Raw genomic sequence first — 219,372 nt, forward strand, 5'->3', positions numbered from 1 at the left:
ACCTGGAAAGATATATAAAGGGTATATAAGGCTATATATAGGGTTATATAGACCCAGATATACCCTTCACAAAGCTTCCCCTAATGTTAGCAGTTTATATGACATTCTGCAGTTATCCAAGCCAGGAAGTGATCATTGGTACCAATCCTTATTTGGATTTTAGCCAGTGTGCCCCTAACATCCCCTTTCAGTTCTAGAATTCTGTCTAGAATCCTGCATTGCATTTAGTTTTGGCATCTCCTCCAATCTGTGACAGTTCCTCAGTCTTGTCTTATATTTTATGACCTTGACTTTTTGGTGAGTTACTAAGTGACGTATTTTATAGAATTTCTCTCTGTCTGGTTTTGAATGCTTTCTCATGATTAGATTGTGTGGTTAGGAATTTTGGGCAAGAATCCCACAGAAGTGATGCTATGTCCCTCTCAGGACATAATACCATCATGTATCAGGAAATACATGATGCTGATGTGTCCCATTATTGGTGATATTAAGTTTGGTCATGAAGTTAAGGCAGTGTTGAATTTCTTCACCGTGAAGTTACTGTTTTCTCTTTGTGGTTGATCAGTTTTTTAGGGGGTCTACTCTGAGACTATGAAATCTCCTGTTTTCTTTCAGATTTTCACTCACAGATTTTAGCGTCCATTGGTGGATCTTGCCTGCAAGAATTATTACTGTGGTGTTGGTCTAATGGTCATTTTGTATTTCTCGCATCCCTCCTGCATTTATTAGTTGGAATTGTTTTGTAAAGAAGACCTGTCCCTTCTCCATTTATTTTTTGTTTATCATTTATGACATTAGTGTAGACTCATGGGTATTTATTTTATCCTACGAATTATAATCCAACATTTGCATTGTTTAGTTTTTCAAATTGTCCCGGCTTTGGCCATTGGAAGCTCCTTTAAGCTGGTTCTTATGCCTTTTGACATTCCCCATCCTTTTCCAGGTATTGACTTATTCTCTGGCTCTAGAAGATGTTCAAGGTCTCCAGGTTTATCTTCTAGATTTCCTGCCCCAGTCCTAGAATCAGCCATTTCTCTAAGGAGTCCTGGTTCCTTTGATTGGAGAGTGGTATTTAGAAACCAAGGTCTGGGCACTAGGTGTGCTCATTGTTACTCACTGGGATGTCCTTGTTTCTAGGCTTTCTCAGCAGAGAGAGCTAGAAAATATGTGTATGTATATTAGTCCAAGCACGCACACACATCTTTTTTTTCACTTCTATCTGTATCTCTCTGAATATACATTACAGACCATGAGTTGATACTGATTTCTCCAATTCCCGTCTAACACGTAATGTGGTTCATTCTAGACCTCTCCCTTTCCTTATCTGTAACTTCTTTCTCCAACAAGTGAGAAACTGGCTCTCGTTATCTGTGATCTGTTTCCTTATTTGTTGAGTCCTAGCATTCACATGAAGAAGTTTCAGGATTTTTATACATCCGTATAAGAAACAGATTTAGTAACTAGAACACAGTATCTGTATACAGTTCTGTGTGTCTCTAGCTTTACAGTATCCAGTGAAAAGACTATTTTCCCAAGTTACTCAAGTTAGTTGCTGTATTCCCCCTTCCTTTCAATGTGGTTCTGCTAATCATTTGTAGTACAGGTAGGGTAGTTTGTTGTTTGTTTCCCATTTGTGTCCCCTGCACCTCCCCTTATCCTGATCAATTTATTTATTCCATTTGGGGGTATGTAAAATATTGCTATGGTTCTAAGAGTCCAAGCCATATTTGAAGGTATCCCCAGAGAAGTCCTGCTCCTCCTCATCCCCGCATCTCATTCCCTTATCCTCCCCACCCCCACCCCACCCCCAATCTCATCCCAATCTCTTTGGTTTCTGGTGTATCCTTCCTGTATTAGAAATGAAATTTTTAAAAATCAGTCTGCAGAAGAAATTCTGCCTTATGAGGAGTCACGAGGAGGAGAGTGGTGACCAAGAAGGGAGGTCAAGCCGTGGAGGACCGTAGGAAGGGGAACAGGGAGGAGTGACCCAGGACTGGAGCAGGTGGGGTCAGCACAGGACCACATGCCTTGGTGCTTCTCTTATGTCCACCCGTGGGACTAAGTCTTCCAAGTGTGGGCCTGGAATATTCCAGAATACCAGGGAAGCAGTGTGGAGAGAGAGCCTGGAGACCCATACTTCCCTCTCTGGGAGATGTGGACCCTCCAATTCTGCTGTTCTGCACCGAGAAGTCCCCCAAGAAGAGAAGCTCTCTTACTGGCTGCAGGGGCGGCTGCATTAGGAAGCCGGACCCAGGCAGACCCTGCCTCTCTGATTAGTCCTGCCCAGGAAGGGAGATGACCCCTGTCTTGCATCACGGAATCATGTCAACATGTGAAGAGGCAGTCTCGTCCACCAGCCCCAGGCCTCACTGTCCTATTCAGGGTCCCCAGTAGGGCCTCATCCTTACTGGCTCAGAAGAGGAACTTGGAGGTGGAGGCAAGCCCTGTTGTTGAACATTTCAACACTGCCCCACTGTGTGTGGGGGATGGGGCATTCCCATTCCTGGCAGCAGCTGGAATTTCACAACTCGAGCCCCTCTTAGTAAGGTGGCAAGGGGGATCGGGAGAGGGATTCCAGGGGAAGCCAGGCCTCGCCCTCAAGCCTTTGAGAAAAGGCATCATCCTTGGGGAGGGAGAGTTGCCACCTCTTCCCCCTTCATCTCCGCCCCAAAGCCACTGGGGTTCTGCTGACAAGTCACCAGAAGCGGCTGATGACTGACTCATCAAACGGAAATGAGCATGCCAGAGGGCCAGGTGGCGAGCTGTGGGGTGCTGGGTTAGCCCCGGGGGCAGCTCAGTGGAGGATCCCTGGCCGGGCTCCCATCCCTCGGCTCCCAGGGACCAGTGCCTTGGGCAAGTCTAGCCTCTCTGCAGAGCCGGGGCCAGCTCTCGATGGCCTCAGGACGCCAGGGGGGCTGGCATACTGGGAACTCTACCCAGTGCCCTAGGACAAGGTCTCAGTCGTCTCCAATGAACAGCCGAAGACACTGAGGCCAGGAGATGTAAAGTCGCTTGGGGCCCAGAGAAGCAGAGAAGCGTGGGCCCACGGGCATTGGAGGGTGTGCTGGGGAGCAGCCTTTAGCCCGTGCAGGCCGCTCGCAGCAGCCCCAGGACACTGCTCCAAGGATAGGGCTGCAGCAGAAGTGATGGTGTTCATTTGCATCTCACGTTTGTATCAGTTACGCTGGGACCCAATAGGGCAGGGTGACTCATTCCTGCCTTGTGACACAGCCAGCTTGTCTATCGCAGCAGGGACTCGGCGGAGGGACCTTTAAACCTAGTTCACTGGGTTCAGCCCTCGCTGGGAGCTAGAGAATGCCTGGGCCCCTCGAGCCACCATGGTCATCGCCTGGTCCAGCCTAGAATGTTGCTTCTGGGGGCCCTGGTCCTCTTTCTAGAGGAGGCGGGGCTACAGTGGACAGCTGGTATAGACAGACATGGCGGGCTCAACATTCCCAGCAACTGGGAGTGTAGGTCTCCTAAAGCAAGGTCATGTTAGTTAATTGAGTCTGCACTCGCTGGGGTAGAAACATGAATTCGTTTTATTTTTCTCCCAGTAACTGTATCTGACTGCCGAGCAGTAGTCAGAGCCAGACTCCCTGGGTTGGCACCTCCTAGCTGTGCGACCTTAGGCAAGTTGTTTAACCTCTCTGTGCCACAGAGTGCCCACGCTCCCTCCAGCTTCCCCCAAAGGTGGTCCAACCTTCAGTCTCTTCCTGCCTAGTTTCCCTCACCCAACTGGGGGCCCTCTAGGTGAAGAATCAACAAAACAGCTCAAGTCCAGCTTTTCATCCTAGTATCCACCCCCACCCCCCACCCGCTTCTTCAAGGAGCTCACATCTTTGCCTTACCCAGCAGGGGGCCTGCCAGCTGCCCCTTCTGCCCCTCCTCTCAGCCCTCCTGTGGCTCCCAAGTCGCCCAGAAGCACGTTTACTGGCTGGACAGAGAGTGAGCTGAGAACAAAATAGCAGCATCCCCTCTGGGCAGGCGTCCATCTGAGTAAGGGATTCTCTTTAAGGCCCTCTGCCCTTGGCTTTGGGGAGAGAAAGGGGGACCCTCCACAATGGTTGACAACCCCTCCTCTCTTCCCAGTCCTCTTGTATTGATGGGGGTGGGGGGAGTGGAAGCTGTGCCCGTTCTGGACCCATCCTCCCCACCCACCCCTCCCCCACATGGTTGCCGGTCCCGCTCCCTGACAGCTCGCGGTGACTCTCAGCACTTTAGCAGGTGGGTCATTGAGCACCTTTTGTGTTTAGAGTCGGGCCTCAGCTGCCATTGGGATTTCGGAAGTCCTGCTTTCCATCCTGGTCGATTTTTTTCTGGCATTGATTCTCCCAGCTTGGCCCCCACCCTGGGCTGCCCCTTTCCTCTCTGGGTCTCAGCTTCTTCTCCGAGCATCTGCCCGGGGGCTGATTGGGGAGGAATCAACCTGTGGGGACAGAGCCCTGCTGATGACATCTGGGCCAGCCATTCACACCCCACACTCATCCTTTTGAAGCTGCCTGGTCCTCTAGTCCTGCAGCGGGCCCCATCAGCCCTGAGTCTGCACAGGACCAAGCTCGAGAGGGGCTTGTGCTTGGGTGGCCGCTGCAGACAGAAGGGCGAGCCTGCATCCCAAGTGTTCATTCCTGTGGACATGCATCCGTGCCGGGTGCCGGCACATCCCGGGAGGAGGGGCCTGACGTCTGCCTGGTGTGGCTCAGAGTCCTCAGACCCCTCTGCCTGGACTGCACGCGAAGAGCTGGCACACAGAAGGCCTAAGGTGACCATGAAAATTGCCCTAGAAGGTCCCAAGGACGTCTTTGGGCATCCAGTGCCACTAATGGAAACACACAAGGTCGATGACCCTGACTCACCGGTGAGAGTGTTTCTGACCTCAGTCCACCACCTCAGCCGCAGGAAGGTGTGCGACCTGGGGAGCTGGTCCATCCTGGGCCCTGTGCTCCAGGTCTCAGCCCTTGGCAGGTCCATTCCTGGGTCCAGACCTTGGCACATGTTGCCTCCTCTTTCTGCAATATTCTTCCCCCTCACTTCTCTCCTGGCCTCTTCATCCAGCTAAAATGTCCCTTCTGAGAGGCTCCCCTGACCTCCCAACAACCTGGAGGGGGCCCCCCATTTGGCCTCCTCCCAGCACCATCACTTTCTCCTTCGCATGTATCCCTGCTGCCGTGACCTCTTTGTCTGTTAGCTTGTTCCCTGTCTCCGTCTCCCGACACAGGGCATGCCTGCTGCATTCACTGCTGTGTCCTCAGTGCCTGGCACGTAGTAGGGGCTTAGTAAATCCAGGGAAGAGTGAACGCACGCGTGCTGCTTCCTGTGTGCCCACCCCCGCGCCAAGGACATCACCGAAGTGAAGTGATGCTCACAGCTCTCAAAGGGCTTCTGTTTCCCTCAGTGCCTGGTTCCCCCCGGGCTGGGGAAGTAGGAGGATTTGCCTACTGGGTCCAGGATAGGATTTCCTAGCTCTTTGCATGTCATTTGCATGGCTCAGCTCTGAGCTTCTGCTTGTGGTCTTCTGGTCCATTCCCTGTTCCACAGAGCTGGACCGCTGCCTCCTTGGCTTTCTTCTATGACCTGGCCTGACTGGCCCGCCGTGGGGATCTGCCTGGATGGGGTGAATGCAGTGAAATTCCTGAGGGAAAGCGGGATTGTGGCAAAGACTAGCAGGAGAGCTTTGCATCTTGAAAGCTTGCTCAGCATATCTGCTGTGGCATTTAATCTTCCCAACAGCCCTGGGGGGTTAGTACCATCATCATGCCCATTTTACAGATGAGTTAACTGAGGTTCAGAAAAGTTTAAAGAAATTGCCCAGTTGCATGGCTAGCAAATACCAGAGTTGAGATTTGAGTCCGAGTCTGTTGATGCCAAAGGCCAGGCTTATATGCTGCACTAGACTACCTGTCACAACTTCCCGAGCGACCCAGGAGCCTACACACATCACCGTGAAGCTGGGCTGGCCCTGCTGGAGGTTCTCAGAATGCAGCCCTAGGCATGGGTCCCCAGCTGGTGCTAAACCTCCTTAGATCTCCTCCTCGGCGGCCCTCCAGCCTGAGCTAAGCACCCCTGGTCTCTCCTCAGTAGGATGGGGGAAGGGGGAAGGGGGTTCTTTTTTTTTTTTTTGGCTGCCACATGGTTTGTGGGATTTTAATTCCCTGATCAGGGATTGAACCCAGGCCCTCTGCAGTGAGACCGTGAAGTCCTAACTACTGGACCGCCAGGGAATTCCTGGAGGAATTCCCAGAAGGGGGTTCTTTGAAAGACTAAGCCAAGTGAGGTCTTTGAATAATTGGCAACCTTGCTAAGCCTCAGAGAAAGCAAAGAAAAATGGCCAAAGTGGTGATGAGGGCAGAAAAGGCCCAGGTGCCTGTGGCCTGGGCACCCAAACAGAGGGTGTGGCGGGGTGGGGGTGGGGTGTGTGTGAAGAGCCTCAGCCTTGGAGCCTCGGCACCCTGGGGGGGATCTCTGTGACCTTGTCATCAGGAACAGGCTCCCTGCCCATCCCTGAGGGGTGGGGGACACAGGCCTGGAAATTCAGAAAAAAGTCCCCCAGGTGATCCTGATTTTTCGTTTGAGGTCCTCCTGCCCAGCACAGGGACCTGGCCACGCCCCAGGCACTCGCCTCAGGCGCTCCCTGGGCTCTTGGAGACACTCGTCCCTGCCCCAGGGGTGGGGGGCAGCCCGCACCTGTCCACTCCTCCCCCACCCATCACTTCCCGTAGCCTGTGCCCCGTCCTGCCACTCCGAGCAGCACTGCTGGGAGCCCAGGAGCCGGTCCAGCCCTGGAGGCAGCTGGCCAATGGCACCGGGCTGTGAGTGCCCGTTGTCTCTGCCAGCTGCCCTGCTGGGCCATGTGCATCTTGAGCCTGGGGGTCCCCAGGCTGACCAGTGTCTGTCCCCCATGCAGGCGATGACTCAGGATGCAGCCAGGGGCCACGACGTGCACGGAGGACCGCATCCAGCACGCCCTGGAGCGCTGCTTGCACGGGCTCAGCCTCAGCCGCCGCTCCACCTCCTGGTCAGGTAGGTCCCAGGGAGCCAGGGAGGTGCACTTAGGGCCCAAGGGAGCCTCAGGGGCTGTGGTGAGCACTGGACCAGGCTCGGAACTGGCCGATTCTGGTTCCAACCCTGTCTGACTGGAGCAAGCCCCCAGACCTCACCTGGGCAGGTGTCCGGCACAGCACCTGCTGGAGAGCTGCCCTCGGTGGGCGGCAGTTTCTCCTTTCCCCATGCTGTCTTCCTCATCCTTCTCACGTGCTAGAAGCATAGCTTCCTGAAGAAGGTATTGGGCCAGGTGAAGTGCCACACTGCTGATTTCAAAAGAGCAGCTGGGAATTTATCGACAGCTTTCCCCAGAATTCACCTGTTTATCTGGTTTCTGGTTCTCTCCATAGCCTCATCCTCCTCTTCCCCATAGAACAATGGAGAATCTCAGTGGAACTTCAGGGAGTAGGAGGCCTCCGGGTCCCATGATCCCCAGGACTGAGAAACAGGGGTATCTGCAGGCCGGGGGAGTTGTCTCCAAGGCTAGAGCCTAATTGTAATAATTCCTTATGCTCGTAAAGTACTTCCACATCTCACTTGCCTCCCTAACTACCCCATGAGGTAGACCCATGCTCCTCGCACACACCTGGTTCCTTCCTACCTCAGGACCTTTGCACTTGCTGCCTGGAATTCTTCCCTCAGAACTACACAGAGCTGCCTCCTTCTCATTCAGGTCTCAGCTCAAATGTCACCTCCTCTGAGAGGCTTTCCTTGGCCTTTGGAATTAAGCTGATCTGACTTTAAATTGTCTCTTACTGGCTGTAGGAACTTGTGCAAGTCCCTTAGCCTCTCAGGACTCACCTGCCTTGTCTGTAAAATGAGAGTAATAACAGCAGGAACCACCTTCCCGAGGGGACGATGGGAGACTCAATGAAGCTGATGTGTGAAAGGCCTGGCACCTTATAGGTACACAGTAGGCGGTCAATAAATGGCAGTTTTCTTCCTTCTGGCCTCCTATCCAGCTTTTAATGAGACTAAGCTTATAGAATTGAGGGGCTATCGTTAAGTCAAAGAATACAAACATAAATGACTTTAGCAAATTTTACTGAAACCTGTGACCATGTGAACACACTGTTTGGGGCCTTCAGGTCTTTGGAAGGAGCTCGTGCACATGAGAGGGCCACTGCCACCGCCACTGCTCTGACTCCCTGTCACACACACACACACACACACACAGGCCTCTGTGACTGCCCCTTTCATTTTGGGGGGTTTACCATGCTGACTGCAGGGAAGTAGTCATTGACAAAACTCTGGGGAAGTTACAGAGTGATGAAGTGCCCTTCGTAGCTTTCAAAATAGAAATGAATGGCGCTTCCCCTGCCCGGGCTCCACTGCCCAGCAGTTCGGGGAGGTCCCATGGCTGTCGCAGACTCAGCCTTGTGTCCTGGGGTGGCGATCTCTGCTTCTGTTCCCCTTCCCTGCATCTCGGAGGATGTGGGGAAGCTGGTGCTCTCCAGATGCACGGGGAGGAGAGTTGTGGCTGGTTCCTCAGCCTCTAAGGGAGATCCCAGCCCCTCTCTGTGTCTCTTGAGCCTCCTGCCTGTGCGGGAAGAAGAAACTTATTATCTTGATGGGGCATGATAGGGTTGAATGTGTTGATCCAGAACTTTCTGAGACTCTTACTTCAGAAGGGAAGGCCCCGGTGCAGCCCCAGGAATTCCCACTTCCCTCCAACCCCAAACTGATCCCTGGCCTCTCCCTCCCTTTGCAGCTGGGCTGTGTCTGAACTGCTGGAGCCTGCAGGAGCTGGTAAGCAGGGACCCCGGCCACTTCCTCATCCTCCTGGAGCAGATCCTGCAGAAAACCCGTGAGGTGAGGGCTCGGCCTGGGTTCGGAGGGCGGCGCTGGGCTCGGCCTCGTAGAGTGGAGAAATAGGTCCCTGCAGGACGTCAGTGCTGGGGTGGCTGGACCACCAGGGGGCTTGGCGGAGGCACTGGAAGCCTGTGAGTTCCCTGCTTCGGTGGTGCTTGTGGATCGAAGGCCTCAGGAACGGGACATGGTCCTTTCACTAAGAACACGAGCTGTGTGAGCCAGGGTCCTGAGTTTAAGCTGCTTGTTAAGACAGACATTGTGGTTCTTCCCTGGTGGTCCAGTGGGTGAGACCCAGCACTCTCAATGCAGGGGGCCCGGGTTCGATCCCTGGTGGGGGAACTAGATCTCACATGCATGCCGCAACTAAGACCCAGCGCGGCCCAAAATAAATAAATAAATTTAAAAAAAAAAAAGACGAACGTCGCTTGTAGGTCAAGGTATTGACTGCAAAGGAGGGAGGACCCATAAGAACAAAGACACAAAAGAGAAAACCTGTTGGAGAGGTAAACCGAGACCTCTTCTAACAGTTCAGTAAATAGACTTTTATGACTCAGGAGAAGAGTGTGTTTAATGCTGAGTTGGGCTGGGGTTCCAGAACAGCTGTGAGTCCCTGAAGAGATTGGCTTTTTTATGAAGAATTTTCTTTTAAGTTTTGTTTCTTTTGATACATGACTGAGTTGGAAAACACATCTTTCTCAGCCATCCCTTTGCCTCTAAGAGAAAGTCTTGGTTTATCAAGACACCCAAGGTTCCTTATTTGCAAAGCAGAAATAGAGACACAGAGGTAGAGAACAAATGTATGGATACCAAGGGGGAAGGGTGTGGGGTGGGAGGGACTGGGAGACTGGGGTGGACGCATATACATTGCTGCTACTATGTATAGAATAGACAACTGATGGGATCGTACTGTACAGCGCAGGGAACTCTACCTAATGCGCTGTGGTGACCCAAATGGGAGGGAAGTCCAAAAGGGGGGGGGGGTGTCTGTACGTGTATGGCTGATTCATTTTGTTGTGCAGTGGAAGCTAACACAATATTGTAAATCAACCATACTCCAATAAAAATTAATTTTTAAAAATTTGAAAAAAGAAAAGACGCCCATGGTTCAAATGCGGGCACCACTATTTACTTGGTGCTTTTATACCCTGATCACAAGCAGACCAACTCAGAAGAGCTAAACCACCTTATAAACCCAAACATAAAGGAACAACCACTGTGTAGCAACAGGGGAGGGTTTTATAGAAGGGGCTGAGCAGCTGGGTGTACTGGACACATGGTCTATTCAGGACCGTGAAGGAGAATTCTCAGTTTGACCCTGCTGACATCATCAGGCACAGCAGAGATGGGGGGCGGTGGGGGGAGGCTTTCTCTGCTTCTTCAACCCCCATGAATTCTAGAATGGATTGGGAGACCACTAGAATTTTGACCAAAGGATTCTAGCTTGTGTATATCCATGCGTATTTGTGGTGTGGTGGGCTCTATCAAAGAGACAATACACAAAAGAATAAATAGAACTTTTAAACACTATGGAAAGTGTTGCTTCAGTTATAATAAAATAAATGCAAATGAAAACCATAATGGCACAGCTTTTGCCTAGCAGATTTGCAAAAACTTTATAATAACGGATGCAGGGAAGGGTGTAGTGAAACTGGTACTTTCATATATACGCGATATTATAAATGGCAAAGTTCTTTTGGAAAGCAATCTGGCAATACGTCTCGGAGATCATAAATATGTGTATAGTCGTGGATCCATTGATGCCGCTTCTTGAACTCTATACTAGACAGATAATCCAAATTTTAGAAAAAAGTGTGCACAAAGGTTTTCATTGCACAAGTACTTAAAATAGCAAGAAAATAATTTTAAGTGCCTAAAATAAAGCTAATAAATTATGGAGATCTACCAGAAGGAGTCTTATACAGCTAGTAAAACTGATGGATAGTATCCAAGGGTAGAAACAAAATTTAATATATTAAAAAATTTCAGGGAATTCCCTGGCAGTCCAGTGGTTAGAACTCAGTGCTTTCACTATTGGGGCCCAGGTTCAATCCCTGAGTTGGGAACTAAGATCCCGCAAGCCCTGCAGCTTGGCCAAAAAAAAAAAATTGCATCAGTAAAATTTATTAAGTGGTTTAGAGGAAATTGATTTAACGTCTCCAAAAATACGGAGTGAGATTCCAAATTCATATTATACAGCAGATAGAACTCTAGGTGGATTAAAGGTTTAAATTTTTAAAAATGAAGCTTCCAAGAAAAGAAGAAAATATATATGAATATTTACATGATCCTTGCATGCAAAAGCAAAAATCCATAAAGGAAAAAGTTAACACTTGTTATTTAGGTACATCAAAAAAATTCTGTAAAATTAAAAGGTCAACAACAAACTGGAAAACATATTTACAACACAAATAACAGATAAATGTATAACAAGGAGGGGGGAAAAGGTGGTCTTAGAGATGGTGTAGCAAAACAGAAATCCATTTATAATGTTGTATGTAAAAGACATGAAGCGTAAAAATATGTACCCAATGACTATAGCTTTGCAAAGGAAAATACTTAGAGAAAAATGGTGTAAGGAGAAGTATGTTGAAACGTTAACTGTGGCTGAGTTTGGAAGGGGGTTATTGTGGGGTGTGTTTTTTTTTACTTCTATTTTCTAAATGTTTGTCTTGTGATTACATTACTTTTCACTTTAAAAAAAAAAGAAAGGAATAGAGAAGAGAGCAGTGCTCGGTTGTGCACGCCGTGAGTGAGACCCCTCCTCTCCTGTCCTCTGCACAGGTCCAAGAGAAGGGCACCTATGACCTCCTCGCCCCCCTGGCCCTGCTCTTCTACTCCACTGTCCTCTGTGTAAGTTCCCAGATGGGCCAGGCTGGGGGAGGCGGGGAAGGAGAGGGAAGAACAGCCTCCATGGAGGGGACAGAACCCTCGCAGCTCGGAGGGAAAAACTGCCCACCAGTGACACTTTAGATGGGTGTCACCCCTCTAATGGCTTCAGATTAGTCCCATGAGAGGCCTCCAGCAACTCCACGTGGCCGCCATCATGCCTGGACTATCTGGGCACCCATGGAGGGGATGCGGTCACAGCCCGTCCACAAACCACCAGAGAGATTCTGTTAAGAGATGTGATGTCCACCTCCTTTTGTACCCCAGTGGTCAGTTTCCCCCAATGTGGTCACCCCCTGTTCACCAGACCGGTGGCACCAAATGACTCCACGTACATTGAATCAATCCACTTCCGAGAATAGACACTGGCTTCTCATGAGGATATTTAAATAAAGGCTGTTTAGGCCTTGAAGACCATTCCTCGAAAGGAGTGGCAGCAACGGCACCATTTAGGATGACCTCCAAGGAGACAGCTCTTCAGAGAGGTGCCCTCGTGTATTTGGCAAACTGTCATGTGGGGTGAAAACGAGGCCCCTGTAGTAGAGACATCCTTGGGTACCATCTTGCCTATCTGTAACTCACTTCCGGTGGGTAACTTTCAATCCTGCCTGCCCTTGTCCTGGGATACACTGCTGCCAGGACGTGTGTGGCCTTTGTGGAACATTCCAGAAGGGAGCAGGGTCTGCTCTGGAGCATCAGTGAGCTTTCTCTCACCCGGACCCCTCTGCTTGCCGCTCCCTCCCCATCCCAGACTCCACACTTCCCACCAGACTCCGATCTCCTTCTGAAAGCAGCCAGAACCTACCACCGATTCCTGACCTGGCCCGTCCCTTACTGCAGCATCTGCCAGGAACTGCTCACCTTCATCGACGCTGAACTGAAGGCCCCAGGTAAGTGTTGAGGCGACCCGCACGTGGGGCAGGGACCACGCGGTCAGGAGTTTTCCAGCTCTTCTGAAACTGCGCTTTGGCTATGACCCTGCTCACTGAGCATCCTTCAGCTCATCTCTGCCTGGGGCCTGCTTTACAGCCCTGGAGTCCCCTCTTCATGGTTCTCGTGCCCACGTCTGCATCAGCATCAGATGGCTGAAGGCAGCCAACACTGGCAGTAACTCAAAGAGGAGTTCCTAGGGGAAGCTGAGCAGGGGTTCAGGGCAAGGAGACCCCACCTCACAGCCTGTGCCTCTGCTCTGGTCAGCCAAGGGGTCTCTGAGCCTGCCCAAGTCAGACAGAGAAGCCCCCACAATGTCGACGAGAGGCCCTTGTTTGTTCTTTTTACCCTGGAACAGGTAGGGGAATGTGTGTCTGGATGGACTTGGTTCTGGCGGGGAAGGTGGCTGGTGCCAGGAATGAACAGGTAGATGGGCACCACGGCGGGTGTGGGCAGGGCCTGGCTGTCCAAGGTTACCTACGTGCATTCTGAAAAGTAGTTCTTGAGAAATTGCAGGTGCTACAACAGACACGAAAATGAGGTCTAACAGAGCTATTGTACAGCGAGAAAAACACGATCAAGTATGATTTACTGAGAGGTGGCCCCATATTAGAGGAATTCATCACATCAGTAGCTCAAAGGAATAAAATCACACAAACATCCCAGCAGATGCCTCTGAAATGTTTGATAGAATTCAACCTCCATTCCGAATAAAAATATTTAAGGTTGGGAAAAAAAAAAGGGACTTCCCTGGTGGTCCAATGGTAAAGAATCTCTCCTGCAGTGCACGTGACAAGGGTTCAATCCCTGGTCGGGGAACTAAGGTCCCACATGCCTTGCACCACAACTATTGAGCCTGCACGCCACAACTATTGAGCCCGCATGCCTCAACTAGAGAGCCTGTGTGCCAAAAACTACAGAGCCTGTGTGCCACGGAGCCCGTGGGCCACAACTAGAGAGAAGCCCACGCGCTGCAACGAAAGACCCAGTGTGCCACAACGAAGACCCGACGCAGCCAAAAATTTAAAACATAAATAAAATAAAATAAATATTTTTTAAAAAATGAAAAAAAAAATCAACATCCATTCCTGATATTCAGAGCCTCTCTAATATGTGGAGGCTATTAATACATGGAAGGGCCCTTAATAAGGTAACAACCCCTAGTGAACTACTAGGAGCATTTCCATTATTAAATCAATACTCTTCCTCTTCATGCTTATAGGCATTTATTTTGTCTATGCAAAGAAAGAAAAAGAAAGAAAGAAAGAAAGAAAGAAAGAAAGAAAGAAAGAAAGAAAGAGAGAGAGATTTCCTCTTCCAGAGAAGATAAAATTGTAATTACATAGAGATCAATCAGTTGCTTATCTGTCAAGACTGAGAATCACCCAAAGAACTGTCAGAGCGGTAATCAGGTAGCTAAGAGCTTTCTCATATAATAGCATCAACCAGTAAGAACACATAATGGGGAGAAAGAAATTTATAATAGCAACTAAAAATATAAAGTAAAGAAATATGAATAACCTACATAGAGAAAGCAAACTTTATTGAAGGATGCAGAATGTAAGCAACATGTTACTGGACTGAATCAATATTGTAACAACATTAGGTGTTATGGAAATAAATGTAACTGTGATAAAAAATACCAGTATCTTTTAAAATTTAACAAAATTAAGTATTGGACAGAATAAATGCTCTACAGTAGGATTTATTATGTGTTTACGTATTCTTAAGGAAGAGTAAGAATGGGATATTTCCCTAATAGGTCTTTAAAAGTGCTATAAGGGTATAGTTATTAAAATAGTACACTATTGATATAAGAATAGATAATGAAAAATAGAATAGCTAGAAACAGATTAAATGTATAAAAATGTATTATATGACAAAGTGGCATCCTCAAATCAGTGATGAAAAAAATTTGTCATTTAATAAATGGTATCAGGATAATTGACAGACCAAAAGAGGATTAAAATTATGTCTTAAAAAAAGTTGAGGGAGGGAGGGGATATGGGGATATATGTATAAATACAGCTGATTCACTTTGGTGTACCTCAAAAACTGGCACAACCATGTAAAGCTATCATATTCCAATAAAGAGCTTTAAAAAAAAAAAGTTGAGTTCTACTGCAAACATAAAAGTAACTTTCAGATGAGTGAAATATTTGTGTGAAAAGTAAGACCATAAAAGTAATGGAAGAAAAATAGGTTACATGACCCTAGAGTAGAGCAGATGCCAAACGTGTGCCCCCGCAAGGCAAAAATAATGAGAGGCTGACAGATGTGAGAGCATGAAATTAAAGCTTCTCTATGGCAAAACCCACCATAAGTGAAAAGTAAATGAAAACTAAGAAAAATATTTGCAACAAAAATTCATGTATCAAACCCACGGAGAGTTCTTTTGTCAACTGAAAACATAAGCAAACACACCAATGGAAGTATGAATAAAGGATACGATTCAAGCACATCAAAAAAGAACCACGAACAGCTGAGCAACACCCCTCCCTCCAAATATTCACCCTCACGAGTAATAAAGAAAATGTCGAACTAAACACTGAGACACCTTTTTCTCCGTATTAAATTGGTAAAGCTAAAAAAAAAAAAAAGAACAAAATACCAGTGTCAGTCAGGAGGAGGACCATTTTAAAGCATTAAAAAGAATATCCTTTCACCTAGAAATTCCATTCCTGGAAGTTTATCCTGATAAATAATTATGGATGTGCAAAGATTTAGCTACAAGTATGTTCTTTTTTTTTTTTTTTTAATAATCAACCAAAAAACTCAAATACTGTACATAGTTGAATATATTGTAGTGAAGTCATTTGGTGGCGTCCTACTCCGTCGTTAAAAATGTTATGATAGAAATGAGGTTCCTGAGATAAAAACGTGTGGAGTAACTTGTTGAGTGAAAAAGCAGGCCCCCAAATACTATGTATGCTGTAATCCCCCTTTTTTTCCCCTTTAAATCTGTATATGCAGCAGACCCTGTTTAGTATTTGAGCGTGTCTAAGTCTCATTATGTGCATTAAATGCACAGAGGACAGAAATACCAAATCTTATCCCGTAATAATTCACAGACCCTAGAAAGCTCAGGACTGAAGCTTTATGTGAAAATTCCTTTGGAGCGGTTTATGACTTCTTTCCTCACCTGATCATCTGATTTGTCTGCCCCCAACCAATCAGCTGATCTGTCTGCCCAACCAATCAGCTGATCTGTCTTCTCCCAGCCAATCAGCTGGCTGTTTTTACAGGCGCTAAGGAGCTGAACAGGCAGAGGCTAGGGTAGCCAAAGTCTGCCAATTACCTGGACCTCACCTCCTGGTAGAGACTCGGGTGGAAGAATTAAGAAATCAGGAAGGCCCGCAGGAGAAGGGGTTAGACTAGGAAAGGTGCTAAGGCACGTGATGAAAAGACAAGTCAGCCAACCTAGCTTTACAAGGCAACCTAAAAAAAAAGGCCGATTTAATCTCTTTTATTCCCTTCCTTCCCACTACCCGCCCCCAGAACGAACAGATCTGGATCGCTTTTGGGCTTCTTGCTGGTGACCAGAATTCCTTTAACAAGAAAGCAAAGCTTTTCTTCCTTTCTATAATGAGACAGAAAGGATTTAAGATGCACATACCTTGGCAGGACCTTCAGTCTCTCCCAAAGATCTAAATGGCCTTCCTTTGAAATGGGTAAGGGAGAGGTTGGGCAGGGGGAGGGCTGTCACCTGCGTGCATGGGTACCGCTTCCCAATTTCAGGTGGAACCAGCTGGCTCCCCTCAGCTGAATGCACGCTATGCCTCGAGATGTTTTTGTGGGCAGCTGAGCAGGAACTCAGCTCCCAGCAGCCCCCAGCGAGCAGATGTAGAGCCGAGGGGGGCGGGGGCCTGTGGCGAGGCCCAGATTGGGGGACGTGGGGTTCTAAGTTTGGGGGACCAAAGCCAGGCACAGCAGCAGCTGGAGATGGAAATGGAGTGAGGGTCCTTGGACTCGGAGCAGAGGGGACTCCTGGAACCCTAGTCACTCACTGCTGAGGGTCTTCCCCTGGACCTTGCCCCTGGGACCATGGGAGGTATGCTGGGGACCGAAGCAAATGACTGGAGGGGGACACTCAGGCCAGGCTGCCCGTTCCAGGGACTCCTCCTCTTCCAGGGAAAGCAGAACCGAAATAGGAAACCATGAGCTCTTTCTCATGTCAGAGAGTCACTTTCAAGCAGTTAAAAACCCTAGCAGTTGTTCAGTGAGCCTGTGTTGAAGACGCCTTCAGCATGTTACTGAGGGAACCAGCAAAGTGGGAGAGCTGGTTTAAAGAAGGGTATGAGAAACTGAAATAAGTTTCTCATCTAAGCCACAAAAAGATGGCAGAATTAGATACAAAATTAGTTAACATGGTATGGGAGAATAAAACGTCATAGAGGGGAAAAAAACCTTTGAAGTTATCTTTTATAGTGAACAAAATTTACTCATCCCACATCCACAAGTGAACCTCTGATTTCACAGACCCTGAGCCCTCATTAATAGCAAGTAGTAAATTAAACCAAATTAGCTTCTTCTACATAACCTTTAAGTGGGCTCATTAGGAGGTGCTTTGGTGTGCTTTTGTAAAGGCACGAGGTAATAGTTTTGCCTTACTGCTGAGCAACTCCACCCCCAGTAACCCCAGCTGAGGAAGGCCAGGCAATGAGCTCTCCAGGAGAGGCTGAGGCTGAATCACTTGGTGGTTACCAGTACTCAGTACTAGACCATCGTAGTTTCAAACCCTGAGGCTGTGGGGCCTTTGGCAAGACAGTTAACGTCATAGGAGCCTCAGTTTCCTCATCTGTAAAATGGGACTATAATAATGTCTCCCTCTCAGTGTGTGAGGGTGGATGCTGGCCTACATTGATTTCCCATTGCCAGGGGCAGTAGGTTTTGGGGTGGTCTTAGCTTAATAGATGGATTCTGGCAAGGTCCCAGGGAGAAGATGACAAGGGACCTGGGGAGCTGGGCCCTCCACCCATGGAGCCTTGGGGAGTCGAGTCGCCATGGAGATGAGTGAAACAGTTTATCCCACTTTGATGTGGCTGGGTGTCAGAGGAAGTGGGCAGGTTATCGAGTCTGCGGGCCTCCCCCTTCTTCCTGACTCCACCCCCAATAGGGTCGCCTACTGCCTCCACCTGGGAGTGGCAGGAAATCTCACGTCAGTGCTTCCGGGTCCTGCCCACCACACCCCTCTTGGGTTCAGCCCACATGTTTGTGGAGTATTTACCCTGTGCCCCCACCGCTGTGCAGACCTTAACACTTGCCTGCAGAGAATTGGTCTGTCATCCTGAGGGGAGACAGCGGGCATCGTACGTGTGAGTCAGTCTGCAGTTTTCAGAGCACCCAGAGTGCCATGACTGCGTCTCACCCAGACCGCAGCCCTGTGGAGTGAGAGGGAAAAGCAGCATCCCTCCCATTTTGGGCGTGAGACAGCCGAGACCCAGAGAAGTTTGATGATTCTTGCTTTAGCTGTAAAGTCACGTGTGAGAGAAGGAACATGGGCTTTGGGATAACAAAGACCTATGCTCTGTCACTTATTAGCTGATGACCTTGGACAGGTCACATAAGCTCTCTGAGCCTCCTTGTCAAAAGTAGGACTGCGTTCGTAGCAGCTCTGTGTGCAGTAGCCAAGACACAGAAGCAACCCAAGTGTCCATCAACAGATGGATGGATGGAGATGTGATACACACACGCACACGTGCACACACACTGGAATATTACTCGGCCATGAAAAAGAATGGAAATCATGCCATTTGTAGCAACACGAGTAGACCTGGAGATTATCATACTGAGTGAAGTAAGTCAGACAAAGACAAATGTCCTGTGATGTCACTTATATGCATAATCTAAAAAAATGATACAAATGGACTTATTTACAAAACAGAAACAGACTCACAGACATAGAAAACAAACTTATGGTTACCAAGGGGGAAGGGTGTGGGGAGGGATAAATTAGGAGTTTGGAGTTAGCAGATACAAACTACTGTATATAAAATAAACAACAAGGACCTACTGTATAGCATAGGGAACTATTTCGTATCTTGTAATACTGGGCGGTCCCAGCTGGTGAGCCCGGTCCACGCCGTGGATAGTGGAGCAGCAACTTCTCCTACTGCTTTTCCTTTCCCCGAGCACCTGCCCACCCTCTGACCTCCTTTCAAAGCAGGAACAAACCTGGATCAGTCAGTTTGGTCTCTCTACTGGTGGCGGGTGAATTCTGAGTATCCTTCAGTGGTCGTGTGTTTCTCTGGGACATGACTAATGAAAGAGTTTGCATTTTATACTTTTCATCTGTGAGTATGGAATGAAGGGTTTACACACCTTGAAAGAACGTCCGACGTCACTGGCTGTAGGTGGGGGTCTGTGCCGTTGTTACCGAATGAACACTCTTTGACACCAGATGCGTGGGGTTCCCCCACCCACACACCAAACAGTTCTCCACCGCTCCCGGCCCCAGCTGGGTGTCCAGCGATTCAGCTCAATTCTGACCCGAACTACCTGGGGTCTGGCAGACCGGACAGGCCAAGGGCTGAGTCCCACAGACCACCCCCACTTCAGATGCCCCGTCCCTTACTTCTGACTGTCCAGCTATAAAGCGGAGGTTCCCAGGACCTCCTCCTCCAGTTCTTTAATTCGCTAGAATGGCTCATAGGACTCAGGAAAACACGTTATGTGCATCTACTGATTTATTGTAAAGGATGTGGTAAAGGATACAGATGAACAGGCAGATGAAGCCGCACACAGGGCGAGGTCCGGCGGGGGCCTGGTGTGGGACTTCTGTCCCTGTGCTGTTGGGGTGCGTGACCCTCTCCCAGCCCTGCAGCTGAGGCGCTTATGAGATGCTTATGGAGGTTCTGTCAAGTGGGGTGATCGATTAACTCCTGGCCATCGGTGATTGACGCAGTGTCCAGCCCCTCCTGGAGGGAGGGGGAGGTAGTCACACGGCTGCTTCCTTCAGGCAAGTAGCCCCCTCCAGAAGCTGCCTCGGGGCCCACCAAGAGCCACCTCGTTGGCATAAACTCAGGTCTGGTTGAAGGGAGCTTGTTATGAATAACAAAGACACTCCTCTCACACCTAATCCCTCACTTTCCTCAGGAAAACAAGTTTTAGGCTTTCTGTCTGAGGAACTGGGATGGAGACCACATGTATATTATGTCACAATATCACAGGGGGAGATTTGGAGGGCAGCTCTTCCAGAAATCACAGGGTATGACCGTTTAGGGCTTAGCCAGATGGCTTCTAGCAGAAAACCCTGAATAACAGTGGCTTAAACTCATAAGGGTTTGTTTTTCTCTTACATTAAAAAAAATCTGGAAGAAGGCAGTCCAGGGTTGACACAGGGGTCCCACAAACATTCTGGATCAGCCTTCTCCCATCTTTCTGCTCCACCATCCTTAGCAGGAAACATTGTCCTCAAGTCACTTCATGGTCTAAGATGGCTGCTGGAGCTCTGGCCATCATGTCCCCATTCCAGTTAACAGAAAGGAGGAAATGAGGGGAGTTGCAGAAAGGGGTCTTCCAGAGGCCCCACCCAACTCCTTCTGCAAAGGAGGTTGAGAAATGTGATTTATCAACTGGGCATATCACTCCATGTCCCACTGGTGAAGAAGAAGGCGGTGGGTGTTGGCTAGATGCCTAGAAGTCTCCACCGTGTTTGACCTACTAGTAAGAGGGGACTGGAAGACCCAGACTGGTCCTGTCGGGGTGACTGTCAGCAGGGTGGGGAGAGGGCTGGGGTGGCAGGCCTCACCTCACCCACCCCCAGGCCTGAAGGCTCTGCCAAGCTGAGGCTTCGTACGCCCCCTGGGCATTTCTGGGGGGTCACTGCAGCATGTCTTTTTTTTTTTACATTAGCCTGTTTATTCCAAGAACCAAATCCCCTCTGCCCACATGGCCTTCTGCCCAGTGGCATCCTCCCCGTGTTTTCCTCTCGCCTTCCTGACCTGGCTCAGACCACATCCCTTCCCACCCTCCACGTCCTCCCCGCCCTGGATTTATTCACACCTGAGGCCGTGCCTCACCTCGTCCAGGGCCTGCTGGGGCCTCATGGTCCGCGTCCCCAGTTCCCGCAGACTCTCTAGAGCCCAGGCCCACTGCAGAGACGGGGGGCAGGAAGCTGCCTGGGGGGTTCGTGTCGGGGTCCCATGGGGGTCAGGAAGAGGAGCACGGCATCGTCTTATGCTGGGACTGCCATGCAGCGGAGGCGGGGCCTCCCCTACCTGGTGCCAGCCCTGGGCGCTCCGCGGAATCGTGGCGCTCGCCTTCTCAGGGGAAATAGCAGACAAATCCGGACAGTGTCCTTGCTGCCCGCCACACGGACGCCCAGGCACCGTGTCACGTCCTCAGTGTGGACGTCCTGCAAGAGTGTCACTAACGTGGTACCAGTTCCTGCTCAGTGACACCGGTGGTGATTGTCACGCATGCTCTGTCTTCCTCGTCAGCTGTCCTGTGCAGAATGCCCACTTCTAGTCACTACTTTAAAGAAGAAGGAAGGGCGGGGAGGGATAAAGTAGGAGTTTGGGATTAACAGATACACACTACTGTATATAAAATAACCAAGAAGGACCTACTGTGTAGCACAGGAAACCATATTCAATATCTTGTAATAACCTATGATGGAAAAGAATCTGAAAAGCAATAGGTAGATATATATATGTGTGTATAACTGAATCACTTTGCTGTATACCTGAAATGAACACAGCATTGTAAATCAACTATACTTCAATCAAAAATAAAATAAAATACATTAAAAAAAATTAAAAACAGGGGAAGCTCAGGTGGTTAAACCAGGCTCAGTTACAAGGGGGCTCACACACCTGGACAAGGCACTTGAACTTCACCTTGGCCGCCCACCGTCAGCTCCCACTCACCGGGACCCATCTCTCGCCCGTATGAGATTTCCTATCTGTTAGGACCTGACATCGAACAACCTAAGCGTGTTTTTTGTTCAGCCTTTGGGCCAGGCTTGGTCCAAGAAAGCGAGTCCCAGGAAGTTGTTCCTGTCTGCTGAGATGCCCAGGGTAGAGGGGGTGAAGGTCAAAGGGGGAGATGAGCCCATCGCCCTGAGGTTCCCAAATAGGAGGAGGTCTGTTACCAAGAGAAGCCAAGGAGGGGGGGTTTGATGGGTGTCTTTGGGGAAGGGGTAGAGTTTCAGCTGATGCTGCTGGCATCCGTTCAGCACTGGCCAACCAGCTCTGGAAACAATGCCCTCTGGGCCCCCCACGAAGGCAGCAAAGTCAGGCAAACAGCAGCGCCCAGCCCTGATGCCGCCACGATCCCCAAATGAGACCATCAAAGCTTTATCTTAAGATAGGCAGGTGGAGACATAGAGGGTGTTAGAGAATGTTCCTTGTCATGAGACTAAAGGGAAGAGTGGGCTTCAAGGAGGAAGTGGTCGACCGTACCACCAGGAGTGTGGCCCCGGCCTGGCCTGCGTCTACAGGGGCAGAACTTGGGCGGGGTGGGGGGGGGGGCGGTGACAGGTCAGCGGGGTGTGGGTCGCCTGTTAAAAACACTACATGGTAAAAGAAAAGTGTGGATAGGTCAAGAGAAGACTGCTGTCTGTGTGTTTTGGGGTCGGGGAGATTAGGGGGCAGGGAGACCCGGGTGGGGGGTAAGGGGGACACTCCTACAGCGCTTTGTTGGGGGTTAAAGGGGCAACGAGGGGACTTTTCTCGGTCATGCCTGTGAGCGGCCACCAGATGGCACCCTGAGTCCTGAGCGTAATCCCCGCTGTTTCAGGGACTTTCCTGTCAAAATAGACATAACATTGACATCTAAACACATGACAATTACATAAAAGGCACACCAAACGAAAGGCCCGCAAATCAAAGCAATTCGGTCCCAAGTTGGAATAGCATAAATTGGGAGGAAATGTTCGGTCATTTACTAAGCGAAAGTCGTGGCCCTTGTGTTTACCTCCGGCTCTAACCCCAGTCGTGGCTTTGACTCCTCCGAGGGGCTGCCTTCCTGCTCCCAGCTCGTACCCAGTCACACCCGGCAGGGCCCCCGTGATGATGCCCAAGCTCTAACAAGGAGGCTGCCTGCCCCCCTGAATGCCAGCCCCATCGGTGAGGAGAGCGAGCTATTGTGTAACCTCCTCACCATGGCTGACATAGAACTGAGTACATACTTTCCAGCTGCAGAATTGAGTCACGTTGCAGGGAAAAAGGGAAAACTTTGGCTTGTTTATTCTCAGCACCTCTGAATCAGAGAAGACGGAGAGGTGGATTAAGCCAGAGAGGAAGGCGCAGAGGGGGTCCGTGGTGCAGAGGCTCAGCCCTAGAGAGGGACAGCGCCAGGCAGGACCACGGGCCCCTGAGGGTCCCCTGAAAGCGTGTGGGAAGTGGGGCCTGGATGCTGAGGGGGAGGTGGGGAAGGGGAGGCTGGCCGGGGCGGAGGCTAAGCTGAAGGGTGTCCACTGCAGAAGGACACCCGGGACCAGGCGAGGGCCGCAGTGACAGAACCAGGACCAGATGGACAGCAGGAGACCCGGCCTCTTCAGGGGCCCCGTTCTCCTCCCAGGGTGCCCTGCCCCACAGTCTCTGAAGAGTGAAGCTTTGCAGGGTGGGTGGGGCCTGGGATTCAGACTGTTTAAGACCCTGGTAGCCACAGGTCTAATCTACCCCTTGTCCTGACCCTCAGGCAGGACCTCCCAGCCGGATTCTCCAGTGCTGGGGCTCCTGCCCAGGCGCAGGGCCATGACTGCTGAAGGAACAGGGAAGTCCATGAACTGTTTTTTTTTTTCGCTTTTGTTTTTGGCCACAGGAATCTCCTACCAGCGACTGGTGAGGGCCGAGCAGGGCCTGTCCACTAGGAGTCACCGCAGCTCCACTGTGTGAGTGCTCTTGGGGAGGGAGGAATTGGGGGGGATGTTTTGTGCACATGCTCTTTTTTCTAGGCTAAGGGTGTTTCATCAGATTTCTAAATGGGTCTGAAACTTTAAAAAAAAGGGGGGGGGGATTAAAACCACCTGCCTTGATTGTGCCAGGTGCTGAGCAAGCACACATTACCTTACTTTACCCCCATTTTTCAGATGAGGAAACGGAAGGTCAGAGAGGCCAAGTAACTTTCCCAAGGACACACAGCTAGTAAGTGTCTGAGCCAGGATTTGAGCCTAAGACTTACTCAGGAGCCCAGGCTCTTTCCATAATGTCTTTTTACCTGTTAGTAAAACAGCGTTTTCCAAACTTTTTGACCAGAACCTACAATTAAAAAAATGCATCTTATATGAAAGTCTGGTGTATACACACACACACACACACACACACACACACACACACGAGTTGAGACAAGTTTCAGGAAATGAAACTCACCCTCTCCCAAGGATGAGTTTTGATCTATTCTAGTCCATCTCACTTTTACTTCTGGTTGTGATTCCCCGAAGTGATTTCATTACCCAATCGTGGTTCCCTGCCTGCAGTTGGAAAAGCGTTAGAGAGGAAGCTTCCATTCCGAGGACCCTCCCATGGGCCTCCAACCACATGGGTGCCGGAGACCGCGGCCTCTACCAGATCAGATGTTCTGGTCGCCCCAGCCCCTCTCCATCCTCAGCCCGAAGAGGTTCACAGCACATTCACTGAGCAAACATGGTTTGAGTTCCTCCCTGGTAAAAACAAACAGAAAAGCCAGTGGTAGATTTCGAGAGAGACAGAAAGGGCATTAAAAATGTCTTATAAATGTTGACTTAGTGAGTAAGCAGGACCCCGCAGGGGGCTGAGGCAGGTGGATGGTGGATGATTGCCCATGAACTCTAGGCACTTCTGAGCCCTGAACACTGTTGCAAGCATGTCTCCATCATCCAGGCCTTTTGTTGACCCTGTGAGAAGGGTATCTTTTAGATCCGGAAACTGAGGCACAGAGAGGTTCGGAGAAAGAGCTTCGAGCCCAGAGTCAGTCTCACTTTGGTTATCTGTGTGCTGGGAACAGGCATGCAGAGGAGGTGCTGGTGGTGAGGGCCCAGCTGTGGCTGGCCTGGTCCTGTATACAGTGGAGTTCAATGCATGTCCATGAGGGGGTGTGATCCAGCGGTCGGTAAAGGAGGAGGACTCCGTAAGGGACTGTTTACTGGGGCCCGATCCCTTTTTCTTACAAATAGAGAAATCAAAACCCCAGGGTTTAGGTTTCTCCCTAAACCCTGGGGACTCTGACAGAGCCTGGTCCCGTTCCTGAGCCCTGACCCCAGGGCCGGCTCTGGGACATCCATCCACAGACACTGGCAGGAAGGCCGCCTGCCTGGTGCTTCTTTGCTCTGGGTTTAAACGCAGTGCAGACTTGTGAGAGAATGAGAGCAGGCGTGAGCAGATCATACTGAAGGCTTTACAGATATAATACCGCCATGGCTGGAATACCTCCGAGAAAACGCAGTGATGGGGGTTGGCGGGGGTGAAGTGCGAACAGGCACGTGTTAACTGTTCACTGAGTGATTGATCCTCAGGGTTCACGATTCTCTTAACATTTGGGTATGTTTGGAAATTTCCATAATGAAGACATTTAAACACTGGCATCAAGAGGGAGCCCAGGGCCCCATCTTGCCATCTGAGACGAACCACATTCTGCCTACGGAACGTGTATCTCTCTCAATAAATCTGCTTTCACTCAAAAAAAAAAAAAATCGGGAGCCCAGGGTCCAGGGGGAGGGGAGGCGGGACCCGCACTCCCTCCCTGACCTGATGCGGGTCCGCGTGACAGCTTCGGCAAGTTAAGAAAGGCATCCCCTGTGAGCAGAGGAATCAGGTGCAGCCCTGACTTGGCTCCCCTTCCTCCTGGCCAATGCCACCCCACACCCCAACCCTTGGCCTGAGGAGCAGGGCACAGGCTGAAATTTCAGGCCACACGGCACAACACCATGTGGCTGTCCTACTGTCCCCTCCCCAAAAATGGCCTCCTGGCTTCCAGTCACCTCACCTGAACTACAGTCTTTTTTTGCGCCGTCTTGCATCTGTTCAGATGCCCTATAGGAAAAAATGTTTTGTATAAAAATAAAGGTAGAATTTAATTGTGAAAATTGAGTTCAATTTGAAAACCCCAGCTGAAAAGTACTCGAAAGTAGATCATAAGCTTTCCCCTTGGCACTGGGACCCTTGAGCCCCCAGCCTCTCTCCTGGCCTCAGGCCCCACCTGGGCTCTGAGGAGGCGGGGGGCCTCAGTGGGGCAGAGCCCCGGCCAGCACGTGGGCTCTGTGGCTGCCCCCCGCCAGTGCCCATGGCCGGTCCTCTGTGTCTCCAGCACCGTGCTGCTGCTGAACCCGGTGGAGGTGCAGGCCGAGTTCCTCGCCGTGGCCGACAAGCTGAGCACGCCCGGGCACTCGCCACACAGCGCCTACACCACCCTGCTCCTACACGCCTTCCAGGCCACCTTTGGGGCCCACTGTGACCTCCCGGGTCTGCACTGCCGGCTGAAGGTACGTGCCTGGGGCCCTGGGCTCAGCACCGCGCCCTCCCAGCAGAGCACCTCTCTGCAAGGACAGGGTCCCCTCTCTGCTCTCTCTCCGAGGCCCGGGTACGCTGGCCTCCCTCACCCCGAGTAACACGGCAGGGCAGTCGCTGGCGGGCTGGCCTCGTTGAGAGGTTTCTGTTGTGTTGGGTCCTAGCCCAGGTGGGTGGCACCCTAGACAGTAGGGCTGGACACAGAGCCTCCGAGGATGGCGTGGGCTGGGTGGAACAGGAATGAGCTTTAGACTGAAGCTGGAAGCTCTGGGGTCTAGTCTGAGCTCTGTGACAGGTCAGCTGTGTGGCCCTGTGCAGTGCCTTCCCCTCTCTGGGCCACAGCAGTGCTCTCTGAAGTCCCTCCCAACTCCGCAGGGCTCTGGCTCTGGGCCTTTCTCTCTGACCATTTCCAGAGAACAGGGGCCGAGCGGGAAGCCTGGCTCCCTGATTAGCCACGGGTATAGGCGGGTGATGAGGCCTGGGAGGGACCGGTCACAGGGAGCTCAAGTCGAGCGGCCAAGCCGTGGTTTGAAAGCAAGCCCGCCTCCCCCCGGGTTTCAGTCCAAGACCCTGGCGGAGCTTGAGGACATCTTTACCGAGACGGCGGAGGCCCAGGAGCTGGCATCTGGCATCGGGGATGCCGCTGAGGCCCGGCAGTGGCTCAGGAGCAAGCTGCAGGCGGTGGGAGAGAAAGCCGGCTTCCTTGGTGTCTTAGGTGAGGCTCCGGGGGTGGGCATTCTCCCCGTGGCCCCACCAGCTCCCCAGGTGAGCGGCCCGGGTCGGTCTGGTGGTTCCGCTCCACACAAGCACTCAGGGACCCAGGTTCTCCGACACCTCCTTGCTCTACCGCCCCAAGGGCCGGTTCTCATCTGCAGGGTTAGGGTTGGGCTGCCAAGGTCACCAGCAGGGCGGCCTGTGGGAGGAGGAAAAGAGAGTGGTTTCGTTCCCACAATGAAGATAATGCAGAAGTCGCAGGGACCCCTTTGAGCCACCTTTGTCACATGGCCTGCCGTGCCTCAGTGGGTCCGGGAAACGTCTGTCACAGAAGAAGGGACGCCTGATGAGATGATGCCATCATTCCCTTGTTTGAACTAGAGGTGCAGAGGCTAAGACGTGGCCACATTCACGTGGCCACATTCACGCAGCACACGAACGGGCTTGACATCTACCCTCTGGCTGCGGGCCAGCCACCCCAGCTTCCAACTCAGCCCCTGCCCACCCGGCTGCATGTCCTGTGTCGGTCGTCTCCCAACTCTGGCCTCTCCTCCAAAGTGAGGGGACTGAGCTGGACACTCTCAAGGCCCCTACCCAGCTCTCACCTCCTGCCCCTCCCTCCCCCATTCCTGCAGACACTGTAAAACCTGGCAAGCTTCGCACCATCCCCATCCCTGTGGCCAGGTGCTACACCTACAGCTGGAACCAGGACAGCTTCGGTAAGCAGCCCGCTGGGGCCCTCACGGTGCCCACCCCCTCAAACAGCCCAGGCTCTCTTCTTGTGCAGCTGCCTCCCGCCCCACCCCATCCCCGGCCAGACCTCCCACCTGAGCAGGCTCTGAGCAGAGCAGGGGGTAGGGCTCTGAGTCCTGGGCTGGCCCTCTGCCCTCCTTCTGCCCTCTTCTCCCCAAGTTCATTTTGTCTGAGTCTGTCGCCCCTCCCAAGGGTGTGCAAGAGGGGTCCCAAGGGCCCAGACACCCAGACGGTGCCTCCCCTTGCTTCCCTGCAGACATCCTGCAGGAAATCCTGCTCAAGGAACAGGAGCTGCTCCAGCCAGGAATCCTGGGGGACGACGAGGAGGAGGAAGGGGAGGACGAGGAGGAGGAGGAGGAGGAGGACTTGGAGACCGACGGGCACTGTGCCGAGAGGGACTCGCTGCTCTCCACCAGCTCGGCAGCCTCCCACGACTCCACGGGGTCCCTCACCTCGTCCCGGGCCTCAGGACCCACTCTCCCCCGCCACGTGCTGACTTCCTTCGTCTCGGGCCTCTCGGACGGCGTGGACAGCGGTTACGTGGAGGACAGCGAGGAGGGCTCCTTCGAGTGGCCCAAGAGGCCCGGCAGCCAGGAACGCCGGGGCCACCGCAGGTCCGGGCAGAAGCTCAACAGGATCTATAAACTCTTCAAGAGCACGAGCCAGCTGATGCTGCGGAGGGACTCCCGGAGCCTGGAGGGCAGCCCGGACAGCGCCCCGCCCCTGCGGCGGGCCGGCAGCCTCTGCAGCCCCTGCAGCTCCCTGGATGGCCCGGCGCTGCCCCCCTCCCGGGCCCAGCGCTCCCGCTCGCTGCCCCAGCCCAGGCTCAGCCCCCAGCTGAGCGGCTGGCTCCTGGCCCCCCCCTCCCGCCACCAGCGCCGCCGCCCCTTCCTGAGCGGGGATGAGGACCCCAAGGCCTCCACGCTGCGAGTCGTGGTCTTCGGCTCCGATCGGATCTCGGGGAAGGTGGCCCGGGCGTACAGCAAGCTGCGGTGAGAGCCGACACCGGGCCTCCGTGTGCCCTGGGCAGCGGGGGGCTGGTGCTGGCGGCATATGGGCTCGGGGACTGGGGGACCGAGGGGCTCCCCTCTCACCAGCCTCCTCTCGGCAGGCGGCTGGAGAACAACCGTCCGCTCCTCACGCGGTTCTTCAAGCTTCAGTTCTTCTATGTGCCGGTGAAGCGGAGCCCCGGGACCGGCACCAGCCCCAGCCCAGCCCCTCGGAGCCAGATGCCCCCGCTCCCCACAGACTCCCCGAGGCACCTCGGTGCTGCGGTAGGTCCCCAGCCCTGGGCCCAGCAGGGTGTTTAGGGGGTGCCTCCTCCTGCCTGTGCCTCTCCCTCCCGCGCGTGGTCCCTGCCCTGCATTTGGTGGTGGGGGGAGGGGGGCACGTTTTGCTCTGTGACGTGGACTGAGCGTTGTCCGGCTTCTCCGAGGGCGGGGGGAGGCTCAGGGTGGGGCTGCAGGTACCATCCAGGGCCCCGCAGCGAGGGTGACTGGGGACGACTCTCGCCCCCGCCCCAGGAGCTGGGCGCGGCCCCCTGGGAGGAGAGCACCAATGACATCTCCCACTACCTCGGCATGCTCGACCCCTGGTATGAGCGCAACGTGCTGGGCCTTATGCATCTGCCCCCTGAGGTCCTGTGCCAGGTGAGCGGCCCCTTTCCTGGGTGCAGGGGCAGGGCCCTGGCTGTAGTCACCCAGCGTCGCTTTGAAGGCCCTAGTTTGGGGAATCTAGCTTGAGGCCCCCCTGGAGGACCAGGGCTCACTTGGGATGGAGCACGGAGGGTGGGTGGAAGCAGGGCTGAGCTGCACCCAGGGCTCCAGGGCCCAGAGAGGGGTCACGTCGCTGAGAGGGAGGGGTCCCAGGAGGGTCCAGGTGCCTTAGGCTTCGGCCCCCTTCCTCAAATCCCAGCTTTGTCCAGCTCGGCCAGGGCCTCCCTGGAGACCCACGTGGGAGGGGACGGCGGCCGGGCGGTGGGTCGTCCCCTCTCACCGTCCCCTCCCTGGCCCTGTCTGTCCCGGGATCCCTCTCCTCCGTGTGTCTGCACCCCTGTCTCTCTCCCTGTCCTCCTCCCTTTCTCCCTCCCTCTCTGTCCACCTGTGCCTTGGGTCGGGCTCCACCCCCACCTCCAGCAGTCTCTGAAGGCTGAGTCCCGGCCCCTGGAGGGCTCCCCTGCCCAGCTGCCCATCCTGGCGGACATGCTGCTCTACTACTGCCGCTTCGCTGCCCGGCCGGTGCTGCTGCAGGTCTATCAGACTGAGGTAAGGCCCGCCCCCCTGCCCCCTCCCCCCAGACTCGCTGCAGGGCCGCCCTCACCCCCCGCAGCTTAGGCAGCCGCCTGGCACCAGAGGAGCCTGTGCTGGGGGCCCCTCCGGGAGGTCCACGCTCATGCCTGCGCTCCTGCCCTCTCCAGCTGACCTTAATCACCGGGGAGAAGATGACGGAGATCTTTATCCACTCCCTGGAGCTGGGTCACTCAGCTGCCACACGCGCCATCAAGGCTTCGGGTGGGTGCCACCTGGGTCCCCGTGGGGGCCGGGACCCTGGGGTGGCGGGGCTCGCGGGGCCGGGAGGTGGGGCCCTGGAAGTGGAGCTGGAGGAGGTGGGCCAGGATCGGGGGCCCTGGGGAGGGGGGCTCCCAGGGTGGTGGGGCAGGAGGGACCAGAAGGGGGCAGGGAGGCAGGGCCCGGGGTCCGTGAAGGACACTGGAAGAAGGAGCAGGAGGGCTGTCTCTGTGCGACACAGGTCCTGGCAGCAAGCGGCTGGGCATCGATGGTGACCGGGAGGCCGTCCCTCTAACACTACAGATTATCTACAGCAAGGTGAGGCTGATGCCGGGCCCTCCCCTCCGTGAGCTGCTCCCCACGCCGCCTCCCCAGGGCCAGCCTCCCGCGTGCCCGGGCCCCAGTCTTTAAACTGGAAGGTCACAGCAGGCGTCCCAGGCTCTCCTAGAAGCTGAGGGAAGGGGGAAGGAGAGGCAGTGGACCTTTCTCTCCCCCTCTGCCTCCAAAGCTCCCCTCCCCCGGGTTCTCCCCACTGCTGGACATGCTCAGCCCTTCCATGAGGTGCTGGGGCCTGGCCGCAGGGCCGGGGGTGAGGATGGGGCAGGGTGAGGACCAGGCCAGGGTCCTGGTGGGTGTGTGGGAGTGGGTCTGGTGCGAGGGGAGTTGGGGGGGAGGGGTGCCCATGAACACAGCCCGGCTCTGGGCCATGACAGGCCCACCTCCCAGACGGGGAGCCTCCTGCCGTCTTCCCTGCCTCCCTCCCTCCCTCCGGCAATTTGAAAGATATTTATTGAGCACCTACTCATGTCAGGGCCAGGCTCTCCCTCTAACCTTTCTAGAGCAGGGAGACAGACAATAAACGAGGAAACAAAAAATGTCCAAGTGGGGCTTCCCTGGCGTTCCAGTGGTTAGGACTCTGCACTTCCAATGCAGGGGGCAGGGCCCAGTGTCAATCCCTGGTCGGGAAACTATGATCCCGCAAGCTGCGTGGCACGGCCAAAAAAAAAAAAAAAAAAAAAAAGCCCAAGGTAACACCAATGAGTGGCACGTGATGACAAGGCAGTGGAAGGGCTGGTGAGGTAACGACAATGGGATTCTCCCCATTTGGTGGCCGAGGAGGCGGTTAGGAGGCACTGGTCCTCGCTGGGTGCTGTGTGCCAGGTGTTCGTTAAACACCTACTGTGTCCCAGATGTTGTTCACGGCGCAGGAGATTCACAAGAGTGAGCAAAGCGCTTACAGTCTAGAGGGGTTAGACGATCCCACAACATGTGTGATTACAACTGTGACAAACAGGAAAGGTGAGTGGTTCTGTGAGAACCCTTAAGGGAATTGTTCAACCCAGTTAGGAAAGTTACATAAGGCTTCCTTGAGAAGGGCCATTGAGTCAATATTGGAAAGAAAACCAGGAGGTAGTTAAGTAAGAAGAGAGATGTGCCCTCCAGGGAGAGGTAATAGCACGTGCAAAGGCCCTGTGGTGACAGAGAACACGAACATCAAAGGGTGCTGCAGGGCAGCTGGAAGGGCTGGAGCAGAGACAGTGAGTGGGGACAGGATGATGAGTTGCGGCTTAAGAAATTGGCAAGGCTGGAATGCCAAGGGCCTCGGTTCAGGGAGAGGGGTTTTGCCCTTGTCCTAAGAGCGGTGGGTATCCTGTGAAGGGGCTTCAGTTTGGGGTGGGGCAGGATCAGATCTGAGGTTTGGAAGCTCCCTGCGGCAGCTCTGTAGGGAACATCAGAGGGGTGCCCAGCGGGCGTGGGAAGGCCAAGTTGGAGGCTCCCGTGGTTGTCCAGGAGAGAGATGTGGGCAGCCTGCTCTAGGGTGCAAAGAAATGCAGGTTATATGTGAATCACATGAGCAGCAGGACTTAGGTATGGATTAGAAAAGGAGAGGCCCCAACTCCTGGGTTTCAGCCTTCTGTGCCTGGCAGGACCATTTTCTCAGAAGCAGCCCAGGTGCGGGGGTGGGTGGGTGTGGGCCGTGGTGGGCTTGAGGTGGCCTTGAAAGGGGAGGAGTGCCCAGAACAGGCGGTGGGAGGGCGGGCCTGAGCTGTGGAGGTGGGGGTATAGATCATGGGGAAAGGGCAGGGAGAGAGGCTCCCTAATGAGAAAGTAGGAATAACAGAGCAGAGGCCCCAGGGGAAGCTCCTGAGACCTGCGTCCTGCGATGGGGGCAGAGGAGGGTGGCGGTGCAAAACAGAGGCCCCAGCCGGGCTGGCGGTGGGGAAACCAGGAGCACGGCCACGGACCCCGGGAGGGGAGAGGAGTGAACAGGATGCAATTCTCCTGTGAGGTCAAGCATGCCGAGGACGGAGAGTGCTGGTGGGTTTGGTAACACGGAGGTCCCTGATGAAAGAGACATTCCGACAAGGACCCAGAGAGGGGCTCTGGCCTGGCCCTGCCTGGGACCCCTCCCCGTGGGCCTGTCTCTTCCTCACTTGGGGCTCAGAAGATCCTCAGATGGCCCCTTGAGATGCTCTCCGCGCGCGCACCCCACGACCCGGTCACCAGGCTGACCCAAGGACCAAGCCAGTGACCTGATGCTCCTTCCTGGAGCCAGTGAGGTCTATACAGGGGTCACGGGGCTCTTGGTGAAGAAGCTGGCAAGCTCGGGTGAACGAGAGCGAGCTCCCTGGGTGCGCTGGCTGCAGGCAGCGCCCCGTCGCTGGTGGGCCTGGAGCCGCTTCTTCAAAGAAGAGGCGGCGGGCACGGGGGCCGCGGCTGAGAGGGTCTGGCTTTGCTGCCTTCCCAGGGGGCCATCAGTGGACGCAGTCGCTGGAGTAACATGGAGAAGGTCTGCACCTCCGTCAACCTCAGCAAGGCCTGCAGGCAGCAGGAGGAGCTAGGTGAGGGGGCGGGGTGAGGGTGGCGGTGCGGGCGGGGTGAGGGGCGGGTGGGGGCGGGGTGAGGGTGGGGGTGCGGGCGGGGTGAGGGGGCGGGGTGAGGGTGGGGGTGCGGGCGGGGAGAGGGGCTGGGGTGCGGGCGGGGTGAGGGGACGGGGTGAGGGCGGGGGTGCGGGCGGGGTGAGGGCGGGGCTGCGGGCGGGGTGGGGACGGGGTGGGGGGACAGGGAGGTGGGGTGGGGGCAGGGGGTGAGAGTGGGCTTGGGGCGGGAGGGGTCCCGAGCCTGGCCTGAGCCGCCCCTGCCCTTCAGACTCCAGCACGGAGGCCCTGACGCTAAACCTGACAGAAGTGGTGAAAAGGCAGAACCCTAAATCCAAGAAGGGCTTCAACCAGGTAGGGGCTTCCCCTTGCTCCCCACCATCCCCTTGGGAGACGTACTGGGCATGTGTGTGCCTGCGTGTGTGTGTGTGTGTGTGTGTGTGTGTGTGTGTGTATGTGTATGTGGGGGGGGGGACGTCCGAGGGATGCGCTGGGGCGTGTGGGTGGGAGGAGAGGCAGGTGAGGGTGCGCACACGTGCGGGGTGTCAGGGGAGAGGGCACCCTTGTACCTGCAGAAGGGCTGCGTGGTGGCCGCCGGGGGAGCCCTGAGTCCGAGGCAGGGGGGGCTCCGTGTCTGGGAACCTGGGCTCTCGTGGCGAGGGCAGCGGACAGTGCGCTTTCTCCTCCCAGGACACCAGACTCAAGAAAGGGCAGAGACGGGGGAGGGGGCAGGGCGTGAGGGAGGGACCCGGCCCCCGCGCTGCCCCCTCCCCGGACGCAGTTGGGCGGTTCCGAGGGAAGACGCTGGCCGCGCCGGGCCAGGGCTCCGGGGTGACCTGGGCCTTCCTTCCAGATTAGCACTTCGCAGATCAAGGTGGACAAGGTGCAGATCATCGGCTCTAACAGCTGCCCCTTTGCCGTGTGCCTGGACCAGGACGAGAGGAAGATCCTGCAGAGTGTGGTCAGGTGGGAAAGCGTCACCTCCCCCCACCCCCGCCCGGGCCCGGAAGCAGCTGGAGGGACGGGAGGCCTGCCCTGACACCCGCCCTGCCCCACAGGTGTGAGGTCTCACCCTGCTACAAGCCGGAGAAGAGCAGCCTCTCCCCCCCACCCCAGAGGCCCTCCTACCCGCCCGCGCAGGCGGCGCCCGACCTCTGCTCTCTGCTCTGTCTGCCCATCATGACGTTCAGCGGAGCCCTGCCCTAGCGGCCTGCGCAGCAAGCCAGGGGTCAGCCTCCTCGGAGCCCCCTCCCCCGGGAGGGCCTCGCTCCCGGTGGAGAACCCGACGGCCCTGGGCTGGGCCCTGCAGCGGGCGGGCGGCAGGGGGCTGATGGCGTCTCAGGGCTCTGTTTGGGAAAGAAACAGGCATTAGGGAGACAGGCCTGGCCCCACAGCCCCTCAGATTCCTCAGGTAGAAAGGAGAGAGCTGGGTGAGCTGGCCTGCGAGGGCCCTGGCCTCTAGTGTGCTCTAGGCTCCTTTCTAGAAGAAAGATCTGAGGCTCTGGTGCTCTGGAGTGGGGTTTAGGCCTCCCCTCCCAACCCTTGGCCAGGCCCGCCCCTTACTTCGTCAGAGACTTGGGGAGACCTTTGAGTCTGGAGTTCAGTCCCCCTACTTGGGGGTGGTAGAAACATGGATTCCACTTTTCTGACCTCAGTGCCTCCCCCTCTCTCCCCCCCGTCCCCACCCCCCATCACACACACACAGACACACACACACACCCCCTTTCTCTCTCTTAAGTTCCCGGGATCTTCAGAAAAACAGCACTAACACTTGACTTACCTACTGTCAGGACTCAGAACAAACTCTCTCTGGAGGCTCTCTCTGGATTGAGAACCTTGGGAGACAGGAGGACCTTAAATTCAGTGGCGGCTCAGTTACCTTCTAGCTAAATGACCGGAAGGAAGCTTCTTTGAGCCTCCGTCTCCTGAGCACTAAGATGGGGGTGAATAAGACCTCCTTAAAGGGTTGAGACGAAATTGTCTGCAAAGTGCCCGGCCCAGCGGCCAGCTCTTCTCAGGTGCTCAGTAAAGATCAGCAGCCTTGCCCTGTAAGCGCTGACTCGCCTGTTGGACGGCAGGCGGGGAGGGGATGCTCTCGCTGCTCCTGTGATGCTCTTCATTCGCTCCTTTCCAGTTCACTGATGAGGCAGGACCTACACTGAGGGATAAGGAGCACTCAGTTCTACCCTTTAAAGGTCAGGGTGAGAGGAGGGTTGCAAATCTGCCCCCAGCCTTCACCTCCTCCTCTCCCAGGCTGGCCCCTGTGTCCAACCTTCCCATCTTACTCCATCATGTGTGAAATCTTCCAGCCCCGAAGGTCACTGGCACCATGGCACCTGGGCGAGTTCCTAGAAGAGTAGGGGATGGAGAGCTGACCTCAAGGAGCTTGGGGCCTGATTGGGGGAAAATGGCTGATGCAACATGAGAGCCAAAAATTTTTAACTGCCCAGTTGTAGCGGTTTGAGAAGCTGGAAGCCAGTGTGGGTTAGGGTGGGAGGGTGGAGGGCGGGGCTCGGGCCCGGGATTCGGACTAGTAGAGGTGGGAAAAGTAACCACGGAAGCAAGACAATTGTATTCTACAGAGAACCCCTCCTTCATCTGCTCCAAAGGTTCTGGGCTTGTAGGAGCCCATGAAACCCCAGCCCAGAGCACTCAGGACTTGAGAGGAGTGGACAGAGTGGCTCTGACCCTATCTTGTCATCTTTCCCCTGTCAAGGCCATCTGTCCTTGCTCCAGCCCCAGACAGTGGTTGGCAATATACCTGCAATATTTTTTGTTGTGTGGGTTGCTTGTCTTACTGTAGAGAGATGTTCGTGATTGACACATGTTCAGGAATAAATGAGTGGAATTTAATATTATTGTCAATAAAACTTGATTCCTCTTGGATTTAACGACCTACAGTTATTTTCCTGCTAGTTGGCTAGTTCATGTAAATCAATTCCGATCTATCAAAAATACACTTGTGCCGAAACTTTCTGTATGATCTTCATGTTGCTACTGAAAGGAAGGGAAGTGAGCTCCGTGCTGGCCCTCTGGACCTGGGGCTGTTTTTAGACTTGGCTCATAGGGAAGGAGGGAAAAGGAGGTGAAGGGATGGTGGGGGACACCTGTGACCTGGGAGAAGCAGGTAAAGCACCAGGCTCCCAGCACAACCACTTGAGATGGAGGAAGAAGGAATCGTGAGAGGCTTTAGCTCTGTATCAGCTATAGCTGCTGCAAACAGTAAAGCACACCGAACACTGGACTAAAACTTGTGATCACTTACTCTTGCTCGCACATCTGCAGGACGTCTAGAGGTCACTTGATCTAGGTGGCGCCCAGAGTGTCTTGGCTCCAAGCTGCAGGTTGGGTTCAGGTCTGCTCTGTGGGTCCCTCGGGTACCTTGGGTCAGCATGTTAGCATAGGAGGGGTGAGCAGAGACACGCGATGCCTCCTAGGGCCTGGAAATGGTGCAGTGTCTCTTCTGCCCACATTAAATTGGCCAAAATCGATGAAGGACATCAACCCGTAGAGTCAATTAACTCAGCAAACCTCACACAAGAGAAAGACAAAATTACAGAAGAGCCCTTCACCTCTGAAGTTCTTTCCAAAACCTTGTAACCCAAGACTACTCATGAGGAAAATACCAGACAAACCCAGACTGCGAGATATTCTACAGGATGATCTGACCAGTACTCCTCTTAGACATCCATGAAAAACAAGGAAGGACTGAAAAATTCAGACAAAGGAGACCAAGGAAACCTGAGAACTAAGTGTGATGTGGGACCCTGAAACATAAAGAGAATCTTAACGGAAAACCTGGTGAAATCCCAATAAAGTCTGGAGTTTAGTTTAAACACACACACACACACACACACACACACACACACACACACACACCTCACTGTCAAACTTCTGAGGGAAAAAAGGTAATGAGAAAATCTTAAAGACAACCATAGGAAAAACATACACTTTATCTTCAAAGGATCAACTAAACTGAGAGCTCCCTTCTCTACAGAAACAATGGAAGCCAGAATACAATGAAATGACCTATTTAAAGTGCTGGAAAAAAAAAACCTGTCAACCTAGAATTTTGTACCTACAACTGTCCAATGATTTTTTTAAAAAGTTATACACTGCTTACAAGAGAAACACTTTAAGAACACAGAATGGCTGAAAGCAAAAGGATGGAAAGGATAACACCATACAAACATGTCCCCAAAAGATGGTGGTGTTACATTCATATCAGACAAATATTTTAATATAAGAAGCATTACAGGAGACAAGGAGGGACAGTTTATAAAAATCAGGGAGTCAATCCAGCAAAAAGATATCATAATCACAAATCTGTATGAACCCAGTAACATAAATTTAAACTACAAAGCAAAATGACAGAATTGTCATTTTGACAGAATTGTCAGATTGACAGGATTAACATCTCCGTACCATAGTGAAGAACTTTAACACACCTCTCTCAGTAGCTGATAGAACAAATAGACAAGAAAAAAAAATCAGTAGAGGTGTATAGGATCTGGACCACACAATAATTTTCATCTCGTTGAAATAGAACACTGGTCAACAACAATAGGATTCACATTGTTTTCAAGTACGAGTAGAATATCGTTTCAAATGACTGAAATCAAACTGAGTATATTCCCTGACTACAATGAAATTAAACTATCAATAAGGTAAATATTACTAGAAAATCCCAAATGCTAGGAAATTAGGCATGACATCTTTAAATAATCCAGGAGTCAAAAAAGAAATAGGAAACTAGAGAATATATTGGACTGGTTAATAATGAATATATGTTATTGAAACTCTCAGGATGCTTCAGCAATGCTTAGGAGAAAATTTATTGCCATGAGAAAGCATATCTTATAATAGAGCAAAAACTAAAAATCAGTTATTTACATTTACATCTCAAAGAGCTGGAAAGAGAATAGTAGATCAATCCTAAAGAAAGTAGAAGGAAATAAGTGTAATAGCAGAAATCTATGAATTAGAAAACCAACATACTAATTGATATCCCCCTAGCAAGACTGATGAGAGAACAAATTATCAATATCATGAATGAAAAAGAGGACATCTCTACAGATCCTACACTCACTAAAAAGATAATGTAGGGATATTATAGATTCATCAATACATCTGGCAATTTGGATAAAATGGAGACATTTCTCAAAAATACAATTTGTCAGAAAGAGAAAAACAAATACCGTATGCTAACTCATATATATGGAATCTAAAAAAAAAAAATTAAAAAAAAATAGTACTGATGAACCCAGTGACAGGGCTCGAATAAAGATGCAGATGTAGAGAACGGACTTGAGGACACAGGGTGGGGGGGTAGAAAAGGGGAAGCTGGGATGAAGTGAGAGAGTAGCTTTGACATAAATACACCACCAAATGTAAAATAGATAGCTCGTGGGAAATTCCTGCATGACATAAGGAGATAAACTGGATGATGGGTGATGACTTAGAGGGCCAGGGTAGGGAGGGTGGGAGGGAGTCACGGGAGGGTGGGGATATGTGTATAAATACAGCTGATTCACTTTGGTGTACCTCAAAAATTGGCACAGCATTGTAAAGCAATTATATTCCAATAAAGAGCTAAAAAACAAAAAAAGTAGTGCCCTTGAGATCAATGTCCTTGGAAAGGAGACAGTGGAGGCAGCACTGGGCAAAAAGAGAAGTCAAGCTGCAATGCAGCTCATGCAATGAAAACGCAGCTGGTCGCAGGGGTACTGCAGAACTAGAATGGCCCTTCAGACTTGTCCCAACTTGGACCAAGATGACCAGACCTTTATATTCCCCCATTGATCAGTCACTGGATATGGGAAGGTGCATGTCCTAGTGCAAGGTGTCTGTCTACAGCTAAAGCAATCCCTAGAGGGGCTGAGAGCTGAAGGTTGTATGATGACAACACTCTTAACAGATGGAGCAATATGACCTTCATTGAAGGAGGACCTGACATTTCTCATCTCTGCAACCCTGGACGTGGCAGGTTGAGAGGTTCTGTCCCCAAAGAGGGTGCATTCCTTCCAGAAGACACATCAAGGGTCCAGTTGAACATGCTGTGTCCAGGATCTAGCAGGAAAGAGAAGTCACCAGGTAGGTAAGGGTAATTGGCCCTGGTCGGCCGTGCTTGGTAAGGCTGCTGTTGTACAGTGGAGCAGGGAGGGCTATGGGCAGAACTCAGGGGTCCACTTGGCTCTCTCAGGAGTCCCTTGTTCAGCTGTGACTGCAAGTCCAGCAGGCCTGGTCAGAGAAAAGAATGGTTTCACAGGTTTAGGCCTCTTAGCAACTAGGGTCTGGGCCATATTCCCAGATGAGCCACTGTGATGGTTAATTTTATGTGACAACTCGGTGAGGCTTTTGTACTCAGTTATTTAATCAAAGACCAATCTGAGTGTTGTATTGAAGGTACTTTGTAAATGTGGTTAAAATCTGTAATCACTTGACTTTAAGTAGACTACCATTGATCATGTGGGTAGGCCTCGTCCAATCAGTTGGAGGGCTTAAGAGCAAAAGCTGAGGTTTCTCTGAGAAAGATGAATTTCTACCTTAAGGCTGATACACCAACTCCTGCTTAAGTTTCCTAGCTGCTGCCTGCCCTTCAGATTCCAAACTAACCCAGCCAGGCCCCGCAATTGTACGTCAATTATAATCATGTAAGACAATTCCTCCAAGTAAATTTCTTTCTCTTATATGCATATAGGTAGATGGAAGATGATGATAGATGATAGATAGATATAGATAGATAGATAGATGTAGATAGATAGATAGATAGATAGATAGATAGATAGATAGATAGATGATATAGCACTTTTAAATCCATCTCAGCATCTGCCCTCAGATATGTATCCTTCTGTCCCTGTAAGACATTTCTCATTTCTGTGTAAGTTAGCTCAAGTTTCTCTCTGTTATTTGCAAGGCAAAGTGGCTTACCTTGCATGTATAGCACATCATCTGGCCTTCATTACATTTCTGGGATCCTCTGACATTCACTTTTCTTTGTTTATCTTAAGTCTGACCTGACCTGCACCCAATCTTGCAGTTGGTACCTATTGTCTTATATGTGTTGTTAATCATTTATGTTTGCTCCTCTTACTTCTCTGACAAGGCTCTACGATCTGAAATAAATCTAGATATAGCTGCTACTTTTTCTAAACAAAGAAACAAAAAACCAATTTGTCAACCTGACAAAAGAAATGGATATCCCAAATAGGCTAATATAATTAAAGAAATTGAAACCATTATTTTCTTCATTAGACTGGCAACCAAACATCCTTCTACTGTCTCCATATTTACAAATTTTCCAGAATATCATATAGTTGGAACCATACATATGTAGCTTTTTCAGATTAGCATCTTTCACTTAGTAAAATTCATTGAAGATTCCTCTGTGTCTTCATGATATCATAGCTCATTTCTTTCTGTTGCTGAAGGATATTTCATCTTATTGATGTACCAGTTTGTTTACTTACTCACCTACTGAAGGTATCTTGGTTGATGCCATTTTTTGGCAATTTTGAATAAAACTGCCATAAACTTTCATGTTCTGGTTTTTGTTTGGACATACATACGTTTTCAACTCATTTGGGTAAATACCAAAGAGCACAATTGATCGTTCACACGTTACAAGTATATTTAGGTTTTTCTGCTTTGTTTTGTTTTGTTTTTTAATGCCAAATTGTCTTCCAAAGTGGCTGTGCCCTTTTTCACTCCCAGCAGCAATGAATGAGAGTTCCATATCCTTAGTAACATTAGGTGTTGTCAGTGCTCTGGGTTTTATCCATTCTGATGAGTGCGTAGTGATATCTCATTGTTTTAGTTTGCAGTCCCCTGAAGGCTATGACGTTGAGTGCCTTTTCGTATGTTTATTTTCCATATGTATATTTTCTTTGGTGAGGTGTCTATTCAGATTTTTTGCCCATGTTTTACTTGGGTTGTTTGTTTTCTTCTTCTTGAATTTTAAGAGTTTTTTGGTATATTTTAGATACTAGTCCTTTATCAGATATGTGTTTTGCAAATATTTTCTCCCAGTCTGTGGCTTGTGTTTTCATTCCCTTAACAGTTCCTTTTGCAGAGCAGATGGTCTTAATTTTAATGAAGTCCAATTTATCAATTTGTTCTACTCTGACAGCTTCCTCTGGGGCCCGGAACATAGTGGGCTGGTGCCATCCTCAGACCTCTTCCTGTGGTCCCTGACATCCAAGTCACGCCTTCTCCAGAGGGATGGCTCTCCCTCAACCCCTGGGGCAAGGAGCGCTTAGAGGCCCCTCCGTCTGCTCAAGGCAGAGGCATCAGAGAGTTTTCTAGCCCGTGTAGCTTCACCCACATGGGAGACGGGAGCCGTGTGGGGACCTGTACTGCTTGGCACCTGCCCTGGGGCTTCAGACTCGCCCCCCACCCCCACCCCCCGCCACTGTCACGCCCACCCCACCCTGCAGCGCTGGGATGTTAGCCGCTGCTCTGGGAAGAGGGCTTCTGGGTTTTCTTGGGGAAGAAGCTCCTCTCTCCGTTACACAAGTCTTTAAATCCCTCTATTTACTCCCCCAACCCTACCAGCGCAATCAGGGTAAAGGAAGCTTGCTCTCCTGGGAAAGAGTGCCTTCCCCATCCCTCTGGGGCAAAGACAGGCAGGCGGTAGGCTGTCCTCATCTGTGCACTTTATTTCTCTCTGTCCCAAGTAGCAGGCACACTTGTGTCCTGGGCCAGACCACAGCCCCCAGGATCTCAGTTTGCTTGGGCTGCTATAACAAAATGCCATAGAGTGGGGAGTTTGAACAAGAGACATTTACTTCTCATAATTCTGGAGGCTGGGAAGTCCAGGGTCAAGGTGCTGACAGATTTAGTGTCTGGTTTTCGATCTCTTCCTGGGTTGCAGACAGCCGTCTCTCACTGTGTCTTCACAAGGGGGAGAGAGGAAGCTCTGGTGTCCTTTCCTCTTATAAGGATGCTAATCCCATCATGGGGGCTCCACCCTCACGACCTCATCTAAACCTGATTACCTCCCAGAGGTCCCACCTCCCAGCACCATCACATTGGGGGTCCAGCATATGAATCTGGGGAGGACACAGACATTCAGTCCATAGTACCCAGCAATTCTGAGCGTGTGGTCCTTGGAGAGGCAGCTGTGGTCACAGCAGCCACATGCATGTTCCCCTGTCTACACAGGGCGAGTGGGAAGAAACCTGGCCCATTAGGGGAATCTCAGAAATTTAGAGCTGGAAGGCGGAGCCTCGGAGTCACTGCAAACCTGACCAGGGGAGACCCTGAACATCAAGATAGCACAAAGCGCGGTACTCGCAAACACTTACCATGCACGGGCCCCGCACTGTCCACGGGCTTTACAAGCTTACGTCATCTCGCTTGTGCCTCCCAATGGCACCACTGCTACCGACCAGGGTTCCTGGACTCTTTAATCAATAGAAATTGATGAGAGGCCAGACAAGGAATTCAGGCGAGGTTTTATTAGGACTCGTACTGCAGCACAAGGTACCGACAACAAGCAACAGGTGCCCTTGCTCGCTCCCCGAGGAAGGGGCAGGGCGAGCTGGTCCCTTAAACCCAGCGAGGGTGAGGGTGGGCCAGAGGGCAGCTTAAGTGGTCCACCCCCCCCCCCCGTGGTGCTGTGCGCAGGGGTCACACACAGGACCCTGCTTTTGCTGCCTGCCCCTCAGAAGTGGCAGTTGGGTGTTGACCTCTTTGTATCTTCTTGTTCATAAATTTGCCCCAACTGCGCGTGCGTGCAGTTATTTTTAGTCCCTTATTTCTTTGTCTCCTGTCTGTCCAGGTGCCAGCACTGCAGTAGAGGGTCCCAGGTCCCAGCCTGTCTCACCATGAGGTAGGTACTATTGTGCCCCGTTTTACAGGTGGGGAAACTGAGACAGGGAAGCTGAGGAACTTGCCCAGGGTCACAGAGACAGTGAAAAGGGGAAGCCAGGACTCAGCCGGGCCCCAGAGTCCCTGCTCTTAACCACTGAGCTCTGCTGCTCCCTCAACCCCCTCATGCGAGCTGTGGCAAAACTGAGGCCCAGAAAAGTTCACACAGATCTGAGACAGATGCCTTGATCGTGATGGAATTCCGGAGAAGCGCGGCTGGTTTCACAGCCACCCTCTTCGCCCTCCCTGGGGACGGTGGGGGGCAGAGTGTGGAGAAGTGGAAGTGGGGGTGGAGGAGGAGAAGGGGCTGGCAGGACTCCAGGCAAGTCTAGCTGCCACTGCTGGGGGGCGGGGCGGGGCGCGGGAGTCAGGAAGGAAGCCCTGGGCGGATGAATGTCGCTTCAGCCCCCAAAGCTGGCCCTGGCCCACGGGGGTCCCCTGAGACCTCTGGAGAGAGGAAAGGGGGGGGAGCGGAGGAGCCCCACCCCACCCCCAAGGAAAAGGGCCTCTCATCACAGGGCCCAGAGGCCCTCTCCGAGCAAAACTGTAGCCGCAGGTCTACAGAACCAGGACTGTCCAGGCAAGGAGCCGGGGAAAGCTGGCGAGGGCTTTGCGAACACACTCTCCCATCCCTCAGGTTACAGATGGGCAGACTGAGACCCAGGGAGGAGGGGCCCAAGCAGAGGCAGCTAGGACCAGAGCCCGGCCAGGACGCTCTGTCTCCTGCGTGTGTGCCTGCGCGTGCTAGCACGTGCACGGGCCAGGCAGTTTGCACAGGTAACAAAGGGTTGGGCTCTTTGTGTTTTCCCGCTGAAGTCCTACTCGATCCTCAGCCTTCTAGGTGCGCATTTGATACAGACAGGCGCCTGCAGCGTCGTGTCTGCACTCTGGGAAGCTTGCAGGCCTGCCTTGGAGGAACTTGCCGTATTAGGAAGGTAAAGGGGGTGGTGGTGGGGGGGGTACTCGGGCAGGAAAGGAGGGTCTCCAGGCTGATCTGAGAACAGGGGGAGTAAGAGGATCCCAGGCCCTCCCTCCAGGGCAACCCCAAGTTCTCTCTGCCCTTGACCCCACTTCAGAGGGGCCTGAGGGTCCCGAGGCGTTTGGAGGGGGGACAGGTGCAAAGCGAGGCGGGGCAGAGAAGTTTTCCTCACCAACTTGAAGGACCTCTCGTGCAAGAGGGAATGGGCTGGATTTCTCTGTATCTTTCCCATCTTGATCCATGTAAATGTTACTAGTCTGGAAAATACAGACGTTTAAATTTGAGAAAAGAATGTGGTTGGTCCTTAGGTATTGATCATGATTTCCAAGAAACAAATCAAACCGAAAACCGATTTGTATACATCACCCCAAGCTATGGACAGCGGTGGTCACTGGAGGGGAAGGAAAAGAAACCGAGAAGGGGGAAGAGGAGGCTTGCTTTTTTATTCTATATACTGCTGTATGATGTTTGTTTCTATCATGAACATGTATTTGTGAATTGCTTGAGCACATTTTTAAGCACTAAAATTTTGGTTAAAAATTGATGGTGTTTACAATCAAAATTCCTTCTCCCCCCAAAGTAAGACTGGCTGGAAAAGGGTGAGGGAACAGATGAAAGCATAAATCAGCTTCCTACGGCTGTCACCCCATTCGCCCCAATTCTGCCTACTCACACAACCCACCAAACAACACTGCTGGAAGTAAAGCGTGGAAAATTCCCGGTACATGTACTGTTCCCCACCAGACAGTACGAGTTGCTAACAAGGTCCCAGGTGGTGCTGATGTTGCTGGTCCAGGAACTGCACTTTGTGAAACGCTGGTTTAGAACATATGATGTCGTTCTGCTGCCCCTGCTTCCCGGGGCAACAGGTGTGAGGGGTGGAGGGAATTCACTAGAAGCAGAGGTGCCTACGAGGTGAGTGCCAGCCTTGCCACCACTGCCTTGGTCTTCCTGCCGTAGAGTCGAGAGCCAGGGAGCACAGAGCCAAGGCTCAGCCTGCAGGTCCTCCCTGTGGTCCTGCAGTGAACTCCCTGGAGTAGGTGTTTCCTGGTTCAAGTCCCACCACCTGCCAGTTACACGAGCCTTTAAACTCAAGCTTACCCATCTCTGTAATTGTCCTAACTCTTGAAGTGATTGTATAGGTAAAGGAAAATGTGTTTCTATAACAGCTATTTTCTGGCTTTTTGCCTCTCACTGTTTTCTGAGAATGGGTCCTACCAACCAGAGAACCATTTCTTTTTTGGGTGTCGTTAATGAGTTTGGGGTATAAAAATTGGGAGGTAAGGATTAGAGTGGAGTTGAGGTGCTCGAAATGCACTTCAAGAGGACGTTGATATGTTTGTTAGTTAGTGAGTAGGGGGTCACTTGTGGAGAAAAGAGAAAGGAAAAAAAAACTCTACCAGTGCAATAGCATGACCTGGAGGAGGGCGTCCGGACAACAGAAATAGTCACAGAAGGTTTTTACATAGCTTGTTAAGAAATGAGTAATACCCACTTCTTTTCCATCCTCCCAACTTAATCATTAGTAAAATCTACATTGCTTATTAGGATTTTCTGAGAGTGAATTCCTTAGAACACTCAAAGAGAATGACCCCAGAGGCAATTCCCGAAGAAGGTGGGGCTGGAGCAGAGCACAGGTAGTCCTGGGTTTCCTGTACCCAAAGCAAATAATTCTTGCCCTGGTCCTCTAGAGCGCCCAGCACTCCTCTCCCTACAGCCACAGTTACAAGAGGGTTTCATTTGTTTGAATTTGTTTAAAAATTAAAAGTTTCATTTGTTTAAAGCTCTCAGCTGCTTTGTGATAGACAGAAAAATAGATAAGAAGTATTTTTCCGAATGCAGGGGATTGGAAAGAGGAATGAGGATGGAACGGAAGTGGTGGATTGTCTGCAGGAAAGATGAATAACTTGGCAGCCACATAGTGAGTTACTGAACAGAATTCCAAACGCTCAGGCTGGGAAAGAGGAAGCCATTACGGCTGTGCCCAGAGGAGCCATAGATGATGACCCTCTGCGCCCGTATCTTGGGCGTTTATGACGCCAGAGCGGCTTTGCTGCCATTAGCTGACCAGGTCATCTGGGAACCAGAGCAGTAATTGCAGGGAACCCAACTCCCTCGATTCTGATGCTGATGGGTCATGTGGTCTTGTTGAGGGAAAGGACTGTTTCTGGGAGAATGAATGCAGATGGGAAACTTGGCAACAGACAGCCTGGAAAGCCCAGTTTAAACAAACCCTAAGAAGAGCATCTGGAGGGACAAGGCATCCCTGGGATCAGTCAGAGGGGCAGTGCCTCCCCCTTGGTGATGGTAGGCGTGGTGCGCTGGGGGCAGGTGTGGGGTCTTGGCCCTTCCTCTCTCTGCCTCCTCTTCACTCTCTCTTTGTCGCCTGGCTGGCTCTCCGCTGTGTGCCCTCAAAATGAGCGTGCCTCAGCTCCTCCTTGCAGGGGGCAGCTCCCAGGCTGTCCATGGTCACCAAGCAGCCCCTTCTGTGGCTACCACACCCGAGATAGTTGCAGGACAGCCGCCTATGATAAGAGGAGCAGAGCAGCCACAAGAGGCTGACATCAACTTGTGATTTCCGATTCAGTTAGGCCAAAGCTGCGAAGGAGAAGGGGCTGCCCGTGATGGCCGCGCTGCCGGCTGCTGCTGAGTCCTGAACCTGCAAGGGCTGAGTTCCTGGTCCTTTATCCTGTCCTGGACTTATTCACGTCACTCATTAATGCCCCCATTCATTCATCCATTTGTTTTATTTACTGCGCCAAGCTGTCTCTTAACATTCTCTCATCCTGCAATGGATAGAATAATGAGTAAGGCCTTGCCTCTGCTTTCCCAGAACTTATTGGGGGAGGGATGCAGCAGACACGTGACCTAAGAATACAAAGACGCCAGATAAAATGTGAGTCCAGTCACATGAGTGGGACAGAAAAGAAGTAGCTATGAGACAGAGGCTGAGCTATAGAGCAAATGATTTAAATTTCTGGACTTTTTTTTTTTTTTCAAATGGCCTCTTCTGCAAAAGGAAGGGATGGAACAAAGCCCGCTCAGCCCTTGCAGAGAAAGGTCAGTGACTTCTCCTTTGGTTGCAAAGAAAAAACCCAAGTTACAGAAACCCAATGCAAATAGTCTTACTCAAAAAGGAGGGGGGGCATTTATTGGATCACGTAGTTGAACAATTAAGAGATGATCTAGGCATGAGGGTTTCAGGCACAGCTGAATCCAGGTGTTCATGCTGTCAGCAATCTGCCTCTCTCCACAGCCATTTAAGGCATTAGGCCAAATCGAATGACAGCATAGAGTCTGTGAGTTTTTCAAAGGTCTAGAAATGTGTTGGAGATTCCCCCAAATATTGCTTGGCTTCAAAATGTGAGAAAAAAGAAAGAATATGGCAAATTAGCACGTCACTTTGGAGGTGATCTGCTCCCCAGCACTGCTCTCTCCTAATCACCAAGGTCAGCAGGTGCTTTTTCGTTCTTTTCATCGGTGTCCTCTCTGCAGTCTTGAAGACCATCAACCATCAAGTCCTTGACACTGACCCCATCCCCAGCTTCCACGGTACTCTGCTTTTCCTCCTGACCTGTTTTTCCCTCTTCTGTACTGAAGGAAGGATGACTAGGAGTGAGCCGGGAGAAGGGTTGGGAAGAGAATTCCACGGCACCCATGAAGGCCTGGAGGTGGGAGATGGCCTGGATCATTAAGGAACTGCAGTCATTCAGGACTTCTGGGAGGCATCAGAGTGAGGGGATAAAGCCTGAGATTGGGGATCAAGGAAGGACCAGATCAAGAAGGGCCTTGCAAGTCATGCTAAGGAAATTGGCCGTTCTCTTGAAAGTAATAGGGAGCTATTGAAGATTGTAACAAGGTGTAATGCAATCAGATTTGTGTTTCACTATCAGAAAGAGAACTTTGGCTGCAAGGCAGAGGCAGGGAGACATCAGATGGTTGTAATAATTTAGGAGAAAGACAATGGTGACCTCATGACAGCCGTGGGGATGGAAAAAGAAGGGGACAGTTCTTGAGACAGTGACAAGACTTGGTGCTGTTTAGGTGTAACAGGTGAGGGGGGTGGGGGTGTAAAGGATGACACCCAGGTTTCTGATTCTGCGATGCGCAGCAGGGAAGTGGGTTTAGAGGGTGAAATGATGAACTGGGTTTGTACCTGTTGTATTGGAGGAGCTTGGGGCCATCTGGCTGACAGTGTCCGGGGTGGGGGTGCTTGGTGTGTCTGGAGCTCAGGAAAGAGGTCCGGGTTCCCCGCATCCCTGCCCAGTCAGCACCAGCGGGGGGGGCCCATGGAGGTGCCAGCCTCCCACCCAATCAGAATAAAGAACCTCCAGTGACCGCGGCTGACCACAGAGCTTCTCTAGTAAGCAACCTCACAGCAGGATGTGATCTGGGAGGAGCTTTGAGGGCCATGGGGAAGGGGAAGGAAGAGGAGGGGACAGAGCCAGGCCTGTGCGACACTGGGCTTTTCTCTGCAGGTCTGGAGGCTGCAGACACTGGTCAGGGCTCATCTCAGACAACAGGTTGTCCGGGGCTGGAGGCCTCCCTGGGCACGACCGGGGGTAGCTTAGCTGCAGCTGAGCCAAGGTAGGTGCTGGTTGGGGCTGGGGTCTCCAGGGAGGGAGCCGGGAGAGGCAGATGTGAGCGGAGCAGATGGCGGGTCCGGGAGAAAGGATGCTGGAAGGGGAGCCCGTGAGGAGCCAAGACACCCCTGGTGCTTATGAACACACGCCCAGCCTTTCTGAGACGGGTCACCCAGATGTGGTGGCTGCTAGGACCACTCTGCCAAGTTAAGGTTATTCAACCCAGACTTCCCTGGTGGTCCAGTGGTTAAGACTGTGCTCTTCCACTACTAGGGGCGTGGGTTCAATCCCTGATTGCGGAACTAAGATTCCGCATACCTCGAGGTGCGACCAAAAAAAAAAAAGGTTATTCAACCCATTTTCACAAGAAGAAAGGACGCAGGACCCTGTGAGAAGACCTGTCCTTTCTTCTCCGAATCCCATAAATGCCAATAATAACAGGACTAATTATTCATCCCTGGTGCTATAGAATACATTCATTAGCCCACTGGTTTCTCATGGGCAATTGGAGGGAGGCTGGGTATGTGTTTTAATGCCCATTTATAGGTCAGGAGACTGAGACTTAGAAGAAGCAACTTGCCAAAGATCGCAGAGGGGGTTAGAAAGGCGCAGGGCTCAGAGAGAATCTTCTGGGTCCCCACCTGCGCCCCTCCTGGGACATCATCTGTCCATCTCTGTCCCGGGTCTTGGCCATTCTCTACACCTACACACACACACACACACACACACACTCACACATACACATCGAGCACCGTCTGTGTGTGCAGCAGGCACCAGAGTCCGACCAAAGCCGTGTCTCTGTCCTCAAGAAGCTGCCCGGCTGGTGTGGGGCTGAGCCACGGCCGTGAGTGACTAACAGAATCAGTAACAGGCGCTGGGGCCGCTGGCGAGGTGAGGTGTGCGCGCAGGTGGAGGGAGCCCCCCAGGCGTGGGATCAGGGAGGGCTCCACGCAGAGCGCCACCTGGGCCTTGAGGCAGACAGAGGGCGTGTGTGCAGAGGTAGGGCGGCGGGCATCCCAGTGAGGGGACAAAGTGTGCAGACCCAGAGCAGGAGAGTGGGCGTGAACCGCGGAAAAGAACAGCTAGAGATTCCGTTTGGCCGCTGATGCCTGGGGTTTGTGGAGGACTTACTGGCGTGGGCCTGTCCTGTTTCTTTATTTAGCTCTAAGTAAGTGGCTTTCGAATATCATCTCGTTGAGGTCATCCTGTGAGGTAGGTGCTAATGTTAGGTCTTCTTTAAAGATAAGGAAACTGAGGCACAAAGTCTCGAAGCAACGTGTTGCCCTAGCAACAGAGAGGCTTGGACCCCTCAGGGCAGTCCAGCACCGAGTGCTACCTGCCCGGCCACTCTGCCGCTGTCCTCTGTTACCTCCTCGGTTCACGTGGGGGACGCGAATGCTCATGGCCACCTGGTCCCCAGGGCTTCCTGGTCTGCATCCAGGCCCTGTCAGATTCCTCCCAGGCTCCCTGCCCCCGGGAACAATGCTGTCCTCCCCTCTTGACCGGCTCGCTCGCATCCAGGTGTTTCCTTCCCAGCCAGTGGCAGACACAGCGGAGGAAGCGGGCCTGCCTGGTCCTCAGGGGACAGCTAGGGAGCAGGGCCCTCAGGAATCTGCAAAGCCCAGTGGGCCTCATGGGATGAGGATTGACCAGCAGCGGGGGAGGGGAACCCCAAGCGCTGTATTTCTACCCCCACTAACCACATGTTCTAAACCAAAGAACCGGGTGTGTCGTCTGGCAAGTCTGTCTCTAGGGAGAGAAAAAAAAAATCAGAGTCCTGGAAATGCCACCTGACCCTGATAGCCTGGGGATAGGCAGCAGCGTGGATGGAAGGAGAGAGCAGTGGTTCAGCGGTGGGAGGTCCCTTCTCTCTGTGCCATGCAGGACAGCAGGGAGGCAGAGGTGCGGTGCTGGGGAACTCCATGTCTTTCTTCCCAGGGGGTGGCCGTGGGTGGTCTGGTTGGCGGCTTCTTCTGTCTGAATAGTCTGGCCCAGGAGCCGGCAATGGCTGGGGTGGCGGTGGGCAAGCAGGGGATCGTCCGGAGCTGGGATCTTCACGGTGAAACACTGACCCGGAGCCAGGCCTCCTCAGTCCTGCTCTCTGCAGCCCTTCCTCTAGCTGGGAAGTCTTCCCCACGATCTCTCGCACAGAGAGAATAGGCGGCAGCAGCGGCTCGTAGGGTCCCATCTGCTTCTTCCTGCTGCGTGTCTTAGAGCCACCTCTGTGGTTCTGCGGCCGGTCCTGTGGCCTGTTTTGCCCCAAGGCAGTGAACAGCCGCCGGTTTGCACCCGCCCTGAGGACTGTTCATTGCTAATGTTCTGTGTTTAAGGAGGAATGTCCTCTGAATCCCAGTTCATTCATTCACTCGTTCATTCTTTGTCTCTGGTCTCGTCCCTCCGGCAAGTGCTGTGAAGGCTCTAAGATTTTACCCTAATTGTAACTAAGAAGTTAGCCTGCCACAGTCTTAGGGGTGCTGGCAGCAAACACGAGACTCTAGCATCAGAGACCCAGGTCTTTATCATTCACGGTGCAGCAAACAGCATGAGCATCCTGCCCCCAAGTCCCCTGGGAGAGCACGGAGGTGGCCCCAAGTGGATGCTGTGCATCACAGCTGAGGAGCCCTGAGCTTAGGAAACCCCCCGTGTTCACGGTGGGCTGCAAGCCACCCTGCCACCTTTGTCCTGGCAGGAGACATTGTCTCCATGATGCTGGTCGGCAAAGGAATCCGCTCGTGGTCCTGGAGGAGACTGCCGCTCTCTGTTCCAAAGCTGTTCGCGATACAAACCTTGAAGAACGGATCTGGGACAAAAGCTCGCAAGGCAGGCATGAACCTGTGGAGGACATTCTGCCAGCATCCTCCTACCATCCCCTCGCTGACTGTGCCCCAGCTGCACTGTTCCTTGAAAACCTCGGGTACCTCCCTCCTTGGCGCTTGGCTGGCTGTGCCCTTCGTTTGGAACATGTTTCCTGCAGACATTGCCTGGCTTGCTCCTTTCCTCCCGCAGGCTTCTACTCAGATGTCCCCTCCTTAGGGAGACCTTTTAAAGTTGCACCCCCAAAGCTGGAACCTCACAGTCCCATTCTCAGCCGTATTCCTGTAGCACTGCTGGGCATCTCGTATGCAACTTAATGGTGACGTTTATTGTCTGCCCCCATCCCCGCCTCACTACCTACCCTCAGGAGTGCAGGCTTTATGAGAGCAGGCGTCTTTGTCTACCTTAACTTATTGTCACATCCCCCGGACCTGGAACATGTCGAACCCTTAGAAGGGGCTCAGTAAAGATTAATTGCGTGAATGAATGAGTCCATCCACTTATCTGATCTTCAGCTGAAGACCTGGTTCTCCTACCTTGAGTCCATAGGACAGATAAGGCTCCATCACTACTGAGCAAATGAGACGAGGATCGAATAACACCAGCCGGCTGGGGGTGGGGAGTGTGAGGGGCCGCAGTGCCCTGACCGTGACCTTGGGGCCCGCTCCCAGGTTGTTGGGGTTTGCCCCTCGGCCGCTTTCCGTGATGCTTGTAGCTGCTGCTGGGAATCTTCCTGACCGGTCGCAGAGGCTGGTGTGTTTCTATCTTGTGATGTCACCTTCTTGCTGTGACTGGGGGAACTGGGAGAGGGCAGGGGCTTGTGAGCTGAGCTCCAACGTGCTGTTTGCTTGGTCAGCGGCACAAAAGCCACAGTCGGTCATCCGAGGTGGAGCCGGAGACCAGTGCCCCGCACACGTGGCAGAGCCGTGTCCTTACCACTGTGTCCGGGACCCCCTTCCCATGGGACCACTGCCTCTTCACCAGTAGTCTGAGCATCAGCACCATCTGTGTCTCCTGTGCTGTTTGCCATGGCAACCGTGCCAAACAGACTTGCTTCCGCTCCCTAGCCTGAGAGCGGCTTGGGGACAGGGACCCTGTCTTGTCTTCATACGAGTGCCTGACAGTCACGATGCAGTGTGTCAGGGGCTATGGAGAAGTAGAGAGGTGTAATGTAAATGTTTGTCGAATGACTCACGTGGCACCTCGGGGCAACCGCAACACCCAGCTCACGTCAAGCACGTCTAGAGTTAACTCTTCTCTCTGAGAACTGGGACCTGGGCCACAGTGGACAGTCCCCAGCTTACGATGGTTGGACTTAAGATTTTTCAACTTTACGATGGTGGGAAAGCAAAGCGCATTCAGTAGAAACCGTACTTCAAATTTTGATCTTTTCCCGGGCTAGTAAAATGGGGTACCATCCTCTCTTGTGTTGCTGGGCAGGGCAGCTCCTAGCCAGCCACACGATCACAAGGGTCAACAACTAATACACTTTCAACCATTCTGCACCCAGACGAGCAGTACGTCTTTCACTTTCATTACAGTATCCAATCCAGTACGTGAGATAGTCAACACTTTGCTATCAAATAGGTTTTGTGTTAGATGATTTTGCCCAACTGTAGGCTAACGGAAGTGTTCTGAGCACGTTTAAGGTAGGCGGGGCCAAGCAGTGATGTTCTGTAAGAGTAGGTATGTTCAATGCATTTTCGACTTAGGATATTTTCAGTGTGCCATGGGTTTATCAGGATGTAACCCCATCGTACGTCTAGAAAGATCTATACAGCTTGTGGATTGCCGGCTTGTCTGCCTCCAAGAGCCCGGCAGGAATCATGAATGATGCCCCAGAGCAGCTGACAGTGGTGGATGCAGTAGGAGGGGTGGGTTCATGGCCCTTCCAGGGGGCAGCTGCGGCCCAAGCGCACTGATTGTTGCCATGCGGAATTGTGGGCCCAGTGTTTCCAGATCTTCCAGTTATTCCTTTCATTTTTTAAAATTTTTTGGCTGCACCACACGGCCTGTGGGCTTAGTTCGCCAACCAGGGATCGAACCCGTGCACCCTGCATTGGAAGCGCGGAGTCTTAACCACTGGACCGCCAGGGAAGTCCTCCAGTTATTCCTTTTAAGTAAGAGCTGAGAAGGTTGATTTTTATGTGAAATCTGACTTTTAAATGTGAACTACAGAGACAAATTTTCTAAAACCGAGGCTTCTAGGGAAGAAGGATGCTTGCTTTTCGTTGCATAGCATGTGTACCTTTCAGAGTTTGCCAAGTTTGCAGAGTTTTCAACATAGGCAGTGAATTCTAACAATATACCAAGCAGAGCACATCTCTGGGTCCCCATGCAAATGTTACCAAACAAGTTCAGATCACAGCAAGTGCTTCTTTGGATGCATTACAAAACCTCGCCCTGCCTGGCTGGGAGGGCCAGTGAGGCGGTGGGCTGGAGGGCAGCCCCGTCCACCCACTTTGTGCGAGGTGCAGCCCTCACTGCTGAAACGGGGTTCATACCTGAGAAAGTAGGGGCCTTCCGTGTAGGAGAGAGGCTTCCTTCACCTACCAGCAGCCCCTGAAATCGTCACTGTGCTACCGCGAGGTATGTGCAGTCAACTCCCATGAGATTTATCGAGAAAACCTCAGAGGCAAGTTTGGGTGCTTAAACAGGCAAGCTTTATTTCCTGAGAAATTCACATCATCCTGAAGTGAAACAAATGAGCTGTTGATGCGTTTTGAGAATGACCTGGGTTCTGCTTGTTTCAATTTCCTGTCTGGTGCAAGCCTGACCCCTGAGGGCTCTGCCCCCCTGGTGTGGTCAGCAGCCCCGAAGGACAGGAAATAGATTACAGAGGTCCCCTGCAGGGGAGCAAGGGGGTGGCATACAGCATCGTCCGGACCTGCACAAGTGTATATGGGCACCGAACACATGTTTGATGAGTGACTGAGTGAGCGAAGAAAAGAATGAATAAGGAGGCTTTCTGACAGAGATTATTTAAGCGTCTTAGAATTTTACTTTCATTTAAACATCAGCCCAGACCACCCCCAGCTTTACGTAGTAAGTCCTGAGACATACACTCCTCTTTTATTTTTAATTGAAGTATAGTTGATTTATAGTATCGTGTAAGTTTCCAGGTGTTCACAACAGCAACTCAGCTATATATATTCTTTTTCAGATTCTTTTCCCTTATAGGTTATTATATAATATTGAGTATAGTTCCTTGTGCTGTACAGTAGGTTATTTATCTTATACAGGGTAGTGTGTATATGTTAATCCCAGCCTCCTAATTTATCCCTCCCCTGACCTGACATACACTCCTCTTTTATTTTTTTAGAGACCTCAACTCTTTTTTTTAAATTAATTAATTAATTTATTTATTTATTTTTGGGTGCATTGGATCTTCGCTGCTGCATGCAGCTTTCTCTAGTTGTGGTGAGTGGGGGCTCGTCTTCATTGCGGTGCCTGCGCTTCTCATTGCAGTGGCTTCTCTTGTTGCAGAGCACGGGCTCTAGGTGCATGGGCTTCAGTAGTTGTGGCGCACGGGCTTAGTTGCTCCGCAGCATGTGGAATCTTCCTGGACCAGGGCTCGAACCCATGTACCCTGCATTGGCAGGTGGATTCTTAACCACTGTGCCACCAGGGAAGTTCACGTACACGCCTCTTTTAATCTATACCTTTGTGGTTCCTTTTCCTTCGAGGCTGCTCTATGTTCATTATTAGCTGATTCCAACCAGACAGAAGTTTGACTGTGTGTGTATTTTATTCTCCTAGGGCAGCGGGTACTCTGGGAGGTTTGGAGCAGGGGAAGAATGGGTACAGAGGGCAAGGGACACCCCAGGTTGAGATCTGAGCTCTAGCCCTGGTTCATCATTCACTGGACATGTGACTTCAAATATTTCTCCAAAATATTTATTCATAGCCTCCCAGGTGCCAATACCACCCCAGGCACAGGGCATGCTTCAGTGAATACGACACACTGGAACCCAGTGTTTGTGGAGCTCACGTTCTAATGAGGAGCCCAGAAAACTAATCATTACACGGGAAAACTTCTGATTCTGAGGAAAGCTATAACTAAAATAAAAGAGTGAGCTAGAGCATGACTTGGGAGGGCTATTTTAGAAAGACTGGTCAGGAAGGTCCTCTCTATGGAGGTGACATATCAAATGAGACCTGAGTGGTGAAAAGGAGCCGGCTGTGAGGAAAACTTAGGAGAAAGGTGTTTCAGGCAGAGCTGTGCAAAGGCCCTGAGGCAGAACTGAGCTTGGCAAGTTGAAGGAACACAAAGAGCCATGATGCAAGAGCCTGGTGAGCCAGAGGGAGAGTGGGACGAGATGGAGCCAGAAGGTGCGCCCGGGGCCAGATTGGGCAAGGTTTAGGCAGGATGAGGAGTGTGGAGTTTATGATAAGGTCTAGGGGAAGTCGTTGAAGGGCTTCAGTTAGGGGCTGGGTTGTAGGGGGAAGGGTGGAAGCTGGGAGACCCACTGGGAGCACTGCTGTAATCTGAACAAGAGAAGATGGTGGCTTGGACCCGGTGGGGCCGTGGGTTGGAGCAGAGCTTATTACAACCCTTCTTCACAACGACACAGCCAATACAGTGGGATTTGGGAACACGACTTCCGGGGTCCCACCTGGGAAGCTTCTCTTGGTCTCCCTCTACCACCAGATTTGGGGATCTGCCCTGTCCTCACTGCCTGTCCACCCTGGGCGGTGGTTCTGACCGTGTTTCCATTTTTCAGCTCCTCCCGATAGACTGGGAACACCCCGAGGTCTTCCACTCGCAGTCAAATTTTCATGTTTGAAGTTTCATAGTTCTTTTGGGTTTCAGTGTCTACTCTTACCCACCAAAACATGCCACTGCACATTTTTAGAGAGAACAAACAGCATAAATGCTTGACACTTTGCTCTCTTGAGTGGAGTTTCAGGTCCCCAACCTCCATGCCCAGCCCTTGATCAAAATGTCATCCTGAAATAGTCTGACGTTCTACCTGGTTCTTCTGGATGTCTATCCAGCAAACAGTTGAGGACCCTGCAGCTCAGGGAGAACCCCAGTGGACCACACGGGAGTGAGGGGGCTGGGACTTGAACCTGATTCCTCAGACTCCAGAAGTCACCCCCACAGCCCGGCATGGTCAGCCTCATAACGCAGCAGTTCCAGAGACCTGGGAAGGAAGAGAAGAGCAATTATTTTAATAGTTTTATTGTTTTTTCCCCACAGTTATAAGTTGCACACACAGTGTGATGCAATGGTCGTGTCCTTGAGTGGTGAGCTCACAGGTGCCTATGTTAGTATTATGCCTCCCAACTTACATATACGTCAGCTCTCTCTTTTGTGTGTCACCTGCCACTTAATAAAGTCAAACCTATTAAGGTTTGACATCAGATGTAGAAATGTTTTAAAATGAAAATGACCTGTAACCCCAGTGCCTATGAGTAAGTGATACCACTTTTTTTTTAATAGTTTAGTGTGTGTCATTAAAAGATAAAGGACTCACACATACACACCAGTAAGTACAAGTAAATTGGGGAAATCTGAGTGAAAAGGTATCAATATCAATATCCTGGTGATGATATTTGCACTGCAGTTTCACAAGACGTTACCATGGTGTGGAACTGGGTTAAAGCACACATGAGATCTCTCTGTGTTATTTCTTAAAACTGCATGTGAATCTACAATTATCTCAACATTGAACGTTTAATTTAAAAAAAGACAACAGCTGTTATTTTTTTTTCCAACAGAACTGCAAAACTGTTATTTCCCTTCGCCCAAATTTCTGTGATGTTCAAATTCCCAGTTGCCTTGAATGAGATAGTTTTGGGTAATAGTTTGAATTGAGATCGAAACAAGATTCACTTGGTTAATAATGTCTCTTAAATCCTGTTAATCTGTAGCCCCCCTTCTTTTAGCTTCACATCTCCCCTCCTCACCTTCACCCCATCTTCCCTGAGATTTATTTGTTAAAGAAAACAGAATGTTTGTCCTGTAGAGTTTCTCAAATCCTGGATTTTGCATCCTGGTAATATCTGTATTTCCTATAAATTGGTAATTAGATATAGAGGCTTATTTGCATTTAGAATATATAAAACATGCACAAGCTTGAAAAAAATTAAAATGGTTTATAAAAAGGGTATATATATTAAAATATCACTTTTCCACCCTAGTTCCTTAGATGTTTTCCAAGAGGTAGCTGTGCCTTGTGTGTAAATGATCTGGTGTTATAAAGATGTGAGAGCACCATTGAACAAGCATGACTTTTTCTTGGTAAATTCTAGAATTCAGTAAAAGCCAACTAAGCACACAAGCACGTGATGCCAGTTACAAATTAAGATATGGGTTTCTCTCTTTCTTTAATACTTTAAAAAAATTTTTTATTTTATTTATTTATAATACTTTTTAATTTTTTAAATTTACATACAGTAAATTGACTATTACTGCTATGCGGGTCTATGAGTTTGAACACATATATCAGTTTTACCACAATTAGGATACAGAGCAGTTCTGTCACCCCTAAAAGTTCCCTCTTGCCCGTCTGTACTCACCCCCTCTCCCTGTCCCAGGCCCTTACAACCGCTGATCTATTTTCTGATCCTATTTTCGTCTTCTAGAATTGTCATAAAAATGGAAGCATACAGCGTGTAACCTTTGAGCCCGGCTTCTTTTACTCAGCATAACGTCTCTGAGATTCACACAATGGTCCATCTCTTTTTATAGCTGACTGTTCCTCTGTGTGAGTGTTATCACAGTGTGCTTTACCGTTCACTCATTGAACGTATTGCATTGTTTCCAGTTTGAGGTCATTAGGAAGAGAGATGCAATACACATCTGTGAGCAGGTTTGTGGATGAACATAAGTTTTCATTTCTCTCTACAGGAAATAGTTAAGAGTGGGATTTGCAGGGTCATGTAGAAAGTGATGTCAAACTTTATGCCAAACTGCCCAGCTGTTTTCCAGAATGGCTGTACCGTTTTGCCTTCCCATCGGTAATGGACGCGAGTTCCAGTTCCTCCACCCCCTCTCCAGCACTTTCTATTGTCCGCTTTTAAATTTCAGTCATTCTAATAAAGTGGTATCTCATGGTTTTAATCTGCATTTCTATAATGGCTAATAACATAAGTTTTTTCTTATGCTTCTTTGCTATTCATTCTAATGAACTATCTGTTTAAATATTTTGCCCATTTGGGAGTATTATTTGTTCACTTACTGTTGAGTTTTGAGAGTTCTTTACATATCCCGGATACAACTTCTTTGTCACATATGCGATTTGAAAATATTTTCTCCAAGTCTGTAGTTTGTCTCTTCATTCTCTTAAAAGCCAAAGTTTTTCATTTTGGTGAAGTCCAATTTATCAATTTTTTTCTCTTATGGATCATGCTTTTGATATTATATTTATGAACTCTCCCTAACCCAAGGTCACAAAGACTTTTTCCTATGTTTTCTCCTAGAAGTTTACAGTATTACATTTTACACTCAGATCTGTGATACATTTTGAGTTCATTTTGGTTTGCAATGTGGATTTAAGTCCCTATACTTTTTTTTTCATACTGATGATCAAACGGTTCCAAAACCATTTGTTGAAAAGACTCTTCTTTCTCCATTGACTTGCCTTTACAACTTTGTCAAAAATCAATTAGCAACCTCTATGTGGGTCTGTTTCTGGACACTCTTTTCTGTTCCATTGATCCACGTCTAGTCTTCACTAATAATTTTATAGTAATTCTTTCAAAAGGGAGATGAGTCCTCAAGTTTTTTTTTCAAAATTGTTTGGCTATTCCACTTCCTTACAAATTTTAGAATCTGCTTATCTGTATCAACAAAAAATACTACTGGTATTTTTGTTGGAATTACATTAAATCTAGAAATCAGTCATAAACATAGTGTGTCTCCATTTAGTTAGGTCTTTGATTCCTTTCATCAGCATTTTATAGTTTCATCCTACAGATCCTGCACATGACTTGATAGATGTATACCAAAGTATTTCTTTTCTTTCTTTTTTTAAAAATAAATTTACTCATTTATTTTTGGCTGTGTTGGGTCTTCGTTGCTGCACACAGGCTTTCTCTAGTTGCGATGAGCTGTATCTACTCTTCATTGTGGTGCATGGTGCGTGGGCTTCTCATTGTGGTGGCTTCTCTTGTTGCGAAGCACGGGCTCTAGGCTCTCAGCTTCAGTAGTTGTGACTCTTGGGCTCTAGAGTACAGGCTCAGTAGATGTGGCACACTGGCTTAGTTGCTCCGCGGCATGTGGGATCTTCCCGGACCAGGGATCAAACCTGTGTCCCCTGCATTGTCAGGTGGATTCTTAACCACTGCACTACCTGGGAAGTCCTTCTTTTCTTTCTTTCAGAGCTTTTAAAAATGTCATTGTGTTTTAAATTTTGGTTTCCAATTGTTAATTTTTAGCTTTTTTATATATAAATACAACTGATGTTTTTATGTTAACACTATATCCTGTGACTCTGCCAAAGTCGCTTATTAGTTCTAGGTTTTTTTGTAATGTAGGTTTTTTAATGTAGACTTTTCACCTGTGAATATGGTCATTTTATTTGGAAATACTTTTATTTCTTTACAATCTGTATACCTCTTTTACTTTCTTTTTTTCCCTTATTACACTGGCTTCCAATATTATGTTGAATGGGAGTGGTGAGAATGAATGTTCTTGCCTTTTCCTAATCTTTGAGGGGAAACATTTAGTCTTTCACTATTATGTATGTTAGCTGTGGGGATATTTTTTGTAGATACCCTTTATCAGATTAATGAAGATCCCTTACATTCCTAATTTGCTGGATGTTTTTATCATGAATGAGTGTTAACATTTGTCAAATGCTTTTACTGCATCAATTGATAGTGTCACATGGTTTTTTTTTTCAGTCTTTAGTAGATTGGTAGATTACATTGATTGACGTTCAAATATTGAACCAGTTTTGCATCCCTGGGATAAACCCCATTAGGTTGTTATGCATTATTCTTTTTATATGTTGCTGGACTTGGGCTGCTAATATTTTGTTGAGAATTTTTTCATATATGTTTACAAGGAATATTGGTCTGTTTTCTTGGACTGTCTTTGTCTGGTTTTGGTATCAGGTTAGTGCTGGAGTCATAAAATGAGTTGGGAAGTGTTCATTCCTCTTTTATTTTCTGGGCCCAATGGATTATTTAGAAACGTGTTGTTTAGAATTCCCTAGCAGTCCAGCCGTTAGGACTTCACACTTCCACTGCACGGGCACAGGTTCGATCCCTGGTCGGGGAACTAAGATCCACTAAGCTGCTTGGTGCAGCGAAAGAAAGGAAGGAAGGAAGGAAGGAAGAAGGGAAAAGAAAAAGTCACATTATAAATGTGTCGCTTAATATACACGTATTTGGAGATTTTCTAGCTATCCTTATGTTACGTTAAGTTTAATTTCATTACGAAGAGCAAGCCTACTTTGTACAATTTAAATTATTTTAAATTTGTTAGGGTCTGTTTTATGACCCAGGGAATGGTCTGTCTTGGTGATTGTTTCATGTGCACTTGGATTTATATTCTGCTCTTGTTGTGTGTAGTGTTCTATAAATGCCAGTTAAACTCCATTGCCTGATAAAGGGGCGGAGAGGGGAGTAGAATAAGGATTCTTCCCATGCCTGTGGAACCACAGTCTCTCTAGTCAGAGAGAAGAATTCTCCTTCCTCAGGATTTTAGGCACCTGTGTGGTCACCACAGCTACTGCTGTCCCAGAATTGCCTGGAGGCTACAGCAGGAGAAAACAGAAAAGAAGGGAATTCTCCCATGTCTCCAGTCCTTAAGGGGCCCTCTGCTTCTCAGATCAGAAAGAAAAGGCTTTTCTTCCAACGGTTTCTGTCTGCCCTCAGTGTACGCTTCTGAGTTTCAGGCTGCCTCTGTGTCCAAGCCAGGATATACAGAGGGGGGAGGAGCAGAAAACTCCCCTGCCAGATTGTTCTTATGTCAAATACTAGTTTAACTTCCCGTTCTGCCTGCTGCCATATACTTTCCAGAATCCTTCGACAGCCGTTCCGTGCGTACTATCCAGAGTTTTTAGTTGTGTTCAGTGGGAGAGTTGCAGTGGTGTATACTTACTCCATCTTTCCTAGAACCAGAACCTCAATATCACATTTTGATGTTTTATTTTTGCTGACTTTTTTCAATGCATGTATGCAAATTTAGCAATATACTTTTAAAAATCAATCTGTTAGAGATGTGGTAACTGTTTTGTTACTTACTGTTTAAAATGAATACTTCTGAAAATCTTAATTCAGTAAATATAGATATACACCATCATTTTTGTAACTGCATAGTATTCCATTGCACAGCTTACTCTAATTCACTTAATTGATACTCTGTAGTTGGACCTTTAAGTTTCTTCTGGTTTTTCTCCACAATAAACAGCACTTTTTAAAAAAATACGTATTTATCTATTTGGTTGCGCCAGGTCTTAGTTGCACCAGGTGAGCTCCTTAGTTGCGGCATGTGAACTCTTAGTTGTGGCATGCATGTGGGATCTAGGTCCCTGACCAGGGATCAAACCCGGGCCCCCTGCATTGGGAGCGCAGAGTCTCATCCACTGCACCACCAGGGAAGTCCCAACAAACAGCGTTTTAATGAACATTGTTGTACACATTCCTTATTCACTTGTCCAATTCCTTCCTTAGGAGAAATTTCTAAAAGTGAAATCGGCTGGACAAAAAGTATGCACTGTTTGAATTTTGCTACACATTGCCCAGCTGCTCTCTAGAAAAACTATACCGGTTTGCATTCTCGCCAGCTGAATAAGACAGAGCAGATTTTCTCATATCCTCACCACCAGTTGATGTTATTTTTTCTAATCTTTGCCAACGGTATATCACATTTTAACATTCATTTCTGTGATTATCAATGGACGGAGGTTATTCAGAGTACGTGATAATTTTAATACATTGAATGCAATTACTTGATATTTATTTTATAATTTTACGTCTGTACTTGTAGGTTAGCCTGATCTACTTTTTATTGTGGTGAAATATGCATATCATAAAATTTACCCATTTTCACCACTTTCAAGTGTACAATGCAGTGGCATTAAGGACATTCACAATGTTGTGCAACCATTGCTACTATCCACTTCCAGAAATGTTTCATCATCCCAAATAGAAACTCTGTACCCATTAAACAGGACCCGCCCATCCCTCCCCCCAGCCCCTAGTAACCTCTATTATATTTTCTGTCTTTGTGAATTTGCCTGTTAGATGCCTCCTGGAAGTGGGATCATATATTTATCCTTTTGTGTTTGACTCATTTCACTTAGCATGATGTTTTCAAGGTTCATCTACATTGTAGCAGGTATCAGAATTTCATTCCTTTTTAAAGCTGCATAGTTTTCCATTATATGTAGAGCCCACGTTTTGTTTATCCATTCATCTGTTGTGGACACGTGGAGGGTTTCCACCTTTTGGGTATTTTGAATAATGGTGCTATAAACGTTGTGTGCAAGTATCTGTTAGAGTCCCTATTTTCAGTTCTTTTGGGTATTTACCTAGACGGGGGATTTCTGGTACACTCTGTATATGTTTAACTTTCTGAGGAATCACTGTACTATTTTCCACAGCAGCTGCAGCATTTTACATTCCAGCCAACAAATCACCCGGGCTTCTCATTTCTCCACACACTTGCCAACCCTTGTTATTTTCTGTTGTATTTCTTTTTTTAATAGCTATCCCAGTGGATGTGAGGGGCTTCCTCTGTTTTTTTAAACTGTCCTCATTAGATTTTTGCATCAAGGATAAGCTGGCTTTTTCAGAGAATCTTTTCTTCTTTATGATTTGGAACAGTTTAAGTAACATACAAATTTGCTTTACTCTGCAGATTTGAGAGACCTTATCAAAGGAACCACCTGAGCCAGATACCACTTTTTAAGAGCTAGTCCTTTGACGGCTTTTTCTGTTTCCTCACTGGTTACTGATGTAAGCAGTGTTCCTAACTCATCTGGAGCCTTTGGAGTCATTTTTATTTTCCTAGAAAACCGTGTTTTCTAGGGTCCAGACTTTCTTTGTGTAGACACGACATTCCTCACTCCTCATATGGTCTCTTTGTTCTCTCTCTTGATTAGCTTTCCTGTGTGTGTGTGTGTGTGTGTGTGTGTGTGTGTGTGTGTGTGTGTGTATATTTTTTTTCCTTTTTTCCAAGAACAAGCTCTTGGATTCTTTCATAGTTCCTCTGCTTTTCACTTGTGTAGTGGGTTGCTCTGGGAAGCAGTCTTTGGGAGTCCCTCCCTCTGGGGTCACAGTGGGGCAGCCTGTGGTCACAATGGAGGGCATGAGCTCTAGACCCAGATGGTCCGAGTTCAGGTGCTCATTCCTTTACTTACAAGCTGTTTGACCTTGCATCGTTAAAGTCTTTGTGTTTCAATTTCCCCATCTGTGGAATGGGGAGAAAACAGTCCCTGCCTCATGAGGTTAATATTAAAGAGCTGATAGTTTTTAAGTGTTCAGAAGAGTGTCTGGCACATAGCGTGCACCCTAGAAGAACTTCTGAAATAAACCTAGACTCCCTTTCAGTGTGGAAGCCTGGGTCCCCTGGGACGCTCTCCACTCCGCAGATATACTTTCTGCACTTTCCCACCTCTTACACTGTCTGTCTCTTATTTTGCAGAACCACCTCTTTGCAGAAAAACAACCACTTTGCTTTCCATTCTGCTGCCTGAGACAACCACATCCTCCTCACACACACCCCAGGCCCCCATGGAGAGCCCAGGTCAGTATGGTCGGGGGCAGAGGGGTCTGGTGTACCTGGCTACAGAGTGGGGAAGGCCCCTCGGGCAGGTGAGAATGCCCCCAGGGCTGGCAGGACCACCTCCACCCAGCCAGGCTGGGAGACCCCCGGTCAGCTGCCCAAATGCGGGAACATGTTACACGAGATGGACATCCACACACTGTACAAGCCCCAGCTGCTGGCAGATCACTGAGCTGAACGCAGGGAGAATGACAATAGCCAGTATCTAGCGCCAAACACTTGCATTTATTTAACGAAAACCTCTATGGCACTTATAATATATCAAGCAGTGCGAAAAGCACCTGACAAATATTAAGTCATTTAGTCTTCATAAAGACCCCATAAGATAGACATTATTATTACTTTCATTTTACAGAAAAGCAAAGTGAGAGAGGACAGGTATCGTCCCCAAGGGCACATAGATATTATATGGTCAAATCAGGATTTGAACCCAGCAGTCTAGCTCCAGCATTGCTGCTGTGAATGACCTCACTACAGGTGTCTCATGCAGACATCAGAAGAATTCTGCGAGGTAGCAATATCGGCACAATGGTCCTCATTTTACTGAAAGGGAAACAGGCTCAGAGAGGTTAGGTAACTGGCTCGAAGCTACACAGCGAGCAAGTGGCAGAGCCAGGACTGGAACCCAGGTCTGGCTGATTCCAAAACCCAGACTCTTCTCCCTACACTGTTCTGGGACAACAAGCAGGGATGACCCTTCCCCCAAGATGTGTATCAACTAATGTTCACCCAGACAGTCGGAAACCACTCCCCCGGCCACCAGGCATGGACTCCAATGCTCTTGAAGATCTCTGTCCGGGGGAAGGGCAGGTGACACCCCAAGGCAGGCACAGCCACCAGCTCGTTATCATTCCTAAGACAGCATCCTTTCCACACCCTGCTCACCCTCAGAGAGCCTCGCCCAAACGGAATAAGCTTCACCAGCACATCTTGGTGTCACAAGGTTCCTGGTTGTCTTTAAGCAGCTGGAGTTTGGGCTGGGAGAATAGGGGAGGGGGCAGCACTGTGAAAATCTCCTAAATATTTCAAAACCAACTTACTTTGCGCTCACTTGAATTAGAGCATTTAAGAACACACCATACTGTGTTTTAGGAAGGGAGGTATATTGATAAAGGTTCTTTGGATACAAGCAACAGAAACCCATATGGTTCATTTAATTTTCAAAAATAAAAAGTAGCCAAGCACTGAATGCACAGCTGAAGGACCAGGCAGCAGAGAGGACAGGGAACAGGGTGGATCTGTCACCAGGGCAGGAAGAGGGAGGCTTTCTCCACTCTGGGCCATTGAACGCATAAGGGTCACCCAGGGAGAGAGAGAGTCCATTGGTCAGCTTGGTCCCGTGCCACCCCAAGGCCAGGGCAAAGCAGGACACCTGGGTTGCAGTGTCAGCAGGGTTGCAGTGAGCAGGGAAGGCTACAGGGCAGCCTAGGCCACCAGCATCCGCCCCCAGAGATGTGGCAGATGACTCCACCCCCATCAAAATCCCATGGGTGAGAGAAACATCCCCAAGTTAGGACGTTTGCCCTGGGAGCTCGGAAGGGGAGCTTTCCCACCATGACCAGGACTGCAGCTGTCCTTGCTGACTTCCCAAATTACAGCTGTTTTTAACTTCTGCCACCTTCCTACAGCCCTTAGAGTCCTCTCACCCTAGAGTCACGAGGGGTACCTGCATGTAAGATGCTTATATTGAGGGCTGCAAAAGAGCAACGTTTCCAGGGCACCAAAGGTATGATTATTTTGCCGTTCCTGCAAACAGGGGCAAGGTGGCAAACCTTTTTAGAACCATCTGAGCCTTTATTCCACACGGGGGTCGGGGGGGAGGGCGGGGCAGGGATCAGGCACGGGTGGAAGAAAGAGTGTGGGCTGCGTTACTCCAGCCGATGGTGCATCTGGGTGCCGAGCGCGTGTCAATGGGCAGCTGAGATGCTGCGACGGAGCTGTCCAAGCACCAGGGCATTCTCAGACACGTTCTCACCCCTGGTTAGAAGGGCAGTTGGTAAGATCCAGGTGGTTGGAGTGCGGGGCCCCATGGGCTCCAGGAAGATGGAGCCCAGCTCAGGGCTCAAGGTCAGGAAAAGGTCATCCTCCAAAACGGAAACTGGTAAACACAACAGGTACCAAATGACATTCACCTGTGCAGAGCTCAGCTGCCTGGGGTGTTCCAGGTCTGACTTGGAACACACACACAAACCCTATTCCTCTCCATTGTATTATGGCTCGCGTGGCAGGCGGTGGTGGGACCCCTGGGTGAGTGATTTTATGGTGATTTTAAAGGAGGCAGACCAGAAGGAGCCTGCTGGTGTGTTTCCGTTTCCATTCCAGGGAGGGGGTGCCGATTCTGACGGCTGATACCCAGAGAGTGGAAAAGGACAATTCTCCACGACATCCTCGTTTGAGGGAGACATCCCTTGGGAATTGTGAATCTGATCTCTTTGGTAGTGATTTTGTGTTCCCTGTAACCCTCTCACCTGGGTGGTTACATCCACCAGCTGGAGAAAAGCTGAGGGAATTTGAAGTTGGCTGTTCCACCAGCTTTCCCACACTGATGCCATGGTCCTCCCTGGGCATGTGAGGGTTCCTTCTCCAGAGGAACAGAACCAGTAGGATGTATACACATATATAGAATGAGATTTGCTATACAAAACTGGCTCACGTGATTGTGGAGGCTGACAAGTACCAGGACGTGCAGTCAGGACACCCGGGACAGCCAGTGGTGTAAGTTCCATTCCAGAAGCCTGTAGATGTGTCAGTTCAAGTCCAAAGGCAGGGAGACACCCATATTCCAGCTGGAAGGCAGCCACGCAGGAGGCATTGCCTCCTCCTTGGGGGAGGGTCAGCCTTTTGTTCTCTTCAGGCCACAACTGATTGGATGAGGCCCAGCCTCACATTAGGAAGGGCCGTCTGCTTTGCTCCGTCTATTGATTTATTTATTTTTTAATATTTATTTATCTATTTATTTATTTTGCTGCGCGGGTCTTCGTTGTGGCACACAGGATCCGCATGGCGGCACGTGGAATCTTTAGTTGCGGCATGCGGGCTCTTAGTTGCAGCGTATGGGATCTCGTTCCCTGACCAGGGATCCAACCTGGGCCCCCTGCCTTAGGGGGTGCAGAGCCTTAGCCGCTGGACCACCAGGGACATCCCCCATCTATTGATTTAAATGTTAAACTCATCTAAAACACCATTGCAGACACAGCCAGAATAACACCTGACCAAGTAGCTGGGTGTCCTGTTGCCCAGTTAGGTTGACACAAAATTAACCCTCACAGGTGGATAGGGGACAGCTTCAAGAAGACAAAGACTGGTCTGCTTGAAAAAAGTCTTAGGAGATTTTATTCCTGTCATGGCTGGACCCACAGAGGGTCAAAGCACTGGTGTCTACAAGGCTTACATTTCTGAACAAAGATTATATCTTTTGCAAAACAAGCTAACAAACAACAACAAATAATAGTAGTAATAATACTCTCTCCAATTGTGTTCTTTTAAGTCTCCTCCCACCACCATGAGATCCAGGAGCATTGCCAGAGAGGGGCCATGTGACCTTCATTCTTAATTCAGGGATGATTATCCTCTGTGAAATCTGAGTATCTTGTCATGTAACTGCTTCCCTAACAGATCAGTTATTCAGATCTCCAAACCTATTGCTGCCTAAGACAGTAATTCTCATTAGAATTAGGTTAGTTCTGTAATCCTCTACATTAGATTCTCCTGGGGAGCTTGCTTGCTTGCTTATTGATTGATTGATTGATTGATTTTTGGCTGCGTTGGGTCCTCGTTGCTGCGCACAGGCTTTCTCTAGTTGTGGCGAGTGGGGGCTACTCTTCATTGTGGTTTGAGGGCCTCTTATTGTGGTGGCTTCTCTTGTTGCGGAGCACAGGCTCTAGGCGTGTGGGATTCAGTAGTTGTGGCACATGGGCTCAATAGTTGTGGCGCATAGACTTAGTTGCTCTGCGGCATGTGGGATCTTCCCGGACCAGGGATCAAACCCCTGTTCCCTGCTTTGGCAGATGGGTTCCTAACCATTGCGCCACCGGGGAAGCCCTGAGGAGCTATTTTAAAAATTGATTATGAGGCTCCACCCTCAGATATCTGATTTATTGGGTTTGGGGTGGGCTGTGCATTGGTATTTTTTTAAAGCTTTCCAGGTGATTGTAATGTGAAGCCAAGGTTCGGAACTGTGGTAAAAGGTAACATCTAAGAGGGGGTTGGGGGATTTCCCCGGCTGTCAGTGGTTAAGACACCATGCTTCCACTGCAGGGGGTGTGAGTTCAGTCCCTGGTCGGGGAAGATCTCACATGCTCATGCTGTGCTGCGTGGCCAAAAAAAAGTAAATAAATAAAATTTAAAAATAAGAGGGAGCTGGGAAGAGATTTGACTGTCTAGGATCACCGGGCAACAGAGAGTCAGCATTGCCAAGTCCTAGGTCAGCTCTGAATGGCCGAAAGTTGAGGAGCAGACCCTGAACTATGGGGGTCCTGCCACGGTCAGGACCCTGTCAGCCTTTCTTCTCCCTTCCTTCCTCCCTCTTGTCTCTTTAGCTGTACTAACATCTACGCTGGTTGGAGAGCTGGGAACCTTTTTTCAGGCAACTTTATCAGGGGCGTTTATTTCTGCATTCAAGCCCCAGGCACATATAGGTAAACACATGCTCACAGTCTCACCCTGGATACCCTCTTCCCTTTCCCCAGTAAAGAGGTGCATGGTCACACGTAGGATGACAGCCTTAGAGGAAGAGCACTTGCCAAACAGAAAGCTCTCCTCCAACAAACAGCTCCATGACCTTGCAAAAATCTCCTCTCCCCTCTGAGCCTCATTTCCCCATCTGTGAAATGGGAAGAGAACCAGCCTCCGAGGTCCCTCTGGGTCTGACTTTCTGTGATTGGAGAGGCAATATGGGTCAAGGGTAAGGGCTTGCTTTCTTTCTTTTTTTAAATATTTATTTATTTATTTATTTATTGGCTACGTTGAGTCTTCGCTGCTGCAAACAGGCTTTCTCTAGTTGAGGTGAGTGGGGACTACTTTTAGCCATGGTGTGAGGGCTTCTCATTGTGGTGTCTTCTCTTGTTGTGGAGCACGGGCTCTAGGCACTCGGGCTTCAGTAGTTGTGGCTCATGGGCTCAGTAGTTGTGGCTCTCGGGTTTAGTTGCTCTGCGGCATGTGGGATCTCCCCGGCCCAGGGATCAAACCCATGTCCCCTGCACTGGCAGGCGGATTGGATTCTTAACCACTGCATCACCAGAGAAGTCCCTAAGGGCTTTCCATCCAGATTCCACAAAACAGGGAAAACAGTATTTGTTCTGCTAAACTCACCAGGCTCTGCTAAGAATCCAATGAGACAACACACCGGAGACACACTTAGTGTGTCCCTGAGTCACAGAGCAGTAGCTGCTGTAACAAATGACCCCAGTGTCAGTAGATCAACACAACAAATGCTTCTCACTCACATCACCACCCAGTCTGGGCTATGGCCTTTCAGGAACTGAGGCTTCTTTCCTCTCCGGGCACCATCATCTTCCACGTCTTCCAAGCTCGTGGAAGATGGGACAGAGGGTTTTATGGCCACGCCTGAAGGTGGCACATACCACCTCTACCATTGGCCAGAACTCAGTCACATGGCTCCTGTCAACCTGCAAGGGAGTCTGGGAAATGTAGTCCTCTCATCTACCCGTGACAACAATGGAATTGGTTTGATGAACACGTACCATTGTCTTGCTACACCTACGTAAGACTCTCTACATGTATACCTTTCAAGTGCTACTTAAATGTTAGGTGTTAATAGCAATCTGGATACCTGATAGTTAGACTCTCTTCCTGGATGGAGAGGAGGAGGAGGAATGCCGTTTATTTAGTAGTCATTCTGGATCAAGAATGCTGTTAGACGCGCATATCATATATAAACGACCCTGAGGTACTTGAGGCACGAGAAATATTCTTTCTTTGGCTTAATGGAACCAAATCCAGCTTCAAGCTCTTGTTTTTCAAGGTCAGTACAGATTCCAGTGTCTTTCACCTGGGGTACCCCTCCCCTACTCCTTGGGATCCTGTGAGAAGCCCAGGGGTTACAAAAGCTAGATAAGGGGAAATGTCTGTGGTCTTCAGTCCACAGTGGCTGCAGCCCCCAGAACGGCTTGGTTAGGCTTGCATGGCCCATAAAGAGATAGATGGCTCCTTTGGGGATGTTCTTGTGCTCCGGCAAAGGCGGCTCAGGAGACCACAGCCGTGGCACTCACGCACACAGAGCTTGGTGCTTAGCTGCCCTCGTCTGAGATCTCTGCCACCACCAGCCAGCTGAGTCCCAGCCAGCCCTGGTCTTCCTCCTTCCCGGGGTGCCCATAACCCTTGTGCCTTCACAGTCTTGGGGAATCCAACCTCCCACCCTTGAATTACCACTCTCTTCTTTAATTAAAAGCAGCAGCCATCATCCCATCCCTTTGAGATAATCCAACTTGATTGTCTCAGTCAGACAGTCAGGGGTCTCAAAGTCAAGGGGCCGGGGAGAGGATGGAAGTGAGGGAAACAAGGAGAGTGACCACTCTGAAGCCCTAGAGGAGCTGTGCCCTGTCTCAAGGGGCAGAGGCTCCCCAGCCCATCACTGTCCCATGTGAGAGCAACGCACGCCCAGTGTCCACAGACTTTCAAGAGATGCCAGGAATCCGAACTTTTTTGCAAAATCTCCTGATTTGTGAATGTTGGCAGCTAGTTCAATTTTTTTCCCCCCATGACACTCTATAAGCCCACACAAGACATGTCTGCAAGCCAGACGTGGACCAAAGCCTGAGAGTCTGTTCCGGCTGCCCAGGCTTTCGAAAACAAGGTTTATTTGGGGTTGTCTCCCGGGGCTACTGGCAGAGTTTTTTTTTTAACTTCTCTATTTTTCTCTGAAACATAAAAACGTAACTCCCTCTGCAAAGTAGGGGAGCCTAGGGCTCAGAAGACAAAGGTTTAGCCACTCTTCTAATGAGGGGGCAGGGAGGAAATCACAGTCTTCACAGTTTTCAGTCTTTTGTGTAGTCCACGATGGGGAGGTGGGCAGAGGCAGAGAGGGGAGAAGGAAGAAGGAAAGAAGAAATAGGACATGGCATAATTTTTGAATAACTTACCCTGCATGAACTCATTTACTTTCATGCCAGGTGGAGCTGGGTAGGTGGAAGGACGGTTTGTGACAAGCCTTTTTGCCAGGCTAAATAATTGCCTTGCCAGTTTGGGGATGTGCTGCACTGCCTAGCAGAGTGGCCAGGTCGACAAACGTGTAACATCTGCCCACGTCCTGCCCTCTCTGAGCCTGAAGGAGACTCAGGATCAGGACTGGACTGGGTCTGGGCAGGAGGAAAGTGAGGGTTTCAGAGATGCCGGGTGGCTCCAGCAGACTTGCTAGGGCCCACGCCAGAGCCGTGGGAGGCCCAGTCCACGAGCACCAGGGCATGGGGTGCCTGGACCTAAACAAATTCTGACTCCTGGACTGCAACCTGCGGCTTTTTTTAGATTTGTCCTCTCTACCCTACCTGTTTCCAAAGGAATCCGAGACAGTTAAGATATATGTTTGGTAGCACATAAAGCAGGTGCACCCCAAAAGGAGCAAAGGAGAGAGGTCACTGTCTCTTGAGAGGAGCCGATTTTGGAGGCTGGGCCCCTCTTTGACTGTAAGTTTCCTGACAGTCAAGGCAAAAGGGGAACCTCTGAGGCGTGTGGTTTGTACTATCTGACAACCAGAGACTGCGCGCTCGCCTGTCAAAACAACCTCTTGGTTGGAGCTGATTATAAAGGGGAATTGATGGTACAGGGAGTGTCTCCTGCACTTCCTGTGTTGGTCCAGATCCTCTAAGAAGCAGACAGCGAGACGCGATGAGACATGCACGTCTTCATGTGGGGAAACACCTGTGGGACAGAAAATGGAAAGGGAGCTGGTGAGGGCCAGGAGAGCAAGCGCCCAGACCGTGATGCAAATCCGACTCCGACTCGGAAAGGAGGAGAAAGGCAGGACCCACTGGGTGGAAATGTGCTAGGCTGAGGAGCCATGGGTTGGGGGATCCCTGGGCCAGAGTCAGCATCCATAAAGTTTCCCGAGGACGAGCCGGCTTTAGAATCCCTGCTGCTGTCCGTATTGGCTGGGAAGTGTGGCCTCCGCACACAAGAGGTGGTGGGTTCCACAGTCCGGCAGCACAAAGCTCCTTGGTCCCTTAAACTCCTTGTAGCGGGAGATCCGTGAGCTGCATTCTCACAGCTACCATGCTTTCCAAATGTCAGTTACTGATTCGTGTACTATCTTCACAGCTTTGCCATGTCAACGCACTGCTGTTAAAGAAAAACACTGGTTGAAACCCTAAGAAAGACTTTATTCAAGATTATTGCAGTGGAGGAGAGACATTGGGGCTCAGCTCTGAATAAGGCAAAGACAGCTGGGCATTTACAGCCAACAAACACAGAGGGAGGGGTCTGTGGATGGAAAATTACTAAGAGGGGACCTCAGGGATGGGGGATTCTTGCTAAACTGACCTAACAGGATTCTTGCTGGAGGCAGGTCGAGGACTTACACATCAAAGGTGGGGAATAGAGAACTTGATCACATAATCAGGGCGGGGGATCCTCTGTCGACTGACAGCAGGATTCTTGCTAAAACTGGGCTTGGAGGCCAAAGACAGGACAGGGGCTCCGCTGAGGGCCTGGTGGAGAACAGGGCTTCGAGGATCCTGAGGGAGGTTTGGTCAGGGAGAGAGTCTCTGTCACTTCCTGGTGTTTATCTGATATGTTTCTTTACATTGACTTTAAATTTTAGCTTCATACTAGTTGAGGAACTAGTTATATATTTTTCTATACATTAAAATAAGTGCATAATTACTCAGGTTTTAGAATCCTTTGTGTACCATCTTAAATTGTCTCACATATCACTGGCAATATGCATACCGCACTCTGAGAAATGTGGAGTTTACAAAGAACACAGAAATGCTGATTGAAAGGCTATATTCCAGCCTTGGCCGGGATGCAAGTTGGTTACTTCCGGACACCTCTTGAGTTTCATGGAAGGGGCTAAAGACGTTCTCAGGGAGGGTGGAAGTGGGGGCAAGGGTGAGGCCAGGGGCTGCTGAGCCCCAGAGCTCCTGGCCTCCAAGCTCGCCCACCCTGCTACCCAGATGTGGAGCTGGACCTCCAGCGGAGCGTGCAGGCTGTGCTCCGAGAGCTCAGCACCCAGGCCCCCTCCCTGCAGAGCAACCAAGGTAAGAGCCGGCAGGCGTCATCCCATCTGCTCTCTCTGCTTCCCCCACTCCAGCCCAGCCAGCTCTGCCCATATGTTCTTGGGAAAGTGCCCCAGCCTGGAGCTCACAGAATGAGGGGCTTCCAGCCAAGCCCCCATCCTGCTGGAAATCCTTGGAGTCTGAAGGACCCAGAAGCCATCTCTGCCCCCTGGCTCGCCATCCCAGTGACTGTGGCAGAGCCCATCAGGGGTCTGCCACCCTTCCTAACCACCTTCTCTGACTCCCCTTGCAAATGAAATCCCCCTGGCACTCCAGCCCGCATGACTCCCAGGAACGTGGCTCGAGGTGCTGAGTGGTAAATATTGCTTCTCCAGAAGCCACGTGCATATACCTGTCCCTACGAGCATCCCACCTCCCTCCTTTCTGCCCTGGGAATTCACCGCCCACAGGTGCTGCAGATCAGAGAAGCACACCCGTGGGCATGGAGCCCCGTGCCCAGTGGTGGGGGCAGGGGTCAGACCTGGGGCTCCAGAGCTCAGGGTCCCGTGCAGAGGGGTCTCCTCTCAGAGACCCCATGCCCGGCTGGGCTGGGCTCCCCTTCCTCCTGACCCAGGCATGTGGAGATGGTCCCTGCACAAGAAGGTTGAGCGGGATCCTGGGAAGTGTCCGACACTGGTCCGCATTCTGCTCAGAGAACTGGAGAAGGTGGGTCCTCGGGCATCGGGGAGGCAGGCGGGGACGAGAGGAAGAGGGGCCAGTCCCGCTGGGAACTCAGGCCCATCAGCCCTGCATCCCCCACACTTCGGTCCTTTGATTTCTACTGTATTTCTCCCTGTCCTGCACACTGCCATAAGCAATGTTATCTTTACATTGATTCCCACTGTTTGACCTGAGTTAATGTCTTTTAAAGAGAATCTCTACAACACGACCATAAATGGAAAACCCATATCACCCGACAGAAATGGAAAGTACCTACAAATATAAATGCGTAACTACTAAAAATTTTCAAAAGCTTCCTTATAATTATCCTCCTCATCACCCAGTGCTGTACCTTTGGGAAATTCTGCACTCAAGGGAGCCTCCAAGCTGGGGACTCAGCTGTCCCTTTGCTGCAGCTCCTGCCCTGACTCAGGGCTGCCCCTCCCCCCACAGAGTTCCCTGCATCCCTCCCCCCATGCCCTCACACCTGGGCTCCCGCACCTGTGCGCCCTCCTCACCCCACTGCTCTTCTTCTACCAGGGCAGACCGTGGCCCTTTTCCGCTCCCCTTGGCCTGGTGGGACCCTGCCTTCCACCCCATCACCTGCTAGGATGTGGCAAGCCCTCCCCCAACCCCCAGCCCCATCCCTGTCCTGTGACCTCCTGTTTTCCAGGCAGAAAGTGAGGACACCCGGCACGTCATCATTCCCTTGCTGCACACTCTAATGTACGTGCTCACTAAGGTGAGCAGGGACTGAGGGTCAGGGTGGTCATGGTGACCCACGAGTGACTGGGCTGGACACTCAGGAGACACCCTGTCTTTGCCTGGCGAACCTAGAAGAACTCTGGGACCGCCTGTCCCTAACTGGCTTCTCCACACAGCCCTGCCCTCGCCTTGATGCATGAAGAGATGAAACTGGGGAGGTCGTGGGGGGTGAGGCGTGGTAAATGTGCAGTCCCGACAGAGCAGAAGGCCTGGGAGGGGAGAGGGGAGTTGATTTGCTGGTGAAACAAGATGGGGATGAATTTCCATCTTGACGAGCGTGAATGGGGTGTTGGAGGGGAGGTGTCCTAGAGATGCTGGAGGAAGAGGCTGAAGGTGTAGATTTGGGAGGGAAGTGTGAGCCCAGGTCTGGCTGCTCTCCTACCCCATCGCTCCACACCACCCAGGGCCCTTCGTGACCGAGGGCTCTGGGCACCCCGACTCCTCCCTCTCGCCCAGGCCACGGGCATCACAGAGGAGCTCCACCGCAGAACCTACGCCTTCTGCACGAGGTTGCTGACCCTGCCTGCCCCCTACTGCACAATTGCCCTGGACTGCGCCATCAGGCTGAAAACGGAGACGGCCGTCCCAGGTGAGAGCCACTCCAGCTCCGCCCAAGGTCTTGCCTCCCTCTCCAGGATTCCTGGGAGCTCGAGAGCCCCAGCCCCTTCTGGGAAAGTGGGGAACGGGGGTCGGAGACTCCGGGACTGGTTGGCTGAAGTGGTCTGCTCTGCAGGGACACTGTACCAGAGGCTGGTCATTGCCGAGCAGAACCTGATGAATGAGCTGTACCCCTACCAGGAGAGGTGAGTGGTCCAGCAGGGATGCTGCCAGGAGCACCGGCGAGGAGGCTGGGTGGAGAGCAGCCCCAGCCGAGCTTCCCATTCACGGCGTTTGTCCAGCCGAGGGGGCCATCCTCCAGGGTGGATGGGGCGTTTCCTTCTCTGGAGTGCCCTGAAAGCAGTTAGGTCTTTCTTCTTGGGCTGGATTCAGCACTCTCCCGCTCGCATGCAGAACGTGGACACGAGCACTGGGCCACTCTGCGGTTCTGTGGTTCCACATCCATCCTGCCCTTGGCCATGATATAGCATCAAGCAGCCAGAGGCACCTCCAGAATATCAATAATTCAGGCCACAGTCACACCATGAGATCTGGGGTCTTTCCTCTGTGTGCGTGTAGCCCTTTAGATAAGATTGAGGACACGTCCACGGCTCCTGCTGGGGAGAGGGGCTGATGGAGTCGGGGGTGGGGCAGGGGGCACATAGCCTCCTCCCTTGCAGGTAACTTTGCTCACCTGGTACTGAAAGGTTCAGCTTGGGGCACTGTGTTTATGGAGGGTGTGGGGAGGGGAAGGGATCCAGAGGACTTGGCGCTGGAGAGATTGGGAGGACAGTTGAGTACGAGGAGAGAGTGGGTGAGGTTAGTTTTCTGGTGTGATGAGGGTGATGAGAGAAGATGGGACTCACTTAAGGTTCAGAGCTCCAGTTTCAGCAAGAAGAATTTAGGGTCCCTCCTAGAGGGCTGTGGGGTCAGTGGGCCACAACGCTGAGGGGGTAGCAGCATTTCAGTTGGAACTTCCCTAGACATGAAAGGGACCCAGAGGGACCAGCTGCCACCCTAGAAGGGCCGTGCCTGCTCTTCTTTGCCGCAATCCCCACCACTCCCTAGTGTTGTCCCCCATAGGCTTTTGGATTTGAGGCTCCTGTTTGTGGAGGAAGTAAATACCCTGGGTGGGGGCGGGGGAGAGCTGCAAGGCTCTGCGGGTGCCCCTCCAGCGGCCCTTCTCCCTGTGGTCATCCTCATCAGCCCCCGGTCCCCCACCTCTGCCCTCAGAGTGTTCCTCTTCGTGGATCCTGAGCTGGTGTCTCCCTCCGTGTGCAGTGCCCTGCTGCTGGAGATCGAGGCGGCCAAGGGGCAGCAGACGCCAGAGGCCTGCATGCGCCACGTGGTCTGCCACGCCCTGCAGGCGGCGCTGGGGGAGGCCTGCCAAGCAGGCATGCTGCAAAGGAAGCTGCAGGTAAGGTCATTGCCTTGCCCGCCCACCCCAGTGCTCTCTCTCTTCGTCTTCCCCCTTCTCCTGTTTCCATATCACCGTTCTCCCCTAAACCAAAAATAAAGACACGTTCACTAAGGAAAATTTGAAAAGAAAAAAAAAATGCAGATGACCCAGGAAAGAAAATAAAAATCACTCACTCCCCTCTACCCACACATATCAGCAATTAACATTTGGTATATTTCCTGAATAATAGCAACAGTGATCATCATAAGAGCCACTGTTTATTGAACGTCTGCTGTGCTCCGGCACCGGCACCGTGGTAAACACTGTACATGTATCACCGTAAAAAATTCTCACTGCGACATTGTGAAATGAATGTACTTATCAAAACAAAGGCACAGAGAAGCTGATAACCAACCTGCAGTGACACAGCAAGTGGCCATGCCTGGATTTGAATCCAGGTCTATCTGACTTCAAGCCCAAGTTCAATCGCCTTCCAGCCTCATCCCCAACCCCACTCCTTTTTAACAATTGAGATATCAGACTCTGTATACAGTTTACACACTGCCTCTATCTGTGTATATATATAATATTTATTTTTCCTTGCCACTGGAAATATGCTATATGGAAATGTTTTCCTTGGAAAGCACGTGCTTCTCATGGTGCAGGGAATTCTCTCTTGTGAACGTGCTGTTATTTCCTTAACTAGACCCCTGCTCCTCTTGTGGGCATTTAGTTTGTTTCCAACACTTGCCTGCTTCTTTCCTAGCTTTTCTCTCTGACTCAGCCTCACCCCTGTCCACAGCCAAGACTGCAGCAGATGGGAGATTCGGCATAGTTGGATGCCAGGGCTGCCAGTCGGCATCTGCACGGTGGGAGGAAAGGCGCCTGCCCTGCGGGCGGCGGGGCGGGAAGATGGCTCAGGGCTGTGCTGCTGCTGCTGCAGGAAGGGCCGGCTCCAGAGGAGGGGGTGGGGGTGCCCTCAAGGGGTCCGTGATCCCTGCTCATCCTGCCCCAGGAAGTGGGGGTCTGTTCTTTCTCCAGCCCAAGTCTCAGACCCTGCTTTGCCCATCAAACAGCACTGGAGGCATTGCTCTTCCTCCTCTTGTTTCCACCTGGAATTCCTCGCATCCCGAGCCCTGGTCTAGGAGCCTTCCTTTGATGGGCCTCTTTTATGTGCAGCTGGGTCCCTCCTTAAACTGTGTTGATTGTTTTCTGTCATTCCTTTTCTCTGAAAGCACCATCCACACCATTCCTTAGTGTAGTGGTTGCCCACCTGTGTGGACTGTTGAAGTTTTATGTATTTATTTATGTATTTATTTATTATTTATTTATTGGCTGCATTGAGTCCTCGTTGCTGCACACGGGCTTTCTCTAGTTGCGGTGGGCGGGGGCCACTCTTTGTTGCGGTGCGCAGGCTTCTCATCGCAGTGGCTTCTCTTGTTGTGGAGCACGGGCTCTAGGTACACGTGGGCCTCAGTCGTTGTGGCACATGGGCTCAGTAGTTGTGGCGCACGGGCTTAGTTGCTTCGTGGCATGTGGGATCTTCCCGGCCCAGAGGTCGAACCCGCGTCCCCTGCATTGGCGGGCAGATTCCTAACCATTGCACCACCAGGGAAGTCTCCCGTTGAGGGTTCTTGACTCATTCCCCACCCCCCCACCATCCTGGACATCCCTTCTCCCTAACAGCCCCCTTGGGGGTTCACAGCACACAGCTGCATGATGGAGGAATGCCCCCTGAACTCCTACCTAAGCCCCAGGCTGGTTTTCACACAGACACCTAATGTGGGCTACTGTCCCCTCTCCCCGCACTTGGCCGTGGCTCTCAGCAAGGGGGGAGGGTAGTTGCCTTGCTGACCAGAGTTTGCCAGCTGACCTGGCAGCCCCTGTGTGGCCACTTGAGGCTCTGGAGATTGTTTCTGGCTCAACAGACAGGCCATGGTCAAGGCGCCATTTTGATACAATGTCAAACATGTAAGTGTTGCAGGAAGGGGGACCCCTTCCAGGGCCCAAGAGGGGACTCTTGTCCAACACTCGGAAATGCATTTTCTAAGGAGACACGCATGCTTACAAAGCAAGAGACTTTATTGGAAAGGGGCGCCTGGGCGGAGAGCAGCGGGGTCAGGGAACCCAGGAGAACTGCTCTGCCGTGTGGCTCGCAGTCTCAGGGTTTGTGGTGATGGGGTTAGTTTCCAGGTTGTCTCTGGCCAAGCATCTTCCTAGGCCCATAGTCTGACTCAGGGTCCTTCCTGGGAGCGCGTGCCTCTCTCAGCCAAGATGGATTCCAGCGCGGAGGATTCTGGGAGGCTGGTCATCTCCTCCCACTTTTGGCCCCTCCTGAATTCTCCCAGTTAGTTTTCAGGGCAGCGCCTTGTTCCTTATCGGGACCTCCTGTTGTGAGACAGTTCAGGCAAGCGGTTACTGTGGTGCCTGGCCAAGGTGGGTGGTTTGGGTCAACGGTTTCCTAACATTTTAAGAACATTGACCTGTTTCTCAGGGATGGCAGGCAGTAGAGAATCCCAAGCCTCACGCCATCCCTGAGTTGGATGTGGCTGGGGTGCAGGGGGAGGCTTAGGAGTGAGGCTGGGCTGGGCTTGAGGACATCAGGAACAGGGTGGGATTGGGAGGCACCGGGTCAAGAATGGGATGGGGTCTGGCGCTGGAATCAACAGGTCTGTGGTGCGTGCACTATTTTGCTACAGAAAAAAGAAATGCTGAAAGCGAAAGCTGTATTTTTTTAAGCATAGTCAAAACGTAATGCCTTCTCCCCCACCTCATTTTGGTGGGTGCTCATGGCTCTGAGACTCCATTTCTGTGACTAGAGAATTGGGGGGAGGGGCCGAAGAAGAGCCACAAGAGATACAGGCAACGCATCACTGAAGTTAGAGACCCTCGGAAGCTTAGAGTTAAGGGGTCCTCAGTGGTCCCCTGGGACCCCTCCCCCCTTTTTGGGTGCTGGGGCTCCTAGACCTCAACCCAGCTTAGGGCTCCCTGCCCCGTGAGACCCCAGCCTCCTTGTGTGGAATTCTGCCTCCTTATTTGGAATTCTGCTTTAGGGATACCATTCCTAGTCATACCTGCTGGCTCAAGGACAAGTAGGACCTGGGAGAGGTGGCCCAGCCAACCACAGTCTGGTGGGTAGGCCGTATGTGGCCACCAGCCCACATCCTGTCTGCTGAGGGTCTGGTGTGAGGCCCAGGTAGTGTGGGTGGGGGTAGCAGATTGGTCTCCCCATGTGTCCTCAGCATCAGCTGACAAGATCTCAAGACTGGGAGGTCAGGTTGGGACAACCCGTCTGACACGCTGCACTGTGTTCTGGATGCTGGAGATGGGTGTCCTGGGGGGGCTGCCCCGTGGCAGGTGTCCACATGGCTCGATCTTCACTTCTCTTAGGCCTTTACTCAAAATCACCTTTCAGTGAGGCTCCTCTGATCACACTATCTAAAATCAGCCCCTCCCCCAAATTTCACATTCTCCTTCCCTGCTTTATTTTTTTAATTAATTAATTTATTTATTTATTTTTGGCTGCGTTGGGCCTTCGTTGCCGTGCGCGGGCTTTCTTTCGCTGCTGCGAGCTGGGGCTACTCTTCACTGCAGTGGCTTCTCTTGTTGAGGAGCACGGGCTTTAGGCACTCAGGCTTCAGTCGTTGTGGCTCGTGGGCTCTAGAGTGCAGGCTCAGTAGTTGTGGCACACGGGCTTCATTGCTCCGTGGCATGTGGGGTCTTCCCAGACCAAGGATCAGACCCGTGTCCCCTGCCTTGGCAGGTGGATTCTTAACCACTGCACCGCCAGGGAAGCCCCCCTGCTTTAATTTCTTTTCATCCCTCGACTGTTACTTATGATACTATAAATTTTGCTTATCTTGTTTATTGTCCTGCACTCCCCCCCCGACACACACACAAAGAGATGCACTGTAATATAAGCTCCATGAAGACAGGAATCTTTGTCTGTTCTGTTTACTGCTGTGCCCCATACCCCAGCACTTAGTACCTGGCACCTAGTGGGTACTTGATAAATATGTAATTAATTCACTTATAATCGATTTATCCAACGAAGCAGCAAGATGAGACGGTCCCTGTGGCCCCTTCCAGCTCTGATTCCTTGTCCCTCTGATTGCTTGTGTTCATTCAGGTGATTACTCAGCCAATATCTACTGGAGCCCCAGAGAGTCAGAACGACCCACGCTCCTCTAGCCCAGGAAGTTAAGACCCTGCTCAGCAGACCCCTAGCACAGAAGAGACATCAGAGCAAGCCCTGCTGTGCCCGCCCGTGTCACCTGTTTGGGCCCCGCATCCTGAGTTATGAGCTGGGATTAGCTGGTGGGGGGTGGGGGTGAGGGGACACAGCCAGAGAACAGTGATCCTGGACATTTCTCAGGGTGTCACCGCCGTGCCAGTGGAGACGGGAGCCTTTGGTGCTGGAGAGCATGGTGAAACTCTTTCAGAGAGTGAGAAGCTCTTTCAGAACATGTTTGCCTTAAGGAGAAAGGCTCAGCTTGGTGCTTTTCCCTCAACCTCTTTAACACTTGCTCATTTCCCTTTTTTAAAAGAGCAAGTAAGCTTCCAGCTCTGAAGCCTTGGCAGGCCGTAGGACCTGCCTAGAATTTAATGCTAGAGCTTTGTCAGTATTATACTCACCTTAGTTATTTTCTGTTTATGACAAGTGACAACTAGCCTTTTTACTTAGAGCAGCAATATAAATTTTCCTTTTGAAATAATTTTGAACCAAAAAAGTGCAATGATATAAAGAAAAGTAATGGTTATAGGTTGTCTGTCAAGGCAGTGCAGGAGTGAGGGAGGTTTAGAAGATATTCAACAGATATTTATTGAGCACCTAAGGTGCGACAGCGGATGTTTTAGAGGTTGGGGATGTGGCTGTAAGGGAAGCAGACAAAACTGCTGCCTTCCTGGAGTTTACAGCCTAGTGATGGCAGAACGGTGATCCAGATGCTTGGTGACATTCCAAGGAGGGTGGGTGCCAGCGGTCATCCCCGACCCCCTGGGTTCCCGACGTTGCCAGGCGCCAGCTGTCCCCCCACACCAAGGCGTGAGGGGCCAAGGGGACCGCAGCGGCGGGTGGCATCGGGCAACAGCTGTGGCCGGGCTGGAGCCGGGTCCCGGGTATGGGGCAGAAGCCTTCGTGGGGCGCGGGAAGCTCGGGCCCGCGTCCCCGGTGGAGGGGAGGGGCCACGGGGCTGTCCGTGCACCTGCGGACCGGGCGTCGGAGCAGGGGTGGGTGGGTGCCGGGCCGGAACTCAAGCTCTGACGCTCCTCCCCGGCAGGCCAGCCCCCGCGGCGCCCTGGAGCGCTGTTTCCACGCCGTGGTGGCAGCCGTGGAGCAGATGGCCAGCGAGCCCAGCCCGAGCCGGGAGGGCCACCTGGAGCGGCTGGAGGAGATTTACTGCTCGCTGCTGGGGCCGGCGGCGGCCGCCAGGGGGCGCTGCGGCGGTAAGCAGCCGGCGCGGTGGGCGGCGGGCCGGGGACCCTGCAGGGGGCGCCAGAGAGCAGCGCTGTCCCGGCGCCGTGGCCGAAGCGGGGCGGGAGGCACAGCGGCTCCCAGGACCCTGCCTGGGGCCTGAGGATGCCCAGGGACTTGAAGGTCCTGGGCTAATTAATAAGAAGGTGGGCAATTTGGTCATGATAACAGCTGCCACCTACTGGACGCCTACGATACCCCAGTTGCTTTTCTCAGCACTTTACATATATTTAAATATATGACATATATGAAATCAGTTAATCCTCAGAGATAGAAAGCATCATCCCCATTTTCTGAGTTAGAAGGAAGCTATAAATCTTGCCCCAAATCACCCAGCTAGTAAGCAGCAGAGCTGAGATTCTGACTCAGGCTGTCTGGTTCTTAACTGCTATACTATAGTAACCAAAGGATCCCGTGGTCCACATATCCTCTAAAGAGCCTCCAAAATAGCACCTGAGTCCACACCACTTATGTCTGGTCTCATAGATTTTTATTCCACACGCTTCCTTTCTACTTGCATTTTTATGAGACAGTGCCATTTGCTGATGGGAAGCAAGCCCATGTGTGTTGGGGAAATGCCAACGTGCCCAGAGAAGGGTCTGGAACATATATTTTCTGACTATTGGAGGACGATTCTGATTTGTTTCACGGCCGCCCAGAGCACCCACGGAGTTTGTCAGCCTGCATGTCCCAGAACGCACGAGGCACCCACAGGTGTACAGCACCAGCCTGAGGACTGGAAGCCACGGGCAGAGGTCACTGTGCCAGCCCCGGGCTTGACCTCGGCACCCCGGGGAGGGTGGAGGCTGCAGAAGTCGGGGTGAAGCAGGCAGGTTGGCTGCTGACTAAAGGCTTCCTCCATCTTCTCAGCCTCCTCTTCTTTGGCTTTAATATTCTACACTGCCTCTGACTGCCACATGGAAATGTCTATTCGTGAAGCCTCTCCCCTCCCAGAGCTCGGCCAAACCCTGGGGCAAATCTGGCTTTGCTCTCTTTGGGTACCACTTGCTAACTCAGCAGTAACTCTGCGTGGGCAGGACAAGACCGGTCTGGGCTGCCCCCACCATCCCAGCCACATCCAGGCACCTGCCTCCCACCCAGACTTGCCCCGCACATCTGAATGATCAGACAGCACCCCCACTGAGCCCCTGCTGCTGAGGGACAGCATGGGACAGTGGCTATGGGCACCATGTCATGGGTAGAAGCATGGACTCTGTAGCTCAAATTCTAGCTCTGCCACTTACTGTGTGATCTCAGACCAGTTACTAAGCCTCTCTGTGCCCCTGACTCCTCTCTAGTGAAGATAATGATATTATCTGTGGCCCAGGGTCACTGGTAGGACCCGGTGAGATGATAGCTCTGCAGGCAAGGTGAGAACAGTAGTAAGTATTCGTGACTGTGGGTTGCTCTCCCCTAAGGGAGCGTGCAGCCTTGTTCAGGAGGGAGCCGTGCTGTGTGGAAGTTAATTCCTAAGGCTACATGTTAGGTGTGCCCAGTGTGCAGCCAGTAAGGTCTGGGGAGCGGATAACTCCCGGGGCTGGAGTGTCAGGAAGGCTTCTGGAAGGAAGAGAGGTGGTTGGCTGGCCTGGTGGTCTCTCCCCCGGAAGCAGGCTTCCTGCCACCGTTCGTACTTGGCCATAGCTTTCTTCAGCATCAGGAGCAAGTGTTAATTGAGCATATTCTGTGTGCAGGCTCCCGGAGGAGGCCCTGAGAAGCGCAGAGGCCTTTCCGCCAGTCTCCCGTGGACAGGGTGTCTCTGAACAGTGCAGAAGGCAGCATGGCTGCAGCGGGGCTGCGGGAGGGAGAGGAGGTGGGAAAGACACAGCAAGCTAGCTTGTAGAGGGTCCTAAAGGCCAAGCTAGGAAGTTTGCAGGAAACTGGGAACCGCTAGGCATTCTTGGGAAGGGAAGGGACCAGCGGTGTTAGACCCCGGATGAGCTGATGGTGGCAGAGAGGCAGAGGAACTCCATAAGGCCAGATACGGGAGGGACAGGGTCTCTGCCAGCCCCTCCCCGCAGGCCCCACACAGGAGCTGGGGGTGGGGGGAGGGCAGAGAAGAATCCCACAGTCCTCTCCTCCGTGGTCTCCACAGCCTGCTCCTTCCTTCAGGTGACCCCCTCCAGGACCGGCCGCCGAGCATCCCTCTGCCCAGCCCCCACATCACCTTCCACCTGTGGACTGATGAGGAGCAGCTCTGTAAGTGCCACACCTTTGACCCCTCCGTGGGGAGCGGGCTGGAAATAGTGGCTGTGTGTGTGTGTGCGCGCATGTGTGTGTCTGTGCGTCTTTGTGTACATGTGTCTTTGTGCATCTGTGTTTGTGTGTATGTCTCCTGGTGTGTCTGTGTATGTCTATATGTTTGTGTCTGTGTGTGCGCTGTGTGTGTCTGTCTCTGTGTATATCTATTTTGGGTCTGTGTGTATGTCTATGTCTGTGTCTGTCTCTGTGTGTGCCTGTGTGTCTGTGTGTGTCTGTGTGTCTGCCTGTGTATCTGCTGTGTGTGTGTCTGTGTGTGCTCCTTGTTCCTTGAGTTATTTGCAGCATCTGAAAACAGGACACATTTTCTCTATGTCGAAACAGCTCCATGCATTAGCCACTGGCCACCTGTGTCTAGAAAGTGCCCCATGCTGTGATGATGCCAACAGACAGTGCCTGTCCCCAAGGAGGAGGCAGGCACAAAAAAGTTATGGTTCCCAGAGCAGGAGGGGGCCTTCTAGAGAGACCCACTTGCCCAGCCTCCATGCTAGTGTCCATCCCCACCCCCTGGCTCTTCTCAAGGGAGGGGGGAAGATAGAGGGGCAGGTTGTGGTGGGAAGTGCCGGACTGGTAAACCGGGTTCAAGGCTCACATTTCCTTTCATGGACTCCGTTCTCTCAGTTTCCCGGTGGGCAATAAAAAGAAGGTCAATTAGAAAAGCCTGGAGTTCTTTCCAGGAGCTGATGCTCTGTTATCTGTGTCCTGGGGAAAGCTATGGGAGGATGCTAATGAATGAATATGAAGAAGAGGGCTCTGAGTCAAGAGGCACTGCATTAAGCTGATTTCTTTGCTGCAGGACTTCTCAGAGCCTTTAAGATGCTTACTTGTGGCAGGAGTGTGTCCAGTTCTCAGTCTGTTGGCCACAGAACTTCTGCCCCTTCATGGAGCATCTTGTGGGGCTTCTGTTCAGCTAACGGTGTATGGGAAACAAAACGGAACCACCAGCCTTGCCAGGGTGGGGCCCTGCCAGCCTCATGTCCCCTCTCAGCCCTGATAGTCCCCTTGGTCTCCGCATCCCAGGGAAGGAACTGATGCTCTTCCTGCAGCCGCGATCCCAGCTGCGCCTCAGTGCAGACTTGGAAGCCTTGGATCTGCAGGGCCTCCTGCCAGACCGGGAGTGGGCCCGGGCGTCCGTGCTGTCTACCGACAGCGGCATCGAGCGGGACCTTCCTTTGGGGGCTGACGAGCCACCCGTGCCCGGCAGCCCCGAGGTGGAGCGCGCCGGGCTGCAGCGCAAAGGGGGCATCAAGAAACGGGTGTGGCCCGTGGACATCCTGATGCCCAGCAGCTGGGATGGGCCCCCGGGGCTGCACCAGAGGACTGGCAGGCCCTGTGGGGATGGGGAGCTGCTGCCCGGGGTCTCCCGGCTGCACACGGCCCGGGTGCTGGTGATGGGGGACGACCGCATGCTGGGGCGCCTAGCCCGGGCCTACCACTGCCTCAGGTAGGACCCCGAGGGAGCGGCTGGCGATGGTCGGGGCACAGGTGGGCCTGGCCTGGGCTGGTGAAGGATGGAGGGGTGGCTGTTGGGGGGGGGGGGTGGTCAGGAGGCCGAGGCCAGGGTGCGATGGAGGAGGATGGTGCACAGTGCTCCCCCTGCCCCCACACCTGGCCACCACAGAGCACTGTGCTCCCTGCTTTACACACCCATTCTACAGATGAGAAAACAGAGGTTCAGAGAGAGTAGGTCAATTGCCCAGAGTCAAGAGACAATAAATAGCAGAGCCAGGATGTGGAACCAAGTCTGTCTGAAGCCAAAGCCCCTGCCTTCACGCCTGTGCTCTGCTCCCCTTTGCCAGGAAACGAGAGACCCAGAAGTTCTGCCTCACCCCCAGACTCAGCCTGCAGCTCTACTACGTCCCTGTGCTGGCGCCTGAGGTGGCTGGATGGGCGTGGGGGACATGGGGGAAGGGAAGGAGGGTGTCAGGGACAGGAACTGGGATCACTCTTCCTTAGCATGTGGAGCTGGGAGATACCTGGAGGGCTTCTGTCCCAGAAGCCACAGATGTGGGCCCTGGGGGCTGCATGTGGCCGGCAAGAGATGCTCTCTCACTGTGACAGCCTGCCCGTGGCTGGGTTCGTTTTGCTTTTCTGATGGAATTAATGGCAAGTTTCTCCTTAAATGGGGCTCACACACACACACCCTTCCTGGGGGTGGAGGGGCGGGGAGTGAAGCTTCACTGGCAGTGCTTCGTTTCTGCTGCTCACTCTGCTTCTGATTGGGGAGCATTAAATTCAAGGCGATACTTGTCTCTCCCCTTTTAAGGCTGATGATCATTTTTCAGCGTCCCTGGCAAGCATCCTCAGGGAGGAGGGTTCCAGCTTCATCTCAGGTGTAAAACAAGTCTCCACGTGATGCAGAAATCGAGGCCCCAAGAGCTTGAGTGATTTGACCACATTCCCAAAGCTAGTTTGCCTAGGACTGGTACCTGGGGACTCTCCGAGAAGGAAGAGGGTGCCAGAGAGGGCTGACAGGTCTGCCCCGTCCCCTTGTCGCTCTGTCCCCAGAAGCCCGCAGCATCCAGGCCTTCGGAGCTCGGAGAGGTGGCTGCATTCCTGGGCCGTGCAGACCCGTGGTACGAGAGCATCGTCAACACCCTGTGCCCCGCCATCCACAAGCTGGCAGAGATGGTAGGTGGCGAGGGTCGGAGGGTGGGAGGGACGCGGGTGGGGGACGTTCTCTTGAACCTTGACCTCAAGAGTCAACCCCAAGCGGCCCCACGAAGGATGAGGCAGGAAGGGATACAGAAGAGGAGCCCTAACCAGCTGGTGGCTGGAATTCACGCGGAGCACATACCAGGCACCTGCGGGACAGCCGTGCAGAAGATAAAGTAGAACATTCCTAAGTATGTGTAGGCCAGTTGTATGCCTCCTTTTAGAAAATGTGCTAATTTCTCTCCAATTGCAGCAGTTAATGCTTCCCGAGCACTGCCACCTGCCAGGCACTGTTCTAAGCACTTACAAGCAGCAGCCCAACCAACCAGGTACTCTTGTCACCACATTCCCATTTTACAGATCAAGCAGCTGAGGTACAAAGGGATTAGGTCACTTGCCCAAAGTAACAGAATGAGTCCCATTTGGAATCAGGCAGCTTGATTACAGAGCATGTTTCTTTCAATTTTTTTGTTTTTTTTTGACTGCGTTGGGTCTTTGTGGCTGCCTGCAGGCTTTCTCTAGTTGCGGTGAGCAGGGGCTACTCTTCATTGCAGTGCGCAAGCTTCTCATTGTGGTGGCTTCTCTTGCTGTGGAGCACGGGCTCTAGGTGCCTGGGCTTCAGTAGTTGTGGCACGCAGGTACTAGAGTGCAGGCTCAGTAGTTGTGGCGCACGGGCTTAGTTGCTCCGCGGCATGTGGGGTCTTCTTGGATCAGATATCGAACCCGTGTCCCCTGCATTGGCAGGCGGATTCTCAACCACCGTGCTACCAGGGAAGTTCCCAGAGCACGTTCTCTTTACCACGAACCATAGTGCCATCCCCCACCCTGGGCGGCAGCGGGGGCAGGGAGAGCTCATCTTTTACTGATTTTAAAGGAAGACCTTCCCTTTCTGCTGTCATATGTGCTGCAGACATTTCCCCCCACTTTTTTATTTCCCTATCGGTTTTCTCAGGAGTGGGTTTTTTTTGACTTACAGAATTTCAATATTTTTATCCTTTATGGTGTCTACCTTTGGAGCCATGCTTTGAAAGGCCTTCTCCACTCCAGGATTAAGTAAATATTCACGGATAATTTACTTTACCACTTTTATTGTCTCAATTTTTACATTTAAATAACCTATCTGCAATTAACTTCGGTATGTAATTTTATTTTTTCCCTAGTGTTTAGCCAGGTGTCCTAAAGCTATTTATTGTGTAAACCATCTTGCCCCATCACTTTGAAATGCCACTTTTATCATTTACTAAATTCTTACATATGCTTGAGTTTATTTCTGGATACCTATTCTTTCTTATTCATGTATTCATTTTTGTATAAATTAGTACTTTTTTATTTTAATATCTGGCATGGTACATCTATCCCATTACTCTTTCAAAATTTACCAGACTATGCTTGTTGATTTATCTTTCCAGATAAATTTTAGAATTCTACTGTCAAGTTTTATTTTTAATCCCCTCGGGATCTCAATTGACATTTGGAAAAGTAACATCTTCAGCACATAAAGTTACACTCTCTGGGAGCGAGATATGACTCTTCACCTATTCAAGTCTTCTTGTATCTCCCTCAGGATAGCTGTACAGTTTTCATCATATAGATTTTACCCGTTTCTTGCTAAATTTATTCCTTACATTTGATAGTTTTGTCTTGTAGTTGTGGATGTTGTCTTTCTCCTTGTTTTTGGGTAGTAGTTACTCCTAGTATGAAAGGAAATTATTGATTTTTACATATTTACTTTTTACCTGGCCACAGTTTGCTTTATTGCCTGATTGATTGGGGCACCTGCTTATATCTTATATTCTAATAAAGATATCGGAGGGAGACGTTTTCTGAATTACCGTTTATCTGAAAACGCCTTTGCCTATATGTGAAAGACTGTTTAGCTGGATATTAAAATACCTTTTCCTTGAAACCTGGAGGATATTACAGGAAAAACATCTGATGCAGGTCTCATTTATACTCCTTTGCTGGTAGCTTTTTTTTCCTTGCCAAGACACGTGTAGAACTTTTCTTTTTCCCTGCTCTCTTTCCCCTAATAATTAACAATTTGTGTGACCCTTACACTTGCTCCAAAAGCAGTTTCCACATGAAGAAGCTGGAAATAGCGTGAACAATGGCAACACTGTTAGAATAAGTTCGTAGTTCCTCGGTGTGACCTTTTTGAAAGGAGCAAGATTTCAATAGACCAGATGTGAAAATTAGAAGAGATAAGATTGGATATGGGTGAGATACTCTGAGCTTCTTTCCAACACTGATACCGTCAGACTCTATACAGACATTCTGTTTACCTAAAACACCCAGTCATTATGCTTATTAATCACACGGTGTTGGGGAAGGCCTATAGGACATGGCACTAGTCATTTCCCAATAACACGTAAACATTCGTTCGTTTATTAAAGTATTCAGATGCCACAAGAACTCAAAGAGACATCAGATCATCTGGTTCAAGCTCTCATGCCCAAGGTTACCTGGCTAGTGAGTAGCTGATGCAAACTAGAATCCAGTCCAGACTCTCTCATCGTTACTTATATTCTCAAGCATCTTGTCTACCCCAAGCACCTCGCACAGTGCCTTATACACAGAGCTGCCCAGTATGTTTGTGTGCAGTTGAAATGAATCAGAGTCCCTGAGATGGGGATTTGGACAGGCATCTTGTTTTTCAAATTTATTTTATTGAAGTATAGTTGACTCACAATGTTGTGTTAATTTCTGCTGTACAGCAAAGTGACTCAGCTATACATATTTATACATTGGTTTTCATATTCTTTTCCATTATGGTTTATCTCAGGGTATTGAATATAGTTCCCTGTGCTCTACAGTAGGACCTTGTTGTTTGTCCATCCTGTATATAATAGTTTGCATCTGCTAATCCCAACCTCCCATTCCATCCCTCCCCCACCCTCCTCCCCCTTGGCAGCCACAATCTGTTTTTTATATATCTGTGAGTCTGTTTCTGTTTCTTAAATAAGTTCATTTGTGTCATATTTCAGATTCCACATATACATGATATCATATGGTATTTGTCTTTCTCTTTCTGACTTCACTTGGTATGATAATTTTGAGGTCCATCCATGTTGCTGCAAATGGCATCATTTCATTCTTTTTTATGGCTGAGGAATATTCCATTGCATATATGAACCACATCTTCTTTATCCTTTCATCTGTTGATGGACATTTAGGTGGCTTCCATGTCTTGACTACTGTGAATAGTGCTGCTAGGAACACTGGTGTGCTGGACAGGCATCTTTTGATTAGGAGTAGAAATTGGGTGGTAGGAAAGGCTTGGACTGTGCTGAGGGACCAGCTGGGTTCATGTATCGCAGAGGGCACATGGGGGGTTTAGAGTTTCTCTATTAAGACAACGGCAGCTCCCACAGGAGCATGGAGGGAGCTGACTGAAGACAGTCTCCCTCCCTCACTCACAGCCTCTCACCCTGGACACATCCCAGACCGTAGACCCCTTCATCCTGGATGCCATCACCTACTATATTCGCATGGGGACCCAACCCATCTATTTCCAGATCTACGCAGTCAAGGTAAGCTTCCCACCTGGGGCTCCAAGGAGACCTTGGCAGCCTTCTGGACCCCAGGACACCACAACCTAAATACCCTGGCTCTGGGGAAACAGGGGGCCGGCATGCAAGTCATAAGCTCATCCAGACATTCTTGGTTAACTTTCTCTTCTTCCTCTCTGGATGAGTCAGACAGTTATTAACTTCTAAGGCCTCAGGTTCAAGCAGAAGCAGGCTTCTTCATGTGGAAGTATTCTCTCCCTCACCTCACATCCTCCCCTTCCTCCTTGCCAACCCTCACGTACTACAGCAAAACTGCCCTCACCTCTGTTCCTCTCACCACCACCCCCAACAAGACTGGGTGCTTCTCCTGGGTGCCACTGTGATGCTCTGGGCATCCCTCTGAAACCGCACTGCCACTTTGTCACATTCCTGCAGATGCCTGCCCCTCCCCATCAAGACTCTCAATCCCCTGAGATAAGAGACTGTACTTTGTTCATCTTTGAATCTCCTGCTATTAATACAGTAAAGTGTGTGTGTGTGTGTGTGTGTGTGTGTGTGTAAATCAAAGAGTGGGTCAGCGTGGGACTGGCTGGGTGCAGCAGGTGTAGAGTTAGAGGCAGTGTGGGGCAGTAAGAAGTTCATGGCTTTGCCTCCTGGTCCCTCCGCGTGCTCACTGTGTGATCACGGGTACCTCTACCTCTCTAACATTCACTTTCCCCATCTTTAAAATGGGAATAATAATCTTCACCACAGCGTTTCTGTGAGAATTCAGACAAGTAGAAAAATATTTTACAAGATGGGGGAAGATGAGGACAAGGGAGTCAGCACATGAAAGATTCCAGGGCAGTGGTGGGAACTTGGATTAAGAGCCCACATCCCGGACTGTGGGGGTTACTGGGAGAGCTGCCTCTGGCAGACAGCCTCCTCCAAACTCCTTCCTCCCCACCTCCCTCCAGATCTTCTTCAGTGACCTGAGCCAAGATCCTGCGGAGGACATCTTCCTCACTGAGCTCAAGGTCAAGATCCAAGATGCCAAGTTCCCCAAAGGTGAGCATCAGTCTCCCCTTTCCCAAAGCTCACCCTGACTCAGCTTCCTCAAGCCCCGCTTCCAGAAAGTCCTCCCACCTAGTGGCCCCCCACCCCCCACCCACCTCTGCTGAATACCAGGGTGCCCTGCCTCCTCCAAGTTTGCCCAGACTGAGGGGCAGCCTGGTGCCCCTGAGGTACCGCCTTTCCTCTTGGGACAGATGCAGCTTCAGTGAGGTGGGGCCAGGGCGGGAGGGACAGGGACCTCCCACCTTCATTCAACCTCTTCTCGCTTCTGCAGATGGTTTTTCACCCAGGAGGAGGGGCATGGCTGAGGGCCCAGGGGCTGAGCTCTCCATGTGCTACCAGAAGGTCAGTGCGCATGGTGTGGTCAGGAGGTGGCCTGGAGGTACAGCTGGAGGGAAGCAGATGTCAGGGAAACCTGGGGGGAGCAGATAAAGCCAGGGGAACCTTCTGCCCTTTTCTCGATGCTGCCCGCAGAGTTTTCCAGCCTCTGGGGAGTTTTGCAGGGATGGACAGATTACGATAGGCCTTAACACATCGTCGAGGAGGAGATCTGATTTAAGGAACAAGGTGCTGTCCCTTTGCTCAAAAATACCCTCCTCACCAGCTGACCAGATGCATGGGGGCGTAGTCCTTGGCCTGGAAGGCTGACCGTGCTCCCTGGCTGAGTGCGCTGAGCCTGCAGCCTCTGGGCCCTCACTAGACATTAGTGACACAGCTGAGACTCAAGGCAGGGGCAGGAAGCAGGGGATGCGGGGGAAGGGGACAGAAGCAGGACTGTTGATGTGGGGATGTGTGCCTTGCCCTGTGGAACTTCATTTGTCCCTGCGTCCCCCTCCCCAGGCCCTGCTCAGCCACCGGACCCGAGTGGTCACTGTTTCCCTGAGGGCCACTGGGCTGGTCCTGAAGGCCCTTCCAGCCAGTGACACTGAAGGTGAGGAGCTGGGCAAGCATGGCGGGGGGGGGGGACACGCAGGGGAAAGTTGGGGCGCGGAGGAGAGAGGATGGAGCGACAGGAGACAGAGTGAGCCTCCCTCCCCGTCCCTGGGGCTCATGGAACATGGTCGAGCTCCTACTTGTGCTGGGCCTGGAGCTGGGCACCAGGCCGCCCAGATGAGGCCCTGCCCGGCCCTCAGGTTGGTCACCATCCAGCCCTGGGTGACGCTTCTGCCGCCAGATGAGCCGAGCTAGAATGTGAAGGGACCGCGCGGAGCGGGGGCACCTGGCCTCGTGCGGATCTTTGACACCATGAAGGAGATGCGTGACTTTGGCAGTAGCTCTTAAACATGAGGTGGTCACAGAGCAGTGGGCCAAGAGCAGCACAGATTCTAGAACCAGATGGGCAGACGTCAAAGCCCAGCTTTGCCATGTTACCATCTGTGTGACCTCGGGCACGTTACTTGTGACCTCGCTACCTGCTCGTTCATTTCTAAAGTAGAGATGAGATACTAATGTGTGTGTGTAGTAAACTATAATGTTAGCCCTTATTGTGAAACTTTTATTTCTTCTATTTCCTTTACAAAACTCCCACCCCACCCACCCCCACTCTCACTAACGCCTGAGTCTCCTCCAGCTTTTCCATCACACGGTCCTATCAGAACTGACCGTTCTTAGACCTCTAAGAACCCTCCTTGGTCAGCAGGGAGGGGTAAAGCCAGGCAGCAGTCACACGATAATGATTTTTGACACGTTAGACACTGTGAGGAAAGTCAGTGAAATGCTCTCAACACGTTGGGACAAATGCCCTCCTGTGCCCCTCGGAGCCTCTGTCTTACACGGCATCCTGGGCTAGGTGTGCCTGCCATTCTGAGCATGCTCAGTAGCTGCAGAAGACTCTCTTCCCATTGGAAACAGGTGCAGGAGAGGGTGAAGGAAAGGATTTGGGTTGGTGACGGCTGCTATGCCTCAGGAGACAGAAACTGGGTCCGCTAGGGGAGAGAGATGGGTGATCTGGGGGGAATGAGACTCGGCCAGGACCAAGGTGGAGGCAGGACGTGGGGGCTGAGCAGGGTGTGGGAAGGGGTTAGAATGGGGAGGGGCGGTGACAGGGTGGGTTCATGTCCTTCTTAGGAGGTAGATTCTCAAGCTCCCCTACTTCCCTGGAGGCCCATTCACAGCTCCTCCATCTCATTCTTCCCAGTTTCAGGGCCCACCCGCTGCCCCCGAACTGCTGCTCCCAGTACAGACCACACGTGCCTGAATGTTAGCGTGACAGAGGTCATCAAGACCTCCAACTTGGCAGGAAGGTCCTTCTCTGTAAGTACTGGGTAGAGTGGGAACTGGGGAGATGCCAACGGGGTAGGTGGCAGAGAGCCCGGGGGAGGGAGTTCAGAGAAGGGGGAATGAACTCTGAGCCTTTGCTGCTGAAGTGGGTCCTCCTATTAGAAAGAATCTGCTTTTCAGTCAGTCTGTTTGAAATATTGAGCACCAACTGGCATAAGTAAGGCACTGGAAGAGTTAAAGCCCTGCCCTCCACCTCCACCTGGACCATCTGAGGACCGAAGATGTTCCCAGATACTACAAAATGCACCCGAGTTCTGGCATCCCCTGCACACAAAAGCCAGACGCCCAAACAGCGATGGCCCAGCCTTTGACCAAATCCAACCAGCTCTTTCAGCCTCATCGCCCTTCCACTGCCCTTTGCCTGAGCCCTTATTGATACTCCTAGATAGAGAGTCCCTTATTGATACAGACATAGGACCCGCCCATTTTCTCCCCATCTGATGGCCTCTCTGGACATCACTGCCTTACTCAGCTGGGCCTTGGAGCCCGTGATCACAGCTGAACCGTGTTCTCAGATAGCCTCGACTCCCCCCCATCACCTGCCAGGCAGACGCTCCCTTTAGGTCAAGCCGCCAACTCGGCCTGATGCTTGGGTTGCTGAGAGCTTCCACGATATCCTGCATCCGTGCAGGTCAGGGCCGCCGCACACTCCTGACCTCCCACCTCACCCCCATCCTTGGCATCACTCGACCCTTTTCTCTGGACTCTTTTTCCTAAACCAGTTCCTTAAACAGCTACTGTTCTCCACTTCGGTCTATGGCCTGCTTATTCCCTGGGCTATCAAAGCCACGTCCATGGCTTTAGTCCAAGTTGTTAAGGGCACCCAAACCTTTATCTCCTGCTCTGACATTCACCCCTGAGTGTCTGACTCCTAAGTTAGCATGAACTGGGTGTCCCACAACACCCCCAACTCAAGGTATTCAAAACCAAAGCCAGTACTTTCTAGTAGATAAGAGCTCTCTGGAGCCAGACTGCCTGGGCTCAGATCTTGGCTCTGCCATGTGTCACTCCAGCTCTCTGTGTCTGTCTCATTATCTGGAAAACGGGGACAGTAATCGTACCTACCTTATCCGGTTGTTGTGAGGATTAAGTGATGGTGACGTGTAAAGCTTCTAGAAGAGTGCTGGGCCAAGTCAGAGGTGTATACGTATTAGTGACTGTTTTTATTCCATCCTCTCCTCCCCTGTGTCCTGTTTCTCGTTCAGTAGGACCATCATTAACCAATCACCTCTCCCAGAAACCTGGGAGTCAGCTCAGATGCCTCCTCTTCCTCACCTCCCTGTGTCCACTGGTTTTCTCTCTCAAACCTCTCCCTTCCTCTCCATCCTCCTTCTTCTGGTCCAGCAAGATTGACCAGATGTCCCAATTTGCCAGGGACTGAGGGGTTTCCTGGGACCTGGCACTCTCAGTGCTAAAACTAGGAAAGTCCCAAGCAAACCAGGATGAATTGGTCACCCTTGGGCCAGACCTTCATCCACCCCCTTCTCCTGGACAAACTCTATAGCCCCCCAGCTGGTCTCCCCGATGTCACTCCAGTGCTCCTTCAATCCGCCCTCCACACCTCTGCCCTCGTGATCTTTCTAAAACAAAACTCAGACACGTGACTTTGTGCTTAAAACCCCTCGACCATTTCCCACTCTCCAGGGTAGAAGGGTGGAAAAACTTCAGTGTTGCATAGCTTGGCTCCTCTTCCTCTACATCTGCGACTCTGGCCGCCCCTGCACGCCCTTTACAAGGGGGTATTTGTGTTACCGAACCAAACCTGAGTCCTCTTGCCTGCGCACAGTAAAACCAATACACTGACACCGGGTTGTGGTGAAGGCAAGTGCAGCATTTATCGCAGGGAACCAAGCAAGGAGTCCAGGGCCACCGGTGCTCAAAACCACCGGACCTCCCTGATGGGTTTCAGCAAAACACTTTTAAAGGCCAGTTAAGGGAAGGGCGTACCAGGGTATGTGATCAGCTGGTGCACAGTTCTCTGACTGGCTGATGGCGAGGTAACAGGACGGTGTCACAGGGGCTAACATTATCAATCCTTAGACACCAGTAGGTCAGGGCTACCTGCTCATAATCATCAAGTAGTTAATTTCTTACACCTGGTGGTGGTTTTAGCCTCTGTAAAACAACTCCGGAAATGTGCATCAGATACGGTTATCTAGGTACTTCAGAGAGGAGCTACAGCAGAAGATATGGGGGAGGGGTCTGTCCCGGGAAGGCCCCATAGGGGCCTGCTCGGTTACATTTGGCAGTGTGCTGGCAGTCCTTCCTCTGTGCCTTTGCTCACGCACTTTTCTTGGCCTGGAACCGCATTCCTCCCTTTCTCTTCCCCATCTTCCTCTCATAACCCCCCGTTTCTCTTTCAAGATGAAACTCAGGTGTCATCTCCTCCAGAAGGCCCTTCCCTCCCCTCCCTGTTCCCCACTCCCCGGAGAGCTAGGGACCCCACCTCTGTGCTCCCCCAGAGCCCCGGGGACACAGCCACGGGAGCATTTGCAAAACTATCAATGACGTGATCTCGTGGCTCAGGTCCTATCTCCATCCTTCCAGCCCTCCACACGGGAATGGCCCTGGCAGGAGCTCACCAGACGGTCCCTAATCATCCGCTCCAGCCTCCACCGCTGCAGGATCTCACCCCTAACCAGAGCTCATTTTTTTCTGGGGCGGCCTGTGCTCTGGAGGGGCACTCTGACGGGCTGAGAGCTCTGTATTGAGCTCAGATCTTCCAACAGGACAGCTCTGTAGTTAAGCTTCACGGTCCCCAGTGGACCTATTTACCTTTCTGTATTTCCTCTTTCAAAGTCAGTTCCTTATAATGGTTTCTATTTTTAATAACCTCTTTAAATAACCTGGTTGTGGGCTTTGTGAAAATCTAAACTTACCACCCCAGCGAGTTGCCTTTTACTTCTGTACTGTCTTGCTACCTACAGGGTAGTTGCTAGCATTAACTTATGTTTTTTTCTCAATAGGTGAAAAACAAAAGCACAGAGAGATTAAGAGTCATGTCCAAGGTCACACAGCTAATAAGTGGCAGAGCCAGGACGAGAGCCCAGGGGGTCTGGGTGTAGAGTCTCCCGGGAGGTTTCTGCACACTCTGTCCATAGTTTTCTGGCTGCCGACCCCCTCACCCCACAAAATTCCAGCAGAAATGCCCAGACATGCTTGACCCCCTGGGTTTAGGCTCTGTTTGTCCCTTTGCTGTTTGACAGCAAGGAGGTCGGCCAGCCCTGCCTACAATAGGGAGCTTGTGAAAAATGCCCAGGCCAGGGCTGGACTCCAGACCACCCAGATCAGAATCGCTAATTCGATGCTTTGGAAAGACGATTCCAGGGCTGAGGATGTTTGAAGGAGATGGAGTCTAAGGCTCTAGACACTTGCGTGCTCTGTGCTGATGAATCACACAAAGCTGCTGTCCACGTGCGGGATGGGCCAGTGACCAGAAAGACCCTCAAAGGCCCACCTGGGAGCCAGGATGCTCCACACTCTGTGTCCCGGGGAGGGGCCTCTCGGGAGCAGCCCCCTGAGGTCACGGGTTTGAGGGCTGCCTCGGGGCTGCTTTCCTTTGGTCCTGGGTACTTTCTGGAGGAGCTGTGCAGGGCTGTGGGTGTGGAAGGTGGGAACCCGTGCAGAGGATAGTTTCCTTCTGCCTGTAACTGGCCCCATGGTACAAACTGATACAGGCTTGGTCTCAGTCACCGGGGTAGGTGGCTGCTTTCCAGACCTTCTGTCTCTGCCCCAGGGAAATAATTTTGCATGCAATCCAACACTGAGAATTAGGGTCAGGACTTATAAAAACCCTGCAGTATCCCCACATTCCACACATAACATGCCTGTCATATAGGAGGTGCTCAGGTCACTTGAGCACCTCACAAGCTCTAGCCGTAGCATCCTAGGTTGTGTTCAAAATTAAAGACAACAGGTTGGGAAAAGAACTGCGGAAACGATGCGAGAGCCGAGGAAGGACCAGGGCAGCCTAGAAGCACTTTCTGTGGGATTGTCCCCGCCGTCACTTGCAGGAAGAGGCGGGGCCCCATCTACTGGACTGAAACACACAGGATTCCAGGGTAGCAGGTGTTGGCTGGGCCATCTGTTACCGAGGTGCCACTCCCCGAGCTGTCTCTGTTGCAGACGGTGACGAACACCTTCCGGACGGCCAACATCCTTATCCAGAGCCAGGACCAGAGGCTGCTGACGCTGTTGCTGGACAAGGACAGCTCCCGCACGTACAGGGATGTGGTCAGGTGAGGCGGGGCCCTGGGGCAAAGCTCCACGGTGGCCAGCCCCTCCTCACTCCTGCCGCGAGCCCTGACCGCCTTTTCGGGGCGGGGCATATCGAGGGCCAGGCAGGTATCCCTGATGGGTGTGGACTCAGGTGATGACTTAAATCCAGGAAGAAGAGCAAACGAATCGCTGTCCCTGGGCAACAGCTGAGATTAAAGTTTCTCGAGATTTCTCTACATCCGCAGCCCGCCTGGTCCAACCCGCTGTGCTGGCACTGGGCCCCCCCCCCCACACACAGGCTGCCCTTCTGTGGCAGCTACGCCCCAGTTAACACGACACCTACTTGTGTCCCCTGGGGAGGTGTATCTGGGTCAGGCAGGCGCACAGGGTGACCCATTCAGGCGTGTCCTCCTCTCCCTGCTTTCGCCCCAGGCTCAGGGCGCCCTTTCTCATTCTGATTCTCCCTCTTCCCTCTGTGGGGCCCCCTCATCTAGACCCGACAGTAAAGGGCTACCTTTAAAATGCCCAGGCAGATGTGACCCCTGAGATGGGTCTCCTGAGCTGGCCTCTCTCCGCCCACAGGTTCGAAGTTACTCTCTGCCCAGAGCCATGTTCCGGGACCCAGAAATCCAAGGTGCTGGGGCTCAGCTCACACCAGCAGGAGATGGAAAGGACCAAAGCCAAGGCCAAACCCCTCCTAATGCCCATCAACACGTTCTCTGGCATCGTCCAGTGAGCCCACAGGGGCCGTGGAATCGCCGAGTCTAAGGGCAGTGGGCCCAAGGGAAGGATACACTACCCCACCGTTCCAAACACTCACACCAACAGCCAGAGCAAGGCTCCAGGGGGCGGCTTCCAGCTGCGTCTAGAAGCCAGCAAGTGCCTGGAGCACAAGGAGCTGGCTGTGGGGGGTGAGAGGGAGCCAGGCCCATGTGAAAGTCCGAGGAGGCCCTGGCTGAGCTGCGGGCACACAAAGCCCAGCTCCTTGCACCGTGTTGTCCACTCCTCCGTTGACGTCCAGTTCCCGCCTCTCTCACCGTCTTCTCCCACTCAAGCTCCCCACCTGGCCCTAAAACCAAGGCGAGAGCTGCTGCCCCGCCAGGGCCCCGCGGCCTGGGGAAAACAGGACGCAGGCAGCGGCACCCCCTCCAGCCCAGTCTGTTCCCTTCCCTCCCGCAGGCCACTGCCCGCCCCCCCCACTCCCAGACGGACGTCTCTCCTGGTTGAGAGAAAATGTCAGATTCAATAAATACACACTAAAGTCTTTCTGCTTGCATCTAATATCCAGCGATACTTGTATTTTAACAGAGAGCAGAGGCACTGCTTAGTCTAACCTAATGACTCCGCTCAGGCCCAGGTAAGAGCTTGGTGAAACATTCACGGGTGTGGTGTGCTCTGTCCACCTGCCCAGCCCCCTCCTCATTCACGTTCACTGAGGGCCTCCCGACCAGCGATGTCCCCAAAACAGAGGGGAATGCAGGCTCATTTCAGAGGAGCCAGAGATTAAAGACATCAAAATTCTTGGCTTTTGAGTTCAGCAACGTATATCCAGATGTTAAGTCCATACCCATCACCTGGGCAGTCCCAGGGAGTGTTGGCAGTGGAATGGAAGAGTCCCTTCCAAGTTTGGGACCCAAGAGTGGAGAGGAAGGCACTTCACTTGGGGCCTCATTGCCCCAGGAGTGGGGGCAAGTCTCAGAGCACATTCTCAGAGCCTAGGGGGATGGTGTAAGAGAGGCTGCCTGGGGGGCTTAGGCAGATGGGCCCAAGGGCAGCCTTAAAGAGAGTCCCTGTGCCTCTGTGGACACGGGAAGCAGGTAAGGTTTTCCTCAGGTAGTTGAAAGCAAACAAGCTCAAGGGGAGAGGTGCAGCCATGAGTGGCAGCGGGCCTGAAGCCTGGATGTGGACTGCGGGCACCTTGATGGACACCACGTGGCGAAGTCCCTGCCCTTCAGTCGTGATGCAGCCTGGACAGGTGAAGACCAAGAAGCTGATGGATGTGCGACTCTCCACTGAAGCTGCCCCCTGCGGAGCCCAGGGAGGAGTGGGGCCAAGGACAGCCCTCCATGTGATGGAGGTGGGTTTAAACCAGAAGTGACTGGTATTACCGAATTTGAGTGAGTTTACCTGAACATGGCTAGATTTTCTTTTTCTGTCATTGGGGTGATATAAATTGATTCATAACAATCTGGCCAACAAGTACCAGGTTCGTGGAGTTTGCGGGGTTTACCAGCTGTAGAGTTAGGTGAGGGCTCTGGGCCTTCTCCCCGGTCTCCCCACCAGCTTACAGAGAAAGCACGTTGTAGCCCAAATTCTGCTGCGCAATTCAGATATGCATTGGCAAGTAGCCCCCCTCATCCCCACCCCCCGTCAGATTAGGTCCTCCGAACACACCTTGCTTGAAACATTCACGCAAGGACACTGGGTGGCTGGACACTGGGCCATCTCAGAGTAAAGGCCACCCTGCCAAAGGGTCTGGACTGCTGGAATCTCTGATTCTTATACCCTTATACCAAGGGAGGAAATGCCTCCCCCCAAATTATAAACAAACCATGTGACTTGGACACCACGAATTTCACCAGTGAAATTTTGCCAATATCGATCAGGATAATGAATGAATCCACATAGGTTGACCTAAGATCATCAATATGCTTCTGTTCACTGCCTCTGGAGTGTGACTTTTGGATGAAATGTTAGCTCACCGCCTCTGGCATGTGTATACCCAAAGTAGACAACTAAGCACTCTTTGGTGTAGATTAAAACCATCTGGTACATGCACAATGTTAGGGGGGCAGGGGAGGTGCTGGAGGGCTGCCTGGAGGAGCTGCCAGCTCAAGACCACCCTCAGCTGTCAGTCCCTCTCTGTGCCATCTAAGGTCACGCCACTTCCAGACGCAGCTCACATCCAATCAAACAGTTCTAGGCCCTGGAGACAAAAATAGCCCTTTGATTCTGATGGAGACAGACAATCAACAAGAGAGACCGTGGGGCGGGTGCGGGGATAGACCCGTGAAACAGGAACCGGTGGTGTGTCCGACAGCGATGCGTGCTATGCAGGAAAATAAGCGGGAAGGGGAGAGTGTGGGTCTGCGGAGGGGGCGGGTGGATAGGGACGCTGCATGAGGAAAACAGGGTGGTCCCTGATCCGGGGGCCTTTTTATAAAGATCTGAAGAACACTGGAGGGCTGGGGGTCGGGGGGAGCTGGAATATCATGAATTCCATTCTCGCTACCCCGCCCCCCCGCCCCAAGTTTTACTTGCCTGAAGCAAGTTCAGGGATCTCACCCAGCATCGCGGGCTACACGGGGCCCTGGTGCGGCGGCGGCGGCCGCGCGGGGACGTGGCAGGTGCGGCCCGCAGGTGCGCCGGCCCCGCCCCTGAGGTGCGGCGTCCCGGGGGCGGGGCCGCTTCCGGGCCGGTGGCCGGACGTGGGGGCGGGGGCGGCCGTTGACCCTGCGACCGCGGCGCGGCCGGAGGATGGAGGCGCCGTGCGGCTGGCTCCGCGCCCGCCCCCAGGGGCCGTGACGCCGCGCCCGCCCCGCGCCCCGCCGCGCCCTCCGCCCGCCCGGGTCTGACGGAGCCGGGCAGCCATGAGCGCCAACCCCCAGTGGGACATCAGCAGGGCGCTGGGGGTGGCCAGGCTCTTCCACCTGGTGTGCGGCGTCCGGGATGCCTGCGTGACCCCGTTCCTGACCCTCTACCTGCGGCAGCTGGGCTTGGCCGCGCCCTGGGTGGGCATCCTGATGGGAACCAAGCACCTGGTCGCGGTCTTCTGGGCTCCCTTCTGTGCCTTCCTGGCCAAGAGCTACCAGAAGCGGCGGGCGCTTCTCACAGGCTCGCTGCTCGGCTCGGTGGGGGCCAGCCTGTTGATGGTCCTGGTGCCGCCCTTGGACAGAGACCCGGGGTACCGCTTGTGTGATGGAAGCCACAGCGTGACCGCCACGGTCCCGCCACCAGAGGTCGCGCTAACGGGGAACGTCACCTCCGCCCCAGAGGCAGCCTGGGACCGCGCAGCGGGGGCGCCCAGCCTCCCAGCCGAGAGGCGCACTGGGGTCGCGGGAGCCGATGGCTTCAGAGAAGGACCTCGGGAAAGTGGCCGAGAACATTTCCATCACCTGCCCGGCTCCTTTGTGGGCTCCATCCGAGGAGCCAGGACCGCATCCCGAGTTCTCCTCCATCCTGTTACTTCAGGGGTGAAAGACACTCCCCCAGAAGGTGCTCTTACTGTGGTCAGTGCTGCCCTTCCTTTGCTTGCTGGGGCTACGGTGCTGGCCAGTCCAGCCAACCAGTCGGCAGCCGACGGGATGGCAGGGGCCCTTGACCTCTCCTTGGAAGGGTTGCGGTGGACTTTCATCCTCTCCCTGGGCTCCATGGTGTTCTGGGAGCTGCTGACGTCCCCTCTGGAACAGGTGGCAGACGACAGCCTTTATGAATACCTGGATTTTGTGGACGCCACTGACCGCTACAGAAGCCTGTGGCTCTGGAGGCTGCTGGGCTTGTCGGCAGGTGTGTGTGGCATCGCAGCCTTGGTGGGGCAGCTGGACTGCTTCCTGATGACAAATGGCCCCCGGGGTGTGGTGCACTTCTACGGCTACTCACTGGTCAGCGCCCTGGCTTTGCTGGTGAGCGTCGCCTTTCCCGTCCCCATCTGCAGGCGACGGGAGCCCAGCTACAAAACGGTCAAAGCCTTGTCTCTCGTAGGCGGCGACCCCCGCCTCATCACCCTGGCCCTCACGGTCTTCTTGGTAGGAGCCACCACCAGCGCCGTGCAGAACTTCTTGTTCTGGTACATGAAAGACCACGGGAGCAGCGAGCTGGTCATGGGCTTCTCGGTGGCCCTGGGCTTGCTGGGGGAGATTCTACTTCATCCTTTCAAAACTCCGTTGCTTAGGAAGCTGTCCAGGGTGGGCACGGTGGGGCTGGGGCTGGGCTGCCTGGCGGGGCAGCTGCTGTATTACTCTTTCCTCTGGAGCTGGTGGTCCGTCCTCCCCGCTCAGATCTTGAGCGCCTTCAGCCACGGGGCTCTGTGGTGGGCAGTCGAGGCCTGCATAGAGCACCTGGCCACCCCCGGAACGGAGAGACCTCTGCGTGCCATGTTCCGAGGCCACTTTTACGGGGGCGGGGCCAGCCTGGGCAGCTTTGTGGGGGGCTTCGTGGCGATGCGCTTCAGCCTGGCTGTGCTCTACCAGGCCTGCTGCACGGTCCTTTTGCTCTGGCTGGCCTTGTTCCTGTCCATCCAGCCCAGACTGCCCCAAGAGCGGAAAATCAACTACTCCAAGCTGCTGGCTGTGGAGGCCAGTGACACGAGCGACTCTGAGCAGGGGACCGAACGGGACTGGCTTGTGAAGGCCTTGAGGGACGAACACTCAGACTGGAGGGGCTGAGGGACGGTCAGGGTGCGCTGATCTGGGAAGGAGCCAGAGGGATGGACAACACTCAGCCTGCTGAGGGCAGACCCCACGAGTCCTGCCAGGGCTGCAGGGAGCCTTGGGAGAGAGAAGCATGTCTGTGCCGAAGCCCCACGGGATCATCTCATTGCATGATTTTCTTTACTTTTGTAGTAACAGGAGATTTAACTTTTGGCTGTTGTCTTTTTTTAAAATAACGGAGCAAGAATACATTTGCTAAAAACCAAAAAAGTTCCCTTTGTGGTCACTCTGTTTCGGCGTATGCGGTTTGCAAGAGCTTTGCATGGTGCTGTTGATTTCAGCCACAGCTGAACTGCTCAAGTGAAACTGACAGATCCAAGAAGGCAATGAGGCCTGTAGGACTCAGTTGCCAGAGTGGGCAGCAGGCTTCGATGAGTCATGTACATTCTCGTGGATCCTAAGGCATGAGCCTGAGCCTATAAAAATCATGCTGTGGGCAGGTAAGGTTGGTGATGAGAACCGAAACTCTTCTCTCTCTCTCCACTGATATACAGGTGCCCATGCTCATCCAGGTACTTAAGTCTCCAATAAGACAAAATGATGGGAAGCAGAATGTGTGTTGAGGGATGGGGGTGGAGGTGAATATGTGTTCATTCTTACTCTCAAATCTGTGTGTCACCAGGAGCAGGACCTTTAGAATCATCTTCCATACTTAGGTCAGAGCAAGAGCCATTTCATGTCCTTTGGACTCCCATTTTGCAGGCTCCACCTCCCAAGAGCACGTGGAGATCTTCTGCGTCTGCCCTGATGGTGCGGCAGCCTCCTTGGGGCTAGGACGCTACTACCTGTGCCATTGGACCTCCCACAGCAACTCTATGATCAAATCAAAGCCGTTCACTGCATTTTACAAATAAGAAAACAGAGTCTCAGAAAAGTCACACATTGGGTCATTGGCAGAAAACCCCTTCAGAGCCCTGACCTCCTTCCCGCAAATCTGGTGCATTTTCCGCGATGCCGGTAGTTACCAAGCCTGGCTGGCTATCCAAGTCAGCTGAGGAGCACATCCTGGCTTCGAGAATCTCTCAGGTGGGGTCCAGAAATCTGTATTTTTAATGCAACTTCCAAGCTATTCTATTACCACTATCACCACCTCCAGTTTTACAGATGACAAAACTGACAGCAAAGTAATGTGCTTGAGGTCACACAGCTGGTTGGCAGCAGAGCTGGGATCCAGATTCCTGGTGGCGCTGGAGCCTGAGACTTTAATCACGATGCTCTACGGCTAAGAAATGGGAGAAAAGAGGGATAAAATGAAATATTAAGATTTTTTTTTTTTTGGCTGCATTGAGTCTTCATTGCTGCGCATGGGCTTTCTCTAGTTGTGGCAAGTGGGTGCTACTCTTTGTTGTGGTGCATGGGCTTCTGAGTGCAGTGGCTTCTCTTGTTGCAGAGCACGGGCTCTAGGTGCTTGGGCTTCAGTAGTTGTGGTGCACGGGTTTAGTTGCTCCACAGCATGTGGGATCATCCCGGACCACGGCTTGAACCTGTGTCCCCTGCATTGGCATGTGGATTCTTAACTACTGTGCCACCAGGGAAGTCATGAAATATTAAGATTTAGGGCAGCTATCACTTGAGGTTTATTGGATAGTAGCTCTTATTTACAATACAGACAGAATATAAAATAATCCCAAAATACGAACACACGTGTGTCCCCCTCACACAGACGAAGGGTGAGGAACAGGACTTGGCTTAAGAAGAGAGTTAAATTGGGAGATTGGGATTGCCATATATACATTACTAATAAGAAAAAAAAACCAAATTGTACACTCCAAATATATGCAGTTTCTTGTCTGTTAACTGTATCTCAATAAAAGTTCTTTAAAAAAAAAAGAAGAAGAAGAGAGTTAAGCTAGTAAGTGTGGTTTAGCCTGAAGAAGAGGAAGAAGGCTGGGAAAGAGGAGCCTGAGGTGGAAGAGGAGGAGGAGGTGGACAAGGGGGAGACTGAGTGATGTGATGGTTTAAGGATCTAAAAGATTTTACGGGAAGGATGCCAAGAAATTTGTGTTTGGGCTATCCTGTTACTATTTGACTCTCCTTTGTAAAGAGTTGTGGTACTCACCGTGGGGAATACAAGAATTTATAAAATGCACAGCCCCTACCCTCACGTGGTCTAACTGGAGACTTCCTTCCGTATGCATATATACGGAAGAAGCACAGGACACTGAAAAACATTGCACGGAAAGCATTACAAGAGTTTAGGAAAGGGACAGAGCATCTCTGACTCAAGAACTCAAGGAAGGTTTTGTGGAGATGACATGTGAGCTAAGCCCTGAAGGGAAACCCGATTGGTGGAGAGAGGGTGGTAGCTCACGGAAGGGCATTCTAGGCAGAGGGAACAGCAGGAGCAAATCTGCAGAGGTGGGGAAAGCAGGGCGTCTACCTGCAGGAAAGCGAGAGCTACAGTTTGGCTGAAACAAAGGATTTGTGCGGGACAGAGCTGAAATGCAAGGCTGCAAAGATAGCTCAGGGCCAGACGGTGGAAGGCCGTGCCTCTGTGGACTTTAGGGAAACCATGGAAGGTTCTGGACAGGGTCATGACAGGTGAGGACTCCACTGAGCTTTAAAAAACAAAAATTACCTTGTATGTCAATTATATCTCAATTTTATTTTTTTCCTCTTCTTTATACACTCACTCTATTCTTTATTTACTTACTTATTTTTGGCTGCGTTGGGTCTTAGTTGCTGCATCCAGGCTTTCTCTAGTTGCAGCGAGCAGGGGCTACGCTTCGTTGTGGTGCGTGGGCTTCTCAGTGCAGTGGCTTCTCTTGCTGCAGAGCACGGGCTCTAGGCGTGTGGGCTTCAGTAGCTACAGCATGCAGGCTTAGTAGCTGTGGCACATGGGCTTAGTTGCTCCGCGGCATGTGGGATCTTCCTGGACCAGGGATCAAACCCGTGTCCCCTGCATTGGCAGGTGGATTCTTAACCACTGCACCACTAGGGAAATCCCTATATCTCATTTTAAAACTTACCTTTATTAAAGTTTTGTTGACATAAATTGCACATATTTTAATTATACAATTTGATGTTTTGACATACACACACACACACACCTGTGAAATCATCACCACAATCAAGACAGTAACCATATTCATCACCCACACAACTTGCCCCGTTCTTTTGTAACCCCTCCTCTCCCCCTGCCCCCACCTCTACCCTGGTCCTAGACACCCACTGTTCTGCTTTCTGTCACTAAATATTAGCCTGTGTTTTTTAAAGACGGTAGAATGTACCCTTTTATGTCTGACTCCTTTCGCTCAGTATAATTGCAATGGCTTCTGACACCAGCCACAAGTTTGGAGGTCCGCAGGGCCACCCTCACTTCTGACCAACTGGCTGCAAATCTGAGGTTCCTACTCTCCCCCTCAGGTTCAGTAATTCACTACAGTGACTCATAGAACCTAGGAAAGCACTACATGAGTGATTCGTTTTATTATGGCCAAAAGATACAAATCAGAATCAGCCAAATGAAGAGACACATAGCGCGAGGTCTGCAGGGTCCCACACCTTTGAAGCGTCCATGCTTTTCCCCACGGAGTCAGAAGCCATCACCTCTGAACCACCGACGTGTGCAAATACATGGAGCACCACCCTCCTGGGAGACTCTGGCATCCGTGGTTTCTACTCCATTACATCAGCATGGTTCAGTGAGCCACTGGCCCCTGGCCCCTTCCCAGAAGTCAGACCCATGTCACATGGCTCAAAGCCCCAAACTTCTATTCACTAGTGGTTGGTCTTTCTGGCAAGGCAGCCCCTTCCTGAGTCATCTCATTAGCCACGGAGCCCTCATCAGTCACACCATTAACATAAAGCAGGGGCCCATCCTGAGTCAGCTTATTAACATAAACTAGGGCCTATCTTTAGTTAATTCATTAACATAAACCAGGGGCCCTCCCAGAGTCAGGGCATAAACACAAGTGTGCTCCAAAAGACCCACCAAGAATAACAGACACCCTTATAACTCTAATTCCAAGGATTTAGAGGCTGCCTCCCGGTAACCAGGGACCAAGGCCAGCCAGCAGGCCCAGCAGAAAACACATACACACAGAACAAGACAAGCTGCATGTCAAGTGAGACGTTCAGTGTTGCAGGAAGTGTGGGGCAGGCGTGTTGGTTGAGTGCTGCGAGAAAACCTCACGGAGATGATGAAATAGGCCTGCATATTGAAGGAAGGATCAGGTCGCAAAGACTTAGACCTCAGAGCCGTGACTTTTACTCTGGTAACCAGCCACGAGATCTGTTCAGCATCATAAAATTAAAAGCAAATGAAATCCTTAGCTTGCAGCCTCATGGCTATCAGAGATACTGAGTTCTAACACATCTTGGTTCCGGCTAAGAGGAAAGTAAATATTGGATGAGGCATTAACCTTTCTGCTCAGGCTTACTTAAACCTTCACTTCCCAGTGTCTTTGCAGAACACTTGATTCTAGCGGGGTGGGTGGGTGGAGCATTAAAAAAGAATTCTGTGGCTAAACAGTTTATGAAATGATGTAAATAATTGTCACCTCTTAGAAACTTACAATATACATGAGCAATGAGAGACTCTGGAAAGCCCCGTAGCCAACAAATTTGTTTAGCTTTGTTAGCCCTGTAATTCCCCCAACATAACACGTATCACAACATTCTTCCAGGTACATGAACCACTATCTTTCAGAACTAGTGTTTCCTAGAAGAGACTTTGGAAAACACCAATGTTGGTAGTTTTCTGGGTGACATTTTTGACTCAGGGACAAACCTGGGCTCCCACACCCAGGCTGGCAAGATTCTGGGGTATCTGTGCTAAGATAAAGCTGTCTCATTAAATCAGAGCATCCACTCACTTTACGGGTAAAGCAACTAAGGCTCAGAAAGTTCAAATGTAAAACCGGATCCGTTTGAGCCCATCCTCTCAAACCTCTATGTTAAAACTGGCTCAAGTAAGTGGAGACGCTATTCCTATAAGGGTAGCAGGTGATACCAGGCAGGGGCATGGTGGGGACAAGACAATAAATTTGCTTATGGATTTTGTATGAGGAGTTGTGGAAAATAGGTTGGAGACATGGGTTGGAGTCAGACTGTGGACACCCTCCATGTCACCCTAAGGGAAAGGAAACTCACACAGGTTGAACTATGCCCACCCCCTCTGTGCCTGACACCTGCATACATAACACTTGTAATTCTCACCACATGAATGCTCATTTTACAGCAGGGGAAACTGAGGCTCAGAGAGGTTAACCGACTTAGTTGCTCAGGGTCATGACTATTGGGTGCTGGAGCATAGCCTGAGCCCAGACCTGACCACTGCCAATCTCATGGTCCTCCCTCCGAATGTCCCGCTGCTTCCAGGAAGTGAAGATTTCACCAGCCAGTGGAGAGGCCCTGAAGTTTAGACTCTCTCTTGCAGGTTGCGCTGTGAACAATGGGCCTGAGTTGGGGAGCTCTCTCAGGGCTGGGATGTCTGTTCTGGACAGACCATTGTGATTGTCCGGGCAGGAAGGGGCTGCATCTCAAAAGCATGTGATTATACGGGGATATGTGTATAAAAACAGATGATTGAACTTGGTGTACCCCCCCAAAAAATTAATTAATTTAAAAAAAAAAAAAAGCATGTGATTATCTAAGATGTGACAATGTATGTGCCAAGGACTGAGCTGTGTCCCCTCCAAACTCATACGGTGAAGCCCTAACTGCCAGTGTGATAGTATTTGGAGATGGGGGCCTTCGGGTGGTCATTAGGGTTAAATGAGGTCATAAAGTGAGGCCCTAATCCGATGGGATTGGTGTCTTTATAAGAGGAGGAGGAGGCACCTGGCAGTTCTCGCTCGCTCTCCCTCTCCCTCCCTCTTTCTGTCTCGCTCCCTCTCTCCCTCCCTCTCTCTCCCTCCGCCCCAACCAGTGCAAGAAGAAAGGCCATATGAGGACACACTGAGAAGGCCACTGTCTACAAGCCAGGAAGAGAGTCCTCACCATAAGCTGAATTCTCCAGCAACTTGACCATGGACTTCTAGCTTCCAGAACCGTGAGAAAATAAACGTCTGTGGTTTAAACCACCCAGCCCGTGGTATTTTTCTGTGGCAGCCGGAGAAGACAAATACAGTATGCAAAGGCATTTCAGAGGTGGAATCAACAATCCAGACCTGGGTTATGGACTGACTAATGAGGTGGAGATTAGGGAAGAAGGAGGTATCAAGGATCACAGATGATTTTGCAATTTTGAACCCATGTGATGAGGGCAAAGGTCTATAGAAATGGCAGAGTCCAGAACGACAGAAAACCAGTGCCTATCTCATAAAAATGAAAGCCAATACAGCAAAAACATTACTCCCAAGCCTGCCAGCTCCCCTCTACAATGGGTGACTGTCCCCGAGGCCAGGGATGTGGCTGTTTGGTGATGGTTGTGATGTGGGGCCGAGCAGAAGACATTCCCAGTCTCCAGGGGCTTTTCCAGAGCTGTGTTCGTGAAACCTGATTCTCTTTTAAAGCCTGGTTGGGAAACAGCTTGGAGACATGACTTTGGACTGGACTGAAGTTCCTCTGGACCCTGGGCGCCTGTGGTCTGTGATGGGAAGGTGATGTGGTGAGGTGTCTTCTGTTACAGAAGTGAAGCTTAAGATACGACCCCTCGGGCAAATCGCTTACCCACTGGGTCTCACCTTCCAAGTCTGAAAAACAAGGGCCTTGGTCTCCATGATCTTCCCATTGTGCCGTTCACTTGACTGGACATGATGCCTTCCTGTGAGCCATGGTCTCTCCGCCTCGGCCCTTCTCACCCAGCAGAGCAGTACGGCCTCCTGGAACCCGAAGAATGCTGGCATTGAATGAATCTTTATTTTCTTCCCTGAGCCTGACACTCAGCCCCTGGTCTGCTGTGCAGCGTGGCCATGTGGAGCCCCAAGTCCCAGCCCCAGACTGACCTTCCACCCTCAAAGCCAGGGCCCCGGGGTGGTGGGGAAGGAGGGGAAGGGGAGGCAGATGAACCCGAGGGGCAGTCCCTGGGGGCTGGAATTGCATGCCTGTGGGCGGGGGCTCCAGGGTGGGGGGTCTGCCGTGGAAGGGGGAGGCCTAGACGGGCACCTTCCTAGCAGGGAACTCAGTCCTAGTGGCAACCGAATTCCAGCTCTGCACATGTCAACCCCCATAGGCTGCAGCCTTGGACTCCTGCATCCCCTCTGCCCTGTGCAAGGGGCGAGGGCATCTTCTCGGGCCAGAGAAGCCATTTTCCACCTCCACATGGAGTGCGAGGGCCATAAGCTGAGGGCCGTAAGCTGAGTCAGCTGAGCACAAACAGGGACCAGAAGGGAGGAAGAGAGTCGGCACGCAGTTCAGAAGCGTTCCACCAAGGGGCAGCAAACACACGGGGAAAGCGCCCTCCTGGCTTCCTCGGGCCACGCGGGTCCCGGGCCCTTCGCAAAGCCCCAGTTCAGGGCGAGGCTGGCTCCCTGAGGATCCTTTAGCTCTTGGAGCTGGGAGCTACAGAAAAAAATGAGGATCAGGTGCCACTGCTGAGCTGGCCTTGAGTGAGAGGTAAGACACCTCCAGGAGAGGGACCTGGGAGAGGGAAGGGCTGCAGGGTTCGCACTGGACTTAGCCGGGAAGAGACACGGCTACCAGCGGCCCTGCCAGTGCAGAGCAGCTTCTGGAATTTCTTCCTGAGGAGACAGGCTACCCTTATGTGGCTTTGGTCTTGATCAGGGTGGGTGGGAGTCAGTGTCCGTGTGAAAGAAACAGGGCAAGTGGCTGCATATACCACTTGATCCCGGGGCTGATGGGGGCCACATGGGGTCAGAGCCTTGATGGGAATAACATCAGCTTCACAGGTCCTCACCTCCTGCTCCTCAGCCCCCATCCCGCCAACCCTGGCTACCCACCGAGTCTCACCAGTTTATGTCTGGATGCCAGCAGAGAGGGCCTCACCAGCGTTTACAAAATAGTCTGATCTCACCAGCCTTCACCCACTACCGATGGAAAAAGATGGGAGGATTTGTCACCTTCAGGAAAATCCTGAGCCCCTCTGATACCACCATGATACGGCCTCTTCCTTTCTCTCCGGAAGCAGATGGCATCGACAAACAGTGCCTCTTCCTATTGTTCTTGGCAAGATACGTCAAAATCTGTGTGCCCCTTTCCGAGGAAAGAGACTAGACTTCCAGGAAGAAGAGAAGCCTTTGCTTGGAGGTTGCACAGGCTGGCTTTCGAGGTTTCCATCAGAGAATAGTGAGATGCTTGCCCTAAGGGGGGTGAATTCGGAGAGAGAGCTACGGTCGGGTGTCGCCACTGAACCTGCCTGAAATGACAGCCACCAGGGCCACCATTTCTAAGGAAACTTGTGAAAGGGATCTGAATGCCTTCCCCCCTCACAACAGCGGCCACCATGCCAGCTGTGGGCAGCAAACACACCTGGCTGTGTCCGTCCCAGCAGCTAGTGAGTGAGACCAACTCGGGGGCTCAGGATATTTAAGGAAATACCGCCTTCCACAGAGGGCCAGGGGCGGTGTGGGTAGTATCTGAATCTGCTTGGCCTTTTCTTGGATAGAAACTAAAGAAGCATTTAGAAAACAAAACAAATTTTCAAAATTAACTCTTCTGTGTTACTTGGGGCCCAGAAATCTTTGCCTTACTACAACTAAAGGAATCTAAGCAAGGGTGACCTGGGAGAGGAGAGAAGAGCCACCAGGTACCGTTACTACATCCAAACTGGGGCCCACCACCACCATCATGACCTCCACCCGTGGAAACAGGTGATGGGGTTTACAGGTGGAGGACAAAGTTTGCAAAGAGGCACATCTAGCATCAAAGGACAAAATCAACAGAGCAAAAGACACCCTATGGGATGGGAGAGAATACTTGCAGATCCTACATCTGACAAGGGGTTAATATCCAGAGAATAGAAAGAGCCCCTACAACTTGACAACAAAAAACAAACAACCTGACTAGAAACATAGGCAAAGGACTTGAATAGACATTTCCCCTAAGAGTATATACAAATGGCCAACAAACACGTCAAATGGCCGAGATGCTCCACATCAATAATCCTTTAGGGAAATACAAACTGAAACACCGATGAGATACGCATTATGGATGGCTGCTATCAGAAAAACAAAGACAAAAAACCCGAAACAAAGAAAAGCAGAACATAACAGGCGTTGACAAAGATGTGGAGAAACTGGAACCCTTATGCCCTGCTGGAGGAAACGAAAAACACTGCCTTTTTCTAAACATACGTCTCATGACGAAGCCTGTAACTTAGCGGCGTCTGCACCTGTGCAGAACGCTGACTGCCTCACCTTTTTCTTACTTCCAATCACCTTTCCCCGTGCTCCCCACACCTCACTCAGACCACCCTGCTTCTTCATCCCGTAAATACCCCAAGGCCCTTGCCTTCAAGGAGGTGGATCTGAGAGCAGTTCGCCTGTCTTCTGGCCTCATGAATAAACCCTTTCTCTGCTGCAAACCTCAGCGTCTCGGCATTTGGCTCGCAGCACGTCAGGCAAACGAACCTGGCCCTGTGACAGCATGAGGTACCTACAGTGGTCAGACTCACACAGACAGAAAGTAGAAGGGTTGTTACCGGGGCTGGGGCCAGAGGGATACAGGAGGTGTTGTCTAATGGGTATAGGGTTTTCATTTTTCAAGATGAAAGAGTCCAGAGGTTGGTTGCACAGCTATGTGAATGGATTTAACACTACTAAACTGTACACTTGCAAATGTTTAAGATTTTATGTTTTACCACAATTTAAAGAAAGCTTTTTTAAGTAAAAGAGGCAGGTCTAATGGAGGAAGGATTTGTCTCTTCCTGAGTTTGGCTCTTGGAGCTGAGGGTTCTGGGATGGCCGGTAGGATCCCAATTCTGCTCCTTTGGCACTTAGAGAGCTTGAGGTTCCACTGGAGGAGGAGGGGGCCCTGTCTCCTTCCTTCAGCGAAGCAGCTGCTACTTTGCTCTCCAGGCCCAAGCAATTGTAGGGCCAGGAGGTCCGTTCTTCACCCTGCAATGAATTTGAACTGTTTGGGTAATGAAAGGATTTCAGGGGACTTATAACCGGGCTACACTATCTCCAGGGTTGTGAGCCAGGATCTTGCCTTGCATTTTCAAAAGTATTTTCCTCCCAAGATTTTCAGGTTGTGGTCTGTGACCTTTGGTTCCAACCATAATTTTAGCCAAGGTTAAATCAAAGCGTTTGAAGCTCACAGGGCATATTTCCACAGTAATCTTTGTCCAGTGTTCCATCTGGTGTCCTTTTTTCTTTTTTTCTTCTTTTTAATTTTTATTTTATATTGGACTGTGGTTGATTTACAATGTTGTTAGTTTCAGGCATACAGCAAAGTGATTCAGTTATACGTGTGTGTATATATATATATATTCTTTTTCAGATTATTTTCCCGTATAGGCTATTACAGAGTATTAAGTAGAGTTCCCTGTGCTGTACAGTAAGTCCTTGTTGATTATCTGTTTCATAGATAGTAGTGTGTATATGTTAATCCCAAACTCCTAATTTATCCACCCTCTGCCACCTTTCCCCGTTGGTAACCATAAGTTTGTTTTCTAAGTCTGTGAGTTTTTTTCTGATTTGTAAATAAGTTCATTTGTATCACTTTTTTTTTTTTTTAGATTCCACATGTAAGTGATATCATATACTTGTCTTTTTCTTACTTCACTTAGCATGATAATCTCTAGGCCCATCCATGTTGCTGCAAATGGCATTATTTCATTCTCTTTTATGGCTGAGTAATATTCCATTGTGTATATGTACCACATCTTCTTTATCCATTCCTCTGTTGATGGGCATTTAGGTTGCTTCCATGTCTTGGCTACTGTAAATAGTGCTGCAATGAACATTGGGCGCATTGTCTTTTTTCTTTTTTTTAACATTTATTTAATTTATTTTCTTTAATTTTTTCTTTATTTTCTTTATTTAATTTATATTCTTTATTCAAAAAAATAATGCTGACACTCAGCATCTTCGTTGAGGCATGTAGAATCTTTTGTTGCAGTGTGCGGGCTTCTCTCTAGATGTGACGTATGGGTTTTCTCTCTCTAGTTGTGGCACCTGGGCTCCAGGGTGCATGAGCTCAGTAGTTGTGGCACGAGGGCTTAGTTGTCCTGCAGCATGTGGGATCTTAGTTCCCCAACCGGGAATCAAGCATGCGTCCCCTACATTGGAAGGTGGATTCTTTACCGCTGGACCACCAGGGAAGGACCACGTGTGTCTTTTTGAATTGTGGCTTTCTCAGGGTATATGCATAGTAGTGGGATTGCTGGGTCATATGGTAATTGTATTTTTAGTTTTTTAAGGAACCTCCATACGGTTCTCCATAGTGGCTGTACCAACTTTCATTCCCACCAACAGTGTAGGAGGGTTCCCTTTTCTCCACACCCTCTCCAGCATTTATTGTTTGTAGACTTTTTGATGATGGCCATTCTGACCTGTGTGAGGTGATACTTCATTGTAGTTTTAATTTTCATTTCTCTAATAATCCTGTCTTTTTCCTCCTTGTGCTGTAGGAGTGTCTCTACATTCTAGATATTCATCCTTTGTTGATTTTCATGCAGGAAATATCTCTGTTCAGTCTGTCACCATCTGCTAACTTTGTCGCCGGTATCCTTTTTGAACAGGAAACCTTGATTTTGATGTAATCAAACTTTAAAATTGTTCCCCTTGCAATTTGTTTTGAGGATCATATTTAAGAATATACTACACCTGACTTCCAGGTACAAAGATATGTCTTACATTTTTCAACATTAGATCCACAGTTTTAGTCTCTCACCTTTAGGTCTTTAATCCATTTGGGGTTTCTTTCACTTACGCTTAAGACAGGGACTCTAGTTTTCATAACATTTCATCATAAACTGTATCAACAATTTCCTGCATGTATTGAGAAGATGATGTGATTTTTCTTCTCTACTCCATTTGTGTGATGAATTTTACATCAATATATCAATACTTCAGATTTTTAACTAACTATGAATCCTTAGATGATCCTTACTTGATCCTGATAAATTATGTTTTTAAAAACACACTGTTGCCAGCTTACCTGGTGGCGCAGTGGTTAGGAATCGGCCTGCCAATGCAGGGGACATGGGTTTGAGCCCTGGTCTGGGAAGATCCCACATGCCTCAGAGCAGCTGGGCCTGTGCACCATAACTACTGAGCCTGCACTCTAGAGCCCGCAAGCCACAGCTATTAAGCCCACATGCCACAACTACTGAAGCCTGCATGCCTAGACCCGTGCTCCGCAACAAGAGAAGCCACCGCAATAAGAAGCCTGGGACCGCAATGAAGAGGAGCCCCCGCTCGCCGCAACTAGAGAAAGCCTGTGTGCAGCAATGAAGACCCCGTGCAGCCAATAAATAAATAAATTAATTAGTTAACTAATTAACTTTAAAAAACACACTTGGATTTGACTGGCCGACATTCAATTAATTAATTAATTTTGCATTCATGTTCACTTTGTTTTCTTTCCTTTCACTGTCCTTAACCAGTTTTGCCATTACGGTTACACTAGCCTCTAAAATAAGTAAAGCATCTTTCCCTCCCTCCTGTGTTTTCTATTCTGTGGAACAATGTGTATAAGATAAACCTCAACAAATGGTAAAAGCCAGTCATGCTCGAAGGTCAGTAGAGCAAGTCTTCTTGTATGTACAAGTGTTTATACACTCAGTTTTCTATGTGGTCATATGGAATTTTACATTTTTCTAGATATTTGTCCTATTTACCCAAGTTTTCAAACATATCGATCTATAGTTTTTGAGGCAGAAACTGCTGCTTGCCTACCCAATATCCATTCTTCTCTCTTCTTCACCCAAATTGTGTTCCTGGCAGCAATTGTGTTCAACCGAAATGCTTACCTTCTCAGCATCCCTTGCAGGTGGGGAAAGCAAAACCTTTCCTAGATGCAGGCTCCGCCTCCTTTGTAAGCTGCATCCCCTCCTCTTCCCCTTTCTTGGAGGAGAAACAGCGATCTTGCAGCCACAAGGCAGCAAGCATGAACAAGAAAATCCCACACTCAGCTGCACACCATCCTTTCTGCTTACTCTCTTCTGAAGTTTGTATTTAGTGTGTGTAAAGGACCTGTGTTCGGTTTTGTTGGTTTTATCCACTTTTTTTTTGCTCTCTTTTCATTTCTGCCGTTATTTTTATTTCCTTCCTTCTTGTTTCTGTGGGTTCACTAGGTTGCTCTCTTTTTTCGAACATCTTTTGTTCTCAGTATTTCTTGTTTTCCAATAAATGCAGTCAAGGTTTTAATTTCCCTTATGTGCTGCTTTAGTACAAATTTGGACATTGTAATTCAGCACAAACCTTGGCATTGTAATTCAGTTCTAAGCATTTCATAATTTCCCTTGTCATTTCCTCTTTAGCCCAAAGATAATTTTAATTTTTTTCCTAGGAATATGGGATTTTGAAGAGTTCTCCTTTTATTAAATTCTAACTTTATTTCAGTTTGGTTGGAAAATGCAACCAATGTCACTCTTTGTGATTTCTGGAGATTTTCTTTGTTGGCTAGGTATAAAGAGTTACTTGTGTACATATATTTTAGTTCAAGATTATTCATTGCCTTAGTCAAATATTCTATCCTGCTTATTTTTGATCTGCTTGATGTATCATATTCTGAAAGAGTTGTGATATAATCTCCAAACATAATTGTTCATATACTCATTTCCCTCATTTTTTTCATGTTTTGTTTTATTTTTTTATTGAAATATAGTTGATGCACAATATTATATGATACAGGTATACAATATAGTGATTCACAATTTTTAAAGGTTATACTCCATTTATAGTTATTGTAAAACATTGGCTCTATACCCATGTTGTACAATATATCCTTGTAGCTTATTCTATGCATAGTAGTTGGTGCCTCTTAATCCCCTACTCCTATATCACCCCTCCCCCTTCCCTCATTCTAGCTGTTTGTTGCTTTATATATTTTGAGGGTACACTGCTGGGCATGTATATGTTTATGATTGTTATTTCTTCTTCTTCTTCTTCTTCTTCTTCTTCTTCTTCTTCTTCTTCTTCTTCTTCTTCTTCTTCTTCTTCCTTCTTCTTCTTCTCCTCCCCCTCCCCCTCCCCCTCCCCTCCCCCTCCCCCTCCCCTCCCCCTCCCCCTACCCTCCTCCTCCTCCTCCTCTCCTCCTTCTTCCTCTTCCTCTTCCTCTTCCTCTTCCTCTTCTTCTTCTTCTTCTTCTTCCATGCCACACAGCTTGCGGGATCTCAGTTGCCCGACCAGGGATTGAACCTGGGTCACAGCAGTGAAAGCTCAGAATCCTAACCACTAGGCCACCGGGGAACTCCCTGTTATTTCTTCTTGATTTGTTATTTCTTATTAGCATATAATATCTCTATTTTTCCTTTGTTATTTTTCACCCTGAATTCATTTTCTGTTTCTTCTGATATTAAAATTGCTACCGTGGGGTTCTTTCTTTTTTTAATGTGCCAGGATTTTTTAACCATTTATTTTTCCAATTTTGTTTAGGTGATCTGTTACTAAAAAATGTATTATTGCATCTTGTTTTTAGGGCCAATCAGAGAGTCTCTGTATTTTGATTTGTGAATTTAATTCACCCTCATTTAAATTTGTTACTGTTATGTTAGGACTTCATTCTGCTTTCTCATTTTGTGTTTTCTCTTTACTATACTTTCTTTCTACTCCTTCCCATCTTTGGAATGGTTCAAAATGGCCTTCCTTGAGTTGAAAAGTTTGAATTTTCTGCTTTCCATTGGCAAGATGAAATTATTCTGTAGAAAAGAATACATTGCATTTATACTCTTCTCATGGTTAACCTTCTCCCTAGGTTATTATGACACTTACTTATGTCTATTCTTCCCTCTGTCAGCTTTTTAAGCTTAACAAATCTGTATGTTTCCTTAAATAGGACAAGTTCTCCAGCATAATTTCATCCCCCTCCAGTTTTCCCTCCCTCCATCAGTTACCCAAGCCCCTTCCCCAGCCACATGTCTAGTGCACAGCTTTATTTCTGAATGATCTATTTTTTATATTTATTTATTGAATATATATAATAATTTATTTATATAATATATATATTCCCACCAGGGGTGAAGCATTGTTAATTTAGGTAACATTACCCTTTTTGAAGGTATGTTCTCCTCTTTACTTTGCAGATCTCACTGCTTTATCCTGGATTCATTTCGCATCTTCCTGAGGTACTTTTTAAAAACATGCTTTCAAGGGAGATCAACTTCTAGAATAGTGCCATGAGGATCTTGGTGAACCACTCTCCCATAAAAGTAACAAAAATACTAGCAATACAACTAAAATCAGACATTTTAGAACTCTAGAAATGTACCAGAGCCACTGACTGAACTGAAAATTATCTATCCAAGAGAAACTACTAAACTTCAACAAGACCGTGGTGTCCATGGCATTTTAACTTGGGGCTATTCCCATCCTCTCTCCCTCCCCAGCTTGATGGGCCAGTAGCCATGAAAGGTTAGCAGTCTCAAAGCTGATGGAGAAAAGCAATTTCTTTTGCAGCTCCATTAAAAGCACATTCCTAGAGCACAGTCAATATTTTTTCCAAGTTAGAAGCTACCTGAAAAATCTCCATTCCCAAAGTGTTATGGCTATTTGATTTGACTCATAGCTGGGGGTGGTGGGGGTGGGTCTCCCTAGGGCATTACCAAAAACAATAGTGATCTACTAACAATATCTCAGCTGCCTAAGGTTGTGATTTTGGTTGGAGCAAATGAAAGCCTGGCCAACAACAATAAAAGTTTTAAAGTAAGCCCTGGAGAACTAGAAAACCACACGGAACTTTGAAATCTCCACCATATTCCTAGGGATCTAGAAGGCTGTGCACATGTACATGCTTAGGAAAGACCTTTGGAAAAAAGGCTGCAGGCACACACCTCGGACTGAACTTCAGGCCCTGTGTACTCAGGAAGTGAAAGCTAAGTCTGTTGTGTAAACTGCCTGATGTTTAGAATGTGTGTCTTCAGACACAGATCTCCTTGTCAAAAGGGTAGAAGACACATAAGCAAGACATTTAGGGAAATCTTTAGACCGATCATTGGCTTACCACTAAATTATACTGAACCAGGAGTGAACCCTAGGAAACCAGACTTTAAAATAAGAAGTTAAGACAAAGGGGGGGGGGGGGTTAACAGAGAACTTAAGTGCTATACACTTCAGGGAATATAGAATCTATGGAACTAATTCAGGAAAGTCACTAACAAATAGCAGCAACAAGAAAAACAACAACAAAAAAACAGCAACAACAACAAACCTGGGGAGAAAGAATCTGATTTCAAGTTGTTACAATATAGTATTTTAAATGTCTAGTTTTTGACAAAAATTTACAAGACATGCAAAGAAACAGAAAAATATGCCACACAACAGTAAAATAAATAGCCAGCATTAAGTACCCCAGGGGGCACAAATGTTTAATTTAGTAGACAAAGACTTTAAATCAGCTACTACAAATATGTATAAAGACCTAAAGAATACCATCCCTAGAGAATTAAAGGAAAGCAGGACAACAGTGTCTCACCAAACAGATAATATCAACAACAACAACAAAAATAGAAATTCTGGAGTTGAAAAGCACAATTACTGAAATGCAAAACTTGCTAAAGGGTCTCAATAGCAAATCTAGGCTGTAAGAAGAAAGAATCAGCAACTTGAAGGTAGGTTAATAGAAATTATCCAATCTAAGGAAAGGATTGAATAAAAATGAACAGAGCCTCAGAGACCTATTGGGTACCATTAAGCATACCAACACACATATAATAGGAGTCCCAGAAGCGGAAGAGAAAAATAAAGAAAATAAAGAATATTTTTAAAAATAACGATTAAGATCTTCCCAGACTTGATGAAAATAATTAGTTAAAAAAAAAAAGAAAATAATTAGTTTCACTGTACTATGTATAGGTGTGTTTGGTTTTTTGTTTGTTTGTTTGTTTTTCCTTCTTAGATTTGAGCTTTTTTTCAATTTGAGGTCTCTTCTGGAAATTCTTGGTCATTTTTTCTCTTCAAATATTTCATCCCTCCCCATTTTTTTCTGCTTATGACATTTCCATTATTCCTTTAGATTTTCTATTTTTTACTTCAGCCCTCTGTATCTTAGCTTTTATTCTCCATGTCTTTCTGATGCCTCTGGGAGAGTTGCTAAAAATGGTCTCCCACCTACTAACTCTTCTTTGTCTATATCCATCTGCTATTCAGTGTATCCATTAAGTATTTCACTCAGTTTCCACATCCAGTACGTTCTCTGAATTTGTTCATCTTTTATGCTTGCTTCTAGCTTCATGTTTCCAATATCTTCCCTCCTCTCTCTGAGGATGTTACATTTATTTTAAATGCTCATTTCTTTCCTCTATTAGTTCTGTTTCCTTTGGTACAAGTTCTTCTGTCTGTTCCCTTTCTTTTAGAACAGTTACCCTCCTCAGACATCTCATTATTTTCCCCTCTGAACTCATGTGTCCTTGGGACCACCAGTGACCTTGGCTGGCAGTGTGTACTTAGGCAGTCAGAGAGTCTCTGTGTTGCTGTCTGAAAGCAACCACTCTCCTTTCCCTCTCCCAACCAGGCAATATTCTTTCTCAGTAAATCTTCCAGAACATCCTCCCCAGACATTGTTCTTTTCCAGGGGCTGCCTCCCTCTTGTAACTCTGTCCCTTGGAAGAGGGAACATTCGGGTGTGTCCAGTCTGGGTACCCTTGTAACTGCTCCCACACTGCCTCCACCTCACCTCACTGCTCTGGGCTGGCATCACATTGGCGCTGGGCTAATGCTATTTTCTTGCCAGAGGAAATAGGGTGTGCTGTGATTTTGCCAGAGCAATGTGAAGGAGAGAAATGGCACGGCTTGAGCCCTCATTTTTGGGGGTTTTTTTGTTTTGTTGTTTTTTTTTGGGGGGGGTGTTTTGTGTTTTGTTTTGTGTGTGTGTGTGTGTGTGTGTGTTTGGTGTCTGGCCCTATTCTGCTCTAGACTACCATTAGAGAGAAAAAGAGAGATCCAACAACTTTCTGTTTCCTTAGGGTTTTCTTCTCAGTTTTTGTGTTCGGTTCTGGTGTCCATCAACCTCCCTCCTACCTCTGCAGCATCTCAGGACAGGAGCAAAGAACCTCTCCTGGTTTGCAATCTTGTGGAAAATCTGAAGTCAACCTCATTTGGTGTTGCTGAAGATGATTTAATCTCCAAGTCTCCATTTTTTTCTTCTCTGTAATGAGAAGTTTGGAATAGATGATCTCAAGTTGTCCTAGCTCTAAAATTCTGTGATTCCATGCGGTACATGAGGAGGCGGCAGGGAAGAGACATTGAGATATTTTAAGACCACACAGTTTCCAAGGAGATAAAGAGACCTAGTTGGGGGTGGTGGGGGGACACCCAACGAGAGAGAGTTATTGACGGAAATGAATGTCAGATTAGAGGGCGGAGTGTCAATCAAGTTGCAAGGAATGAGAAGAGTAGGATGTTGGCAGAGACAGATGTCACAAGAGAAAGGGAAAACCACTGTTTGGAAAGAGGTTTGGAGGAGAATCAGCGAGTGTTGAGAATGACAAATATGATTTACCCACCTTGGAAGCAGAAGGAATCTTTTCTTTCTAATTTATTATTAAATATTTCTGACATCAGTAGCACACAGAATAACATAGTGAACACTTGTGTGCCCAGTGCCCAGTCTAAAATGTTACTCATAACCAGTATATAGTAACCTTCTCTAGACCATCACTAAGAGGTAGAAGCCATTATCCTAATTCAGTGTTTACCACTCTCAGTAGCTCTTTATATTTTACTACATATATATGTAGTCAAGGGCAATATTTCATCTTCAAAGAAATCAGGTTTCACGTTTGAAGACAGAAGTATGATGACTATGTATTGAAATACTTGTTTGAGGTTAAAAAAAAAAAAGTGTCAGTGCTGAAGGAGTCCCAGGCAAGGAGAATAATAAAATAGATTAAATAACTTGGATCAGAGCATGAGACGCTTCTTCTGGCTCATTAGGTTTCTTAGAGGTGATGATACAGTGATTGGCAGAAGCTCCCTTGATGGACCTAGAGTTTTGGCCAGCTTCCTGATGAAGAGAGCCACACTCCTAGAACATCAAGGTCAGAAGGAAAGGGATGGTTTCAGCTGCTGCCTAGCAGAGCTGTTCATTTGGACCAGTGGGAATTCACTTCTCAGAAACACCAGCGTTGGGAAATGAGGCATCAGAACGCAGCAGGGAGCCTTTTACCGTTTCAGGGACAAGCCCCGGAGCAGGCTGAGGTTTGGGGCCAGGCGCCAAGGTCAGAGTTGGCCCGTGACGAGTCATTGAGAGGAATACAGCCAAGGTTCTGCCTCATCCTTTCCCTGTAAGAGGCCCTTGAAACGGCCTCTGAAGGGGCCTGCCATCCTTAGCTTCGGCAGACTGCCAAAATGGAATAACAGAACCATTCCATGAAAAGATGGCTGGGGTCAGGGAGGCCACTGGCCTTGCACGATCCTGCTGGTGACCGTCCACATGGACCATCTGTATGCAACCCAGCCCTGCCGGGCACATCACTCACCCCTAAACCCTGCTGCAGCAAACAGGTTAAAGATGCACTCCCATCAACACTAAGTATGATTTGCATCGACGCTAAATATAATTTGGGGGGGGGGGAGTGAGAGGATTTTTGTAAATACACTTTTGAAATTTTTGTCTATGAATAACTCATTTAATTTGCAATTTACTTTGATTTTTTTTCCAAAAATCTGTGCATCATTGGGAATTCTTGAGAAATGAGGAAATCAAATCCACAGATTACTTTCAAATGTGTGAAGTGCTGTATGAACGCTAAAATTAACAATTCATGAAGCCGGAATACTATGTTTGTATGCATTTAATTAAACATTTATTCTTTATTCTGTGCTTTCCTTTCTGTATTCTAGAGCCAATAATCATTTCCAGGCTTCAAACATTGCTGTAAGCTCTTGGAAAGCTCATAGACCCTGGGCCCTGGGCCCACAGGGCCTGGAGGATAAACAACCCAGTTGGGGAGATTTTATGGGAGGTGCCTGGGTCTGTGGGCACTGAATTGGTTCCTCTGTCCCAACTCCCTACCCCTCCACGATCACTTGTGGCGGTAGTAGGGGGCAGCGTCCTGAAGACAGCATCCCCAGATATAGTCACCAGAGTTTATTTCCTATTTTCTCCCTTAATCACCGTAAGAGTGGGAACCTTGTTCACTGCTGTATCCCCACCCTAGAAGAGTGTCAGGCATATCACAGGTACTCAACATAAGGATTTGTTGGATACATGCCCATTTCTGGGAAACAGGTTTGGATGGAGGATCAGTAGGGCTCCCGCTGTATCAATATTGTTTGAATGCTGGACAATGAGAATATAGTCACTCATTACCCTTCTAATTCAAAAATAACATAATTTCACAATGAGATATCACTTCATTCCCATCAGGATGGCTGCTTTCAAAAAAACCAGAACTACCAGGTGTTGGTAAGGATGTGGAGAAACTGTAACCCTAGTGCATTGCTGGTGGGGATGTTACATGGTGCAGTCGATATGGAAAACTATGACGGTTCCTCAAAAAATTGAAAATAGAGCTACTATATCATCCAGCAATCCCTCTTCTGGGTATATAGCCAAAGGAAATGAAATAAGTACCTCAAAGAGATAGCTACACGCCTGTGCTAATTGCAGCATTAACACAGTACGTAGTCAAGACATGGAAACAGCCTGAGTGTCTATCAGCCAACGAATGGATACAGAAATCGTGGTGCATATATGGACAGTGGAATGTTATTCAGCTTTCGAAAAGGAAGGCGATCCTGCCATTTGCAACAACATGGATGAACCTGGAGGACATTATGCCACAGGAAACAAGCCAGACACAGAAAGATAAAAACCACATGATCTCACTGATATGTGGAACTTAAAAAAGTTGAATACAAGGAGCCAAGAGTAGAATGGTGGTTCAAGCAGTGGGGATCTGGGGGGAATAGGGAGATGTTGGTCTAAGGGTACAAAGTTTCAGTTGTGTGGCATAAATAAATCTAGAGATCTAGCATACAGCATGATGACAATAGTTAATAATACTGTATTGAATGCTGGAAATTTGCTAAGAGGGTAGATTTCAGGTCCAGACACACAAAAAATGGTAACTATATGAGGTAGCTATGTTAATTGGTCTAACTGTGGTTATCATTTCACTACGTAGATGTACATCAAACCATCATTTGTACTCCTTAAATATATATGATTCTTATTTTTAAATTAAAATAAATGTGTGTTTTTCTTTTTTCCAAATAATTAGCTAGTTATCCTAGCACCATTTGTTGAATAATCCACGCTTTCTCCACTGTTGAATGCCACATTAGTGTACAATGCATACTTACATAAACTTGGGTCTATTTCTGGACTTTCTATTCTGATTCATTGTATTAAGGATCACAAATTGGGGTCCTGTGGGCTCAGCAGACCTCCAGATGTGTGTTTTGACTTGTTTTGATTTTGACCAGAGGCATTCTTTAAGCCTGTGAATTTTAATACCTTTAGGGGTCCACAGAGTCAGTCCTGTCTTAGACCAAGTTACTTGCCCAAGCTCTTAGGTCACTGAGGTTTTTCTGCCTGGAGTGATGCTGGCAATATATTGTTTTACTACTTTTATCTTTACAATACATTTTGGTATGTAGCAGTGGACATTCTCTCATTAGTCTTTTTCAATATTTCTTTAAATGCTCTAATTCTCCAAATAATTTAGACATTATTTTGCCAGCTTCAGGGGAAAAAACTCTCTGGGGTTTTGATTGCAATCACATCAAATGCCCAAATCCATTTGGACGGGATTTACCTCTTTACAATATTGAGTCATCATTCAGAAATGTTTTAAGTGTCTACTCAATCCTTCTTTTACATCCCTCAGTAAAAATTTAAAATTTTCTTTTTAAAGATCCTGTATATTTCTTTCCAAATTTATTTCTAGGAATTTCTTGTGTTGCTGCCAATACAAATGGATATCTTTTTCTATCTTTTTTTCCCAAGATGACAAGAGTAACATGTGGTCACTGTACCAAAAAAATTAAACATCATAGGAATATAAAGAACCATCACCCCACCCCCATGTCATTCTGTCCCCAGAAATATGGTGCTATGCTTCTAGAGCTGTGCTTAACCATACACACACCCTCATGTGTGCACACACGCATGCACTCGTGCACACACACACATTGCACATTCTGTTCTGCATCTTGCTTTTGTCACATAGCAATTTATCACAGAAACCTCTCCATGTTATGCATATAAATCAACCTCAATCTTATAAACTGCATAGTATTACATTAAATTCCAGTCGTTTTTCACTAATTAACCATTCTCTTGGATTTTCACAGTACATGATCACAGCATCTGTCATTATGAAAAAAAGAAAAAAAGGAAAAAAAAACAATTTTTTTGTCTTTTTGCAATAGTCATAGCATCCAAAACAATGTTAAATGATTGTAGTGACAGAAGAAAACCTATTGTATCTCTAATTTTAACAAGAATGCCTTTAATGTAAATTTTAATGTTATCTGCTGGGTTCAGTTATTTTTTATTTATTTTAGTGTCTTTGTATACGAATAATTTGGAATTTTTAAAATCAGGATGGATGTTGAATATTTCAATGCCATGTTGGCATATAGCCCAACAATCATGAGTCTTTTCTCCTGAGACATATTGATGGAATTTTATTAATAGACTTCCTAACATTAAATCATTTTTGTATTCATAGTCCTGATGAACTATTCTTTTAACGTTACACTAAATTAAATTTGATAATATTTTCATTAAGATTTTTTTTTAATTGAAGTATAGTTGATTTACAACATTGTGTTAGTTTTAGGTGTAAGGATTTTCATACTTGAGATTGCGATTGGCTTGTTTTTTTCTTTCTTTGTCTACAATTAGTTTCTCTATAGAGCTCTGCTTTTGGCTTACTTCCAAACATTCTTTTAATTCTCAGAAGTACAGCACAAACTGGTTGGATGCTCCTGGGAACACGGCTAAACCGCATTGCTCGCTCCTTACAAAATAGCTAGTCGTGACCAGTTCCCACCAGAGGTCAGTGAATGGACATGGCGAACGGTTTGTTACATGGCGATGGGTTTGTGAAGAGCAGAAGGGCCTTTGCTTTCCCTTCTCTCTTTCCCTTCCGTAGCAACCTTGGAGGTCATGGAGTTGCAAGATGGAAGGGGCTTACACCCTTCACTGCGTGGAAGAGAATCTCCCAGGAGAGCTGGCCCACTGAGAAAATCCACATTGGACCTTGGTAAGCTACTGAGACTTGAGGTTGTTTGTTACAGCAACTAACATCAACATAGCTGGCCAACACAAGGAGTTTCCATAACATCCATTTGTAATGTATTTAATATACCAGAGCGTAGTTTATCTGTGATTCCACTTATATGGAATATAAGGCATATATAGAATGGAAAATCACCTAGACAAAAAGTGATTTCCTCACACGCAGTACTTTATGTGTATCTAGCATTGTGCTGGTCTATATGGCAGGATAATATTTTTTGAGACATTAACCTAGATCTTTTTTCCTCCTGATATTTTTCCCTTCTCCCTTTTCAAACAAACGATTGTCTCAGAGGGAGGATGGGACAGGATAGAAAACAGAAAATGTTATGCCTATTGGTTTCCAACAACCTAAACCCATCAGATTTTCCTAGATGCCTCAGAGGCAAATATCAAGATGGAAAAGTGTGTGTGTGGCGGTGGGGTGGGATGGTGGTAAGGGGTGGTAAGAAAGCTGGGCTCATCCAAGGAGGGAAGAGGAGGGGAGCGGGGGAGAGCACAGACTTCTGTGAAGCCCAGACAGCCCTGCAGCTTGACCCACAGCTCCGGGAAAGGCAGTGAGACCCAGAGAGTGATGGTGGTGGGTGATGGGATGAAGGTTCTCATGACTTCTGTGCAAGGTACACGGGCAACAGAAAAGCTGCACGGGCACGTACACGGGCAGAAGAATATGCCTTTAGCAGCTGCCTGTATGCACCAACCTGGCCCTGGACCAGCTGATTCGTAGATGCAACCAAGGCTGTGTCAAAATACCAGGGCAAGCAGGTGATTCAAGAAACAGCCTCCTCCTCAAGGACTGATGTTACACACAAGCCCTGGGGCGGGGCGGGCTAACTGACTGTGCCAGACTCTAGGGATTAACAAGGAGAGAAACATCCTCCTTTGAGGCGCTGACAATCTTTACTGATACTCTTGTTACCCTGCTGGGTCTGTTTCTTGGGGGCGCTCACGATGGAGAGCCCACCCTGGCGGAGTGGGATGGTGAGGGGGTGGGTAGGTGGATGTGTTCTGGGTGGGGTGAAGGCTGTCCTGCTGCCTCTGCAGGTCCCGCGGGGCTGGCTCGGGAGGTGAGGCGGGGGTGGGGGGGCGGGGCGGTGAGAATGGGAGAGGGCGGGGTGGGCCGCGCCCCCCCCGCGCCGCCTCCTCCTCCTCGCAGGTCGGGACTGTGGGCGGGCTCGGGCGGCCAGCAGGGGGCGCCAGAGGACAGGCAATGCCTCGGGGCGGACTTGCCGGGCCGGACACCCCCGCCCCGCCGCGGCTCGGCATCCAGGACTCGGAGGGGAGCCGGGCCGCGCAGCCGGCGTGGGCGGGGGAAGCGGAGGGAACCGAGCGGAGCCCGGAGCCTGTGCGCCGCAGCGGCCGGCTCGAGGTCACGGCCGCTCCCTCCGGGCAGGCACCCCAGGGTGTCCGCCACACCAATCAGGATCTCGGATTTAGACGCTGGACCTCGGGCCAAACGAGCTGACGCACAAGGCCCTGATGGGATCGAGGAAGGCAGGCGTCATAAAGCAGACATCTAATACATCTGACATTTATATGAACACATTTTGGCACTTCTTCATATTTTAATATTCCGCCAACCTCAAAACATGGCATTGGCCCTGAGTCGCTTCCCCTACCGCGGGGCATCGTCCTGGGCCGCCTCCATCTCTCCGGGGGCCGCCTCTTTGGTCCCTAGGCTTCTTGCCTATGTGCGCCCGCCCCTCCTCCACCCCATGCCCCTCCCAGCACATACACCCCTACACATCCTTCCTCCACTGCTTGGCTCTCAACTTCAGGCCTCCTCCCACAGGCCCCATGCTTCTCTGTCCACCCCCACCCCTGCCTCAGCTAAACACCTCCCTTCAGTTCTTTTCTCCTCCACCACCTGTCCCAGCCGCGGCCCCCTGCCTCATCCTCACACGCACACCTGAGCCCAGAAGGGAGCCCCTGGGGCAGGGCTGCCCGGCAAAAAAATGCCTCTACCAACCCCCCCTTCTCAACCATGGACGCCCAGCCCTTGCCTCCCGGCCCCAGCACCAGCATCAAATCAGGCCTCAGATCAGGCCGAACTTCTTCCCAGAGCTCCTGACGAATAAATGCAGGAGCAGAGAGCCAGACCCCAGCCGGAGTGGGGTCACTGGGGACAGGGGTCAGAGGGCAAAGCCTGGGTTCTGCTTGTGGTTCACAGAACCTGGAGACCTGTTGCTAGGTAACCAGATCTCCCAGCACCTTCCCAACACATCCTGAGCTGCGGCAGCCTCCAGCCATCTTCCCTGAGTCTCTCAGACACCCACCCTCTGTGGGACCCTGAACAGGAGGAGGGGAGAAGCAAGCCCAGCCACCACCCCTGAGCTCCGCCACCCCCGTTTCACTGTGAAGATCTGGCTGCTGGGCCGTTAGATCACCGCCACCATGAGCCTGGGCATCATGGAAGAGGAGGATCTGGCAGAGTACTTCCGGCTGCAGTACGGGGAGCGGCTGCTGCAGCTACTGCAGTGAGTGTCGGACGGCCTGGGACCACCGCGCCCACCTGGGTTCCCACCTGCCCCCCACCCCTCGCTCCTGTAACCCAGCACCCCGAATCACCCTGGCACCGGTCCTGCCCATCCCCCAGCCCCAGCTTGCTCCCAAGCATGGCCCTCTCTCCCTCTCAGCACACCTTTCACTCAGATGGGGGAGGCTGCCTTCCCTCCCCATGGGTGCCTGTCTCCACGGGTTCCTCTCAGTCCCAGGCTGCCCCAGGTGCTCAGAGTTCACGGTCCCTCTTGCCTGTGTCTCGGGCAGGAAGTTCCCCAGCATTGAGGACCAGTCAGACTCCCCATCCATCCGGCTACTGGAGAAGAAGAAGGAGGCCAAGATCATGCACCATGCCATGGAGCAGAAGAAGGAGGTGGGCAGCTCGGGGCGGGGTGCGGGAAGGGCCACAGGGCTCAGGGAGAGCCTGAGGACAGCCCTCCATTTTGTGGGTGGTGGTGGCTAAAGCCAGGCGTCCTGGGTGGTGGCCCTGTGTTTCCTCTGCAGAGCAAAGAAAGGATGTGAGTCTCACGGTACCAGCGTCCTGGGATGCCCTGCTCTGAACCCGACATGGGATGGAGAGTGGGCACCTGGGGACAGGGGCTCTGGGGCAGGGGATGCTGGGGCCTTCCTCAGGTCCCATTCAGGGGCCCTCCTGACCTCTCTGCTCCCCCCACCCCTAGACATTTCAGCGCAGAATGGAAACCCTGAACCTGCGCTGGGAGGAGCTGGGGGTCAAGGAGGCCCAGCTGAAAGCCCACATACAGAAGTTTGAGCAGTTCATCCAGGTACGAAGAGGCGTGGCCTGCTGCCGCGGAGGCGCTCCACTCTGCAGTCGAGCAAGGTGCCCCTCCTCCCCCTCTCCCTCCTCGGCCTCCTCACCCTCCCTGCTTCTCCTGCTGGGTTAGAGGGCTCCTGCGTGCTGCTCGGCGATGCCTGGGGCTTCCCCCTGTATGTGCCCCTCCTGTTGCTCTCTGTATTGGTAATTTCCTGCTGCCCTGTCAGTCTCTGCTCCCTCTGGATTGCTGTTTCCTGTTTCCTTGCCTGTAGTTGGTACAAACAGTTTATCCAGTGAATGAATGAATGAATGATGGATGGTGAATGAATGAATGCGCCATGGTCAGGGCCAGGCACTTGGGGATACAAAGATGAATCAGACAGGGTTTTGGTCCCCTCAGGTCACCCTACCCCTCCATCCTTGCATTGAAGGCCCAGGCAGGGGGCATTGAAGAACGAGGCACTGGAGTCCACTCTGAGATAACCCCTATTCTTGGGTCCTGAGAGGGGGGATTTAACCACTTTAAAATCCAGACCAGCTCCAGCCGGCACCTGCCGAGCCCTGAAGGGCTGGCCCAGCCCCAGGGGGTAACCTCTGGCCTCCGCTATGTGGCAGTCCTGCTCTCAAGCATCTTCTGTCTCTCTCTGTGCCTACACCAGGTGGGAAAGGAAGCTGATAGACCAGGCATTATTCTCCAGAGGTCCAGTCCTTCTTTCTGGCCAGAGAGAAGCTCATGGAGTGCTTGGGGTGGCAGGGGATTTGGGGATGAGGGGTTCCCCAAAATCATCAGAATCCTGGAGAGCTGGTTACAGATCCGGATCCTGGGCCCCTCCTCTCTCCTTGCTTTCAGCAGGCCTGAGGTCAGGCCCAGTCGACTGTATTGTTAAAAGTTTCCCCAGGGGACTGCAATGCCCAGTTAGACTTGGAAACCACTGGTTAGGGGCCCCTCTGTCCTCTCCTGGACCCACAGGGCAGAATGCAGATCCTCCGGCTGCCTTCCTCCGTGTCCTCCAAATGCCACCCCCACACATGCCCATCCGTGTGGAATCACGGGCGCCCCTGAAGGGGGAAGGAGACACATGCGTGCAGTGGGAGAGCTCTGCCCCTCATCTTAGGAGAGCTTGGCAGAAGGAAGGGGGAGGGGGGCAGCCCAGGTGTAGCAGCTGAGCCTCATGTCTTTCTTTCTGGGCATTGGATTGCCTACATCATCTCCTGTCCCTGTCTTGTGACTGTCTGAGCTACAGGAACATCCCCCGAAGAACAGTCTCACCCCACCGGGCCCTCCGGACTAGGCCCGCCTCCCAGCTCATCTCCTTAGAGCTCCAGCAAGGTTGCCCAAGCTTTTGAAAGGAAGAGAGGGTCTCCTGCCTCTCACGTCTACAGAAGCAGGGGCTCCTGCCTCTCATGTCTCTGAAGGCCAGACCCCAAATCCCGCAGAATCAGAAACACTTCCTGTCTGGTCCCCGTAAGGCTGCCTTTTGTTGTTGGATTAAATCTCTGTTCTCACAGCCTCCTCAGCCCACTTCAGTCCATAGAAATCCCCTCAACCAGCTTCAGATAACCCTGAAAATGATTTCCCTTACATCTCATCCTCCACATGGGCAGCCTGGCCATGCACGTCCATCCTCAGGGTGGACAGAGGCCTTGTGGGGGCCCAACTGGCCTGGCCCCAGAGAGCGCAGGACCCATGCCTGACGGGCACCACCTCCCCGGCCCCAGGAGAATGACCAGAAACGGATCCGGGCCCTGAAGAAGGCCAACAAGGAACGAGAACTCAAGAGACAGCGCATGCGCGAGCTGGCCAAGGCCAAGCAGGAGATGGCGGCCCTGCGGCTGGAGCACCAGCGCCTGAGCGCCAAGCTGCAGGAATACTCCATCTTCAACAAGTACCTGGAGAAGGTGGTGGAGAACTCTGAGGTGTGTGGAGGGCTGCAGGGGGGAGGGTTCCTCAGCCCGATCCTCTTCCCCAGGGGCCTGGTCTGTGGGGGGATCAGGGACCCTCTGCAGGGATGGTCACCTGCTCTGGGAAGAGGCCTCCAGCCAAGGAGGGCAGCTGGCAGAGAGCCCTGGTGAGGCTGGACTTGTTTTTAAAGGGTGGGGGCATGGTGGTGTATCTTTGTCTATGTGTGTTTCATCTGTGGACCCGTCTCTATTTGGGTCACGTATTTGTGTCTACGTGCGTGTGTTGGAGCAGTGAGGTTTGGTTTTGGAGTACCAGCGATCAGCTTTGCCTGTGTCAGATGGGACCCACACTCTCCCTGCTTCCCCTCCTCCCTGGTGTTTGGTTTACTTGAGAGTAAATGGAGAGAGAAAAGGAGAGAGACTGGAAAACACCAGCCTCGTGCAGAGCTGGGCGCTTAGCATGTGGCTGGGCCCTGGGCTGGGTGCTGCAAGTGTAGCTTTGCTCAGTCTGTGCTAGTCCCTGGAGGAAAGCCATCATTTCACCCTGTTACAAGGAGGAAGTGGAGGCTCAGAGAGGTTAGGTAACCTGCTCAGGGCTGCACAGCTTGTAAGCAGCAGAGCCCTTGTTTCTAACTGCCCTTCTGTGGGTCCCACAAGGCCACTGACAACTGCTCTTCCTAAAGTCGCCTGGTTGCCAGAGCTAAGGGAACTTCTCTGCCCTCTGTCTGCCCAGATTCCCGCAGCATTTGACACTGCTGATGCTCCTTCTTGAAACATATCTGTGCCCTTTCCTCTGGGACTCCTCCCTCCTCCTCCTCCTTTCTTGCTACCGCTGGCCCTTCCTCCTCAGGCTCCTCTGGGGCTCCTCTTCCTCAAGTTCCTTGGGTCTTTGTCCCAGACCCTCCACTTTTCTCCCTGAGCAATTCCCTGGGCCTCTGATGGGTGTCACCCATGTCAATGGCCACCCACCCTGTGTTCCCCCTGCCCCCGTGTGACACCAGCAGGGCCCCTCACCAGGTGCAGAGAGGTATGAGGTATGCCCTCTGGGTGTGAATTCATGTCCTGTGGGGGGCACAGGGAGACAAAGGATGCATGGCTTTTTAAAAAGTCCTGGCAATTTCCATATAGAAACTAATTTATTTAGGCATGCGTCCCAAATCTGTTATTTCCTGCATCCTAGGGTACTACCTACTGTATGTTCATTTAATAATTGGGTTTGGGGGAAGCTGGGGAGTGAGGGAAGATGACTATATTAAAGCAGCAGATAGATAATAAGACACAACTCAAATTTGGAGCTGCTAAAATGTGTGTCTTAGAACCAAGGACACTGGCCTGGATCTCACTGGCCTGGATCTTCCTCCTAAGCTTCAGGCCCTACATCTAATGTATCGAGTCCACAACCGCTTCTTGCCATCCCCGGGGCAGCCCTGCTGCTGGGGTTCCGGCACTGGTGAATGGCACGACCACCCACCCACAGCCCCCCACCCACAGCCTCACCAGCACTCTGGCTTCATCCTTGACTCCTCCTCCTCCTCCTCCTCCTCCCTCACTCCCCACAGCCATCAATCAGCGGATCTGGTCTATTCTGCCTCCTAAGTATTTCTGGAATCCAGCCCCTGCCCCTTCCTCATTCAGGCCACCAATGTACCCGATCAGGAGCTCCGCTCTGCCTTATTCCCAGCCGCCAGCCTGTCTGGCATTCTACAGCCAGTGGGATCCCAATCTCTCTTTCTCTTTCCTCCTTCCTTTATTGCTTTCAAAATATTTTAAGTATACGGAGAAGTATACATAAATATAGAGCAGCACCCAAGTACTCACCACAGCTTTGTCAAATGTGAATATTTTCCCCAATTTGCCCCTTTTTTCCCTTAAATAAAACACCACTGGTAACCGAAACCCCCAGTGTGCATCCCTTCGAAACACCTTTCTTCTCCTCTCCTTGGAGGTAACCAGTCATCCAGATTTTTAAGTTTCTCTTGTGCTTGTTGTTACTATTTGGGGCAACAGTTAAGTTATCTATAAACTATGACTAGTATGTACATGCCCCTTTTATGGCTTCTTATTTTCCAATCATTGATTTTTTTAAAAAAACTTTGTATCGTGGGCAATTTCAGACATATACAAAAGTCGAGAAAATAGTCTACTGAATGGCCATTGCTCATCACCTAATTCCAACAATCATCAACTCACTGTCAGATCCCCAATTCTGCCACTTTGAAGCAAATGATATATTTTTTTCATCCATAAGTACTTCACTATATGGCTCTAAAAGAGCTCTTTTTAACATAGCCACAATACCTATATCCAGTCGATGTCAAAATTTCCCCAGTTATTGCACAAATGCTTTTGTACAGCTGGTTTGTTCCAATGGGGTCCAATAAGGTCCCCACACTGCATTTGGCTGATGTGCCTCTCAGGTGTCCCAGACATTTTTATGCTGATCAAAAGAAGCCAGACGTAAAGCAGGATGTACTGTACACTTCCAGTGATATGTTTAAAAACAGGTAAAATGAATCCTTGGAGAGAGAAGTCACAATTCTGGTTTCCTTGGTAGTGGTGGGGGGAGATACCGACTGAAAGGGGGCCAAAGGTTCTTCTAGGGTGCCGGAAATATTCTAAGCCCCCCTCTTCACGCATGAGCTAGAACACTACCATCAAGAAAAGGACTTCGTGCGAGAGAGTAGAACAGACATATTTATACTACCAACTGTAAAATAGTCAGTGGGAAGCTGTTGTATAACAAAGGGAGTCCAACTCGAAGATGGAAGATGCCTTAGAGGACTGGGGCGGGGAGGGTGGGGGGGACTCGAGGGGGGGGAAGCAAGGAAGGGAGGGAGTACGGGGATATGTGTATAAAAACAGATGACTGAACCTGGTGTATCCCCCAAAAAATAATTTTAAAAAAAATTAAAAAAAAAAAAAAAGAAAAGGACTTCGTAAAGAGAATCTTCCCTGCACCAACCATTTGATGACTATATGGGCCTTAAAGAAAAAGCTTGTTAAATGCTTGACTCTTTGTAGTATAGTCTGAAGTCAGCGAGTCTGATTCCTCCATCTCCATTTTTTTCCCTCAAGATTGCTTTGGCTATTCGGGGTCTTTTGTGTCTCCATACAAATGTTAGGACTTTTTGTTCTAGTTCTGTGAAAAATACCATTGGTGATTTGATAGGGATTGCATTGACTCTGTAGATTGCTTTGGATAGTACAGTCATGTTCACAGTGTTGATTCTTCCAATCCAAGAACATGGTATGTCCCTCCATCTGTTTGTGTTGTCTTTGATTCCTTTCATTAGTCTCTTATAGTTTTCTGAGTACAGGTCTCTTACCTCTTTAGTTAGGTTTATTCCTAGGTATTTTATTTTTTTGTTGCAATGGTGAATGGGATTGTTTCCTTAATTTCTCTTTCAGATATTTTTGTTGTTAGTGTATAGAAATGCCAGAGATCTCTATGCGTTAATTTTGTATCCTGCAACTTTACCAAATTCATTGATTAGCTCAAATAGTTTTCTGGTGGCATCCTGAGGATGGCTGACTCTGTATTGCAGTCTTCAGGATTATGAGTTGGTTCTCCACATCCTCCAAAAGTGCCCTGTAATGTGGTCAGCATCATCGTGAACAATATCTTGGCATTTCAGTCCTTTGCACTGATGTTCAAAGGGTCCCATCTTTGGACAGTGGGAGCCTCTTCAAGCTGGCACCTGAGTCCTTTTGACATCAGCGTCAAGTTTTGGAGAAGCGCTCATGGTTGCTCTGATGTATCCCATTCGTTTTAGCTGTTGCATACCATTGCATCTCTCAGAAATGCAGACAGGAAGTTCTCTCTCTGCTCTCTCCTTCAGTGGATGAAGTCCACCCTCCTCAGGGTTTACTGGGCACTTTTTAAACTTCTCCAGGGCGATCTCTCCCTCCCCATCTTGCACTCAGGCCATTCATATGAAACACTCTTGCTCATTCTGAATGTGCCACACATACCCCATCATCTTTACCCAGGCTGTTCCATCTACCTGTACTACTTCCTCAGCTTCCCCCACCTGCCTTTGCCTGGCCATCTTCTCTTCATACCTCTGGTCTCATTTTAACCATCCTTTTCCTGAGGAAGCCTTTTCTGGCTGTCCCCATCTCCTGTAATGCTGGGTTAAGTGGCCTTTGCCCACAGAGGATGTTTTGGGGAAACGCCAGTTCCCAGAACACGAATCTATCACTGGAAATGTCATGAGATGGAGAGAGCGCTCAGGGAGTGTCCCCTGGGTGGCTGGAAGGCACATGTTGGTAAACCCCTCTGGGCGGTGAGTTGGCATCCTGGAGCTGGTGCTCACAGTGCCTTCTAGAGAGGGAGGGTTGCAGGGCTTCTGTTCTGCTGAATTAGGGCCAGAGCCCTGTGACTCTGCACCATGGCAGAGGGGGCAGCTGAGCCTGGCCAGCCACCTGCCCCACTGGTACCCACCCCTTCCAGCGCCCGCTGAACAAATACCAGAGAGCACAGGGCTGAAGGTATTACTCAACAGTCTGCCGCAGCCCCATCCCCCAGTCACCGATAGGGCTTATCACTCTGTGTTGTAACTGACTATTTACTTGTCTGTCTGTCCTACCGCGCCACCCCAAGTTGTAAGGCTTCCTAAAAGCAGGGTCTGGCTTTCTTATCTCCTGCCCTGTCCCCAGCGTTTAGCACAGTTCCTGGCTTCTCAGTGGTTTTGGGACATTCTTGCTGAATAAGATCATGATTTCGATTGGAGACGTCTCAAAAATCTACCCAGCCCCCACCCCTGCCAGCAATTCTCAACCCTAGAATCAGCTGGGAAACCTTCAGACCGGTTTATTAATCCAGGGCTCTGAGGGTGGAGGCTGGCACGTGTCCTTGTGAAAGCTCCCAGGTGATCCTAATACCATGCAATCAAGACCGGGAACCGTGGGTCCAGATGCACGTGTTCACGACACGTGGCCCGCGGCCCATACCAACCCGGGAGGAGCGCAGGGGCGCTCCAAGGACCTCACAGCCTCGGCACCTCGACCTCGGCCCAGGGCCTCCCTGCCAGGCAGCGGCATCCGGGCTGGGAGTTGCGGGGCGCAGAGTGGGGTCGGGCCCGCGGGGCGGCGGTGCAGGGACCCGAGCCCCCCCCACCCCATGCTCAACCCCACAGTTTGAAGAGATCCACGAGGTGATCGCGCGCTACAAGACGCTGGTGAGCATGCACCGCGACCTCATGCAGTCGGCGCAGGAGGGCCAGGAGAAGATCGAGCGCGCCAAGGCGCGGCTGGCGCGCTACAAGGAGGAGAAGGACGACGAGATCCTGCAGCACAACAACGAGCTGGCGCGCCTGCAGATGCGCTTAGACCGCGCCCGCAGCGACGTCATCATCTGGGTGAGCGCCCGGGGCCGGGGGTAAGCGACACACACACACAGGTGCACACACACACACACACACACACACACACACAGGTGCACACACACACACACACACACACACACACACCCCTGGCCTAGCGCTCACGCCTCGCCCTCATTCCCCTCCCCAGGAATCTCGCTGGGCACACATCCAGAACACCGCCGCCAAGAAGACCCTCTTGCTTGGCACCATTAAGATGGCAACGCTGAACCTCTTCCAGATCGTGAGCAAGCAGCTGAAGGAGGCGAGCGTCGTGTCCCTGGAGGACACGCACAAACAGCTGGACATGGTAAGAGGAGGCCCGAGTGGCTGGCCAGCCGGCTTGCCTGAGCCGCGATGGTTCAACATTGGTTGAGGGGAAGCGTGATTCCTACAGGGTAGTGGTTCTCACGTTTTCACAGGATCACCATCACCTGGGGGCTGGGGCGTCCTGCTGGACCCCACCCCCAGAGTGCAAAGCCATGAATTTGCGTTTTCAGCAGGGTTCCCTGGTTTGGGTTCCACGCTTTGAGAACCACTCCCTTAGCACTAAGATTCTGTTGGCCCCAGTCCCCAGGGGACCCGCTACTGAATTCATTAGCTGCGCCTAGACCATCTTATTAAGTTCTAGTGAGATGCTGAAGGCTTGTGACTGAGGCCCACGCTTGGGGAAAGAAATTATGTGGGGGGGGGGAATCAGCCAGGGCAGGGAAGTGTCAGAGTCATATTAGTACCATTCTGAGATTTTTCTCTTTGAAGTAATTGAAAGGAAATTGAAAAGGAAAGTTTTTCACTGTATAATTCAAAGCTGTTTGGTGCCATGTCCGTTGTGCCACCTGAAATCATCTCACTTCTGACCAAAGGTACCCGCATCCCACGATTTGGGAACCTCTGCACCAGCAGATGCATTAGGCATGCTTCTTGTGACATGCAGAGAACCATGACTAATTATTTATCCTTTTGGCAAAAGCCTTTAGCTCTGCCATGAAATAGAAGAAAGTAGGCTGCAAAAGGCTGGGATTTCTGTGTGCTTTTTTCCCTGCTGTATCCCCAGCAGCTAGAACAATGCCAGGCAGAGAGTAGCCACTCAATAAGTATTTGGTGAATGAATATGAAACACAAGCCGATAAAAACAATTGACTGGGAGGTGCTTCCACTGTTTTTTTTTTTTTTTTTAAAGGTGAAACTCATGAAATGCAAAGAATTTCACCCACTGACCAGCCAGGAAATAGGATTTCCTTAAACCAAAGAATCAGCCTGCATCGTAAGGCCTGTTAGAGCAGAATTATTAACAGTCCAAAGACCGTAAAGGGAATTTGTAAGAAAGTTTATTCTGGGGACTTCCCTGGTGGTCCAGTGGGTAAGACTCCATTCTCGCAATGCAGGGGGCCCGGGTTTGATCCCTAGTTGGGGAGCTAGATCCCGCATGTCTTAACTAAGAGCCTGCGTGCTGCAACTAAGACCCGGCACAGCCAAAATAAATATTTTAAGAAAAAGAAACAGCGATCCTCAGACTTTTTTGGTAGCAGGATACTTTTACGCTCGTAAAATTTATTGAAGACCCCCAAAGAGCTTTTATTTATATGGGTTCTATCAATTGATGTTTTCCTTATTAGAAACTCAAGCAGAAAAGTTAAAAATACTTAATTCATTTTAAAATGAGAGTAGGAAGCACATTAACACAATAGCATTTTTAATGAAAAATATTCTCAAAAAATATTTTATGGGATGACTGGCATTATTCGATACTTACAAATCCCTAGAATATCTGGCTTCCTGGAGGGCAGGTGGATTCTCACACCTGCTCCTACACTCAGCCTGTCATGATAGTCTATGTTACGGGAACATTCCACTCTGGTAAAAGCCCCTGTAGACTCTTTCTCGACTCTCGAGAGAATAAGAGCAAAAAAGACAAGTAACATCTTAGCATTATGATAAAAAGAGTTTTAACCTTGTAGACCCCGCTCCCCAGCAGTAAGGTCTCGGGACTCCCAGGCATCTTCAGGCTCCTGTCCTTTAGCTGTTGTAAAGAAAGATAGGGCAGGAGGTGGTGATCTCCAGCCCGTGGCCCCTGCCCGAGCATCCCCTGCTCAGACCATTGCTTACAGTCCATCCACTCCAAATTCTGATCTCTCAGACTCCCTCTCAACCTTTTTTATTCCCCCCAACCTTTTTTTTTTTTGGCCGTGTTGTGTGGTATTTGGGATCTTAATTCCCCAACCAGGGTTCAAACCTGGGCCCCAGGCAGTGAACGCACCGAGTCCTAACCACTGGATCACCAGGGAATTCCTGTCCTCAACCTTGATTTGCCTCAACAGGACCTGCTCGTATTGCCCAAATGTTATTTTTAAATATCTCGCTTCGTTCCAGTAGGATATGAGCCTGCTGACACACACACACATGATTAAGTAGCCTGAAAAGTGAAAAATAAGGACCTAGGAAAATATAAGTTAAAATCTAAGGTCAAGGCCAGAGAGAGATGTATGGACTCTGGATTCTTGGATTATAAAGGACAGTAGTTCAACAGGGACAGACGTTAGCTCTGAGCTTCCTGGTAACCAGGAGGTACAGCAAAACATAGTTCTTGTACCAAAGCATGAAAACATAAGGCTTCCTCAGAGAGTGTGAACCTTTCCCAGCACTTAACTGCTAACTGAAAATTTTCAAGGACACTCAGTGATTGATGTTCTCAGCAGCATCCCTACAGCAGATCCACACATGGGCTTCAGAAAGCAGCCACTTATTTGGAATCAGGAACAAGGTACCACTCAGGGAAAGTGATTTTGCAAAAGTGATTGCAATTTGCTTTCAATATACTGTGTGTGAAGGTCCAGCTTATTTTCTCTGAATAAAGCCCCAACTGTCTGGAGAAGCATTTTCTAAACCATGCTTGGCAAATCCTAGAATCCCAGGATGGGAGTAAGTTTCCTCTGGGGAAATGAACAGACTCTATGGACTAAAAACTTTAGAAAATGCTAAGTTAAATGAAATTGGATGGTTTTAAAATACAGGGCTTTACAGTGCCTTTGCTCTGGTTCTGCCTTGAAGTCTCTCCAAGTCTCTCTTCTAAAACTTGCTTGACTACAGAACCCTTTTTGGGGTAGGTGGTTACTTACTTAAAGAACATAGTTTGGGAAATACTGGACTTATCTCTGTAACCTTGGGAAAGTCACTCTAATTCGGTGACTCTTTGTTTTCCCTCTTTTGCAAAATAGAAATTATGTTGGTAATGGTAACAGTATTAGCAACTAACAAGGTTGTTGAGAGTTTTGGACAGTCTGCGTAGCCCCATCGTTAGGAATATTCTTGAAAAGGAGAAATTGTAGGACTGAGATCTTAGAGGCCATCTAGGCCAACCTTTTCTCCCTCTTCCCTTTTTAAAGATAAACTGAGTCCCAGAACAATCAAGTGATTTCCCCAGAGCCGCGTCAGGACCCCCGGTTGTTATCCTTTTTTTTTTTTTTTTTAAATTGAAGCATAGTTGGTTTACAATATTGTGTTAGTTTCAGATGTACAGCAGAGTGATTCAGTTATGCGTGTATGTATCCATATTCTTTTTTCCAATTTTTCCCATTGTGCTGTATTATAAGATACTGGATATAGTTTCCTATGCTATACAGTAAATCCTTGTTTATTTTATATATGGTAATATGCAGCTGTTAATCCTATACTCCCAATTTATCCCTCCCCACCCTTCCCCTTTGGTAGCCATCCGTTTGTTTTCTATGTCTGTGAGTCTGTTTCTGTTTTGTAAATAAGTTCATTTGTACTATTTTTTAGACTCCACATATAAGTGATATCATATAATATTTGTCTCTGTCTGACTTACTTCACTTAGTATGATCATCTCTAGGGCCATCCATGTTGCTGCAAATGGCATTGTTTCATTCTTTTTTATGGCTCAGTAATATTCCTCTGTGTGTGTGTGTGTGTGTGTGTGTGTGTGTGTGTACACACCGCATCTTCTTTATCCATTCATCTGTTGATGGGCGCTTAGGTTGCAGGACCCTGACTTGCGAGGCTGTGCTCTTTCCACGGTGTCATACTGATTGCATGTTCTTTACAACAGAAGTTGGTGAATAGAATGTAAACTTCCCTTGATAACTCAAGATTATCATAACGAGTCTCAGTTCTGGGTTTCAAGCTGATTACCTCCTTGAAGGCTATTAAATAGCGGAGAGCCACCTGCCCCGACCCTGGCCGACCCCCTCCCGCTAAACACTTCTAGCCCCAAAGTCCACTCAGGATCCTCCCTCTGTCTCCCTGTTAGGCTGTCAACCTGTACCTCCTCTCACTGCATCTGCCTCTAGAGGTTCCCAACTCCTTCCCTGTTCATCACTTCTAGTCTGCTAAGCCCCATTCTCCGTGTCAACTAGAGGAATTGTCAAATGAGGGAAAGTGGCCTCATGAAGTCGGTCACAGGAAATGGTGACTCCTTACAAGCAGGTTACGCCTTGGACGTTTTTAGATGGGTCGCTTGTCGCCTGCTGGGATTAACTGCGGTCCCCTGGCCTTGCTAGATCCAGCAGTTCATCCAGGACCTGTCAGACATCTGGGCAGAGGTGAAGAAGAAGGAGCAACAGCAAGTCCGGGTTTAAGGAGCAGCCATGGTTCCAGAATGTTCTGAGAGAAGGGAGAGAGAAAGTTCCTCGTGACCTTGCTGTCCAGCCAGACCAGTCCGGCCCTCTGGGACCCCTGTGCCTTTCTGCTGGTGAAATCCCTGGTTTTTTCCCCTTAGATCTCAGCCCATCCCGTCTCTGAAAACATTAAATTCTATAAGAAGTTTGTTCCTGAGTTCTCTCTCCCTTTTTGGTGGTTTATTCATGAGGAAGAGGGTCCACTGAGGGGAGAACCCCCAAAGGACCCCTTCTTGAAGCTGGTCACTTAGGATGCCCAGGTCTGGTGTCTCCTAGGCTTTGCAGTTTACACAGGAAGTATCCACATGGCCACACACAGCGGGGTGAGTACATAGGACCCTTCTTTACCACTTCAGTTGTTTTTTTTTTTTAAATTGATGCTTCCGATTGGGGTGCAAGGACTCACTAGAAACCATGAAGGCAGCTTCCCAGGTCAGAGCACCACAGGCGGTGAGTTGGGAACTTTCCCCTGACCTCAGGAGGGAGCCCTGCTCTCCTGCCCCGTCTGGACGCTAAGACATGCAGTGTGGTATCAGCAGCGCTGATGTAGGAGTAGCAGGCAGGCTGCCAGGTGACAGCATCTTAGCAGCTGGAACGATGGCCTCAAACTGGCAAAACTAAACTGAGTGGAGGTGAACGTGGAGGCTTGCGCTTGCGGTCAAAAGCTCAACGGCACTGTACACGATCATCAGTGGCTAAAGGCAGGTCAGAGACTGGACCGAAAAAGCAACATTCATTGAGCATATATTTCATGTACATCATCCCGTTGAAAACCGTGTGGCACCGTTACCCCGAATTACCAGGTGGGACACTTGCCCATGGACCCTGGCTCCAGTGACAGGGCCGGGAGTCACATGGGGTCTGCCTGCCCCCAGCCTGTGCTCCCTCGGCCAGGCTGCCTCCCCCTCCAGGGCAGGCTGAGGAGGTGGCCTGAACACGGCTCCTTGTTTCCGCCTTGGCCCTATGATCCTGGGGGCCCTGCAGGGGAGACCCTTACCTCCAGGGGAGGCTGCTGCAGCAGCCGTCAGCCCTCACCTTCGTGATCACCACCCGACGGCAGCAGCAACATCCCCTGGGAGTTTATTAGAAAGGCACATCCTCAGGCCCCATCCCAGACCTGAGGATCAGAAACTCTGGAGGTGGGGCAAAGCCCTCTGGGTTTTAACAAGGCCTCCAGGTGATTCAGATGCAAGCTCAAGTTTGAGAACCACCGCTTCCAGGTAAACCAAACACTTTTGAGGACCTGGGATCCCACCATGTGAGGTCCTACCTATCAGTAATCCCACCTGTAGAGGAGCAGTGCGGCCAGAGGAGCAGAGTCAGCAGAAGGGAGATACAGACAGACAGGAGCGGCTTTGACCCCAGGCTGGGTGGCTGATGGTTCAGCAGTCTCTGCAAACTTGTTGTCTTCCCACTGATGCTGGAGTTTGATGCCCCAGGACGGGGAGTAGTTGGGAAAGAAATATAGACGTAAAGTGGGGGAGATGGAGAGTGAGATGGAATCCACACCCACGAGCTGGGCCCACGAGGACGGACAGAAACCCACGGCAGTGCTTGTGGCCTCCGAGCCGGGAGGGGTGGGTGTCTGCAGAAGCCGGACCCAGATCACAGAGCTGGGCACCAGGAGCTAAGATGCTTCAGGAGGGTCCAAGGAGGGAGGAGCAGCTGCAACCGTGGCCTCCCGCGGATGAGGGGAGGGGGCAGAGCAGGGCCAGTGCATGGGAGCCTCTGCTCTCCAAGCCTCCCACCAGAGCCTCTGTGACCCCCCTGCTCCTTGGAAACACCCCAGAAAAGGAGCTCTGGGGAATACAGCACAGCCTGGCCAAGCTGCCATGTCCCCAAGCATCTCCACAACCATCATCTGCTTCACAGGTGAGGGGAGGGGGGGGAGTGGAGCTGGATGGCCCCCACCAAAGGGGCTTCTCTCTGGAAGCGGGTGGAGTGTACCCGAGCCAGGGCTCCTGTGCTGGCAGCGCAGAAAGCCAAGCTCTGACAGCGGGTGTTTGCAGCAAAGGCAGGGTTTATTTGCAGGACACCAAGCAAGGAGAACAGGCAGCTCATGCTGAAAAACCCAAACACCCCGATCGATGGGTTTCAGGCAAGGGCTTTAAAGACAGTGGGAGGGGAGAGGGTCGTAGGGCACCTGCTCAGCTCCAGGACCTCCTTCTGATTGGTGGGTGGTGAGGTAACAGGGTGATGCTTCGGGAATGTCGGTCATCGACCTTCTGGTTCCAGCCAGTCTGGGGTCTGTGTGCTTGCAGTCAGCAAGGAGTCACCATCCCCTGGGTGGGGGTCATAGCTTCTGCAGAACAACTCAAAGAGACGCATCCCATTGTTCTCTGTGTCCCTTCAGGGGGACCTAGGGGTCCTGTGACTGTGGTCTTGGTCATTGACTGCTTGAGCCTGCTCTTTGGAACCCAGGGAAGGTCGAGGAGAGGGAAGCCTCTTTTCTACAAAAAAGAAACAGGGAATGTGGAGGGGCTTTTGTACTGGCAAGGCCCCGCAGGGCCCTGCTTGGTTTCAGTCCCCCCTTTTCTTTGATCCTCCTTAGTCCAGAGGGGAACGGGGGTGGGACAAGAAAGGGCATAGAGTCTTGGATGAAGAGGTTCATCATAAACTCGGCAGGGGAGCTCAGTTTTAGGGGGACTGGGTTTCAGGAGGGCAGAGGTCATCTCGCAGATCCAGGACAGATGAGTTCTGGGGGTGGTGCTGAGAGGGGGATGGGTAGAGTCTCTCCCTGAAAGGAGCTATCTGGGCCTCCAGAAACAGGGTTGTGGGTGAAGGATGTCTCTCTAATATAGCTACCCCTCACCTCGGAGCCTCCTGGGCTGTGTCCTGGGAGGCAGGAAAGGGTGCAGGACCGACGGTTACCCCAACCCACCCCTCCTCCCCACAGCCCCCACTGTGTTCTGCTGTATCTGTGAGGTGGTGTTTATGAAGTTCAGCCTGTAAGGGCTGCACATACTTCCTGGGAGGCCTTGGGGTGGGGGTGGGGGTGGGCTCAGCCCTGCCCCAGGCCCTTGCCAGGGAGGCAGAGGTCCCCTCCCTCCATCCCTCTCCACCCCCAGCCCCTCTCTTTCCTGGCTCCTCGGTCTTGGAGTGTCAAGTTTCCTGCTTGACGCGAAAGGAGGAATTGTGAAGAGTCACACTCAGAATTCCTGTGATCACACACAAGCTCATCCTAACCCACGTGGCTTTACCCCTGTGTGTATAACTCACTCTGAGACTCCTGCATTTTTCAGATTTCAAAAGGGGCCCAGCCCGGGGGCAGAAGAAATTCTGTGGGTCTAGGCAGATTTCTTGATTACGCGCGAAGCCACAGATGCACAGGCTCGTTCCCAAACCCACAGAAAGGGGCAGAGCCGATCCAGGAGGTCCAGCGGTTCTCCTGAGCCCAAGCGAGAGGCTTCCCCTCAGAGGGGGGCCCGGCCGTGGTCACGGCAGACCCTCAGTCCTCTCCCCTAGCCCCTCAGTGTGCCGACCCCGGGCCCTGGACCCACAGAGAGAAGCCCAAGACCGCCCACTCAAGAGAGATTTGGGCTCCCAGATGCAGGAGAGAGTGGGGAAGAAAAAAGAAAAAAAAAAGATGGAGTTAAGATGATTGGAGTTTTGCCAGCAAGAACAGACACCAGCTCATTAAAGTGGAAATAACTGGTCGGTTCCAGAAATGAGCGGTTCTCATCGGCAGAGGCAGGAAGTAGGCTCCTGGGTGTTTTATGGGTAAAGGGAGGAAAGAGGAGGGAAGAGCTTCAGGGACTTACTCTCCATGATTGGGGTGGGGGAGGCACGGGAAGGAGGGAAGGAAAAAGGAGGAATCGGGCCTTGAGGCGTGAAAGAGCCTAGCCCGCCAGCAGCCAGGAGCCAGGCAGGAGGACATCCCCACATCTGTCACATATGGCATGCCACACACACAGCCCCCAGACTGCAATCGATGTCCCAAAGCTGCTGGTGAGGAAAAGGCTTACAACAAAGAGCTGAAAGCCTTCAGAGTGACTGTCCGTGTCTCTGGAGTAGCTGAAGAGCTCATGTTTCTATGGGATTAGCTATCGATTCCTGGGATCTGACCCCTCCTTCACACCCCTTTCTCAGACTCCAGGCTGGGATCCCACATCTTACATCCAGGCCTTTCAGGCAGCTTGCGGAAATCTTCCTCTGGTCATTTCAAGCCATCTCAGGGGTTATCACTCAGGCACCTGAGCCAGCGCCTCTGGTCTGGGACTTTCCATCCAGCAGTAGCTATTGGAAGTGCCCACGGCAGGGTGTGGGCCGCAAGCAGAGTCCCACGAGGCCCCAGGCAGCCCCTTCCCCCAGGGGATGAGCCCCTACTGAGAGCCGTGAGCCTCACCTCCACTTTCTTCACCTCCACTTTCCTCACCCCGACACTCCCCTCTAGCTTAACTCTTTGAAACTTTTAACTTTTAGAAGTTGAGAAAGCTCCCACTGCGGACCACAGAGCTGGGGATGGCAAGAGCCAGGCTCGAGGGCATGAAGGGCGTGAGGATTCCACCTTCTGGGGGGTAAATAACCATTGTAGGAATTTTATGAGGAAACGAGCTGGATCTAGAAGGAAAGCCAGCTGCACAGTGATCCGAAACTGATTGTATTAGTTTTCCATTCTGCGTGACAGATTCCCACAAACTCGGAGACTTAAACCAATACCCACTGCCTGTCTCACAGATGTAGGTCAGAAGTCCCTTGGACTCAGCTGGGTTCTGCACCCAGGGCTGAAACCAGCATGTTGGAGGGGCTGGAGAGTTGAGGGAACAAGCCACTTCCCAGCTGGTTCAGGTTGTGGGCAGGATTCCCCGCAGCCATGGCTCTGAGGTCCCCAGTTTCTTGCCAGCTACCAGCCCCGGGCCACTCTCTGCTCCTAGAGGCCGCCTGCGTTCCTTGTCAGGTGCGGTGTCCTCCACCTTCAAAGCCAGCAATGGAGTCATTGTCACTCACTGAACCCTTCCGACTTTCTCTTCCAGTACCATCCTGAGAAACTCCCTGCTTTTAAAGGGCTTATGTGATAAGGCCCATCTCCCTTTTGCCATAGAATGAGGAAACCACAAGGGCGTGAAGGTCATGCAGGCCGTCTTAGAACTGTACCTACCACCCTGATCAAGAAAGGATGTGGATGGGTGTGGCATGTCTAGCATGGCAACCATCGTTAATACTGTAGTGCATATTTGCCAGTTGCTAAGAGTGTAGATCTTAAAAGTTCTCATCACAAGAGAAAAAAATATTGTAACTGTGTGGTGACGGATGTTAACTAGACATATTGTGATGATTTTACAGTATATGCAAATGTCGAATCATTATGTGGTACACCTGAAACTAATACAACGTTGTATGTCAGTTACACCTCAATTAAAAAAAAAAAAGATGTCAAGACATCTTGAAAAGGAAGAGGAAGAGGGGGAGGAGGCTAGGAGGGACTTGGACGAGGGTGGTCCAAGGCCAAGATAAGGCGTGGATGGAAAGAAACCTTCCAGATGTGCACCTGACCTAACATTTACTTGTGGTGGTTTCATCAAGACATGTTCTCCTGGGAATTCCCTGGCAGTCCAGTGGTTAGGACTCCGTGCTTTCACTGTCGAGGCCCCGCACCTGACAAGGAACACAGGCGGCCTCCAGGAGCAGAGAGTGGCCTGGGGCTGGTAGCCAGCAAGAAACTGGGGACCTCAGATCCACGGCTGCGGGGAATCCTGCCCACGACCTGAACCCGCTGGGAAGGGGCTTGTTCGCTCACGGTCGAGTCCCTGGTTGGGGAACTAAGATGCCACAAGCCAACCGCGCAGGGAGGCTGTAAATGGGTTTCTGTCAGTCTGGGAGCCTCCTGCTGTTTCACGAAACTTTTCTCTTCATGCACATATGGAGTTTTCATGAGTCGGGGGGTGGGGTGGGGGCAGGAGAAAGTCCATAACTTTCAGTGGATTCTCCCAAGAATCTTTACCCAATGAAGTTAGAAACTACTGCCTTTCTTTCATTTTTAAATTAATAGCTCCCCCCAAAAATAAAAATAAAATAAAAAATAAAAAATAAAAAAATAAAAATAAATTAATAGCCTTATTGAGATATAATCCACATACCATACAATTCACTCATTTAAAATGTGCAGTTCAGCGGTTTTTAATGTATTGATAGAGTTGTGTGATTAACACAATCAGAGAACATTTTCATCCCCCCCAAAAAAAAGACTCATACCTATTAGTAGTCATTCCTGTTTCCTCCTAAACCCCCAGCCCTACCCAACCACTACTGTAATTTCTTTTTCTCTGGATTTACCTTTTCCTGACATTTCTTATAAATGGAATCATAGAATATGCTGTCTTTTGTTTGGCTTCATTCACTTGGCATGTCTTCAAGGGTCATCCATGTTGTAGCCTGTGTCAGTACGTCATTGCTTTTTTATGGCTGAATAATATTCCGCTGTATGGATTTACCACATTTTATAAATCCAGTCACCAGATGATGGACATTTGGGTTGTTTCTAGTTTTAGGGTATTATGACTAAGGCTGCTGTGAACATTCTTGTATGCGTTTGTCTGTGGACATAGGTGTTCATTTCTCTTGGGTGTATACATGTAGGAGTGGAATTGTTGGTTCATCTGGTAACTGTTTAACCTTTTGAGGAACTGCTAAACTGTCTGGAACTATTACTGCATTTTGAGATGCTCTGGGAGCACTTTCATTTCAGGGATTGATGGCAACTTAGCAAAAAGGGAAGGCCAGCTGGCAGGAAATAGTCAGACGGAAAACCAGGATTTGATGAAGCAGTGACCTAGGACAGTTCAAGACTGATGACTGTAATACCCAGTTACAGGCTGCCTGAACTCGAGGGAAGGAGGCTGAACCATGGATTAGAGACCAGGCAACCATCCCAGCCCTACCCATAATTCACTTACAGCCCCACGTGTGCCATCGCCCTGCCCACCCACCCTCTCCATCCGCCACCCTCACACCTGGGTGCCAGCACCCTTCTGTCAGTCGACAGATAGTGGGGTCATTGGCACCTCGTGTGTGCCAAGCATTGGGAGGAGCAGAGGGGACAGATTTGCAAACAGTTGATATGGTTCCTGCATCCTGGAGCTTGTGGTCTTTGGGGAAAGAGAGAGATTAAACCAATATTGATAAATAGTTAAGCAACTAAATAATTATCACTGCACGGCTGTTGGGAAGTACTGGGTGCTGAGATCGTAGAAGGGGTGGAGGTGGGGAACCAACCCAGACTTTCAGAGGAAGCTGTGTACTGTTTACAGAGAGACTTATTGGATGAATAGGTGTTTTTTAAGCCAGCCAGTGGTGAAGAGGAGGAGGTGGCGGGGGAGGGGGAGGGACAGTAAGGCAGCCCTAACACAAAACAGGAGGCCTCTGGGTCTGGAAGAGATGGGTCAGGAGGCCGATGTCACTTTAACAGAGAGAGTGAGGACAGGACATGGGCTAGGGCACACGGGGCCTTTTGGGTGGGCCTGTTTTATTCTAAGGGAATTGAAGAGCACTAGACGATTTTACTAAAGAACAAAAGTAAAGAGTAAGAGGCCAAAGGTTGGGCTCTGAGTAGAAATTTATTTACTTTCTGTTTTATAGTGACAACCTTAGAAAGCCAATTTGGCCCAGAATCTAGGATCCAGGGTATGAGGTTTGGGGGAAGGGAAAGGGAGTAGATCTTTAAATCTGAAAAACAACACTAAAAACCCTCTTTTGTCCTGTGCTAGGAAGGCAGGTCTCTGAGTGCTGCTGGCGAAATCCAGGCTTAGTCAGGTGGGCGCAGGGCCCCCTGGGCGGAGCTCCTTCCTTGGGGTCTGTCCCACTGTTTGCAAGATGCCCGACTCACGCAGTGTCTTAGCAGAAGCCAGAGCTGCATGGCTGTCAGCAGACTACACAGCATGTCAGGGTTGAGCTGGGGAGGAGCATGGTGACATTTGCCCTTGGAAGAGATGGCTTTGGCTCCTGTGTGGAGAATGGATTAAACGGGGTGCCAGAGAGGATGGGAGGCCAAAGTGCGTGCAGGGAGACTACCTCGCTAAAGGATATATTTTTTTTAAGTAGAATTATGATTGCCATGTAAGTGTAAAATGGACACGTCTTAAAAGATTTTTACCGAGCTCATTAATGGAGAGAACCAGTATGACGTAAAACACAGTTCAAAGGAAAATTCAAAGAACAGCCGTTGCAGAGAGACAATCTGGCACGCTGAAGTTAATTTGCTAATAGATGCAAAAATGATCTCCGCCACAGGGCAGAAGTCAATTGCATCTTCCCTGTACAAAATCCATTTGAATTTCTGTGAACAGAAATTATTCTCATCACCTCTGTAAGGTTTCTGTCTCTGCAGAGTTGCAAAATGGAAAAGAAAGAGAAAGAACAGAAAGGTCAAACCGCTCTAAAATCAGATATTTCCCGAAGGATTCTCTAGAGACAGTACCACTGAAAAGAAATACAGTAATATTTTTGCCTACTTCAGAGCCTTTCATAAATTTCGCCGACAGTCTAGAGCTGCTGCAGTGGTCCACGCAAACCTGACCTTAGGCAGAGGGACAGTGTGTGTGGAACAGATCCAGGTGCTGTGATTGAATTGTGGTGGGGAGGGTCCCCAGACCTCCCTCCGTCCTGCCAGGCAGAACCTGGGACACCCCAGGAAGCCGGGGACTCTTCAGAATCCAGTTTGAAAACTTTGGCCTCGGTATTTCCTAGGTTCCTGTCTGCTGAGCGTTCTGTGATACCTGGGCTTTCTAGTTCCCCAGGTCTTACTTTGAATTATTTATATATTATTTTAAGTACCACCTCCTGCTTGTATTTGGAGATCTTAAAGCTTTAAAGGGGAATTGTGCCATGTTGACAAGGCAGTCCAGCTTAGTGGTTTGTTTTTTTTTTTTTTAATATGTTCACAACAATTTTTTTTTTTATTTTTTTGGGGGGTACACCAGGTTCAATCAACTGTTTTTATACACATATCCCCATATTCCCTCCCTTCCTTGACGGCCCCCCCCTCGAGTCCCCCCCACCCTCCCCGCCCCAGTCCTCTAAGGCATCTTCCATCCTCGAGTTGGACTCCCTTTGTTATACAACAACTTCCCACTGACTATTTTACAGTTGGTAGTATATATATGTCTGTGCTACTCTCTCGCTTCTTCTCAGTTTCCCCTTCACCCCCCGCCCCCTCCCATACCTCGAGTTCTCCAGTCCATTCTCTGTATCTGCTTCCTTGTTCTTGTCACTGAGTTCATCAGTACCATTTTTAGATTCCATATATGTGAGTTAGCATACAATATTTGTCCTTCTCTTTCTGACTTACTTCACTATGTATGACAGATTGTAGTTCTATCCACCTCATTACATATAGCTCCATCTCATCCCTTTTTATAGCTGAGTAATATTCCATTGTATATATATGCCACATCTTCTGTATCCATTCATCTGTTGATGGGCATTTAGGTTGCTTCCATGTCCTGGCTATTGTAAAGAGTGCTGCAATAAACATTATGGTACAAGTTTCTTTTGGGATTATGGTTTTCTTTGGGTATATGCCCAGGAGTGGGATTACTGGATCATATGGTAGTTCTATTTGTAGTTTTTTAAGGAACCTCCAAATTGTTTTCCATAGTGGCTGTACCAACTTACAGTCCCACCAACAGTGCAGGAGAGTTCCCTTTTCTCCACACCCTCTCCAACATTTGTTGTTTCCAGACTTTGTGATGATGGCCATTCTGATTGGTGTGAGGTGATACCTCATTGTGGCTTTGACTTGCATTTCTCTGATGATAAGTGATGTTGAGCATCTTTTCATGTGTTTGTTGGCCATCTGTATGTCTTCTTTGGAGAAATGTCTATTTAGGTCTTCTGCCCATTTGTGGATTGGGTTATTTGCTTTTTTGGTATGAAGCTGCATGAGCTGCTTGTATATTTTGGAGGTTAATCCTTTGTCCGTTGTTTCATAGGCAATTATTTTTTCCCATTCTGAGGGTTGCCTTTTAGTCTTGTTTATGGTTTCTTTTGCTGTGCAAAAGCTTTTAAGTTTCATGAGGTCCCATTCGTTTATTCTTGATTTTATTTCCATGATTCTAGGAGGTGGGTCAAAAAGGATGTTGCTTTGATGTATGTCAAAGAGTGTTCTGCCTATGTTTTCCTCTAGGAGTTTGATAGTGTCTGGCCTTACATGTAGGTCTTTAATCCATTTGGAGTTTATTTTTGTGTATGGTGTTAGGAAGTGTTCGAATTTCATTCTTTTACATGTTGCTGTCCAATTTTCCCAGCACCACTTATTGAAGAGGCTGTCTTTCAGCTTAGTGGTTTTAAACCCAGACTCTTGGAATCAGACTCTGTCACCTTGGGCATGTTTCTTAATCTTTCTTTGCCTCTGTTTACTTGTAAAGTGGAGATCATAGCAGCTCCTAGGGTTGCTTTGAGGAGGAAACCAATTAATATACATACATCATTTAGTACAGAACTGGGGCATGGGAAGTGTTAAGAATTTCCTGTCATTGTGGTGCTGAGACCGTCCTGGGACCCTTTGCTGCAGGGCTGCAATGCTTGCACCTGGAGACACTTCTCCTCCAGCCACAAAGTATAAAGAAACTGTATGGGACTAAAAATAACTGTGTGCTTGTGCAGTTGGAGCAAAATTTTGGACAAAAGATACAGAGACCAAAACACCCAGCTGCCACTTTTGAAGAGCCTGGAGCAAAATCAGGGTACTGTGCCTGCCCCCTGCACACAATACCACCTAAGCTGCCCATCTGGCCAGACCCCTGGACACACCCCTACCCTCACCCCATATAAGGAACACCCCCGCCCCCTCCAGGGAGCCAGCAGGCAAGGAAACCTGTTGTTTGTTCTCACTTCCCCCTGCTGTAGCAGGGGCCCCTATAAAGCCTTGCCCAAATTTCTTGTCTGGCATCTAGTCAATTTCTGTTGATCGGGGACAGCCAAGAACCCTGGTTGGTATCAATTCTCGTGGTTGAATGAATCCACAAGCCATCATCCTGCTTCACTCTGCTCATGAGAAGCCTGGCAGTTGGGATCGTGGTGCCAAGTGTCTCATCAGAATTGTGGTCCTTAACTAACCAGCAGGCATCAGAAGTGAATACACAGACAGGAAGACTCAGCCGTATAACCAAAGAGCAAACGGGTGAGAATCTTCAACACCATCTTCATCATCAAATATTTACTGAATGCCTGCCGAACCCAGTGCGATGTGTGAGGCATCAGAGGAGGGGATGCTGAAGACCGTGGCTCCCCACCTAACCATGCTGCCCAAGCCTTCCTTGGGAAGGAATCACAGAAAACTTGGAGGTAACTCCTCGTAGCCTTTTCCTTCCTGAGGCACAGCACATGTGACGAACGGAGAGGTTAAGGGCTGTTCTCATGCCAAGCTTTTGCCCCGTCTTCTCTCCTTCCCCACAAATTTTCCCTGAATATGCTGTCTCAGGCTCCTCTCAGCCTCCTAATCACAGAGAGAGCACTGAGGACCAGTTAGAGGATGGTCTGTGTACTACCTCTCGTCTATGGGAGCCCCCAGCAGAGTTAAATATGCTGATGGTAATAGTTATTACAGGGACTTCCCCGGTGGTACAGTGGTTAAGAATCCGCCTGCCAATGCAGGGGACACGGATTCGATCCCTGGTCCGGGAAGATCCCACACGCCGTGGAGCAACTAAGCCCGTGCGCCACAACTGAAAAAAAAAATTATTACAACAACTCGGGTGTCACGTTTACAGAGTATTCTTTGATAGTCTGCTCCTCTAAGAGATGCAGTGACTTCCCCTCCCTTTGAGTGTGCGGGCTGGACTTAGCCCCCGTCTGCTGAAGAATAGAATATGGCAGAAGTGAAGGTGTGTGATCTCTAAGCCCAGGTCAGAAAAAGCATCGTGGCTTCCTCCTTTCTCTGTCTCTCTCTGGCTTCATTCAGTCTGGGGACAGCCACCCACCATGCTGTGAGGACCCTCAAGCAGCCCTGTGGAGCCCTCCGCCTGGGGAAGAACTGAGGCCTCCCACCAACAGCCACGGGGAGGGGGGGTGGATCTCGGAAGTGGATCCTCCTACCTCGGATAAGCTGTCAGATGCCTGCAGCCCTGCCACCAGCTCGACTGCACTTCATGACAGACCCAGAGCCAGAACCACCCAGCGAAGCTGCTCCCAGATTTTTGACCCTCAGAAATCGTGGGAGAGAAAGATGGTAAAGCGTGAGTTTTGGGGGTTTTTTTGGTTGGTTTTTTTTTTTTTTCCACCTCACTTTCTCAGCCCTTTCTTGGCTGACAACCTAGTCTAAAGTAGCTGCCCAAGGGGGGCTTCCCTGGCGGTCCAGTGGTTAAGACTCCACGCTTCCACTGCGGGGGCCGTGGGTTCAGTCCCTGGTGAGGGAACTAAGATCCCTCAAGCTGTGCAGCCAATAAATAAATAAATAAAGTAGCCCCTCAGTCACTCTCTAGGATATAAACCCATTGTATTTTTTGTAACACTACTTAATTTTACATTGATGACTACTTAACTTTCGTACTTGTTCGTCGTGTAACTAGCTTCACTGTAAGCTCCGCGAGAGCAGGCGCAGTTCCTGTCTTATTCAGAGATGTGTCTTTGTTGCCCAGAGTGGTGCTTGGTGCATGGCAGGTGCTCATTAAATGTTTGCTGGGTGGAAACAGTGAATGAGGTATATATTCGTTAACGGAAGGCCCTGTGTTGATCTTTGGGTCTCTATGGTCCTGAGCATAGTAGCTTGAACGTGATTGGAGCTCAACTGACATTACTGACTGAATTAATAGACTTTGTAAGACAGTAAAGAAGTGAAAAATGAACACTGGTAATCTGAGGGTCCCTCATGAAATGTGTGTGTGTTCTTGTTTCGTGCCTCTAAATCTGAGGTAACTTTTCACTCAGGAATAGATAACTATTGCCACTAGCTAGGGTTTTTTCTTTTTTGCCTAATATTTGAAAATAAGTTGCAGACACCGTGACTCTTCAGCTCTAAATATTTTAGCAAGTTTCTTTGAAGCACAGCAACACCCAAGAATTTTATTTTGATTTATTAGGGATTATCACGTCCCTAAATCTGAATATGGATTAAGGAATTTCTAATATACAGTTCATACATTTCTCCAATTGTCCAGTATATCCCAGTGCCCCCCCCCCCCCCAACTTCACATAGAGTTAAAGCCAAAGTCCTTACCAAGGCCATGAGGCCCTCTGTGATCAGCTCCACCCACCCCATCACCTCTCTGACCCCATCTCCTACCCTCCCCCTTGCTCACTCCTCTCCAGCCTCTCCAGCCTCACCAGGCTCTTCCACGTTCCTCCCATCTCACGGCCTTTTGCAGTTGCTGTTCCCTGGGTGCAGAATTTGCTCTCACTTCCTCCATGTCTTGGCTCAAAGGGCTCGGCTATCTCCTCCTCCGTGGGGTCTACCGTGGGTACCCACTCTGAACTTGCAGTCCCCACCCCTGGCATGCCCCTTCTGCTGCCCTTCAGATTTTCCTCCATAAACATGTCATCTTCTAACATACCACGTAATTTACTTGTTGATTTTGTGTAACATCTGTCTCCCCTATTAGAATGTAAGCTCCGTGCGGGCAGGGGTTGTCATCTGTGGTCACGGCAGTATCCCCCCTGCCCAGAATGATGCCTGGTACAAACATCAGTGGAGCTGGTACATCCGTCAGTGGATGTTTGTGGGATGGATGAATGAACGGATGAGTGAACTGAGAGAAATGCCTCCCTTGGGCACTGGCACAGGGGACATCGGGTGGTATCATGATAGTGACCTGAACACCCTCTGGGGAAGTCGGCCACGTGTGGGGGAGAGGCAGACAAAGTGAGGGTGAGCCTTGCTGGCCAGAGAGGGACTCTGGTGGATCACCTGTGTTCTGGGTCCCATCCTGCGTCTCAGAACATTTCTGTTCTCTCCTTTAAGGAAGAATGAAAAATAATCATCATTGCTGGCTCATCATATCGAAAGCTTACCATGTACCAGTCATGATGTCAAACATTTTAAACCCAGTGTCTCGTTTAATCCTCCCAGCAGTCCTACAAGGCACGTATGACCATCAATCTCATTTTCTAGCCAAAGGTGATTCAGAGGTTTTGTGGACTTTTAAAATTAATATTTGATTTATTGCAATTACAATTCACAACCCCTAGTTCTTCCTTAAGCTTCGGCTTACAAATCTTACTCTATTTGTGTCCAACGTATTTTCACGACCACTTTTATAAAGATGTGGAATGTTTGATTCCAGTTGCAAAGTTAAACTCCCTTAAACATTTTAAATTGCATTTAAACATTTATTGTGTTCGGTTTCCTTTTATGTACTTTAGTGGTCTGACTTAACAAACAGAACCTTTCCAAGTATTTAAATTTAAATTATTCTTGCAATAAATTAAACTTATAAATATGGTGAACTTTGAGTTCTCTTAAATGTTCCCATACTATAAGTTCAAGGGGTTTTCAGTTTAAAATTATAAATCTGAATTAGTTCCATTCCTACTGATGTTCAATTGGAATTTCAAGATTTTTACTCTATGTAGGCCAAGTCCTATTGAGCTATAAATACATAAATATCAAATGTGCACAGATTCTTTTACATAAAAACATTAATATCATGTTTTGGATTCCCTTAAACTTTCTATACTGAATTTTAAATCTATAAAGATGCCCGCTCACCAAGGAAACTATAATAATATCAATTTCACATCGTTTTGGGATTGCCTTCTTGACTCTTCTGAGATGACAGAACACCTTCTCTGCCCTGTCATTGCTGTGTCAATGACCCCATAATTCAAAGGAGAGGCCACATGGCCTAGGACACCTGGATTTAAATGATGTGTTACACTCCTACCAGGAGACTCTACTGCCTGATTTGATTTTGCATCTTTGGCTTTTAAGATTAGTCAAGCCATTTTTTATCTAAAGCTAAAGAGCTTCAAACCAGATGGAATCCTGCATTCTTTCATTTTCTGTGTCTCTCTGGACCATGCAAATCTTAGCGATGTTAAACTGATATCTGATTGAATTACGGCTTAGGAGTCAGCTCTTTTCCCTCTAGAAGTGGAACTCCAGGCATCTGTCAACAATGGGAGCGGACTCGAGGGGTCACCCCTTCCTTCCCAGGTCTGTGACATTACACCTCGTACTTCCACGTCTGTGAGGGCAGCTGGCTCTCAGGGCAGGAAATAGGGAGACTTCCTCCAGGAGCCCTTTGTCGGATTCTTTCCTGCTATAAAGGTTAAAGTTCACACAGATGGGACCAGAAGACAGAAGCAGCAGAATCGCAGCTAGACGCGCTCCTCTGGAGGAAGCACTAAGGTGCCTGAGTCCTTCTTTACTTACCACTTTGCAAATTACAGTAAGCCTGGTTAGGCTAATAAGGCGGGTGGCATTGTTCCCATGCTTCATTCATGTATTCATTCATTCAGCAAACATTTATTGCCCATGTATTACGGGCAAGGTCACTGCCTTCGAGATGCTCACAGTCTACAAGCCAGAGCTCAGGGCTGAACGAAATTTACACTGTGGGGAGTGCAGTGGGGCCCAGCGGAGGGAGATCGATGTCCCTCAGGTGGAGGCCATCAGGGAAGACTTAGGAAGGAGGGGGCATTTGACATTCATCTGTGTTTACTGGGTAGCCACTGTGTGCCAGGCACTTTTGGGAGAGGCATCTGGGGATGAGTAAGGAAAAAGTATTGCCTTGTTTGGTCATTTCAGGTTGTAAGGAGCTGTCATTTATTGAGTGCTTTACAACGTGCTGACAGGAAGTGCTTGACATGGATTGATTTGTTTAATCCTCCCGGCCCTTCTGTGAGGCAGGAAAACATTAATATCCTCATTTTGTAAGTGAGGAGACCGTTTCCTTTATCTATGGCTGCATAACCACCCACCCCCAAATGTAGTGGCTTAAAACAGCCATGGTTTTCTTGCAGCGAGCCGGTGGGTCTGGCATTCAGGCAGGGCTCCGCAGGGGCAGCTCGCTCCTCTCTGCACCACAGCATTGGCAGGGCTCGTGGCTGCGGCTGGAGGACCCAGATGGCCTTGTCCCGTCACTGGGGCCTCGGGCTGGCCGTCAGCTAGGGCACTGCAGTTGTCCTTTACGTGACCCCTCTCTCTAGCAGGGTGGCCGGGCCTTCTTTACTCTTCTTCCGAGAGCGCAGACACAGAAGCTGCAAGTGACGTTGCATCATGGCCACCACATCGATTGGTCCACAGATGTCACAGAGCCGGCCCCGGTGGAGGGGAAACTGACATGGGAGGCGCGGTGAAGTCACATCGCAAAGGGCACGCAGGCTGGAAGGAGTCGCTGTGGCCATCTTTGGAAACACTCGAACTCCGACACGGGGATGTAAATACCTTGCTCACGGCCATATAGCTAACAGTTAGGCTGCACGGGGTCAGTAGGGTGAAGGTCAGACAGGCAGAAATGTGGAGGACGTTTCAGAGAAGATGATGCTGTGAGTGAGGGCCCAGAGACATGAAAACCTGGAGAGTAATTGCTCTGTTTGCTGGAAAAAGTAGGTAGACAAGAATGAAGCCATATAGGGACTTCCCTGGCAGTCCAGTGGTAAGGACTTGGTACTTTCACTGCTGTGACCAAAAAAAAAATGAAGAATGAAGCCATGTGTGTGTGTGTGTGTGTGTCTGTGTGTGTGTGTGTCTGTGTGTGTACATAAACACACATACATATATGGAATATTCCTCAGCCATAAAAAAGAATGAAATAATGCAATTTGCAGCAACATGGATGGACCTAGAGATTTACCATACTAAGGGAAGTAAGCCAGAGACAAATATCATATGATATTCTTTATATGTGGAACTAAAAAATGATACAAATAAACATATACAATTCAGAAATAGGCCACAGACATAGAAAACAAACTTTCGGGGAATTCCCTGGCGGTCCAGTGGGTAGCACTCCACACTTTCATTGCCGTGAGCCCGCAGGGAAACTAAGATTAAGCCTCTCGGCCAAAAAACCAACAAACAGAAGAAACTTACGGTTACCAAAAGGGAAGGGAGGGGGAGGGATAAATTAGGAGGTTGGAATTAACATATACATACTACTGTATATAAAGTAGATAGCCAACAAGGCCCTCCAGTATAGCTTAAGTCCTATATTACAAAATGTTCAATATTTGGTAATAAAAAGAAAGTGGAAAAGAATATATATCTGAATCACTTTTCTGTACCCCTGAAACTGACGCAACACGGTAAATCAACTAGACTTCAATTAAAAAAATGTAAGTAAAAGAACGAAGCCAAAAAACATAGGCTGGGGCCAGACCGTGGCTGCCCTTGAGCAGCAGGCTGAACTGTTTGGACTTGACGCTGTAGGCCCTGGGCAGCTATGGGAAGGCCTGGAGCAAGAGAGTGACTTGGTCAGCAGGGAGACTGAGCCGGCCCTGCGTACACACGTGTGGGGTGAATGCAGGCAGCCCGATAAGGGGGGGAGACTTGCCAGCGATGACGACCTACCCGGAGAGCACACCTGGGGGCAGAGAGCTGGGTCCTTGGCATCTTGACGTTTTACGGACAAGGAAACCGTGGCTCTGAGGGGTTTAACATTCCAGGGTCTCTTAGCAAAGCAGGTGGCAGAGGCAGAAGGTAAGGGGGCTGTGGGCAAGAGAAGAAGAGGAGGGTGGGGCCTGGGGTGGGGTCCAGGCTTTTGGACCCCTCGTCCACTCAAGCACAGTAAGAGTGTCTGTGGTGGGGATCAGGAGAGTGGGGGCTGCGGCGACTTCTCTGTGGGGCACGTGGGCATCAGCAACCCGTGGGGTCAAGCCCTTGAATTGTCTAGTGAGGAGATGACTCGGCTTGAACCAACAGAAAGAGCTCATCCTGGAGGGGAACCCGCCCTCTTCCCGGGGCCAGGAGCCTACTCACGGGGCGGGAGGCCTGGTCCACTGGGTCAGAGGGGGGCTGGTGTGGACGGGGAAGCAGAGGCTTGAATTGCCATCTCCACACACACCCTGCGTTGCTTCGAGGGTCTTTCTGAGTAATGCATTTTTTTTAAAAAGCAGCAGGGAAGAGGGAAGAGGGGACGTGACATGCAGTTCTTTCAAAGCTCTTAGTTTGAAAAGACACTGAGGTTTTTGGGGTTTTTTTGTTGTTTTTTTTTTAAAAAGAGCCTGGTTGATCTCATTCTTAACATCTCTGGCTGAAAGGGGCCTCCCCGCCCCCTCTGTGCTAGTTGCTCCCTGGGAGTTGTGTCTTTTCTTCTGACACACTTCAGGCCGGGAGAGCTCATTCTGGCTTCCTCCAAAATTGGACGCTAAATTTAGAACTGGCCTCGAAACTTCTGATGTTTGAGCTCAACTTGTCTGGCTTGGCCCAGCCTGCAACAGACACCTCTTATCACCCTGAGTGTTGTCCCTATTTGGTTCCTCAGTTGTCTTAGAAACATGAATTGGTATGATCGGTCCCGGCCAAGAAATGGAAGCCAGAGCCCACCCGTCTACCCGGGTAGGACCCTGTCTCTGCTCTTCCCCTGTAAATAACATTCCCTCGGAGCAGAAAACATTCCCCCCTCACTTCTGAGAGCCGGGCCCCCGGGCCCATTCCGGATTCCTCTGATCTCCCGTCCATCTGTTGCAAGTTCCTTCCCTAACTTCGCATCCCTGGAACCACCAGAAAGTGGGGGAAGCAGGCCTCCCGTTGTGCCTGGGCCCAGCTGCTTGCCCTCTGGACTCAGGCCTGTTAACCCCCTGACCTTCAGCCAAAATCCCTCCTCTCACCTCCTCCCATAAATTCATGTTGCGAGGCGGAGCCAAGAGCCGAGGGACCTCCCAGCCCGGGCCGAGCGGTCCTTCACGTGCCCGGTTCTAACCAAGGAGACGTCAGCCCCCTCGGAGCCCAGAGGCTGGTTCTGAGCTCTGGGCTCTGCCCCTCGCTTCCGTATGTCCTCGGGCAGGTCACCTGGCTTTCTAGCCACGCCTGTTTTCCCACCTATGAAATGAAGAGTGGAATAAGGGGGCCTCTAACCTTAGGGTGCATCCTGCTTTAAAACCGGCCGTGCCTCTAGGACCATGACCAGTTCTTACCAGAGAAAGGGTCCTTTTAGCATTAAAGAGAGGAGTGTCACACAGTGTCACCCACAACATCCCCGCAGAGCATCAGTGCCGAAAGGCACTGGAGAGCTCCAGCCTCCCTCGCTGAAATCCAGAGTCATGACCCCACACACACACAACTCAACTCAGAGTGATTCTGCGTGAGGCCATGGCCAGCTGGATCTCATCTCTGATAGTTCAGAAGGTGCACAGCATTCTAAAGATAAAAGCTGAATTCTCTAGAGCAGTGTTTCTCGAATTGCTTTCCATGGAACACTGGGGTCCCACGTGGGCTTGGGCTTTGCCAACCTGTTGTCCAATAAGTTTGGGGAAAGCTCGTTTGCTTTACCAGGATTTCTCAGAGCCTTGAACTCTGGGCCACCACTACAGACATTCTGCTTATCCTTCAGAAGAGCCTTTGTTTTTGCTCTTTTGCTGTTTCCATTTCACAGATGAGAAGATGAGGCTCAGAGAGGTTAAGTGATTTGCCCAGAGTCCTTCCTGCAGCTTAGACAGTTGGGATCCGAATCTACAGCTGTGTTCCTAACACGAGGCTATATTTTCATCCCATGTTATGGCCCTGAGAGACTGAGGGCTGAAACCCCTCAGAGAAAAAAGAGCAAAGGGCAGCTTTCTGGGGAAGGAGAGGGGACAGTAAGGGGATGTGTCATGGGTACATGAAAGCCTCTGATATAGGGACCCTTAGCTGTTTCCTGGGGACAGTTCTTTCAGGGGTGGGGGATGGGGAGTCACAGACTTCTCTGCTGCTTTTCACAACTGTAACCATCTCTGGAGTAAGTCAGGTGAAGAGTGCCGTCCCAAGAAAGACTGACAAGACTTGTGGTGGTTCGGAGATCCCGGTTCTAGAAGCATCCATCGTTGCAGGTGGGTTAGTACCACACAAGCCCCCTCGCTGACAGAGCTGATTTCACGGGGTTGGCAGCAGCCCCCAGGTGGCCTAGCTGCTGCCAGGGGTTCTGAGAGCCTGCGTTAGTTACCGACCACGTTCATTCTTTCCTTTCTCTCACGAGCACTCACTGAACACGCTGCTGTGCGTGGGAGACGCACGGGGGAACAAGTTCAAGGTCCCTGTTCTCCAGGAGAGACAAACCTTACTCACAAATAAAGCTCCCAAGGGGTGTCATTACAACCGAAGTGAGTTCTCCAAAAGGGCAGGACGTGGTTCCGTGACCGTAGGTGTCACAGGAGCGTGACCTAGTTTAGGGAGGCCTGTGTGGCCGTTGGGGCACCACTCACGTGTCCCTTCAAGAGACCCTCTTCCGAGGAAGGTAGTTGGCTGACAGCTCCCAGCTGCCGCTCCCTCAGGTGTTCACGCCAGGGCCACTCCCTCCCCAGGTGGCTCACAGCCAGGGCAGCACATCAGGGACACCACAGCTGGGCCCCCACTGCTGACCCAGGACCACTCTCCCGGGGTCTACCAGGCAGGTTATCCAACAGTACTGATCAGGTAACGCCTGACGAGCTGGTTTAAGATTTTGTTTCTGGGGAGGTCCCTGGCGGACCAGTGATTAGGACTCTGCGCTTTCACTGCCAAGGGTGCAAGTTCAATGCCTGGTGTCGGGGAACTAAGATCCCGCAAGCCCCACGGCACAGCCGGAAAAAAAAAGTTTTCATTTCTGGGAGAGCCGAAACTGTAATTAAGGCTCAGTTTGGTGACGTGGGGCATAAGAACCTCCATTTGGGGCCTGTTGTCTTGTTTTTAACCCAAGGAAAATTAGAAATTAAATATTTTGAGCTGAATGATCAATGAAAACAGAATCTATCAAAACTTGTACTATACAGCTAAAGGGGTGCTTACAGGAAAATATTTAGCTTACTAGAAAAGAAGGAAAATATAAAATCAATGATCTTAAGATTCCACTTCAGATGTGGCATATATATACAATGGAATATTACTCAGCCATAAAAAGGAATGAAATGGAGCTATATGTAATGAGGTAGATAGACCTAGAGTCTGTCATACAGAGTGAAGTAAGCCAGAAAGAGAAAAACAAATACTGTATGTTAACTCATATATGGAATCTAAAAAAAAAAAAATGGTACTGATGAATCCAATGACAGGACAAGAATAAGGATGCAGATGCAGAGAATGGACTGGAGGACATGGGGTTGAGGGGGCGGGGGGCAAAGGGGAAGCTGGGACGAAGTGAGAGAGTAGCACAGATGTATATATACTACCAACTGTAAAATAGATAGCTTGTGGGAAGTTGCTGTATAACAAAGGGAGATCAGCTCGATGACGGGTGATGCCTTGGAGGGCCGGGATGGGGAGGGTGGGGGGGAGTCACGAGAGAGAGAGGGGATATGGGGATATGTGTATAAATACAGCTGATTCACTTTGGTGTACCTCAAAAGCTGGTACAAGAGTGTAAAGCAATTATATTCCAATAAAGAGCTTAAAAAAAAATAGAAAAAGAAAGCAAAAAAAAAAAAAGATTCCACTTCAAAGCTAGAACAAGAAGAGTCACGTAAACCCAACGCAAGGAGAAGGAAGGAAAAAATAATGATAGGAGCAAATATTTGTGACACAGAGAACATACACACAGAAAATTAACAAAGCCAAAAGGCAGTGCATTGAAAACATAAACAAAATTGGTAAATTCCAAGCTAGACAGATCAAAGAGACAGAGAAAGGAGGAGAATAAATTATGAATATAAGTAATACAAAAGAAGACATCACCACAGAGCCCGCAGACATTAAACAAGAATGATAAAAATAAGACAGTTGAAAGAATACTAAGAAAATATTACAGACAACTTCATGCCAATCAATTTGACAACACGGATGAAATGGACACATTGCTTGATGAATGACACCTTACCAAAACTGACCCCAGATGAAACGGAAAATCCAAGGAGTTTTATCTATTAAAGAGTTTTCATTTGTTATCAAAACCCTTCCCACCAAAAAAACTTCAAGCCCTGATAGTTTCATCGGTGTGTATTCTAGATGTATATTCTATCAAACAGTTAAGGAAGAAATAACACCAATCTTACACACATTTTCAGAAAATAGATCGGGAGGGAACCCTTCCCAGTTCATTTTATGAGGTCAGCAGTACCCTGATACCAAAGCAACAAAGGCATTGTGAGTAGATTGAATCCAGATCTCAGCGCCATCATTAACAAGATTTCTTTCTTAGTAGGCCGCATATCCAAAATGGGTCATCAAGAAGACTCTGCTTGTCACAGACACTCAGGGGCCAGGCTGATGAAACTTCCGTCTCAACACAAGCTTCCACTATGATTAAGGCAGAGAAAGGAGACGTAGCAAATTGCATACTGATTCTTAAAGCTTCTGTCCTGAGTGACAGGTGTCACTTATGCTTGTGTCCATGACCATGTCCCAGGGGGATGAGGATGTCCTCAGGTATTTTTGGAAGGAGAGGAGGATGGGTAGTGATCATCTCAGGAGTCACAGATGTATATATAGTAACAGAAGAGCTGAAATAAGTAACATGAACGACCTGCCCAGTGAGCGAGTACAGAGTGGACCAGGGGGCCCTGGGGCCTGGCCTTCGGAAATGCCACCAGCCCGAGAGAGGGGGGGAGCCTGGGAAGGGGGCCAAGATGGAGCAACCAGAGAGAGAGGGGAGGAACCGGTGAGTCCATGAAGGGATCGGCCAGCAGTGTCTCGTGTGATTGAGGGGTCGTGTAAGAGGAGGATGTGGACAACTAGGATGTCACTGGTACCCCGGGCAAGATTATGTCCGTGGAGTGATGGCGGGAGAAGCCAGAATGAAATGAGTAAGAACTGAGTGTGGGGTGAAGGAAAGCAGAATATGGACACGTTTTAAGGAAGCTGGTTGTGAAGGGAAGGAAGGCGGTCCCTGGAAGAGGACGTGTTAAGAGAAGGTTTGTTTGTTATTTCAGTGGGAGAGCCCAGGGGATATTTAAATGTTGATGGAATGATCTAGTTTGGAGGAAGGGATTAAATGTATAGGAGAAGGGAATCAGGAACAGTAGAAGGTTCCTGGAAGGTGGGACTTTCTCAGGCACCTGCTGCGGCCGGTGCCCCAGCTTCTGCAGTCAGTGCAGCTAAAGGGGGAGCCACAGTCCCCACCAGCGAGGAGTGGTGGGTGGTGGAGGGGTGGGGGATCGGAGAGGGAGTGTTGATCCCTGCAAACCCATGCTGTCAGTGGGGGAAGGCTGGCCCACCCACCCCCTCTGCTGCCCAGCTGCCCAGCTGTCCAGCCCAGCCTGTGCCTTCCCCCAAGGGGAGCCCGGAGCAGGCCAGGACGCCTCTCCCCTACCACCAGCAGCTCCTGCCCTGCGGCCCACGCACTTCCCACTCCCACGGACCCCCTTCCTGGCAGAGCGCCTTCCCCAGGCCTGCCTTCTCCCCTGCTTCCCGGATGTGCTGCGTTCCTCTTCTTTCCCTTTTGCTAAGGGTCCTTGCTTGCATGATGTGGCAGCGGGTGGGCGTGAGCACGGGTCTCTGTGCACCTGCCTCTGTGTGTGTCCGCGTGTTCACCACTGGATATCCGTGTGAAAGCTGGGCCTGGCATAGGGGTAAGTGCCCATGCTGGGGGTCCCCGGCTCAGATGTGAGACAAGGCGAGGAGACAGGCAGAGGTCCAGACCCTTTAGAAGCTCCTGGAAAAGACCCCCGCTGCTCTGGCTGCTGCTCCCTCCCAGCCTCAGAGCTCACCACTCCCCACGGCACTCACCTAGCTCCTGCGCGCTCTCTCCCCTCAGCTTAGGGTTTCTGGTGCCAATCCCCATCCACTATTAGGCAAACTGCTGCTTGTCCTTCAAGGCTCTGCTCAAGTGTCACCTCCTCCCAGGAGCCTCCTTGAGCCCCTGAGTCTGGGCTTGATGCCCACCCCCCGCAGCAGTGGCCACTGCGTCTTCTCTGCCCAGGGCAGCTGCTGGAGGGCCAGGACCTTGCCCGTGCTGGTCACCTTGCCCCAGCATCCTGCCTGGTACCAGGCCCCGTGTGAACTCCCTGCAGAGAGGTAAATGAAAAGGAAATTATATACCATAGCCAGAGAGAGAGAGAGAGAGATGTTGTTTCTGCCAGCCATCTAGACTGAACTTTTCTCCTAGTGGCTTAAGTAAGGTTCGAGGGAATTGTAGGGATGTTGGGGAATGTGGGTTCCTTTTATCTTTGGAACTGGGGGTGGCGTGTGCCCCTCCACCCTGCTACCCACATACACACTGGTACCACACCAGGTTGCTTTCTGAAAAGAACGTGTGTTATCACTCAACGTCCAATCTCTCTGGTTTAAAGCCAGGGTCAAACACCCTCCGCCATCATCCTCCCCATCAGAAACGGACTTTGAAGTCAGTCTGGGCCTTAGAGGGGGCGGAAGGCTTCTAAGGGAGGGAGGGCCCGCCTCCTCAGCCCCCACCCCTGCTCCCCCAGCCAATCACTGAGCCCCTTTGGTTTCCGGAGCAAGGGTTGGGGGCGGGAGACGCGGAGCGAGGCTGGAAGGGGTTTCGAGCCCGGCAGGCTGCATGCTCTGGGGGCTGACGCAACTGGGGAATTTGGCTTCTTTTTATCACATATATCATTTTGCCATATATGGTCACCGAGAGCTACTGGCAGAGAGGCTCGGGCCCAGATGGTGGGCTCCCAGAGTGAAGTGAGCTACATACCAGCCCAGAACAAACAGACCATCGCTCACCCGCCGGACAGGTGGGTGGGCCGAGAGAGGGGTTATATATAGTTCTGCTCACATTCCTTCACTAATGCGTGTTGGCCCCCAAATGCGCAAACAACCTCCATTTCTGGCTCTTTTTACTGAATTTGCTAATTGCCATTCTTCTATAACCAAGGGAACGAAAGAAATTCCAGGAGGAATGCAGGGAAAGAGATGTGCTGGCCTATTTCCCTTCCTTCATCCTCTGACCCTCCCCTCCCCTCTTCCCCCTCCCTCTCCTGCCTCTTTCCGCATAGTCCCCCTGAAGTTTGTCCCATCCCGGCCACCCCCAGAGGGCCTCCTCTGCTGACGTGCCTCTTTTCTCCCCTCGCCAAAATCCCCTCCTTGCCTGCACCGCTCCAGCCCAGGTGAAGCTGGCCAGGTGCAGATGAGCCCCTGAGGCTGGGCAGATTCAAAGAAGGGTGGGGTCTCAGCAGACAAGATGCCCCAGCTCCCAGAACCTGTCCCTGCCAGGTGCTGGCCTGGCCAAGCAAGAGTGCTGCCCCAGCCTTCCCAGGGACCCAAGATGGCAAAAATGGAAGCACAGGAAGCCAACCCCTGAGACTCTACGAGACCCCTCAAAATATTGGTGATCCCCCAAAGCCACTGTCAGAACCTCACTTCATACCTCCAGCCTGAGGCAGTCAAGATGTCCGAGGTTTACCCCTCCAGCCCAGATCTTCAGAGCTTCAGAATCACAGATCAGTGATGGTACTGTTACCCGCCAGGGCCGTGGCTCAATCCTAAAGCAAAGACAGATGAAGCGAGGTTCAGCAGAGTGTGGAGTGGTGGGTGCAAGCTTGGGGGTGTTCATAGGAGCAGCTGAACCTCTGATGTCAAGGGTGAGGAAGGCAGGCGGGCAGCCTCTCGCACAGTGGGCAGAAGCATCCTTAGAGAGTACACCCTGAGTGAAATGTGGCTTTGGTGATTTGTGTCTTCTGATTCACTCCAGATAACAGGGACCGACTCTTCCAGCAGTGCGTCATTCCTGTGCCTCTGGCACAGAGCGAGAGCGCGACCCTGCTACACAGAGAAACACGAGGAAGCTTTTACAGGCTACTGGTGTCCGGGCCTGGTACATTCTGACCTAATGGTCTGGGGTAGGTCTCGGATATGTGATGTTATATATCTGTTCCCTCCAGCTTCTCTGGTGATCTGATGTGTACACAGCTGCAAACAGGCTGGTTCTTCCTGGGGTATCTGACCCAAGCTCACCAGCTCCTGATCCCCTTACCTGGGGCAGCCTCAGGTCCCCCAAGCAAAGCCCCTGCCCGGGGGCTCTGTGGTCCAGCTGGCCGGTGAGGATGCACCCTGGCCTGGAAGTCAGAAGTGGAAGGCCACCTGGCTCTGCCCTAAATCGCCAGAGCCCCCTACTCAATGCTCTGCATGTCTTAAAACCCCAGTTTCTTCTACCACAAAGTCAGGAGGTAGAGAAGTTCTAGAAGGGCCAATGAGATTGTTTACATAATAGCAATGCTACTAAATGATTACTGTGTACCCACACCATGCCGGGTGCTGAAGACATGCTATGTCATTTGGTTCTACTACTCCGCCCACTTTAAAGATAAGAGAACTGAGGCTCAGAGAGGTTAAATCGTCTGGCCAAGGTCCCACCACCACTCACTGCATGGGGGAGCTGAACCAGGACGCCACAGCTTGGAGGCCCAAGCACCGCCATTAGTTTACACACATGAAGAAGGGACTCACTGCTGGCGGTCTTTCCCTGGATGTTGAGGCTAAACCTGGCAAGACAGGCTCTGGGGAGACGCTTCGGGTCACGCAGAGCAGTGCCCTTGGCAGGCTCGCTGATCCTGGCACAGGCAGCGTGATGCTTCCCCTGCCTTCCTCCATCGTGGGCTGCCAAAGAGTGGCTTTCTTTTTTCTTTTTTTTGTGGGGAGGAGGAAGGGCGTGCCCAGCGCCTCGCGGGATCTTAGTTCCCCAAGCAGGGATGGAACCCGCACCCTCGGCAGTGAAAGCTCGGAGTCCTAACTACTGGGCCACCAGTGTGTTCCCAAGGAGTAGGTTTCAAAGCTGGCGTCTTGGGACTTCCCCAGTGGTCCAGTTAAGAGAGTTAAGAATCCGCCTTCCAGGGGCTTCCCTGGTAGCACACTGGTTAAGAATCTGCCTACCAATGCAGAGGACACGGTTTGATCCCTGATCTGGGAAGATCCCACATGCCGTGGAGGAACTAAGCCCGTGCACCACAACTACTGAGCCCACACTCCACAACTACGGAAAGCCTGCATGCCTAGAGCCTATGCTCCACAACAAGAGAAGCCACAGCAGTGAGAAGCCTGCGCACTGCAAGGAAGAGTAGCCCCCACGCACCACAACTAGAGAAAGCCCATGCGCAGCAACAAAGATCCAACACAGCAAATAAATAAAAATAAATATAATTAATTAAAAAAAAAAAGGATCTGCCCTCCAACGTGTGGGACATGGGTTTAATTCCTGGTCAGGGAGCTGGGATCCCACATGCTGTGGGACAACTAGGCCCGTGCACTGCAACTACTTAGCCCATGCACGTGCTCCCACGCGCCACAACTAGAGAAGCCCGCAGGCCACACTGAAAAGACCCCACATGCCATAATGAAGATCCCGCGTGCTGTAACTAAGATCTGACACGGCCAAATAAATAAATATTAACAACAACAACAACAAAAAGCTGGTCTCTTCATTGACTAAGAGCACAAAATAGAGGTTGGCCCAAAGATGAGGGGGCATCAGTCAGCTGAGAGAGAACGGCAACCCCTCTCTGCCCAGCAGGAAGGAAAGAGAAAACAAAGCAAAACAGAACAAGAGGAGGTGGCTGAGTGAACCGTGGGCCTGTCTCCAGGAAGCCGGTAGCATGTAGGTTCTGGTCTCCTCCGTCTCACCTCCAGCTTCCACCTTCACTTGAGGTAAATCAGAAGGAGGAGGGATTTGAGCTTAGAAGAAGGTTGACGATGATGTTAAGGTCGTGAGGGGGTGAAACTAGAAGCAGCCTGAACCAGGAAACTGGGCTGCAGTGACTGGAATTGGCAAGTCCGAGAAAAGCCAGGAGGCCGCGATTCAGAGAGAGAGAGAGAGAGGGAGACGGCAGAGAAATGGCTTTGTCCTTGTGTGACCTTCGTCGATGTAATGGAACTTGGACTTGAGACATGCGAGTTCAGGAGGTGGTCAATTGCCTCTGAGATACTTTGCCTGAATTTAGGGGAAGCTGCCACCGGTGGGCCTGTTGTCAAGGTGCTCGCACAGTCTGACTGCAGGCAGAGCAGGGATAGCTGTGCAGTCCACATCCTTCTCATCTCATCGTTTTTATTAAAGACACACACACACACAACTCTGAAGTTAAAAATCAAGAAAACGGAGTTTGAAAAGTGATAACTTCATAAGACAAAATAAAGAGAAACCAGTCTCCAGGTGCTTTCCTTTCCACAAAGGCTGGGCCCTGGTGGTTCTGGCTCTTCTTCTCAGATGGTTTCGGTGAGAAAACCTTGCCTTTCTGTTTCACCTGCTTGATTGGATGCCACACTCCCCCCTCCCCGGAGGGGTGTTCGGGTCTCAGCTCCGGGCAGCATCCAGAGCTCTTCCTGCCGTGGGTCCTGTAGGCGAGGTTTGAAGGTCAGGAGGGAAGCCGCCCCCTGAAGCTCTGATGATGAGGCTTCCTGCTCCAGCGCTGATTACAGAAGGTGTGGAGTGGCAGTGGCAAAGTGTGGCAAAGCACCCCTCCGGGTGTAGTTTTCCACGTCCCTGCGAGGTGGAAGAAGCAGGTAAGGGACCTACAGGGAAAGCTGGTAGAAAGCCTCTTGATCCAATCAGGTACATCCAGAGAAAATTAACCTGCCAGAGGGAGAGGCCAGGTGAGGGTCCTCCTGGATCAGGAAAACCAGACTTGGGAGGATCCCGGGTCTTCAAATCCTTACGATGATATCATTATTTTTTAAATTTGTTAATTTATTTATTTTGGCTGTGCTGGGTCTTAGTTGTGGCATGCCGAATCTTTTTTAGTTGTGGCATGTGGATTTCTTAGTTGCAGCATGTGGGATCTAGTCCCCTGACCGGGGATCAAACCCAGGCCCCCTGCACTGGAGACTCAGAGTCTTACCCGCTGGACCACCAGGGAAGTCCCTGGTGTCATTCTTTTAAAGTGTTTTCCTTATTGAAATTCTCAAACATATACCAAAGTAGATAGAACCCCCTCGTACCCATCTCCCAGTTTCAACAGTTGGCAACACTCTGCCATTCCTGCTTCATCATTTCCTCCCACATTTTTTTTCTGGAATATTTAAAAGCAAATTTCAGATACATTATGTCACCCTGAATACATCAGGATTTCTCTCTAACAGATAAGGATTTTATTTTTTTAACACAACCATCATAACAATATCACATCCAACAAAGCTAATAACTCGATATAAGATAGCTTGTGTTTGGTTTTCTCTCATTGTCTCAGAAATGCTTATTTTTAGTTTGTTCAAATCAGGATCCAGACAAGGTCGACGCATTGCATTTGGGTGACGTTTATAACACTTGGCACTCTCCTGCTCTGTTTTTCATGTCATTTATTTGTTGAAGAAACTGGGTCGTTTGTCCTTTAGAATTTAGTCACATTGGCTGACAGAATCCTCTTCGGGTGGTTTAACTATTCTTCAAGGATAAAGTCATATGTTAAGTTTCAAGACCGGGGTATTCTCAACCCTCACTGCACATCAGTATCACCTGAGGCGATCTTAAACGTTTCAGAATTCCTGGCCCCGCCCCGGTGATTCTGATTTCGCCAAATCTAGGGTAGAGCCCAGGAGTCTATTTTTTTTAAGCTGCCCAAGTGATTCTGCTGTGCATCCCTCAGGTGAGAACCACTGACCCTGATAGTTGGGCTTTCGTCTAAAGGGCTACTGATTATCTACAAGGAGAAGGGGGGGAAAGAGGAGCGTGGGGAACAGGGGGAGGAGTAAGGGGAGGGAGAGAAGGGGGAGGAGGGGGAGAAGGGAGAGGAGGAAGAGGAGAGGGAGAAGGGAGAGGAGGAAGAGGAGGGGGAGAAGGGGGATGAGGAAGAGGAGGGGGAGAAGGGGGATGAGGAAGGGGGGGGAGAAGGGATGAGGAAGAGGAGGGGGAGAAGGGGGATGAGGAAGAGGGGGGGAGGAGGAAGAGGAGGGGGAGAAGGGGGATGAGGAAGGGGGGGAGAAGGGAGAGGAGGAAGGGGGGGGAGAAGTGAGAGGAGGAAGAGGAGGGGGAGAAGGGGGAGGAGGAAAAGGAGGGGGAGAAGGGGGAGGAGGAAGAGGAGGGGGAGAAGGGGGAGGAGGAAGAGGAGGGGGAGAAGGGGGAGGAGGAAGAGGAGGGGGAGAAGGGGGAGGCGTTGTTGACAAATACTTAATTGAACCCCAAGCACTAACTTAGATTGAGATGATGTGGAGAGAGAAATAAAAGAGGTTCAACTTACTGGTTTAAAAGTTTAGACCAGGGGACCAACTCTGATTTTAAGAATGCAACAGACCAAGTCTGAGGCCTAGCCTGTGTTTTAACTCCCTGTCCCCCCGAGACCAAGGTAATTGGGAGATGCCAGGCTCTGGTGGGACTGAAGGAAGTGGTGCGCGTCAGTCCCTCTGCCCAGAACGGGAGCCTGCCCGCCATGGACCTCGCAGGTGGCCATTTTTCTCTGTGTTCTGGGTCCCCTGCCTTCAAGCTGCCTTTCACTTCATACTGCTGAGCATTTTCATCCTTGGTGGGTCTACCTGTGAACAAGAGAAAGACTAAAATGAAAGATAATGGCAAAAAGTTAAAATGTTCTCTGACACTCGGCTCATGGGGTGAATCTCTTATTTGGCATATAAAGAAAGCCATATTCCACCTAAATTATAATGTGTAACAAGTAACGAATATCAGTTTGAAAGGTTACTCTTTATGCTTGAGTGTGATAAACACCTCATGATCCACGGAGGTGAGCCAGTAGATGTTAAACAAGATTCGAATTTGGGGAAAAAGCATAAAGGAAAAGACCTAAGTTTGATTCATTAAAATATAGCATATTTTGGGAATTCCCTGGCAGTCCAGTGGTTAGGACTGGGCACTTTCACTGCCAGTTCCTGGGTTCAGTCCCTGGTCAGGGGACTAAGATTCCACAAGCCACGTGGCACAGCCAAACAAACAAATATATATACACACACACATATCTGTATGTGTATATAGACTAGGAAGATATTGTAGACTAGGAAGATAACATGAACAAAGTTAAGTCAAAAGCAACAGGTTAGGAGAAATAATGGTCACATATTTAATAATTCTTTTTCCAAAATAAATAAAGATCTCCTGCAAATCAATAAGAAAAACACAAGTGACTAAGTAGAAAAAGGGACAGAAAAATAGGAACAAGTAATTCACAAATAAGAGTTTCCACATGGCCAAGAAACAAAAACAGAATCAATGACAGTGGTAACCAAAAAAATACAAATTAGAACAGCTGTAAGATCCTTTTCTTTTCACTCATAAATTGGGTTAAGCTTGTTAGTGGCAAATGTCAGCAAGAGAGTGAAGAAGTGAATTCTCTTGTATATTATTTGTAGAAGTATAACTCAGTCAGACCGGAGGTCAGTGCGATTGTATCTGTTGAAATTTTAAATGCCTGGACCCTTTGACTGAGAACTCCACTTCTAGGTACCTAATCTGAAGAACCAATAGCCTGTACACCCAAAGAGCCATTTACCAAGATGCTCTTTCATTCATCCACTTATTCAGTGAATATTTATTGAGCGCCTGCTGTGTACCAGACACAGTTTTAGGCACGGCAAGAACAGAGCAGGAAAGGTTTTTCTTTAAAGAGATTAAGTTCCAGTAGGAGCAGAGAGAACGATAAACAAATGAACAATCTAACAAAGGAGTAAACAGGATAAAGTCAGGCAGTAATAAATGCTATGAAAAAATGTTCAATGCAGCATATAATAATGAAGAAAATTTGGAACCCATTTAAATGCCCCTCAAATAGGAAATAATTTTAAATAAATATATATGTGTATATATAATTATATATATAATATATACACATATATACATATATCTCTCTCCATACTCTGAACTATTATGTAGCCCTTAAATAGGATGAGATATGTCCCTGTGTACTGACATGATAAGTTCTCCAAGACATAAATTTGCTAAGTAAAAAGAGAACGAAGAAACCACAAAAACACAAAACCTTGCAATTCAGTATGTGGAATTTAATCCCATTTTTGTAAAAAAAAGTACCAAGTTATATAAATGTACATGAATATATGGAAATGAAAGGGTTTAGAAGATTATATGGTCAATTCTAGGCAGGGGATTAGGATTCGAAGGGAGAGTCAGAGGGAATTTTTGCTTTTTCTGTGTGGTTTGAATTTTTTACAGTGAGAATGTTTTTCTAAGTGCCTCACATATTAAAAGGAACAAAATAACTGTTACAGAACATAGAAGATGGAAAGCTTCCCAATTCAATTTATAGAACTAGCGTAACCCTGCTATTGAAACCTGACAATGTTAGCACAAATAAAGAGGGCTGGAGATCAATGTCACTGATGAATATGGATGGAAAATTCCTCTGTAGAACATCAGCAAATGGAATCCAGCAGTATATAAAAAACCGTGACTCAGCAGGGTTTGTTCCAGAATCACAAGGATGGATGAATATCAGGAAATCTGTAACACAATTTATCAAGACAGTCAGTACTGCCCTTGGACCTGGGCAGCAGGGCCACCTACCTTGGCCCCCCTCCAGCCCTGCTTCTCCCAAAGGGTAAAGGATTCCTCTGGGCCAAGAAGACTTGTCCTATGTTCCTCCTCCCTCATAGACCACACTGTCAGTACCACGACTCCAAAACTGCCTGCCCAAATGGCCCCAACTCCATTTCCAGGGACTACAATGACTTCTTCCCTGGTTCCAGCCCCTGAAGCGTGGTTCTTGCCCCCAGAGTAGGAGGGCACCCCAAGGCCTCAGGGATGCTGGCCAAGGTGAGGCTCTTTGTGGGGGAGGGTGGTGTAGTAGGGTGGAGCTTGGATACTTGGGCTGGGGTGTCCGTAGTTGTGCATATGAGGTTCCGGATATGGGATGGAGCTGGGGGTGGGAAGAAAAGGATGGTGGGCTGCAGCATGGCGCTGGGAATGGGGCAGCCTCTCTCTAAGCTTCCCTATTCTAGCATCATATTCCAAGGAGTGTGAGTATCCTAAATTCAAACCTGGCCTGCCTGGTTGTTACAAAGGTAAATGTCAAGGTAGGAAACAAGAACATATTTTATTTAACAGGTTGACATTTTGGTTCGCGGTTTCTAAATATTTAGAAATATAACAGGCCAGGTATCCATCTGTACTCTTGGCCCAGGCCCTACAATTGTTAAGGGCAGCCCAACAATAATAGAACCCAGGAGAAAAAAGGGTGATACCAAAAATAGGAAAAACATTGGAAAGATGAATTGAGAGGAAGAAGAAACAGAGTAGAAGGAAGATGCAAATGGAGACATTCTGAAATTCAGTCACTTGGTCCTTAATATGTGCCTTTCTCTGTTAGGGGGTGTAAGGAATGGAGAAGAGACCCTGTGAATTTTGAAACTCTGAGGTAATGTGAGTGGAGGCTGTAATTTAAAAGTTGGGAATAATTTTCTGTCACCAAAGATGGAGTTTTATCTTTATCTTCAAGGCCAACTGTTTTTTATCATTGTTTGTCCCGGACCCCAGCAGTGGAAGTGCCAAGTCCTAACCATTGGACCACCAGGGAACCCCTGATTGTTTTTAAACAAACTGTGAAGTCAACACAACCTGAATGCTTGTTAATTGTAATGATTTCCTCATGCCGGTCTCAGTGTCTGCTGTATCAGAGTATACAAGAATGTGCTACTACTCTGGCTTTTTCTGTGGAGAGTTGGTCTTGTGGTTGTTTTTTAAGGGAGATTTGAGTTCTGGAGACGAGAATCCAAGGAACAAAGAACAAAAGAAGGCACTGCAATTTTCTAAATTCCTACCTTTAACTTTGTGCCTTACCCCAGAATGACTTTTTTCTTTTTAAACAGCTTTATTAAGGCATAATTTACATATCATAAAATTATTTAAAAGGTACAGTTAGACAAGTTTTAGTAAATTTATACTGTTGTACAACCATCACCAGAATCCAGTTTTAGAATAGTGCCATCATCCCAGAGATTTCCTTTGTGCCTCTTTGCAGTCCATCCTTGCTTCCACCCTCAGCCCCAGACAACCACTGATCTGCTTTCTGTCTCTATAGTTTTGTTTTTTCTAGAAATTTCATATGGATATAATTATACAAAATGTAGTCTTTTGTGGTCTGGGTTCTTTGAGTTAGCATAATATTTTTTAGATTCATCCATGTTTTAGAGTGTATCAGTAAGTCACACTGATGTATTCTTTTTTTTTTAATGTTTATTTATTTAACTATTTATTTGGCTGCGCCGGTCTTCATTGCAGCATGCGGGATCTTTAGTTGCAGCATGTGGGTTCTTAGTTGAGGCATGCGTGATATAGTTCCTCAACCAGGGATCAAACGCAGGCCCCCTGCATTGGGAGCGAGGAGTCTTAACCACTGAGCCACCAGGGAAGTCCCTGATGTTGTCATCTTACTATTACTGAATAGTATTCCACTGTATTGATAGATCACCGTTTGTTTATCCATCCATCATTTGATGGACACTTGGGTTGTTTCCAGTTTGGGGCTGTTATGAAAAATGTTGGTATGAGTCTTCGTGTGGACAGAGACTTTGTATGTTTTAATTTCTCTTGGGTCGATACCTAAGGATAGAATTGCTGAGTCCTGTGGTAAGTTTATGTCAAAAATTTTTAAGAATCGGCCAAACTGTTTCCCAGGATGGCTGTGTCATTTAAATTCCCACCAGTCGTGAGTGAGGGTTCCAGTTTCTTCACATCCTTGCCGACACTTAGTCTTCAGTCTTTTTGATGATAGCCATTCTAGTGGGATATTTCATTCTTGTTTTAATTTGTATTTTCCTAACGTCTGATGATGTTGAACATCCTTTCATGTGCTTATTTGCCAGCCAGATATCTTCCTCGGGGAGGTGTCTATTTAAATCTTCTGCTCATTTTTTTTAAATTGGGTTTATTTATCTTCTTATTAAGAATGATCTGTTAAAAACATAAGTTGGCTCAGATGACTTTCTTTGTTGAAACTTTTCAGTGATTCAAAGTTTACCTCCCCTACAACCACCTCTTCTTCTCCAGGTGAATTCCCGCTCATCCTCCCTCCTCAGCTCAGGCATCTCCTTCTTTAAACTAAGTCAGGAACCTCCAGTATCATGTGCTCTGTCATGGCCCCCTGGATGTCTGCTTCCTAGCATTTGCTGCTATTGTAATTAAATACTTAAATGTGTTTTGATTTGGGGGAGGGGCGGGGTTGTTTTGGCCACACCTTGTGGCTTGCAGGATCTTAGTTCCTTGACCAGAGTTTGAACCCGGGCAGCGGAAGCGCCAGTCCTAATCACTGGACCTCCAGGGAGTTCCCGTAAATGTGAAATTTAAACCTTTGTCTCCCCAGATACAGAGAACAAACGTATGGACACCAAGTGGGGAAAGCGGGGAGGGTTGGGGGGGAACAAATGGGGAGATTGGGGTACCAAATTGTACACTCTAAATATATGCAGCTTATTGTATGTTAACTGTATCTCAATAAAAGTTTAAAAAAAAAAATCTTTGGCTCCCATGCCCTTCAGTGGGGCATGGGCATGGGCACCATCGTGTTGTCCCCCTGCATCCTCAGCGTTGAGCCAGTGCGGGCACACAGTGGGCATCGCAAACACATGTGTTAAATGAATAATTGAACGAAAAGGACCCTGCTTCCTAAGGAGCGAGGTCCCTGAAAGGCCAAGTTCATTCGCAGCCGGGGGCTGACAGCATCGTGAACGGACAGGAGAGTCAGGAGGCCTCCGTGGAGCCTGGTATGGTCAGGGCCCCAGAGGGGAACTGTGCCCTGAAAAAGTAATGGGCTGGGGGTGGGGTGGATAAATCTGGAGTTTGGGACTAACATATACACACTACTATGTATGAAATAGATAACCAGGGGACTCCCTGGTGGTCCAGTGGTTAGGACGCGGGGCTTTCACTGCTGAGGGTCCGGGTTCAGTCCCTGGTCGGGGAACTGAGATCCTGCAAGCCTCGCGGCGCAGCCATAAATAAAGTAAAATAGGTAACCAACACGGACCTACTGTATAGCACAGGAGCTATGCTCAATATTTTGTAATAACCTATAATGGAAAAGAACCTGAAAAAGAATATGTATATAACTGAATCACTTTGCTGTACACCTGAAACTAACACAACTTGCAAATCAACTATACGTCAGTTTTTTGTTGTTGTTGTTGTTGTTTTTAATTAATTAATTTATTTATTTTGTCTGTGCTGGGTCTTAGCTGCGGCACACAGACTCTTAGTTGCCTCATGCATGTGGGATCTAGTTCCCCGATCAGAGATCGAACCCAGGCCCCCTGCATTGGGAGCACTGAGTTTTACCCACTGGACCACCAGGGAAGTCCCCTATACTTCAATGAAAAAGAAATTTTTTTGTTAGGGACTTCCCTGGTGGTCCAGTGGTTAAAACTCCATGCTTCTAATCCAGGGGGTGCAGGTTTGATCCCCAGTTGGGGAACTGAGATTCCCACATGCTGCGCGGCACGGCCAAAAAAAAATATTTTTAAATAAATAAAATGACCATTTACCCCCCACCCCCCATCCCCCCCAGGAAAGTAACAGGCTGTGTCTGAGAAGAACATGTAAAACACCAAGTGTGAAGAGCCTGTCCTACGGACGGGCCTCCACCTGGAGAGAATCTGTGCTCCCAGCACTCCTTCCGGGGAACAATAAGTTAGCTCTTGAATTGAGAGAAGACGAGGCATGACAGCGGGTGTGGTCAGGAAAAGGCTCTACTATAGAAGAGGCTGTGGGGAAAGGCCTCTGGGACTCCACCATGAAAGGAGAAAGTCACTCTTTCCACCCCAGCTTTGAGCATTAAGTATTAACTGGAGACCAGTGTTGCCAGGAGACACCCCCGTGGTGTGGTGCCGGGCCTGGGCTTGAAATTTTTTCTCAACCTTTTTCTCTTCCTCATAGTGCCCCGTGCCTCTCTTTAGTTCTCTGTCTTTACTTGGAATGGAAACGTATTCACTGGTGATTATATTTGTTTGAAGTAAACCAATATTAATTGAACTTTGGATGCATTGACCATTGTGAAATACCCTCAAAAAAACATCTAAATGTCCCCAAATGAGGCTCTGACATGTTATATGTCTCCCAGGGGTGGGTGGTTTGGGTGGATGGGCCATTTGAACAGGAATCATTTTATTCCTGCAAAGCCGTGTGACTTTTATTTTTTTTTCTTTTTTACCTTTTGTAATTCTTGTTTTTTTTTTAATTGAAGTATAGTTGACTTACAGTGTTGTGTTAATTACTGCTGTACAGCAAAGTTAGTTATACATATATATACATTCTTTTTTTAAATTCTTTCCCATTATGGTCTATCATAGGTTATTGGATATAGTTCCCTGTGCTATACTGTAGGGCCTTGTTGTTTATCCATTCTATAAATAAAAGCTTACATCTGCTGACCCCAACCTCCCACTCCACCCCTCTCTCAACTGCCTTCCCCTTAAAGCCGTGTGACTTTTGATGAGAGAAGAGAGAAAGAGGTCAAAGAGTGCAAGTTGCCATCCTGGTAAGGTGAGCCATGAGACTGGGGGCTCCACACCCCCAGACTGGGCATCCCCAAGAGCTATGGGGGTGAGGGGCGAGGTACCTAGAACTGGGTCTGGAGCCCTGGCAAAGTTTTAAGATCCTGTAGCAAACTGTGATTCAGAGACCCTTGTATATATATAGAGTGTCTCTTAAGTTGTGGCCATTGGGTTATTCATTCTTATATATACATTAGAAAGAAAATCTCTAAAGAATACATCTGGCTATATGGTTACCTGTTATTGGGAAGGGTTCGCCAGATGGGGGTCAGGGATTCGATGCAAAATTTTTACTAGGTAATTTAAAACAATTTTTAAATTTTGAAACAATCTCAAATTTATGCCAAAGCTGCAAGTATGGTAAAAATACCTTTTTTTCCCCCAAAACCAGTTTGAGAGTCAGTTGCTGATAGGATGCCTCATCTCCCCTGAGAACTTCAGTGTGGATTTCCTGCAACAAGGATCTCCTCTGAGGTAACCACAATACAATCAACAAAATCAGGAAATTAACATTGATACATTTCCACCATTCAGGTGTCCTAATAACATCCTTTATAAAAGCAAAAGGATCCAATTCATAATCACGTGTTGCCTTTAGTTATCATGTCTCTTTTAGTCTCCTTCATTCTGGAATAGTTTCTTAGTATTTCCCCAGTCTTCATGATCATATAGATTACAGGCCAGTAATCTTTTTTTTTTAATTGAAGTATAGTTGATTTACAATGTTGTGTTAGTTTCTGGTGTACAAAAAAGTGATTCAGTTTTATATGTGTGTGTGTGAGTGTATGTATTCTTTTTCATATTCTTTTCCATTATAGGTTACTACAAGATAGTGAATATAGTTTTCCTGTGCTATACAGTAGGACCTTGTTGTTTATTTTTTTATATAGTAGTTTGTATCTGCTGATCTCAAACTCTTAATTTATCCCTCCACGCCCCTTCCCCTTTGGTAACCGTAATTTTGTTTTCTATGTCTGGGAGTCTGGTTCTGTTTTGTAAATAGGTTCATTTGTATCATATTTTAGATTCCACATGTAAGTGATATCATATGATGTTTGTCTTTTTCTGACTCACTTCACTCAGTGTGATCATCTCTGGGTCCATCCATGTTGCTGCAAATGGCATTATTTCGTTCTTTTTTATGGCTGAGTAATATTCCTGTGTGTGTGTGTGTGTGTGTGTGTGTGTGTGTGTATCACATCTTCTTTATCCGTTTATCTGTCAGTGAACATTTAGGTTGCTTCCATGTCTTGGCTTTATTGTAAATAGTGCTGCCATGAACATTGGGGTCCATGTATCGTTTTGAATTAGAGTTTTTCTGGATAAATGCCCAGGAGTGGGATTGCTGAATCATATGGTGGCTCTATTTTTAGTTTTTTAAGAGACATCCATATATTCTCCATAGTGGCTGCACCAATTTACATTCCTGCCAACAGTGAAGGAGGGCTCCTTTTTCTCCACACCCTCTCCAGCATTTATTTTATTTTATTGTTTTATTTTATTTTATTTTTAGTGTATATTAATTTTGTACTAAAGCTGCACAATTTGAAAGTGTGTTGTATTTATTTAATTAATTAATTTATGTATTGCTGCATCAAGTCATAGTTGTGGCACTCGGGCTCTCTCATTGAGGCGCAAGCTCAGTAGTTATGGCACTTGGGCTTTGTTGCCCCGCAACATCTGGGATTTTAGTCCCCTGACCAGGGATGGAGCTCACATCCCCTGAGTTGGAAGGTGGATTCTTCACCACTGGGCCATCAGGGAAGTCCCTGTAGCATTTATTATTTGTAGACTTTTTAGTGATGCAGGCCCGTCATCTTATAGAATGTCTTTCAGTTTAGGTTTGTCTGATGTTTCCTTGAATAAATTCATGTTATGCGTCTTGGGCAGGAATGTCACAGAAGTAATGTGTAATCTTCTTTCTCATTGCAGTCTGTCGGGTGGCACGTGATTTTGATTTGTCCCCTTACTGATGACATTAACCTTGATCACTTCTTTAAGGTAGTGTCTGCCAGGATTCTCCACTGTAAAGTTCCTCTTTTCCCCTTCGTAATGAATGAGGATTTTGTACTTGGAGACTATGTAAATACCCTGTGCTGTCTCAAATTTTCAATTTACTCATTTTTAAATTTATAGACTCATAGTTTCCTATTTTATTACCATTTCCCTTCTTTACTTTTTTTTTTTTTTGGAACCCTGTGAATGGATTAACTATTTTAAAAAAGAATTTTCAAAAAGAAAGGACCTGAAGTCCAAACCCTCCACTGAGCCTGAGCCTTCACCAGGGTCTCCGTTATCCTGTGGCCGCGCTTAGGGCGTGTACCACCCAAGGTGCCTGGGGGTGTGTATGGTGGGGATAGAGGGAGTCTTATCAGCCCCGGTTGAACTTAGGACTGAGTTGGGAGAGAGACTTCTCCACCTGGAAGTGGGTGGCTGTTACCAAGAGCAGGGAGAATGGAACCTAGGTGGCAGAGACAATAGTGGATGTGAAAACAACAAAACACAAAAAAGAGACTATGACCAGGGGGCCTTGGGAGTCTTGTGTTGGGAAATAGGGGATGTGTTGGCATGGAAATGGGTACCAGTAAGTAAAGGCACATGCCCCAGGGCCAGAGGGTGATCACAGGGCTTGAGGCCCCTGCTTGCTGGCGTTCCAGGTTGGAAGCCAGGCCGCTTTCCGTGGAGTCAGGACCCAAGTGGGGACCGTTGGCAGCCCCTGGCTGAGGGAGCTATTCGGGGAATCAGCTCCTAGGAAGGCCTGATGGCGTCTCCGAAAACATAATGTGTCTGGGAGGAGACTTTAGATGAAAGGACAGCCCCGGGAATTTGCTAGTTGTTCTTCCCAGAGGTGGACTTGAGCCCAGCATTTGAACTTTGGCAGTGATGCCGGGATGGAGAAAATTGTCAGCAGCCGCTGAACTCTTTGTAGACTCTGTTTTTCAAACGCAGGAAGGATCTGCCACATTACGTGAATTATGCTTAATGCCATTCACTCCGTGCCTCTCAGCCAGGCTTTTCTCTCTCCACCTCTCAGCCACAGACCCATGGAGTCTGCTTATCGTTCCTGCGTTCACAGGATATTTTAGGAAACTGTTTGTATGTTGGCAGCTGTTTCTGGCCTGACCAGAGCACACCTCTGCAGACAGACACATTCTGCAGATTCTAACAAAGCAAATAAGTTGATTTTGGCCTAGGTTAGCCCCAACTTATCAGACTAGATTGCTCGGTTGACTAGGAAAAAATATCTAGGGAAAACAAATTTTATGATTTTACTTGTTATTATAGGTGCTCTCAAAAAATAAATCTGTGACCTGCCGTATATTTCAGTGCAAGAACTCACATCTGGTTCCGATTAGCTCTGGAGTCTGTTGGCTGACTTAGCACGGGAGCCTTTTCTGGAAGTCAGCTCTGTGTCTCAGGGATTTTTGTTTTCACCCAGAGAGACACAGTGGAGACCTTGTTCCAGCACAAAGGCATTAACTGTTAGCGTGACCCCTCACAAACATGGCGATGCTCACCAAAGACCTCAGAATCCCGTCCTGGAGGGCTGAGACAGACAAGGCTGAAGGCAAGGGTGGATGGATGGAGAGAGAGAGTTCCAGGCTAGCTTGACAGACTAGGCTTTAGGCGTTGTCATTTTAACTCCCAGTCACAAGGAGGACCCATAGATGCTTTGAGAAAGGCAGTGTCAACCCTCACCCTTGTTCTGGGGAAGAGGAAAGAATCAATAATCCACTATGCTATGTTCATTTTTATGCTGAACAAGATGGTAAAATCTGTAGCAGACATCCTGGGAGAGCCCACTTTCTTCTCCCAAGCTATAAGAGCTATAATAAACACACGTCTTACTTTATGGGCAAGATGGCAGGATGAATGGTAAAAATGGATGAAACGAAGCCAACACAGCCAGTAGCTGCACTTGGTCCATCGAAGTCAAAGAGTCCACTAAGCAATGTCCAGGATGAGATGCCTTTACCTGAACCCTCGTGATTTTGTTTGTTTGTTTGTTTGTTTTGGCCACGCCCTGTGGCTTGCAAGATCTTAGTTCCCCTACCAGGGATTGAACCTGCACGCCTCAGCAGTGAAAGCATAGAGTCCTCTGGACCTCCAGGGAATTCCCTGAACCCTCATGATTTTAAAATCTGCTGGCAGTAGCAGATTCTGGCTAACGGGGGCTCCTCCTGCTCCTCCTGCGTCCTTCTCTGTGGGCAGGAAGAACAAGATAGCTTCAGCCTCTAATTCCTCCGTCTCAACTCACATGCTCTCCGTGGACAATGGGAACCATGTGGGAAAATGGCATCCTGCCCTGCTGCTGGGACATGAGGGGTTCTCACTTGGGGTGGCCTTCCCTCACTCTCCATCTGCATGGCCCTTCCTCCCCAGCTACACCCTGCATACCCCAAGAACTCTTTGTCTAGCTGCATGTGCATTGCCTCTCAAGGGAAACAGAGACCAGTTGTTACCAGTTACACCAATTAACAGAGAGAGGTAATGATAGCCTTGAACAAACCTGACTTAATAGGGGCAGGAGAGTTTCTTTCCCAAGTGCATACCTGTTAGCCTTTATCCTTCAAAAAGACTTTGATGAGTTCCCCATGTAAGTAAGGCTCCACAGGTCATTGTCATGAGTAGGGAGCTACCTTAGGTGCAGGGATAAACGGGTGCTTCTCTGCATGGAAATGTATGAATGCTAATTTTTAAAATAGCCAACAGGGACTTCCCTGGTGGTGCAGTGGTTAAGACTCTGCACTCCCAATGCAAGGGGCCCGAGTTCGATCCCTGGTCAGGGAACTAGACCCCACGTGTATGCCACAACTAAGAGTTCACATGCCACAACAAAGGAGCTGGTGAGCTGCAACTAAGACCTGGCACAACCTAATTAATTAAAAAATAAAATAGCCAACAGTTATTAAGCACCTACTATGTGCCAGGCATTGCTTTTAAGCACATCCCAAATATTAACTCACATCAGCCTCACCACAGCCTTCTAAGGGAGGTATCGTGACCATACCAATTTTATAGGCAAGGAAGCAGTTACATAGAGGTTAAGGGCCTTGACTGAGGCAACTCAGCTAGTTCTAGAACAATCATCAGTGGCATTATAATAATTCATTTAGATTTTATAGTAAAATCTCATTGTGCTGTCTGTGAATGACACAAAACACTTAAGCATATTGAAAATTCAATGAGACTAAATTGCAGAAAGATCCTGTTAGTTTTAGCTCTGTCTGCCCTCAGTCTCCTGACAATTCTAACCCTGCGTCATCCTGCAACAATGTCCCCTCCTTTCCAAGCCCCAGTCACCACCCTTATTGAGAGGCCTTTACTCTGCCTGCCTTGAACTTTAAAATGGTCTCTTAACTCAGCTCCTGGCTTTCTGTTGCTTCCTGGCTCCAATGCAGTTATCGCATCACTGCCGGATTAACTGAACACAGTACAGCGCTGTCCCAGCCCCAGCCAGCTCCAGGCCCACACATATCTGTGTTCAAGGCCATCCACCGCATGCCAGGGCCAACTTTGCCAGCGCTGCCCGAGTTATGCTCTTTGCTAAGTGACAACCTGGAGCCAAAGTACTGTGGTAGGTTATGGGAATTCCAAGTTGAAAGGTCATAGTCCCTGTCCTCAAATTGTTTTTCATGGTGAGAAGACAGACTTGTAAACAAAAGCAAAATCACAAGTTAATTGTTCCGAGATTGGAGTGTACAAAGTGCAGCAGGAGAGGGAGCACCTACCTCTGCCCTGGCGGCGGGGCGCGGATCAGCGACCCGTGAACTGAGAGAAAAAGCCGAAGTCCCAAGTGGACCAGAGGAGTGAGTTCCAGGAGCCGGACACTGTGGAAGCACAAGCAGCTGAGTCTCGTGGTCACGCAGAGTTTGACGGGAAGTGGAGGAAGTTGAGAAAACTGGGGCCAGAGGAAGGCCCTTCATGAGCTGAGTGACTGTATAGATATAACTCCAACTCTAAACTACAAAATGATTGTCAACTTTGTCCGGAAAAAATAAGTGTGAGAATTGCCAGGATTTTTTTTTTTTTTTAAAGAAGAAGAATGAGCAAAGAAAAAAAATCTTACTCTACTAAATATTAAAATACAGGATCACAGTGGTTGGAACCATAAAATCTTACTCTACTAAATATTAAAATACAGGATCACAGTGGTTGGAACCACGTGGTCCTGGTGGGGATTAGGAGGATAAGCAATGCAATAGGAAGGGCAGAAGTGGGTCCAGACATATATTACTAGGCTTGTAAGCGTTTTATTCTATTTATTTTGTAATTTTATTTTTTGGCCACGCCACGCGGCACGTGGGATTGTCATTCCCCCGACCGGGGATCCAGCCTGCACACCCTGCATCGGAAGTGCGCAGTCTTAACCACTGGACTGCCAGGGAAGTCCCTAGACTTATAAATGTTTTAAACGTGACATCTCAAATCAGGATCAAAATGGTGGATTACGCAAAAGATGTTTTGGGACCAACTACCTGAACTATTTTGAAAAAGAGTTGGGTTCCCTACCCTTCTGCATCATTCACAAAATAAATTCTAGGTCCGTGCTGTCCAGTAGAATTTTCTTTGATGATGGAAGTAATCTATATCTGTGCTGTTCGGTGTGGTAGCCACTGGCCACCTGTGGTTATTCAGCACTTGAAGTGGGGCTAGTGCGCTGAGAAACTGAATTTTTTATTTTAATGGATTGACGTGTAAATAGCCATCTGTGGCTTGTGGCTACCGTATTAAACAGCACTGTTCTGGAGGGACTAAACGTACAAATATAGGAAAGAAAATAACAAAGTGCTAGAATAAAATATAAGCAAATATTTATATAATCTTGGGGTAAAGAATGTCTTTTTTTTTTGTTCTTCAGATCTTTATTGGAGTACAATTGCTTTACAGTGTGGTGCCGGTTTCCGCACGACAAAGTGAGTCAGCTGTATTTATACATATCTCCCCTCAGCCCCTCCCTCTTGAGCCTCTCTCTCCCACCCTCTGTATCCCACGCCTCTAGGTCATCACCAAAGAATGTCTTCTTGAGAGTCAGATCAAAAGCAGAAATCATAAAAGAAAAGGTGGCTTTCTAGTGAAATGTTTCTAAACATGTTAAACTTTGGAATACGTGAAATACAATAAGATAAATTAAAAGACAAAGTCAGAAATTTATCTTTTCTGTATTTGATGATTATAAGTGAATACATCAATGGCAAATTAATATTGTAATTTAACCAAAAATGAAGTCTAGAAAAAAAAGCAAAGGACGTGAATAGGAAAATCACAAAAGAACACAAATGTCCAATAAATATGAAAAATGCCTTCAACCTCACCTATCATCACAGATACAACAGTCAGGACAACTAAGAAAATTCATCAATCTGACAATGCCTTCAAAAATGCTGCTCTAGGCATTGTTGAGGAGGGGGTAGGGAAGCAGACGTTTTCCTACATTGTGTGAGGAGGTGTAAATTGATGCAACCTTTCTGGAAAGCAGTTTAGCAAAATAGATCAAATTACACATTCTTGGATCAAATTTCAGGTGTTCTTATATCCCCCATGTTTATTTTACATGAAAACCCACCAATTAAGACCTCTCTCCCCCATGGCCATTATTATTACTTTTGTATGTGTGTGGAGCACATTTTTATTTAATTGAATCAGTGATTTCTGGGTGGCCATTATTTGCTCCATGATGACTGCAGTCCAGGTCCCTTGCCCATGTACTTGGTGGCACCCCTTGGGGCAGAGGGGAGCTGTGGAGAGGAGACCTGGTGTTGGGAGAGCTCAGGAAGTGATCATCACTGCCATTCACTGAGCATTCAGCCCTGTGCCAAGCACTTGACCCCTCGCCTCTGACCACAACCTGGTGAAGTAGATACTATCATCCCCATTTTACAGATGGGGAAATAGCTCCGGAGGGGTTCAGTGTTACTGTCCTGCAGCCAGAAGGCCAGGGTTTGAAGCCAGGTCTGTGACTCCAAGCCGTGCTCCTGTGGTTGGCAAGAACCCCAGGACCACATGCGACACTGAGGCCCAAGACCCACTCCCCACCCCCAAACAGAGAAGCTATGACCTGGGCCCTCCTGCTGGGGAGCAGGGACCTCACCAGCGAAGCCAGGCAGACATCCCTCCCCCACCATCCCGGGGACACAACACCCTTGGTGATCTATCCATTTTCCATCTCTTAGCTACCTCCTCCCTCTTGGGACCTGAAGTAAGAAAATTGGTGTATATGTTGTGGGTGGGGAGTTGCTGGGTTTTAATTCGTTTTGAAAAGACTCTAACTTGTGGAGGCTGGGACAGGGTAGAGCTCTCAGCAAAGGAATTTGGGGAATGGAGTGTCCTCAAATTTTTCCATCTGCTCTGACAAGGCCCCGCCAGTGACTCGGGAATGCTGTGTGTGTGCCCAGCCTCCTCGCGCCGCTCATCCATCTCCCAGGACGGGCTGGGGCGGCAGGTTCTGCAGCCGCAGGGGTGGGAGTGGGGGTGGGGGAGGGGTGGGGGTGGGGGAGGGGTGGGAGTGGGGGGGGTGGGGGTGGGGGAGGGGTGGGAGTGGGGTGGGGAGGGGTGGGGGTGGGGGAGGGGTGGGGGTGGGGGGTGGGGGTGGGGGAGGGGTGGGAGTGGGGTGGGGGAGGGGTGGGGGTGGGGGGCAGATGGGGGCTCCGTCGGAGGGAGAGCTCGGAGGCTGCCAGCTCCCTGTTGCAGCATAGTTAGAGCCTGAGCTAGCTGTGTGCTCACAGGGAAGTGGGCTGGGGAAGCAGAGCCAAACACCATTTGGCCTCCATCACTGCTCAGAAAGCAACTTGGGTCAAGGCTGCAGTCAGAGTTGGGTCTGCAGCAGGGAGATGGCGGCCGGGACATTTTCTGGGTGGCTGGACCTGCCCAAGGAACAGGAGAAGGGTGGTCTCCACTGGGCAGGGAGGGATGGATGGTAAGGTTTGCAGGGATGATTCATTTTTATTTAAAAACTAACCGACCTGCAGCTATCCTGGAGGAAAGAAGTATTTTGGTTTTGTGTCTGGTTTTAAATGGTTAGAAAACGTAGTTGTGTGAACCTCCACAATCACTTCAGCCCTCTTGAGTCTCAGCTGCAATATCTGTGGAACAGGGAACTAAACTAGAGGGTGTTCTATTAAGATCCCTTTTAGTGTGACGGTGAAGGATATTCAACCATTCCCCAGTTCTGCCCCAGACCTACTGAGTGAGAATCTCTGGGGAAAGGGGCCTGGGAAGCTGTATTTTATTTTATTTTATTTTATTTTATTTTATTTTATTTTATTTTATTTTATTTTATTTTATTTCATTTCATTTCATTTCATTTTTACTTGTTTTTTTAATAGACAAGGATACTGAAGCACACTCTTTGTTTCATTGATGTAATTAACATTCAACACTAAGTTCAAGGTGTACAGCATAATGACTTGATATACATATATACTGTAAAATGATGACCACAGTAAGTTTAGTTAACCATCCACCACCTTATACAATTACAAAAAATTTTTTTTTCCTTTTGATGAAAACTTTCAGGATCTACTCTCTTAGCAATTTTCAGATATACCTAAACAGTATTTTTTTACTATAGTCATAATGTTATACATTTCATCCCCCAGGACTTATATGTCTTATAACTGGAAGTTTGCTCCTTCACCCAATTCCCCCACCCCCACCCGCTGCCTCTGGCAACCTCAAATCTGATCTCTTTTTCTGTGAATTTGTTTCTTTGTTTGTTTGATTTTTGATTCCACATGTGAGTGAGATCATACAGCGTTTGTCTTTCTCCGTCTGACTTATTTCATTTGAATCTGTATTTTAATCATACCCCAGAGGAGGCTTACATGGGGAAAAATCAGGGGATGGGACATCTCTAAACGCCCCCAGCCCTATTTTGGAGAAGGGAAGAGAGACGGAAGATGGAGGCTGGGAACCCTGGCATTAAGGACCCTGAGATGTCAGGACTGGGGTCTGCAGTCCCTGAGTCCTTCTGCTCCCTTGGTGTCCCCACCTGCTGTGCAGCAACCCTGGGGCTGGGAATTTCTTCCATGAACTTGCTCACACACTGGCACCCAGGAGGGGCAGCAGGAGATCAGCACAGAGGTTGGGGGACACATTCCAGACCAGGGTTTAGGGAACTGGGGTAGAGGTCTGGCTCCACTCTGCCACTGGTCTTGGCAGAGTAGCTTTGTGAGGCCTTGAGCTGGGCGGGGGGGGGGGGGGGCTTGACTTTTTGGGGCCCCAGTTTCTTCATCAGTAGAATGGGGACAATTAATAAGCTCATTGATTGTCCAATAGTCAATAAATATTACTGAGGTGTAACTGTCAGGGGCTGTTTTTAGCTGCTGGCAGCTCCTAGCGAGGTATGGACAGAAGCAGCGCTTTGAGCAGTAGCAGCTGTAGATCAGCATTTCCCGAGTGTGCACCAAGGATGTGGGCTATTAATAGCGCTCCATGAAAATAAAAAGGGTTTCTATTCACTGGAGGAAATGCTTGATTAAATTGAATTAAACCGTCTTTGATTTAGGACTTCTCGGAGTCTTTTACTGAATGTGCACTGACTTGCCAGGGCTGAGGCTGTGTGTGGGGGGGAGGGGGGGATTCAGACCCGGGATGGTTTGTTTGGTGATGCCACTAATTAGTGGAGCATCTCTTTTGTGTGTGTGTGTGGATGTGTGTGTGTGGTGAAATATACATACCACAGAATGTACCACCCAGCAGCATTGTCAGTTCACATTGCTGTGCAATGAGCCCCACCATCCATCTCTAGAACCTTTCCATCTGTCCTCAAATGGAAACTCTGGACCTATTAAACAGTAACTCCTCATCCCTCTTCCCCCCACCCACAGCCCCTGGCAACCATCACTTTACTTTCTGTCTCTATGAGTGTGACTACTCTAGAGACACCGTATAAATGCAATCACACAGTATTTGTCCTTTTGTGACTGGCTTATTTCACTTAGCATTTTTTCCTCAAGGTTTATTGATGTTGTAGCAGATGTCAGAACCTCTGTCCTTTTCAAGATGGATAACATACCGTTGTATGTATAGACTGCGTTTTGTTTATCCATTCATCCATCGATGGACACTGGGGTCATTTCCACCTTTTGGCCATTGTGAATGGTGCTGCTGTGAACAGGGGTGTGCAGATGTCTGTTTGAGTTCCTGCTTTCAGTTGTCTGGGGTAGACACCCACATGTGGAGCTGTTGGAGCATCTCTTGGGCTACTGTTCTGTGGAACACACTTTGGAAACATTGCTCTTTATAGGTCTGAGGGAGCACTGTTAAGTGAGAAAATTCCTGAATTTTCAAGAGATATTCCTGCCGTGGCTGATGCAGTGAGAAAACATCCTGGGTTAGGAGTTCGAGCTCACATTCCTCCCTGATGAGGACCTCTGTGGGCCTTAGATTCTGCAGTGGTTAATTGAGTGTGATGAACTGGACTGTCTCTTGAAATCGCAGATTCTCTGACCTAACTTGGTTCTCCTCCCACATGATCTGACACCAGGATGGAGAGGGAAGGGTGGGGGGTGAGGGAGTGGTCCGGAAAGGAGATAGCGTGCAGCTAGGGACAATTTAATGTCTTTGTTCTTCAATCTCAACATTTTAATTTTTTTAAACCTGTTTCCTTTGGTGGGGGAAAAAGGATATTTAGCTTTTTCCTCACCTTCCTTCTGGGTCTGTATCTCCAAGTTGTCCTTTCCATCTCTAGGGCTGGTATCACAGCTTTGGCCTTCCTCTGCTTTTTCTCCAAATCAACCAAACCGCTAGGAGGGAAGAGAGGGCTGCCTCTATTTCCTCTTCGCTTTCCTATTGGAAGAGTTACCTTTCCTTTTCTTCTACTGTCAGAAACACGAAAGAGTAGTCACAGAAATTTGTCTCTAGGCTACAAATGATGAACCTCAGAAGCTCCCCTGTCCCACGAGAGAGGAGCAATTTTCCACTTTCTTCTTCAAAAGCAGGGTCTTCCCTCTTCCATTAGGCATCTCTGGCTGCTGCTTGAATTTTAAATATAATAGCCAGGTTTATACATTAAGCAAGCTTTGCCTGGTTCCCTTAGCAACGGCTCTAACTTTTATAGCTCGTTCTAAAGGAACTTGCAGATTTCATGATAATAACATCCATCTCACTGATGCGGAAGGGAAGAAATCTTAACCTTTCAGAATGATGAAAATCTAAAATTAAGCCACAAAGCAAAACAAAACCCTCCGAGCCCCTGGAATAACCTTCACTAAGTCCCACGCTAAAGACAAGAGCTTTATTTGTGAGAAAAACCTTTAGACCCGGAAATTCTATTCACTCTTTTTTAGCACATCCTTCTCAACAGCAAGTCACGACCGGGGAGGGAGCCGCTACAGACAGACGTGTTAGCAGCAGTGTTAAACCATCTGGTAGCCGGAGGACAAAGGAGATGGAAAACTAAAAACAGCAGACATAGAACTGTGCTGTGACATTTTTGACAGATTCCAGTCAAAATGACTAAAGTCAACAAAGTATTGCTTTTTGTAAAGATAAGCTTCAGTTATCTGGAAAACTCATTTGTTTTTGAAGAATGTGGTGCCAGCAGAGCTGCATAATTGAAGTATCACTGTGTTTTGAACCCAAAAAACCTAGCAAGGCATTCAAAGATTTAAAATCTGTCCGTTGGATGAGTCACTGGTGGTGCGTACTGGCGGGGCTGGAGGGGCGAGCAGGTGAGGGCTTGGCTAAGACTGGACTCCTAGATTTTATGAAAGTTTGGTGGTTCTTTGGAGGAGAAACCAACGTTTTAAATGCACAGGCTGTCCTCGTGTTTAAGCAGAGGCTGGGATCTTGGCCTTGATTTAGGGGAAAACCTTTAGTAGGCCTTTGATTCTGTAAAGGTAAAGTAGCCGTGTCACCCTGTTCCAAATGGGGAGGTTTGGTTCTCTGTATGATAAAGTAAAGAGCGTCTTCCTGTAGGCGGAGCTGCATCACGGAGTAGGCGGAGCTGCATCACGGAGGTTTCTAAAATTGTTGTTTCTTCTGGGAAGATGTGTGATGTGGTCTCATCCAAGACTGGGAGCGGTTATCGGAAGGTCCAGGAAAGCTGCCTGGAGCCTTATCTTCACTGCAGGCAGACGGAGTCCCCTAAAGGCAGCAAGCCAGGCACGGCCTGAGGCAACCTGGACTCTCCCACAGATATTCCCCCAGGCCAGGTTATTCTAGAGCAACCATGCAACCTAAGACCTCAGGAAATATGCTGATTCCAGAATATTGTTCTGAGGCCCTTTTTCGGGGCAGAGGGCAAGACCACATTCCTCTGAGTGTGGGTGGGTTTCCTCTGCAAGGAGTGGTTGCTCCCCTGGTCAGTCATCCTGGGACCCAAAATAGGGACTTGGAAGGGACTTTAGGCTCTCCTAGGGGAAAACTCCTTCTTGGGCATTGAGCCTTGAGGAAGGAGAAGCCTGGACCCCGGGAAGGGAGGGTGTATTCAGGATACTCCCATGGTGGGAGGTAAGTTGAATTGTGCAGTGGACAACACGTTCAGTTGCCCTGAAAGGGCAACTGAAAGACACCAGAAGGGAGCAGAGTTACCAGATAAAATGCTGAACAACCACTTAAATGTGCATTTCAGATAAACAACAAATAATATTCTAGCATAAGTATGTCTCAACTATTGCACGGTTCCTAATATTGCACAAGACTTCCTAAAAGGTTATTTCTTGTTTATCTGAAATGCAAATGGAACTGGGCAGCCTATATTTTTATTTGCTGAATCTGGCAACCCTAAGAAGGGAACTTCTGTGAAGACCCTCCATGCTATCTTTTTTTCTGTTACCCCCAAGTTTCCAGTATTAAATATGAAATAAGTCTGGCTCAGCCTTGCTGGGGGCACTTGAGGAAGGGGTCTGTGCCCTGCTGGGGTGAAGCCAGACTGTCTGGGAGGGCTCGCCATTGTCAGAGGAGTTGGGCTCTAGATGGGGGAGGGGTCCTGGGGAGAGGAGAGTAAGAGAGTGACCCAGGATCTCAGGGCTGATGGAGGTGAAGGTGGAGTCAGGAGAGATGTGTAGGTCTTGTGGGCATTTCATCTGGAGTTCTAGAAAACCTGCAGAGGATCCTGGTAAAAGTGTGTGGTCAAGGAGGCTGGGGCCCTGGCTACTCTGATTGGGACAGCGCGTGAACTCATAAGCTGATGACGTCTGGGATACTTGGGTTACAGATTCAACTGGAGGCATCCGGGTTGGAGTCTGTGATGTTGTGATTGATACTAAGAAATATGTATTTGGTCTTTGACCCCGTTTCTGGCACTGAGTTCCCAAAACCTTTAGAATGGCCTGTGAATAGCATGATCAGGTGTCTTTTGTTATATGAATAAGGAGACTCTTGGAAAACACCTACAGCCAGCGCTGGTTGCTGGGAGAACCAACCATGTGATTAGAGGGTTGGAACTTTCAGTCCCATCCCCCTGACCTCCAGAGAAGGGAGGGGTTGGTGAATCCATCACCAGTGGTCCGTGATTTAATCAATGGAGCCTCTGTAGTGAAGCCTCCATAAAAACCCAAAAGGAGGGGCTTTGGGGAGCTTTTGGACCGGTGAGCACATGGAGCGTCTGGGAGAGTGGTGCCTGGAAGGGCACGGGAGCCCCACCCCCTTCCCACACACCTTGCCCTCTGCCCGCTTCCATCTGGCGAGTTCTGAGTTATGTCTGTCAACTGAAAAAAAATACACAACCTGAAAGCTGAGAATTATGTTTTACTCAGTGGACTCTCTGAGGACTTAAGTCCGGGAGGCAGCCTCTCGGATAGCTGTGAGGGACTGCTCTGAAGAGATAAGGGGGGGAAGCCGGGATATATAGGAGTTTTTGCAACAAAAACCCAAGTAGTCGGAACATCAAAAGACTAATTTTTGTTGTTTGTTTATAAATTTATTTATTTATTTTTATTGGCTGCATTGGGTCTTTGTTGCTGCACTCGGGCTTTCTCTAGTTGTGGCGAACAGGGGCTACTCTTTGCTGTGGTGCGCGAGCTTCCCACTGCGGGGGCTTCTCTTGTTGCGGAGCACAGGCTCTAGGCATTCGGGCTTCAGTAGTTGCGGCTCGAGGGCTCTAGAGCGCAGGCTCAGTAGTTATGGCTCACAGGCTTAGTTGCTCCGAGGCCTGTGGGATCTTCCCGGCCCAGGGCTCGAACCCATGTCCCCTACGTTGGCAGGTGAATTCTCAACCACCGCGCCACCAGGGAAGTCGCAAGATTACTGTTAAGTTAGGGAAAGCAGACATCACGTTAATGCATTTAAGGCTTTTCTATGTATGGGAAGATGCAAGAGTCTGGGCTCCTTGAAATCATTCCTTTGATATGCACCTTAACTGTGGAGGGTCAGTATCCTGTTTTTCTCCTTCCTGAATCCCCTCGGGGTGCACAGGTGGGCAGCTGCACTGGCTGGTGGCTTGATCTCGGCTACATCCTTTACTGATATGGCAGGCGACATGCCATGTCAGTAATCTAGAAAGTAAAATATCTGTCGGTTCTGTGAGCCGCTCTAGCAAAGTAATCGAAACCAAGGAGGGGGGTCACTGGAACCTCCAGTCTATAGCTGGTGGATCAGAAGCACAGAGCTGATAACCTGGGCTTTCTGTTGGCGTCTGAAGTGGTGGGGGAGGGGCAGTCTTGTGGGACAGAGCCCTTAACCTGTGCAATTGGACTTTATCTCCAGGTAGACAGTGTTAGAACTGAGTAGAACTGTAGGACACCCAGCTGGTGTCGGAGCGTTTCTTGCTGGTGTGGGGAGCCTCTCCCCCACCAAACGCACCCACGTTGGAATTGGGTGCAGAACCCTTATAGGAACATTTCTATGCAAGGGTGTCCCTTAACATCCCAAGTGATTATACAGGGTATTAATGTGCACCTCTTCCTGTTGTCTCTATTTTCCCTGAGGCCCCCACGCTGAGAACACAGGATGTTAGGTGCCCACGTATTCTCAAGAAAGGCTCCAGACCATCTCTGCGCAACTCACTAAAGTGATGCCCCAGACCGAGCAGGGGACTTTCAGGGCATCAGCCGCTGGAGGCCGTGCAGGGGAAGCTGAAGTTCCACAAGGAGGCTGGAAAGGGAAGGTTTTCCCCCAGATCATCAGGATGCAGTGCAAAGGCGGGGAGGGGTGCCTTTCCCTTTCTCAAGCCAAGGTGCTGAGAGAGCCTGAACGGTCCCCCGGGAGTGGCCTCACACGGAAACCTGCCACACCTGGGAAATAAAGGTGGAGCAACTCAGGGCAGCTGCCTGGGAACGGGCTGCACTCGCATTGTGTCAGGACATGGGTGAGTGGACTTTCCCACGGGTCCTGTGGACGGTGGCCAGGCTTCAGGTCTCTGGAAGGGGAACTCCGTGATGAAGCTAAAAAGAATGGTGCTGCGTGAAAGCAGCCCACCCAAAACAAGAGCACGGACTGAATGAGGCCATTTATATAAAACTGTAGAGAATGCAAATTTATCTCTAGTGCCAGAGAGCAGGTGAGTGTGACCTGAGGGTGGGGGAGGGACAGGAGAGGGGAATCACTGGGGGCCCCCGGGGGAAATTTTTGGGAATGATGGAAGGTTCATCATCTTGATCTTTGGTTCAGTGGACCTCTTCGGAAGTCAAAACTTCATACAAAAATGTACTCAACTTGAAGTACACAGACTTGAATTTAAAACATAAGACTCATTTGTAGAGAGGTGGAAGGACCTAGAGTCTGTCATACAGAGCGAAGTAAATCAGAAAGAGAAAAACAAATACTGTATGCTAACTCATATATATGGAATCTAAAAAAATGGTACTGATGAACCCAGTGACAGGGCAAGAAGAAAGATGCAGATGTAGAGAATGGACTTGTTGGCATGGGGTGGGGGGCGAAGGGGAAGCTGGGATGAAGTGAGAGAGTAGCATTGACATATATACACTACCAAATGTAAAATAGGTAGCTAGTGGGAAGCTGCTACATAACACAGGGAGATCAACTCGATGATGGGTGATGACTTCAAGGGCTGGGATAGGGAGGGTGGGAGGGAGCCGCAGGAGGGAGGGGATATGGGGATATATGTATAAATACAGCTGATTCACTTTGTTGTACAGCAAAAACTGGCACAACAGGTTAAAGCAATTATATTCTAATAAAGGGTTAAAAATAAAGTGAACCAGCAAAAAATAAAGTCTTATTAAATAAAAAAAAACAGGAGAAAAGCTTTGGTATCTAGAACTAGGTAAAGGGCCCTTAAACTTGACACCAAAAGCAAGATCCTTAAAAGTAAAAATTGGTAAATTAAAGTTTATCAAAGTTAAAAACTTTTGCTCTGTGAAATAGCTTGTTAACAGGATAGTAATATAGGCAATAGGCTGGCTGAAAAGATTTGCAACCCATGTATCAGACAAAGGACTAGTATGTAAAATAAAGAGCTCTCAAAACCCCATATTTTTTAAGAAAGTGGTCCAGTTACAAAATGGGCAAAAAACAGAAACAAATGTTTTATCAAAAGAAGATAAACAGATGGCCAATAAGCACATGAGAAGACGTTCAACATGACCAGCCATGAGGGAAATGCAAATTAAATCCACAGTGAGATCACACCACACACCTATGAGAATGGCTAAAATAAACAATAGTGACAACACCAAATTCTGGAAAGAACGCAGAGAAGCTGGATCCTTGTGAAAATATAAGGTGGCACAGCCACTCTGGAAAACAATTTGATAGTTTCTTAAAAAAAAAACTAAACATGCACTTACCATACGATCTATTAATTGTACTCCCAGGCTTTTATCTCAGAGAATGAAAACTTTTGTTCACAGAAAAATCTGCACGTAAATGTTCATAGCAGCTTTATTTGCAATACTCTAAAACTGGAAATAATGCAGATATCTTTCAGTGATTAAACGGCTAGTTTGTGCGCTATTCATACTATCCGTGGAATATTACTCAACAATAAAGAGGAGCTGGCTATTGATAAATGAAACAGGTTGGGTGGATCTTCAGAGATTTATGCTGAGTGAAAAAAATCTCAAAATACTACCGTATAATTCCATTTATGTAATATTCTTAACATGACAACATTTTAGAAATGGAAAACAGATTTGTGGTTGCCAGGGGTTAAAAAGGAGTTATGGCTATAAAAGAGCAACATGAGGAATCCTTGGTGGTGATGGAAATATTCTATATCTAGACTGTATCAATGTCAATATCCTGACTGTGATATTGTTCTAGAATTTTGCAAGATGCTACCCTTGGGGAAAACAGTAAAGGGTACATGGAGTTTCTCTGTATTATTTCTTACATGCGAATCTACAGTTATCTCAAAATAAAAATTTTATTTAAAAAAAAAAAGTCAAAATTTACCAGCAGTTCACTTTAAGCATGTATAGTTTATTGTAGGCCAATTGTATCTCAGTAAAGCCATATTCCATGTAAGTGGATCTTCTGCCTGCAGCAGAAAGCAATTGGATGCAGAAACTGGTCCTAAGTGGTTAGCCAGGTAGTATATTATCTGGGCCAGAAACTGGTGCTGTGGGATGTCCCCAGTGGGAGACTCTGGGGAATTCATAAGCATTTGACCACCTGCCACACCCAGAGGGCACTAAAACCAAGTAAGGCTTCTCCTGCTTCTTACCCTCCCATCCCGTCCCCAACCCTAATTCTGCAAGAGCCTAAGGCAGTCAGGTGAGTGGGGAAGGGGTTAGGAGGGAAATCAGAAAACCACCATGACCTTCTCCCCCATGGCAGATTTCCAAATGCGGGGCAGAAGAGAAGCTTTCAAATGGTTGAGAGATTGGAGTTTTGATCTCAGTTTTAAAATCTCTAATGACGAAATTGTTTATTAATTCCTGAAAGACGTTGGTGTGGAACAAAGTTGTTTCCTGCTTTGCATACCAATCAGTCCAGCTCACTCAATAACCAGTTATGTTTTATTGTATGTCTATCTACCCGGTCTCTTCTACCTCCTGGGGATCAAATGATCTGCTGCTTATTCTTAATCACCTCCATGGAAAATGAAGAAGAACAGAGCGTACATGGGAATCTTGCCAGCTAAAGGAGTTTTGAAAGAAACAAGACATTTTAAGGCAAAGTGCACAGTCTCTGGGTACTTTGATTCCCTCGTTTGTGAAATGGGAATGAGGTTAATAGTCAGCTTAGGTTAAGTTGTGCTGTAATGACAAACAGCTCCAAAGACTAAGTGGCTGACACTAAGAAAGGTTTATTCCTTGCTCGTATCATGTGTCTATCATAGGTTGGCTTTGGCTCTTCCCCTTGGGACCAGACTGAGGGAACAGCCCTTTTCTGAGACATCGCTGGTGTCAGGGCAGCAGGAGAAGAGTGGTTGATGGTGGATCCATGCACTGGCTCTTAAGGCTTGTTCTTGAAAATTGCATCTGTCACTTCTGCTTACATTTCCTTGGCTGAGCTTGAAGTCAGCATGGTGGGGAGAGATAATTCTCCCATAAGGAAGAGCAGAGAATATTTGGGACAATAATACAGTCTTCTGCAGTACCTGCCTACGTAAAGTGCTTAAAATAGTGCTTGATCAGGCCATGGAAGTGCTCTATAAGGACTGTTCTTAGTACTTTCTTTTCCTCTTGAATTTTTTGTGAGTTTTGCCAAAGAGGCCAGTTGCTCAAGGACCCTGATTTAGGAAGAGTCCCTACGTCAGCTGCCCAATTCAGCAAGAGCTACCAAAACACCAGAGAGGAACCCTAATGAAAAGGTTGCTGGAACCTGAGCCCCAAAGCCTGATTTGCTGTCTGATTGAAACATTCTAATGAAGAGGAATAAGTAAAGCTGCATTTTACTGGGCCATTTCTGAAAGTCTCTCCCGAAAGACAGGCGTCAGGGTACTGGGTGATCATTCCTCAGCTATTTCAGGATGACTAGGACACTGCAATGTTATTCTTGTCTCCAAGCAGGCTGCAGTAGCTCCGCTTGTGTCAAGTGCTGAGATCATGGAGGGAGTGAGGCTGGGCTCTGGGCCAGCAGGCTGTTTCCTCTTAGTGTTCGGATCAGCATTACCTGGGCCCAGTCACTGGCCACCAGTTTTCTGTGCAGAACCATGGGGACCAAGACTATCCCATTGAGAGACAGACAGTCTTCCTGGTGTGCGTTGGATTTGGGGTTTTCAACTGCGCGGTCAGAGTCTGTAGCTGGAGGCTGTCATGGAATCACAGGGAGGGGGATTTTTCACTGTCCTTGAGCCTCGAGGCCACTGCAGCCACCGGACAAGGGCCATTCTTGGGTCTCAAAGACTCTTCTTGGTCCCTCCGAGGCTTTCAAAACTCTCTGATCTAGAGCACGCAAGAGACCAAGACTCTGACTGTTGCAAGTGGGGAACTGAGGCAAAAGAGCTGCAGGAGAGGAATAGAGAGATTTGTGATCACCTTTCAGTTCTTATTAAGACAGTTTTAACTTTATTCTCTCTTTTTTTTTAATGACTTAAAAGCCATTCCAGCATGTGCCCTACAGCTACTCTCTCCCTTATCACTTTTCTCCTTATCAGTTCAATTCAAAATGACAGACATTTACAGGTTATTTTCTGACTAGTAAAGCAGGCGCTGCCCGCTCGAGGTCTTTGGGCCATACAGACAGATTTTGAATCCTAGTCCTGTTGTTCATGAGTGGCAGTAAGTTTAAAGGTCTGTACTGCAGGGCCAAATGGGATAAGGCTTCATAGAGCTTGGGAGTACCAGGCATTCATGCTGTAGGCAGGTGATGAGGGCTTCCTGCAAGAAGTGGCATTTGAGCTGGGCTTTGAAGGGTGATGGTCCCTGAAAAGATTTATTTGTATTCTAACCCCCATACCTGTGAATGTGACCTGATTTGGAAATCAGGTCTTTGCAGGTGTGATCAAGTTAAGATTTGTGATCGTATTGAATTAGGTTGGGTCCCCATCCAGTGACTGGTGTCCTCTTGGGAAATTTGGACACAGACACAGGTGGGGATGATGCCATGTGACAACAGAGGCAGAGATTGGAGTGATGGGCTACAAGCCAAGGAATGCTGATGGTTATTGCAGCCACCGGAAGCTACAAAGAGACAAGGAAGCATCCTCCCCTAGAACCTTTGGCGGGAGCATGGCCCTGCTGCCACCCTGATTTCAGATGTATAGCCTCCAGAAGCAGGAGAGAATAAATTTCTGTCAGCTTAAGCCACCCAGTTTGTAGTAATTTATTATGACATCCCCAGGAAACCAATATAGATGGGTAGGACTTTGCAATGGAGGAAGGGACTATGTGTAGACAGAGCTACTATGAGTGAATGTAACAATTTTGGGAAGTCTGTGATGTCCTTGGGGAATAATCAGTAATTTGATGTGGCTGGGACAAAGGACGGAGAGAAGAAGGAGCCAAGTATAGTGGGAGGTGATGGAAATACAGGCTGGCACCCTGAGTGCCCGGCTAAGGAGTTTGGCCTTTATCTTGTATGGGATGGGAAGCCATTCGGATTTTTGATTAGAGTCTGAACTGTGCTTGTGATAAATTACTTTCATTAATCAGGGGTAAGAAATTGCCTTCCCAGTATGGCTTTGGGTTTCTTCTTGTCCTTCTCACTGGTTTTGGCCCCAGTGATATTAAGTGATGCTGGGCTTAGTGCTGCAGGATGGAATACTCAAAGGTAGGGACATGCAGAAGAGGCATTTGACAGAATTCAATGTCCATTTATGATAAAAACCATCAATGAGTTGGGTAAAGTGGGAAAGTACCTCAACATAATTGAATGCAATCCCTAGAAAAATTCTAACGGCATTTTTCGAAGGAAAAGAACAAATAGAACATATAGGTTCCATCCTATACAGAACCACTGAAAAAAACCCCAAACAGCAAAAGCAATCTTGAGAAAGTAGAACAAAGCTGGAGACATCATGCTCCCTGATTTCAAACCACATTCAAAGTGCTCATAATTAAAACAGTATGGCATCAGCATACAAACAGATACATAGATCAGTGGAACAGAATAGGGAGCCCAGAAATAAATCCAGACATATATGGTCATTAATTTGTGACAAAGGAGCTAAGAATATGTATAATGTGGGAAGGACAGTCTCTTCAATAAGTGGTGTTGGGAAAACTGAACAGCCACTTGCAAAAGAATGAAACTTGACCACTGTTTTACACCATACACAAAAATTAACTCAAAATGGATTAAAGACTTGAATGTAAGACCTGAAACCATAAAACTCCTAGAAGAAAATGTTGGTAGTAAGCTCTTGTACATGATCTTGGCAATGATTTTTTTTTTTTAATCTGATACCAAAAGCAAAAGGAATGAAAGCAAAAATAAACAAGTGGGACTACATCATACTAAAAAGCTTTGGCACAGCAAAGGAAACAATCAACAAAATGAAAAGGCCACCTACTTAATGGGAGAAAATATTTGTAAATCATATACTGAAAAGGGACTAATATCTAAAATATGTAAAGAACTCATACAACTCAATAGCTAAACAAATAAACAAGCAAACAAAAAATTTTTTTAAATGGGAAGAAGATTTGAATAGACATTTTTCCAAGAAGACATGCAGATGGCCAACAGTTACATGAAAAGATGCTCAACATCACTAATCATCAGGAACATTCAAATCAAAACCACAAGGGACTTCCCTGGCCAGCCAGTGGTTAAGACTCTCAGCTTCATTGCAGGGGGCATGGGATTGATCCCTGGTCAGGGAACTAAGATCCCGCATGCCACATGGTATAGCCAAAAAAACCCCACAAAAAAACCCATAACAAGATATCACCTCACACCTGTCAGAGTGGCTGTTATCAAAAACACAAGAAATAATGTGAGACAAGGATGTGGAGAAAAGGGAACCCTTGTGCACTATTGGTGAGAAAGTAAATTGGTGCAACCACTGTGGAAAACAGTATGGAGTTTCCTCAAAAAATTAAAAATAAAACTGCTATATGATCCAGCAATTCCACTTCTGGGTATTTATCCAAAGAAAATGAAAACACTAGGTCAAAGAGACATCTGCACCTCCACGTTCATTGAAGCATTATTTACAGTAGCCAAGATATGGAAACAACCTAAGTGTACCTCAATGGATGAATGGGTAAAGAAATTGTGATTATATATATATATGGAATATTATTCGGCCATAAAAAAAGAATGAGATCTTGTCATTTGTGACAACATGGGTGGACCTTGAGGGCATTATGTTAAGTGAAATAAGGCAGAAAAAGACAAACACTGTATGATCTCTCTTATATGTGGAATCTAAAAGCAAACAAAACCCACAAACTCTTAGTTTCAGAGGAAGATTGGTGGTTGCTAGAGGCAGGGGGTGAGGGGAGAGAAGAAAAAAAAGAAAAGGCGATGCCAGGTATAGTTTGACTGATTTACCACTAAACTATAGTTGGTGAGCACACAACATTTGCAGAATGAATTGGCTAGACAACTCTTGGTTAGAAAACAGCCACCAACCCCTCCCCCCATCTATTATATACTTTATATTAAACATAGGGAGTGGAATTGAATGCTGCAAAAATAACCTTAAAAAACCTATTTTTTAAAAAAGGGTCTAATTTGCCGTTGCATCCTTAGTACATAGACTAGGTAACACGTGTGATTCAGGAGTTTAGCTGTAATAGAAAGAATTTTGCTTAAGCAACCAAGAAATTCATTGGCTCACAAAATGGGAAAAAAATGAGAAGGTGTATTAGTTTCCTAGGGCTGCGGTGATATTGTGATTTATAATAAGAAATGTATATTTGGTTCCTGGCACAGGGCTCCTAAAACCCTTGGAATTTCCTAAGTGATGAGAGCTATAAAAGGTGTCTTGTTACATTAATGAGGTGACTTTTGGAAAGCCCCTAAGTCATCTGAGGATGGGGGTTGGTTGCCAGGGGAACCAACTGTGTGACTAGAAGGTTGGAACTTTTAGTCCCATCCCTGACATCCAAGGAGGGGAGAGGGGCTAGAGATTGAGTCCAGTCACCAGTGGCTGATGACTTAATCACTCACGCCTATGGAATGAAGCCTCCGTAAAACCCCAGAAGGATGGGGTTTGGAGAGCTTCCGGATTGGGGAACACGTGAAGATTCTGGTAGTGTGTGGCTGCCTAGAGAGGGCACGGAAGCTCTGAGCCCTTTCCCCACTTGCCCTGTGCATCTCTTCCAGCTGGCTGTTCCTGAGTTATGTCCCTTTATAATAAACTGGTAATCTAGAAAGTAAAATGTTTGAGTTCTGTGAGCTGCTCTAGCAAATTAATCTAACTCAAGGAGGGAGTCATTGGAACCTCTGGCCTATAGCCAGTTGGTTGGAAGCTCAGGTGACAACCTGGACTTGAAATTGGTATCTGACGTGGGAGTGGGGACAGTCTTGTAGGACCGAGCCCTTAAACCATGGAATCTGATGCTTTCTCCAGGGAGACAGTGTCAGAATTGAATTGAATTGTAGGACACACTACTGGTGTCAGAGAATTTCTTGGTGTGGGGAAATGCTCACACATCTGGGGTCAGAAGTATTGTGAGTTTGGCAGAAGTGTGAGAGTAAAGGAGAAACATAGGAATAGTGTAGGTTTCCTTCTGAGTTGCCCTAACAAATGACCACAAACTGAGTGGCATAAAACAACAGAAACATCCCCTCGCCGTTCTGGAAGTTAGAAGTCTGAAGTCAAGGTATTGGCAAGGTTTGTTCCTTCTAGAAGCTTTCTCCCTCTCTGGAGTCTCTAGGGGAGATTTTTCCATGCCTTTCTCAGCTTCTCGTGTCTGGTGTCTGGCTGTAGACACAGCACTCCAATCTCTGCCTGCGTCATCACATAGCATCCTCCCTATGTGTCTATGTCTTATGTCTCTTCTCCTCTTCCTGTAAGGACTCCCATCTTCTTATAAGGACACCTGTACAGCCTCATCTTAAGTTAATTATATCTGCAAAGACCCTATGTCCAAATAAAGTCACATGCACAGGTGCCAGAGGTTCAGACTTCAACATTTCTTTTTGGAGGACACCCTTTAACCCACAACAGAGGTAGATCTCGCTTCAGGTATGGCTGGCTTCAGGAGCTCAAGCAATATCATCAGGGCTCTGTCTCTTTATTGTTCAGGTTGGCTTTCTGCCTGATGGCCAATAGCAGGCCAAGGATGTAAATCTGTGGTGGTGGTACAGGTGGGGTCGGGCAGGGAAGTGGCATTAAACAGGTCTTGTGTTTCATGCTCATGGATGCTAAGAGGGGTAGGGAGCCAGGAAAGATGACAGTTAGGCATGACTGGTGAGGATGGACAAATCAGAGACAAATGGAAGATGATTTGGATAAGGAGCAGAGATGGGGGAGGGGGCAGAGCTAGTGGAGTGGAGCTGTCATGGGCCTGGGTACCCTGTTACCTGGTTGGCACAGATCTGTTTGTTTGCCCACACCACACGGCTCGTAGGATCTTAGTTCCCTGACCAGAGATCAAACCCAGGCCTCTGCAGTGGAGGCACGGAGTCCTAACCACTGGACTGCCAGGGAAGTCCCAGCACAGTTCTCTTTAAAGGGTTCGGTAAAGTGCAGGCACCTAACACTAAGCTTGAGGAAAAGCACTCATTTTCTGTGGATCTTGGTCTCTCCTCCCAGGACGGGTGGGGTGGAATCTCTTGTCTTCCCTATCCAACTTCCATTCCGTTAACAGCCCATCATTTTCCTTTAGGATACTTCCCTCCACCACCACCTCCAGCTCTAGCTCCTGGGGTCTCTTGAAAACCCAGAACTGGACAGTCAGGACAGTCCATCCCTTTGGCTAGAGCCAAAGTGATTGGCTCAGAGAAAGGCCTCCTGTGTGTCTAGTGAGTCCTCATCCCTAGACTTTTTCTGGCACTATTGGGAAAAAAGAATCACCCTTTTCAGTGGCGGGGTGCTAAAGTGGTAGGGTGTAAGTATGAGGCTGCGAGGGACCATCTGTGCCACCAGCTGGCAGAGCCTGACTCTAAAAGAAACCAAGACAGAAGAAAACAGAGCTGAGAAATGGAGAGAGGACCTGATGCCTGGTGACATGGTTCCAGCAGACGTATCTGACCTGTTCTCCCACTTAACCTCCTGTTTGTCCAACAAATATTTATTAAGGATCCACCAAGAGCTGAGTTCTTTGCTAGTTTTGGTAATAAGTAAATAAGATGTGAACCCTGTCTCCCAGGATTCCCTGGTCTATGAGGAAGTTAAAGACCTAGTTTTAAATTATAACATTAAAAAGGCAGAAAAAGGGTATGTTGCATGAGAGCCCCAGATCAAATGATGTGGAAATTCAGGAGAGAGAGATTACGTCCACTAGGGAAACTGACATTCTTGGAAGTCTTTGGAAGGCAAGTAGGATGTGAACATACATGGATGAAAGGAAGGGCATTCCAGAAGGAGGAAGTGTATGAACAAAATAAAAATTATGGGGTGTCGAGGGTGTGGACCAGAGATTGAATTTGGCTGGAACATAATAGGAGGAATAGGAGAACTTGGAAAGCTGAATTCAAAGAGCGATCTTAGAAGGCCAGTGGGAGCAGGCTAAAGAGATTGGGCTGTATCCTGTTGACAATAACTTAAAAAACAAACAAACACAAAAAAACAGGACTCCCACAGCTTCTTCAGGAAAACAAACTGAGCAGTATAGAGCATGGTTGGAACGGCAGGAAACTGAATGTAGGAGTCAGTTTTCCAGGTAAGAAGTGATAGGGTCCCCAGCAGGGTAATGTTCTGGTAATTTATTGCCGCATCAACAAATCTCCCCCAAACTTAATGACGTACCACATCTTGCAATCATGGAGATCAGGAATTTGGACTCAGCTACAATTGTGTGGATCAGCCCAGGGCTGAGCTGAATGATTCTTCTGGTTTGTTTGTTTGTTTGTTTGTTTGTTTGTTTGTTTTTGGTTGGTTTTTGTTTGGTTGGTTGGTTATTTATTGGTTGTGTTGGGTCTTTGTTGCTGCGCGCAGGCTTTCTGTAGTTGCAGTGAGTGGGGATTACTCTTCATTGCAGTGTGCGGGCTTCTCTTGCTGCAGAGCATGGGCTCTAGGAGCACCGGCTTCAGTAGTTGTGGCACATGGGCTCCATAGTTGTGGCTCGCGGGCTCTAGAGCGCAGGATCAGTAGTTGGGGCACACGGGCTTAGTTGCTCTGCGGCATGTGGAATCTTCCCGGACCAGGGATCAAACCCGTGTCCCCTGCACTGGCAGGTGGATTCTTAACCACTGCACCACCAGGGAAGTCCCGATTCTTCTGTTTGACAGAACACCCAGCTAGAGTCACTCAACAGTATTCAGCTGGTCGACTGAGATGGTCTCGAGGGTCCAAGAGAGCATCGCTCTTTTGTCTGGCTGCTTGAAAGGCATGGCTGGAAGGCTGGTCTCCATTGGGCCTTTCTCCCTCTCCATGTAGTCTCTCAGAGCCTGTCCAGCAGCCCAGGGCTGTAAGCGTGAGAGTTTCAAGAGACAGGAAGTGGAAATTGCCTGCCTCTTAAATCCATCACTTCTACCATATTCTTTAGGTTCAAGTAGTCACAGAAGCCACCCAGGTTCAAGAGTTGGGGACATACCCCCACATGTCAGTGGGAGCATCGTCCATAGATAGTGGCTGTCTTTAATCCACCGCAGGTAATAACAGTGGGAGTGAGGGATGATGACAGGTGGAAGCTGAATTACAGCGGGAGAAGTCACAGGTCTTGGCAAGTACTTCGAGTCAGTCACTCATGAAATATTTATTGAGCATTTACTGTGTGTCAGGCAGTGTTGCAGACACTGAGGACATGGCAGTGAACAAAACAGATCTCCATCCCCTTGGAGCTCATATGCTAGTGGTCTGGGCAGTGAAAGAAGGTTTCCAGTGTGTGGACCTGGCAGCATGGGGGTGCCACTGTCAGACAGAGGGAGCCCAGGAGGCCAATTGGAATTCGAGTTTGATAATATAACTGAAAAACAAAACACTCAGTTCTTCCAGCACTTCAATTGCAATCATAATCGCAGTAACAGCCCTCTGACTCCAAGCTGTTGAGGAAATCCAGGATTTTGCTTCCAACCACAGGCAGCACCTATAAGATTACAAAGAGAAAGATGGGCACTGTAACAGCCTCTTAGTTTTCCTGCCTTTCTTGGGCAGGAAAAGCCGTGGAATCGTGCAAATCCACTGCCAATTATACTCAGAGAACAAGGAGGCTCTGATGTTGGAATTCACACTCTGACCCACTCAGCTTACTTCCCACATGGGTTTTTTCTGGAGAACTTCTCTGTTGACCTGTATTTTTTTTAAATATATTTATTTATTTATTTATTGGCTGCATTGGGTCTTCGTTGCTGTGTGGGCTTTCTCTGGTTGCAATGAGTGGGGGCTACTCTTTGCTGTGGTGTGAGGGCTTCTCATTTCAGTGGCGTCTCTTGTAGCAGAGCACGGGCTCAAGGCACATGGGCTTCAGTAGTTGTGGCACATGGGCTCAGTAGCTGTGGCTTGCTGGCTTCGTTGCTCTGCGGCATGTAGGATCTTCTTGGACCAGGGCTTGAACCCGTGTCCCCTGCCTTGGCAGACGGATTCTTAACCACTGTGTCACCAGGAACGTCCCTGTTGACCTGTATTTTAAAGAAACAGAAGTTTCTGGCTTTAGGAGACTGTTTTGGGGCCTTTGGAAATTCAGACTGGTTTTATTTCAAAGTAGACTCAAATGCCCATGTTACACTGAGTTTAGAAAAACAAAAAGCAAATTGAAGAGTGAAATGTATAATATTCGTGGAGAAAACTATTTTATAGATGTGCAACGAAAGGCTTGCAAGGATATTGTATCAGTCAGGATGGGTGAGGTTGTGTCCCAGTGCCAAATGACTGTAAAAATCTCAGTGTCTGCCACGATAAAGGTTTACTTATGTACACCAGGGTGTCGTGGGCTGGTTGTGGCTTTGTTGTCTTTCCTCTGGGACTGAACTTTCTGGAACTTCATGACAGAAAAGAAAACCATGTTCTGGCCCTTAAAGCGTCTCTGTTCTTTGGTTGAGGAAGTTCACTGGCTAAGCCTGAGCACAACAGTGTGAGGGAGTGCATTCCCACCTCAGGGCATCATAGTGACAACGTCTGAGAGCAGTAACACAAAACCTTTTTTTTAAAAAAAGTTTATTTATTTATTTATTTTGGCTGTGCTGGGTCTTAGTTGTGGCACGAGGGAGCCTCACTGCAGCATGTGGACTCTTAGTTGCGGCATGTGGGCTCTTAGTTGCAGTATGTAGACTTGTTAGTTGCGGCATGCGTGTGGGATCTAGTTCCCCAACCAGGAATCGAACCCGGGCCTCCTGCATTGGAAGTGTGGAGTCTTACCCGCTGGACCACCAGCAAAGTCCCAGTGACACAAAATCTTACCACAGAATCTACTGAACCATTTGTAGTGATTACTGCTGAGGTCAAGGGTCAGGCGGTTAAGGAGATTTTACCTTTCACTTTCTACACTCCTGTATTATTTTAATGTTTTTCAAAAAGCATGCACCTTTTTTGTAATTAAAAACACGTTTTAATCTTATTTACTTTCAACCTTTTATTATGGAAAATTCAAACATAAGCAAAAGAGAGAATAGTTCAAGGACTCCTCCCCCACCATGACCTGTCACCCAGCTTCCAACAATTAACTCAGAGACAGTCTTGTTTTAACAATAATGCTACCCACTCCTCCTCCCAGATTATTTCGAATAACTCCCAACATCATATTATTTTGTTTTAAATATATCAGCATGTTATCTCTAGATAGGGATTCTTTTTTAAAAAAAAAAACAACAAAAAAACCACAATATCATTGTCACGCCAAAAAAATTAATAGTAATTCCTTAGTGTTACTAAACATCTAGTGAGTATTCAGATCCCCCCGTTGCTCTACATATATATAATTTCTTAAACAGTTTGTTTGAATCCAGTTCTAAATCAGGTCCATATATTGTTTGCTAATATGTGTTTTGTCTCTTGATCTTGACCCACCGTTCTCTCTTCCACCTCTTTCTCCTTTCTTTTTAATTTCTTTGCAGTTTAGTGTTGAAGAAATCAAGTTGTTTGTCCTTTAAATTTTCCCACAATCTGAATTGTTCTGATTGCTTTCCTGTGGTGATATTTTATGTTTCTCTCTCCTCTGTATTTCTGATAAATTAGTGGTGAGATCTAGAGGCTCAATCAGATTTAGATTTGATTTTTTAAATTTATTTTTTATTTTGGACCGCTCAGAGGTTGGATTCTGTACTTCCACCAGGGGACCCATGTCGGGGGCGGGGGGGGGGTTCTTTCTGTGATGTTACCATCCACTAATGATTATTGTCCAGACCCAATATTTGCAGGGGGTTGTAAAGCAATGACATTCCAATTCTACCTTTCCTTTGTTGTTTATTAACTGCAATACTTCTATAAAGAGAAAACTTTTGCTTTGTCAATTCTTTGGCTATCCTGCAGGTACAGTTTATATAGGAAAGGCGAGATAAATGCTTGATTGTTGTTTAAACGTCTGTTTACTTGTTTTTAAAATCATGAGCTTGTTCCATTGCCCTCTTCAGAAGTAGGCCATGAATTCGCTTTTTCGTTTTAATCATGGTGAGCTCATGTCTTTAAACACATGTACCATGTTTCAATTCATTGCCACTGTTACCATTATGATACTCAAGCTGTGCCTCCTATCTTTGGCCAGAAGGAGCCTCTTCAAATTAGCTCCTGTGTCCTTTTGTCACAACTTGGTAGTTTTTGATATTTTGTTTCCTTGCTTTCTGTTGTGATAAGATATTCCAAGCTCATCTTGTGTATTTCCTGTGTCAGACCTAGACTCAGCCATTTCCCTGAGGAGCCCTGGTCCTGTTAGGGGGAGATAGCATTCGTAGACCACAGTATGTAGCCACTAGGGGTGCTCATTGCTCTAGGGGTGCCCACTGTTTCTAGGCCTCCTCCTCGGGCAGAGGTAGGAAATAGTGTTTTTAACGACAGAATATTTTCATCAATTCTTGCTTAAATTCCAGTTCAAATACGGTACTGCAAAGTATTTCCTTAACCTCATCTGTCTTATAATACATATGTAGCTGCTTTCTCCTACACTGAAAAGCCTGGTTCCTGACAATATAACAGAAGTACTCATCAGCTTTAACCCGCGGGGTACACATAACAGAGTCAGAATAGCAATACTGGGCTTCCCTGGTGGCGCCGTGGTTAAGAATCTGCCTGCCAATGCAGGGGACACGGGTTTGAGCCCTGGTCGGGGAAGATCCCACATGCTGCGGAGCAACGAAGCCCGTGAGCCACAACGACTGAAGCCCATGCGCCTAGAGCCCGTGCTCCGCAACAAGAGAAGCCACCGCAGTGAGAAGCCCGAGCACCCCAGTGAGAGTAGCCCCCACTCACCACAATTTGAAAAAGCCAGTGCACAGCAACGAAGACCCAATGCAGCCAATAAATATAAAATAAATTAATTAATAAATTAAAAAAAAAACAGAATAGCAATATCAACCCTGTCACCAGCAATATGATTACTGAAGATGGTTCAAAAGTTCTTTCCCCTCCCTCCTTCCCTCCGTCCCTCCCTTCCTTCCTTCCTTCCTTCCTTCCTTCCCACAGTTCTTTTCCTCCTTGGGATTATCCCACTAGGAGTGTGCACTCAAGTTTCTATGCTTTCAAGTCCCTTGGAATCCTTTTTCTCTGTGTGGTTATGCCTCAAATTGGATAAAGAGTTGGGTTCATTTTTTTTTTTTTCACTTACTTTAGGTTGTTAGTGAAGACCCTTTTTTAAACTTCAATTTTGTTATAGTTATATAAATATTTACATTGTTCCAAAGTCATATCTACCAAACAAGGTATATTTAGAGAAGCCCAGCTTCTATCCTCGGGTCTCTACCCTATTTCCTTTGTCTCCCTATAGATACTTTTAAAAAAATGGCTTAACTTTTGTGATTAAAAAAAAGAAAAAATACATCCTTTCTTATATTCTGTACACACTTTTCTCCACCTTGCTCTTTTCACTGGAGCTGACCCCAAAGCAGAACTTCCCTTAGAACTCGGTAAAAGGGATTCCCACCCTGGGTCCCTGCTCCAGAATCCATGCTTTAGGGGCCTCCACATACCACAAACACAAACAGTACACTTATTAGAGAACCCATGGGTGCCTTGGACACTCGTCCACCAGCACCTAGCACTGGCATGCAGTGATGCAGGGCCCTAAACACCCTCTCTCATCACTCACACCATTCAGGCACCAGGGAAATACATCTTGTCTCTTGCTCCCTGGCCTTGAAACCATGATGACTGTGTCCCATGCCATGAACGTGTGTAGGTTATGCTGTTGCCAACATTGGAGGGTTTCTCCATGTCAACATTGGACACAGCTTTGAAGTATAGGGAGGATTTAAGCATGGAAGGCACTCAGGTTCAAGCAGAGACAAATAAACTACCTCATCAAATCCTTCCTCCCAGCACAAAGGCGATAGACTCTTGCGTAATGAGCTATGGTTCCCCAGTAATGCGGAGTGTGCCTGTTTCTGCACCCACCTCGCCAAGAGTGTGTTGTAAAACTTTTGAGTTTGGGCCAATCTGATAGGTTGGAAATAGTATCTGTGTAGTTTTCATTTTTATTGTTCTTATTAGGAGCGAGTTTGGGCATTTTTTTCATAAGATTAAGGACTGTTTTCATTTCTTTTTCTGTGAATTATCTATTCATATCTCTAGCTCATTTTCCTGTGGTGTTACTGGTAATTTTCTTCTCCATTTTTAGAAGCTCCTAATATACTGGGAATGTGAATCTTTTGTCTGTGAACAACAACAGTCCTTCTCTGTAGTAGATTCTGGATTAGATTGGGGGGGGGGGTGGGTTTTCAACAAAACATGAGGCATCAGCCATGCCCCCAAAGAAGCTTAGAAGCTTAAATAACAACAACGATATAAGTAATTTTGTGAAACAGGAAGGAAAGAGAGATCTCAGAGGAGTACAGAATTCATCGCCAGATGTAATGGTTCCAGAAGTTCAGAGATAGGAAATGATCAGGCTCTGGTGCCCATAAAGGCCTTGTTAAAGTGTAATTGGATCTAAGCTGGGTCTTGAACAAATTGGAAACGCATGAGAGAAAGTTGGAAGGTGGGAATCCAACTCCTAGCGGGGAGAGACTTGAAAGCCGGGTTGAGGAGGATGGTCTTCTCGGGGAGGCAATAGGAGGAGGAGAATGGTGTGGGCCAAGATATCAAATGAGAGAATGTGGGACATTCCCTAGAGGGGACTCTAGGGAACTCCAACTCTTGCAACTCCAAGACTTGCCTCAACCACAGGGTGGAATGGGTCATACACCCTCCTCCACCTGCTCCAATACAATGAAGAAGAGAGAGAGAGAGGAAATAGCAGCAGGGGCTGGGGAGGCAGGTGATCTGAGACACTGAGCATTACCTAAAAGGACTATTTACATAATCAGATCAGACAGCGGTTTCCATTGGATGAGCCACTCAGTTCATTCCGCCCCCATCACCCGTGAGTGGAGGGGACGGAGGACTCAGGAAGAAGACCCGATGCGTTACAGACAAAATAAAGCATTTACGTTTCCCCATACCGCTCGCTTGTGGTTGGCCTACTGCTCTGCAGTAGTACCTACTCACAGGACTGTGGGAAGGATGACTCGAGATAATGCGTGAAAGGCACTTGGCACAGTGCCTGGGACACAAGAAGCGCTGAGCAGTTGTCTGATATTATTATTAGGTGATCATAAAATAGTTGCTGGGGGAGGAGGGGATAACTGAATCAAAGGATGAGTGACGACCAATTGGCCACGGTCCCGGGCAGTCACTAAATGCCGCGAGGGTCAGACGAGCCCGGTGCCCTGTGCTCTCCTGCTCATGGCCGTGAGCATCCCCTACCTGGACCTGCACTTTCCCAGCAGGAACTGGCGGTGGTCTGGCACGCAGATTCCTTGGCTGTGTTTCTTTGACAGTTATAACTGAGGAATTCAGCTTATTTTGGGTGAAATCCCTGGAAGTCGAAGTTCAGATCTCAGTCTGGGCAATGCAGCCACATTTTCCAGTGAGTAACTCCTTCCAATATAACTCCTGGCAAACGACCCTATCAGTCGCGGAGAGAATGTGCCGTCATGCCTGGTAAATAGTAAGACCACTGTGTGGGGCTTGACTCATGTGTCAGAGGAGGAGTATTTTGAAACTTTGACCTCATTTGCAAACATGTGTTTGCACATACCTTTCGTCGGATGCAAATTTTCCATTCCCAATTTAGCTCTTCCAGATTTTCCCCGAAATGAAAGATGTGGCCGTGAAGAGAGAGAAACTTTTAATAGGTCTCAACTCCAGGTATGTTCCGGGGAGCTCATTTGTCTCTAGGCCAACTTCCTGTTGACAGAGAAGACAGAGAAGCAAAGTTCCAGAATAACAGTTGCCGTTTACTAAGCAGTTCCCTGTGTGCCAGGCACTGTATTCATCACTTTATGTACAGCAGTTCCTGAGCTCATGTCATGACCTGGATAAGTAGGAAGGACTTGACTTTGTCCAAGGTCAAGTCACTCCTGAGCTGGGATTTGAACTCAGGCTGTGTCTCCAAAGCATCTCTGTTTAATCACTGCTCTGGATGTTATCTATTACCTGCTTTAGCTTGAGCCAAGAGCCTCCTGCCCTTCAGCTGGGGACCTGGAAAAAGTTTTAGACGTTTTCACAGGCTGTCAGGCATTGTGGGGAAGAGAAAGTAATTGGATTTCTCCATGATTCGTGAATAGATGCTTTGGGGGAAGAATGGGCATCCCTTTACCTAAATCTCCCGCAGGCTTCTAGATCTATCTCTCCATTATCTTGATACCCTGGGGCATCCTCTCCCCACTTCTGTCCAAGCTGAGAACCAGCCCTATTTCCATGAGTTCTTCCCCACTCCTCCCTCGGCCCCCCACCTAAACACACAAGCATCTTCTGAATTCTACAACCATTCCTGAGATGCTCTGTATTCTTTTTCTCAGCACACAGTAGGCGCACCACAGAATTGCTGTGGCTGACAATGGTGACACGCAGAAAACCCTGGATGGAGAGTGAGCAGGTGACTTGGGGCTGAGTCCTAGCTCGGCACCGATTTGCTCTGTGCTATTGGGCAAGTCCCCGACTCAGTATCTCATTTGTGAAATGATGACTAGGCGACTTCTAAAGTCTCTTCCACCTGTTGACATCTAGAGTCTGTGATTCCCACACATTCATCTGAAGGGCAGATGCAGGGTCTAGAGCTCCTTTGAGAAAGCTGGGCTCCTGGGCTTGTCCTCTGTTTCCCGCCAGCCAACTTTCACATATCTAGTATGGAAAGTAGTGTTATTATCAGTGGGCTCACACCCTTCAGTGTTTTCAATAGAGGGAAATTGGGAAATCTCCTTTCAGGAGGACATCTAAGGGCTGAGCAGGAACCACCCTTTCCGAATGTGCCAGAAACGCTGCACAGCTATGAAACTTGAGTCTAAGCTGAGGAGAACGAGGACCTTTGCTTGAGCTGCCCGGGTGGTGTTTCTCACACTGAAGAGCTTCAGCAAGACTCTCTGACACAAGTCCCCTGGGAGGACTTGTCCAGGTGGATTTGTGGAGAAAGGGCCCTCCAATGGAAAATAGCATAAGCAAAGGGGAGAAGATGGCCAGAAAAAAAACAAGGCAGGTAGAGAAAGCCAAAGAGAGGTGATTATTAGGAGAAACAGCTGTGATGAAGGGGAAGTAGACATAAATTTGGGAAGGTAGGTTGAGATTATATTATGCAAGATTGTGAAAATCAAGACGAGGAACTTTTTTTCTTTTTTGGCCGCGCCACAAGGCTTGCAGGATCTTAGTTCCCCAACCAGGGATTGAACCCAGACCCTTGGCAGTGAAAGCATGAAATCGTAACTGTGGAACCGTCAGGGAATTCGCTGAGGAATTTCTTATTTTCTCTAGGATTTCACTTCCTTTCCCTTAGAATCTAGCCCTTCCACTAGAAATCATATCAACAGAAATAATTTTAAAATTGTGTTATTGGGGAATTTCAAAGATATGCAAAAGTAGAGAGACTAGTAATGCAATGGAATGGATGTTATTTGGGGGACCAAAATCCGTATGGTGAAATCCTAACACCTAGGAGGTGGGGCCTTCAGGAGATGAGCAGGTCATGAGGGTGGAGCCCACATGTGTGGGGCTAGTGCCCTTGCAAAGGAGACCCTGGAGGGCTCCTTCCCTCTTCTGCCACATCAGGACACAGTCAGACGACTGCCATCTGGACACCAGGAACCAGACACTGAGTGTGCCAGCACCTTGACCTCCGACTTCGCAGCCTCCAGAACTGTGAGAAATGAGTTTCTATTGTTTATAAGCCATGGATTATATGGAATTCTTTTACAACAGCCTGACTGACTAAGAGAAGTGATAATAAACTCCATCACCCAGCTTTATGGCCAAATTCCTTTCATCTGTACCCTCTCCACTTCCCCTCTTTTATGCCATTTTAAAGTAAATCCCAGACACTGGATTCTTTCCTCTGTAAATATTTCAGTGTACATTTCAAAAATAAAAGGACTCTTTAGTGTTGTATAACCACAATACCATTACCACACATAAAAAATTAACAATAATTCATAATTATCCAATATTTGGTCAACATTCAGATTTCTATTAGTTTCATAAATTTTATTTTATATATATGTATACACACACTCACACTCACACACATATGAATCATAATTTGTTTGATTGCCTGAATCCGGACCTAAAAAAGGTTTCATTGCAATTGGTTGAATGTCTTTTAAATCTTTTTTTTTTAATTAAAAATAAATTTTTTTTGGCTGTGTTGGGTCTTTGTTGCTGTGCACAGGCTTTCTCTAGTTGTGGCGAGTGGGGCCTACTCTTCATTGCAGTGCACAGTCTTCTCATTGCAGTGGCTTCTCTTGTTGTGGAGCATAGGCTGTAGGTGCAAGGGCTTCAGTAGTTGCAGCACAGGGGCTCAGTAGTTGTGACACACGGGCTTAGTTGCTCTGCGGCATGTGGGATCTTCCCAGACCAGGGATTGAACCCGTGTCCCCTGCATTGGCAGGTGGATTCTTAAGCACTGTGCCACCTAGGAGGTCCCTTAATTTACTTTTCATAAGAACTTTGGTAGCCGTAAGTGATTTTTTCTACAGGTTTTGCATTCTTCATGTTTCATTTAAAACTCAAAGCCGGGAACAACACTCTTAACATACATCTACAGGAAATAATGGAAGAGCACTGTACGCTTGCTCTGAGAGGCTGTGTATATGTGCTGTCATGAGGGTGATGAGACTGCTGATGACCCGCAGAGTGGTGACAAAGAACCCTCTGATTTGTGCCAAGACATTTACAAATGTTACCTTGCTGTATCTAAGCCTCGCAGCCAATCTGCTAAGTAGGTATTGTTATCCCTGTTTCGCACAAGAGTAAATGAAGGCTCAGAGAGGTTAAGTATGTACCCAATATCAGGCAGGGATTTGTTTGTTTGTTTGTTTGTTTGCACCATGTGGCTGGTGAGATCTTAGTTCCCTGACCGGGATTGAACCTGGGCCCTCGGCAGTGAAAGCTCGGAGTCCTAACCATTGGACCACTAGGGAGTTCCCAGGCAAGATGTGTTCTTGTTTGTTTGTTTGTTTGTTTTTAATTTTTATTGGAACATAGTTGATTTACAATGTTGTGTTAGTTTCAGGTGTACAGCAAAGTGAATCAGTTATATATCTACATACATCCACTCTTTTTTTTTTTTTTAAAGGTCTTTTCCCACCAGGCAGGACGTTTTAAGCAACCAAAAAAGCCTTTGCTAAAATATGTCTTTCAAGGATACACTGATTTGGGCTTCCCTGGTGGCGCAGTGGTTAAGAATCCACCTGCCAATGCAGGGGACACGGGTTCGATCCCTGGTCGGGGAAGATCCCGCATGCCGCGGAGCAACTAAGCCTGTGCACCACAACTACTGAGCCTATGTGCGACAACTACTGAAGCCGCCGCACCTAGAACCTGTGCTCCACAACAAGAGAAGCCACCGCAGTGAGACTCCCAAGCACCGCAATGAAGAGTAGCCCCCGCTTGCCACAACTAGAGAAAGCCCGCTCACAGCACCGAAGACCCAACACAGTCAATAAATTAATTAATTAAAAACGAATACACTGATTTGGATTTTTAAAACAACCACCAATGAGATTCCCACACACTGTCCCCATGCCCCCCACCGCCCCGACCCTGGAGAGTCATATCCATTTTTAGCAAATCCAGGGCAATTTCTTGATTTTCTCTTCACCTGGCGAGTAGGGCCAATGCAAACCAGGCCAGGCTCCTTGAGGCCGACGTGGCAATAATGCTGCGTCATGTAATAGCAGTCAGGCTTGATTTCAACCTGGGATTCTCTGCACCAAAACGTGACTCCCCACCTTCCCACCAGGTCTGATGCACCAGGGACCACAGATACTCTGAGACCAATGACCCTGTTTTCATCTCGAACCGTTAACCAGACTTCAGACTTCTCCAGCTGTTTGCCTCCAGTGACCTGCTCCTCTTTCCGTCACGGCGACCTGGACCCTCGAAGAAACTTGCCTATTGTTTGTTATTTGCCAGCATTCACACCAGCAGTTGTTACCACTTTGCTAATATTTCCCTTTCTTTTTGCTTCCTTGTCCCTTTCCTGCTGCCCCATCCTCTCACCTCTCTTTTCATTTGTTCCTTAAATATTTACTGATGGAAATTTGGGAATCCCCAGATGTGTATAGAGTTCAGTGTCAGCTTCCAGGAACCTCCAGGAACCTCCAGGATCACGTCTCACCTTCCTTTTTGCAGCAAGTATTCCGTTCATTAGTCAAACGCTGTTACTTCCCACCATTTCCCGGTATCACTTTTACCTGCCCGTGCTTCAGTACCCTGCATCCTTGCCCTTGCAGCTCACTATCCTCCAGCGTTACAGTCCTGATTGGGGTTCAGGCTCAGCTGAAATGACACCTGGAAAGCGGGAAGGGATCTCCTCATCCATCCCTCCTTCCATCTTTCTATTCAACAAGCATTTATTAAGCATCTGCTCTGTATCAAGCACTGAGCTGGTTCCTGGGGATACAGCTGAAAACATTGGCTTTGCCTGCAAGGAGTTTACGGTCTAGCACTGTAGGGTCCACTATGAAGCCACCAGCCACATGTAGCTCTTGAGCACTTAAAATGTGGTCAGTCTGAAATGAGATGTGCTGTGGGTCCAAAACACACATTGGATTTTAAACAGCGCAAGCAAAAGAATGTGAAATATTCTATTAGTGATTTTTTAAAATTAATTATTTTATTTTTATTTTTGGCTGCGTTGGGCTTTTGTTGCTGCATGCGCACAGGCTTTCTCTAGTTGCAGTGAGCAGGGGCTACTCTTCGTTGGGGTGCTCGGGCTTCTCATTGCCATGGCTTCTCTTGTTGCAGAGCACGGGCTCTAGGCGAGCGGGCTTCAGTAGTTGTGGCGCACCAGCTTAGTTGCTCCATGTTATGTGGAATCTTCCCAGCCCAGGGATCGAACTCGTGTCCCCTGCACTGGCAGGTGGATTCTTAACCACTGCGCCACCTGGCAAGTCCAATTATTAGTGATATTTTAAATTGACTACATGATGAAATGTAATATTCTTTTTATATTGGGTTAATATGTTATTAAAATTAATTTCAATTATTTTGCTTTACTTTTTTTTTTTGTACACAGGCTTAGCTGCTCCGCGGCATGTGGGATCTTCCTGGAGCAGGGATTGAACCCGTGTGCCCTGCATTGGCAAGCGGTTTCTTAACCACTGCACCACCTAGGAAGCCCTTGCTTTGCTTTTAAAATGTAACCCCTAGAAAGTTTAAACTTACACACATGGCTTGCATTGTGGCTCCCATTCTGCTTCTGTTGGACAGCACTGGTTTCGAAGGAGGATACAGGGATGGAGGTAAAAACATACAAGTTCTTATAGGTGCTTTTATTTATTTACTTATTTATTTAGCTTTATAAATTTATTTATTTATTTATTTTATTTACTGGCTGTGTTGGGTCTTCATTGCTGCACATGGGCTCTCTCTAGTTGCTGAGAGCGGGGGCTCCTCTTCATTGTGGTGCGCAGGCTCCTCATTGTAGTGGCTTCTCTTGTTGTGGAGCATGGGCCCTAGGCGCATGGGCTTCAGTAGTTGTGGCACATGGGCTCAATAGTTGTGGCTCATGGGCTCTAGAGCACAGGCTCAATAGTTGTGGCACACGGGCTTAGTTGCTCCATGGTATGTGGAAT

At 49.0% G+C, this 219,372-nt stretch overlaps 4 protein-coding genes and 3 long non-coding RNA genes across 8 annotated transcripts; 4 read left to right on the plus strand and 3 right to left on the minus strand.

Moving 5' to 3' along the window:
* The first annotated feature begins 6,917 nt into the window (after positions 1 to 6,917).
* Positions 6,918 to 34,211, plus strand: PIK3R5 (phosphoinositide-3-kinase regulatory subunit 5). Of its 2 annotated transcripts, none has more exons than XM_057716392.1 (18): positions 6,918 to 7,020; positions 8,753 to 8,853; positions 11,635 to 11,703; positions 12,491 to 12,629; positions 23,437 to 23,506; positions 25,897 to 26,071; positions 26,658 to 26,811; positions 27,446 to 27,529; positions 27,820 to 28,555; positions 28,675 to 28,837; positions 29,087 to 29,212; positions 29,699 to 29,827; positions 29,980 to 30,073; positions 30,312 to 30,388; positions 32,820 to 32,913; positions 33,221 to 33,303; positions 33,803 to 33,915; positions 34,008 to 34,211. In XM_057716392.1, the coding sequence occupies exons 1-18, from the start codon at positions 6,918 to 6,920 to the stop codon at positions 34,153 to 34,155; spliced, it is 2,658 nt and encodes an 885-aa protein (XP_057572375.1). In that variant the 3' UTR covers positions 34,156 to 34,211. The 2 variants fall into 2 exon arrangements, with proteins under 2 accessions (XP_057572375.1, XP_057572376.1); XM_057716393.1 differs by having other exon boundaries at positions 29,702 to 29,827.
* On the minus strand, positions 19,348 to 21,025 carry LOC130840674 (uncharacterized). The gene is made up of 3 exons (XR_009050039.1): positions 20,889 to 21,025; positions 19,968 to 20,119; positions 19,348 to 19,586 (listed from the first exon to the last, which is right to left on the minus strand). It is a non-coding gene; the product is annotated as an uncharacterized LOC130840674 (long non-coding RNA).
* LOC130840673 (uncharacterized) lies at positions 21,027 to 26,766 on the minus strand. The gene is made up of 6 exons (XR_009050038.1): positions 26,693 to 26,766; positions 25,576 to 25,622; positions 24,180 to 24,274; positions 23,985 to 24,085; positions 23,833 to 23,873; positions 21,027 to 21,144 (listed from the first exon to the last, which is right to left on the minus strand). It is a non-coding gene; the product is annotated as an uncharacterized LOC130840673 (long non-coding RNA).
* A 4,800-nt stretch (positions 34,212 to 39,011) lies between the features above and the next one.
* Positions 39,012 to 100,416, plus strand: PIK3R6 (phosphoinositide-3-kinase regulatory subunit 6). The gene is made up of 21 exons (XM_057716394.1): positions 39,012 to 39,042; positions 42,731 to 42,781; positions 63,800 to 63,901; positions 73,069 to 73,152; positions 73,745 to 73,836; positions 74,504 to 74,572; positions 75,052 to 75,184; positions 75,329 to 75,398; positions 76,426 to 76,609; positions 81,871 to 82,036; positions 84,174 to 84,260; positions 85,341 to 85,764; positions 86,120 to 86,198; positions 86,829 to 86,951; positions 90,395 to 90,505; positions 91,441 to 91,531; positions 91,812 to 91,882; positions 92,378 to 92,468; positions 93,675 to 93,790; positions 97,943 to 98,055; positions 98,618 to 100,416. The coding sequence occupies exons 3-21, from the start codon at positions 63,889 to 63,891 to the stop codon at positions 98,769 to 98,771; spliced, it is 2,271 nt and encodes a 756-aa protein (XP_057572377.1). The 5' UTR covers positions 39,012 to 39,042; positions 42,731 to 42,781; positions 63,800 to 63,888; the 3' UTR covers positions 98,772 to 100,416.
* A 1,066-nt stretch (positions 100,417 to 101,482) lies between these two features.
* On the plus strand, positions 101,483 to 103,707 carry MFSD6L (major facilitator superfamily domain containing 6 like). Its single transcript, XM_057716143.1, has one exon. It carries the CDS (start codon positions 101,626 to 101,628, stop codon positions 103,417 to 103,419), a length of 1,794 nt encoding a protein of 597 aa, XP_057572126.1. The 5' UTR covers positions 101,483 to 101,625; the 3' UTR covers positions 103,420 to 103,707.
* A 22,930-nt stretch (positions 103,708 to 126,637) lies between these two features.
* Positions 126,638 to 142,054, plus strand: CCDC42 (coiled-coil domain containing 42). Its single transcript, XM_057716307.1, has 8 exons — positions 126,638 to 126,688; positions 129,021 to 129,200; positions 129,490 to 129,595; positions 129,903 to 130,007; positions 131,717 to 131,914; positions 137,038 to 137,259; positions 137,414 to 137,572; positions 141,783 to 142,054. The coding sequence occupies exons 2-8, from the start codon at positions 129,118 to 129,120 to the stop codon at positions 141,858 to 141,860; spliced, it is 951 nt and encodes a 316-aa protein (XP_057572290.1). The 5' UTR covers positions 126,638 to 126,688; positions 129,021 to 129,117; the 3' UTR covers positions 141,861 to 142,054.
* Positions 142,055 to 163,994: 21,940 nt separating this feature from the next.
* On the minus strand, positions 163,995 to 167,307 carry LOC130840860 (uncharacterized). Its single transcript, XR_009050072.1, has 3 exons — positions 167,207 to 167,307; positions 165,604 to 165,881; positions 163,995 to 164,175 (listed from the first exon to the last, which is right to left on the minus strand). It is a non-coding gene; the product is annotated as an uncharacterized LOC130840860 (long non-coding RNA).
* Positions 167,308 to 219,372: the final 52,065 nt, after the last annotated feature.

Source organism: Hippopotamus amphibius, chromosome 17 (assembly GCF_030028045.1).
Source record: "Hippopotamus amphibius kiboko isolate mHipAmp2 chromosome 17, mHipAmp2.hap2, whole genome shotgun sequence".
NCBI classification, from domain to species: domain Eukaryota; kingdom Metazoa; phylum Chordata; class Mammalia; order Artiodactyla; family Hippopotamidae; genus Hippopotamus; species Hippopotamus amphibius.

Bases quoted from the DNA above. Each gene is read 5' to 3' on its own strand.
- PIK3R5 (XM_057716392.1), top strand. From the start codon at position 6,918: ATGCAGCCAGGGGCCACGACGTGCACGGAGGACCGCATCCAGCACGCC. The intron at 26,072-26,657 runs GTACGTGCCTGG...CCCGGGTTTCAG, and splicing joins GTCTGCACTGCCGGCTGAAG to TCCAAGACCCTGGCGGAGCT. The intron at 26,812-27,445 runs GTGAGGCTCCGG...CCATTCCTGCAG, and splicing joins CGGCTTCCTTGGTGTCTTAG to ACACTGTAAAACCTGGCAAG.
- CCDC42 (XM_057716307.1), top strand. From the start codon at position 129,118: ATGAGCCTGGGCATCATGGAAGAGGAGGATCTGGCAGAGTACTTCCGG. The intron at 129,201-129,489 runs GTGAGTGTCGGA...TGTCTCGGGCAG, and splicing joins CGGCTGCTGCAGCTACTGCA to GAAGTTCCCCAGCATTGAGG. The intron at 130,008-131,716 runs GTACGAAGAGGC...CCCCGGCCCCAG, and splicing joins AGTTTGAGCAGTTCATCCAG to GAGAATGACCAGAAACGGAT.
- PIK3R6 (XM_057716394.1), top strand. The intron at 91,883-92,377 runs GTCAGTGCGCAT...CCCCCTCCCCAG, and splicing joins TCTCCATGTGCTACCAGAAG to GCCCTGCTCAGCCACCGGAC. The intron at 98,056-98,617 runs GTGAGGCGGGGC...CTCCGCCCACAG, and splicing joins ACGTACAGGGATGTGGTCAG to GTTCGAAGTTACTCTCTGCC.
- MFSD6L (XM_057716143.1), top strand. From the start codon at position 101,626: ATGAGCGCCAACCCCCAGTGGGACATCAGCAGGGCGCTGGGGGTGGCC.